Genomic DNA, 218,539 nt, shown 5'->3' with positions numbered 1-218,539 from the left:
ATTTTGTTATGATACACTAGTGCTATTCCCCTCCGAGCCCGTGGTGGCATGTTATCAACATGCTGCGTCTGTAGGTTGACTACTAACCTCTGATCTGGATGATGTCATCTCCGACCGCTGCCCGGCGCGGCTAACTTGCTACCGCTAATGCTATGGTTCGTTTCTGCGTGTTTCTGACTTGTCAGAACAAAATGAGCAGCTGGATGAAGTTCAGCTTCCACAGGCTTCCTCTCCACAACCTGGACTCACTAAAGCTCCGGCTAGTTGGGCTAAAAATGGACCTGAATGCTGAAGCGGAATGATTATTATCATAATGAGCCGGGCACCGGTCGGAGATGACATCATCCAGATCAGAGGTTAGTAGGTCAACCTAGAGAGCTTGGAGGGGAATAGCACTAGTGTATCATAACAAAATATTGGCGAAATGAACCAGTTGTGCGGCGGATAATGTGTTATTTAGAGGCTGCATTGCGTGCCCCGTGCTCTCGCATTATACGGATATACGCGCCGCTCCACTGGGGCTAATTTCGTCAAAACAACTCCAAATGACACACAAGTTGTCTGGGTGAGTAAATGATCGTATTTAATGCTAGAAATAAGGTCCAGGTTGTAAAAAACGGAAATTATCCTTTAAGCAGAGGGACTCCACAACCTCGTAAACCAACGAAGGAGGAGATAGGCCTTGAACGGGAAGCAGACCGTGCTTTCAATCACACACTCCGAACCCACTTGTTGCACTTTAGAAAATATAATTCAGGGGGGAAAAAAGGCTTACAAACATGGACCAAAACGGCTCCAAAATACGCACAAAAATCCAAAAGAAACGAAAATTAACTAGAAGATTAACTAAACAGGTCGGTGTTTTACGCATGCCTCTGTGCGTCTTGCACACGCGTCTTGGAGCTCTCCCACATTGGTTTGTGAATGAAAACTATATGTTCAGCTCCCCTTACATGTGAAATGTATTATTTATTATTATTATTATTATTAATATTATCATTATCATTATATTATTGCTGTACAAGTCAAATACGAAGCAGAGCCAGTTGCTCGAAACGTTGTCTTTTGAATTTAAAAAATAAATATATTTTTCTACTTCGGGAGAAGACGGTGTTGAGTTCTTTCTGCCCCATAAATATATGTGTGGTGGCCTGGGAAAACCCGTCGGATGTCGCGGACGTTCGATTGTGGCAAATAGCCAAAATAGGTGGAAAAGTACTATTTCCACGATTTAGATATTTTGTGTGATTCTGGTACTTTGAACTCCCTACTACATCGTGGTGAATAAATATTTTAAGAAAACAAAACGTTAAGTACTTATTTTTATGTTTTTGTGGCGAGTAAAGCGTTTCATTTTCACACACCTGCAGCAGACACACCTGCAGCAGCAGCGCTAGAGGAGACAGGTCTGTTGTTGTTGTAGAGGTAACATTCAAGGACCCTCGGAAAGCAGAGAATCCCGCGATTCAGATGCTTTTTTACAGCTCGTCTTTATCATAAACGGTTGTTGGTGTTTTGTAAAAACGTGTGCAAGTGCCGATGATGAGTTCGGTTTAGCGCCGATGCTACGTTCGGTTTAGCGCCGATGCTACGTTCTGTTTAGCATTGATGCTACGTTCGGATTAGCATCGATGCTACGCTAGGTTAGCGTCTGTTCCCGTACCACGTGATTACACGCACCCTATGCGGTCCCTTCTTGTCATACAGGCACCATTCAAGGACCCTCGGAAAGCAGAAAATCACACGATTCAGATACAGTTTACAGCTAATCTCTATCATAAACGGTTCAGAAGCTGTTTAATGTTTTGTAAAACACTCGTCTTTAGAGGGTTAAAACAGCAGGGTCATTCTATGAAAATGGTAGCTTTTTGAACAGCAATTTCATGTTTCATCTGTATTATTTTTTTAACAACTTAAACATGGTCACATAACAGTTAACCACTTGACATTATAAATCAACATAAATTACAGCTTAATGTATTTTAATATTTCTATTATATTATATTTTTAAAAATGCTAATGGTGGTTGGTGTTAATGATCATCACTGGTGTTACCCACTGGTCACTGGTGTTACTAACGAAAACTGGTGTTACTAACTAGAACAGTAACACCAGTGACAGTAACACCAGTGACAAATGGACAGACAAGATGGCCTATTCAAGATGGTGGACATTGCAGGCAAAACCACACTTCTTAACTTGTAAATATATCAGCTTATCATACAATTTTATCAATTATTTTAATAAAATTCCCTTTCCCCTTACTATAAACTCTATAACACCAGTGACGCATCTTAAGTCCTCACATGAAATTACTCGTTAAATCTTAACATTGTCAAAATATGAAGAGAAGGTGCTGACTAACCATGTGCTCTTCAAAATGGACACGCCTCCAATTAACTCTTGACCCCAGAAGATGTTTGCAGAGATTAAGTAGTTTTTCAAAATAAAGGGTTTTACAAATAGTAACACCAGTGACATGAAATCAAGGGACAGCTATTTTTTGTAAATTATTTAAATTATTTATTGATATTTTCATTATTTTAAGTATTATACTAAATAGCTATAACACTTTCCTTTGTATTATAATCTTTAAAACAGGAGAAAAACATTTATTTAAATTCAAAATATGTCACTGAACCATGACTCCTTACCCGAGGGACAAGCCAAATTCATGTCACTAACAAGATTTTCAAGATATATTTTAAAATAAATGTGCATTATAACTGTCTTATGCATGGTTTAATAACAAGAAAACACTTTAATTACAAAAAAACATGTATATTTTGTGTCATTGTTGAACACTTTTGAGCACTTTTCCTGGTGAATAATGTAGGGACAGGAAAGCGACCATTTCTATAGAATGACCCAGCAACGTTCTAGTTAAAGCCATTTTTCTCACTTTTCAGTTTTTTGGTCATAATAGATTAAAATGCCCATAACTTTTGATCTGAAAGGGCTATCTCAGTCATTCAAACAGTTATGAATGGCTGAAAACGTCTAGTTTATGGAAATATCAAAAAATGAAAATGTCAAAATCCCACCATGTGAAGGGTTTTCCCAGGCCACCACACATATGGACAGTGCCATGAATTTATCGGTGAAGAGTGAACTGCTGATATTTTGTATGACCAAGCGCGCTGTCCGCTGTCTCAGTGCTGAAATGAATGACAGCGTGTCACCGCCAGAGAGAGAGAGAGAGAGAGAGATGCGCGATGGCTCTGACTCTTTCTTTTCTTTTTTCCATGGACCAGCTTTCCTGCTTTTGTACATATTTGTCTTGCATCTTATGACACGCACAGTCCCTGCAGATTGGCAGCTGATTTGAGAACCTAATGCATATGATTTACTAGGGGGGCGACCGCCATTCCGAAAATTCCCGAAGGTCCGTCATTTCGAACTTCCCGAGGGGCCGCTGTTCCGAATGTGTTTTATTTTGAAAATTGACCGGATTCTCTCGTGGTTTGACTTCCTGCCCGGCTTGACACGACGCGCCGCGGGGACAGCGCCCGACCGGCCCCTCCGCCTCCAAAGTTTCACCCAGGTGCGAGTCTGATGCATTGATTACATCCATGGTCTGATGCAGCCGCGGCACTCCTGCTGAAAATAAATGTCCTTGCTCTGTGCTTTGGTTAGGTTTAGGCAATGTAGAAAGGAGTTGGTTAAGTTTAGTAAAAAGGTTAGGTAGAGGCCAATAAAATCGCAGTTAATATGTATCTCCCCCGGGAGTCAAACCCTGATCCACCGCGTCAAAAGCAGATGCTCTGACCACTACGCTACCACCGCAATTAGGCTTGTTTACTCCGTGCCGTAAACCATTCAAGATTTTTTCAGGTTCGGAATGGCACCCTTTCTTTCAGGTTCGTAATGGCACCCTTTTCCCATAAATAATTAAGGGTCGGCATTCCGACAAATTAAAGTAAACGTTCGGAGTGGCGGCCCTTCGGAATGGCACCCTGGAACCGATTTATTATTGCGCATTTCCTTTTGCTGCTGTAATAATTATACAAATACGATGGAAACTGGTAATAACAAACATGCATCAAAATTACAGAAAGAAGTGTCAGGCAGGGAAGTGAAGTTTTGATCGGTGCAGAGGGAGAGAGCAGAGCACAGCAGCGGATATTTAGCCTAACTGCTCCACAAAATGACACAAACAGGAGGCAAAAAAGAAAGAAAGAGGCAAACACATAAGCCGTGAGTCTCCTTCGCCTCGAACCTTTCCAAGCTGACCCATAAACTAGGCAATTAGTCATTATTCTAAAGCCTTAAAAACTCAAAAAACAATCTATCATTTTTTACTGCCATCTTCGATTCAAAAATATGTCAATTTGATAGGCTTTCAAATCACCAAATGATTTGCTGTGAAAAGTTTCGTTTGTTGTAATGATTGTGAGCATGGACAATGGACGTCTTGTCTGTTGATTACTGTACGCTGACTGAAATGTCATGCAAGCAGAGCTGAACAGGCAGATGCGTAAAACACATATTTTGACTACTTCATGCTGTTGCTATTTTTTTTAAAAGTTACCTTTCGTTTCCTTTGGATTTTTGTGCGTATTATGAAGCTGTCCTGGTCCATGTTTGTAAGCCTTTTTACCAGGAGTAAATTCCCCAAAGTTGCAACAACTTGTAGTGATCCACTGGGTTTGCCTGGCCAGTTGGGGTAGTTGATTTGCAGGTTTGCTCCCCAGGTTTTTTTCATTGTGTATTAGGCCAGGGAAATGATCAATTATCCTTGTGGTTTGCGCACGGGGACGTGCAGACCTGTAATGAATGAATGAATGTTTCTTTTTTGCTGTAAGTTGTGTGCGTAATGCGTAAAAGTGCATTAGTGGGACCAAGGGTTTAAATGGGGAAGTGACGTTGTGAGAGGGGAGGAGAGTGAGAGACACAGTCGGCGTTTGGACGGCTGGCGTGGCGGCAATTCCAAAGCGGCATAGTGGATTATTTTTCCTGGTGGATTACCCTGTGGATTATAAAGGCCCATTTGGACACTGCACGGCCGGGCCCGTTTTCAGCCAAGCGGGACGAGGGAGAGGACTGGCGTGGTTGCCTCGGCAGAGCCGCGGCGTCTCTCCCGTGTGGACAGTAGGACAAACAAACTCTCTCTCACTCACCCTCACCACGCGCCAACACACACACACACAAACACACACCTGCACACTGACTGTGCGCTCGCGCACCCCGCACACACACATACACGCCGGCACAGACAATGACATTGCACTCGCGCACCCACACACATACACACTCATTCCCACACCTGGGACTCGGACTTAATGGACAGTGGGAGGGGGGCTTTCGGGTTCTGTTGATCTGTGTGTAATTGTTTATTATATGCCGCCTGTGATGGGCGCGTTTTGAGTTCAGTGAAATACAGAGACTAAGACTAAGTAGCGACTTTGATTATTGCTTCCCTGGACGCACCAGTAGCGCGAGCCTAGGTCCGCCTGCAGCAGGACTGCGTTGTGCCAGTTCCCCTTATATACTTATTGTAAGGGAAATTGTAACAAACTGACATCGGAGTGTGTGATTGTAAATGGCGAGACTTTGTGTTTGTTTATTTATTAAGCTTCCACTAACTGTATCACATCTTAAAACGTGGAAAAAAAAAAACGGAAACAAACACACACATACACACACCCTAACCACCGCTCGGAGTAACGCACATTTCCTTATGGAAATTAAAGCCTTGTCGGAATGGCGGGACAAAACTGTCGGAATGGCAGGACGTTTTGCATGTCGGAATGGTGGTATGTCTGAATAGTAGAATGGCGGAATGGCGGTGTGTCGGAGTGGCAGCATGTCGGAATGGCAGCATACCCTGTCCACGCAAGAAAGGGCTAATTGACACTCTCTTCAGTCTGGGTATGTGTGTCATACGATCATCTGCTGCAGGTGTCAGCTGACATTACCAATGGAGTCTGCCAACAATTCAAGCTGGACGATGTTGTGTGCCCTCCAAAAATAGGCAATGGTCTATTCACAACAGCTGCGGTGGACAATATTGACCACAATCCAAGCTCTGGAGCAGCAAAGGACTCCTTTCATGGCACTGGGATCTCCTTGATACAGCACCGTACATATGAATGTGCAGGCTCTGACCGTGGTGTGCTTGTAATTAATCAGGTCAATCATGCCTCTGCCACAAGTATACGCCAATGTGCCACCAGTTTCTCGAATGACAAAGCAATCCATTGCCCCTCCAGTAAAAGGCCCTGTGAGACCCTTTGATTTCCAGATGACAGCAAAAGCAAAAAGACAGAGGTTGAGACCAGTGAAGGCAGGCCTTGGATGACCTGGACACAAACCAGGCGACCTGGGTGTCATGGTCTGCCTATACCATGCAGATATCCAGCAGACACTAAAGGCCCCCACATACTCTGGCGCACTTGACTCCGCGGACGTCCGCGCACACTCGAGGCAGACTCAATGTGGACCCAAAACGGTCATCCCCCGGACCCATCCACGCAAAGCTCAATTTTTACGACCGCGCGGACTCCGCGGACGCGTACTCTGTGTCACACAACAGATTGCTCGGCGGGAAATCTTCTCATCGACCTGTTTTTAATTTGACACCGTACGCTCGACCATGAAACCTCAAACGTCTGCGGGCAGTGCGCGTGGCTCACACGCACAGTCCGCCCGACTCTGTGGGAGCCTCAATCCCCCCTGCAGTCATCAATGCACTGTTGCCTTTATTTCTGGACAACACACACTCTGCTGTCATGATAAAACATTCAATGGGCCTTGTCAGAGCAGCAGTTCATCACCTGAACCCTGGTCAGGTGCCTGTGCTTCCTGCAGATCAGCCTCTCTATGCCTTAGCCAAGGAGATCCAGTGGACCTGACCAGACAGCCATGGAGAGGACCACTTTGTGATCATGTTTGGTGGGCTTCACATCGAAATGGCTGTCTTGAAGGTAGGACCCATTATTTCAGTTAACTGTTAAAGTAATCTGTCATTGTTGAATTTTAATATTTTGATAGATGATATTACACTCCTTCTTAAACACAATGGTGAAGAAATGTCTTGGTAAGGATTTACTTACATTACTAATACAGCTCTGGAAAAAAAATAAGAGACCACTGTTGAGCTTCGCAGCTTTTACTCGGGCTGAACTCTAAGAATAAGTACAGTAGTAGCCCTATAATAAGTAGCCCTAACCCTTAACCTTACCCTAAACCTAACCTTAACTGTGCGTTCACACCAAAAGCTTCCAAAGCGTCAAAAACGCCGGAAGTCAGTTCATTTTCAATGAGAGCCCGGCGACGGGGTCCGCTCGCTATTCAGACATGTCTCTATTTAGACATCCCGCTATTACGACATCCCTCTATCTAGACATGCCGGTAGTCCGACACTTTTTGATACCGCTATTCCGACACGTCGTCTTTTTTTTTCTTCTTTTTTTTTTACAGCTGCGATACCCAGGCGCGTCTCTCTCTCTTTTCTTTTCAGCATGCCTATCACCGGTTTGATGAGGGAGTGATGTTCTTAATCTCAACAACTAAACTATCAAGTCACAAACAAAACTGACACACATGATTAACAAACAGAACTATGCTGCAGTTTGTTTGTCAAGTTAACCTCTCACCTTCAGCACCATGGACAGCGCCGCGGAGAGCTGCAGCTGGGAGCGTCTCTGGGCTTAGGCTCATTTATCAAAACTGTAAGCAGTGTAAAACTGCTAAATTTTTTGCTAAGACACCCAAAATAATTACACCTTTTTCAGATCTATCAAACTGTGCGTGCACAACTCTCCACAATTTCTCTTTGATAAATCAAACTGGATCCAAGAATGGTGCGCAGTTGCGCACGTGAACGGAATTCCTAGACACAACCATATATGGTCAGCACGTGCATATTAATTAGCCATGTGCGCTCTGTGGAGCGGCAACAAAGTGACAACGAAGACAACGGCGGAGGGTGGGAGAAGGAAAGCGAGATACACGGCATCGGGCAATAAATCAGTCAGAAAAATGATCTTGCATTTTAATAAGCTACAAAAAAAAAAAAAAACCTCCCAAATCTCAGCTTGCCTGTGTTTTTAAACTTGGAGGGTTTGTTTTTCTATTATAGGCCTATGTATTTGTGTATGAGAAACAGTGTCTCAGATGAAAAAATAAAATAAAACCAGAAGGACACGTCTGACTAGAAGGTAATCAATCAATGTCGGAAAAGCGGAATGTTTGAAAAATAGTAAAGTGCCGCTACTCCGACAATGAAAAAAAAAATGTCGGAATAGTGGGACGCTTGAAAAATAATGTTAATGCCGCTATTCCGACAATTAGAAGTCAATGTCGAAATAGCGGCATGTCGGAATAGCAGCATGTAACCCCCGGCGACACTGAGCGTCCAAAGCGTCAACAGGCGTCGCCGCGCTTCCAAAGCGTCACCAGATGAGAAGTTGAGCCAGGTTTAACTTTAGGGTAATTAGCTATGACGCGGTTCAGCGGCAACTGGCGGCAGCCTGTCAGAATTGAGATGTCCGTCGGCTGCCTTTTTTTTGTAATTCGGCCCCCCAATGACCAGCGCGATCGAACTTTGACGCCAGTCACGTGACGAGCGGCCAAAGCAGCTGAAAATATTTGCCGTTTTGGGAGCTGTCTTGTCTGACGCCCACCCTCGAGCGTTTTTGACGCTTTGGAAGCTTTTGGTGTGAACGCACAGTAACACTGTAGAATCGGTAGTCGAAGAAATGAGCCGTCTGACATTTGGGCAGTCGGACTGATGTATGCTCCCCCACAAGAACAGAATACCGTACACACGCACGCTCAGCGTGGTTTAGACAGAACGCGATGACATAACATGAGCTTCTGGCCGTTACACATACACTGAGTACACAAATAAAAGAATGTCTCTTAACAACCACTTTAACAAATGTTTCTTAAAAGCATCTCTACATGTATGACAGTCATTCTTTTCTTTTCTTTTTTTAAATACCAACACAAACACAACTCATTCTGCTTAATGAGACACTGATGAGGTCATCACCTGAACCACATCTGATTTTATAGGAAGATTATAAAAAACACTGCTGGGATTAAACATTGACATTATCCCACAAAAACTGATTTATAAACTCTTCCTGAGTTAAAACATACTGCTGTGTTTTTTAGGAATAAATATGAACATGTTTTCTTTGCATTATTATTATTATTCCAGGTCTGAAAAGACTTCATATTTTTTGTTATTTTGACTAGTTGTCATTTTCAGCCAATAAAACCTCTAAATGACAATATTTTTACTTAAATTTTGTGAGAAATGTTGTCGGTAGTTGATAGAATAAAACAACATTTTTAAATTTAATTTTACTCAAACACATACCTATCATTTTGGGAGAGGTCTCTTAATTTTTTCCAGAGCTGTTATATTATTGCAATGGAGAATAAGGGGACGGAAATGGAAAAAGCTCACCAAAGGTCAGCCACCAAAGTGGTTCCACGTCGGCTTAATGTCAGTAAATTTGAGTAAAAATACAGACATCACTTATCCCGTGCGAATGCACCGCAAGAAACACAGACATGGGGGGTAATTTACAAATTACCAGACGTCCCCAGGTAATACTAATCCTGTGCGAATAGGGCATTAGTCAAAACGGTTTTGGCAGCCCGGAGCCCCCACATTTGGTGCCTACACCAGGGATGTATTATATTAACGGCCTACACCGGTGGCTGACGCTACCAGTTAGCCCCGCCATAGAATTTCTGGCCCCGCTCGCTAGAATGCTACTAAAACCGAAAGTACGTCACATGAAACGCTACCAGCCAGGAACGGCGTTCCCGTGTCATGACGAAAACGCCCCTGGCCGCAGCCAGACCCTTCTCCCCTCCTGAGCAGCTCTGCCTCTCTGCATGAGCTTCTCAACACTGCTCATCATTTCTTTGGCCTTTGGGGTAGCTGGTTAATGTCTTCTGCTATGCCCCAGCTGAGCTCTTGGGCTGTTTACCTACTGGGGGTCATCCCTATGTTCCCACAGCCCTATGTTCCCTCAGCCCTATGTTCCCTCATTTCTAACTTTTGTCGTCACTGAAAATTAGGCCCTATGTTCCCTCAGCCCCATGTTCCCTCATTTCTAACTTTTGTTGTCACTGAAAATTAGGCCCTATTCCCACAGCCCTTTGGTCCCACCATTGGTTGGGTTTAGGCAATGAAGAAAGGAGTTGGTTAAGTTTAGTAAAAAGACCAGGTAGAGGCTAGACAGGCCAGATAGACAGAGTCCAGATAGGTAGAGAGAGTCCAGAGGGAACATAGGGCTGAGGGAACATAGGCACGCTCCCACCTACTGTATGACTCTAACTGCATCCGTAGGTTCCATCTCTACTTATCTTAGCCTGTTTTTTTCTGGATTTTGGTCTTGTTGCCTTTAAATTGGACTTCTTGGACTCCTGCCCTTGAATTTCTGTGGTTAATTTCCCCATTTGGAACATGTTCTCTGGTTTTGATCCCTGCATGTCTCAACATCCAGCAACCTTTGTCCCTCTTTATGTTAATAATTTTTTGGATTGCATGCAATAAGCCATGCATCTACATACATTGTGTCTGCATCTGTATTTACTAAAAGGTATACAATTAAAACACACTTACCTAACTCTCACATATTTCGAAAGTTTGAACTTGAATGATGGTAAATACATTCAAAGTAAGGAATTATGAGACCTATGAAAGTAAATTTACTTGATAAATCAATACTGTATTCAAAGATGCTGTTTAACCAAATGCTAATTTAACTACTTACAAACCTAATGTACTTGGAAATGTGTTGTGTAGAATGATCTGATGTAAGACAATTCCTCAAAAATATAATATTTTTCAGTTTGTAAGTAATGTTTACTATTATCTGATTTGTTGGTGGCCCCACTGAACTTTGTTACTCAGATGCAAATCTGCTGTGTCTTGGTTCCCAGCACTTGGTTACTGTTTCTTTGTTTAACTTTGCTCATTAGGTAAATGAACTCTTTGTTTATGAACTGTTGATGGGAAAGATGTGTCACACTCAGCCCCCCCGAGTAATGTATCCTCAGCACTTAGCTCTGGTTAATGAACCTCAGAGGGTTTGGTGACCGAGTAAACAGCTCCTGTTTTGCTTTTCAACATTTGCAACTCTAACAGACAAGTAAGCTTGTTGTGAAAGTGTGGTTTGCCTCTACATTGTCTTGTTTAGAAATTTTAAATGAGCAGCACTTTGTAAAATGGAACAATAAAGTTCTGACTGAAGAGGAGTTCTTCCAGTAACATTTGGTCACAAGCTCCAAATCAATCAATATTTCTCTCATTGAGTCATGATAAATTAGTGAGCATATTTTCTGTCAGGAAAACCTTCTGACAAAAAAAACAAAAACATAATTTGTTCCACAGTCCTACGATGTGAAACATACAGAGCTTTAAAGATCTGCCGACAAATAAAATGACAATTAACTTTTAGGCTTATAACTATTATTTTGTGAATATTCAAAATAGTGATTAAAGTGATGATTGTTGTTTCTTAGAAATGTAAATTGAGTGCATAAGAAAATGAAAAAAAAAATAACTAGCAGGTGTAAGCTGATTCATGTAAACAGAGTTGCAGACTTTTTCCATTTTGTGTACAATGCAATATATGTGCAAAGGACATAATCTATCAGTGCGACATAACACAGCTCAGCCGGTGATCAGGACAGGACAGCGGAGCTCACCTGGTGCGTCAATGCAGCCGTCATGTTTCTCTTCTCCTGTTTATTTGCAACCATTGTCTGAAGTCACTCCGATGTTGATAAATACAATCACTCGAGACCGGCACTTGACAAACAATGGTAGTTGCCGAGCAACCAAAATTGCAACATTAAAGGCCCTTTCACACCACGGACATAACAAATAAACGACACAAAACCCGCCCACTGGCCTCGAAGCAGCTGTCCACGGAGCTGCTCGGACCTGTCACTCAACGTTTCCGCGCCCTAATTGGCCAGAGTTTTAACCTAATAACAGTAAAACGGTAGAATTTAAAAAAAAATCACCCCCCTCAGAGTGTGTGTGGAGGTAGAAACTATCGATTGAGACAAAAAACGTTCTGACACCAGGCTTTTAACATGTTTATTGAGGATGTAATGCAGGGTTGCCAACTTTTGGTCCTGGGCTGGAGTGAGATTGTAGTTTTTCTCTCTGTCTCTCTCTCTCACACACACACACACTATACCTGCAAACTGAGTAGGCTAGAGGTGTAATAGGTGACAAAATATATCCCTCTAGGGGGGTCTGGGGGCACCCCCCCCAGGAAAAAAATGTGATTTTAACATGTATTTGAAGCATTCTGGTGTACTCTGAGAAGAAAATAAAGGGAAAACGCAACATTTGCTTCAGATAAGAGGGAAAAAAGCAGATCTGTGGTTCCTATCATTGTATGGCTGGAGTGTATGAAACTGGTCTAGTGGGGAGCTGTGGCTTTTGGCCTGGACCAGCCTATTAATATATGAAAGGACAGAACAGACATGTCCTGTGATTTTCAGTCTTCTATTACAGCCTGATGATACAAGTCAGGTCCTGAAATGTCTGTTTCTCTTCTGTAATAAACATTCTACATTCGGAGTTTGCAGGTATGGCACACGTGCATGCATGCGCAGTTGCGCACACACGTACACACACGCGGATCGACAACTCCCCGTCCTACTGTGCTGTGATCACAGGCTTGAGCAGCCGTCCAATCGACACGCGGATAAGCATCGCGCACACCAATCAGAGAGGCTATTGATGAGTGCCAAAGCTTGCCTTAAATTCTTTTTCTTTTTTTTTTGCCAAATCGCTTGATTTTGGCGTGAGAATTGTTTGAGTGGCGTGAGAGCGTGAGACAGGACCTGCGTGAGAGTTGGCAACCCTGTGTAAAATCGGCGATTTTAACATGGGGGTCTATGGGGAATGCTCCCTTCTGACACCAGCCCCCAGAGGGATTGCAGTTTTTTGAATGCAGAAGTGAGCTTCACTTCTCAGACCGACAACTGCCCCCTTGGAAAGGACCCGTAATGAAAACTGGGGTTCAGAAAAAAATGTTGACACGCAAATTTTTCGCACGAAAAAATACGTCCGGTGTGAAAGGGCCTTAATCGTGGGAAAATCCGTGCGGTCAGAATGACAGCGTATGGCCGAAATAGGTAAAAGTGACCATATGTTCTACCCTGACACAAAGAGAAGAAAACAACAAAGGACACACAACAATGTTGTAGTTCCTCACATTGCTGGAAGATGATTTACAATACAATACATTTCCCTGTGCATATCAAGGTCAGTAACTCTCTAACACAAAAGGTTTTCAACCCTGAGGAGTGAGGACCAAACTCCCAGACAAACTCTTTTGCAGTTCAGACCTTCAAAATAGGTAAACACAACTGCTTCACAACAAGTGCATGGCACAACACAGCAGAGGACCCTCCTCAGACCAGGACTCAGCAGTCTGCAAATCATATTTACACACAGAAAGTAAATTCAGTCAAATGAACAGAAAACAAATCCAGACAAGAATAATTTAAGATGCAACTATTTTGAATATCCTTAATATCTTATATTTAATTTCTTTTGTCCTGAAGCAGTACACAAAAGGATTAACAAGAGATGGGCCGAGAATGGCCCCAATCATCAAGCCATGGCGTTGGTCAAGAGTTAATACAACACCCAACCTGGTCAGGACAACGCGGATAAATAATGGGCAGTAATAACATGCTACCACAATCAAATGACTCAAACAAGTGCTGCCTATTTTTTTTTTATCACTGTTGGAAGATAATTTCACAAAAAATATAATCCCCAAGTATGACAGGCAAATAAAGGTGAAAGTGAAAAATAAAAGAAAAAATGTTATGATTGAAACCATACCAAAATAGTAACGAGGATTGACACAAGTCGTTCTCATTATAGCAGCATAGTCACAGAAAGTGTACTTCAGCGTTGAGGAGCAGTGGGGGAGAGGGACCAGACTTGCAGGCAAAATAGCCACAAAGCAACAGGCAAGAATCCACAGTAAACATGCAAGAACAAGAGTACGCACATTTGTTAAATAACTGTGGTACTGAAAAGGACAACTGACAGCAATCAATCGATCAAATGCCATAACTGATAATGCAAACATCTCCATCACCCCTCCTAAGTGGAAAGCAAACATTTGGACATAGCAAGGCACATAGGATATAGTATTAACACCAGCAACAAGAATCCCAATCATTGTTGGACTGGCACTGGAGGTGTACAGTATATCAACAATAGCAAGGTTGCAAATCAGAACATACATTGGTTTGTGTAATCTCTTGTCACAAATGATGAAGATGATGTTTACCATGTTTGCTAGAAGAGCTAGACAATAGATCATCAATATAACCAGACCATACAACATTGGCGTTTCGGTTTTGTCAAAACCACCTATTACAAATTCTGTTACTATAATTGAAGCATTATATAAAGGCATATTTAACAAAATTAATTCAACTGTTGACAGAGATAAAAATCAGTCTGTCAAAGTCACCCATAAACTTACAAAGATTATCTATCTGTAAGTGATTCACTCAATCAGCTGTACACTTTTAAAGCTCTCCACAAAAGTAACTTGTTATTGGATGGGACCTTTGCCCAGTTCTATTGGATGCTATTTTAGATTTGAATGAGGTCCCAGATGAATATGGACACACTGTTTCCCTAGGGTCTGGAACACAATACAGGGCTCTACACTAACATTTGTTAGTGTACTTTAGGAGCACAGTGAAAGATGTCTAAGTAATGAAAATACATCTGATACAGGATATAGATCCTCTACATCAGACTCAAAAAATGACAACATACAGAAAATAAACACAAATATACCATTAGAAACTTCAATAACCCATACATAATATCACTTAAGTGCATACTGTATATCAGAATACTCCGAAAAATAATCTCCCACATTACCTCAAAGAACAACAACATCAACAAAACAAACAAACAAAACAAGGTCTACAATTTCATAACTTCGCTTTATAATTATATTAAAAAATCCTTGTTTGACCAGAAATGATCAAGTCTATTTTTAAAAGAGTTCACTGACGGAGCCTGCACTACATCCTCAGGAAGCTCATTCCATACTTTTACAGCCCTAAGTGCAAAAAAATGTTTTCTTTTGTCACAATGACACCTTTTTGGTAGGAGTTTTAAGGAGTTCCCTCTTAGTTCATACCTATTACTAATATATTATATTACTAATAAACAAGCTGAAGTACATCAGCTACTTAAGGGAGAGAGAGAAAGAGAAACGTTGTATGCTGTAAGTATGACTTCTGCAAGCTGCGCAGGTGTCACTTCCCCCTCGGTTGTGTGTGTGTGTATATACTGTATATAACCTGTCACACACAACAATAAAAACAGATTAATAAAAAAACAATGTGTTTTTATTGTGTTGTGTGTGTGACTGGTTCTGTGAGAGCAGTTGACCACATATCTGTCTGTCTGTTGATCTAATATCTTACTTTATGGCTGTCTTTACACTACATGGTTCAAGTGGCCCAATTCTGATTTTTTCCTCTCAAGTGGCTCAGATCGGATCTGTAACATGAACGTGTAAACAGGGCAAATCCGCATGGAATTGGATATTGTCTGATCAGATTCAGCCCCCCGTTATATGTGGAAATTAATCAGATACAAATAGGATATCTGCCAATGCGTCTGCAGTCTAAACAGACAGATCGGATATTTCCTGGCAATGCGTGTCATACGTCATCAATGATAATATTAATTCATGTGCCCACACGTTGCGCTGAATCTCTGTAGCCCGTGATTGACACGTGGGGCTGACCTGGACTACCGTGGCCAGCTGTAGTCACTGTCACAGGAGTTACAATGTTTCATTTTCGTGGTGTCCGCACGTCTGTTTTTTTCCCCCTCACTAGTTCTTGTTTTCACATTAGGCCTAATGTTAATTTCTATGCAGATCGAGGGCAGGAGTGTGAAAAGGGAGCATGCGAAATTTCACAAAGGCACGAGCCTGATGCAGCCGCGGCGCTCCTGCTGAAAAAGAAATGTCCTTGCTCTGTGCTTTGGTTGGGTTTAGGCAATGTGGAAAGGAGTTGGTTAAGTTTAGTGAAAAGATCAGGTAGAGGCCAAGAAAGTCTCTGCTAAAATGCAGCTTCTCCGGGAGTCAAACGCTGATGTCCCGCACCGGAGACAGATACTCTAACCACTGTACTACCATAGCTTTTGCTGCATTAGGTGCCAGGTGCCTTAAAGGGATAGTTCACCCTAGAATGATATTTCGCTCATTATCTACTCACCCTCATGTTGACTAAGGGCTGGAAGAATTATCCTCTTCCTGGTCCGTCCAAATCTCACGTGATTTGCGCCGGCGTCAGTGCGGTTACTGCGAATCACGCGATATTTGGACGGACCAGGAAGAGGAGAAGAAGAAGAAGACGAGAAGCTTCCGCTACAAACAAGCTTAAAATATAGACTTATTTAATTTTTTTCGGGACAATTACGCAATTTGGGGCTTCAGCACAAGACGGACATTACATACGAGCATCATGGAGGTATTTGGATGTTTTTTTGTGTGTGTTTTTTTACGAAGAGCTCCGGTGTCCCTTTGCAACCGTTGCATTGAAATTCACTGCTACGCCAAGACCCCCTGTAACTAAGAGAAGGGACGGTGGACTCTGATAATTCTTCCAGCCCTTAGTCAACATGAGGGTGAGTAGATAATGAGCGAAATATCATTCTAGGGTGAACTATCCCTTTAATCCTGTCGATGGCGGACAATGTTTCAGGTTCGGAATGGCACTCCTTTCCAAAAAATAGTCAAGGGCCAGCATTCCGAAACATGAAAGTAAACGTTTGGAATGGCGGCCCTTCGGAATGGCAGCCTGGACCAGATATGGGTTGCTTCTGATAGAACATGTAAAAAGACAGTTAAAAAAATCAGAATTGGGCATCAAGGCCTGCGGTTACACCCCGCCTTTCCGACAATAGACTTCCATTCATCGTAATAGCGGGGTTTTCTATTTTTTCTAAAGACCCCGCTATTTCGAAAAGGCCACTGGGGAAACCCCCCCACTCAGACCGGACAGATGGACGTAATCAGAAAGGAACCGGAGGCTGTGCAGTGCGCCTTGATCCTTTTTTCCTTTTTGGAGTCAAACAGATCATGTGCAGAATAGCGGTGTTTCGAAGTGGGGGTATTTCGGAACAGCGGGGTGTCGGAGTGGAGGTGTGTCGGAATGGAGAGCCGTCCCCAAGGCCTGCAGTGTAAAGACAGCCATAGTTGGCTCACAGGTATGCTTTGCTGCTGTCAAAACCATCTATCAGGAAGTCGATCTTAAAGACAGGTATAGAATGGGAAAAATACTCATGCATATGGATGAGCACACATTTCTCTGGCATCTTCGGGTGACCTGGGTGCAATTTGATTTTCTGCTGCAGAAGCTCAACCAACACATCCAGACGGTTCATGTTGGAGGCCGACGTTGGAGGTTCCCCTTCACCAGAAGCTTGCCATGTTTCTTTGGTATATAGGCAACCGAAACTCTTTTCGAGAGCTATCAGATAAATTCAATGTGTCACAATCAACAGCTCACCATGCCATTCTGGAGCTTCTCCGCATACTCTGTTCCCAAACTTCCTCCTTCATTGGTGGCCGAAAGAGTTTGAGAAAACAACATCTGCGGCAGCATTTGCCAGGGTCTCTGGCATCAATGACATCATAGGTGCCATTGAGCATCTCTTCGTGTCTGCGCTGGGACGCAGCCTCGGATTCACAAAAAAATTCCAAGAGGGTATTATCCTCTTGGCGATGGGGGCAGCATGGAGATGGGCCCGAGGAAAGACTGGCTGACCCAGATGAAGGACTGGCAGAAGGTTGCTGGCGGTCAGTCAAAAGTGCATCGGGTCTCCTAATTTCCAAGCTATCCAAAGTTCCCACCACCGGGAACTCTATATCATGGTGCCCTCCAAGGAGTTGCTCCATCTCTTCATAAAACTGAAAGCGCAGTGCCCCCTTTCCTGTAGTACGGTTGTTATCTTTAACTTTCTTGTACGCTTCTTCAAGTGTTCCCCATTTACGGGCCACTCTGTCCGGGTCGAAAACCACTGTGGTCTGACAGTTTTGCAGCCATCTCCTTCCACATGGCTTTTTTTGAGCCCTTCCCCGCCTTCACCCTGGCATTTAATTCTCTAAGGGTTTTGGGCAGCTCACCGTCATCCTCTTCCAGCTTGTTCCTCATCAAATCGATAAGGAACAAACTTGCAAGATTAAAAGTTTAGTTCACCCAAAATTCAAATTGCACTCAATATCTACTCACCCTCATGTCGACTAAGGGCTGGGAGAAGTTTCAGAGTTATCCGTGGCTTCTCTGAGTTACAGGGGGTGCAAATGGATACCACTTTTCTTCGTAACAAAAAGACACACCAAAAATCATCCAAATACCTCCATGCTGCTCGTATGTAATGTCCGTCTTGTATTGAAGCCCCGAAATGCGAAATTGTTCCGAAAAAAAATTCAGTCACAGTTGAGTTCGTCATAGTTCCTCCTCAGTAAAAACGAAACTTATCAACCAGCGCATCCAGCGTTTACCATTAAACGACTCTGTGGTGGCCGCGACTCTCTTGCGCACACGCTGGCGCACACACACGCACATGGACAGGTGTTGTGACGGTAATAAACATATGCGCTAAATAGCGCTAATGTGTTAAAATTACTATCCTCTGCCCCCTATTAGACCGTCCGACGGGGGAGGGGGTGGGGGGGATCCGAGTAGTGAAATGGCACGGGGGGGGTCGTGCCTCAAGCCAATTGATGTGGAGTAAAACATAATTTGAGAAGTTGTTTGCATTTGTTTTATGAAGAAAAGTGACTTTGAAGGCAAAGTACTTTAAGCTTTTGCGTTCAACTGAAGCATTTACTCTACAAATAAGATGGCTAATGTAAAGGAGCCAGGAGATCTTGAGGATACAATGGAGCAGAAAAGGTCACGTAAGCTGACAGAGAAAGCACAAGAGGAAAAACTGCAAAGGTGCATATCATTGAGGAGATACAAAATGGGAGCTCTGACAAGTAAAATGAAAGATGTGGAGACCGATGACAAGAAGGGGCATTTTATCCATTGTCAACTCAATCTACGACCCCCTTGGGTTCCTAGCCCCAGTTGTCTTGCCTGCTAAACTCCTGCTGAAAGAGCTCTGTAAAGAACAACATGGCTGGGATGACAGCATGAAAAACATGTTGAGGATTGGAGAAGATGGAAAGAAGATGTTACTCACCTTTCCAGCTTTCATGTAAATAGATGTTTGAAACCTTTGGACTTCGGAAACACTGCCACAGCCTGTTTGCATCATTTCTCAGATGCCTCAGAGCACGCATATGGCACTGTGTCCTGTCTACTGCTGGAAAATAAGCAAGGCAAGAAACATTGTTCTTTCCTGATGGGGAAAGCAAGGGTGACTCCGCTCAAGCAGGTCACAATCCCCCGACTTGAGCTGACGGCAGCAGTCACTGCAGTAAAGATAGACAAGATGTTGCGTCAAGAACTTCAAGTTCCACTGCAACCATCTGTCTTCTGGACTGACAGCACAACCGTGCTCAGGTACATTGATAATGACACTGCTCGGTTTAAAACCTTTGTTGCGAATAGAGTCACATTGATCCGAGAAGCCACCAAGCCTTCTCAATGGAGCTACGTTGGAACAGGAGAAAATCCTGCAGATCAAGCTAGCAGGGGCCTGAAGGCCAAGAATTTCATAGGAGGAACATGGATTAACAGACCAGACTTCTTAACAAACAATGAACGTGATTGGCGGAAACAACCTATGGAAAGGAAAGAAGGCCTTCAAGATGATCCGGAGGTCAAAAACACAGTAACAGTCAACGCTATCAAGGTTGTGGAACACACTGAACCAATGAACAAGTTGCTCAACTACTACTCGGACTGGCATAAACTAAAAAGGTCCATTGCTTGGATTTTAAAGGCAAAGAAAACTTTGTGTCGGCTGAAGGATGAAAGAAAAGAGTTCTCAAGAACAATCAGTCAAACTGAAAAAGACCCAGAAAGACAAAGGCTAAAACTAGAACAGCACATGAAAAAATACAAAATGACAACAGAACGGAAATCACTTACCTTGGACGATCTAGACATTGCAGAGTCAGAGATAGTTCAGTTCAGCCAAGAGTTCAGAGAAGAAATCAAAGCTCTGCAAAAGGGCAGACCGATTAGTTGCAACAGTTGGCTATTCAAACTAGATCCGATTCTCCAAGATGGCACCTTAAAGCAGAAGTAAGTGGTCCGGTCGTTTTCGCTAATGCTGCGTTCCAGGCAGGCTTTTGAAATCGTAAATTACAGCTTCAAGTCACAACTTACGACTTTGTAGCGTTCCAGGCAACCCACTCGTGTTTTTCCGACCTGTTTTACCGGTGAAAGTCACTATAACGGCCACTCGTAACTTCCGACCGGTGAACTCGTACCAGATCGAACTGGTACCACTTCACGGTCGGAAAAATACGAGTTTCCATGAACGCACCATAACAGTCCTCGTCGCTACGTCACCACATTCACGGCGTTCCTTGGCTGCATACACAGCCCTGCATGCCGTTCTCTCTCCTCATTGGATAAAAACTGTAGGATACGATAAATGTTTTCTCTTCGGCTCAGAGCAGAGCAGAGGGACTGAGAGACCCGTGTTTCAGTCCAAACACTCTATGTAAGTGATTGCTGTCGGAAGATATAACTATTTAAGACTTATATTAACACAAATATATCACTTACTTCTGCTTTAAGAGTTGGCGGAAGACTCACCATGTCGGCCATGCCAGAAAGCAGCAAACATCCAGTGATACTATCTAAGGATAGTAGAGTTGCCACACTAATCTTGAGAGACATACATCAAAGAACAGGACACTCCGGACGGAGTTATGGCTTGGCAAACTTAACCCTCTAGGCGCCCGAGTTTATTTAGGAAAATATTAAGTTTGGATTTCAGGATTTCACAAGGCTGTAGCTTTTAAGTGGTCAGAGATAAATCTATGGTGTAAATGAGAAAAATATTCACAATGACCTAAGGTTTGTGATAGGAGTAAATGTACGGTTACATGCTGCTATTCCGACATTGACTTCTAATTGTCGGAATAGCGGCATTAACATTATTTTTCAAGATTGATTACCTTATAGTCAGACGTGTCCTTCTGATTTTTTTTTTTTTTCATCCGAGACACTGTTTCTCATACACAAATACATAGGCCTATTAGAGAAGAAAAAACAAACCCTCCAAGTTTAAAAACACACTGGCAGCTGAGATTTGGGAGGTTTTTGTTTTTATTGTAGCTTATTAAAATGCAAGATAATTTTTCTGACTGATTTATTGCCCGATGCCATGTATCTCGCTTTCTTTCCCCCGCCCTCCGCCCGTTGTCTTCGTTGTCACTTTGTTGTCACTTTGTTGCTGCTCCACAGAGCGCACATGGCTAATTAATATGCACGTGCTGACCATATATGGTTGTGTCTAGGCATTCCGGGGCGGAGGTGTGTTCACGTGCGCAACTGCGCACCATTCTTGGATCCAGTTTGATTTATCAAAGAGAAATTGCGGAGAGTTGTGCACTCACAGTTTGATAGATCTGAAAAAGGTGTAAATATTTTGGGTGTCTTTTCGCCGTAGGCCTAAGCAAAACATTTAGTAGCAGCAGTTTTACACTGCTTACTTACAGTTTTGATAAATGAGGCCCCAGGCCCTGAGCCCAGACGCTCACAGCTGCAGCTCCGCGGCTCATCCGCGGCGCTGTCCGTGGTGCTGAAGGTGACAGGTTAACTTGACAAACAAACTGCAGCATAGTTCTGTTTGTTTATCATGTGTGTCAGTTTTGTTTGTGACTTGATAGTTGAGTTGTTGAGATTAAGAACATCACTCCCTCATCAAACCAGTGATAGGCATGCTGAAAAGAAAAGAGAGAGAGAGACGCGCCTGGGTATCGCAGCTGTAAAAAAAAAGAAAGAAAAAAAAAAAAGACGACGTGTCGGAATAGCGATACCAAAAAGTGTCGGACTACCGGCATGTCTAGATAGAGGGATGTCGTAATAGCGGGATGTCTAAATAGAGACATGTCAGAATAGCGGGATGTCTGAATAGCGGGCGGACCCCAAATGTACTCATCTAATTTGCCCCATTGGATTACGTGACTTCCAGTAAAACTGAATTTGGAACATATTTACACAGGAAAAAAAATTATATTGACATCTCATCTTCAAAGTAAAGGAACAGGGGTCTGATTGGAGCACATTTACGGGGTCCGCCCGCTATTCAGACATCCCGCTATTCCGACATGTCTCTATTTAGACATCCCGCTATTACGACATCCCTCTATCTAGACATGCCGGTAGTCCGACACTTTTTGATACCGCTATTCCGACACGTCGTCTTTTTTTTTCTTTTTCTTTTTTACAGCTGCGATACCCAGGCGCGTCTCTCTCTCTCTTTTCTTTTCAGCATGCCTATCACTGGTTTGATGAGGGAGTGATGTTCTTAATCTCAACAACTAAACTATCAAGTCACAAACAAAACTGACACACATGATAAACAAACAGAACTATGCTGCAGTTTGTTTGTCAAGTTAACCTGTCACCTTCAGCACCACGGACAGCACGTCTGACTATAAGGTAATCAATCAATGTCGGAAAAGCGGAATGTTTGAAAAATAGTAAAGTGCCGCTACTCCGACAATGAAAAAAAAAATTCGGAATAGTGGGACGCTTGAAAAATAATGTTAATGCCGCTATTCCGACAATTAGAAGTCAATGTCGAAATAGCGGCATGTCGGAATAGCAGCATGTAACCACATTTACAGTCCCCCTCCTTCCCAGCCCCGTCGATCCGTGTCGCGGTAGTACCGCGGACGAGCAGCGGTGCCGGCGGGACTCCTCGGCCGCCGTATGACTTTCCGTCCGGCCGGGGGAGGGGGGGGGGGGGGTTTCCCGATCGGCGGCGGCGCCGGGGCTCCCTCCCCCTGGCCGGGAGTCTGTCATACAGCGGCTGAAACGAGCGAGGAGTCCCGCCGGCACTGCTGCTCGTCCGCGGTACTACCGCGACACGGATCGATGGGGCTGGGAGGGAGGGGGGGTTAATGAGTGTGTGTGTGGTGTGTGTGGTGTGTGGGGGGGCGCACGGTGTTTCTCATCACTTCCTGGTCGCTCCAAGCTGCGTGAGCTCCGCGAGAAAAAGCGGAGCGCCTGTGCGCCAATCAAACTCAGATATTTTGTAGAAAAACACACCCACAAATGACGTCAGGTTTGAAGCTGAACGTGTTCGCCATCTAGTGGTACCAAGCAGTAACAATATAGGGCAGTAGATTTAAAGATATGGGCTGTTTTGTCCAAGCATGCTGCCTGTCGCAATAATGCGACTTTGGCGCCTAGAGGGTTAAGAAGCAGGTATTAGATCCCCCCAAGCCAATTCTGCCATCCAAAAGTTTATCAACAAATGCACAGTTTGCCGCAGGGCAAGTGGAAGGGTCGGTGAGCAAAAGATGGCAATCCTGCCTGAAGATCGCCTCGTGCCCAACAAACCTCCCTTTACGAACACTGGCGTTGATTACTTTGGGCCATTTGATGTTAAGCGAGGCCGGAGTACAATCAAGAGATATGGCGTCTTGTTCACTTGCCTCACCCTCCAAGCCGTTCACATCGAAGTCGCAGACAGCCTCGACACAGACTCCTGCATCAATGCAATTCGACGTTTTGTATGCAGAAGAGGTCAAGTCACCATCTTGCGCTCCGACGACGGTACAAACTTTGTGGGTGCTGAAAGGGAGATGAGGGAGGCCATAAAATGCCTGGATAATGACAAAATAGAAAGAGCTTTTCAACCAAAGGGGATAAAATGGATATTTAACAGTCCAGCTGCTTCCCATCAAGGTGGGATTTGGGAAAGGCAGATACGTACAGTTCGAAGAATCCTCAATTCCCTGTTAAAAGGGCAAGCTGTGAACGACGACTGTCTTCAAACAATAATGTGTGAGGTGGAGAGCATCATTAATGGCAGGCCACTCACAAGTGTCTCAGATGACATAAATGATATCGAGCCTCTAACCCCCAATCATTTATTGCTGTTGAAGTCTCAACCCAGTATGCCTCCAGGCATCTTCAACAAAGACGACACATACACAAGAAAACGATGGAAGCAAGTCCAATATTTTGCGGACTTATTCTGGACTAGATGGACGCGTGAGTATCTCCCGTCTCTTCAAGAACGCCAGAAATGGTTAAAGTGGAGGTGAAGCAGCCAGCCAGATACACATAGTTAATTAAACTGTTTCCCACTGTACTTAAAAATTGTCAAACTAACACATGAAACGTAACCATTAAGGACAATTAGGGAGGACGGGCTGAGGCAGCAAAACTGAAAACTGTCGGAGTAAAGTCAGGTTGTTGTCGGTTGATCCGGTGAATGATCAACTTTCAGGGTTGATCAGAATTTTCCTCTGGATGTAAACATGGTGTAAGAAATGATCACACCGAGATCAGCAGAGGAGTCTTGATAACAGCTCGCTGCTGCGGTGGCTCCTTATTAGCGGCAGTTAATGAAAAAATCGTTTTTTTTTCTCGACAAGATGGCTACGCCCTAGCTAAAAAATGCAATTTTCATCTCCCATTTTCTCCTAAATGCTTGTGTTTCATGTGTTAGTTTGCCTAATTTTAAGCACACTGGAAATCCATTTAATGAATTATGTTAAATTGGCTGGCTGCTTCACCTCCACTTTAAGGCCAAGAAGGAACTTTGTGGCTGGAGATGTTGTTTTACTGGTGGACAGTTCTTCCCCCCGTAATTCCTGGCTCATGGGAAGAGTGGTTGAAACGTTGCCGGACTCCAGCGGGATGGTGCGTAGAGTGAGGATAAAAACCAAGACCAGCATATTAGAGAGGCCTGTTAACAAACTATGCTTGTTGGAAGAAGCGGTGTCAGGAGAGAAGATTTAAGAAACGAAAGAATCAAAGAACACCAGTTTAAGTTTGGACAGTTCATGGACATAGTCTATTATTTTGAGTCTTAATGTTTAAGGTGTAATTGCTTAGTCTTCCTGCCTAACCAATTAGGGGCTGGGTAATGTAAGGGCCAATAAGTTAATAATTTACTGGCAATAATTTAGTTTAAAACAGTTAAAATTGATCATGATAATTTCGTCATAATTCATAAAGATTTAACATGTCTTACTTTAAAATGTACAAGTTGGTAATGTGTACATGATAAAAAATGTTCTGTGTCTTTAAATTTTTTGCTCTGATGTCATCTTGCAGCTGTAACTGCACCGTAAAAAATAAAGGGCTATGAAAACTCTAGGTAACTGGCTGCAATAGATTTTTGCGTTTTGAGTCCAACTAAAACTCTCAAGTTTTGAAGAAAACTACATAAATTTAAGACAACAAATTATATTTTGTTGAGATAACAAATTATCTTTTGTTGAGATAACTTATAAATTAACTTTGAGATAACTTCAAATTTTGATTTTTTAAACACTTAAAATTCAGCAGTCTCAACAGTCTCAACTCACAGTAAAAGCCAAATCTCAAATACTCAATCTGGTCAAGACGGCTAGCAAAATCCTGGGTTCCCCTGTCCCACGCTCACCTCAAGATCTGTTTGAACAGGCCACCATTAGGCTGACAAACTCTATTCTAGCAGATCCTACGCACGCTCTTCTCTCTGAATATGAGCTCTTAAATTCAGGTAGAAGATACCGAGTCCCTCTGAGCAGGCACAATCGCCTCAAAAACTCGTTCATCCCTCTGTCCATTAAATTTATGAATGAGCAGTTAGTGTGATGTTATGTATGAATTTTTGCGTGTTGTTTGCAGGCACAATCGCCTCAAAAACTCGTTCATTCATCCCTCTGTCCATTAAATTTATGAATGAGCAGCTTGTGTGATGATATGTATGAATGTTTGCGTGTTGTTTGCAGGCATAATCGCCTCAAAATTCGTTCATCCCTCTGTCCATTAACTTTATGAATGAGCAGTTTGTGTGATGATATGTATGAATGTTTGCGTGTCCACACATCTGCCACTAGTACTTTTCTGAGGCATATTGCACTTTAATGATTTTATTGTATGTTTTTAGTACTTCTCTGCTGCTTTTCCCCTGTACTGTTTTTGTCTTTGTTGTGACGCAGCACTGCTCTCTGTCCGAGAGAAATTTCTCCTTCGGGAGACCAATAAATGATTTTGACTTTGACTTTGAATTATTTTTGTTTCAGATAAGTTACCTTTCAAATGCATCAAAACTCAACATTTTGAGTTATACTTACTCTCAAACATGAGCAACTAAAACTTTTCTATTATGCCTATATATGATACAGATACAAATAATACTAGTTCAATAAAACATGTTTATTTAAACATTAAATACAATATTCCAGCAGATATGCAGAAGGATGGAATCTCTATAGTGCAAATACTGTTGACTGCACACAAACAAAAAGATGCAGACTGGTGTGGACATGTTAAAAGAGTCCAAACTACACCACCGTTCAAAAGCACTCTAACAACAATCCTGAGCTTCGTAACACCATTATAAATAGTGCAAATATGCACGAGAATGAAATATCTATCTACCAATACAGGTGCAAGTACACTGCACACAAACAAAAAGATGCAGACTGATAGACTGATCCTAAAAACATCCTGGTTTGAAGAAACATGTTAAAACAGTCCAAACTACCACAGTTCAAAAGCACTCTAACAACAATCCTGAGCTTCGTAACACCATTATAAATAGTGCAAATATGCAGGAGAATGAACTCTCTATTTACCAATACAGGTGCAAGTACACTGCACACAAACAATAGATGCAGACTGATCCTACAGTAAAAACATCCTGGTTTGAAGAAACATGTTAAAACAGTCCAAAGCACTGTAATAACAATCCTGAGCTTAGCAACACTAGACTTTAGACATTACTTATACATGGCAGTTTTAACTTCAGATGATTGCTTCCCCCCCCCCCTAATGTTAACATTTTTAATCGAGTGAAAAAAAAAGTTATTTTCTTAAAGGAGTCATCACCCGGAAATCGCATTTTTCCTTGTTAAACATGTATACTGGTGTTGGACCTCAGTGGAAACTTTCCTGAAAAGGTTTGAAAGTGGCGTTTTTTCGTTTGGGCTCTTTGTTTAAGCCAGAGTAGTTCATGAGGCTGCACACCACACAATTACGAGAACACACCTCTCTTCCACCACCCCGACTTCTGCCGCACCGCCATTACGTATTGTTTTATTTCCCACTGTAGCGCTGTTATTTCGTCACTTTATTAAGTTTTAATAATTTTTCATGCGAGAAAGTAGGGGTTTAGATCCCCAATATGCGGTTAGTTTATCCAAATGACGGCTGTCAGTTCCGTTGGGAGAAGTGAAGCTCCAGCCAGCTGCAGCGAGCACCAGAGGAGCGGAGGAGTGACTGTCAGCAACCCGCCTGCAGCGCTCGTTTAGCCGGCCCAACGACATCGTCATGCCGCCGGAGGAAATGGTCGTTAATTTATTACGTTTTAATATTTTTTCATGCGAGAAAGTAAGGGTTTAGATCCCCAATGTGCGGTTAGTTTATCCAAATGACGGCTGTTTAGAAGTTTGCTCCGCGTTGGGAGAAGTGAGGTGCAGCCAGCTGCAGCAAGCACCAGAGGAGCGGAGTGACTCCTTAACCCGCCTGCAGTGCTCGTTTAGCCGGCCGATAACAACGTCGTCATGCGGCCGGAGGAAACGATCGTTAATTTATTAAGTTTTAATATTTTTTCATGCGAGAAAGTAAGGGTTTAGACCCCCAATGTGCGGTTAGTTTATCCAAATGACGGCTTGGAAGTTTGCTTCGCGTTGGGAGAAGTGCAGCTCCAGCGAGCTCCAGCGAGGCAGAGGAGCGGAGAGTGACTCGTCAGCAACCCGCCTGCAGCTGCTCGTTACAGTGGGAGCCACATAGAAATTCCCCTGCCATGCTGCTGTAGGGCTGTCGTTTTTAGAAAAATGAGGTTCGAACGATTATTGAATGACCCGTAATTCGTTCGGATATATTCGAATATTACCCCCCCCCCCCCCCGCGCGCGCGCCGCGCCGCAGCCACAGTAGGCTACACACAGTCGCGGTGTTTTATTTTGAAAATTGACCGGATACTCTCGTTGTTTCATGTTTCACTTCCTGCCCAGCTTGACGCGATTGCTCGCGGCTCTCACACAAAATAGACCAGACGCTGCACGGCGCGAGCCGGCCGCGGAGGTGCACGCCGCGACACCACACCAGCTGTTAATATGGGCACAGAAAGTAAACTGGCTCCGCTTCTCGGCTGTTCGCGGCCCTTCCGCGTCCGGTGGACGTTCCGCGGCGCTATGCAGGCACCGTGCACTGCAGCCAAAGACGGTAAATAGAGTATCTTTGCTGCAGCCTGCATATCGAGCAGGTCATTACAGCTCGAATACGAACTTTTCCCCCCACATTCGAACGAATATTCGAATGTCGAATAAAAAGTGACAGCCCTATGCTGCTGCCATGCTGTTCCCATGCTGTTCCCATGAGAGTTCCAGCAGAGCTCCAGTAAAGTCCCAGCAGCTGGAGTGACCCCCTCCTTTTCCTGGGTGTGACTAGTTTTTACTGGAACTCCACCCATTCAATGAAATACATGACATGACCAGGAGGTGGCGCTTCTCTCACAGAACAGTACATATCGCCAGTGGAAATTCACATAATTCATAGAACCACGAGTACATGTTTGATTTAAGAAATACAAGGACAATATGACAGGGCCGGTATACAATAGAAATTGACGAAATTCAGTAGCCTTCCACCTGTCTATTTCTCTGAGTGATCTTGGTTTTCGAGCAAATTCCATGGGAATGTCAGGCCGCAGTTTTTTCATATGTTCATACATTTGATTAACAACATTAGCAGATAGACGAACAGTAAGAGGACCTCTGAGCCACATAAGCAACAACTTCCGGACAACACCCAAACAAACCAAGTGCATATAATCAAGGGGAAATTGTGTCACCATGCCAATATTTGAACCAAGAAAAGGACTTGGCCCATTTTGATGGTCTTCATAAGCCTGACGTGCAAAGGACTCATCAGTTCTAAGCCTACTATTGGTAGATGGAAATGTCATGCGTCAAACATATAGTCCTCGCTGGACACATTTATCAAATCCATAATAGCCATTGTGTGCCTTTATGCACTTTACGAAAGCTCTGGCAGGCGCATTACATACTACAGAGTCAACCTTCAGAAAAAGCCGCTTACCATTAAAATCAAAGCCTTTCTCCAGTTCCTGGAGTTCAACAACAAAATCTTTCAAAAATTCATTAGCTGAACTTGGTTTGTTCATCCCACAAAATAAAGCGATCACAACAGGCTCTTTCATTGGAACACTGACCAACAGTCCCAATATAGGCCAAATTTGAACACTTGAGCTCTTGAACAAGGGTAACCCATCGATATTTATCTGTAACTTCAATGTAAAACAATCAGCAACAGAGTCAATGATCTGAGACAGTGTCCTCTTGATGGAAGAAAATATACCAAAATAATGATACTGCCCCCCAACCTTCTTCTGAATAGCATAGTGAGTGTCGGTCTTAAGGATAGTTCTAGCATCTTTTGGCAGCTCAGGGTGGTAAAATTGCAATATACTTAGCAGCGCTGAGAGCGCAACAAGTGAAACACCAAAGGTCAGGGCCCACTTGGAGATACTTTCCCTGAGGCTACTTCTTGGCTCAAAAACATCATCTGACAAGTCTGAGTCTGGGTCTGAGTCTGGGTGTGGGTCTAGGTCTGGGTCTGGGTCTGGGTCTGGTCTAGTACACAAGTCCATTTGTTCATCACCAGATGCAGTGTCCCCCGGCACAGTGTTGCAGTCATTGGTCATTTGTCGTAGTGTCCTGTCTAGGTCTTTGCGTGCACGCCTTCCCAGTGTAGACCTGGAGACCACCCTCGTCTCCATCGTTCACTCACGCCTCACAGCTGCTTCTCACAGAACAGACCTACAGTACATAGCAATGTTGTCAGTCAATTTAACTCAGAGAGGTAACTTAAAGTCATGCTCCCTCTGCTAGGGCTGTCATTGTAATCATAATCATGTGACCGACAATCATAAACCCTCCTGACGATCATGCAGATTACAGGCAAATAACCATCAGTTGTGATTAACTCATTGAGTGCCAACCACGTAATTTCTCGTTTTTCGTTCCCATGCGTTGAGTGCCAAAAACGAGATTTTTCGTTTTTTGCTTTTTTTTAAATTATGAAAATAGACACTTTAATACACATTATATGTAAATTTGGGGACTCTACGACGAGGAGAACTGAAATAGATGACGATCAAAGTCACATGACAGCTCATGATCTGGAAGTTTTTATCATAACTCAGCTTCTGCAAACGGAGTTCTGCATGCAGATGCAGCGCAGATGCTCCGCAGCTGCTCCGCTCTCACCCGTGAGGCTGCAGCAGCTCGGAGCAGAAACAGGAAGCTCTCAGCCGACAGTCCCGCCCGGTCTTCATCTGGAGCAACACCGTGTCCTCCCCAAAGTCCTCCCGCAGTAAAATCTGATGGTCTCTGGGCCAAAGCAGACCGCCGTCACCGACCCGTACCACAGAAGGACCGCGACCACCGGCGGGACCGGTGTTCCCGTGCCGCTGTGACCGACTGACCCTCACGTTCCGCGGCGAGAGGCTGTGACACGGCACGGTGCGTCTGTGTTATTGTTGTTTAGTGGCGCCCCCCCCCGCCCCCGCCCCCGCCCCCGATGGTGGTTTTGTGAATAGAACAACAATTGTTGTATATATTTATCTTATACGAGCCCTTTGATCCAGAAATGCGAGTGTCAGAAGAGCGACAGGCACAAACAGAGCACCTGTCATAAAAGACGCTCTATCTCCTTTTCTAGAAAAAAAGGAGGGATTTTGGTGAAACCCAGCCATGTTTAGCTTGACTTTTCTCAGGAACAGAGGCACGTAGAAACAAACTGTTTGTGGCTATTTGAAGCATAAAGTTACACCTTTCAATTGAGCTACAGTATGTGTTGGTGGCAATAATATAGAATACAATATGGTTCTACATAAAAAGTCAAAAATGGTCTAAATTGCCGGTACACTTGACTAAAACTTTGGAAAGGAGCGCGGCACTCAATGAGTTAAAAAAGGTTTCTATATTTTGCGATTTAAAATAAACTATTCATCACAAATGCCTAGTTGTCTGCATGCTCTGATACTATTATTATAAGTGAAGTTTTCTGATTCCACATTGTGCGTGCATCTCAGCACCCATCAATAGGATGCAAAATCATAGTTCATTTTTCTCTTCCACTAAATTAGTGCAAAAGGGTCTATGTAATTTTCTTTTTGTTGATCCCAGCAACAAATGCTTATTACTGTATGTATATATGTGTAACCATAATGCGTTTCATGCATGTGGCACTTTCCCAGTAAAAGTTAACTTCACATATGAACACCTTTTATAGAATGAATCGCCTTGTTGTTTACAACTACTTCCGGGTAGAAAACCAGCACGTCATTTGAATGAGAACAGTAGTAATGAACAAGAGTTCAGCTATTGACCCCTTGCAGCTACGTCACAATTAGAACGTGACGCGAGAGGCGACACCATGACGGACGGCAGAAAGTGCTCAGTGATAATGTACTGTGTATGGGTGCCGTCCAATAGTGTGGCTCGATCACTTCACACTACAACCTCACAGCATTATCACTTATTTAAAATGGAATATCTACTCATCCGTTGCAATATATGTTTGTTTTTTTGTTATTTGCCGTAGAATATCTCAGTTTTCTGTGCTTTTTCCACTGCTAAGGAGCTAACGTCAGTCAGTGCCACACTCCCCATACAGCAGCTGCTCCTGTCTTTGCTGCTGCTAACTACAGTTAACGGACCTGGAAATTAAAACCTGGTCCGACCCGTGGGTGTTGAAGACCTGACCCGACGTCTGTATAATTAGTGATCATTCTCTGATTAAACCCGGCTGAAAAATAAAAGAAAACAGGAAGCCGTCTTCGTTGTGACGGTGCTATGTTTAATACGAGCGTTAGCTGTTGTTAGCCACAGCATGTAGCTCAGCTAGTTAGCTTCAACTGTGTTTACATCGACTATACACTGTAGATAACTTATAATGACATCGATAACGTGTCTGTATATCTTCGCACTGGTCCTGTTGTTCATGTAACCCCGCTGCCGGTGGCCAGCCCCCGGTTCTTAGCTCTAGCCCAGCAAGGAGTTGGTGCTTGGGACCAGTTTTCAAACCAATAACCGGTTTTTAAACGGTGGAAAAGCAAAGAACCGGTGCTAGTCAGGCCAACAACTTAAAGTTTTCATTTTTAGAGTGTGTGATTGGATGTAACAGTTGTTAGTTTGAGTCAGATAATGGTGGAAGTTACACAGTCTTTTGACCGTGTGTCAGACATTGTAATATACTTTCAAGTTTTCAAGTAAACATCATAAAACCAAAGGAAAGTCGTCATGTCTCGTCGCTCGCGTAACAAAATGGTGTTGGTGGAAGTGGTACAACAAAAAGAAATGAGAACGGAGTGCCACTACAACGCTCACACAAACTCTTTAATTAACAGAGTTGGAGTGCAAATACCACTATAAAGTACGTTTAGTAACACAAATGCTAAATTAAACGACACAACAGACTAAAAGTTGGGGATAAAGTGATTATTTACCTCTCACGGTGTGTGGCGTCGTTTTGCTTTGATGTTTTTGCACGTATTTCCGACCTACTCGGGCTGCTTGGATCCTACCCAAATTCCCGAGTCGTAATCCCGAGTTCAAGGGCCATTCTATTGCACTTTTCCGACTTGGAGATGGGATCTTTCTGAGTGCTATGGAACACAGCATAACAACCAGCTCCACTGTGGAATCGTATATTCTATGGACAAGTTTATACACCTCAATCATGTCACCTTATTTAAGCCTTAAATTATGTTGAGGGTACAATGTGAGCCATTTTTATATTTGAGAACAGTAAAAACAGCAAACATTTTTCCTTTTACTTCAAGTTGACTTAACACTAGAACCGCCAGCATTCTAGAACTACCCTAACTCGACAGGAAGTCGTTGAAGCAGAGAGTGAAGGGGCAGTTCAGCATTGATGCACAACAGGGAAATGAGATCTACCTGGGTCCAGGGTTATAGTGTTTGAAAGGCTAGTAACAAGACAACATGAAACATTAAGGTCATGAAAAATGTGATCCAGTGGTGTGCACTTTGTTATTCTCCATGCCTTCAGGTCCTTTGCCAATGGGGTTGGGGCTTTGCCCGGACGGACCTTTTCGATCTCATTCAAGAGTTTGTGATAGCCAACGATCTTCAAATCCCCTTCAAGAACGGAAGACCGGGTCGAAAATGGTTTGACCGCTTCATGCGGAACCACTATCATCATCTCCCACCACTGGGGATCCTCCGTCACCAACTGCAGGGTCTTCAGAGGAGCACAGCTTGGTAACACCAGACCATCGCCTGCTGGTTGCTCAACTCCGGCTCAAACTCCGAGTGGACCTATGCACCAGGTACCAGCCATGCCTAGTCTCCTCCAGGCGCCACTCCATCACCAATGCTTTCACTGCCCTGGCTGATGATGACACCAAGAACCAACCACAGAGGCATCACTCTGCTTTCCATACATGCGAAACTGTTAACCTTTATTCTCCTCAGCCGTGCTCTTCCTGCCATTAGAAGCCACCGTCACCCTCAACAAGCAGGCTTTATGCCCAACCGGTCCACCATAGACCACGGGTCAGAGAGTTTCGGAAGAATCAACACCTTCATCGCTTTTATAGATCTCAAAGCTGCCTTTGATATGGTAGACCACGCCTCCCTCTGGTACATTCAACTTGGAGGAGACCTGGCCCAAGACCGTGGTCAATGGCCGGCCCTGGTGACGCTGATCGGCTCCACGCACCGTGACGATCCTGTTGAGTGAGACCGGGTTCTCGCATCGCAAGAGCAATAATAATAATAATAACGCGGGACCATCCAGAACTGACCATAAGGAAGTTGGAACACTTCCCAGATGCAAACCACTTCTGACCCAGCCATTCTCATTCTTCTTGAAAAAGAGATGGTTAAAGCCGATTGCATAAATAAGCCTGAAAACAACGTAGATGAGACAGGCTTCATCACAGGTCCAGCAGCAGGCAAAGTCTTGTCAAGGACAGGCAGCAAGAACGTGTACCAAAACACAGGCGGGAGTGGGAGGGAACAGATCACTGTCTGCATAACAGAGAATGCAGCTGGACAGACTCTCCCATCCTATGTGGTATACAAGGGGAAACACCTCTATGGATCTTGATGTCCACTATACTGTGTCAGACCATGGATGGATGGAGAGGGTCATATTTGAAGACCACTTCTCGCACATCTTCCTCATGGAGTCTGAGAAGTGGTCCAACTTAGCATTCCCACGGATACTAATATTTGACGAACACTCTTCTCACATCTCCCTCTACCTTGCCTTAAAGGCGAAAGAGAACAACGTGGTATAGAGGGTGTGTGTTTACGTCACATTGCCCTGGGCAACGCTCCTTTCGTTTGGACTGAGTGGCAAAACAAACATCCCTCAACGTGGTGAAGGATAGGTGGACACAGAGAAACCGGGTAAAATATGTAGTATCAAATCAAATTGAGGTCAGAAGGACACGGCAATCCGTACACACGTTGTGTGTTTTAATCAATCCCGTAATAACACCAGTGTTTCCCATTATCTCGTTAGGGCCCGCCACAGTCTCTCACAGAAATTTTTTTTTTTTTTTTTTTTTTTTTTCTCACGTGTGTCTACGCGAGAGAGGCGGCAGTTTGAGAGGCTGACTGGCGGAGATGAGAGCTGGTGAAACACTAGCATGGTTATTTAAAACACCATCTCTGATCTCTGCCTGCACACACAGACAGGGGTGCACGCTAAATGCGCTATATAGCGCTAATTGCTCAGCTGTGGCGCTATATCCCCCCCCCCCCCAGGAGGTAGTTTCAAATCGCATTTGGACAGATGCGTCTCAGTCTGAACAGCTCCAAACACTCAGATCGGTTTTGACTGTCCGTGACGTCACTCTCCGCGGCGCTGTCACTGTGTTACAGGTCCCGTGAGCTCCAGTTAAACCCTGTAAGACCCAGTGTTGCAGAATTACAACAATTTTGGTTATCCCCAAAAAACGTCTAATTATTATTATTTTTTTTTTGGTTCAACCATATTAACATGATCATTGGGTCCTATAGTTTGTTCTCACATTGCGATTGGATCCAACATTTGTATATGATTGCCTGCCCTCAGGTCAAGAAGTCACACAACCTCAAATTTTTTGATTGAGCAACATCCCTTCGATTCACTGGACTGGATTCATCTAATTCAAGTAAGTAAAATGCTTTGAATATTTTTTTTGTGTTTATTACAATGTCTAGAACATGAACATATATAGTTTTTGTGGAAAATATGCCCTACATTTTATTTAGAGCTTGTTTTATAATTGTTGCAATATTACAACACTGGGTCAGAGTGGTAGCCAAAACATCCTGTTTTTGAGAGGAACTTCAATTGAAATTTTCACAATATAACTTTAAACTACACATGATTTACACATTCTGCCTTCAGCCTTATATTGGATTACATGTTTACACATTTTTATTGTATTAGAAACTAAAGAGCAAAGATATATTGCCATATTTAAACATTTTAATTTACTTAATTTCTAACCACCTTCAACACTCAGTATTTTCTCCTTATCACAGAATGCAGGACTTTCTTACAAAGAAATTCAGTTTGTGCATGTCTGCCCTTTGTTTTAGTCTCTATTGATAAGAAAATGTTCCTAGCAATTCATAGTCAAAGCAGGGATGCTCCTGGTGCATCTGTGGCATTGTCCTGGAACAGGTGTTAATGTTCATGGATGTAAGGTGTGGTTGTAAGCTGGAGGCTACATGCATTTCCTATTACGATGATAATCACAGTCTCCAATAGGTCAATAGGTCAGTATTGTGTGACCAGTGAAATGTGTGAATAGGCTACTTCAGTGCAATTTGTAAACACTTCATAATGAAATCAGTCTCCCCACCACCCCATCTTTCCTGTTGGCCATCTAGAATCTAGTAAGCATGTGTGCTATTTGTATATACATTTGTTTCATTTTTTTTTCCATTTCAGAATGCCACCAGCAAGGCGAGATCATCGGTACAGCGTGCAGGATGTAATTGCCATCGTCCAAAACGGAGAGAGGACATGGGACATGTGGACATGGATTTCGACGACACTGATGCAAGTGACGAAGAATCCGATAGCAATGCCTGTGTGGACAAAGAAAACCAAGAACCTACTTATTGCCCAGCCAATGTGGACATTGAGCCCCAATCAAACAAACACATCATGCCCCGTGACAGATGTCGCAGGCAAAAAAAAAAGATTTTATCAGTCCTAATACTGATTTTTCTGGTCCAGCTCTCACTGATGATGTCAACTCCCTCCTCACACCACTGCAACTACTTCCAAAAGTTTGTGTCAGAAGACATGGTTGAAGCTCTGGCAACAAATACGAATGAGTACATCATTCAAAAAGGTATACTAATACCCAAAGCAAGTGTGATGCTGTGAGACTGGGATAGATGTCTGCCTCTGTTTTTCAGAGGACAAGAACTGCTTCTGGGACTATCACTGTAAATAATATAAATAAATGTCAAAGTTCTTCTTGTTGGAATAAATGACTCTTCATAACAACATGACTGAGATTATTATTCATGTTATATACTGGCTTGGGAAAAGCTAAACCCTGCAAATGAATCCTTAGTTCTGTATTGCTGTTCAGACAATGAGTGGAAATACAGGAGATTCTGCTCCCCATTAAGCCCAATGTTGCAATATTACAACATTTCCGTAAAACCTTACTCAAACATAAAAATTTTGAAAACACTCCATTTTCAGCCCCAAATGCCTCCTACAACAACATCTGAATGGTTGAAAAAATTATTTTTTGCGTTTTTCTATATTTGGGTTTTACAGGGTTAAATATCAATTTCCTTCTTGTTACTTTTCTTTTATGCAAATTACCGTGTTGTCGGTGACAGGAGTGACGGCGACAACGCGCTCCCAGCTCTGGGGTGCTGGAGTTTCCCGTCTCTGTGGCCACACACACACCAGTCTCCGGTACATGTACACACGTACACACACACACACACACACACACACACCAGGCGGGCTGAGGTTGAAACTTGCGGGGTAGTGCGGCTGCAGCGCCGGGTAGATCACCGTGCTGCAGCGAGAGTAGCCGCCGCGTGCGCGACTCGAGGCATCGCCTGTCACATACGGCGTAGCCTCCGCTCCGACGTCGTTGCTACAGCAACCTGTCAGATCGGTCAGTAATGTGGCCCAGTCTGAACAGAGCCAAATGCGATTTGGACACTTGCTAAAAACAGTGTGGACAGTCGCCCTAAAAATCGGATATGAGAAGGAATCAGATTTGCCTGCAGTCTGAACGCGGCCTAATTCATCTGTCTAACCATCAGAACTATGACACCTGAAACGGTTAACACTAGGGGTGTAACGATACATGTATTTGTATTGAACCGTTTTGTTACGGGGTATTCGGTTCGGTACAGTGTTGAGCACGGGTGAGTTTCCGGAACAGAAGTTGTGTGTGTTTACAGTCCGCCTGCAGCTTCACGTGCATATGCTACCGCTAATGCTACCGCTAGTGAGAAAACAGAGGCTTAAAGGCCCCTCCTGCTTGTAGGAGGGGTGGAGGTGGGGGCTGTGGCTCCTCTCTCTTTCTGTCTGTACCAAGGGGGGAGTTGTGGGTTCTACAAGTGAAGACCACTTCCGCGTTCAAAAAGCTGCAGTACCCCGGCGGCCTCTGGGGGCTGGCTCCAGAAGGGAGCAACTCCAATTGAGCCCCATGTTAAAATAGCCGACTTTACAGCTTAAAGGGGACCTATTATGCTTTTCCAGCTTTTCAGACTTTTATATATGTTTAAAATGTTGGATAATGGTTCTAGAGGCCGTGGAAGTGTCATATCATGAGGTTAATGCATTTGGAGGTAAACCCTGCTAGATGATTGGGATTTCTCTTGGATTTCTCTGCACACCTGTTACACTCGGTTGCGCTGACTTTTTTTTGACATGAGCTCGCATCGACGTCATGGCGTGCCGGACTCCCCTACATGGTCATGCCGAGGTCTCTGCTCCAGCTGGCCCCGCCTCCCCCCATGCTGCTCTGTTGTGCTTGGGTCACAGCGGAGAGCGAAGCGGTCTACTTCCTGCTTTTTCCCTGCATGTTTTAGCGCTGTAGCGCCACTTTACTAAGTTTTATTTAGAAGTTTACGCCGACGTTTCATGTAAGTGAAGCTGTACCTGTGTGAGAAGCAACGTACCGCCGGGGCGACGTTGTTCGCCGGACCGACGTAACGCTGGACTGACGGAGCACCGGAGCTGCAGCGGCTCCTCACACAGGCAGAGCCCGTCTGCAGGCCTCCTTGGCCGGGCAGACGTCCGTGCTCATCGCGGTAGAGAAAACGGTCGCTAATAAACATACCCGCATGTTCTTTAGACGTTTACCGCCGTGTGGTCTGTTGGTCTCATTGATGAAATCTTACAATTGTGGCAGTTGGATTAGTTTGAATGAAAAATTAAGCTGTGAGAAGGAGGAGGATAGAGAGGAGCAGTGCTGCGAAGCTCTGTAGTCTATGTGCACAAATCACCACATTTACATCAATAAATAACTGTTTTACAATGAACTGAACAGTCTGCATATATTTTAAATTTATTTTATGAAGTTATATTACTTGTTACATGGTTACAGTAGCCTACATGGCAAAGACTACTCTATACCATCTTTGGTTAGGGTGAGACTAGGTCATGGGCACATTTCATTACACAATGTAGACTGGTCAGATGCATACTGGAGATACTGGCAATTTGCCTACTGCAGATTTAGCTTTTGTTTGCATACTACATTTTGGCCAAATCACTTTAGGTACTAGTAGTAGACATCGTCATGGTAACGCAATGCTGAGGGTGTGGTTCATTTGCATTTAAAGGGAGGGGCCACTGAAACAGACCGTTTTGCAGAGCCTTGTTTTTGAGAATGCTGTGATGTTTGATCTTTGGGGTATTTTGACCGAAGCACGTCACAGACATGTCTTTAAGACACCCAGGAACTATTTTAGTTGGTGCAAAAAGGAGCATAATAGGTCCCCTTTAAAAAAATGTATTTACAGCCTGGTACATTTTATTTTATTGGTCTCTACCGATAGTTTCCGTCCCACAGTAAACAAGGTTATTTACCACGCCCAGTCACACTGTGTGCGGTGCAGGATTTCTTACAGCTTGTGCATGTCATGTTTCACCAACAGAATATGCCAAGAGCAAATGGGCATTCACACCAAAAGCGACCGCGGCGACCAGCTGCCATGCATTTTCAATGTACACTGGCGGCAAGGAGCGACGAAGAGCGACCGGCGGCAGGAGCGACGCGAGCGACGGGAGCGACGCGAGCGATTAAAGTTGGGAGAGATTGAACTTTATGCAAATGAGCAGCGGCGCGACCGAGGCGACAGCCAATAGTGGGCCGATCTGGATTCCGAAGGCGGAAAGAGGCGGAAAAAGGCAGAAAATCGAAACATGGATGAAAAACTAATAATTGCTGTCTCCGGTTTCCCGGAGCTGTATGATGCCAGTCTGTTTGTCTACAGAGACAACAACAAAAAAAACGAGATATGGAGAAAGGTGTCAGAGGTTGTGGGACTGTCAGGTGAGGGGGGAGCGGACGCAAGCGGGGGGTGTGGAGAGAGTTGCTCCGGGACCTGGCCGCTGTGGAGTGAAGTTTCCAAATATCATAATAACAAAACAATAGAAAAGTCAAAGACTTAATTTTCCACGTTATTCTGTTTTTGTTTTAAAACAGAATAACAGAAAAACAAAGTTGTTGTTTTGTTTTTTTTTGGTTTTGAAACAGAAAAACGAGGAAACCAAAATCAAATTACGGTCAAATTTTGGGTATCCGCGGGTCATTCCGACATACCGCCACTCCGACATTGACGTCTAATTGTCGTAATGGCGGCACTTCCATTAATTGAAAACGTCCCACCACTCCGACAATTTTTGTTTCCATTGTCGGAATGACGGTACTTTCCTTTTTTGGAAACGTCCCGCCATTCCGACATAAGGTCATTAAATGTGTAGGTTAATAATGATCACCGCCTCAGCCCATCTCTCTCCTCTAACAGCACTTTGACTCTGGTCAACGCCCTTGTCACATCCCATCTCGATTATAAAATGCATTATTATTATTATTATTATTATTATTATTATTATTGGCGCTGTGCTACTTCATTTGCAGCTGTGGTCGAGAGAGCTAGAGAGTTAATGGAGAGAGGGACCGCTACCCCGGTGAATCAGATCAGTGATGTTGTTTTTTATTGTAGTGGTTACAGTACGTTCAACAGAATCAGTGGTTCTCATGGGGGTCCCGGACCCCTGCATATTTTTGATCTCTCCTGTAGCCTGGCCGGGTCTGGCTCCAAGTTTAATTATAGACAATTTGATCTGCAGACGCACAGTGGCATGCGTAAAACACATATTTTGACTACTTCGTGCTGTTGCTATTTTTTTTTAAAGTTACCTTTCGTTTCCTTTTGATTTTTGTGCTCATTATGGAGCCGTCCTGGTCCATATTTGTAAGCCTTTTTACCATGAGTAAATTCCCAAAAGTTGCAACAACTTGTAGTGATCCACTGGGTTTTGCCTGGCCAGCTGGGGTAGTTGATTTACAGGTTTGCTCCCCAGGTTTTTTTCATTGTGTATTAGGCCAGGGAAATTATCAATTATCCTTGTGGTTTGCGCACTGGGACGTGCGGACCTTTAATGAATGAATGAATGTTTCTTTTTTGCTGTAAGTTGTGTGCGTAATGCGTAAAAGTGCATTAATGGGACCGAGGGTTTAAATGGAGAAGTGACGTGGTGAGAGGGGAGGAGAGGCGGCATAGTGGATTATTTTTCCCGGTGGATTACCCTGTGGATCATAACGGCCCGTTTGGACACCGCACGGCCCGTTCTCAGCCAAGCTGGACGAGGGAGAGGACTGGTGGTCACCTCGGCGGAGCCGCGGCGTCTCGCCCGTGTGGACAGTAGGACAAACAAACTCTCTCTCACTCACCCTCACCACGCGTCAACTCACACACGCACACGCGCGCGCGCGCGCACACACACACACACACACACACACACACACACACACACACACACACACACACACACACATGTCCGGCACGGACAGTGGCAGTGCGCTCGCGCACCCACACACACTCATTCCCACTCGGACTTAATGGACAGCGGGAGGGGGGAGGTCTTTCGGGTTCTGTTGATCTGTGTGTAATTGTTTATTATATGCCGCCTGTGATGGGCACGTTTTGAGTTCAGTGAAATACAGAGACTCAGACTAAGTAGCGACTTTGATTATTGCTTCCCTGGACGCACCAGTAGCGCGAGCCTAGATCTGCCTGCGTTGTGCCAGTTCCCCTTATATCCTTATTGTAAGGGAAATTGTTACAAACTGACATCGGAGTGTGTGATTGTAAATGTCGAGACTTTGTGTTTGTGTTTATTTATTAAGCTTCCACTGACTGTATCGCATCCGTACACATGTCTTAAAACATGAAAAAAAAAAAAAAGCCTTGTCGGAATGGCGGGACGAAACTGTCGGAATGGCAGGACGTTTTCATGTTGGAATGGTGGTATGTCTGAATGGTGACATGTCTGAATAGTAGAATGTCGGAGTGGCAGCATGTCGGAATGGCAGCATGTAACCCAAATTTTGATTGTCTTTTTGTTTTTGATCTTAAACAACACATTAACGCCGATGACAGACCGGAAATGTCTGAACTCCAAATAAAAGCCCAGTGACTCGTGTTATAGCCACAGACTGTAGATGAATGGCCTATAAAATCTTTTTTTTCTTTGTAACTGTTGTGTTTTGAGCACATGGATACATTTTCACAGCTGTGTTTATTTTTTCACACAAGCTGATCGTTAACTCATCTTCCTCATGTACTGTCATGTCTGTCTCCGCTGCGCTGTAGCGCTTTGCTTTGCTTCCATTCAGTCAGATCATTTTCACAGCGGACTTCTTTGCAGCCTGATCCACCTGTTTGTGTACCTCTGTGTAGGCTCCTCCGTGCCAAGAGACAAACATGCAAGAAGTAGCGCAGTTTATTGTGTTTCATCGGCGAGGAGCTGTCATTACGCGCGACCATTACGCACGGCGATTCCCCTCATCTAAGCTGCCAATTAGAGTGCCCTGTGCCGGGAAGGGAGCCTGATGAAATCCCGGACTGTAGCCGAGGTCTGGGACTGGATCTCATGTGACCGAAAAGAGTAGAAAATAACCATAAAGGGGCCGCTGCCACCTGCCAAATATGCCCGGGGTTGGAGACCTCAGGGTCGGGTTGAGTCTCTGAGAAGAGCTGGTCTATCACCCAGCCCCATGCAGCATTATTCCACAAGGTGGCGAACGTTACTGCAGCAGATCATAATATAGCTATATTCCTCAAATAACAAAACAATCAGTCAGTATTCAATTAATAGCCTGGTCTCATATAATGGCGTTCAAGCCATATATATATAAAAAATTAAATTAAAAACTATCTGCCGCCGCCTGGGACAAACTGAGGAGGAAATGTTCAGAAGCTCTTTGTGGACTGTCTGTGAAGACTGACTGGAGTGAAGCTGACCTCATCACGCTGTGAAAATGCTCTGATTGACCTGGGAGCGAAGCGCTGCAGCGTGCGCAAAGGACAGACCGAGGCACGTGAGGAAGATGAACTAATGATCTTGGCCGCTAATGTGTAAAAATAAACACTATTGTGAAAATGTATCCGTATGCTCAAAACACAACATTTACAAAGAAAAAAAAGATTTCATAGGCTATTTATATAGGCTACAGTACAGTGGCTATAACTCAATTCACTGGGCTTTTATTTTGAAGTTCAGACACTTCCAGGCTGTCATCGGCGTTAATGCAGGAGTGAAGCTGACCTCACCCTCTGCTTCAGAGAGGGACAGCCTGTCCCGAGCCGGGTTGGGACCGGAGACGGGCCGCAGAACACGTTGTGAAAATGATCTGACTGAATGGAAGCAAAGCGAAGCGCTACAGCAGCGGAGACAGAGCAGCGAGGAGAGCAGTACATGAGGAAGATGAACTAATTAACAGCTTGTCACTCATGTGTAAAAATAAACACAGCTGTGAAAATGTATCCATGTGCTCAAAACACAACAAATGCAAAGAAAAAAAAAAGATTTTATAGGCCATTCATCAACAGTCTGTGGCTATAACGCAATTCACTGGGATTTTATTTTGAAGTTCCGACACTTCCGGTCTGTCATCGGCGTTAATGTGTTGTTTAAGATCAAAATCGAAAAGGCAATCAAAATTTGACCGTAATTTGATTTTGGTTTCCTCGTTTTTTCGTTGTAAAAACAAAAAACAAAAAAACCAGCCTGAAACGTACACGGACCCAGCTGGAGATGTGCGTTAGGTTTGTGCACCTGAATAGCTGCACAGAGGCTGCAACACTGTCCCGGCCGAGTTTTTATTTATTATTATTATTTTTTTTACACTTTATTAATAATTATATAGATACTGTAACAAAACTGTCGAGCCATCAGGAAGGTTGAAATTGAAATATCAATGCAGAATCAGTGTCAACCATGGAGCATAAAAAGACATGACATCACTGAGCCTCCTCCTGTCTATAATATAATTATCTCATGGGTCTTTTCCTTTTTCCTTCTCCTTTTTCTCCTCCTTCTGCTTCTTCTTCTCCTTCTTCATTTCGTCCGGCAGGCAAAGTCTGGCTCACTGCTGCCTCCCCTGGTTGACTAAAATGAAAAGGCCAACTACATTACACGTCAAGTTACGCGGAGTGGTGCGCACGGTGCAGATCAACTTCCTGCTGCGCAGCACCAACATCTGCGACCGCACGTACGTGTGAACGCGTAACATAATTTGTCAAACAGTGACTGACAGACGTGCACACGCTGCTTCATACGTACGCAGCTTTTGTCACGCGTGAAATACAACCTGCGCGTAACAACGCACACACACGTCGCTGCGCGTCTTTCCGGTTGTTTTGGCTTTGATTTCACCTCATAGTGTGTGTGTGTGTGTGTGTGTGTGTGTGTTTGTTGTTTACAGTTGATGATTGCAGGAGGAAGTGGAAGAATTTGAGGGACACCTTCAGAAGGGAGAGGAAAAAGGAGAAGGACAGGTGCAGGAGTGGGGCTGAGGCGTCCACCAGTCGGCCATGGCGTTACAGCCAAATCATGGCATTTTTAAATCCATTTATGGAGGACAGGGTGACCAGCAGCAACTTTTCTGCAAGTGGCAGCCAGGGGCAGACAGAGGCAGATGACGCAGCCACCACCAGCCAGTCAGAGGCAGAGGTAGAGGCAGAGAGCGACATTTTTACGCTCTTCTTGGAGCCTGTGCCCCCAGAGGTCCCGTACACATTCACATCCACACCAACATTTACAGCCATGTCCAGACCATCTACATCCACACCCACACAATCCACCTCCTACCAGAGATGCAGGCCTAGGGGGCAGAAGAGGCCACATGATGAGTCCCTCTCTCCCTTTGAGAGGGAGCTGATGGGGGCTGTTGAGAAGGCCGTGACTGTACCCTCTGACCCAGACAGGCAGTTTTTTGATGGCCTACTCCCTGAATTCAAGGCCCTGTCTGCCCGGAGAAAGGCAGACCTGAAATTCACATTTCACAGACTAATTTATGAGGCCACCTGCGAGGAGGAGCTGAATGAGCCAGAGAAGTCTTAAGTTTTTTGAGATTTTTGTTCCAAGTTTGTTCTTTGTTCTATTTCTGATTTCATGTTGTAAATGTTCTTTTTAGTTTTATAAAGCCTGTTCCTTTTGGTATGTTCAATAAATACTTATTAATACTAATACTAAATGTCCTTTTTTACTACACGAAGGAGAGAAGTTTAAATATATGTTTGCATTATAATTTTTAGTTACTAGAATCAACACAAGGTCAGTGCCTGCAATCACAATGATTTCACAATTCTGAATGAGACTATGGGGGAAAAAAAACAATCACAAAGAGGAGGAGAACATGCTCTTTAGTGTAATGTGGTTGGTTCTTAAAAGAACCTTTTTTTGTTGATGGCTCTACAACCTAGGTTGCCAAGGCACTGCACCCTCAGCAGAGAAGTATGAGGCGTAGATCTCCCTCACACGGATAGCCTCCCGTGCAGCATTGTTGGTCCCCACTCTCCTCAGATCCTGCAGCACTGAGACTGGCACTGGTTCCCTTCTGGTCCTGGTGTTCCTCCTGATGTAGTTATGTAGAATGCATGTGGCCTTTACACATGCATCTACATTATCAGGGCTCACACCAATGACCCGACGGTACATGCGCCACTGACTGTATCACATCTGTACACGTGTCTTAAAACATGAAAAAAAAAACCGGAAACAAACACACACACACAAACACACACCCTAACCACCGCTCGGAGTAACGCACATTTCCTTATGGAAATTAAAGCCTTGTCGGAATGGCGGGACGAAACTGTCGGAATGGCAGGACGTTTGCATGTCGGAATGGTGACATGTCTGAATAGTAGAATGGCGGTATGTCGGAGTGGCAGCATGTAACCCCATCAAGATACCGACCGTCAGCAGGATCCTCAACCAGAAGTTTCCTCGACAGGTGGCCCCATGCTCCTTACCACCACCAGTGTCTCGGGCCCAGGGGGGATATCTTCTTAAGATGCAAGCTCCGTAGATCAGTCCACTAAACTGATCTACTCCCCAGCATCTAAGCACCAATGTTTTTTTTCGTGCACAATAAATGTTATTTAAAGGGATAGTTCACCCAAAATTCCTCCGTGCCTTCTCGGAGTTACGTTGGGGTCCGCGCAGCAGAATTTGTCCATATAATGGTTGTGAATGGTGCTCAGTTGTTCCGCCGGTCAGACACAGGAAGAGCAGTGAACTGAGACACTGGGAGCTTCCACTACAAACAAACTTAAAATATTGACTTTTTTTTCGGAACAATTTCTCATGTCGGGGCTTCAGTACAAGAGGGACATTACAGACGAGCAGTACGGAGGTATTTGGATGTTTTTTGATGCCTTTTTGGGCGAAGAAAAGTGAGCACCATTCACAACCATTATATGGACAAAGCCCTTAGTCAACATTAGGGGCAGAGTAGATAATGAGTGAGATTTGAATTTTGAGTGAACTATCCCTTTAATTTTTTAATTTCCTTGTTTGTCTGTCCTGATTGAACTGTTGTTTGTTGACAAAATATGCACCATCAGATCACTTCACTCAGATTAAACATATGTTAAGTGCTGAGAGACTGCAATTAATCACTGGGGACAGTAACACTGTTCCCTCGTTATCAATTTATGTGCACATGTTTTAACCCCCCAAGTTATTTATCCATGTGGGACTTAAAATTCATTAGCATTATTAAATTAGACTTTGTTAATGAGTGTTTTCCTTTATTCTTTCATTCAGCTTAGTTTTCTGAGGCCTGGGCTATGGATATGTCCCTTTAATGGGCTGGCATCCACACCCACTCTGGGTTGTGGCAACCAGGTGGACACTTGTCATTGGATAAACACTTGTATAAAAGAACCATTGTTATTGTCCTACTCCATTTGACTCCCTGATGAAGGCTAGATGCCGAAACGCGTCGCCGTTTTAATTGTCATTTCGACCATGCCATAATTCAATAAAGGCATTTTAGAGTTAAGAGAGTGCCTTGGAATATTTATTTTGTCTTCCTACACCCTTAATCCCTTTCCAAAGAGGGTTAGGGTTAGGGTTCAGCCGCTCAAACCGGGTTCAGCCGCGCTCGAGCGGGGGAGAAAAAAAGTGTATAAATATTACTGTGTGGAGATCTCCAACAACGCAGTAGTGGAGAAAGCAAGTGGGACAGATCTGCCCAGTCCCTGAGCAGCGCACGTTTCACAGACAAGCCGCAACACAGAGGGCCCTATTTTCGTGGCGCAACTCAGGGGGGCGCAGCGAGGCGAGCCCTGACGCAGCTGGCGCAGTGGCATTTTCCTCCAGTGCAACAAGGTGCGCAGCGGATTCGGTAAATTGGCAGACTGCTGTGCGCCGAGATGGGAGTGGTCGCGCAGCAGGGGGAGGTGTCGACAGATTCACCGTGGCGCAGTGACAATTTGTTGCAGATAGACCGCGCGGAGAGTGCGCCGAAAGCTCGCCAGCTCCAACCTGGTCTAATCTCAGCGCAAGGCGAAGCGCAGCCAGCGCAGTGTCAATTTGACTGCCCAGCACGCAGTGCGCCCACGTCACCAAGACCTCACAGGCAGATTTCCACAGTTCCAGGCACATTTAAATGCAATTAATAATAATAATCATCATCACAATAACCCCTATTTATTGTATCTGAATCAGCACATACACCTATAACAATATAGATTGTCCCGTCACACTGATGGCAGATCAAAGGCTTGCGTAATGGAAACTCAGCCTGACTTAATTAACACAGCTGAAACTGTGGCGCAAACTACCTCTCAGCCAACCACAAACAGACACGCCTTCAGATAGTGAGTATATATTCTACATATCTCATCTTCAAAGAAAATTCAAAAGAAAAAAAAAGAGAGAGAGGTCTGCGCACGACTCATTCATCTTGGCGAATTCTGTCATCCCTACAGTCTTTCAGGGGGACACCCCTCTGGATGGGTGGCTGCTAGGTGACAATGGATATCCACTTAAAACGTGGTTGATAACGCCATACATTACACCCACAACAAGAAGGCAGCGTGGTTTTAACCGTGTTTTCAGTAGTGCCAGGTCAGTCATTGAGCGTACTTTTGGAATACTCAAAATGCGTTTCAGATGTCTGGACCGTACGGGTGGTTCATTATCATACAGCCCCCAGAGTGTCAGTGCATTCTTTGTGACATGTTGCGTGCTACACAACATAGCTCTTCGCCATGGATGCCACTTTGACCTCACGGAGGAGACATTACAGGACTTAAGACAGAGAGAGGCCGAACTGCATGTGCCGTATCAGCAGGGAGAGCAGCAGAGCGCACGGGAGAAGAGAGACCACCTGGCTGCACAGCTCTGTCCTTAAATATGAGTATTTCCGTTCATACATTCTTGGCCACAATTTACTCAATCACATTAAAGAAACAAAATCACTCATGAAACAAATGCTGTTGTTCATATTTTTTTATTAATTAATCGCCCCTGCTTCCTCCTCTCCCTCGCGCGTGGGGATGCTGTGCGCTGGTCGTTGGCGGAGGGGAACCCGAGGAAAGCCGTCCTCCCCTAACGCGTGGCCTCAACGGCCACCTTGGGGGAGGCGGGGGGCGCGGGTGTCCCCTCTCTTGAGGCCAGGCGCTTGGCGGCATCCGCCAGCCTTCTCAGACTGGCGTCGATGGAGGGAAGTACGGCGAGGTGGTGCTCCAGCCACTGGAGCCGGGTTTCCAGCCCCTGGAGCCGGGAATTCATGGTCCCCAGCGCCCTCTCCAGCATCCCGAATCCCCCCTGCTGAACGTCCAGGAAGGGCTGATCCTGGTCCTGAACGCAGGCCCGTCCCTGCCCGCGTCTTCCCGTGGGGCGCCGTGAGGCCCGCACCTCCTGTGTCCCCGGCTCGCTCACTTCCTCCCCCCCCCCAGCTCGCCCACCACCTCCTCCTCCACGTCCTCCTCCCCCTGGGTTGCCACTGGCTCTACATGAATAAATATAATAAAGATGACTGTAAATGCACAGTTAATCAAACGTGTCCACATTTGTGTAATCCAGAGTAATGATCATAATTATATTGGGTAAAACAAGTTTATTTCACATGACAAAGGCCAGACCACCCACGTGCGTCTTTTACGCACAGGTGCTTCTGATTATGTCGTTACGCATGGTATATTTGTTGTGCACATTAGTCAAATTTATTGAACGGACTGTTTTTATTAGTGGAATAATATGTTTGCCTTACCAGTAGCGCCAACTTCAATCCCACCAAAGCCCTCGATGCTTATAGCCGAGAGGGTGGAAGACGCAATATCCTCAGCGGAGCTCAATGTCACGCTGGTGGAGGGGCCGCCCCCAGTGGCCACCGTCTGCCTCCGGTGCTCAGAGAGCTTTTGTTTGGCCCTTCTTCTTACATCATTGAACCGTTTTTTACACTGGGCAACGGTTCTCAGTGTATCAGGGCAAACATTGTTCACAATCCTCCCAGGCTACTTTTGCATCATCGGCCCGTGGAGGTCTGTTCGCGCGACCATATATTCGGACGTTGCGAGCCTGGACCTCCCGGACCAGAACATCAGTTTCCTCCTGGGAGAAGTTTGGCCTCCTTACGCTGCTGTCTTCATCCATGGTGAAATGAAATTTGCAATACGCCTCGCGCGCGCGGATTTAAAGGCGAGGAGAGGGGCTCATTTGATTGGTGAAGATCTGCCTCGGCTGTGTCAAACCCACTCCACGCCTTCTCTCCTCCCTCTATGCCATTTGCGCCGGTGGGAGGGAAGTAGGCGGGATGCGCCCCGCTGCGTTTCGAAGGAAAATTGCAAACTGCTCCTGGACACTCCCCGTTGGCGAAGCGAACGCGGAGCGCAGGCCTGATCCGCTGCACCTGCGCCAGTCTACCAAAGTAGAGCCCAGAGTGTAAACAACGTCACGCGGTTCAGCACCTTGGACAGCTGTGGGCGGGGAGGGTATTTCGGAACAGCGGTGTTTCGAAGTGGGGGTATTTCGGAACAGCGGGGTGTCGAAGTGGAGGTGTGTCGGAATGGAGAGCTGTCCCCCACTTACATTATTACACAGTCCCATGTGTGTGTATCACCACCACTGAGTACATCCAATAAAAGAATGTTTCTTAACACAGCAGATAGCAGTTCAGAGTAGTGCCCACAGAACAGAGATTGCAGTCCCTTCTTATACCCCGCTTTATGACTCCGGTTACTTCATTACTACAAGGACTTTTAGCCCAGGCAAAAAACACAAGTCAGGATGTAGTACTTAATAGATGCCTACCCCCAGATAGTGTTGTAGCCACCCCTAGTTATTGTTTTACCTATAGGAATTTACAACCTAGATGTGCTACAAGGTTACACGTAGTTCATCCCGGTGTCCTTCCTCTCGCCCCAGGTTTATTGTAGTCAGGACAGTTGTCTCCTCTGATGGATTTAACAGGTTAAAGGGATAGTTCAACATTTTTGAAAATTGGCCCATCGCCATGATCCCCCTAGTAATAGCAGTAGGTTCGTTACCTTTAATTGTTGGTCCAAGCTGCTTTTAGATCGGGGGAGAAGAATACCGAGCGGCGCAGCTACACTACGGAGGCTAATGGAATTTCTTGGTTTTGCTCATCAAACTCAGCAAATACACAACCAAAAAACTCAAAAACGCTGTGGTGGACAAGTTGTGACCTGCACATTCACCACGCTATGAGATAATAGCGGAAAGTTGCGAGATGGAGTTGTTTTAGAGGCAAAGTCGGACTTTACACTCTAGACGGCTGCTCGGCGGAGTGATTTCAAAAGCGCCTGTTTACTGCAGATACGTCCGTATACTACGGCACTGGCTGAGGTGCGCACACTGTGTCCCTCCGACCAGTGGTTCACTGAAGAAAGTAGTTCCGAGTATTTGCTTCATTTCTCTTAACTTTCCGCTATTATCTCATAGCGTGGTAAATGTGCAGGTCACAACTTGTCCACCACAGCGTTTTTGAGTTTTTTGGTTGTGTATTTGCTGAGTTTGATGAGCAAAACCAAGAAATTCCATTAGCCTCCGTAGTGTAGCTGCGCCGCTCGGTATTCTTCTCCCCCGATCTAAAAGCAGCTTGGACCAACAATTAAAGGTAACGAACCTACTGCTATTACTAGGGGGATCATGGCGATGGGCCAATTTTCAAAAATGTTGAACTATCCCTTTAAACTACTACTACTTCAAAAGACTATGTTCCTACTTATTACAAGGAGAATACTAATGCCAGCAAATTTCCACCACAGTACATTTACATTTTTTCAGACAAGACGGCAGTCTCATAAACTATTTGTTTTTTTTGTTTTTTTTTGATTGAATGAATATTCGATTATTCGAAAATCATTTCCCTAAAATATAAAATACTCTTAAAGGCTGAGGAGTAGTGATATTGTTGCGAAATAAATATTTAAAAAAAACACAAAAACTTGTAATTACCACACATAGGCACAAAAAGGTAAAACAGGACAGAGACAGAGAAAACAGGTACCATTGTATATCGGTACTGGTTCCCAGGTACCGAGTATCAGTATATCGATTCAAATGTGAAAGATACCCATCCCTACTCCCAAAAGGGGAAAGTAGTCCCCTAAAGAGGATTTTGTTTTTCGTACACTGTAAGAATTATCATAGTCAACTAGCTACAACACAAACATGTTTCAACAGGATGCTAGTTAGTGTCTCAAGTGTATGATTAAAATGTGTATGTGTGGGAATAGACCTTTGTGTGCCAGTCTTTATACCTTAGTGAATTATCATCTCAACAGACTCTGGCTGTGTCAGCTCTAGCTATTTCATCTTGTTTACACATCAACCGAGATGATAGTTAAGGTTCATAGCGTTAAAAACATTAACGTATGAATACTGTGAAGTTCCAGGAAGGCATGTGCATTAGTCTGCGAGGGAGTAGAGTACAGTATAACTGTCATTGGGGCAAACACATGCTCACAAAAAGGTTCTTAGAATAAACACAAAGAAGCACAAACTCATGGATGCATAGTTTAGACTTAAGACAACACAACTTAAGTAGTGTTGTCTTAAGTCTCCAAATGAAAGAAGTCTAATAAAGAACTACCCTTTCGCCCCCAAATTAATATTTGCCAATTTAGGTTGAGGTTTAGGGTTGAGCTGGTTGGGTTTGTTCCTACCAGATATACTGTAGACAACATGCAGTAGAAGCAACTCTACTGGATAACAGATAGAAACAAAGGGTCCTAGTTTGGTGGCGCAAGGTAGCGCAGTCGGTGTAATGCAAGTTTCGACCAGCGCAGCCTAGCGCAAGGTCAGATTGGCAGATTGGTAGATCGCGCTGCGCTGAGATAGGTGTGGTCGCGCAGCAGGGGGAGGCGTCACAGATTCAGCTTGGCGCAGTGGAAGTTTCGTGCGAAAATGTCCTACCGAGGGTGCGCTGAAAGCTCGCCACCTCAAACCAGGTCTACTCTCAGCGCAGTGCAAAGCGCAGCAGGTGCAGTGGAAGTTTGACTGCCAGGTGCTCAGTGCACACACTTCAAAATGGACCTGGACACGCCTCGTTGGCGTGGCGAAGCTGCGCTGCGCTTAGACTGCGCTCGGTCTAGGAATCTAGGGCCCAAAATGTTTCCAACTAGGAATAAATTGCTATGGATGAAACTATATCTATTCATAACTATGACTTTCAACTTAAAGCAGAAGTAATTGATCCGGTCGTTTTCGCTAATGCTGCGTTCGAGGCAGGCTTTTGAAATCATAAATTACAGCTTCAAGTCACAACTTACGACTTTGTAGCGTTCCAGGCAACCCACTCGTGTTTTTCCGACCTGTTTTACCTGTGAAAGTCACTATAACGGCCACTTGTAACTTCCGACCCGTGAACTCGTACCAGATCAAACTGATACAACTTCACAGGACGGAAAAACACGAGTCTACGAGTTTCCTTGAACGCACCATAACAGTCCTCGTCCCTACGTCGCCACATTCACGGCGTCCCTTGGCTGCACACACAGCCCTGCATGCCGTTCTCTCTCCTCATTGGATAAAAACTTTAGGATACGATAAATGTTTTCTCCTCGGCTCAGAGCAGAGCAGAGTGACTGACAGACCCGTGTTTCGGTCCAAACACTCTATGTAAGTGATTGCTGTCGGAAGATATAACTATTTAAGACTTATATTAACACAAATATATCACTTACTTCTGCTTTAAGTCTGTTATTTTTTTGCCTATATTTGTTTACGTTAGGCCTGGGACGATAATAAATTTTGCTGGACGATATATTGTCCAACAAATTATTGACGATAAACGATATTATTGACACATTTTTTTGAGAACAAATTAACCACTAATATAATAATAATATTTCATAATAATGCAAGTAGACCCTTTTAAATGCGATAAACTTTTATTTCTCATGAGTATTTTTTTTTAACCATTGTAATTGGAATGACAAGAACTTATATAGCTACTATCCTAAATAAATAAAATAAACAAAAAATAATAAACAGTGCAGTGCAGCTCTTCTGTCCAATAACGTTACACACCTGAAGCTCCACTTTTCATTCAAACAAACTAATGTGACTTCCACAGATGTAAGATTTCATCAATGAGACTAGCATTTATCTCCTAAAAAGTATTAAACCAGCCGGCGGTAAACCTCTAAAAACCTGCTGATAAGTTTTCTTAGTCGTTTTCTCCCCCAATGACGGAGGTTGACCGGCCAGTGAGCTGCTGCAGACAGACGGCTGCAGACTGTGGGAAGCCCCGCTCCTCCTGCTCGCTGCTACCACATCAGCTCCAAAAACGTCGGAGGAAAACTCCCAACAGGCGATATGTGGATAAACTGACCACAGACTGGGATCTAAACTGTGACTTTCTGGCATGAAAAAATATTAAAACTTTAAAAAGTGACGTGTTAACAGCGCGGCAGCAAGAATTACGGTAAAATAGCTGTTAGCTGCTTAGCTTTACAGCTAGCGCTGCCGGTTGCTGCCAAATGCATTCTGGGAAACAAAGATCCTGAAAAGAGGGTTCACTCCGTTCATTCTGCAAAACAAACGGCCCAGGTGCTGAGACCGATGCACAGAGTGAAGCCTCTTGTCATCCAGCCTGGTTGGAGGCCAGAGACCAGGAAAACAAATACGTGCGCACATGGCGATTTATCGAGGCCGGAAAAACTATCGAGTTCATTTTCATTTATCGTGCGATTAATTGATTTATTGATTATCGTCCCAGGCCTAGTTTACGTTTTGGACATTGAAGTGTAGTGTATTATCTGTTTATTGTTTTGTTTATTATGCACTGACAACTATCTGTTGTCTACTGACTCCTTTTATTTATACTGTTACGCCTGGCTCTGAGGCTGCAACAAAAACATGGCGGAGGCAGTACAATGTGGAAAAATACAGGCTTCTTTATCGTCGAGATGACACATCAAAAATCCAATGAAGTGTGTGAGTGAATGTCAGGAGTGCATGAGGGTGTTTGAATGTAATGTCTTGTATGAGGTGCATGTTGTCAGGTGTAAAACAGGTGGGGAGGACGTGCAGCAGGAGGAGTGAGAGGGCGAGGCAGCCCCACAGCAGGGTTAAATCAGCAGGACAAGCAAACCGGACACAGGTGCTCCCAGTCAGCCATCAGCATTCACCATCCAGCCACCTGCAAGACACACCCACACAGCAGACACACCACACAGACAGGACACAGCCAAGGGCTGGGGCTGTAACAATATAAAAAATTTGATAGAAAAACACAGTTTCCCTTCCTCTTTCATTATAGCCTATAAAGGTCATTACTTCCTTACAACCAATCAAAAACGCAGACCCAGGCACGCTCCGTCACCAAGCTCCCGCCCGTTGAGTTTTATTTAAAGCGGGCTTACACTGCACGACTATTCGTCTGTTCACATCTCAAACTGCACAAGCTTCCCTCTTCAGTCCTATGTCTCAGATCAGTCTCAGACCTCCACTAATTGCACGTTGTTCTACGATTGCTCTCCACCACGATTACCCTTGCGATGCCGCTGAGATTTGTGCTGCTCTATAATTGCTCGATTGTAAACCTCAAATTAACATTGGTTCCTGATGTTGGTTCCTATAGCGGAGAATGACTGACGAACGGCAAGTCGTGCTTTTTGTTTGTGCTCTTCTGTGCGCTGAAAAGAAAAAAGCCGCCAAGCGCAGATGGAGACGTAGGACCCCATACATTGTCCGTCACAACGAGAAATTTTCTGGCATGTCAGAAATTTGTCGGGAGGTCGGCAACTCATCTTTAGGACATTGGGACGTGATGCAGAGCCTCACTAACTATGCGTCATGACCCTGTGATCCCTCTACGATTATGCAAATTATGCTGCGACTCGTCTGGGACAACAAAATCGTGGCAAAATCGTACAATGTAAGCCCGCCTTCAGCTACATCAGGCTGATAATCATGATAATTAAAGCCTTTGGAAACCTGACTTTAAATAGTAAAAATGCTTATATTATATCAAAGTCAAGTGCCTCATTAAGCATCCACAAAAGTCTGAATGACAATAACTATTCATAACTATTAGAAAACCTGGTTTAAAAACAGCTCATTTTGCTATTGAGGCACTATTGAGGCCACTGGTCAGGGCAGTGTGGGCGTGGCAGATAACGCTATGATTGACAGCTCCCTCGTCTTGATTGACATCTCTCTGGCCCCGCCCACTTCAAACAATGTCATAGCAACACGTCAATGGCGACCGTTAAAAAAAAAAAAAAAAAAAGTCCTCACCGGAGGACGTGCATCGATTGATTGATGCTATTTAGCCAGCTAACTGGACTACCAGCTTTCGTTTTGGAGCATCATAACCGTCTTTGGTCGTAGTCTCACAGAAAAAAAAAAGCTTTTAACCGTCACTCATGTCTGTGTGAGCGCCAGGAGGGGCTGACAGACACACACAGAGACAAGGCAGGTTGCGCTGGAAAGCTAATAAATGCTAAAAGCTAATCCCCAATTTACAAACACAACCCCCCCTCCACACTAAAAAACCGCTGTATAGAGAGGAGTTGTGAGGAGCTGTGGGCACAGACAGACAGACAGACACGGCAGGTCGCGCTGGAAAGCTAATAAATGCTAAAAGCTCATCGCCACACACACACAACTCCTGACATGGCTCTGGTTGTGAGGACTTGAGAGGAGTAGTGAAGCGACCGTTAGCAGAATCAAATACACAATCCAACAACTCCAAAACGCTCTTGTGGACAAGTTGTGACCTGCACATTCACCACACTATGAGATAATAACAGAACGCTATGAGACAGAGTTGTTTTAGAGGTGAAATCATGCAAAACCGCCTATGCATGTTGCCTTCAGGGGCAGTTTTTCAGCAAGCAGTCTCTACATTTGCCTCGAAAACAACTATGTCTCGTAACTTTCCATTATTATCTGATAGCATGGTGAATGCTGGTCACAACTTGTCCACGAGAGCGTTTTGGAGTTGTTGGATTGTGTATTTGATGAGAGAAACCTGTAGCTCTGAGTAGCTCGCGGCTTGGCTCGGCCACTCTAAAATAGCTTGCACCGACAAATAAAGATAAACTATAGGGACTATAGACTATAGGGATTATGGCCAATTTGCCAAAATGTTGAACTAGTACATAATTAATATACTTAGCTTGTAAGTTCAACAAATCAGTATGCTACTGTGATTTAGCCTAGTTAAATAAAAATATGTAATTAACATTTGTTCAAGCATTATTTAATATAATATATAGGGGTGACCAAAGGCCAATTCATGTGTCAAATATTGTGTTAGCCATAATACAGAACAGGTTATTGCTTGTCTCTGTTGATTAAAAAAGTTGAAATATTTTCATGTTTGTATATTCTGGGTCATATTAAAAGTCATCAAATTTCAGAGTTGGATTTGAATTCAGTGTTTGTGTGTTCTTTATAAAAGTAGGTCATTAAAGCAGATATCAGTGGAATGTTTTTGTTAATATAAGTCCTAAATAGTCCTATTTTCCGTCAGCAATCACTTACATGAAGTATTTCAGCCTAAACACGAGTCTCTCCGTCACTCTGCTCTGCTGTAACCCGAGGAGAAAATTTTCCTTGTGGGATACAAGTGTTATCCAATGAGGAGAGAGAACGGCATGAAGGGCTGTGTGTGCAGCCAAGGGATGCGCGTGAATGTGGTGACGTAGCACGAGGACCAATTGATGCCTGACAAGGGCGGGGGCTGCTAACTCATGGTGCGTTCAAAGAAACTCGTACTTTGTGTTTTTCCTTCCTGTGAAGTCATACCAGTACGATCTGGTACGAGTTCACGGGTCGGAAGTTACGAGTGGCCGTTATAGGGAACTTTCACAGACAACAGGATGGTAAAAACACGAGCTACGGGTTACCTGGAACGCTACCAAGTCGTAGTTGTGACTTGAAGCTGTAACTTACGGTTTCAAAAGCCTGCCTTGAACGCAGCATTAGCCGAAACGGCCGTGAAGCTGATATCTGCTTTAAGCAATAGCATAAAACGGCCTAACGACACACTTTTTTTTCTTTTTTTACAATTATCAATATCGATCGATATGAAAACATTTTTATTGATACTGATTTTCTATATCGTTCAGCTCTATAGGATCACTTTTTTTTTGTTTCTGCTCTTCCTGAACAGCCAAGAACTCTATTTACGCGCATACACAACATGAATTACATTGTTTATTGACATAGAAAGAAGATTAAAAGCAATTTGTGATGCTGGCAAGTAGTGCAATTTTGAAAAAATTGCAATATACAATGTGTCATATGTTTTGCCAGGTGGTATTGCACCTGTTGTTAATTCTGCATTGATGATACATGTGGTATGTAAGGTTGTTGTATTTTATAGATTGCTTCTGCCCCTCACAATCCCGAACAAGACGATTAAGATTAAAAAATGCACATATAAATTTATTGTTTACACATCAAACATACATTCACAGTCCACAAGAGTCTACTAAGATTTGTCAAGGTTTTGGAAAAACCTAAATACCTTACATTTCATTTCTTGTGTCCTAAAACAGTACACAAAAGGATTAACAAAAGACGGGCAAAGGATTGTCCCAATCATTAAGGCATGACGTGCCTCAAGACTTAATACCACACCTATTCTGGTCAAGACAGAGGTGATAAATATTGGACAGTAATAACATGCTACTGCTATTAAGTGACTTACACATGTGCTGCCTATTTTCAATCTCTCACTGCTTGAAGATACTTTCACAAAATAAATAATACCTAAATATGACAGGCAAATAAAGGAGAAAGTGAAAAATAAAAGAAAAAATAATATCATGGTAACCATACCAAAATAGTAAGTGGGGTCAACACATGTTGTTCGCATTATGGCAGGATAGTCACAGAAAGTGTACTTCAGCGTTGAGGAGCAGTGGGGGAGAGGGACCAGACTTGCAGGCAAAACAGCCACAAAGCAACAGGCAAGAATCCACAGTAAATATGCAATAACAAGAGTACGCACATTTGTTAAATAACTGTGGTACTGAAAAGGATAACTAATAGCAACCAATCGATCAAATGCCATAATTGACAAAGCAAACATCTCCATCACTCCTCCAAGGTGGAAAGCGAACATTTGAATAAAGCAAGGCACATAGGATATAGTATTAACACCAGCAACAAGAGTCCCAATCATTGTTGGAGTGGCACTGGAGGCGTACAGTAAATCAACAATAGCAAGGTTGCAAATCAGAACATACATTGGTTTGTGTAATTTCTTGTCATAAATGATGATGAGGATATTTACCATGTTGGCTAGAACAGCGAGTGAATAGATCATCAATATAATCAGTCCAACTAACAGAGGCCTTTTGGTTTTGTCAAAACCACCTATAACAAATTCAGTTACTATGATTGAAGCATTATAAAAAGGCATATTTAACAAACATCAGCATTACGAATTTATATATATATTTTTTAAAATGGTCAAACTATTCTCAGAACAAAATATCCTTCAGTATGCTGCAAATCATAAATCAGGCAGTCAGGCGACTTGCAGTGACTGCGGTCCCTCAAACAGCTCTTGCAACCAGATGGCTTGTAGACTTTTAAGGCTCTCCACAACAGTAACCTCTCATTGGACAGCATTGCATGTTGTTTTGAGTGATGTGATCTCAGGTGAATATAGACACGTTGGCATGTGAGTGCAGGGTGGGGCGGGTCATAAAAAACAATATAAATAAAAATTTGACAGACTTAAAATAAATTATTAATGTGTATTAAAGGTTGAATATGTAGAATATTTATTAAAAGCTATATTTTTTCAAAAATAATACATCCACCAGGCATGAAAATCACTCACCTTTCGGCGATATTCGCCGTTTTGAAGCCAAAATAGATGACCTATGAATCGTGCAGATCTGATGAGAAAATATTTTTGAGTGGGGGGGGGGGGGGCAAGTGGCAAGTGATCGGGATTTGGAGGTATAGATTACGAGAGCCTTAAATTGAGAAGAGAAAAAAAGTAGAAGAAGATGAACCACAAGCGTGAGAGCACCTGATTGGGTTGTGAATTGTACTGTGCAGTCCAGAGCGGCGGCAGCGGTGATGAACACGAAGATGACCCGAGCCGAGCGCATCCTCTGCTTCAGAGAGGGACAGCTGTCTGACAGCAGGTCTCGGTCCCGTGTCGGATGGACTGGAGACGGCCCGGAGACTGACTGGCAGCGGTTACATGCTGCTATTCCGACATGCCGCTATTTCGACATTGACTTCTAATTGTCGGAATAGCGGCATTAACATTATTTTTCAAGCGTCCCACTATTCCGACATTTTTTTTTTCATTGTCGGAGTAGCGGCACTTTACTATTTTTTCAAACATTCCGCTTTTCCGACATTGATTGATTACGTTATAGTCAGACGTGTCCTTCTGATTTTATTTTATTTTTTCATCTGAGACACTGTTTCTCATACACAAACACATAGGCCTATTAGAGAAGAAAAAACAAACCCTCCAAGTTACAGGTTGGCAGCTGAGATTTGGGAGGTTTTTGTTTTTATTGTAGCTTATTAAAATGCAAGATCATTTTTCTGACTGATTTATTGCCCGATGCCATGTATCTCGCTTTCTTTCCCCCACCCTCCGCCCGTTGTCTTCGTTGTCTCTTTGTTGTCACTTTGTTGCCGCTCCACAGAGCGCACATGGCTAATTAATATGCACGTGCTGACCATATATGGTTGCATAGGCATTCCGGGGGCGGAGGTGTGTTCACGTGCCCAACTGCGCACCATTCTTGGATCCAGTTTGATTTATCAAAGATAAATTGAGGAGAGTTGTGCACACACAGTTTGATAGATCTGAAAAAGGTGTAAATATTTTGGGTGTCTTTTGTAGGCCTAAGCAAAAAATGTAGTAGCAGCAGTTTTACACTGCTTACTTACAGTTTTGATAAATGAGGCCCCAGGCCCTAAGCCCAGAGACGCTGACAGCTGCAGCTCCGCGGCTCATCCGCCGCGCTGTCCGTGGTGCTGAAGGTGACAGGTTAACTTGACAAACAAACTGCAGCATAGTTCTGTTTGTTTATCATGTGTGTCAGTTTTGTTTGTGACTTGATAGTTTAGTTGTTGAGATTAACTCATTGGCTGCCATTGACGTCTATAGACGTCAATCTAATTACAACCGTCGACCCGACGACCGACACCGACGCTGGACACCGGCGATCAAGCCGGGCCGAGCGGCCGGTGAGAGAGTCAGCAGCTGACGGCTCGGTGACCCGGATTCGTCAGATGAGCGGTTCCGTCCGGATCAACCAGGAGCAGCAGAGACTCGTCCCCACGCTCCAGAAAGACATGAAGGTAATAATATAATACATCAATGGTAAAAAAAAATTAAATAAACTAACTTGCTAGCGAGCTAACTTGCTAGCGTCCACGCAGTGACAGCACGCCACGCTCCGCTGTCCTTTTTTTTTCTTTCTTTTTGAGGGAATGAAGTAACCAATAATTTAATTTTAACGCAACTAAATAGGCTACTTGCAATGGAATCAGAACAGTAACTTGATTAGGATAGCTACTTTTCAAAGAAATAATCCGTAATCAAATACTTTCCCAGAGTAATTTGCCCCAAATGGCTTTTTGTTCCTTGTTTTTCACCAATCAAAATATGTTAGAAAATAAATCTTTGTTCATCTTTAGGCCTAATTTTAAGACTAGCTACATTTAGTGATTTACATAACCCCCTGCTGTAAACCTCAGTGGAAACTCAGACAGTAGGCCTCAGGAAACTTTTAGTTCCTAAAAAAAACCTCCAATTCAAAGCATTAACAGCTACACCTTTACTAGCCTACTACTATCACTAGGTACTACTTTTATTGACTTATTCTCTTTTTTCTGGCTGTGTAGATTTGTTTTTAATAGCTGGGAATGCTGGGTTTTAAAAATGCCCCTCATTTGTCATAACCTTCTTGACCGCTGAAAATGTCCGGCCCAGCTTAAGGTCTCGGTTTTAAAATCTGGCCCCACTGAATTTGTAATTGAATAGCCCTGCCCTAGAGGCTTACAGTCAGAATCACCCCAAACAGAGGGCCATCACCAACGCCATAATTGAAGATCTGATAGTGGGATGTAACCTTTCCCTAACTATCACAGAAAACAAAAATTTCTGCCACTTTCTTAATATTGTCGACCCCAAATATGTGGCCGCTGGTTATCGGTCTGTGGCTAAACAAGTCGAATCCTCTGCAGAAGCAACCCGCACCAAGATCAAAGGGATCCTCGCTGAAGTCAAGCACCTTTCAGTTACAGTGGACATTTGGTCTGATCGTAGAATGCGGGGCTTCTTGGGTGTGACTGCCCATGTCTTGTCAACAACCAGTGGGCTGCATCTGAACTCGTACTTGCTGGCCTGCAGTAGATTCAAAGGATCGCACACTGGCGAGAGGATAGCTGAAGCCTTTGAGGCTATATGTGATGAATATCATATTAGACATAAGTTGGACTTTGTCATCTGTGACAATGCAGCAAACATGAAGAGGGCCTTCTCTATCTGCTTCCCGCAAGAGGAACAAGAACAAGTGAACGATGAGGAAAACTTGGACAACCCAGATGTGTGGGAAGATCTGTCTGAGACGGAACAGGAAACTGTTGAACAGGTGAATGAGTGATAGTGAAACATCTTTGCTTATTATGGTGAATCCCCTGCACGCACGCACACACACGCACACACACACACACACACCATACAATAATAATCATTATTGTAGTAGTTATTACATTTTCTGTTCTGTAATTTACAGTTTAGCCTTGTTTTGTCCACTCATTGTTTTTCTGTGTTTTCTGTGTTCACCTCTTCAACGGTTTCCTGTTCCGTCTCAGACAGATCTTCCCACACATCTGGGTTGTCCAAGTTTTCCTCATCGTTCACTTGTTCTTGTTCCTGTTTGCTGCATTGTCACAGATGTCAAAGTCCAACTTATGTCTAATATGATATTCATCACATATAGCCTCAAAGGCTTCAGCTATCCTCTCGCCAGTGTGCGATCCTTTGAACCTACTGCAGGCCAGCAAGTACAAGTTCAGATGCAGCCCACTGGTTGTTGACAAGACATGGGCAGTCACACCCAAGAAGCCCCGCATTCTACGATCAGACCAAATGTCCACTGTAACTGAAAGGTGCTTGACTTCAGCGAGGATCCCTTTGATCTTGGTGCGGGTTGCTTCTGCAGAGGATTCGACTTCATTAAACAAAGACCGATTACCAGCGGCCACACACCTGGGTTTGACAACAGAAGAAGGAAAGGTTATTGGTGTGTGACATTTCTGTGTAGTGTAGCAGACTCAGTTATACAGTAGTAATAACATGTGTAACAGAGTCAAATGTACAGTAATATGTAATTACACAAAACCTCTGTAAATAACCACAAATCAATGAATTAATGAGTGTGTGTGTGTGTGTGTGTGTGTGTGTGTGTGTGTGTGTGTGTGTGTGTGTGTGTGTGTGTGTGTGTGTGTGTGGTTCAGGTTCGCTTCCTGGGAAGTATGGTGAAGTGCCTTCAGACCTCCCTGAAAACAAGATTCCGTGGCATATTCGCCAATGTCCAAATGGAAACGGCAGCACCAGATGAACGGCAGCCACTGCCTTGTGCAGACCCCCTATACATCAGAGCAGCTGTTCTTGACCCAGCATTCGCAATGATGTGGCTGGAACATGATGTTCTTGTCACCAATGATGTCAAGAAGGAGGTGTCTGACATGGTGAAAGGTCAGTGAATGTACATTCTTACAGTATATTAATGTGCTCAAATGCACACAGGAAGACACACCACAAGTATGGCGCTGTATACTGACACTGTCTCTCACACACCACACTCATTCACTTCTCAAGCATACTTAGTTCATTTTTATTAAAGTTGTCTGTTTCATAGTGATCAAATTATGATAATCACAAAACTACCAATATCAATTCACTGTTCCGAGTATTTCATGCTATATTAAGTGTTAATTAATAATTTGTTGTTCATTAGAACTGATTCTACGGGAAGTGCCGGCTGACCAGACACCCCAGAGTCCAGAGGGAGAGGAGCAGCTGTTGGAGGAGGACGGTGCTGGCCTCTTCGCAGGATACCAGAAGCGCCGCAAGGTGGACACGACAAGGCCAGCAGATACTCAGCTGAACACTTACCTTAGCCTTGATACTGAGCAGACTTGTCTCACATTTTGGGAGACAAATAGAAACTCCCTCACTGCACTTTATCCGATTGCCACTAGAGCACTTGCAGTGCCTGCAACTAGTGCGCCAGTCAAGAGAGTCTTTAGCCATGGTGGTATTATTTTGAGACCACATCGTTCTCGTATGAAGGGCAACACTCTCTCAAATCTTGTACTTCTCAAGTGCAACAAGCTGTGAATGCACTGTATGTGTTCCTAGGCATACAGGCACTACTTGACTCTGTAATATAGGTTAGTATTGTAATGTTCTTTCATCTGCTGATCCCTGGCTGGCTCACTCATCTCTCTCTCTCTCTCTCTCTCTCTCTCTGTCTCTCTTTCTTTCCTTCTTTCGCTCTCTCTCTCTCTCTCTCTCTCTCTCTCTAGACAGCAAGTGCTTTACATAAGCACTTTGCTACTGGTGAATGAAATGAATTTATATATTTTTTCAAATTGTTCATAATTAACATGTTTTTGTATCAAACATGCCATTTCATTTTTAGCCATGGTGGTATTATTTTGAGACCACATCGTTCTCGTATGAAGGGCAACACTCTCTCAAATCTTGTACTTCTCAAGTGCAACAAGCTGTTAATGTACTGTATGTGTGTTCCTAGGCATACAGGCACTACTTGACTCTGTAATATAGTATTGTAATGTTCTTTCTTCTGCTGATCCCTGGCTGGCTCACTCATCTCTCTCTCTCTCTCTCTCTCTCTCTCTCTCTCTCTCTCTCTCTAGACAGCAAGTGCTTTACATAAGCACTTTGCTACTGGTGAATGAAATTAATTTAGATATGTTTTTGCAAAATGTTCATAATAAACATTTTTTTGTATCAAACAAACAGTCTGCACGCTCTTTTTTGACATTGACATTAGGAAGATAAGATGTTTCTCTTCAAGATATAAACCTGGGTGCTTTGTTGGTGGGCTGGGGGATAATGGTGAGGGACTTGACTTGACATAACCTTGTGACTCGACTCGACATAACCTTGTGACTCGACTCGACTTGCCCACAAAAGAAAAGACTTGGGACTTGCTTGAGACTTGAACCAAATGACTTTAGACTCGCTTGGGACTCGGATCAGAGGGACTTGGACAATTGTCTGCTATATACCTATAACCGCCATGAGTCATTCTAAAGCATTAATTAGTGCTGTACAGGTATTACATTTGTCATAGTCTTTTAACAGCTACTCTGGGCCGTGATGTAGGCTACACCCCGCAGCCTCCGCGAGGCGGGGGAGGGGGGGGGGGGGGGGTGTAGGAACCCCGCCCCCGCCTGTAAAGCCGGGTTTCCACCGTATAAATGATTTATTTTTTCTTTTACGGCAACATCTATAGTCTTAGTTTTCTTTGTTTGATATGTCAGGTGCCCCCCGCGTGCACTCACGTCGGCGCTTTAGATGAAAAGCACAGCGACTCTGTTTTTTCCCCTATGCACTGCTCCTAAATACTGGCTTTATAAAACGAATTTTGTTTTCTTTTGATATCATATTGATATTTACCAGTCTGTCCAGTCTGGAAAATAATTTCTGCACCATGCGTGTGTGAAGTATAGCCAGTCTGGACGTGAGCGTGCATCTGCGCAGCCTGCGCACGTGTACACACACACACACACACACACACACACACAGAGAGAGAGAGGGAGAGAGAGAGCGCAGAATGTCAGCACAAATCGGTGAATTCTCTGGTCGTCCAATGAACGAACGTGGCGGTTACAGGTAAAAATGAGAAAACATGATCAATATTTTTTTGTGTGAATAATATTTATTGTATTTAAAAAAACGGGGTGCTGCCCAACATCATTTTAGGAAAAGTCACAGACTGGTGGACTTCAATGTTTTTTTTAGTTATGCACAAATGAAAATCAAAGTCGTCCAATGAAAGGCAGTTGGCGGTTCTAGTGTTAAAGAAGCGGCTGTGGCTCAGGAGGTAGAGCCACTAACCGGAAGGTCGGTGGTTCGATTCCAGGCTCCTCCAGTCAACATGTCGAAGTGTCCTTGGGCAAGACACTGAACCCACACTTTCCCCCCAATGTGTCCATCGGGGTATGAATGTGTGTGAATGCTTAGTTTCCTGCACTATGCCCAGTGCTGTATGAATGTGTGTGAAAGGGTGAATGTGACCATTACATTGTAAAGCGCTTTGAGTGGTCCAAGAGACTAGAAAAGCGCTATATAAGTGCAAGTCCATTTACCATTTACCATTCATTGTTTGCTGCGGTAGTACAGTGGGTAGAGCAATTGCCTGCCACGCAGGTGACCTGGGATTGAATCCAGGACGGGCGCACATTGGTATTTCTTTGTCCTGTATATTAGCCCACTGTATATTAGCCGGCCGGGGAGTCGTTCACACCATAGACTATAAAGGTTCACACACGCAAGACGTGCCGCCGGATCGCGCCCTGCAGCGGTCGTTTCATTTGGTGTATTTTCCGCGAGCGATCGTGTCAAGCCAGGCAGGAAGTCAAACAAAGAAACATGAGAAAATCCGGTCCTAACCCTTCAAAATAAAACACTGCGATTGACACCTTCGGAATGGCGGCCCCTCGGAAATTCAGAATGACGGACCTTCGGAAATTTTCGGAATAGTGGACCGTCGGAATGGCGGTCACCCCCCATGGCTACTCCTTAAATAGATGATGATTTTATTCGTCACATACAACAACACAAGATCATTGCAGTGAAATGACACTCCGTCGACAAATACACGCACTTAACAACAAACAACAACAACATTCAACAATTCAGTTAAAAAGGCAGTGCCCATACTGTGCAAAGCTGGTTAAAAATGTATGTAAACATAATAATAAATTAGTAATAAATAATGTATATAATGTGTGCTATGTGTGGAGAATGGGGAGGATGTGTGTGTATGTGCGTGTGTGTGAGGGGGGGGGTTAGGAGCAGAGCGAACAAACTGCCTCAGGAAAGAAGCTCCTCCTGAGCCATTCAGTCCTGGCCTTGATGGCACTCAAACGGTTCGTGGTTGGGGTGGTGGGGGTCTTTCATGATCCGCTGTGCTCTGGACCTGCATCGCCCAGTATAGATGTCCTGAAGGCTGGGCAGAGCAGATCCTATGATCTTTTCAGCACAGTGGATCACCCTCTGCAGATCCTTCCTCTCTTGGGCACTACAGCTGCCGTACCAGGCAGTAATGCTCCCAGACAGCAGAGAAAAAGAATTTCTGCAGGGCCGTGCAGATCTTAAATTTCCTCAGTCGTCTGAGGAAATACATACTGCGCCACACTTTCTTCACCACAGTGGAGGTGTGTACAGTGGTTGTCAAGTCCTCTGAGATGTACACCCCCAGGTACTTGAAGCTGTTGACCCTCTCCACCGGCATTCCATCAATCAACAATGGTGCATAGCTCAGCCCCCCCTTCACCCTCCTGAAGTCTACTACCATTTCCTTGGTCTTATTAGCATTTAGCTTCAGGTTGTTGTTCTCACCAGACGATCGACCGCTGTACCTCGTCCAGGTAGGCTGTCTCGTTGTTTCCTGAGATACAGCCCACCACCACTGCGTCGTCAGCAAATTTTACGATGGTATTTGTGGTGTGCACAGCGGTAAAGTCGTGGGTGTATATGGAGTAGAGCAGGGGGCTCAAGACACATCCTTGGGGGGCACCGATGCTGAGGGTCCATGCACTGGAGGTGCACCGTCCGGCTCTGACCACCTGGGGTCTCTTTGTCAGGAAGCTCAGGACCCAGGAGCACAGCTGGGGGCTAAGCCCCAGGTCCCTGAGCTTGGTGATTAGCCTGAGGGGAAATATAGTATTAAATGCTGAACTAAAGTCCATGAAAAGGATCCTTACCAGAGTCCAGATGGGTAAGGGCCGTGTGGAGGACGTGAGTTATGGCGTCATCAGTGCTCCTGTTTGAGCGATAGGCAAACTGAAGCGGGTGTAGCTGATGTCGATCTGGCCCTCTGCGTTGTGTTTCTCATGGCCTGCCCTAGGTGGGGTTCGATCCCACGACCTCCCGCACCGGAGGCGACGATACTAACCTCTTTGCCAAGAGGTTGACAACCACTTGGCGGGTTGGTTAGCACGTCTTTAATGGGTGGAGCGAGTGCACATGCGCTACACTCACCCCCGCTGAACTCACTCCACCCAGGGCATCCGGGTCACGGCACCACTGTAGCTGATGTCGATCTGGCCCTCTGCGTTGTGTTTCTCATGGCCTGCCCTAGGTGGGGTTCGATCCCACGACCTCCCGCACCGGAGGCGACGATACTAACCTCTTCGCCAAGAGGTTGACAACCACTTGGCGGGTTGGTTAGCACGTCTTTAATGGGTGGAGCGAGTGCACATGCGCTACACGGGTCCAGGGAGGCTGGCAGTGCTGAGGAAATGAAGTCTTTGATAAGTTTCTCAAAGCATTTCATCACCACTGACGTCAGAGCCACAGGGCGATGGTCATTCAGTCCAGCAGGGTCGGCCTTTTTAGGGACTGGAATGATGATAGACACTTTAAAGCAGTGCGGAACTCTCACCGTTGTTGTTGGGATGACAGCGTCGCTCAGGAAGCGGATGAAGGATGTAACACTACAGGCGTACTCACTCACATCAGCTGACGTCTCCCGGAACGTATCCCAGTCAACGTTGCTCAGGGCGTCTTGTAGCGTGGCTTCTGATTGGACAGACCAGCGCCGCACCTCCCGCGTCATCGGAGCTTCCACCTGGCTTCGTTGTTTATATTCCGGGGTTAGAAAAATGGCATCATTGTGATAATACAAAAAAAAAAAGAAAAATGGCATCATGATCGGCCCTACCAAAAGCCGGCCGTGGGATGGCTTTATACGCATTTTTGTATAGCGTATAACAGTGGTCCAATGTGTTGTGTTGGCTCCCCGGGTTGGGCAGGTGACGTGTTGGTGAAAATTCGGCATCACTCGTGTGAGTTTCGCCTTGTTGGAGTCACCTGCCACGATGAGGGCTGCCTCTGGATGTTTGTTTTGGACCCTGGAGATCCGGTCATGGAGTCCCGTCAGTGCCACATCTGTGTTTGCTGATGGCGGGATGTAGACCACAATCACAACAATCGCGGAGAATTCCCTCGGGAGGAAGAACGGCCGACAGAGGATGATCAGGCACTCCAGGTCTGCAGTGCACGAGCTGGACATGACAGTGACGTTCCGTGGGTTGCACTAGTGATAGCTGGTCAGGAAACACACTCCACCGCCTCTGCTCTTCCCCGACTCCGCTGTACGATCAGCCCGGAAAAGCGATCTGCTGTCAGGTGTGATAACATGATCAGGGATCGTGGCATTCAGCCACATCTCTGTGAAGCAGAAGATGTTGCACCGTTGTATGTCCCTCTCATAGCGTATCCTCGCTCTTAAGTCATCCAACTTGTTGTCCAGAGAACGGACATTGGCAAGTAAAATGCTTGGCAGAGGCGGGTGATGCGGAGCACGCTGCAGAACTCCGGCTCGTTTTCCGCGCTTCCTCCGTCAAGCTCTCCGTGCTGGCGTGAAGGCCCCGTTGTTGCTCCAAATGTGAGGTAAGTTGTGCTGGTTTGAATGTTCAGCAGTGTGTTACGACCATATGCAATAAGTGCACACATCGTGGGTATGAGCAAACCACACATATAAACATAGATGACAAGAAACAAGCACAAAGGTCGCAGAGTGAACACGACAGCAGCCGGCCGGGGCAGCACCCTCTTGGTTACTGTTGATAGTTTACGTGTCTATTTTTATACTGGCTCAGGATTTAAATTTGTTGGTTCCAGTTTCAAGTGTCACTCAGAGCTGTTTTTCATATTCAATAAAAGATTAACGTGTGACCCATTTACACCTGCCTGTCCGTTCGGAGTGGGGGGTTTCGGAATGGAAGTCTATTTTCGGAAGGGGGGGGTCAGAAAGGTGGGTCCATGCCTATGTTCTCACAGCCCTATGTTCCCACAGTTCTAAGATTTTTCTCAAAATTAGGCCCTATGTTCCCACTGGACTCTCTCTACCTGTCTGGACTCTATCTATCTGGCCTGTCTAGCCTCTACCGGGTCTTTTTACTAAACTTAACCAACTCTTTTCTTCATTGCCTAAACCCAACCAATGGTGGGACCAAAGGGCTGTGGGAACATAGGGCCTAATTTTCAGTGACAACAAAAGTTAGAAATGTGGGAACATAAGGCTGTGGAAACATAGGAATGACCCCAGAAAGGCGGGCTGTAACCATTGATGATATGTGATAATTGAATGAATGAATGAATTTTTATTTTTTTTCGAACATGAAAAAAAAAAAATATATATATAAACAGTATAGCAGTGTCCGAAAAGGAGCAGGTAGAAGTAAAACTTATATGACCCTTCCCCTTTCTTACTTATCTATTCTATAATTTTAATTTAATTTAAAATTTATATTATCACCAATATCCCCAGTGGATATTATTCATAATTAACAATACTTGTATAATTATTAGTTATACAATAATTATTATAATAATCATCAATCTAACAAAAACAAATCATCAACACAACTCCTCCTCAAGATTTCTTTTTTGTATTGTTTTTGCTTTGCTTCAACCCATTCCATAGATCCACACCAACAACTGAAATACACATACATTTCCTTTTTGAACAAACACAATGTTTTTTAAAATTGAATTTTCCTCTTAAGTTGTAACCCCCCTCCCTGTCACAAAACATTTTCTGGTTATTGCCCGGAAGTGAATTGCTTCTTGCTTTAAATATGATTTGTGCAGTTTTGAATTTGACCAGATCCCAGAATTTCAATGCATGTGACTTAAAAAACAGTGTGTTTGTGTGCTCCATATATCCCACATTGTGTACTATCCTGATTACTCTGCAAGGTTGTTGTTGTTTATAGATTGCTTCTGCCCCTTCCAATCCTGAACAAGACTAAACGATTAAAAAATGTTTATTATTTACACATCAAACATACATTCACAGACCACAAGAGTCGACTAAGATTTGTAAAGTTTTTTGAATAATCGAAATACCTTACATTTCATTTCTTGTGTCCTAAAACAGTACACAAAAGGATTAACAAAAGACGGGCAAAGGATTGTCCCAATCATTAAGGCATGGCGTTGCTCAAGACTTAATACCACACCTATTCTGGTCAAGACAGAGGTGATAAATATTGGACAGTAATAACATGCTACTGCTATTAAGTGACTTACACATGTGCTGCCTATTTTTAATCTCTCACTGCTTGAAGATACTTTCACAAAATAAATAATACCTAAATATGACAGGCAAATAAAGGAGAAAGTGAAAAATAAAAGAAAAAATAATATCATGGTAACCATAAAAAAATAGTAAGTGGGGTCGACACATGTTGTTCGCATTATGGCAGGATAGTCACAGAAAGTGTACTTCAGCGTTGAGGAGCAGTGGGGGAGAGGGACCAGACTTGCAGGCAAAACAGCCACAAAGCAACAGGCAAGAATCCACAGTAAATATGCAATAACAAGAGTACGCACATTTGTTAAATAAATGTGGTACTGAAAAGGATAACTAATAGCAACCAATCGATCAAATGCCATAATTGACAAAGCAAACATCTCCATCACTGCACCAACGTGGAAAGCAAACATTTGAATAAAGCAAGGCACATAGGATATAGTATTAACACCAGCAACGAGAATTCCAATCATTGTTGGAGTGGTACTGGAGGTGTACAATAAATCAACAATAGCAAGGTTGCAAATCAGAACATACATTGGTTTGTGTAATTTCTTGTCATAAATGATGAAGAGGATATTTACCATGTTGGCTAGAACAGCGATCGAATAGATCATCAATATAATCAGTCCAATTAACAGAGGCCTTTTGGTTTTGTCAAAACCACCTATAACAAATTCAGTTACTATGATTGAAGCATTATAAAAAGGCATATTTAACAAACATCAGCATTACGAATTTAAATAAAAAGATTTAAAATGGTCAAACTATTCTTAGAACAAAACATCTTTCAGTATGCAACAAATGATAAGTCAGGCAGTCAGATGACTTGCAGTGACTGTGGTCCCTCAAACAGCTCTTGCTACCACATAGCTTGTAGGCTTTTAAGGCTCTCTGCAACAGTAACCTCTCATTGGACGGCATCTTCGTTCAGCCGCACAGCATGTTGCTCTGAGTGATGCTATCTCAGGTGAATATGGACACGTGTTGGCATTTGAGTGCAGGGTAAACAAGAGCTTTGTTTCTCTGGGTAGAAAATTAAAACTTTCAATGGAAGGTTGTTGTTTGAGCCATTTTTTGGTTTGTGTATTTGTGTTTTTTTGTGTATTACCTGTAGGTGGGGTGCAGAGAATTGTTAAATAGTACAGCAGGTGTGCTGCTGACTGTGGAAGAGTAGTTTTTGACTGTCCTCGTCTTTGGTTATTGCGTTGTGACAAACATGTGAGCCTTTTGTTTTGTTTTTCATACAAGTTATTAAGTGTTTGCACAGTTTGGCAGAGGTTACGTGGGAGTCAAGAGCTCACGACCATGAATAAATGAATTTTGTTGGGTCTTTTTTGTCAATTTACTATATTCAATTTATAAAACTAATAATTTGTTCTAAGATAGGCTACCATTGTTATTATTTAAAGCCTTTTTATGATAAACTGTTGTTCTGTCTCTCGCTACGTGTTATGATTTAGCCTTTTGGTCGCTATTCAATACAGGATCTGTTGCTAATGTTAAAGGTACATTGTGTAAGAATTACTCCTAGTGGTACGGTTGTAGATCGCAAGCAACTCAGTCGTATTTTTCATGCTGCGTTAAGTATTTTTTTAGTATTTATTTATTTGCACCATAATAAAAGACAATTACAAAAAACAGAAATGAAACAAGAATAGTAAGTGCGGGAGAGGTTAAAACACCCTATGGGCTTATAAAAAGCACCATATACATACATTCAGAAGATAAATCAACAACAACAATAGGAGAAAGCAACAACAAATAACAACAAAAAATAAAGCAATACAAGTGCCATTTTATAGCACACACTCAAAGAAGTCAGAAATAAAAACATGGGTATGTATAAATATAAAATAATTGTATTTAACTGAGTGAATGTATGAGCATGTAAAGAGATAATGATCCAATGACATATACTGGAAAAGAAACTATTAGGAACCTTGATTTAACAGGTAAGCTTTCAGTCTTAACTTATAGTCCAGGCAATTTAGCTCATTTTGGACCCCAAAATAGAACTAATTGTCACAGAAGGTTTTTCACCATACATCATTTCTATGAGGTGTCTAGAACAACATACTAAAAGTCCTAAGAAATCCTAGTTGGGGAAATATGTTTAATTTGCATCATTATTTACTGTATAAAGTCTATGGTGCCGACAACAATACACTTCAATTAGGCTATTTTTTTCCTTTACTCCTATCACAATGAAACTTTACATGATGAAAGTATCCATGAAATGTAACATTTTTTGTATTACAAGTTTCTTTGAAAATTTATTTTGAATATGCAAATGAGCCTTACACTAATCAAATATGCCCAAAATACACCTGAATAGGCTTCTTTTTTTCCTTTACTCCTACCACAATGAAACTTTACACAATAAAAGTAGACATTAAAAGTAACATTTTTTGTATTACAAGTTTCTTGGAAAATGAATTTGAATATGCAAATGAGCAATACACTAATGGCATATGCCCAAAATACAACGAATAGGCTTATTTTCTTCCTTTACTCCTACCACAATCACACTTCACACAATAAAAGTATACATGAAAAGTAACATTTCTGTATTTCAAGTTTCTTGGAAAATTAATTTTAAATATGTAAATGAGCTCAACACTAATTGACTTATGGTCAAGAAGCCATAAATCCGCAAGCAGCAAAAACAGGGACCAAATAACTTAGTTCTTAGTCCCGCTCATATGTTGTTGAACATAACAGCATATTTAATATAACATGACACACAGTCGTTGAAACGACTTTGATGAATTCTGACTTTCTTCTGATGTTCTCTGCAAACTGTGAGGAAAGTCGTTAGGTAAGGCTTGTTCGCTAATAAAAAAAAAAAAGAATTTAGAAAGCAACTGGAGACAAGACTGTGCAATTAATTCTTAAGGTCAATATAGGTCTTTTAAGTGTGGCAAGTGACGTGTGTATGCATAAGTCAAGTGTGGCAAGTGACAGCACTCAGTGCATATAGGTTAACTTATTGAATGGACATGAATGTGTTAGTTATTTGGCCCCTGTTGCTGCTTGTGGCTTTATGGCTTCTTGACCATAAGTCAATTAGTGTTGAGCTCATTTACATATTTAAAACTAATTTTCCAAGAAACTTGAAATACAGAAATGTTACTTTTCATGTATACTTTTATTGTGTGAAGTGTGATTGTGGTAGGAGTAAAGGAAGAAAATAAGCCTATTCGGGTGTATTTTGGGCATATTCCATTAGTGTATTGCTCATTTGCATATTCAAATTCATTTTCCAAGAAACTTGTAATACAAAAAATGTTACTTTTAATGTCTATTTTCGTTGTGTAAAGTTTCATTGTGGTAGGAGTAAAGGAAAAAAAGAAGCCTATTAGGGTGTATTTTGGGCATATTTGATTAGTGTAAGGCTCATTTGCATATTCAAATTAATTTTCAAAGAAACTTGTAATACAAATAATGTTACATTTCATGGATACTTTCATTGTGTAAAGTTTCATTGTGGTAGGAGTAAAGGGAAAAAATAGCCCCATTGGGGTGTATTGTTGTCAGCACCATAGACTTTATACAGTAAATAATGATGCGAATTAAACATATTTCCCCAACTAGGATTTCTTAGGACTTTTAGTATGTTGTTCTAGACACCTCATAGAAATGATGTATGGTGAAAAACCTTCTGTGACAATTAGTCTGTCATAAAACGCTATTTTGCCTGGACTATTAAAAGTATTGAGGGATGAAGATAATTTAACTACATGAAGATGGGAATTCCAAAGTATGGAGCCTCTGTAAGCAAAATAAAACTGAGTATGTGTAGTGCGGCAAAAAGGGGGACGAAGTTTTTCAGTGTGTCTTGTGTTATAAGAATGGACCTGAGAGTTAAGTGTAAAGAATTCATGAAAGGATTTGGGCAGCAAGTGGGAAAGATGGATATTTGTAAATAAATATGCATGATTGAAGTATATTAATATTGATTCACGTTCACGTGAAATCGGTTAGATGGCAGACAGACAACAGCTGCTGCAGGTAACGGCTTAAACAAACCTCTATGTAAACAAGTGGCCCGTCAGCACGAGGCAAAACAATACATGTGAGAATATGTTGTCATGGCGATGTCGTATTGTTGACCTGACCCACGTTTTATCGGCTTTCTCTGGACTTCTGTGACTAAAATGACATCTGGTTTGTTACCGACGGCCGTTTTTCCGACTGCACCTGAATGCAGCATTCACTTAAGAACGTAAATTGGTTATTTTGCACATAGCAATAGTTTTGAAAGTGAAATGTATGTTTTTACACTGGAACTGAATGCTGTTTCTGTTGTCACAGTTTTACAAGTGTGAAATGGTGCATCAGTAAAGCTCAGAAGAATGCTACAAGTGACTCACGAGTGGTTACTGAAGCCATTTATGTTTATCTTGCTGCATACGCTATAGCACTCAGTTTAGCCGAGGGCAGAAGAACTGTTAAGGACAGACAGGTAATGACATGGGGGCGACATGCAGTAAAGGGCTGCAAGTTGGATTCAAACCCAGGCTGCTGTAGTTGGGACTGAGTCTATGTGGTAATGGTATGCGCTCTACTGGGTGAGTCACCAGAGCATCCCAATATAAGAACATACTCGTTGAAAGCCAAATGCAGCAATGTTAAACCAGCACCAAGTAACGTTTCAACCTTCATATAATATTTTCAGAACTTTTGTGATGGTACATCGACTTACAACGGGTTGAATGACACCTCTTTCATGGCCTGAGGGGGTCTGTATCGCCTTCACTGGCACTAAGCAGCTTCAAGCTGGATGGTAGGAACCCCACACAAAAAACTACAATTGTGCTGACTTCTTGACGGCATACGTCACTTCCCCCTTTCCCCATTCGTTAAAAATACCAAAGTCGATGCAAATGCCTACATGGGATTACCACTATCATGGCAGGAGCAGCAAGAAAACCAAAGAAAGAAGTTTTGTCTGAGGAGACTAAAAAATGAAAGAGGGAGAGTAAACAGGCAAATTCCACTGGATGCATATTAATGTTTCTACATGTGCTAGCTTCCACCGGCTCCGGCATCTGGCAGCCCAACACATATACAGAGCTTCTGGTCCTGTCCCATTTCTCCACACTTGGCTGAGTGCGCTTGGTTACGCACACACTTTGGTGACATTTTGCTGGTGGAACATACATTTGCATATAAGTGTGCAAGCATGTATTAAGTGGCCAAGAGCGCGGGGATATTTAAAAGCAATCGGGACATACTTGACAATTGCTGGCGTTCTCCACATGGCTTTAACGGGGCCGCGGGGTGGCAGTGGCTCAGGTGGTAGAGCGGGTCGTGCAGTGATCAGAGGGTTGGCGGTTCGAATCCCGCTCTGTCCCGGTTTCTGTCCTTGGGCAAGACAGCTTACCCACCTTGCTCCTGATGGGTCGTGGTTAGCGCCTTGCATGGCAGCTTCCACCATCAGTATGTGAATGGGTGAATGTGATCTATGATGTACTGTAAAGCGCTTTGGGTATTGTTGCAGGTATAGTAAAGAGCTATATAGATACAGACCATTCACATTTACCATTTAAAGACGCAGCCCCGCCCTCTCAGAGACAAGCACCGGAGGCCCATGATTGAATCAAGCTCTGTAGGAAAGAGAAGGGAGAGAGAAGCACCACACGCACACACAAACAACCACACCAACTTGGGCTTGTCACAATGTGATAACAGGTCAAAAATGATCAGATGTAAAGGTAAACATAGCCTAAATAGAACAAAACTGAAAGTGAAAAATATGAGATAAAAGAATATAAAAAATGAGATTTAAAAAAGTCATTATTATGAGATAGAAAGTCAAATTCATTTTATTGAAATTTATTCAATGGCATTTCCCAAATGTGACTTGTGGCTCCTGGTGATGGCAGACTTCACGAGCTAGTGCATTGTAGGATTTATGCTTGGCCAAATACTGCTCTGATGCGGTCTTAACCTGTTCTTAACGTAAGTGTGGGTAAAGTGCAAATCAAGCATGCTGCACTTTTGGTCGTTGGAGAAATAGGACACACTTGTGCACTTAGACTAAGCCCATGGACGCGCACGCCAAGTGCCCAAGCGTTTAAGTGTGATCGAGCATGCATATTGGGACAGGCCCTCTATTTTCACCGGAGTCAACGCCGGAGCACGGCCAATGCATCTAAACAGAAAGATCAGATCTTTCCTGGCGTACGTCATCAATAATAATATCAATTCACGTGCCCACAAATGTCTCTGAACCTCTGTAGACCCCGCTGTGGCCAGCTGTGGTTGCTGTAACAGGAATTATTACAGTGTCTCATTTCCGTGGTGTCCGTGTATCTGTTTTTATTTTCCTCACTAGTTCTTGTTTTCATATAACATTGCTCAAACTGTGTATAGGCAGCATTCAATACAATGTTCCAAATATCTCCTTATCTTGTAATGGTGAAATTATTTTTGCATGCGTTTCATCTATAGCTACAATCACACTGGGTTCCTCTTTCTTGAGTCTGTTTGCTCATGCAAAATGAAACGCGATTGATATAGATTAAAAATGAAGATATTTGATCGTGATTAATCTAAATGAATCCACAGCAACCCTGTGATTAATCTGATTAAAAATTTTAGTCGTTTGACAGCACTAGAATATTCTAAAAACATGCCTAAGAATCAGAAGTTTTTACTGGGTGGTAGATTGACGGTTTTAGACTGACGAGTCACTAAGCAACAACACAAATGAGTTCCAAGAGGATGCTAGTTAGTGGCTCGTGTCAATAATGGTCTCAAGTGTGTGATTAAAGTGTGTACATGAGTGTACTGTATGAGCTTGTGTGTCTGTGTACTGTACCTCAGTGAATACTCATCTCAACAGGCTCTTTCCGTAAATACCAACTCTGTTGTTTACATGCAAACTGATATCAAAGTTAACTTCTATGGAGGTGGAAAACTTAAAGTATGTGTTGGGTAGTGCCAGGAAGACAAGCACAGTAGCCATAGTGCATAATGTGTTCATAGACCAAAGCACAAAGTGTTACAAAGCGTTACAATAATTAATAATATTATTACATCATGTTAAAAATGTTATTTAAAATGACCATCACTAAGTCTAAAGGCCAAATTTGTTTTCCCACACCTTATATAGGAGGAAAGCCTCACAGATAGCCCAGGATCCTTTACATCCCCTAAATCATGCATTTGAAAGACTCCCATCAGGAAGGAGATTCAGGGTCCCTGTATCAACAAGAAACATTTTCAAGAAATCCTTTGTACCTACATCAATTGTCTTGCTAAACCAAATTAATGAATCAATCAGGATCAGGTGACTTTGATATTGAGAGCTGTTTATTTATTTATTTATTTATTTTTTCATTATTCACTACTTATTTTACTCTTATTTATTTACTCACCTGGATCTTTTTATGCTCCTTAATAGACGGGAAAGGTGCGGGAAGCTCTTGTGTGTCCTGTGTCTTGTGTGTTTTTGTGTATCCTATTGTGAATGACTACTATGTCTGTTTTTATCTTGTATGAGGCCAAAGATGAATTTCCACGGCAGTGGACAATAAAGATTTCAATTCAATTCAATTCAATTTTGTAAAATAAGGTGTTTGAAGTAGAAAAGCACCAAATCCTCACGCCTAAGAAGCTGCAACCAACAAATCTTTAACAGTTCTCTTTAACAACTGTCGTTTTTTGACAAAATGTGAACCATCATAACCTGTGGGTTATGCTTCAAATACATTTACTCAGATTAAACATATGTTGAGTGCTGAGAGACAATTAAACACTGGGGACATTAACACTGTTCCCTCATTTTCAATTTATGTGCACATGTTTAACCCCCAAGTTATTTACCCATGTGGGACTTAATTCATTACTCATTAGCATTATTAAATTAGCCATCATGAGTGTTAGTGCTATGCATAGTGTATATTGTATTTCAAACACTCACACCATTTCTAAAAATCAAAATGTCATAGAAGTTTAACAGAACAACAAAAGATGTTTACTGCAGCAGCAGTATTAAATAACCACATGATTAAAGTGACATATTGGTAGAACTGATTATTACTTAGATTTTATCTGTAGCACAATCATATTGGGTCTAGAACTGTGTAAAAAAGACTCAAAAGACTTATCAGAATGCGCTACACACTGACAGACCTTTCAAAAAGACAAAAGACATTTTTTGCAAAGTACAGTTATTGACCCCAATCAAACTATGAAAACGTGGACATAAGAAGTTTTATCCTCATCACAGGTAAATAACTTTGCAACATCGTGACGAAGACACAATGCATAACTTGACTGCTCACTATGTGAAATATCCACAACATTGCAGATCTCTGCATTTCAGTTGCCACAATATTACCTAATAAAGACATCTGTTGAACAGTTGCTAGTGAGTTTCAAGTTTAAGTGCTAAAAGCCGATATTTGCACCCTGGTTGTTTGACCCCTAACCATCCCCACGGTCCCTAAATGTTTACGATAACCCTAACTTTGACATTGTCTGCAGCACTAACCACATCTTACATGAATCATCCTCCGTTCGCTTCTCATTTAAACTAAACTTTCTGTGTCTAAAGCTTAATTTATGACGTTAAGCACTAGAACCTAAATGTGACAGCAAAGTTGAGTACAGCGTAGATTGACAGTATCATCCTACGGTTAATTTATGTGCATCATAACTAAGTGACAGCAGTGTAGAACAAATAACCGCAACTTCTACATGATTAATCTGATATAATTCAATTTGTGTTTTTTTAAACAAATCATCCACAAATTTTATATCTATAAGACATTTTAAGACCTTATTTTACATTATTTGTAATATAAATTGGGACTTTTTATACCCCACAGGAACCTTGCCTATTATCTAATTTGATATAAAATACTGCATCAATTATAGCCCAGAGAGTGCGATATTAGATGAGACTTTTTGGTTGATATCACTGCCATAAGTGTCATTAAAGAAGTTAGTTGACAGGTTGCCAGTGGTCCACAGAGAATTTGAAAAGAAAACCAAAAGAACAAAACGATGGACACCATTTCTTAATCACAAAGCATGCTGTGAAAAGTCTTTTTAAGAGGTGAAGCAACAGCAGATAATACAGAGTATGCTGCTGTACTGTTTGAGAGAGGTATACGTACTGTTGTGCATATCATTAAGGATTTAAGAATTAAAAGTTTCATGTACACAAAAAATAGATGTAATGAAATATAGAATGTGCTTTGTGAAAAGTAAAGTAAAGTAAAAGTAAAAGACAAGTGCAAAAAAATATAGAAAAAAAGGGTTTCACAGTAAACATCATGAAAGGTTAAATATTTAATCTGCATTAATTTTTGCTAAATGTTTTATAATTCATTAATGATCAATATGAAATCAGTGTGTGATGTGAAGTGTTTAATCTCATGTGTTGTAAATGTGATCCCATATTTTTTTCAGAGTTTTTGGGAAAGTTCAGGGACACCATGCCAGAAGGGAATCACAGCGTTGTGACTGAATTTATTCTTAAAGGATTCCCTGGACTTCATCCAGAGTACCATGGTCTTGCCTCGGCTGTGCTTTTCTTGGTTTATCTCTTAACTTTGATGGGAAATGCCACAGTTATTTTTCTCTTTGCAACTGACCGTAGCCTTCATAAGCCAGTGTATTACATTATTCTGAATCTTTGTGCTTGTGACATTCTCTTCAGCACAACCACTTTACCTAAGATAATTAGTAAGTATTGGTTTCAATCAGGGTCCATTTCATTCACTGCTTGTTTCATCCAAATGTACTTTGTTCACTTTCTTGGCTCAGTGAATTCCTATATTCTCTTACTAATGTCTTTAGATAGATATGTGGCCATCTGCCATCCTCTCAGATACACACTAATTCTTCAAAACTCCACCATCTGTATTCTTTGTATTATAGCATGGGTGGTTGCCAATGCAGGCCCTTTAATGTTAGTTATTAGGGCTTACCCTCTGCCTTACTGTGCCTCAAACGTAATCAATCACTGTTATTGTGATCACATTGGTATAACAGTGCTGGCTTGCACTGACAGAGCCCCTTATGGATTTCCTGCTTTTGTTTTTGCTATGGTTGTTCTACTAGGGCCTCTGGCATTCATAATTTGCTCCTATTGTTGCATAATTCGGGCAGTGCTTAAGATAGCAAATTTACAAGGTCGTCTAAAATCTTTGTCCACTTGTAGTACTCAGCTGATGGTAATTTCTCTTTATTATTTGCCCAGATGTTTTGTATATTTAGCCAGCAATGTTGGTATTAAATTTAGTGCTGACATGCGATTAGTAATTATCATGTTGTATAGCCTTAGTCCCCCCATGATAAATCCACTTATATATTGTTTTAGAAGTAAAGACGTGCAAGAAAGCTTGAAGAGACAATTCAACAAATTGACTGCTCTACAAAAAAACAAAATTTCAGCTGTTAGTGGCTAACTACGGAGCCCCTCTGGTGACATTGGATAAAGAAAAAATAATGTGACCACGCATTGTGGCCACAAGATAATTATTGTAGTAATTTCGGTAACACTTCATAATACGGCCCACGTCTTAGAGTGTACCTCCGGTTCACTTTCCACCTACTTCCACAGACGTACAGTGTAACTCCCGGTCACTACCCACACGTATTTTCCCATGTCTTACAGTAACTAGCCTACGTCTTAGTGTCCTACCTCCCATTCACTTAATTCCTACTTTGCCCGGACTTCCAGTGTAACTCCTGGTCATTTCCCACCTACTTTCTCCAGTCTTACAGCATAACATGCAGCCACTTAACCTACCATGTAGATCAATTAGCAAAACTTAAGGTGTAACTTCAAATCAGTTGAAGTAGGCTATATTGAATGAAATACTGTACAATATAAACAAAGGCTTTTGTTCTCTGCTCATGGCAGTTGTTTTTTATACATAATCAGCAGACAAGCTTCACCCATATTCCTGGGATTTATTATTTTTTGTCTTACAGCCTTATTAATTGTATGATTTGGAATATGAACATGTTCTGAAATGGATCTATATCAAGGTGTTTATTGTCAATTCAACCACATGTACCAGACATACAGATTAATCGAAAAGCCGTTTTCCACTGTCCCACAGTGACAGAATAAAATTGGGGGTTACAGTCTAATTACTGTAAATGTATAAATACAGCGGTGAGCTCCGTGCGTAATGCTACACCATGGCACTGCTGGAGGAGAATAAGGAGGGAGAGGGTCTTCAAGGGAAAAAAAAGGAAGTGGAGTCCGCACTCTGTATAACGCTCCTCTATTGTAGTGGAAAGATCAATGTTTCGATCCCTGTGGATCTTCGTCAGGATGAGGGTCTTCAAGGACCATGGTGACTGGTTAATAACTTGTTTCAGATTCCATAGAACTGTTGTCATTGTTGTAACTATGTGCCGAACCGGGTCCAGCATTTGAGAGGGCAGCGCAATGAAACCACACCTCTGTGCCGCTGACACCGCTGACAGTTGCAGCAACATGTCGTGTTGCCACTTTCACACCTGCAGCCAATTCACAACAATGACAGAACAAGAGCACGTCAGGCTCATGACGCCTGTCAATCATCCACAGTCGGAAAATGAATGAGAGCAGACTGGGTGAGCTCAGGCTGCATAAAATAAGCCCATTTAGAGATATCCTGTGTTTTTCTTGAAACGATTTAGTATTGTTGCCACTTCCGATTTCACTAAGACTTATAACAATCTTTTGTATGTTATTTAGAAAATATTTTTTCTCATCTTTTGTTGTGCAATGCAGGGAGGGCTTAGCCCCGCTAGCCCATTGATACGAGCCGTCACTGATCCTACGCACAGTTTTATAAATGAGACCCCCGGACTCTCTACTTCTGGGCTCTCTCTATCTATCTGGCCTGTCTAGCCTCTACCCGGTCTTACTAAACTTAACCAACTCCTTTCATCATTGCCTAAGCCCAACCAGTGCAAAATATTGTGGGGAAAAAATATGCTATTATAGGAATTGTCAGAAAGGCAGGATGTTTAAAAAAAGAAAAAAATACCATCATTCTGACTATAAGAGGCAAGAATTGTCGGAAGGATGGGACATATGATAGAAAATGAAGTGTTGCCATTTAGACAATTAGAGGCCTATGTCGGACTGATGGGATGTCAGAATGGCGGTTGCCCCCCACAGTACAGTACAAGTACAAACGGTTGCAACCTAGAAGCAAAACAACCACAGTACTTAACAGTTAATAATAGGTTGTGAACAGTGGTTGCAATGTCACGTTGGCATGGTACAGAAGAAAGCACAAACTAATGTGGCAAAACGCTCAAAATGGCCGACTTCCTGTTGGGATTTCACCATGATGTTAAGAGGATTTTTTTGTGCGTCTTGCCATGTTCTATAAGCATACCAAGTTTCATGCCTCTATGTGAAACCACTAAGGGCAGCGATGTAAGATCATGGGGCTCTAGTAGGCATCAAATCAATAAATGCATACGTTTTCACAAAGTTGTATCAGTTAGTACATGGTTTTCAGACGTGGTACATAAAGACGCAAAAACAGCCACCGCAATCTCTTCCTGGTTTGGTAAATCACATTGCGTGCGCTAAATAAATCAATTTGCATCTACTCCTCCCAGTATTTTGCACGTTCTGGCAGAAACGCCCATATTTACATATTCATCAAGGCAAACACGCTAAATTAAATGGATTGCACATGCTATTTTGTCCGTTTGAGAGACGCAATCCTCGGTGCGCCCGGTTAGTAGATCAGGTTCCACGTGTGTTTGCGCGTGCAATCACGTTTGCACACGTTTTAATACACGCAAACCTTTAGTAAATCCGGCCCTAAGAGGGGCTAAACTCTAGAAGTTTTGTAGGGGGCGCCATTGAGCGAATTAGCCCCGCCCATGTGAAACGACTTTAAGGGCCCTAGTTTCGTCGACCAGGTGAAGTCTGTGATCAGCGCAGCTTCGCCACGTCAACGGGGTGTGGCCCAGGTCCATTTCGCAAGATTCGTGGGCCACGCAGTCAGACTTAGACCGGCGCAACCCCTCCCCTCGTCCCTCCCACCGGCGCAAACGGCGAAGAGGGAGGAGAGAGGGCGGGAGGGAGACAGAAGGAGGAGAGAAAGGCGTGGAGTGGGTTTGACACAGCCGAGTCAGATCTTCACCAATCAAAGGAGCTCCTCTCCTCACCTTTAACTGCGCGGCGGGTGATGCGCGCTGCAAGTTTGTCATTTTATACTTTGACATGGACGGAGGAGACAGCGACGCCAGAGGCCGAACCTCTCCCCGGAGGAAACAGCTGTTTCCCCGGAGGTCCGAGCTCAGAGTGACCAATAATGAGTTTACTAATATACTTAACCAGGATTGATCTGATACACTGAGAACCCCTACGCAATCTAAGAAACAACAACTAATAAACTAATAAAGAAACTCACATTTATTCAAACCCTGTGTATAAGATCAGAGGTGTAGGCTACACTAATCACAACATAAACACACACCATGTGGATGAAATCAGCAAGGACGCGCTCTCTCTCTCTCCCTCTCTCTCTCTCTCTCTCTCTCTCTGTCCGTCTCTTTTTTTCTCTTTTTTTTTCTGTGATAGAGATGCTGAGTACTGTAGTAGGCTATATACTGACTATCTGATACCGAGGCTGTTGTGCTGGACTAAGAGAGATGATGATTTGTGTTTTGTTTTTCATTACGGCCGCGTGATGCGGTCGCACGTGCTTATGAATTAATAAGTAAATAAATAAATACAGCGATCATCACAAGGGCAGAGTGGTATCTCAACACGGCAGCGACATGCAGTCATCCACCCTCAGTCCTGCTTGGGACATCCACAGCTGCTTTTCAGTGCCAGTTCGTCCCTGCTGTGTTAATTCAGGTGGAGTTTCCATTACGCGCCGACAGCCTTTGATCTCTGCTTTGATCTGACGTAAGATGTGACGGGACAATCTATATAGATATAAATTCACGTGTTGATTCCGTTAGTTGCATTAAATAGTGGTTATTGTGGATATTTATTGCATTGAAATGTGTCTGGAACTGTGGAGATCTGCCTGTGAGGTCTTGGTGACGTGTGTGCACTGCAGGTCAGTCAGCCAAACTTCCACTGCACCTGCTGCGCTCCGCGCTGCGCTGAGACTAGACCTGGTTGGAGGTGGCGAGCTTTCAGCGCAACCTCGGCGGGACATTTTCGGACGAAACTTCCACTGCACCAAGCTGAATCTGTGACGCCTCCCCCTGCTGCGCCGCCACGCCTATCTCAGCGCAGCACGATCTGCCAATCTTCCAATCTGACTTTGCGCTCGGCTGCGCTGGTCGAAACTTGCATTAGACCGGCTGCGCTACCTTGCGCCACCTGCGCTGCGCCAGCAAACTAGGGCCCTAAAGGTTCATGAGGCAAGAAATGCACATGCGTTTTAAGTTTTTTACTGCTAATGGGCGATGAAGCGTTCAAAACCAAAAAGAATGAGCCCACTCGCGTATCTCTCCGTTGCCTTGAACAGGCTGTGTGCTGCATAATGCGCTGCAATTCTGGGTCCGAATTTCCCGCGCTGTCCGCGGATGTGACGTCAAATGACGCTGCATGCGCGTCCTCGACAGCTTCGGCTTTCCACCGCTTGCGCCCAGCGGTCGGCGGATGTCTTGCAGCCTGAACAGTTACGTGAGCAGCGAGTAGAGAAATAACGTCACTTTCTTAAATTTTAATATTTTTTCATGCGAGAAAGTGACAGTTTAGATTCCCAATCTGTTGTCAGTTTATCCAAATAACGTCTGTAAATAGATTTGCTCCGACATTTTTCGGAGGAGTGCAGAGCCACACGCAGCAGCAGCAGCAGCAGCGGCTCGTCACAGAGGCTGCAGCCGGGGAGCTGAGCTCATCGGCCGGGCAACCGCTCTGTCCTCGAGCCGAGTAACTTCCCCACAGGTTTTTAGAGGTTTTCTGCCAGCTGGTTGAATTGTTTTTAGGAGATAAATGCTGGTCTCATTGATGAAATCTAACAGTGGCACTGTGGCAGTCGGATTAGTTCATTTGAATGAAAAGTGAAGCTTCAGGTGTGTGTGAGCAGCGCAGCCTGGGGAGCATACATCAGTCCGACTGTCCATAAGTCCGACGGCTCATTTCCCCGACTACCCATTCTACCGTGTTAAGGTTAAGGGTTAGGGCTATTTAAGTCGGAGAAATGGGAGGCCGGACTAATGGACGCAAAAATAAAGAACTGTATGGTCGGAGAAATGGGTAGTCGGACGGATGTCATGCGCCCGTGCAGCCTTGGGGCTCTGTACGTACAAAAATCACCATATTTAGGCTACTTCAATAAATAAATAAATAGTTTTACAATGAGCCGATTGATTCATCCGTGGTCAGTTTATCCAAACAACGCCTGTAAGGACATTCTCCGACGTGTTCGGAGGAGTGCAGAGCAGCTGAGCGGCACCAGCAGCTCACAGAGGCGGCGGCGGCCGGTGCTGACCTGATGCCTGGGCGGTCAACCTCCGGGTGTCGCGGTAAATTGAGCACTGTATGCGCGGCATGGCGCATTTACTGTTTATTAACAGCCAGGCGCGACGTGTGTGTGTGTGTGTGTGTGTGTGTGTCGTGAGAGAGACAGCAGGTAGAGGGGCTGACTGGCAGAGATGAGAGATAGTGAAAGCTGTTCTTTTTTTCTGTGAGAGACTGCTGCGGCGGACCCAAACGAAACTGTGGCGGCTGATTAATGGAAAACACTGGTATAGTAACGTTATGCCGTTTCCAATTCAGCCACAGTGTCACTGTCACAGCATCAGCTGCACTGCTGTGGAGAGTTGATGCGCGCTCCCGCACCAGCTTGGCTGATGGCTGCAGTAACCGTGACGGCCGCTACGGCCGTTGTATCGCTAATGAGTTTTATTCCTTGATCTTGCCTCAAGCTCCTTTAAAATACGTAAATTTTCGCCAGTCCCTACGTGTGTGCCAAGAATCATGCGTTTTCGAGCATGTTCAGGCCCCCCAAAATGCGACCCTTTCAGACAAAAAAGAATAGGGCCTTCACCGACGCTTGTCCTCGCTCGCTTAAATAATTAAATAATTTGTATTCAAACCCAACAAACCATGTCCAGATCAGCATACTATACCATACATACACACCAGTGACATACACAGTATCCAGTGTATCTAATCAAGTCTAGTCTGATGAAAGTTACTGTTTGGGGAAATTAGATTTTAATGTATGTATGATGTTAGATATCCATGATGAACTTGGCAAAAATATAATATATACCTATAATTTGATCAACTTTCATTCTACCACTGAAACTGAAACATGAGTTGACACCTCCTCTATGCAGGGGCAGGTACAGGTTTAAAATGAGCATATAAAAGCTGGGATGAGATGTCAGCTTGATTCGTCTGAAAAATGTTTATTTTCCAAGGCAAGAGAAAAAACAAATGACCAACTGGAGGTTGACTTAGATGAATGAATTAGAATGATTTACACAAACATAACAACAATCAAAGACTTTGTGATACTTGGATTCCCAGGGCTTCACCCAAGATATTATGGACCTGTATCAGCTCTTTTTTTCTTTGCCTACTTGGTTATCCTTGCCGAGAATATTTTCATTTTAGTTTTTGTTGGGTTTGAGAGGCGTCTTTACAAGCCATCATATCTGATCTTTTGTCATCTGGCGATGAATGATTTGTTATTTGGGACAGTGACTTTGCCAAGAATTATTTCCAGATATTGGTGGGATAACAAGATATCGTCTTTTGGTGCTTGTTTCACTCAGATGTATTTTGTTCATTCTTTGGGAGCTATTAATTCTCTTCTTCTGTTAATTATGGCTCTGGATCGTTTCATTGCAGTTTGTCTACCTTTAAAATATCCTGTCCTAATTACAAACAATATCATTTCTATTGCTTGTGGGTTTTCGTGGATTGGGACATTTATTAGAATGATGGCAGTAGTATTACATGCAGTTACCTTGCCTTATTGCAGTTCTAACATTATTGTGCAATGTTATTGTGATCACGGTTCAATTACAAACCTAGCATGTGGTGAAAATGTTAAACATGTTAAGAATGTTGCTCTTGTTCTTGCAATGTTTTCTCTCTTGCTTCCACTTTCATTTATCATTTTTTCCTACATTTCTGTCTTTACAGTTGTTTTCAGAATACCAAACATAGATGGTCGGCACAAAACCTTATCAACTTGTACACCACAGTTATTCATTTCATGCCTGTATTACCTACCAAGATGTTTCGTTTATTTGGCAGGTGCTGTAGGATATTCCTTCAGTTTAGACTTCCGCATTTCATTGATTTTGCTGTACAGTCTTCTTCCTTGTGCTGTTAATCCAATCATATATTGCCTCAAAACCAAGGATATCAAAGATATTTTGATGAAGAAGTTGAAAAATGCTAAAGTTGGAATGAAGCAAGTTTCACAGTAATGAACAGAATGTGAGTCTGTGCATCTAAGCCTAATCACATCTTCATAAATCAAACAAAAAATGTTTTACTATCTAAACCACTTTTATTGTATCATGTACCTGAGACTACAAGATATATGTACAAGAGACTTTATGGTGTTATGGGTTAGTTGTTTTATGAATTAAAACATTATACAGTTCTACCAAATAATTTAAAATGCTGTTTGAAAGACAACGACCTAGACAGATCTATGTATGTATGTATGGTTAATGTGACACACCTATCCCATTCATGTGGTATTCACATGAATGGGAACAAATATGTAAATAAATAATATAAATAAACAAATATGTAACATACAAAACACGGGAGTGTGCCTATGTTCCCACAGCCCTATGTTCCCTCAGCCCTATATTCCCACTGGACTCTCTCTACTTATCTGGACTCTAATCTATCTGGCCTGTCTAGCCTCTACCTGGTCTTTTTACTAAACTTAACCAACTCCTTTCTTCATTGCCTAAACCCAACCAATGGTGGGACCAAAGGGCTGTGGGAACATAGGGCCTAATTTTCAGTGACAACAAAGGTTAGAAATGTGGGAACATGTGGGGGGCGCCTGCAGTCTGAACTCGGCCTAAAGGATTCTACTGTCTAAAATTCTAATGGAACAACATAACATAAAAACTGTGAAGAAAGCAAAATACTATGAAACTATGAAAATAATGTAGGCTACGGATTGGCTTTCTTGTCAAAATTGACTAAAACTTTGTTATGTTTGGGTAGACTGTGTGAGTGGTCTTTGATCCACAGGGGGGTGTTAGGTTGAGTTACAGTTTATCCCTCAGTAAAGAAGAAAGAAAATGCTGTGGTAGGGCTGTCCCGATTAATCTACCTAATCGATTACGTCGATGACGTAAATACGTCGACACGTACAACACATATGGATCTATTATCTATTATAAGATAATATAATACATCCATGACAACACACCGTCGAGGTGTGAACACGTGCAGCAGAAAAACAGAAATGGCGTACCACAGCAGCACCACGGCGAAGAACAAGCACCTGAAGCAGCAATATCGTTCCATTCATTCATCTCCGCATAGCACTCATTTGCTGTTATTGGCGTACACACACACACAGAGAGAAGGGCGCATGCATGACAGCAGTGCGCGGTAAAAGATGCAACCACCCGCCACAGTCTCCTTGTAAACCTGTGGGAAACACTGTACTGGTTCCACTGCATAGATGTAAACATTTCCTCGTGTTATCTTTTTTTTTTTTTTTTATCTACTCCGCTGCTGCTCTCTGTGCACCCCCGCACAGCATGCAGATCGTAAGTGAGGGTGATGTTCTCCACCCCCGGCTTAAAAAAATCCTAGAGGAAACACTGGTTTGACTGCTCCATGACTAAATAAATATGCCTATTCAAAATCATTGTGCTAATATTTCAGTGTGCACTCTGCTTTATCTGTCTATTTTACAGGTTAAAGCAAACTGATTTGGCACAGTTTTCCCCCTCTAAAAAAAAAAGATTATGAAGAGGAATGCACACCAGAAAGAGCATCTGAAGAATCTAAATAAGAGAAGTGTTCAGAAATGTTTTTTTGTAAATGACTAATCGTCAACCAAAAAAAATAATCGTTAGATTAGTCAAAAAAGTAATCGTTAGACTAATCTTCTAATCAGAAAAAATAGTCGATAGATTAATCGGGAGAAAAATAATCGTTTGGGACAGCCCCAGCTGTGAGTGATGAAGATATAACAGACTCCATGACCTCCATGATCGGTGCATGCACACTCAAAGATGATATGGAACCAAACAAGTGTCAGGTATTCAAAGAAATGGAATTTGGAAACACTTCTTTAACACTCTTGAAAAAAAAGAGTGTTTGGACTCGGCCAAGATTTGTGAACAGGGTGCAGTACTCAGAGTCAGATACTGACAGCTGTTAGTGTGATGTTGCATATTAATTCCTAGCCCCGATGAGGCTTTGTGTGAATTATGGGCACCGGAATCGCGTTTGTTTACATGGTAACGGTACATGCTAATTCATTTTCTTCCAGCGTTAGAGATATAAAACATGTGATAACACCACCTGTTGCAGCTCAAACGAGACAATATCATAATACCGCTGCCTAACTATCTTCTAGCTCTGGAAATTTTTTAAAAAGCACATCAGTGTCTATACAGTTAGAAGGACCGTCGCGGAAAGCCCTGGGTCTTAGTTTCAACATCAGGTCAAATACAAACAGCAGGGTGTTAATGTATTGCAGGCCAAGACAGATCTTGCAGCCATGCTGCTGCCATACTTTGGAAGGTAAATGTGGATTGTTCTGGTTGTTTTAATGATCATTCTCAGTGTTTCCCCTACAGAGTACCACCCCCAACCCCCCACAAAGTTGTAGTAAAAAAAAGCCATTGTTTAGCCTAATGTTTATTCTAATCAGAAAGACATAACATACATGTGTTGCTATTGTTTCATTACATTCATTACAATGCATTTCTCCTCTCTGTGACAGGCGGCGCTCCCCCTCACTCCTGTCTCACAACACACACACTCAGTGAGGCCTCTCTCCCCGTTCAGCCCCATCCACTTCCCGATCTCCTGCCCCCAATGACGTGGCTACTCGGACCTGTTGGTCTGACTCGTCCCAAACAGTTCAAGTCCTCTGGGCAAAGCATTCAGAAGCTGCAGACGGGTCAACCAAACAGCGCTGCTCTCTCTCTCTGCAGTTGCGCTGATTTTTAAATACGAGCGCTCACCACCATGATCACCACATGAACTGCCCCAATCGTCTACATAATGAACTGAGAAAACAGAAAACAGTCTGAAAACTTTGGAACAAACCGCTACCTGAAATGAAAACCACTAGCAACCACGGTTAGCCAATGGCTTACTGATACCTCCGGTGTCTCACAGGAAGTTGCACCCATTATCGTTTCTACAGCAACAACCCCAGGAATAAGGTAGATGCACAAATGTCAGATTCTGCAAAGTCCTGCCCTGGAAATTACAGTCTGTTTTTGATCATCTGCCAACATGTTTATTCCAACATTAATTATGTATGGTGAGGAGGGACACTTGTGAAGAGGGGTGTGTGTTGGTGGACGAGACGACACAGACCCTAGTCTTCATAGTCAGCTAAGGCAAAGGTCATGGTCATGTGCACACACACATCTATGCTGATGACTTTTCACCAAGTGACAAACTACCAAACCCTTACAGGAGCCAGGGTTTAAAGTCCTTATAATCATTGCTTTAGTCTTATCAAAACAGCTTTTTAGAATGCCGAATCCCTGGCTTGAAATCAACTCAATCTATCTAAAATAACCCATACTTAATACTTATATAAACTGTGGTCAGGTGGATTGTGAGGTGTGGAAAGACCAGAAAGACATACATTTTGTGCTTTCTTTCCCTAACTTCTATGGATCTATGGTGGCCCTGAGGGCTCAAGACAATGTAACTTAAGAGAACAAATGCAAAAACATAGGGTTAGGGTTAGTTCAGAAATCATGTCATCAATTTGACAACATGTGCTGCAAAATTGTGACTTCCGAAGTTAAAAGCAATAAATAACAAAGTAGGTTCATCACTTTTGATTGCTATTTTTCACCATAACAGGAAAAGTGAGCATTTTCTGACCAGAGCAAGAGGAACAAGCTGGCCTAAAAGATGAAGTGTTTCAAGTGACAAACAAGGGTGTTACTCACAAACACTGAGATTTCCTGTGCTTTGATATCGTAAAAAGTAAGTGTCTGCATTCATTAATATGTTCCTGAAGTTAAACACATCATTGCAATATGTAATATGTTGCAGTCAAAGTCTTCATGACTTTCTCATTTCTCTTCTCGGCCACCTCTCCTTCACATTCACCATTTTGAGAAGCCTCTACATGTATAATGTATATTTTACTATGACTGTTTTTCATAACTTTTCTTATTTTTATTAGTATTATATAGCAGAAGGGGGTGGGACCAGAAAAGTTTTTAACTTCTTCTTACCCCTTTTGAACATGACAGGCACCTTCTTTAGAGATGATGATTATTAATATACATTTATTCATTGTTTTTATTTTTGTTATTTTGTTTGTTTTGTTTTTACTCTTGACATGTTCAATAATGAAATTAAATGAATGAGCATAGGCGTGTCCAAAGCCGCAGACGGGAGGTGATTTGCATATTTCTAAATATTTAGGCAAACATTTAGGGTTAGGGAGTCAAAAATGAAACCCTTCATTATATTTTATTTTATCCTCTGAGGACATGTACTGTGTACTGTACAAACTTAACAAAAGGCAGGCATCACCTGGCATCCAGACATTGTATTGATTTTCTCTGAACTGCACTTCCCTCTGGAAAGTATCGTAAGAGCCCTTTTCAGGCCGAGTATGGGACAGCATTAGAGACATGTTTGCGCGAGTGAATTTCAAAAGTATCATTTTGAATAGTTACGTTTTTATTATCTCATTTAAACTAGATGGTGTGTTTGCAGCCTATTCTCAAGTTCACTTCTGAAAGGTCTTGTCTGTGATTTTTTTTTTTTTTTTACTGAAAATTGAAATTATGATTGCCAATTTTACAAGGATGAGAAGCTTCTTAATCCTTGGTTTCCCTGGACTTTCAACACAGTATTATGGACCTGTGTCAGCTCTGCTTTTTGTCGTCTACCTTACCATTGCAATAGGGAACATTTTCATTTTAGCATTTGTTTTCTATGAGAAGTCACTGCAAAAACCAACATATCTGGTCTTTTGTCACCTGGCACTGAATGACTTAACATTTGGCACTGTGACTCTGCCGAAGATCTTATCAAAGTACTGGTTTGGTGATACCACCATTTCATTGTATGGCTGTTTTACACAGATGTTCTTTGTCCACTATCTAGGATCAGTGACTTCTTTTATTTTGTTGGTAATGGCTCTCGATCGTTTTATTGCAATCTGTATACCACTGCGTTACCCTGCCCTAATCACAAACAACATCATATCTGTGCTCTGTGGGTTTGCATGGTTCATACCACTGCCCTTAATGGTAGCTGTTGTACTCCATGTCCTTACTTTACCATTTTGTAAATCAAATGTCATTGCTCAATGCTATTGTGATCACATTTCTATAACAAGTCAGGCATGTGGTGAAGATGTTAAAATAGTTGCAGTCACTTCTCTTTGTATAGCTTTGTTTTGTCTCTTGGTTCCACTTGCATTCATCTTATTTTCCTATTTTTCCATCATAGTGGTTATTTTGAAAATGTCCAATGCTGCCGGCCGCAAAAAGACCTTATCAACTTGTACCCCACAAATATTTATCACTTGTCTTTTTTACCTGCCTAGGTGTTTTGTTTATGTCGCTAACACTGTTGGATTTTCTTTCAGTTTAGATGTTCGCATTTTATTGATACTGTTGTACAGTCTTTTTCCTGCTGCTGTTAATCCAGTCATATATTGTTTTAAGACGCGCGAAATCAAGCAGATGTTAATGAAGAAGCTGAGGAAAAGTAAGATTGGGATAGAGATAAAACTTTTGAATTAATGTAAAGCTGACTGGTGAGGCAGAATGCACATAACACAATATATTTGATCCAGACATGTCTGTGACATAAAAGACAAACTGCACTCTTACAATGTGGTTTTTAAAGTTGACTACCAAATTTAATTGTATATTTCCACCCACCGCCAACAGAGTCATTTGTTTTTTTCGCAATTTCACAGCATGGGAATGCTATTAAATGTCAAGCAAAATGTGGTAAACTGAGAAGCATCACCTCTCAGAAAGAGACCACAAACAAAATATGTGATTTAAAAATATTGTCTTTGCTCCTATTGTTTTAACCCATTTGTTCCCAGTTTTTTGTTTGTTTTTTTGGAGTTGTAAGGCATACCATTTTATCAGTTGAGTCCCTCTGAATCATGTTATGTATTTATTTTTTCAATTTTGTACTTGTTTTGAAGAAAATTATATTTTTATGATTGGCAACAATTGTTGCCAGTGGTCACACAGCTTGGTCAAATGTCACCTAATAATAATATAGAATAGAAGTAATAATAATAATAATAATAATAATAATAACAATAATAATAATAATAATAATAATAATAATAATAATAATAATAATAATAATAATAATAATAAAGTAATAACAGAATAATAATATAGACCCTTTCAGAGAGTATAAACAAAGACAGGTGTGGCTCATTAGAAAACGCTCTGGTACACTAAATGGAATGGAGCCTTAATTAGTATCCTTGGTAACACCTGTATTTGTTTATACTCTCTGAAACGGTCTATAGCCATAATAAATAACAAAAAGGTGGAGGGGGGTGGGGGGTGTAAAACAAAACAAAAAAAGTAAAACTGTACATGGATACCAATGGATATTATCATCCCAGGAAGGTAGTTAATGATCATGGCTCAAACCTTGGTTCCCCCATGTATAAAATTCAAAACAACAAACAATTTAAACTGGTTTCTTCATAAATAACCTTTGTACCTATGTTATTTTATGAAAATTGCTTACATACATTTTCACTGAAAATGACCCTGTCCTAATCAGCCTTGTGTTCCCCTATGTTCCCACATGAATTTTAGACTGATTTCATCCTCTCTTCATATACCCTTTTGTGTTTTAATTTAGGCTAAAATGTCCAGGTGTGCCTGACCTCAGTAGTCACAACAACAATGATCAGACACGATTGAATATGTCCAATAATGAAAGACAGGAATTGAAGGAGCTGACTGAAGTTCAGGGAGTAGTGGAGCTGTGCATACAGCCAATTGTAGTTTGTAAGTGGTTGACAAGTAGGCCTAGTGATTTTAGCTTTCTTGTACAGCTGTCTTGAAATGTAAGGGATACTGGAGCTTGGTTGGGGTGGTGGGATGGCTCCTGGCGGGCGCCGGAAAATTTCCCTTATTTTCAAATCCAAAACTTGACAGGTATGCTTCACTGCACTGCCTTATCCACTGTCTTGTCTTGTTTTGCACCTGTTGTCTAAACCACACTACTGTCCCACCAACTCAAATTCCTAATATGTTTACATGTTATAACAATAAAAGACTTCTGACTTCATATTTCATTTATTTTGCACACCACACATATTACTCGGTAACAATAACAATATCTAGATCGTACGGATACTTATTTAAGTAACACCGTGGATATATTATTAGTAGATTAGATTTTAGATTTTATCGTCCTTTAGAAGGATAACTATTTCCACCTCCGTACATACTGTACACCATTTTGTACACATAACATCACACCCGTAGACATCTTTCCACATGTATTCACACGGAGGTGTCGTAGCAGGAGAACATGCACCGTGTGATAAATCTCAAATGTGGGAACATAGGGCTGTGGGAACATACCCTGTAAGGCTGTGGGAACATAGGCATGGACCCATCATCAGCATGAGGGTGAATCAATAATGACTGAATTTCATTTTTTGGTTGTTGGTTGTGATTTGATAACTTGTTGGTTGATATGATTAAGACAGCTTGTAAACAGTAGTCTTCTATTGAAATGAACAGTAAGAACCAGAAAATGACACAGCGTAGTAAAGAAACCATCAGAAACAGTTGCCAAATGGCAAAACATTATACTGCAATGTGTGCCAAAGATGCTATAATAATTGCATTACACTTTTTGCCTTTATTTGATGGTATAAAACTGCATCACACCTTTTTTAGTCAATTTTATTCCAATTTATTGCCACTTTTACACTTTAACATTTCTATCTGTAATCTACCAGGACAAAATACAATTTCCACCCTCATGGGTGTATTCCTCCCCGAACCAGTTGCAAGAAAAAAGTATCACCCTAAGTATCACTAGGGAACTCGACGGTGCATGCTCCTTTGAGGATAGGCATGGTCAGATGTTGAGAAGAGCAGATATTAGCCATGACGCAGGTAGGGCACTCATCTTTTAGTTGCTAACCTGAAATCTGAAAGGTAAGACTCTTACTTAGGTTGTACATGGAACACACTAAAACCATATTTTATTGTAATTATATTGTATATGTCTTTTTTATTTGTTGTAGCTACACTTTAAGATAATCCATGAGTTGAAAGAAGATTTATACTTGTGTCAACAAGTATGAGTAAAGTAGTTCACAGTAGTTGATATGACAAATACTTTTATGCAGTTTTGGTTATAATAGATTCTAGTCAGGGAGAGAGAAGTGAGGAATGTGATGTAGTCACCATTTGGTCTGCAATAAGGGTCTACATTGTTTTATTGTGAACTAAAAATATTATCAAGTGGGGTGGTGCGTGGCGCAGTGGGTAAAGCCATGTAGAGGCTACAGTCCTCACCGCAGGCGGCCCTGGTTCAAATCCCGTGTCGGGCAGCCCTTTCCTGCATGTCATTCCCCCTCTCTCTGCCTCCCCCTTTCCTGTCTATCAAATAAAGGCAAAAAGCCAAAAAATATACTTAAAAAAAATTAATAAATATATATTATCAAGTAATTAATTAATAATTGACTGTACTCTAAAACTATAATCCTATGAAACAGAAAGGAGATCAAATCTTCCCCTTAAAGAAGGTTGTAAGCTTGTAGAAATAGCTTGTATTTTTTGATATTAATCGTTTTATGGATGTCCTGTATTAGGTCATGTAAAATATTTATTTTGTTATGTTGCAGTAATGATTTTTGACCTATGACTTACACTGATTTCTTTTTCTCTGTGCTGATTGTGAAATATAGGTGATAATGATAAACACCAATGTGACAAGGATGAGAAGCTTCTTAATCCTTGGTTTCCCTGGACTTTCAACACAGTATTATGGACCTGTGTCAGCTCTGCTTTTTGTCGTCTACCTTACCATTGCAATAGGGAACATTTTCATTTTAGCATTTGTTTTCTATGAGAAGTCACTGCAAAAACCAACATATCTGGTCTTTTGTCACCTGGCACTGAATGACTTAACATTTGGCACTGTGACTCTGCCGAAGATCTTATCAAAGTACTGGTTTGGTGACACCACCATTTCATTTTATGGCTGTTTTACACAGATGTTCTTTGTCCACTATCTAGGATCAGTGACTTCTTTTATTTTGTTGGTAATGGCTCTCGATCGTTTTATTGCAATCTGTATACCACTGCGTTACCCTGTCCTAATCACAAACAACATCATATCTGTGCTCTGTGGGTTTGCATGGTTCATACCTGTGTCTTTAATGATGACTATTGTACTGCAAGCACTCACTTTACCATTCTGTAAATCAAATGTCATTGCTCAATGCTACTGTGACCACATTTCTATAACAAGCCAGGCATGTGGTGAAGATGTTAAAATTGTACAGGTCACTACTCTCTGTATGGCAATGTTTTGTCTCTTGGTTCCACTTGCATTCATTTTATTTTCCTATTTTTCCATCATAGTGGTTATTTTGAAAATGTCCAATGCTGCCGGCCGCAAAAAGACCTTATCAACTTGTACTCCACAAATATTTATCACTTGTCTTTTTTACCTGCCCAGATGTTTTGTCTATGTTGCTAACACTATTGGATTTTCTTTCAGTTTAGATGTTCGCATTTTATTGATACTGTTGTACAGTCTTTTTCCTGCTGCTGTTAACCCAATCATATATTGTTTTAAGACTAAGGATATCAAACAGACTTTGATGAAGAAGGTGAAAACAACAAAGATTGGAATAGAGATAAAGTTTTCTGTCTAATAATATCAGTCATCAACTCTATGATGTTACAAAAAAAAATCTGACTGTATGAAACAAATACATTTTTAAATAAAGTAACATGTGTTAATTCCATTTTTTGTGTATTTGTCTCTGTCATTACTGAAAAGCAGACATTTGGATGATAATGACAGACATTTCTTACTAAATACAGCACTTTATGTCATACAATGGAAGCTGTGAGCAAAAGTAAAAAACAGTATACCTTGCTTCTGCATTATTACAGAGCTCAGCTATTACAACTAAGGCCTTGATTTTACTTTTATGCAAGGGTGTGATTTTAATTCATTTTTCAAGGTTACAATTATAAAGGAAGTACCGATTCAACAATAGAAAAAAGATACACTGCCACAGCTAAAATACCAAGACCAAAACTCGTCTTTTTGTGAAACGATGTCACAGCCCCACTACTCTAACAACAACAACAGTGTCAACAACCTCTGACACTGAGCCTGAAACACGTTAATTTAATCAGCATCGATCGACATATTTGGACTGGCACAACTATCAGTGAACACTGGCGTGTTAAGCCGGCTTACAATGTTAGGAGTTTGTTTACAGCACGTAAGCATTCCATGTCGTCTTCTCTGTTTTTGGTGTATTTGTGGCAGCGTTACAGCGCTCATTTTCAGTGGATCAGTGTAAGTGCAGATATCTTGAAACAGTGCTGAAAAAAAAGTTTGTTTTGGGAAAGGTCCACACCTGGTGCCAATTAGCTAAGTATTATATTTCACATTATCAAATGAAAATCACTTTTCATTATCATACTGTTCAGAAAGATGTCAGTGGGTACATTTACATGGACAGTTTCAAACGGTTTCAAAAGGTTTGGTTTAAATCAATCTGTTTGAAGATTTCAGCTTGAGCGTATACATGCCATGGGTTACAAAGTAAACTGGTTGGGTGTTTACATGCGCCGACGAAACAAACGCTTCGAATGTGCCCGCAGCCGTGAATGATTGCGTTACTATGGTTACAACAGTATTGATTACGGAAGTGCTACAGCTGTGCCAAAATACATTGTTGGTTGGGCGCAGTTTTTGCTGTTATAATATTTCTCTGTATTAAACAGCAGCGTGACATATTCCTAATTTTAGCAGGAAAAGAAGAGAGAGCGTTTGGAGTCGGGAGTGCATATGCAATATGTTGCCGGTGTTGTGCCAAAAAGAGACTACCTGCCGAAAAACGACTTCCCAGGCAGGCAGTCTCTTTTTGGCACAACACCGGCGGCGTACCGCCTCCTCCTCCTCCTCCTCCTCCTCCTCCTCCTCCTCCTTTCCTAAAACCAGGGAACATTGGGTCAAAGTCCCAAACCTTTTTGAAACCGTTTGAAACTGTCCATGTGTTGCCATTTTGTTAATGACAACTGGTTCAAGACATATGAACAAGCGCTGTACATTTTTAAAGATTGATTGATTGATTGATTGATTGATTGATTGATTGATTGATTGATTGATTGATTGATTGATTGATTGATTGATTGATTGATTGATTGATTGATTGATACTACCCCTTCAGACAACAAATGCACTATTACTTCGATCCTGTATTTAAATAGTATTACATTTCAGTTCTTATCTGTGATGAAGTGATGACATGCTGTTGGTGCCTGGCCCGATGCATAAATGAAAAGAGCTAAGAAATCTTTCCTGAGGAACCTCTCACTGCAGAAAACTACAGTCTGTTAGCCAGTGTGACAGTGCTAATATTCACTGAAGTGGGACGAATGACAGCCACAGGTCATCAGGTGCTAGTCAGCCGCAGGAGCACAGAAAATAGGTGAAGAAGAATGACCACCGCACACTGATGAGACCCTACTATAATTCACTCGGTGAACAACACATTGTTTCACATATTAGCGTCGTTGTTCGCCAAATAAATTATAGTAGAGTCTTATCAGTGTGTGGTGGTCATTATTCTTCACCTATTGCTAATATTCAGTTGACATTAGCATTAACAAAGTTTTGTAGCCTAATAAGAAAACAGGAAAGGAAAGGCAGGAAATCCTCAGCAATAGCTCTACTTGCAATGTACTGTAGATGACTCTTCGTTCAAACCGACAGACAGACAGACAGACAGATCAAGCAGTGAATCTGCTGAGAGGGATGTACGGTACTTGAAATTTGGTTAGTTCTGTATTTACTTAAAGGGATAGTTCAACATTTTTGGCAAATTTGCCATAATCCCTATAGTTTGAGTTGTTTTCGAGGTAAATTCATGCAAAACTGCTGATGCACGTTACCGACGGGGGCAATTTTCAGACAGCAGTTTCTGCATTTGCCTCGAAAACAACTCTGTCTCATAATATAATGTTCCGTTATTATCTCATAGCGTGGTGAATGTGCAGGTCACAACTTGTCGTTTTGGAGTTGTTGGATTGTGTATGTGATGAGTTTGATGAGGGAAACCAAGAAATCCCATTCCCATTCCCTCAGTAGTGTAGCTCTGAGCAGCGTGCTGCTCCGCTCTGGCGTTCAGCAGGTAATGAACCTACTGCTATGACTATAGGGATTATGGCAATGGGCCAATTTGCCAAAATGTTGAACTATCCCTTTAATTCCTGACCTGGTTAGGTGACAGTGATGCTAAAATGTGAAAGGTGCTTTTGGTTGCTTAGTAACGGCAGATGTGACCTTCCAACGCTTTGAAAAACGCGCACAAAACGCCATGTGAATGCATGGAGCGTCTAAAAACGTGTGCAAAACGCCGATGGCGTTCCATATTCCGTCAACGTCGCCACCATATTGGACCGGACACATCAGCCTGTCAAAAATGCATTGTATTGTCGTTGTGTTTTCGTATCGTCAATTTTCCTGACCTCCGTGTTTTACAACTGGAAAGGGCTGAACTCTGGGGTGACGTCACTCCCTTGCAATGTAAAAAATGGATTCTGGACTTGTGAACACACTCGGAAACTATGGCAAAGCATCTGCAGTTTTATATTGGACTATATTTATGATGTTTTTGTTTTTGTTTTGTTTTATATCCATAAATGTAAAGTGTTAAAATTAGAACCTTTTTTTGTACCTTTAAAAAGGAGATAGTGTCATACATTTAAACACAATTTAAAGGCTCTTTTTTTATAATAATAATAATAATAATAATAATAATAATAATAATAATAATAATAATAATAATAATAATATTCTATATATTTTGCACTATTCTCATTTCATTTCTACACTAACCCCTGGTGTTGTATTTGCAAAAAAATATTATCATTATTTATGTATTTGTTTATTTGTGTTATTTTCCTTTCTAAGCACATTATGTCATCTCAGCACTTGTGATATTGTGCAAATGATGTACAACAAATTAAGTTTTTTAAACAAACAAACAAAAAACAATGTAAATGGAACGCATCATAAATGGGGAGCTTTAATTACAGATTATGTGCCGGTTACAGTATATTTAATTTCAGAACATGCGCTTCAACTGATAGTCTGTGGTTTTGTCATAATTTGTCAACTACTGATGGATGTTTCTACAGGGAAAGGAGGCAAGCTTCTATTCCAGCTGAGATGAAGAGGTGTTTCCGTGGTTGCCATGCGGTGAAGGCTTGCAGGTGGATAGGCTACTTTGCCGTCAGTCATCATGAGAAACATCAACTCTCTGCCCATGAAGAGTGATGAGCTGGAAAACCTGGTTAAAGCAAAAGTAAGCGATCCGGTCGTTTTGGCTAATACTGCGTTCCAGGCAGGCTTTTGAAAGTAAATTACAGCTTCATGTCACAACTTACGATTTTGTAGCGTTCCAGGCAACCCACTCGTGGTTTTCCGACCTGTTTTACCGGTGAAAGTCACTATAACGGCCACTCGTAACTTCCGACCCGTGAACTCGTACCAGATCGAACTGGTATGACTTCACAGGTCGGAAAAACACGAGTTACGAGTTGCCTTGAACGCACCATAACAGTCCTCGTCCCTACGTCACCACATTCACGGCGTCCCTTGGCTGCACACACAGCCCTGCATGCCGTTCTCTCTCCTCATTGGATAAAAACTGTAGGATACGAGAAAAGTTTTCTCCTCGGCTCAGAGCAGAGCAGAGTGACTGAGAGACCCGTGTTTCGGTCCAAACACTCTATGTAAGTGATTGCTGTCTGAAGATATAACTATTTAAGACTTATATTAAAGCAGATATCAGCTTCACGGCCGTTTCGGCTAATGCTGCGTTCAAGGCAGGCTTTTGAAACCGTAAGTTACAGCTTCAAGTCACAACTACGACTTGGTAGCGTTCCAGGTAACCCGTAGCTCGTGTTTTTACCATCCTGTTGTCTGTGAAAGTTCCCTATAACGGCCACTCGTAACTTCCGACCCGTGAACTCGTACCAGATCGAACTGGTATGACTTCACAGGAAGGAAAAACACAAAGTACGAGTTTCTTTGAACGCACCATGAGTTAGCAGCCCCCGCCCTTGTCAGGCATCAATTGGTCCTCGTGCTACGTCACCACATTCACGCGCATCCCTTGGCTGCACACACAGCCCTTCATGCCGTTCTCTCTCCTCATTGGATAACACTTGTATCCCACAAGGAAAATTTTCTCCTCGGGTTACAGCAGAGCAGAGTGACGGAGAGACTCGTGTTTAGGCTGAAATACTTCATGTAAGTGATTGCTGACGGAAAATAGGACTATTTAGGACTTATATTAACAAAAACATTCCACTGATATCTGCTTTAACACAAATATATCACTTACTTCTGCTTTAAGACTCAGAAAATATAGTCTACTACCGTTGATACAAACGGAACATTCCGAGGCACAGTTTTCTATTACACGTACCACTGCATTTCTTTTTATTTTATATGGAAATTTAATTGTATATGTCAGTTAATTGTGTCAGTTAAAAATAGACATATTGACACTTACCTAATCAAATAAATAAAAGGACTCAAATAATATGATTGTAGCTAAGTTATTAAGAAGTTAAACCTATTTCCGATATTTCTAAAGTCTAAAGTCTTTTTTCTCTAAAAGATGACACTACTTCTAAAACACAATTAATTGTAGAAATACAATTATAACTTCCCAATAAGTCAATAATCCTTATCCCAAATTTAAATTAAGTTAAACACAATATAACATCATGGGAGATTTTGTGTTGCATCCCAAAAACTTACATAGGGCTTTTAAAAGAGTTTGTCTTAAACGTGTCTTATGTAACAATTCTGTATGTTCATCTGCTCCGCATTAAAACTCTAGCTGCATATTTGCCATGGCTGTAAGCCACTAACAGGACACCAAAAAGCCTACTCCTTTATTGAATACATCATGTCATGTCAAGGTTGTGCAGCTTCGGAGGGCAGCCCTTTGGGATCAACCTGTTTACATATTGCTAGTGTGAGGAAGAAATGCTCAGCAATAGATGTCATGAGATGTTGCAGGAAGTCAATGGAAGCATATCTATTGTAAGTAGGCTACACTTTAAGCATATGTGGTATCAATTATATTTGTAAACTTACCTAATACCTTCCTCTCTGTGTTTTCTGCTTGATATGTATGCATTGCGAATTCAAGAGAATATGTTCTTCACTAATGTAACAATTAACAGTATAACAAAGATTTCTTCATCGTTGGATTTCCAGGACTGTTACCGGAGCTTTATGGCCCTGTTTCAGCTCTGCTTTTTTTACTCTTCTTTACTATCACTGTGGGAAATACTTTTATTTTAGTGTTTGTTAAATGTGAACGATCTCTTCACAAACCCACATACCTAATCTTTTGCCACCTTGCATTATGCGACCTTGTGTTTGGGGGTGTTACTCTCCCAAAGATTATATTAAAATATTGGTTAGATGACAGCATTATTTCATTTTATGGTTGCTTTGCTCAAATGTATTTTGTTCATTTTTTAGGGGCAACTCATTCTTTCATCCTGATGGTGATGGCTCTCGATCGTTTTATTGCAGTTTGTGCTCCACTGCGTTACACAGCTCTTTTCACAAACAACACAGTATCTGTTCTTTGTGGAATATCATGGTTTATGCCAATGTCATGGATGTGGGGTATAGTTTTTGATGCTCTTGCATTGCCTTTTTGTAACTCAAATATAATTGTGCACTGCTATTGTGACCATTTATCAATAACAGGACTTGGATGTGAGAATGTACGGAAAGTTCAGCTAGTTGGACTTGGACTTGCCATGTTCAGTTTGTTGGTACCTCTGGGTTTTATTATATTCTCTTATTTTTTTGTCATTGTTGCAGTAATACGCATGTCCAGTTCTGAGGGTCGGGTCAGGACTATGTCTACCTGCATGCCACAGCTCCTTATCACTTTTCTGTATTATATGCCACGGTGCTTTGTGTACCTGGCAAATAATGTGGGATACACTTTCAGTGCTCCAGTTCGCATTGTTGTAGTGATGCTGTACAGCCTTTTGCCAGCTGCTGTCAACCCTATAATATACTGTTTCAAAACCAAGGACATCAAAGACTGCTTGAAAAAGAAACTCCTTACTATGAACATTGGCATTTGCAAAATGTCTTGATGAAACAGAATAAAACAGTGTACAATTAAATATTATACACATGAACACCGATCGAGTAAATGTTAAGTTGTTTAAAGCTGTTTCAAATGTACCAATCCCTGAGTATAGAATACATTTAGAGTTTGCTGCTAAGTTTAAAGTGTTGCATGCCCAATTCTGAATAACAGTTTATAAAACCTTCTATTTGCCACGAGGCACCCTGCCCTAATGCAGGGGTACTCCAACTAGTGAATTAACCTGCTCCTTTCTCTCACTCTTGATGGCCTGGGTAAAGAACCAAATCATTGTACCACATCTGTAAATGCACTTTTACTTTCACTACTTTATTTATCCAGCATATTGTGATCTGTTTTAGTTCTACAATTATTTCATCTTGTCTTATAATGTGAAATGTATATTGTTTATTGTTGTTTTACTCAGACATTTTATTTTAAAATACTTAATTCATTCATTCATTTTCTATACCGCTTATCCTGCACTAGGGTCACGGGTAAGCTGGAGTCTATCTCAGCTGACTTTGGGCGAGAGGCAGGGTACACCCTGGACAGGTCACCAGTCTGTCGCAGAGCTAACATATATAGCATATATATAACTGTATACAGCTCACCTCTGGTGCAGCTATAGGAAAAGCAGTACGCGGCGGCTCATAGTGGCCTACAATGATGGACTGAGGTTGCTGCTTCAGGTGCTCAGGTGGCACAGTGTTTTATGTGCCGCCTGGATGACTTGAGGAACAGCATTATTGGGTTTTTGACTAGCTCTAATAGGAGCTGCTATTCATCCAGGCTTAGAAAACACTGGTGGGATAGCCTGCTTATGAATTATGTCGAGAGTTGATAATTGATTCTCTCTGTGTGTGTCTGTCTCTTTCTCTCGCTCTCTCTTTCTTAAATCTGTTTTATCATGTTTGTTGTTGTTGATATGGACCACTTATTGTGTCTGCAATAAAGATTAATAATAATAAAATAATAATAATAGACAGACAACCATTCACACCTATGGACAATTTAGAGTCTTGTCTTTGGTCTGTGGGAGGAAGCTGGAGTACCCGGAGAGAACCCGGGGAGAACATGTACGGGGAGAACATGCAAACTCCAAACAGAAGGGCCCCAGCCGGCCAGCGAGTTCGAACCCAGAACCCTCTTGCTGTGAGGCGACACCACTGCTAACCACTTCACCACCATGCCACCTAAAAAATGCTAAATGTTGTGTAAAAATGCATGAATAAAATGAATAATGTTAAACTGTTTTTCTGTTATAAATCCATCTTGCGTCTTTAGTTCCTGAAATTATGACACACACACAGGCACATTTTATTGCACTGCGTTGATCAGAGCATCACTGAGTGTAACCTTGAATTTGTCCACTAGATAGAGCCAAACCATCAGCATATGTTAAAATAATGTGAAGCCCACATGTTTTAAGACACTGTGGTTGTGATGTGATGAAAGTACTGAACTTAATATTATATTTTATTGATTGATTTTCATTACCAACACAGTACAGGATGTCAAACGACCCTGACCAAGAGTTAGTGACAAATGAACAATTGGTGAGGCATTTCCTATAAGCATATTTATTATACAATTTATACTCATAAGTACTCATAAACCTAAATCTGACACATATTTAGAGAAAACCAGCAGAAAGTGACAAGGGGTTCTATAGTTTAAGAGAAAAAATATTTCACCTTCTGTTCAGAACTTTGTCAGGGTCCTAAATAAAACTTCAGACTTCCATCTCATTGATTTACATTTTTATATATTACTGCAACAACCACATAATGATCATATAATCAAATAATTTCCTCTATGTCACTTTGCATGTCATAGCTATGACTGGGTGCCATGGGCAGACATGCAATATCTTCAAAAACAGGAACATAGCTGCTAAAAGGTAGATGCATACTCAAAATATTCTCCCATCGCTCAAACAAACAGGAGGGAGTACTGTCATCCTTATGATGGCCTACAGCAGAGTGACAGTTGTGTTTGAATAATGTGCTCATGGGTAAAATGTCTTGTGTGAAGCTGTGTGCAGAGCGGCTTGAATGGTCTTGTCCATATTTCCTGGTGCTGATGACAGAAACCTGTCCACACTCAGACCAGGTGAATGTGCTGTCTGTTTCACTGTCAGATGAAACATCCATCATCATGGCGGACTTGACAGGACCAGACTTCAGGGATGCTACATGGGACATTGTTTGCTCCAGAGGATCATTTAGTCTACTGATTTCTTCAAATGTGAGGCATTGCACAGGTTCCATAAGCTCCGGTTGTGCGATCTTCTTAGTGTAACAAGGCAATGAATTCTGTGGCTGCTTTGCATCAATCATAGTCAACAGCTGCTTTTTTAGGGAGGCCATATTTTGACATTTTATTGGACCCTCTGCCTCCTCTCCACTGGAGCGTTCCTTCTTAAATCCTGTGAACAGCATCTTCAAATCTCCCCACCGCATGGGATCAGTTTTCACACACTTTGTGCTGTACAAATGCTTGTGCCAGCTGAGCTCGAGGGAGGCAGTGTCTGAGTGAAATGCACTGGAGACGCTGTTGATTTCATAATACTCCAGCTCGCTGTTGGGTTCCGGCTGAACACTTGACAGACTGGCGTCACAGTAAAACTCCACACTTGACCTCTGCTGATCAGCAGTCATTGGCTCATGTTTCTCTCTTTCCACAGATGCAGCATCTGTGAGCGCTCTGTTGTCATCAAAACAAAAAGTTACATTGTCTGTCCCTTGCTCTGTCTTCCCTGGCAAACTGTCAGTCTGGCACTTTGCATTCTGTTGCCTCACTTTGTAAAGAGCAACAAACATCACTATAAAAACCAGTATGGAAATTAGAGGAAGAATCACAGCTATCAGCCACAGAGGCGCGCTGGCCTGCGCCTCAGAGCACGGATCCTGGCTCTCGGTTGTAGAGATGCAAATATCACAGGAATAGTCAGAAATGTTGTGTAAACAGATGCAGGAGCTGTTCTGCACAGCTGGATCACACCTCCACCGGCTCTGACACTGTCCAGAGAGACAGTCCCCCTTGACAGTCTCCTCATCAGAGCAGGGTGAGGGCAGGCAGACACCTGAAGAGATGCAGCTGGGCTTGACAAGAGTCCCACTCGGCCAGATGTCCATCGTCACACTATGTCCACCGACGGGCAGAGTGTACCCAGTCACATTTAAATACTGGATACATCCAGCGAAGCCTGTCGAAAACAACATGCACACATTCATCAGTATTCATAAAGTAGTAAAAATGCAAGGTGGTTAATAAATGGCTATATTTAGAGTCATGTGCTAAAACAATGAGGAGCTTCTTATAGATGTTGATTGAATATAGCACAAATTCAATGATCTAGTCCTTCTCCAAACAAAGAGGGAACCTAATGAAATCTTCTGCATGAAGTGAAATATGCTGTCATGTGAGACACTCAGCTAGTTATTAAAGGTGCGACAAGAAACCTTTTATCATTTTGCCTCTCTGAAACCTCTTGCCATGAATATTTACATCTAAAAAGCAACAACATAACAAAGGGCCCTGTGAGATGATGATTAACAGTGTTTTGCAGAAGTTATGTGTCAAAGATTTAATCAGTAGAACAATAATGTGTTGTTTTGGTCATTACAACATGGTTCTCTTCAACAGGAAATACTATATCCAATACAAATATGATGATATAGCAATAATTCCTGCAAATCTCACCTGACTCTTGGATTTTAGAGTCTCCTGTCAGAGCTGCACCAAGAATAATCTTTTCCACACTAACGGGAGTGAGATCCATTATTGGGTCAGTTATGTTCAAGACTGGTTTTCCATCCAGAGTGAGAAAAGCGATCTGTCCATTGCTGAACAAGGACAGGAGATGCCAGACTCCATCAGCCACTGGAGAGTCCACAGTGAACTCTGACAGGTGTCCTGATTGTGTGTCTTTGGACAGGTACACAGGTTTTCTGTCTTTAATCTTAATGACAAAAAAAACAAACAAACAACTGCTTTACATCACAATATAAATACAAGATGAGTAGATATCTAAATAAGAGGCATACCTTCAGCATGATATATCCTGTCTGTCCAGTAACAAACAATAATGCCCCATTGCCTTTGGTCTTGAACTTGATATTCATCACTGTTTGTTTATTTTCATCTCCATTTTCATCCAGCAAACCTTTGAGCAGGTAGTCTCTTTTGAATCTCTCCTTGATTACATATTCAATGTAGTCATTCCCATTAAATCTCAACACAGCTTCCTCTGAGGTTTCTGTTCATAGAAGAGAAAGTCATAAGTTCTATGAGACACATGTACACAGTAGTGAAGGCTGTTCGGATTCTCATCCATAGTGCAATACCATCAGGTAAACCTCCGATCAGTGCCTAATCACTACAGCGACCCCCAGCATATACAGTATAGCACATTCACAAATAGCTATTTTTTTTTAGCACCAAGAAGAACACTGAGGCCTATAGATCCTTCAAAGAGCCCTGATCTGAGGATCAGTCTGAGATCACAGAAGGCACAGAGACAGCCAAAATCCACAGCGGGACTGTTCTCCATGACAGTTGCAACAGTCTACCTCATTAAGCGGCGACTTTTTAAAACTGTACTGCAACTGCAACTGTTAATGAGGACTGATGCCAATTTAAAACCAAATCGTGGTCACATATTCCAATTGCTGTAAATACAACTGACAAATAAAAAACAATCATACCATTATATTTGAAAGGATCCTCACTCTAAAGCATTTTTCACAAGTGGGTAAAGCTTATGATTTATTGAGGTGAAAGAGATTAAAGCTCTTTTCTTACCTTTGGCACAGGTGCGTCCAATAAAAGGGCTCCTGCACTCACAAAGATAGTCAAACCAGAGGTCATGGCACACACCACCGTTCTTACATGGGTGGCTGTGACATGGTGACACTGTGGCTCGGGGACACCTGTATGAAAAATACACATGATACATATTTTGTTAAAATCTATGCATATAAAACAGCAGGAATATAATTTCTATGTTCAGGGCACGGCATTCTCAATAATATGCACTGAGCTGTTTGTATATCTAGAAAATGTTTATGGTTAAAGTTTAAGAAGCTTACCTATGAAGAATGTTATATGCTGCGAGAGCTATTGCTGGTCTCAGCTGGATGCCATTGACATGAATGTTTCGAATACATCCAACAAAGTTGTGGGTTTTTATGTGATCAGGATGCAGTAGAATAAAGTCAATGGTCCTCAGTCCTCCAAATGTCATATTATTGTTGCCAACATCTAGTGTTCTGAGTGTGTGAGAGAGATCATTGATAAATATTCAACACAGCCTATACAGTAAGCAGAAATTGGGAATTCTGGAGAAGTATAGTAACAATGTTTCACTGTTACCTCTCTGGGCCACTGCCATCACTCTGTGAAAAACAAAAGTCATTGTTCTCGACATCTGTGCAGTTATCCACATGTAGAGAACCAATCTGTTAAATATGAATAGTGTTACATCAGTCTTTAGATTCAATCTCTAGTGTCCAACTTTAAAACACAATTTTGTTGTGTGTGCGCTGAACTCACATTGCCAATCCTCCGGGCGGTGACACTGTGAAAATATCCATCTGCCACCTGCTTGTTTGTCTGCATCCTAACAGGTCCCGAGCCCAGGTCGTAAGAGAAATGTATGGCCCCATCCAGTATCTCAAGTGCCAGGAACTCCCTACTGAACGATCCTCCGGGGTTGTAAAGAAGCAAGGAATTTCTCTGCACTGTTGCAAACTCTAGAGAGATTAAATTAGTCCTGCGGTCTAATGGGGGAAACTCCATGAAGGACAACTCCTCAAAGCCATAACTGTGCTCCTCACAGTGGACTCCACTAACCCCTGAAATAATGACAAAACCGTTAGTATGGATTGGGTTCATATAAAAGTTGTTTTCAGTTATAGCTTGTGAGAGTGTATTTCATAGTACAACATAATACACACTCTCTATAGGAAAGTTACAATCAAGCTGTGAAATGGCAAATTGTCACTTTGGCTTTTGTATGGGCTCATGCGTTATTAATCAATGAACCTCACAGGGTGATTAGGATTTTTTTAAAGCAGTGACAGGATAATTGTTTCTCTGTTAGCTAATTAAGCTGTGTAAAGATAACTGTCGGCTTGCTGATTGGTGTATCTTCTCAGCTAAACTGACCACGGAAGCAAATCACTTAATACCACAAAAATGTAAAACTTTTTTAAGGATTATTCTTACCAAAGGGACAAAGACAGTAGAATCCAGTCTGTGATTTAATGCAGCTCCCCTGGACACAAGGTGTTGATCTACAGTGGTCTATGAACTGCTCACAGATTTCTCCTGGAAAAAACAAAATTCAAGCTTAGGGAGGTTCTTGTCTCTATTTGTGCAAAATATTTAAACTTTTTTTTTTTTAATAGCAAAGTTTACCTTCAAATCCAGGCACACAGTGACAGTAATATCCACCCTGTGTAGGAAGACATGTTCCTCCGTTTTGGCACTTTACCTTCAGGCATTCATCTACATCAGTTGAGCAGATAGAGCCAGAAAAGCTGCTTTGACAATAACAGTAGAAGCTTCCTGCAGTATTCATACACGTGCCGTTATTCAAACAGGGATTGACCTCACATTCATCAATGTCCTCTTCACATAGATTCCCGGTGAAGCCAGCTGGACAGCTACAATTGAAAACTTCTGTCTGCGGTGACACAAAGACGACAAGCAGGCTTTCCAGGACAGAAACATCCTGGCTAATGTAAATGTTTTTGTTGCACACTGCCCCGTTCTGACAAGGATTGGTGAGACATGGATCACTGGTGATGTGAGATATTGTCACGTTGCTCTGAGACTCCAGTAATTTCTTATGCCCAGCAGAAATACCACTGGCAACCTCTCTGCTCACATATTCACCGTTGTAATTTTTGACTGCAGCCAACAGAAGGATTTCACTGCCAATATGTTTGATTCCAAATACATGAGTCTTAGAGGCCTGTAGGTTAAACAAACTATCGAGGGCTTTAACAAACCTCATATACTTATTTGACAAGAATTCGTCCATTGAGGATGATGATACATAGAATAGTATACAACTATCTATAGAAGCATTTGTAAATCCTTTGTAGTTCACATAGATGCTGTTGTTGACTGGAAAGTGAAGCTGGTCCATAGCTTCAATAGTGACATTAAATGTAGCTTCACCTTGAAAAGAGGACGACCACAGCTCACATGTGCCATTAGGTATCGTGAACATGTTCAGTGGCCCGCTTTTGATACCACAAATGAATGAATCAGATTCATCCTGATCCTCAGGATGGACATTGCCGATCATGCCTCCTTGGAAAAAGCTGCCAAAATATTTGACTTCAATAAAGATATTCCTTGGCAGTGAAGGGTTATCATTTTCATCCACAACACGGATGTGAAACGTAGTCGTTGATGACAGTGCAGGAGTCCCTGCATCGCTAACAGCTAACAGAACTTGATATGAAGAGATTTGCTCCCGATCAGTCGGTCTTGTTGTAAATAAAATTCCATCAGGAGTCAGGTAAAAAGCATTGTCTGCAGAAGGACTGACGAGCCAGTAGGTAAAAGGTCCCTGGTTGGATGGTAAGTCAGAGTCAGATGCATTTAATCTGGCTACTATGGTGCCCTGAGGTTGGTTTTCCTTAACCTGGGCCTCAGTTAAAGTGAGTTTGGGAGCGTTGTCATTAATGTCACCAATTGTCACAATGACATTAGTAGTCCCAGTGGCTGGTGGAGAGCCATTATCAGTGGCTGTAACAGTCAGATTATAAACTGCCCACAGTTCTCTGTCCAGTGGAGAATTAACTGATATAATACCACTGGATGGATCAATGATAAAAGAGAAGTTTGTGTTGCCATCTTCAATTCTTAAAAATAATAGATTCCAGTCCAAAATAGAGTCGTGATCCAGAGCGCTCACAGTTATCGCAGTTGTTCCAATTGGACTGTCCTCTGTTACATTGGCCAAATAAAATGCTGAGGTAAACATGGGTGCATCATTTGTGTCAATCACACTGATGTGGACTAAAGTTTCATCTACATCCACGCCAGTAATGACACCAGAGTTCTTTGCCAGAACTTTTAAAGCTATGTGACTATTTCCTTGTTTCCTCAAACTGCCAGTTGTGTAGATTTCACCAGAACTCTTGTTGACTTTGAATCCCATATATTTATTTTGGCCAAACATCAGGTAAAACACCTGACCTTCAGAACCTTGGTCATGATCTGTAGCTGTAACTTCTCCAATGACAGTTCCAACAGGCACATTCTTATAGACAGAAAAGTTGAACTCTCTTTTCTTGAATGTAGGTGTGAACTCATTGATGTCTGAGATTTGGATGACAACATGAGCCAAAGTAAATAAATTATAACTGCCAGTGTTTGAAGCTTTGATGGTTACATCAAAGATTTGTTCTCGCTCATAATCAAACACATCCAAAGTGGTGATTGAGCCATTTTTTGAGTCAATAGCAACTTTATCCATATGACCAGCAATAATAGAGTAGGATATTTGTGCATTTGCACCTGAATCAGCATCAGTGGCGCTCATGTAAATTACATTTGTTCCAACTTCAGAGTTTTCAGGGACTGAAATGAAATATTCTGATGATGAAAAGACTGGAGGATTGTCATTCACATCCACAACCACCACTGTAACATTTAAAATGCCTGTTCTAGAGACCCAGCCACCATCAGTTGCTTCGATTTGAAGCTGATGAATAACTTTGTCTTCAAAGTCAAGCTCTCTGATTAGTGTTAGCAGCCCTGAGAATTCTCCTACAGAGAATGGTAAATATTGATTTTCTGGGGTAATGCAGTACATGATGGCACCATTGGGACCATAATCCCTATCTTCTGCTTGAACTCTCCCAATTACTGATCCTACCGGCAGGTCCTCAGGGACAGAGAAAGTGAAATGTGGCTCTCTAAAGCTTGGCGAAAATTGATTCCTCCCAGTAATTTCAAGAGTGATTTCACTCTGTGATGATAAAGACGGGTTACCCTGATCTTTTGCTACAACTATTAAAGTGAGAAAGAAATTCACCTTCTCTGGTAAAGTTTGCTCTAACTTTACTTTGCCAGTGTTAGCTTGGATCCAAAAGAAATCAGATGCATTGCCTCCACTTAAAACATATTCAATATCATCACTGCTATTACTCACATCCAGGTCTATAGCTGTAAACTGGACCACCTCAGTTCCCACAGGCATGTGATATGGGATTGCAATCAGAGGTTGTGGTAAAGGTAGAAATATTGGTGCATAGTGATTATATGGCTCTAACCTCACAGTGACAGTGGTGTTACTGTACAGGGGAACGCTTCCACAGTCAAAAGCAATGACTGTAAATTGGTAGATTTCAAAATCAGAATCATTCAGCGTCAGTGGCTGCTTTGTATAGATTTTACCAAAGGTAGCGTTCACCCAAAACTCCTCATTTGGAGGTTCAATATCGTATAAAATCTCACTGTTTTCCCCAACATCTGCATCTGTAGCAAGAACCTGCATAACAAACACTTCTTTCTCTTTAGTTTCAGGAAGGACAGCACTGTAAAAATGATCAGTAAATACTGGTCTGTTATCATTAACATCTGTAATGACTATAGTGACATCTGTGTTTATGCTCCATGCTGAATCATTTGCATTTACTTTCAGGATATAATGCTCCTGCATCTCCCTGTCCAGAGGTCTTTCAACTGTGATGTGGCCAGTGGTAAAATCAATGTTGAATGGCAGATCATCACTTTGGTCAAGAAAGGAGTAACTTATAACTGCATTGGGGCCAGTATCATCATCAGTTGTGGTGACTTGTATTACTGTGTATCCAGTAGGGGCATCCTCAGGTACCTCTGTGAGAAAAATCTGAGTAAAACGAGGTACATTGTCATTTCTGTCTAAAACAATGACAATAACAATTGCTCTGTCTTTATGAAGGCGATTGTCTCGCTCCACAGCTTCAACGATCAATGTGAATTTAGGGATATTTTCTCTGTCTAAACTTGCAGTAGTGCTCAATAAACCATTTTCAGGGTCAATTGTAAAGAGATGGTCAGTGTTTCCTTCTGTTATATTATACTGCACAGTGCTGTAATGGCCAGAGTCGCCATCAATGGCAAGAACATCACAAACCCAGGTTGGTTGGGAATTCTCAAAAACCTCACACCTGTACTCAGCTTGAGTGAACTGTGGGAAGTTATCGTTAACATCACTGATGTTTATGTGAATTTCTACAAATGATGAGAAAGGAGGCGAGCCGGAGTCTCTGCCTTCTACTAACAAAGTAAACTCCTTTTTGTTTTCATAATCCAGAGGGTTCTCCACAGTCAGTGCTCCACTTAATTGCTCCACATGAAACATGTCATCAAAGTTTCCAGAAGCAAGATAAAAAGAGACGGGTTCAGCTCTGACACTCGCAGCAGAGATGACAGTCACTATTGTTCCCACTGGCTTGTCCTCAGAGAGGGAATAGCTTAGAACATCCACATCCATCTCTGGAAAGTCAGAGATGTTCAGAAACCTAATGCTCATGGTGGTGGTGTCAAAGTTAGGATTTTCTCCAGCATCCTCCACACGTATGTTGACAATGATATCATGTGTTTTCTGGAAAGCACTTGAGGTGAACACAGTGCCACTCTGTGGATTGATGAAAAATATATCTGAATTGGGTCCATACAATGAATAATGAAGTTCTGCATTCATCTCACTGTCTTCATCTGTTGCTCTAACTGCACAAACAACTGAACCTGCAGGGGAAACCACATAAAACATGTCATCTCAGTCTTGTGAAGACAATGTTACGCAGCATGAAATGTTGTAGTAACTGCCAAGTGAATAATACGAATAAGAAAAATAATTACTTTATTAATCCCCAAAGGGAAATTCATTAAGGTGAAGGGAAAATCTCTCACCTGGAGCCATTTCAGTGGGCACATTAGCCACATAGGGGCTGTTTGTAAACTGAGGCCTGTTATCATTAATATCTCCAATGAGCACAGTGACAAGCACCGAGCTTGACAGAGGTTGAGTAGGATGCTTATCTCTGCCAATCACCGTCAACGTGTAGATGGCTACAGTCTCCCTGTCCAGGACATCAGTTGTAAACAGCTCTCCAGATGTTTCCTCAATGGCAAAAGGTATATTTAAGTTCTCCATGAAATACCTGAAGCAAAAACGCCATACAATCACAGATGAACACATGTACAATATAAGGCTTCTGTCCAAGAAATACCTGGCATGAAATTAAATTAAATCAAAGACCAGATCCAAAAAGGTTGAACTTCAACAGTGAGATCATAATTCCCCAAAGCACGTGTCAAATATAGATCAATATGAAGTATTAGTATTGGTATTTTTCTTTTACCTTACTTCCCCACTGACACCTTCATCAATGTCAGATGCTGTTATCATGGCAAACACAGTGCCAGTGGGACTATCCTCAGATAATATGGTGTTGTAGTGTTCCTCAGTAAACTGTGGATGATTGTCATTGATGTCATCCACGATGACATGTAGACTTAGAGTACCTGTTAAAGGTGGCAATCCTTCAAATGACAAAGTGACATTCATTGTGAAACAATTTTAGGTGAGTGATGTAATATGATCCAATAATATTTGTGGGATATGAACATACTTAATTAAGTGTCCTTCACCTGAATCAACAGCAATAATGGTGACAATATATAGTGATCCCTTCTCTCTGTCCAGGCTGTGTGAAATCTGAAAAGTGCCATTGGGAGTGATGGAGAATAAACCATCACTATCTCCATACTGAATGAAATAAGTGAGTTGGCTGTTGAGCCCTAAATCGTAATCCAAAGCTGAGAGCTGTCAAAAACAAACAAACAAACAAAAAAACCCATAAATGACCTAGTTATTAATATCAAAACATTCCCTAATCATCAATCACTGAACTATTCAGTAAGTGAGACTCAATAGCACCTGATGTGTTAGCAGAGAAGAATCCTCCTCATCCTCCATGACATGTATGATCAGTGTTTCCGGAGAAAACTGGGGCGCAGCGTCATTGATATCCAACACTGTGATGCTGATCGCAGCTGTAGCAGATCTTGCTATGTTCCCTTGATCTACTGCTGTTATGATTAAGGTGTAGTTTGAGTCCCTCTCTCTGTCCAGTTTATCCATTACTGTGAAGACACCTCGGACAATGTCCACCACAAACGGGCTCGCCTGGGTCAGTAAGTACCGCACTTGTCCATTTGGTCCGATGTCTTGATCGTGAGCCTGGAGCAGGAACAAGCTGCTTCCTCTGGGGATGTCTTCTCTTACTGTCAGATAGTAAGTGCTTTGTGAGAACTCAGGGTCGTGGTCATTTACATCTTCAACATGCACTGTGAGATTCATAGTGGTCGCCATCCTGGGTGAGCCTCTGTCAGTGGCTGTGATAGTAATAATCAGAGCATCTACCTGCTCTCTATCTAATGGCTGCTCTAGATATAATATTCCACTTCTGTTATCGATTCTGAATGTTCCATCAGAAGTGCTGTTTAAATAATAAAACACTTCTCCATTGGATCCAATGTCTTTATCCTCAGCATGTACAGTCCCCACAGCTGAATAAAGTACGGTGTCCTCTGGTATACTGACACTTTTGGCTGACACAAACAATGGAGCATTGTCATTGACATCAGTTAGCACCACGATAACATGTGCTGTGCTGGTGAGCTGCAAAGATACAGGCTGGACACAGTCATTAGCTGTGACAGTAAGGAGGTAGGAGGAATGTCTTTCTCTGTCTAACTCTTTGTTCAGGCATAAACTGCCAACTGAGTTTATGAAGAACACTGTCTTTTCATCTCCATCCAACACGTTCAGTTTCAGCTCTCCATTATCATCTGGCAGAGAGGAAAGACATGATTACAAAAGATGGAATGGCCTTCTCATAATGTTTTTTATTATTTTGTGCATTATACATACTATATAGTGCACTTTACACTAGCTCATATTGAGTGTTGCTGTGATTTAGCATTCATTAGCAAAATAGGTCAATTATATGTTGATGGCATCCAAATAGGCATATGCTTAAGCTTTACACTACTAATGACATTTTCACAAATTAATCAAATACATAAATAGACACAGCAATAAACAAGACTTGTGCCTCAGTTTGACTTGCCAAATGTTATGCGAAGTGAATGAATATTATCTCCGGCTTCTTATATTTGTAATTTAAAGGGACAAGCTGTACATGCAGAAGGAAATTGCCATGAACTGGTCAATTCAATTACTGTAATGGGGTCTAACATTTTTCATCCATCTAAATTTTATTGCTACAATAAACTGAAAGATGATCGTGAGAATTATAGTATGTATAAGGTTTGAAGAAAAATTCTATGACATGTGCCTATAGCTTCCTATTAACTTTATGTGAACTGTGAAATGTGGATTTGACCCCCATTAATTACATAGAGCCATAAATCCCTCTCTGGAGGAGCAGGTTGGAATTTAAAAAAAAAAAAAAATATATATATATATATATATATATATATATATATATATATATATATATATATATATATATATATATATATATATATATATATAGGACAGGCCATATATTTGTAGTACAAGAGCATGTTAGTAAAAAAAAAAAAGTATGAAGAGATATCACTATGTTGAAAATGATCGATTTATCCAGAAACGTCTGGTTTGGTCAACAGTGCCTCCAAAGCAGTACCTTAGGTCAAGGCTTGTTCTTTGGTCATGACCATGAGAGGGAGTGCATCCCAAACTTGCATGTGTTTAGTAGGGGAGAAAATGCAAATGACCAATGAAAAACCTGCAAACTAAATAGCCTTGTGTCCCACAACCTTTCCCATTGCACTTACCATCATCCTTATCTGACACATTCAAGGACAGGAAGCAAGTGCCAACCTGCGTGTCTTCCAGCAATGACGCAGAAAAGGTATCCTGACTGAAAACAGGGGGGTTGTCATTCACATTCAGCACATTGAAATACACCCTGATACTGGATACCAGCAAATCCCCCTGTTGCACCGCCACTGTGAGAATGTAGAATCTTTGTTCTTCGAAATCCAGGCTGCGGGATAATAGGAACTCCCCTGAGAGGGGGTTGAGGAGGAACAGGTTCTCTCCATCATCCTCTGTCACTGAGTATGTGATAGGCGTGTGACTCTTAAACGCTGTTTCCACTTTTCCCACAACTGTTCCTGACAACACATTGGATAATGAATAATTACAGAGTGACAAGAAAACATTTTGTAACACTGATCGACACTGAAAGACCTTTGGCATCCTACAATTAGGAATGACTGGCACCGATCTTGAATCACAAGTCAAATAAATAATATTTAAAAAACTATCATGTATTACGCAAATTAACTCTTGTCAGAAAACACCATGCATTTGTGCCTAATTTACATGAAGAAGGCCTCACTGCACAGATGACTAACCTGGTGCTGTGTCTTCTTTCACTTCAAATGAATAAACAATTTTGGAGGAAGCCATCTGTCTTCGCCATCTGTTTTGAGAGTGTAAGCTGACTGTGCCATGCTTGGGCACAGCATCAACAGATGCATGATACCAGGAGGGAAGTGTATTCTGCCTTAAGACAGTATCTGCAAACTGTCTCACACTGCTCACATTCACTGTGTTTCCAGATGAGGGTTCATGAGAGGATGCAGTGTTAAACACCTGCAATGAAACACAGAAAACACAAAGAAACGACTCTCAGTTTCATATAAGAATGAAATATACACAAACAGGCCTCTACATCTAAATGCACTGTAACCTGTGTGTCATAAAATCAGACATAGATTGATTGATCCTATCATGAATTATAATTCACTCTCTGCTGCAACACATGAACCAACGCCCGACTTACCAAAAAATGAAACATAAAAATTGTATATTTCCTCCTATGTCCAATGAAGTCCATTATAAAGTTTCCAAATTCCAAATTCCAAAGTATTTTGGTGATTACTTCACAACCATAAGAGAATCAGATCCCCAGCAAAGCAAAACAGAGACAGCATAAAAAAGTGAAGTCCTGGAAACTGCACAGCATTACCTCCACACAACAGCAACAAATGGAAAACTATAAAAGCTGTATCCATAGTGATTACTGGACCTCCTCAGCTTGTAATCCTGACTGGCACGCCTCTTTGACATCACTCCATGCAAATCCTGCAGCAGAAAAAAGAAAGTTCTTCTCTCCAAAATGCAGCACATGAAAGTCTGTTGTTGTTGTTGCTATATGGATTCAAAAAGAAAACACAACCCCCAAGTTCTATAAATTAATTATTCCACATGTCCATGCTCTCTTAAGAAAAAGAGCCCAATTTATAGGATAAAAAAAAAGAAGCAATGATAATACATCCTGCTATGCTTTGTTGAATCAGTCTGCTTTATATTCTCTCCGTGGATTTTGCTATTGAGGTTCCCCAATGTAGAGATGAAATGGACTCTCTGAACAGTTGCCTGCAGTAAGGTAGCCTAGGGGGAGCCTTTCTTGCTGGATGTCAGACGGGGGATTCATTCAGAGACTGTGAAGCATTCATTCAATGAGTGAAAGGAGAAAAAAAGGAAAAAAACTGCAGCTTTGAATCACAGTCCTCAGAAGAGGGCTGACATGTCACTGTAGCACATAATGTTAAAATCAAATTTACATGAACAGATTAGTGTAATAGTAGTGGGCTACATACCTAGCATTGTAAAAAATAATCTAATTTAAGTATTGAAAATGAAATGATTACTTGTGGTTAGATGCATGGTTTAGTGAAAAAAAGTTTTTACTTGTAAAGGGCTTGTGTTTGTGTGAGAACTACTGAAAGGAGACCATTGTGACTTCATTCATATTTGCAAACTCTTTTGAGAAGCAGGACAGTCCTTTGTGTGGCAAATGGCTACACTGCTGAGAACAGTCTGATAAATAGACATGTGAACCCCCTTTTAAGTGATTGCGAGGCCACCGTGACTGCAAGGCTGTCTCCAATTACAGGCTAAGGGAAATCTATTGCAGCGAAAGATCACAAAGGCTTTCAGCCTCGACTCACTGGGGAAGTGGACACACAAAACACAAAAGGACTTTTCTCAGGACTCTTTGGTAAAACTAAAATAAATGCCCAACACTTCATTTTGGATGTGGTCACTATAACTCTACCAGCAGTTGGGATTGATCTTTTTGTCAACAAGCAGTATGTCTGACATGGGCTGTTGCTTTTTGCTTTGTTAGTAAGTGTCACTGGAATGGACACAACATGGATCCTTTCAGTAATGTAAAACTGTGATTTTGTGTGTTTCCATCAGTTATAGAAACAGGCAGGTTTCCTGACCCGTGTGGAGAGTCACCTCCATGTTTTATTTTGCATAACATTTTAACTGAAGAGCTATTCTTTCAAAATAAAATTACTTTCTTTTAATATATGATGAACTCTTTTAGATTATGCTTTAAATGGAAACCTGAGTGTGGCTGACAGAGCTCAGGGCAAAGTTCTTCTTTCACAATCAAATGTTTGAAAAGTTATGTACATCCCCACTGCAACAGTATATTATTTTTTTATTTGGTGCCTTGTATGTGGACTTGTGTAATAAATGATTCAGTTTAAACTTTAAACTGCTTTCACTTTTAGAGCTGTCTTCATAATGGCGCCACCTTCTGGATTACACAAACTACAGTAGGCTACAGTGATTAACCACAATACCATAATAGACTCTCTTTACAAAAAAGCCCTAAAGACTCTGGACAAAAAACCTTTTTCGTGTCACATCTGCAATGTCCTTAAAAAGTACAATTTTCTAAGTTTTCACAGTTTTAAAACGTATAGAATGGCCTGCTCTGTGTATAAATGCTTTCATGGTTTGGCTCCACCACCACTGAAAGAGTTCATCAAAAAAAGAACAGTGAGAGGCATGAGCACTAGGGCTTGCGAGAGAGGTGACTGCGAGATTCCCCACAGGTGCACCTCATTTGGGAGGAACGTGCTGTCTGTGGTGGGGGGAGACATTTGGAAGAGTCTTCCCTCCACTATAAGGGAATGTCCCACTTACTCCTCTTTTAAAGGGAATCTTAAGCAGTGGCTTAAGGACACACAAGAGTGCGACCATTAACTGGACCTGGGGCGATATGACATAATTGTTTACTTACTGTGCTGTCTGTATGTTGTTATGTCTTGCACATTAATGTTTGTCCTGTCCAAGTACCGTGTCTAACATTGTTTTTATTGTTTTGTCTTTCTTGTCTGTGTAGTACACTTTTATGTATTTTGCTATATGTATTGTATTTATTGTTTTGTTTTTATTCTTTGTGGTGTACTGCTGTATTTTATTTATTTATTAGGGACGTCGGACGCAAATTAGCCGCCTGGCTATAATCCGGCATATTTACAGCAGTATTTCTTTTAGTTATACTAATGTTCATTAATATGCACTGTCCCTATTCAAATAAATGCTATTATTATTACTGTTAATGTTTCTAGGGAATTTGGGGGAAAAACAAGAACCGTGGAAGCTTTGAAAAAGATGGGATACTAATTATTGCATACACACAGACACATTAACTTCCAAGTAAATGTGATAATCCTGCAGGGCAAATAATCATTAACTTTCCACATCATAGCCATTAATTTTTGGAATAAACTAAAACATATTCAACTTCAAATACATTATGTAATGTTGCCAATTTCTTGGTTTGCTGGTGAAATGTTGCCCTAAATCCAGACGAAAATATGGTTTATTGAGAATAACACACCACATACACTTACAATGCATCACTAAAAAAAAAAAAAGAACTAACACCAACTAGCCATTTCCAATTTAAAATAGCAACTCACTGGTTAATTTATAAGCAGAAGTGATTAAAAAGATGTCATGTTAACTCGCTCAGACACAGGTTTTTAAATGAAAAAGCCTCAAAGCCCAAGGTGTCTGCATTATTCATGTGTGTTCTTGATAAATACATGTGCTCCATGTTGAGATGTTTAGACAACTACTATTAAAAAGGAAAAAACAAAACAAAAACTAATCAAATTTCTTAAAAAAAATGACCTTTATTGAAGACATTCTTGAATGTCGACAGCTGCATTTGATATTAGAGTGGTATTCAAAGAACAATAAAAAGACATTGGGACAGCACATAAAAAAATATTTTTCAAAATAAAGAAAAATACACTACCAACTCAGAAATCTCATTTTTGAGTTGTAACACCTATAGACTAGTTACTTTCATACTGATTTGTAGTCCTCCTAAATTGTTACAGAATATGGCAGGGATAAAGAGCTACCACTAGAAAATCTCAACTTAAGATATGTAGTGTTAAACTTTACAAAAAAAGGAGCATAACACTGTACATCTTAAAAACATTAAATATACACATGTTCTTGTTCAATTTGACTTCTGTTTCAAGATGGTGAATTGAGTATATTAGGGTTATATGGCATAAACAAAACTTCAGGTCCCATTTCGATGCACTCTACTCGTCATCATCGTCCTCATCTTCGTCATCGTCATCTTCTCCTTCCTCTTCCTCGTCTTCATCATCGTCATCATCTGCTGCTGCAGCTGTATCCACTTTGCCCTTTGTGCGGTAAGCAACAATATCCTTTGGAAAGCAAGTCAAATGTGTTTTTACTACTCAGAGAGAGTTGTGCTTTTTGCATGCTTCAAAACAAAGAAGACCGACTCACTCAACAATAAGGACGAGTTCGTCAAATTAGCAAAAATAAGCCTAGCTGCAATTGCACGATTTCTACTGACCTTATCGTATTTCTCCTTCAACTTTGCAGCCTTCCTCTCATATGGATGCTTGTCCTCTGCAGTTAAGCCGTTCCACATCTCTCCCAACTTCTTTGCTGTGTCACCGATGGTGAGTCCGGGATGCTCACCTTTTACCTTGGGGCGAAAGTCTGCACAGAACAGGAAGAATGCAGACCTGTGGGGAGAAAGATATATCCATGTTTAAGCCATCATAATCGACTTAGTGAGAAAAAAAAGACATACTAGTGTGGAGCAAGTTGATTATGGTACATACGGTGGTCTCTTGGGGGCATTGGGGTCCTTGAATCGCTTCTTCTTCTGGCCCTTGGGGGGAATGTAATTCTTCATTTCCCTCTCATAGCGCACCTTGTCTAGTTTGGCCATATCTTCAAACTTGCCTTTCTCTTTAGGTGACATTGTCTTTGGGAAAACACAAAGCAGCTTTAAAAATCTAAATTGCATACACAACGAGAATGTAAATAATTGGACTCACAGACAGGAAGGGAAAAAAAATTAAATGCATGCTTTTTTTTTTTTTTTTTTTACCTTCCATCTCTCAGAGCATTTCTTGGAGAATTCTGCAAAGTTGACACTGGCATCAGGATGCTTCTTCTTGTGCTCCTCTCGGCATGTTTGCACAAAATAGGCATATGAGGACATTTTTCCCCTCGGCTTCTTTGGATCCTTCACCACCCTCGCCCTCTAAATAGAGAGAAAAAATAAATATGTTCCATGTGAATGTGTCCAAGTTCACTCATGCATAGAGGAGGAAATATCTACATATTCTGCTAATCAACTGTCGATATATCTTGCTTTGTCAGTCCCATCTATTGTTTAAATCTGGGGGGAGGGGGTGACAGATGATCCATTGTATGCAGAGGCACACATGATGCTTCTTTTAATACTAAAATCTACTACAAATTATTTTACTCGTGTTTTCCTTCCAGGATACATCTACACACACATAAATATGGGGCAAACCTGGTGAAAAAAGCCACTCGGCGTTATATGATTTAACAGGATCGCATTGATCTAACATTCAGCTAACCGGTTTGAGGTTTCAGATGCATATATTAGCATTAGCTCCCACCGCCTTTGATTGTTCACTAGCTGCTAGCCATTGTGGCTGCCTCTTGCTTTGTGTACCATTTGCTTTGAGCTAACTAGCCTAGCCAGCTGTAGCGGGCTGGTTTGCCACAGAGCTCATTTTCAGGAGACGATTATTAAAATGGCTGATTGCAGTGCTAACAAAGGCTCCTGGGCTGTTTCCAAACATCCTCCTCTCCCTCTAGCCTACTGGGCGGCCTCTACGTGGCCTATGATGCAGATTACTGGATTGAAAGTTTGACTGAAAGTAGCGAGGATCTCGGAGAAAGATGCTCTGCCTGCATCCCTGGACCCGGACTGCCACAGTACCAGTCAATGTGGAGTTGTTCACCTTCTAGCTAGCATTAGCTTTTATCATGAGCGGCACGGCCAGAGCCGCCTCCATTGCCGTGCTAACTAACAGGCTAATACGAGTTCGCCTGGGTTAGCTGCTCACACACCAGGCTTACCCAGGCGTAATGACCAGCCGGGTCGTTGGGAGAGTTATTTCGTGTTTTGGTTATTATCTGTGGCCACAGTTAATGTCAGTGTTGGGTAACTACGTAGTGAAGTTAGCAAGACTGTTACACACCAGTAGGGGCTTGTTCCTGTGTTAGCATCTCATCCAGCTCAGTCATGCAACTAAACACGTACAACACCGATGTATAATGCGCGAAACTCATCGCTGCACACAGTTTCATTCACAAACAGGTATACATTAGCTGCTTTGTTGATAAGTGAGTACTTGTGAAGCTTACCCCTACTGCGCTGTGTGAAGCCATGTGTCGCTGTGTCTCAAACAATGGGACGAAAAGCTCTGTTGATGCACGGTCTTCAGGCTCACGGGAGCTGTGTGTTTATCCCGAGCGTCGGGCTCCGGCTGTCGGACATTGGCTGCCGCCAACTCCTTGGAGCATCTTATTGGACAGAGCGTGTATCAGCCCCGCTGGTTGTACGGTTGGTTGTGCAAAACACGACTGGGGCGATGGCGCTAAAATTGAATAACAAACAGTCAGTGCTAGTGACAGTGAAAATGCACAGAATATGGAGTGAATATGGGACTTAAAACATGTGCAGACTTGTGTGGTGGAATAACTGCTCCTGTCCTTAGTCAAAGTAACAGCTGTGATGTGACCAGGTGCCTATTAAAATGTGAATTAGCCTATGTAACACTTAAGTTATGCTATGCTTCTTATTGTTATTTAACCTGTAGGCAGTGTGTGTTGTTCATGACAAAGGTGGAATTATTATTATTATTTATTTTTTTTCACTTTTTATTTGCACGGTTAAAATTCAGTTGAACCTAATTAGAATGACACCTTTATTTTGTGCCTTGTTTGTAATAGCCTATTGTTAGTAATATGACGGCAATAACATAATGGAAATTATAACTGTGGAAATAGTTAATGAGAAATCAAAAAATGTAGCCTACTTGAGCTGTGTCTATAGCACCAGGAACCAGTGTAGAGTCATTTACTGACAGTACAGTACTGACAGTACAACTAAACATGTAGGCTACATATGTGTCTGTGCGTGTAGGCCTACATGTGTGAAAATGTGTCTGTTTGTATGGGTTTATATACAGACAGATGGTGTTTATGTATTTATATGTATGTGTGCATGTGATGGCAAATTTATGTGTGTGTATACTGCATGTAGCCTAGCATGTCAATGTTTCATACCTAGAAATTTACTAGGATGATGAGTAGATCGCTGGGCTGCAGCCATTAGGCTACTTCAACTTATTTTATGCTACTTTTGTTGTAGATGTTGTTTGTTGATGTTTTTCTTCTTCTACTTTCATTTCTTCTTTGCTTGGATACATATTATCTAATTTGTGAATGAATTTCTTGTAACAAGGGGTAGACAATATAAGTTCACTTCTTTCTGCCCCCTTTCATTCAAGAGTTACAGTATTGTCATTTTTTTTAATGAGTTTTATGTTTGTTTTTATGCTCAATAAATGAATGAAATAAATAAACTAAACTAAACTAATAAAGGAGGGGAGAGTGGATGTGCTTACTTACACGTAATGTTTGGTAATTAAATAGCCTATAAAACAATAAGTTATCATGTAAGGTAATTAGCTTTAGTCTGCACAGTAACTTCAACGTCAAATAAGGTGTAAAAAGTGGAGAATTGTACTTAAGTAGCCAAAGGTCAATGAATAAATGACCTTGGTTACTTTCCCTACAAACAAACCCCTGCTGAGCATTTCACAGAGGCTTTTCAATTGTTGTGGGTTTGCATTACAACATCCTGCTGGGATCATTTTTATCTGGAGCCTGTATTAACGGCAAGTTATTTGATTTGCACATTATTTTTTTCACATTTCCTTTACATTTTGGTTTACTGTAATATGCTAGATTTATCCCATTATGTTGTGCAAAATTATTTTAAAGTATGTATTTACTTGGAATAATTCCAATGTCTATTTATTTGACTGCTGCAAAGTCACTTTTTCACTTATAGCTTTGTAAATAGCTATTAATGCAGAAAATGTCACATTAAGTTCCCCATTTTATGCTCCATTCACATCACAGTATTTTTGTTTCGTATCTAGAGTTTTGTGGTTTTGATTTTGTCCTTTCACTTTCAAAAACTCTGCCCTCCTGATTTTTTGTTTGTTTCTCTGAATACTTTCATCTTAATAGCAATAAGTCAGTAATTCAAATTAAAATGAATGTTATTGTTAACAAAAAAAAAAAGACTGTATGGCACCATTTCTGTAAGGATGCCAACACAACAATTATCCATCAGAAATTGTCAAATATCTTTGTAGGAAACTTCAGTTTACAAATAACTTTTAGTTGTTATTGCACAGTCACTTCATGGAAAATATAACCAATTCTAGCATTACTATTATTATGCTGCATATGATAGATAGAATAGATTGTAGGGAGCAACCAGTGTTGGGATCCATATGAACATGATTCTGCTCTAAGTGTGATGGGCTTCTGGTTGACTTTTGAATAGGCATGTTGAGTTTTGTGCATAATTGTATGCCTATGCTGATGCACGTGTAAGCACTGAACATCAGCATCATTTACTCTTGTGTCTGAAAGCCAGCTTGTGAACCTGAATGCATTTACCTAAGAAAGGCCTTAACATGGAGGGAGAACCAACTTCCTCTCAGGTTGATATTTAGGCTGTGCTGTCTTCAATTTTACATTTCTGGTTGAATGCCGCTTGACCTCTCACAGCACATCATGACCTATAAATCAAACTGTTTTCCCCAAGTATTTCATGATGTGGAGGGTACCCAAGGGACACCACACGAAGCCCTGAGTATGTCAAGTTCCCTCAGAAATGTCCCCCATCTGAGCGAGAGATCTGTAAGGCCTTGACAGCACAGTACTGCTGCACCTACAGATGTGACTTCATGGGCATGCCTCAAGGTGTGACAAGTCTACTCACATGAAAGCATCCAAGACATCCAAGCACTCAGGTATGTCCAAACCAAACTGTCACTGCAAATGACATTGTTTCTTATTTCTTTCAGTGTTTATTTTCCATTTGTTGTGGAATTTCTTGGACAGGACATGACCACATTAATAATGCAGGAAGATGATTTGTGCCTTTGCTTGGACTGACACAGAGGATAAGGGAGACAGTTATGCAAAAGCAAAAACCTGAGCTGATGGTCAACCAGACTCACAACTGCAGATTCTGACATGGTCGCTTGCTGTGGCAGATTTGGCAACTTATGACAGGTTTTGTTGAATCTGTATTAAAGGGTCTTCCACCACATGAGATGCAGCAGTTTCAGAGCCTTACCTGCGGGGAAGGTTGGCATCATTTTTTGCCTTTATATTATAGCATTTTAACTGAGTGTTTTCGGATTCCCACACACAGGCAACTCAAGATTTGCACGTCTTTGCAGAAAAGGAAGCTGTGAAAACTGTTTGACTGAAGGTGCTCATCTCTTCCAGCTGATGTATTTAATTTCTGCTGATCAGAGTGGATATGAAGTAGGCCATGACCTCTCTGAACCTTATTGCTGAGGTAGGTGGTTTGTATATCTGTGTTTGTTTGAAAGTTGTTGTTGTTGCTATTGTTGTTGTTTTGTTTGTTTGTGTGTGTGTGTGTGTGTGTGTGTAAACATTTTTGAAATAAGTAAGAAATTAAATGGAAAATATAATATAATGCATAATAGATTAAAAGTGTCTCACATAACTAATTGCTCATTTTGCATATCACTTGTGTGTTGTGATAATTAAAGATCTCCCTGAGATGAAAAGATATTTGTTTGCCTTCATGTCTCGTCGCCCCCATATTCTGCTATCTGACATAATGCTTTGACTGTTTGCAGCTCGATAACAAGGCCGAATAAAACTTGTTGCATCATTTAATGGATTCTATCTGCAGACTGTTACCAGCAGTACCACTTTTTGATTCATCATGCTCCCTGTTTTGCTCTGTGAAATTCTGTTTTCCAAGTCTCTCTGAAAGGGACAAACATTTTGTTTTATTGTTGAAAAAATAAAAAAATATGAAAAATAATACTGAATAAACATTGATGATTTAAACTATGATTAGGCTACCTAATATTTCCTGCAGTATTTTAATGATTCAAGTATATTGCAACAGAGCAATATGTCAATATTGAACATGATTTGACACACAAAGCTGCTTCCCCCTCTGTAAGCACAGACTCTTGTTTGTAATTTCGTAGTCTCAGTTGTCACTCCTGGTTTCTTAGTTACCATGGGGCCACCTGCTCTGCTCAGGTGTAATGCTAGAGTGAGTGTCAGGTAGACAATGCTAGGTCTCTGTCTGGATCTCTGGTTCAGAAACGGTGGTGCTCTGAAGTCTGTTTTTCATTTTGATATCAAATCAACTTTTGAGACTCACCATCTGACAAGGATGCCACTGGGGAAAAAAGTACGCTCTTCCTCCGCCTCTGGAAGATTAGAAACCCAACATGTGACCAGGTAAAATTCTACTATTTTGAATCTTGACTTAGTGCCACTCCAATTCATCTAAATGTATGTTTTGTTTTGTTTTAGATGTATGTGTTAATATCTTTATGAGAGATGTCTGTTGAGGCCTTCCCTTGTTACTCTTGTTGTCATGCATTGATCCTCTTCAGAGAATGTTTACTGTTGCCATGGTGCATAAGTTGCCATCTGTTGCAGGAGTGAATGGTTATCCTGTAGTACGGGAAGCCTGTTCACATGGGACTCCTAATCACAGTCCTAATGTTACATTGATTTGCATGTAGTTTTGATGTAGGCCACCCCTGCAATCCAAACATGTAGATCACCCTGCTGAGTCAAGTAAAGATGCAATAAGCTTTTTTATGTGCAGTCAAAACATTAAGGCCTATATAAGTGTACTAAAAAAAACAGTGTGCATTTAATTAAAATAACATTTCAAATCCTCCAGCATCCTCTCTGAACTGAAGGATTCTGGGAAGAGGATGAGAAACACCTCTGGACCTGGATGTCGGGGTGAGATAGTTGCAGATGACTTCTTGGCACAGAGACGAGTAAGCGAGGACAGTAAAGAGCAGCCTGAGTGGTTGATGCGAGAGCTGCTGAAACAGAACAGGAGACGACACTCTGTCACACTTGGAGATAAGGCTCCAATCATGAGACGGCAACAGCTCTGTATTGATTCGATTCACAGACTCAGCAGCCTCGAGGTACGGTTCTGAAAACATCCATCTGAAAGTGAAATTAGATAGCTAAATGTCACCCGTTTAAACCTGTCTCTGCATCTCAAAAGTCTTCACAAGCGTAAATTGTTGAGGTTTCATGGCTTTCTTAAAGTTGCTGCTTTTTGCCTCAAGGTGTCACTAGAGCTTTACATTGCTACACTTGTAGTTCACAGACTCTTCCCAAAGTGCTTAAACTCAACTTCATCTCATATCTCACCAGCAGAAGAATGAATGTGAGGTAATGCCAAAAATGTCATTTTAAATCAAGTTGATGATCAATTTACTTGCAGCCTGACAGTGCTTCGGCCAGGACAATCTATACCAGAGTCTGAGGATGGCCATGTTTCAGGCCAAAGTAAAACAAACATAGTTGCTGAGCCAACTACTTAAAAGGAGCCCAGTTGATTCAGATTCAAGCTGTCAAGCTGACAGGAATGACAGAGTGGTGTAGGAGTCTGGTGCAAATGCATCAGCTGAAGTTTGCGGGCTCCAGCTGTAGATGTCAGTCACACTCTCCTGCTTAATGTAATGAATAATGTGCCATAGCAGATTAAGCGGAGCAGGCTCAGGAGTTCAAAGTTGTGTAGCTCTAATAAAGGGATTTGGAGAGCAGTCGAGGTTGTGTGAACACTTTCAGTGCTTGCATCACTCTGACTGATTAAATAATTATCTCAGCAATTCAGGAGATACCGCAGGGAAACCTCGACTCTGGTTACATCCTTGAGGAATTAGGCTGTTTATCCCTGTTATTTATTAATGATAGATCAAAGCATGTCATGGATCAAGGGACCGTTGCCAGGAAACTGAGGCAAATTGAAGAAAGGCCATTAACGCAGAGAGCATGGTCTGTCATCTGGCCTTGTGTGAGCATCCCAGGGACATGTCATAGTCGGTGGTGGCTTGTTGTGGCCATGACAGATAGTCACTAATTCTCAGAGGTGGAGCCCTAGTTATGTGTGCAGATAATTACACAGTTTCCAGTGTAAAAATGCACTGTCAATGTCTCCTCTCTAACCTTGATTTGTGTTTTTAGCACTCAGACTTTATGAACTGCCTGGTGAGTAGATTTAAGTCAGCTGAAAAAAGAAATGCCAGTTAATTACTGATTTTATTGTGCATTGTGCTCTTCTCTTGTAATATTCACAATAATAATAATAATGACTGGCTAATGCCATAATATAGTCCAACCATTTTTTCCCTTCTCAAATGAGATTGATGAGACGATATCACTCGACAACCTCCGGAAAATGAAAACAGCTTTTGAGGTAGTGTGTGAATGTTTTTTTCAGCACATTCATAGTCTGGTTATTCATTCCTGTGAGACTTGACTGTATTTTTCTTCATAAAGGACTTTGAAACGGGCTGCTTGAGATGCATCGATGCAAAGAATTTTGTACGAATAGTGAAGAAGTGTTTGGATTTGCCTAACACAGTAAGACAGTGTGACATATTTCTTTATATCTCTACTCTCGCTCAGACTCTTGTCACTTTGCTCTCTTGTGTCTCACTCCTTTGTAATTAAAGACAAGCATTCACAATTAATTGATTAATTTAGAATGAGTGTTGATGTTCTTAATTCTTTTGTTCTTTGAATCCCACAGAGCAATACACAGATTCAAGGGTTATTTAAGAAGATTGATTATTCAGGCCAAGGAAGGATTTCATGGGTGAGATAGCATTCATATTTGTTTCTTGTGGAGCATGCAACCATTTCAGTGTGAGGGGAATTGCCTCATTTCTAACACTTTTCATGATTGCTATAACACCAGGATTCCGGGGGAAAAAACTCACATCAAAAAAATTACAGGGTTACTTTATAAAGGATATGTGTAGAAAATATGACTGGAATTAATCCGAACACAGTGATTTGGTTTAAATAAGCTTTTCTAAGACCATGTTGACCGTTAACTTGAGTTCACTCAAAAGCAATAGAAGCGGTTACATCGGTAAGAGAACAAAGTAATGCTCGACTCCGTTATTTTTTGAGTTTTCTTTGTTGTATGAATTACAGAGCTGAAAATTGTCCTGTTTTGTACATTTTTCAAGAAGAGATGAGTACTGTAGATGTTTTCATTCCACAATTTTACTCACTTGAATGACTATGGGCATGCAGAATACTTGAACCTGAACATTTACAGCTCTGACACACAGTCATGTAATGCAGGGTCAGTTCTGCACATACATGCTGCAGCAGCACAAAGAGAAGGAGGACAGTGCAAGACGCAGTAAGGAGGTGGCTTTCACTCTGCCGGCCACTACGAGGGCGCTGGGTCATGGCATGCCCGTCGTCTGTATCCACTCCACCCATGATGGCACCACTGTAACAGTGCAGGAAGATGGTGCTGTTTGCTTCTGGAGCCCTGAACTTAAATCCCAGAGGACCAAACACATATTTGTATGTAAATTCACCTTAATACTCTGGTGTCATTGTGTATTTTTCTTGCTGTCAGCACAACCTGTTGGAACACCCAAACAAAGGTGTTAGTCAGTCTCTCAATACTTTCTGTTTTCCTGCAAAGATACAAAGAGATGAGGAATATCTGGTTTGTAATAACAATGAAAGAAACTTTGCTGTAAAGTATTTTAAAAAACAAAACAACAACAAACAAAAAACAACATGATTTTCTCACTTTCTCTGTGGCGTGAAGACCCAAATCTTTATGAACATCTCTACTCCTTAAACAGCAAAACACTGCAGTGTTTGTTACTCAAAGAGGAGTAAATGGTCGATTTGCTAGGGACTATTTTTAGCCGCTGACATTTGCTGCACTGATGCATACTGTATTTACAGCAGCAGGACATTGTGTGTCACGTTGGTTCAGAATGAACTACGGGTGAACAAAATAAGACATCAGAATCAGAATCAGAATTGTCATACAAGTACAGCAAAATTACAGCATCAACCCGTCCGTACAATAAGACAGACATAACAATGACTGGGCGATAAGAGGGGGGAGGAAAAGGGGAGAAACAAGAGGAGAGGGGAGGAGAAAAAAAGCAGCTGCTCCTGTGGGGGAGTACAGGGAAAACATCTCTACTCCTTAATACACCAGGCAATGTTAATCAAATCAGTTTAAAAAAAAAATCTTTTCATGGGAACTCATGATCTTAAAGGGATACGCCAACATTTTTTTTCGTGTCTTGCCTCACTCCCGAGTCCATGACAAGCAGATAGACACCATCCTCTCGACTGTGCATGCAGTAACAAGGGAGATAGAGCCCGTATCGCCCGTAATTAGCTTAGCTCAAACGCTGGAAGTGCATAGGTAGTGTTAGCCTGCCTCATACCTGAGCCAAAATCAGCAGTCAGAAGCTGATTTCATTTTAGCTCTAAACTCTGTAAATATATCACTTTATCGACATTTCAAACATTTTTAGGCGAGAAAGTAGCCGTTTGGATCAGCAGTGTGTCGTTAATTTGTCTAAATACCAGCTGTTTACAGTTTTGTTCGGACAAATTCGGCGCTACTCAAGCTAGTCGTTGTGACCAACGCACTTCCGGTTACTTTCACAAAATAAAACACCTGTTTCCCAGAAAACCATGACGATAGAATTTGTGCTTTTACTTTGAAATAGGAAGCTAACCTACCCTCGATGTAGCTAGCTTGAACCAAAATAAACCGTCTTTGCTTGAACCCTCCGTTTTGACCGATTTCGTCCCGTTACCGGCATTTGACCACTCAAGATGCCTTACAGGAGAGTTTTGTCAGCTCTGAGACGAAGATCGGCCGCCGGTTTCCGTTTAGAGTTGCTGAAGAGTTTCTCTGATGACTTTAGGTGGAGGCAGGCTCACACTAGGCTACCTATACACTTCCGGCGTTTGAGCTAAGCTAATTACGGGCGATACGGGCTCTCCCTTGTTACTGCACACACAGTCGAAACGATGGTGTCTATCTGTTTGTCATGGACTCGGGAGTGAGGCAAGACACGAAAAAAAGTGTTGGCGTATCCCTTTAAAGTAAATAATGTTAATGTGCTTTAGCCTTTAATATTGTCCACATATGGTGGTGTTAAGTTTGCACTTACACATAAAGTATCTAAGCTTCTCTTTTGAATAACAATAGCCTACAGTAGTTCAGATATATGTGTCAATTTTCTGTTTTTTATGTAGCCTCAAGTTTTAGAAGGGTTTGAGTTTTCAACACAAGCCTTTGCTTTCTCTAACAGAATGAAGGAGCCTCCAACAGGAAGTCAAAGTGGGCCAGTGACTTCGCTCTGATGACAGAGTACAACAAGCTGATGATTGGAACAGGGTAATAAAAAATTACATAAAGAGTGGATTGTTTATTGAGAGAATTTACTGGACTTGTCGCCTGCAGGTTCCAGATTATGCTAAATTTATTTATTGTGCATGTGTTCATTATCTTGCAGGGACAGGGGGATCCAGCTTCATGAGCTTTCCACTCTGGAGCCCTACTGCCAGATAAGTGCACTAGACACAGTACCTCTGACATTAGACTATGGGTGAGCAACAAAGCAACATGTGAATATACTTTCAAAAATGTACAAATACATAAAGGTTGTTTTTTTCCCCCTTATAGATACACTGGTCCTGATAAGTGTTGTATTCTGTATGGAGACACCGAGGTCGGTCATTTCTTTTTATTTATTTAGCAGAGCCATTTATCAGACTAAACTCATTTGTTATATCCTGCATAATTAATCCTTGGAGAGGGTCATTTTTGTCTTCATGTCTCAGGGGTGTGTGACGATCATTCTAATATCATCTGCCGGAGATACCCTAAGGTGACTGTGCTGTTATATAGATTTATACAGTATAGATATAATTTCCCAATGATAGTCTTTTTTCTTGCATGTTTAAGACTTATTTTTGATTAAAGCAGAAGTAAGCGATCTGGTCGTTTTGGCTAATACTGCGTTCCAGGCCGGCTTTTGAAACCGTAAATTACAGCTTCAAGTCATGACTTACGACTTTGTAGCGTTCCAGGCAACCCACTCGTGTTTTTCCGACCTGTTTTACCTGTGAAAGTGCACTATAACGGCCACTCGTAACTTCCGACCCGTGAACTCGTACCAGATCGAACTGGTACGACTTCACAGGTCGGAAAAACACGAGTTACAGGTTGCCTTGAACGCACCATAACTCTTGTCAGCCGATGGAGTTAGCAGCCCCCGCCCTCGTCATGGATCTATTGGTCCTCGTCCCTACGTCACCACATTCACACGCATCCCTTGGCTGCACACACAGCCCTTCATGCCGTTCTCTCTCCTCATTGGATAAAACTTGTAGGATACAAGAAAAGTTTTCTCCTCGGCTCAGAGCAGAGCAGAGTGACTGAGAGACCCGTGTTTCGGTCCAAACACTCTATGTAAGTGATTGCTGTCGGAAGATATAACTATTTAAGACTTATATTAACACAAAAATATCGCTTACTTCTGCTTTAAATGTAGGTTCTTGTCCTCCTATGTAATTTTATTCTTTTTGTAAAGTGTAATACTGAACTCTGACAGACAAATATTTAAAATGATTTAATGAAATATTGAGGTATGTTATATTTTCCTGTATATTCACAATAAGGAATAACATTTCCAGTCTCTAATTCACTTCTTTGCAAATGTCTTATACTTTTTACTGTAAGCAGCCACCACTCAGATAAGAACATTTAGGTTATATGGCATGTCCTTCAGATTATGTAGCTATTTTTCTCAGGTTATACCGGAGCGCACAGACTCAAATAAAAAGAAATAAAGAGCCACACTTAGTTTGTTCCAGTGGTCTTACTTAAAGGCTGTGGAGAAAAATGATAGTTTATAGGCTCCCTGCCAGTCAGGGAAATTATATATAGTGTAGGTACATGTCAGGCTCAGAAAATGTGACCAGTTTCCGGACTGACTGCAAATCTCAATGTTTTATTTTATAGATTATGGAATAAATTACCAAAGGTTGAAAACATACCCAGTATAACTATCGACAACGCAGTGGTCTCTCCGAATGTGATATTTGTCAGATGGAAGGTTCATCATGACTGGGTGACTCAGGTGACATATATCTCCATGCATTTATATATATATAGTGTATACATACACACATACATTATAATATCTGCAGAAACTGTGAGGCAATCTATGTTGTTTAATGATGTGGCATTACCCATCATTATTATGAATGGATAATCTTTGAAATCACCAAGAGACTAACTCTTCTCTCTGCATTTAGGCTAGATATTTTCAAGGTTTCCAAGCTGTTGTCTCCTCATCAAATGATGAATCTTCCTCTCTTGTTATAGGTAATTCATGCTTAGCTTGTTTCTTCTGCATTTACCCTTTTTGGCATTCGTTCTGTGAAAGTAGAAAAATAGCAACAGCAACAAAAAAAAGATTGATGTGTTCCGGATGTAAAACATATCCTTGGACACATGAAAGAGTCAAATAAACAAATACAAATGATATGATGCATGATGAAAATGATCATACAAAATGAACAAAATCTTTTATTGTACAATGTGATGATGATGAGTAATTATACTTGTGTCGAGCATGTGGCAGCCTGGTGTGAGAGCTGTGAGGGATGACTCATAATGACTCATCTATCACTAATTCACCAATCAATGCCAGCATGTGTGTGTGTGTGTGTGTGTGTGTGATGGCCCATGTACGTGGGCATGTCCACTTGCCAGCTTCAGCTTGCTCATTTATTCTCATAATGGCTTACCCTTTGAATGTTTAGATTGATGCTTCGTTTTTGCTTTCCCTCCCTGAGGTTGTGTGCTGCCTCTAACAGACACTGAGCAGCAGCTGAGTGAGATCAGAGAGGTTTGTTATGAAGGTAAGACCAAGAAGGTCCAACTGAGCTGGACTCCACAGGTCCGGGCCTCATGTGACCAGACAGTTTTCAGCATTTACAAAGGTGTCAAGACCTTTGACCTGTGTCAGAAGCACAGCTTGTTGGTCACTGGAGGCATGGACAGACTCATACGAATGTGGAACCCACATTTTCCTGGGTGAGGGATCAGGACTCACAGGATGTTTTTTTTTCAAAGGCAATTCTATATTATCATTAATTTACAAACCACTTGCTCTTTGTTCTGTTTGTGTTTTTAGGAAACCAACTGGTGTTTTGAAGGGTCACTCTGCCCCCATCACCTACTTGTGCATCCATTCAGAGGACAGTCAGATCTTCTCTGTCTCCATTGACAGCACTGTGAAAGTGATACATGACTCTTTTTTTTCACTTTTTGTCAAAATAAATTGAAATGATTGAAGCATTAGTGTCATTGTTAATGTATAAGACACAGTGGTCAGTTTGCCAGCAGTAGTGGAAAATAACTAATTACAGTACTTGACGTTCATATCATTGCTAGGTGAAATTTTGAATGCCACTTCTACTTGTAATGGTGTGTTTTTATTTCAGTAAATTATGCCAATATGCTATTTACCTGTTCCTATTTCAGATCTGGGATCTTCAAGACCAGTGTTGCCTGTTTACAGCAGACTCCAAAGCCAGCAGGATTCATGGTGACATATCTGCATGCTCATACTCATCTGCCATGAAATCCCTTTTCATTGCAGCAGACTCTATGGCTGTGCTCTCCCTAAAGATCAGGTTAGTTGCCATGCACATGTGTTTTATTCATATATGCTCTGCAGATATTCCTCAAAGGTGCTCATTAATGGATAATGGTGTGTGAAATTGTAATAGAATAACATCTGATCATTTTCAACATTTCCTTTTGGAGGATTAAACATCCCACCTTTACCCAAAACATACAGATTTTTCTACACAGACGATTGCAGCTGCTTAATTTGGCTGTCATTCAGTTCATTGTCTTTTTCCTCTGAAGGCCACAGTTCTGCAGCCGCCTCACTGTTTCCCATAACGAGCCTGTAATGTGCTGCGGATACAGTGAGGAGTTTCGTCAAGTTGTCAGCTGCTCTGAAGGATCTGTGAGTGAATTAACACTTGACAGCATCACTGACTCAGATGACCAACTTCTTGTTTTCACTGGAGAATAAATCCAGTTTGTATTGAAACAGGTACATGACTGGAATGTTTAACTGCATGAAAATGTTGCTGGTTCCAGGTGGTGAAAGTCTGGGATTTTGACTCTGGTCATCTGTTGTTCGAGTTTGGCGGCACACCCGACCAGGCTGCTATCACGTGCATGGCATTTGACCTCAAAGCGAGGAGGTACATTATACAAATCGCTTTGTGAAATGTTTCACTGCTCAGAAAACATCTAGCCACTGCTTTATAATGTTACAGTGGTTATTGTATTCTCAGACTTATCACAGGAGGAAGAGATGGATGTTTAAAGATCTGGAACTTCAACAATGGCCAGTGCCTAAAGATACTAAAGAAGGGTATGTATTGAACATTTCTAAAGTAAAACACCATTATCTAGAAATGATGAAAAATCACTTTCAATCTTTCCTGTAGACGGAGAATGTCGTGAGGTGTGCGACTGCATCTTTTTGAAAGTTCACAGGAATTGGTGAGTAATGATGTGGCAGTTGGAAAACGTTCTTGCCTCAGTATAAATTTGAATCCATGTTGAGCTTGTGCAATTTATTTTTGAAGCTTTGTGATGTCTGTCGGCCGTGACAGGAAGATTGACATTTACCCAGTGAGTATAAAAGAAAAGAGAATTTGAGGTTTCATTTGTCAGTTGTATTTCAGACATCCCATTCCCATTATTTCTCCAATTTCTCTTTCCCTCTATCATAGTGCATCCCATTTGCATTTGTTTACATTGTCATCTGAGCTCCATTCTGATACAGCAACAATAGTTCTTGATAGTTCTTTCCTGACTTAGTTCTTACTTTCATTATAAACTCAGACAATTTTAAGAAAAACGTTTTTGTTGCATGGTCAGGTCAATAATTTTCTTTTCATATTGTACAAGCCACCATCTCCTGTGATGCAACCCGAATTAAAATGTTTTATTGAGGTGTAAAATGTCCCTTGTTATTTTGTCAGGAAATACCAGAGGACCTCCATCATGTCCAGAGGCCGCAGCCTTCGTGGCAGGATGATCTGGTGATTAATGAACAGAAAACTGTCTTGACAATAACTCTGTGACAATATGTTACGGCGGGACAAAATAATAAGCAGTTCAACAGGCTCTAAATCAGAGTTTGTTTTTCCCGTGTGACATTTATTTCTGGCAGACTGTATGACAGTGGTAGAAAGATTCAGTTGTTATCTTTCCATTTCTGAAAAGCACGGCTTTCTGTGTAGAAGACGACAAGAGGACAAATTGTGTCTTTTTGTTTTTGAACCATATGCATGTTCAAAAACACATCAGGAAAACACTCAGTACCAGCCAGCGCTATAGTTACCACCTACAGTAATCTACCTTTTTATAATACTCATGGCAAAACTTGGGGATGTGGTTTTACTTTTTAACCCTTTACTTTGGTAAAAATTTTGAGGTATATTTGTTGTAACCATTCTATGCCACGGCCGCGGCATAAATCGAATGAATCTGTCAGAGGCAAATATTGTAGTTTTTACTCCTAACGTGGCAGCTGGACAAGCTATGTTTTATACCATTATAATGACTATGTACATATTTCAACTTATACATTATGAACTATGGTTGCACTAAGTATACCTTTAAAATGGTGTTTTCAAATAAGTGTATCAGTAATCAAATAATATGATGATGTCAATATGATATTCCATCTACTATTTTTTTTTAGATAAATAAAGGATCTGAATATTCTCACCTCTGGTGAGATACTGTAAGTAATGTCTTAGGTGTTAAGGTATCTTGTGCCTGTATACAGATATATGAATATAAATAACAGGCATCATACGTAGGATTAGTTGGCTGTACTGGCTGTACCTCAGTCACTTTCACACCTACAGAGCAGTGAGGAGGAAGCTTTCCTGATGGGTTTTTTGTTCATTTGACACAGTCACACAGGCATCTTTGGTTCTAAGAAGAATTTTTGCTAACTGGATGGAAAGTTCAGGGACAGATGGGTAACAAAGCCTCCCTGATCTCTGCCCTACTGTGCAGCATCGCCTAAAGATTTTTTTTTCTTAACCCAAGCAGTGAGTTAGCACATCCCCCGCATCTCCCTTTATCCCTCCTCTTTCCTTGTTCCACTTCTTTCAGTTTTGAGATTTTCTACACACTCTCTATCCTGAGCTGTATTAATTTATTTTCATAAATGTATCATCTACCTTCATCTTTATTGTATACATACTATCTACAAGTTTACTCCTACATCATTGTTGATGCCTTCACATCACATAGCTTTCCCAGTTCAGCCAAGCTTTGACCTGTCAGTGCACCTGTAGTTTGACAGGCTCTGCTCCACTGAGTCTAAGCTCTCAGTGAAATGTGAGGATGTTTTTATTTTCAAGTTTTTTTTTCTTCTTATTATCACTGGTGTAGTTCAGAACACAAGGTAATGCCCTTTGTGCTCCCAGCACAATCTCTTTCTTGCATGCTTTTTATTGTTGTTAGATTACAGTAAATGTCTGAAGTAATGTCACCATTACAAATGTAAATCAGCCCAATGTCTGAAATGTTGTAGTTTAATCCAAGGCAGTGAAATAGCTATGAAACCCTACTGGATTTTATTTCTCATTATTTGATTCTCAACTTATTCTCATCATCATGCATCATTTTATCAGTTTCAGTTAAAGCACAATGTCATCATGCTACTATGTTCACAGTGTCAATGCAACGTGAACATGATGTTCTGAGATATGATTTTCACATTCACCCCCATAGATAGATAGATAGATAGATAGATAGATAGATAGATAGATATGTACTTTATTAATCCTGAAGGAAATTCACATGTGGTGGGGTGGGGGGTTTAGTTTTCTGTGTTAAAATGCTAATATTTACTAATTAGTACTAAACACAGTGTAGTAAAGAGGGTGAATGGAATTAACTTCAGCAGATTTTATGAGACACATTTTGACCTGATGGTATCACTGGAAGAAAAGTCAGATGATGTCACCAGATATTGTCTTTACATGGAATATTGAATGAAAACTAAACTACTCTTCCGTAGACCTTTTTGCTGCATACTAGTATGTGAAAGACTAAAGCAAAACAGCACACATTGCACTGCTATACAGTTTGAAACTAAGCAAAACCTCACTTCATTTTCATGTAAAATCTGTCACCTCCCTGATTGTAGGTGCTTTGGGCATAGCACTTATTGCTTGCATTGGTGTATACAGCGTTCTTCTCTGAGGGTGAATCATGCTCTCAAAGCTGCAGTATAATCAGTCCTCAATGATATCATACAATAGATTACAGTTCCATCCTCTGATATTATCATTATGATGTGGCCAGGTTAGCTCTAAATGTTCAAGAAGAGGGAAAATTGATTCTTACTAATGCTGAGTGATCAAGGATGATGCTTAGACTCCTGCCATCTCTTTCATAATGTCTTGCGGTAACATTCCCTCCACAAAAGGCCCATTAACAGAGCAGAATGATTGCACTACAGTGGCTACCAAGAAAAGAGACCCCTTTGATTATCTGCAGAGCCCTCTTTTGAAATTGTTTTTCATTAATGACCTACAGCAGGAAGATGAGTGAGTTGTTGCATGTATACTGGTCTCCTTCTCTTATTCACTGAGCCTCGGGTTCTTTGCAAATTTTTTTCTTCCACCAGATGGTCAGTCTTGTGTTGCCTCTCATTAAAATTTTAAAACATGGCCCAGTTCAGATAAATATTTCGCTTGGCATAGAGTATAACATAGGTACAAAAATGCCATCTGCTTTTCCTGATTTGGTTCATGGTGTGTAGTTTCTTGTTGGCAGCATCGCTCTAAGCAAATATTCCTGTTAGGTTCAGTGAGAAATGAGCACATAAAGAACAAGATGAATCACTTTGTATCAGTGTGAGGTGCAGTGACAGGAGCAGTGTTTGGCTTGTCAGCTCACTCAGGGGCTTGACATCAAGTCAGTTGCTGATCCAGAATGCGTGGCACACTTGGCCACAGTACTGTAAGCTGAAACCGAGGCGTCAGTTAGACCTCTTTGATATTCATATGTTCCTTGAAATAAGTCATCTTAGGGCCTCGATATACTTGCTGTAAAGTACGCGTAGCCTACGCGAGCTGCCGCGCGTATCCTGCGTCCGTTTGATGCGTCGCCTGCGACCGAACGCACATATCGACGCGAGGTGACGCGACGCAGGATACGCGCGGCAGCTCGCGTACGCGTACTTTACAGCAAGTATATCTCGGCCCTTATAACACTTTCCCTCACAGCTGTTTAATGAGACTCTGTCCTCTTCAGAGATGCATTTCCTTGAAGTTTTTGGTTCACAGACTTGTGACCATTGAGATATCCATTTATTATGTGAGGTGTGAAAATTCATTGATCTGTTTTAAGAAATAGCCTTGTAGTATTTGGGATGTGCAATTATTCCCTTTGTTGCTAAAAGATACATAACATGCGGAAAAAACTACTTTCATGTCTGTAAAATATCAGATATAATCTTCCAAACTGCAAGCTACTGCTAGCTGGTTGGCTTTGTTTAAATATACAAAAATATTGCAGATAAAAAAAAAAAACATAACATGGTAACTGTTGAGCTTTCAAGTAATTGGCAGGTCTCATTTTAGACCTGGGCTCACTAAGCTAGTGGGCTGTTGTAGCTGTTACATACAAGATATTGGTATTAATCCTTGATAAATGAGTTGTTTTTTATTAATTTTTTAAATGTCCTGTACCATTAGTGTCACATCAGGTTTTGCTTTTAGCAAAGGAGACAGCGGTGATTAATTTCTTTGCCTGCTTTAACACACTTCAAACAGACAGTTAATAACACACAAGAGATGAAAAAAAAAAAACTAACACCCTGTAGTTTTATGTAGGAGCGAAATAATAAGGCAGTCATGACTGAAGTGAAAATAACATCACCTAGTGTGTTGAACAGCATATTATTTTATGTCTAGGCAGTAATACATGTTTCATATTCCACTTGTTAGGGAGACTCACTGTTAGTTTCTCCTCAGAAAAATGGCCATAATGAGGACATCCTTTGTGTGGCACAGTGTCCCCCAACTCTCTTGGCCACTGGCTGTTATGATGGAGAGATTCTTCTGTGGAACTTGGTTTCTGGACGTATACAGTGTCGCTTTGCCACCCCTCGTTCGGCCGAACATCAAAATGTTGGAGGTGATTTTGGACTGTCAAAGTGAGTGATGATTGTATTCAATAAAATCCCCTGTGAGTGGATGATTGCATTTATCTCTGTTATGTAGGGCTGGACACAAGTGTTCACAGCATCATTTTCCTCAAGGACTTCAAGTTGCAGCAGTTTTCCTCAGCTACAGCTCTCCTGTCCTCTGGGGCCATGGGTCAGTGATAATAATCATTGTTAATTACAACGCCTGATTGCACCATACATTCCTCCCACAATATCTTTGAATAAGTGTTAATTATGTTTTTCTTTTTAAGGCTGTATAAATATCTGGAGTGTGGTCAGTGGAGGAAGATTTCTGAGCAGCTTCAAGGCTGTAAGATACTTCTCTAACACTTCTTAGTTTGACCTTTAGATATCAAGGAGTGAAGCTCCAGTTTTACTTTTCTTCATCTTGTTTTCAAAAGCGCTGATTAAGAATAAGTTGATTCATTGTATGCAGTTTCTTTGCTTAGCTCTGATTTACCTTCCCCTAAGCAATGCAAAGTGGACCGTTTTGGATGATGGGCTTAAATTCTCCTTAAGAAAGCAGAAATTGTCTTTGTAGGCAATATAACATAAATATGTTAATATTTTCCACAAAAGACACAAACCCCCCTAAAAACCAATTTTGCTACCATACCCTGTGTCTGTTTTGTTACTTGGTTACAATGGCTCGAAACAGTTGGTTCTCTTACTTTCATGTGATTAGTTTCTACAAATTGTTTCCTGCCCAGCACATTTTATAATTATATAATATAATTATATATCTGATTATTTTTAGGGAACATCAAGAGGAGTGTGTTAAATCTGCAGCAGGGGAAGCGTTGATATCAGTCTATAATTTTCGTCCTCTTATTCTTTTACTTTGACTGAGAAAAAGGCATAGCCATGAAAATGAGTCATTTGTGATACCATTTGTCCGTGATGTGACAGAAAAGTACTCACATTGAAAGGTTTTTTTTTTCTTTACTTTCCATTTTGCAGTCCAGATTTCAAGAAAAAATTACAAAACTGGCCAAAATGGATAAAGACACACTGCTGTATGCTGCAGACCGAATAGGTTACATCTATGTTTACAACATGGCCAAGTTTGCTCCAGATCAAAAATCACCAAGAGGTTGGGCTGAATCTTTTCTTGCCTTTGCCTTTCATTAGACATAAATTGTGTTCTGTCTGTTAGAACATGCTGTTTGTTTCATTTTTCAATTTTTCCATTTATTCAGCTGAAAACTTCTGGCGCGCCCACACCAGCAGAGTTTCTGGGTATGTGAAATAAAGACAGTTCATGCACAACACATCTGTTCAAGGTGAGAAATTTCTCTCATCATTTGAGTTATTGCCTGGCTGTAGCTCAAAAACCTATGTAGGTTGTATACTCAACTTTTGGTTGGTTGTATGCTGTACATCCTGGGATGGGTATCCTTGGTGGCACCATGCAGTCATCATCCTCAGTCTGGGGGGTCAGTAGCAGCAGAAACAGCAGAACTTTCTCTTGCTGCTTCAGACTAACAAACAGTAGAGGAGACTGTGTGTGGGAAGGTCTTAAATGTAGGATCAGAATAGGTGAGATGCTGCCTGGGGTAACACAGTGGATGATATAGAGTTAAATTCTCCCGGAAAAGCCTTTTCCCATTTCATCTCATGCTTCTTTATTCTGGTCCAGTCTGCAGATTGTTGACAATGATCAAGTGGTGCTTACCTCATCCACAGACTACACGGTGCGCCTCTGGAGTACACGTGGAGAATTCATAGGTGGGTGTCATTTTTCATCCGTCAATCCCCTCGTTGTAGACATTATAAATGTTCATGCAAACGACATTAATCTTGAGCAGTGCAGTGCTTAAGGTAGAGCTGTTATTTATGGGCATGTTCATTTCACTGTGACTGTACACATGGTAACCCACAAGAGAGCCCGTGGGGTAAAAATGAGCTTTAGGCCCCTGTGGTCCTCCCGTCCTCCCACACTCTGTAAAGTGTGTATGTGCCCTGCTACCTTTAAGTGCTCATCAAGTAGAGCGCACGCTGAAAACTACACAGCAGTTTAATTATACTTTGTCTGAAAGCAGGTAAACAACCATCACTCCTACGCAATCAGTATTGCCTAGCACCAGGTTTACAGCATGTCAATTCATTTTCTTTAATAATATAAATTAATTTGGGAACATGCACCACCTAAGACAACATTGCAAGTGTAGCTTCATAGACACAGGGAATTCAGACATTGTGACATTTGAAGAAGCCACTGTTTTAACTTTGGTCTGTGTCCACAGGGACCTTTGGGCAGTCTGACAGCTGGAGCATCCATATCTCATCTTCCTGGATGCATCCTGCTGTCCCCTATGAGGTTCTGATTCATCCTCTGAGCATTCCAGATCATGGAGTGTTGAACGTGAAAACACACCTCTCTGATGCAGTCGGTCCTGACGAGAATGAGACTGACAGCGGGGAGCGAAAGGTGAGCTGTATTGTTTCACAAATGATTAACTGAGCTATGTGAGGCGTGCTCCTCTCTCTGTCTTCACCCTTAATGCTGAATTGAACTGAACTTCGCCTGCTCCCTTTTTTTTTTTTTTGGCTTAATTGCAGTCAGAGACTCACAGTATGCTGAGACTTGCTCCAACATCCATCAGTGACAGAGACATTGAGGAAGATTAAAAGCATGTTTTACCCAGAGGAGCACAAGACTGTGTGAGTTCTAACCATCGTAACAGCAAAGACTGTACATAATACAATGCAACTCTTACACCAGACTCGACTGAACAGATTTATACTTGGAGTAAGTGTACCTTCTTCATTTTAGACCCTGTCACGAATTGTCAGGCATGCTAACAAGCTATCAAACCACCATGGTCTGGAAGGCTTGGATATCACCAAACACCAATGTAAGACTTGACCTCTCCCTCGCTCCCTCGTATTGATCCTTTCATAAGCAGCACAGAGGAACTGGAGTCAACTGAATAAGATGAAACAGCACCGATCACACTTGGGAAACTAGGTCAGTGCAGCATCTAAAAGTATAAAACATAAATAAAGTTCAAATAAAATACAGTGAAATACTGGTGAGAATTATATCTGTATATAACTACCAGTCTGGCTTTTCAATGAAAGGATGAAAAAATGAAAGTGAAAAACTGGTCTAGATGATTTGAATGATGAAATCGTTCACATTTAGATAACTTAGATATGTGTAGAAAAAATGGCTTAGAGCAGCAGTGATGACTTTGACATGCATGACTTCAGGCTGTAAAGCACATTTACCTCTGCATTCTCAAGACCTAAGTGACCAATTTAATGATTTTCAACAAAAATGTTCTTACCTGTAAAGTCAGAAGGGAATCCCAGATATTCTTACCTCTCATTACCACATCTTTTAACCTTGTCAAGTATTTTATTTAAAGGGATAGTTCAACATTTTGGCAAATTGGCCCATTGCCATAATCGCTATAGTCATAGCAGTAGGTTCGTTACCTTTAATTGTCGGTGTAAGCTATTTTTAGAACGGAGGAGCGAAGCGGCAGGCTGCTCAGAGCTACGCTATGGAGGCTAATGGAATTTCTTGGTTTTCCTCATCAAACTCATCAAATACACAACCCAACAACTCCAAAACGCTGTCGTGGACACGTTGTGAGCTGTACAATCACCACGCTATGAGATAATAACGGAACATTACGAGACGGAGCCGTTTTAGAGGTAAATTCATGCAAAACCGCTGATGCGCGTTGTGTTCAGGGACAGTTTTTCAGCAAGCAGACTCTGTATTTACCCTGTATTTACCTCGAAAACGGCTCCGTTTCGTAACGTTCCATTATTATCTCATAGCGTCTCAGGTCACAACTTGTCCACCAGAGCGTTTTGGAGTTTGGGGATTTTGTATTTGATGAGTTTGATGAGGGAAACCAAGAAATTCCATTAGCCTCCGTAGCGTAGCTCTGAACAGCCTGCCGCTCCGCTCCTCCGTTCTAAAAATAGCTTACACCGACAAATAAAGGTAACGAACCTACTGCTATGACTATAGCGATTATGGCAATGGGCCAATTTGCCAAAATGTTGAACTATCCCTTTAAAGGGATAGTTCACCCAAAATTCAAATTTCACTCATTATCTACTCACCCTCATGTCGACTAAGGGCTGGGAGAAGTTTCAGAGTCCTCCGTGCCTTCTCGGAGTTACAGGGGGGCTCGGTGCAGCACTGCATGTCCATATGACGGTTGCGAACGGGGCTCAATTTTCTTCGTCCAAAAAGACACACCAAAAACCATCCAAATATCTCCATACTGCTCGTCTGTACTGTTGTCCCTCTTGTATTGAAGCCCCGACATGAGAAATTGTTCCGAAAAAAAATGTAAGCTGGTTTGTAGCGGAAGCTCCCAGCACTGCTCTTCCTGGTCCATCCAAGCGAGATTTGCATCGGTGTCAATGCAAATCGCGCAAGATTTGTACAGACCAGGAAGTGCAGAGCTGGGAGCTTCCGCTACAAACAAGCTTAAAATATAGACTTATTTAATTTTTTTTGGAACAATTTCTCATGTTGGGGCTTCAATACAAGAGGAACATTACAGACAAGCAGTAGGCTATGGAGGTATTTGGATGTTTTTTGGTGTGTCTTTTTGGACGAAGAAAATTTAGCCCTGTTTGCAACCATATGGACATGCAGTGCTGTACGGAGCCACGCTGTAACTCAGAGAAGGCTCGGAGGACTCTGAAACTTCTCCCAGCCCTTAGTCGACATGAGGGTGAGTAGATAATGAGAATGAAATTTGAATTTTGGGTGAACTATCCCTTTAAGCCTGTAATTATTATATTTATAGGCTATTGTTATTATTTTTTCAGATACTTCATCCTTAAAGCAGCTAGTTGTATGCGACAAGGAGGTTCCTCATAGTACAGATGGTGCTGACAATTATGACCCAACTGTCAGTTCCTCTCACCTCAAAGGGTTTACAGAATCTTTTAGCTTATTATTTGATTTGGTTTAGCCATGAACAATTTTCAGTCTTCATTCACTCTTGTTACTCTCATTGGGGTTTTTGGCCATTGTATAAAAATTATTTGAGCAAAAATGTTCTTTATATTTATCAGCTGGGGCCAGCAGAGTTGTTACTGTATATCAGTTTGAAGAATTACTGGCTAGGATACAGGGAACTGGACATTTCTGAGCCAGATATCAAGACCCGATTCAGAAAATATGATTTCATTAGAGAAAAAATAAAATACATCACACAGTGATATAGTGGTAATGCCTTTGGTTTGCATAATACATTTCTTTATTTTCAAAGCATGATGTATCATCCATGTAATGAATGCTTCATCTATGATCTTGCGAAGGTGCTCTGGCATACATTGTATTATTAATAAAAGTCTGTGCACCTTCAAATTTGTTCAACTAATTATTTCATCAATAAATCATGTTGCACATTACACTTTAATTCAGCGTCCTTGGTTTCACTGTTCTCTGTAACTTTCAAGGATTTATCAAAGTGAGAGAGCTATCTGATGCTGGTGTTTACCAATTTAAACAAAGCTATTACGTCTACAACAGAGAGGAGAGACTCCAGTGATAACTCATTAGAGTGGATACCAAATTGTAGGGGCATTAATATTTTAGGCAGTGAAGAACAGAGATATTAGACATGGCCAAAGGGAGAATGAGACACTGTAAGAGTGCAAACAGTCATGTTTGTGGAGGTTTGTGACAACAAAAACTAAATGAGGTGTATTGTATAGTATAGTGAAAGCATACTATTGGATCATGGAAATGGCCACAATGGTATTTATATATATTAGCTATGGTGTTGGGCCACGGCTCATAGAAATCATACCCACGGAGGTATCGATAACCTGCAATTTATCATCCTCTGTACGTACAAGCACACACACACGCACAAAACCACAAGCAAGGAGACAAGCAACTAAATGGTAACTGAAGTAACCCAAAGGAGGTTTTACTCGCCACATAATTTTTTTGGATTACAGCAAATATCAGCACCTGGCCCTAAACCATAACCTAACGCTAAACACAGATTGGGTGCTCTGAAATATTTAGGAATGCTTTGTGAGTGCAGGCATCTAAATAAGGAAGGAGAGAAGTGTAATTCTGAAAGCGGAAGTCTGAAATATTCTTAATTATAGTTCACAGCTATCCACAAATCCACATGCTTTAGTTACACCGAGTCTGGAGAAAAAACAGTGTGATGCTAAACTGAAAACCGTCTTATTATCACCTCAAATGTGTTGCAAATTACAATCATATTTATATAATTCTATGGAGATGATTAATATTTAAAGATGTGTTAAATTCTCAAGAGACTACAGAGCCGGGGCTTTCATCAGACGAGACAGGCAGCTGCCTCTGTGACAGTGAACTGCAGACACTTTGCTTCTTTTGCCAGCAGTCATGAAGCAGAGAATTTGACTGTTAAAATCAAGTAACTGTCACTGTCCACAAATTTGCTCTTTCATTTACTGTCACTGGAGGAAAAAAAAATCAGGGTGACGCTGTCTTGGCTTTCTTGTTTCTAGCTCTGGGAGAGACTTGCCCACAGTCACAAATCTGCACTGATCGGCTTCTTCTGAGTGGATGCTGCCTTCACAGGGCATTGGAAAATGTTGGTTTCCACCACTACACATGAAAGAAAAATGATAATACAGCTATGAAAGACAAACACCCAGAACACAGAGGTAATATCAACAACTTCAGTTAATTACATTCTGTTGCATATATGGAAAAGCTGATTTTCATAAATGTTTCATTTAGCAGTGTAAGGAAAGACAGGGGACAGAGACAGGAGCTGGGCTGAATTTACACCTGCTGAGGCAATGACTCAGACTTCATACATAATGTGTGCCTCATCAGGTGAGCTATAAGAGCATCCCCTTCTCTGTCAGACACTCATCCTTTAGTGGCACTTGTCCTGAGAGCTGACGCCAATCCTGGCAAACATTGACTGAAGTAACACCCTGAACAGATTACCTGTCCATCATCACAGGACTTATTATTAACCTTGATTACTTGTGTTTTACTTGTGAATTCAAATGACATCACATTTCAGCACATAGAAACTGAGGGGATTGTTTTGGAAAGAGAATATAACAGGTGGCTCAGGTGGCTCAATATTGGAGTAATGCAATGATACAACTATATTTAAAGACTGGCACTGTCACTGTTTTCATCTGCAGTGGTTAGCTTAATTTAGCTCCCACACAAGTTCATGTTACACTTAAAATAAATGATGTTCCATATCTGTATGTGCTAATAAGAATGATACAGGTGTACATTTCTTGCTGACAAGTTTAACTTAATTGACAGGGAAGATAAACAGATGTCACTGAACAACAGTCTGTTAACTCCCACACAGCTCTGACAAGACTAAATAAACCTATGTGGATGTAGCATGGAGTTAAAAGTAGATCTAAATAACAAAAAGAGGAAAAAGGGCAACATCTTGATAAATTGTCTCCTGATGCTTCTCCAGGCATAAGCATAGCAACCAATTGAGTATACTGTATGCGAATCTGGCAGAGACTAAGGTTTATAGTCATTAAAACTATACAGTACAGTGATTCCACACATTGTCATGGCTGACCTTTTTCACAGCAGGTTAACCTGACATGGCACAAATTCAAATGGTTTTATTTATAACATTAATGATGGCTGCATCCCATCTGTTTGCTCCAAATCCAGAGACCGCTGTGAGACCTGGGAGAAAAGCAGAGGGCACGGATGGAGCTATGATCAGTAACACCTGTGCTTTCTCCGCTCTAACAAAACAAAATGTCTGCTGTGAAACACACATCTAAAGGAGCAGGGCTTTACAAAGGTCAGAACCATGTTCTTTGTGTTGTTCCTGAGATTTTGGGGGATTTTACAAAGCCAGAGGGCGACTTAAGATCCAACAACAGCAGAGAAGGAAGACTGTGGTGCCGGAGTCTGATTCTGGTTTAAGTGTATTTAGCAGTGTGGTCCCTGAGGCAGACGAGGGATTGCACAGCCCTGACTAGAGGTGCAATGATTCATGACCTGCTAGTTACTAGCAATCATATGAGATAATCAATTATTCAATCAAGTCATTTCCCAAATAAGAAGGCCAAACATCTGCTGATTGCATCTCCTCAGGTAGGACGTGCTGCTTTGCTGTGGTGAATTGATATTTGAGACATCATGACAACGTCTAGCAGCACTCTCTCTCTCTCTCTCTCTTTTATTTTTTATTTTTTAACAAGAGTAGCCCAATATAATAATCATTTTAATCTTCACCCCTTCTCTTGACCTCAGTATTTGTAAAACCTTGGCTACCCAACCTTGGAAACCCTTTTAAGCTTCTGTTCGTGTTTACTGTATGTTGGGTCGATATTTCGGGGGAAGGTCCAGATGAGATATCAACCACAAATACTGAGTTTCATAATGTCAGAGGTCAAAGGCCACTGTGACCTCACAGCATGTTATTGACTTTGTGAAGAGCGTATAGGAAAAAATGCCTTCAGTTATGACACATGTTAACTTGGACTCAAGAATGAACTGATTAGACTTGTATGGCAGAAGATCAAGTTAAAGCAGAAGTAAGCGATCCGGCCGTTTTGGCTAACTTCTTGTCAGCCGATGGAGTTAGCAGTCCCCGCCCTCGTCATGGATCTATTGGTCCTCGTCCCTACGTCACCACATTCACGCGCATTCCTTGGCTGCACACACAGCCCTTCATGCCGTTCTCTCTCCTCACTGGATAAAGGTTGTAGGATACAAGGAAAGTTTTCTCCTCGGCTTACAGCAGAGCAGAGTGACTGATAGACCCGTGTTTCAGACCAAACACTCTATATAAGTGATTGCCGTCGGAAGATATAGGCTAACTATTTAAGACTTACATTAACACAAATATTCCGCGTCTGCTTTAACTTTGTTTAAAACCTAACTCATAGTCTAACTGTAACTGGACTGGGTGGTGGTCATCTAGTCGAAATAAAGAAGAAGACTTGTACTCTTGTTAAAAACCTAGTCCTATTGGTCTGTACTTCCTTCCCAAATGACAGCCCAATGAGATCCGTGTTTCCAGAAGCGGAAGTTCCACAGGAACACTTGAAGGCAGCTGGAGTAAGCCTGTTAGAGTGATTTCCTTCTTCACCGTCTGCTAATGCCTCTCCGCTGAGCTCAGTGAACTCATCCCGCCAGCAGAGCGCGTCCCTGCGCCTTGTACAGAAAGTGGGGGATGCCTCCTACCAGAGTACAAACCCACTCCCCGTTTTCCATGAAACTGTGAAAAGGAAAAGCCCTGTTGTGTTTTTTTCCCCCCCAACACTGTCAGAAAGCTCATGCACCGCGAGCCTTCACCAGCAGCTCCGCGGCTCACAGGACTCTCCCAGGATGCTGCCGAACAAGCCTCACACCGGGTACAAAGTGGCAGGCTGCGTGCTTTTCCTCTCCTTCTGTAAGTCCTCACTTTACTTTCTAATCCTCATGTCAGAGCGGCACACAGCTGAGAGGGACGCGAAGGCGCCACAGCGGTTAACACTTAGTGCTGATCAGAGGTGAAACTTGCGTCAGGGGGAGAAGAAGAGCAGTGTGTCAGGAGAATCGAGCCGAGCCGAGCCGAGCCGAGCTCAGTGTGTTTACAGAAGTGTTGGAGAAGTGCGGAGCCATGATTCGCCTCAACTTCCTGAGGAGTTGAAAGGCGATTTGTACATACGGGTTTGCCATGTGGGTGTATATAGACCAATGACTGTAAGTTTGCATTAGACGTAGTCACGGGGAAAGAAAGGTTAGATGGCGCAAGTGTTTGGAATCACGGTATTTCTCCCACTCGCGATAAGCGGCTTCCTGACACATCGACGTTGCACGAGTGGGAATGGGAGTGAAAGCCCGGGGATGAGTGAAGGCTCCTCGGGCTACAGATGGCTCCCTGTGCGCTTTACCAAGCTTCACCAAGTCACAGCGCTCTCCCACTGTCTTGGATGTGCACCGGGAATTTAGCTGCTGAAGTCGCAGTTATTTGATTGATTAGTGATTTATATGTCTTTTTGATGCCATAAGAGTGAATAGAAAATCATAAACACTAACCTACCACCCAAAGGAGTGTAGCCTAGTGTACTTTTTATTGGGCATTGTAGATTGCAGAAATATGCAAATATGTGGGTAAATTACATTTTATCTGCTTAATGTCATGGCGTTGGTTAATTGGATACATAATTAGTGTTCTAAAATGTCAAATATTTGAGCTAATTTAATTTCTCACGAGATAAAGCATTTTCTAACCACTAATGGATCTTGCCCACAGTGCTACAGCCTGTCACCATTAAACAGACATGCTATACATTCATGCACATGTTCTGCAAACAGAATGTATACAGTGATGTGTCCATAGGGTGGAATGCAGCACACTGTGTGTCTGCAGCTGTGGAGGGAATTGCAGTGAGAGACCAATATTGCACTAGCCCAGTGTACCATGTGGATGTCCACCTGAACAGAATGAGATAAATGCTGAGCACAGGAGAGTAGGCTTGCCTGGCTAGGACTGAAAATTGTCACAGTGTAATAAACAGAGGCCAGAATACATAAGGATCTGCAAAAAAAAAAATCTTAATAATGCATGAAATGGTAACATCTGCTCGGGCAAATAAAATCGGAATCAAGTGAATCTTAATTATGCAAGAAATGGTAACCTTTCACAATGATTTATTTACAGCTGAGTTTGACCAATAGGATAATTGATTTTTTTAACCTGCTAATGTCATAAAAAATAATGGCTTCTTTCTGTCACAAACTTTTCATATTTTTCACTTTTTCATTGAGCATCATTTTCACCTCTTGATTCCAGGCCAAAAAATAGTGACATGCCTTAGTCTAATCCATTTTCAATAGGTAGATAAGGGAGGAGAAAAAAGTATAACAATTCAACCTTGTGGATACACTCTGGGTATAATAGGGAGCCAGGGTCACTGCTGCAGCTCCCTCTTTACACGAGCTTAAGCTGTGCTGGTGTGTTTGGCACAGAGTCAACCACGTTTAGTTGGGCATCAGACTCTGACAAGGCTTCTTGTCTGCTTCTTGTATGTAATATTCATGCACCTAACATCAAGGCACAGCAGAGATTTGGAGAGTGTCCAGTTTGGTGACATTAGGGTGCCACCTCTGCTGTTTTTCAATGATGTCGTCCATGAGGCTTCAACGGACTGTCATTTCTAATGTGCACTGGAGCGGTTTAGAGCTGAGTGAGATGTAGTCGGGATGAGGAGCGCCGCGCCACCCCCAAGTTTGAGACAACAGTGCTCCGGTCCACATGGGCTGCATTTCAATTGTGCATTCACATGTGATAGCAACACAATGTCCACATTTAGATGTGGATAGGTGGAGACTGCACTGTTCCCGGTGGAAAGGGTGATTATCACAAGTTGGTGTGGTTTTGTACAGCTGAAATTAGTAAGCATTTATGTCAATTTGCTTTGTTTTATTATATGCAAATGCATGAAAATGCTCAAATTTATGCATTTATTGTGGTTGGGGATGTTGGTTTGACACTACCAGTTCTGTCTAAATGTATAATTTATGCAAAAATATTAAGATTAATGTAACTTGCTTGGTCAGTGAAAGCACATTGAATGTCAGGGAAAGACCTGGTATGCCCATTTTTTTTATTTGCAACATTTTAAAAAGGGAAATTCTTGCTATTTCTTACTAAAAGAGAGAAAAACGTGTCTCTCCCCATCCAGATTCCTCAGTTCAGGTGTCTTTAGGTTTTATTCAGAAGTGAAAGTAAAAAGGATTTTAGGGTGATGCAGGTGGTGAAGTGAGAGCTGAGCCAGAGAAAGAAACTCTCAAACAACTGTCTTTCTTCTGACCGTCGGCTGCGGTCACAAGTTATGGGTAGTGACTGAAGGAATGAGTTCGTAAACATGAGCAGCTATAAGTCGAGTTTTCCCTGCAGGCTGGACGACCTCAGTGTGGCTGGCAGGGTGGAGAGATGTGGGATTTGAGCGGACATGGGGGGTGCAGCTGCAGCTGTGGTTCTCCCACAATGAGAGAAGCTGACTGTGAGTGGTTCAGGTACCTTGGTTAAGACACCTACCAAAATAGGCTTTCAAATCCAGGATATGCAGAGAGATTACTGTGTATCTGTAAGTGGTCTGTGAGTGCAGAGAGCCGAGAGATGCTGCTGTATGGAAGGCTTCTCTGTGCACTTGCTTTTGTAACATTGTCCTGAATAAGCAGCTTTTGACTCAAGGATGAATTGGTGGTTTGGGGTCTTAGTTGTTTAAATTATTGATTGAAAACATTAATTAAGCTCCAGTCACTAAAAAATTTAGTTGTAGTATCTCATGAGATTATATAATTTTGTCTACTGTCAGATTTTCTTTTCATATTCCTTCCTTAAAATTCTGCAAGTCCATATAAATATTCACAAATGCCGGTGTGATAGTGTTGCAAATCAATGAGCTATGACTGCAATTTCACAATTATTTTCAACAATGTCACTCAATGGAGGAAACCTCTGCCAAGGCCAGTCATTATCTTCCACCAGATCGTGATTGTAAGGTTCTGGGCAGAGTTATACAAATAGATCTCAACACCAGGAACATTTCTGAACATTATTTCCTGACAAATGTTTAAAACTGCTTTCTCCTGCCGTGTTTATGAAAATGATAAGTGAGTAGGCTACTTGTTGCACAATCCTGCTAACAAACACAGGATAAAACACAACTTCCTTGACTGAGGTAATTAATCAAGCAATTGTTTGCTCAATTCACTGATTTATTTTTTGGAATATCAAGAGTCAGAAATTAGATGAAAAACCCAAGTGGAAACCTTAATATTTATCGTTTTAATCCATGGTCTAAAATTCAAAACTATTGCTAGAATAAAAAAAAGATTATTTAAAAAGACAGCAAAATTTTTATATAAAAAGAATGCACATGCATTGGAGGCTTTTATGCGTTTATCATTGAGACAATAAAAGTGTGTGTCAACATATAGTATTTGATCCATACAGTTGATATAAACCATAAACTAATCTCTAAACATATCATTGAGAATGTGGTTAAATTTGAGAGGAAGCCACTTTGTATGCATACTTGAGAGCTGAATTGTAGATTAATTGATCAATGACATATTTGTATAGGACAGCAAATTCACACAATTCGGATCATATAAACTTACTAATGGTGTAAATTTATATTTTTATGACAAAGCAGCTTTAAAACATTTGAGTAGGCTGCACACTAAAACATCCTATTAAAGTGGATATCAACTGTATTTAAATAAAAGGTTGGTAACAAGAGAGGGCTTCAGCCAGAAGCTCTTAGGAGTTGCCAGTGTGGGTTCTTGACGGCTGCTGGCAGCACTTGGGTGGGAATAAAAAGTTTAAATTTAATGTGACACAATGCCAGATGAAGCCTGTGCTTCCTGCATGCCTAACAGTTTGCAGAGCAGTTTTCAAAAGACAAATCAGGTGCATTATTACAACTGCATGTGCAGCACAAACTGTGTGCCATCTGTGCCAGTCCTTGGAGGAGCCATTTTTATTATCATAGCATTTGCCGCCTGTGTTCTCACAAAGCGTTAGATTTTCCTCCATGAAAGAAGCACTGGCATCGTGTAATTAACAGTACAGCATTTCCACCAACAATAACAAATGTCTTAATGTTGTATTAAGTCATTTTTTATCACAAGGGACTACAGAGTGGAATCCAGAGCGCAGTGAACCTTGATCAGCTTATCCACTTCTTAAAATGTGATCTGAACACAAAACAAAATTTAAAAGGACAATGATTACACAAACAGAAAGGTAGTATAAATACTGTTCCAATTCGAGGTACAGTACCAGACATTGAGGTCAAGTCTTTGGCCTCAATATCTGCATCAAACTGTTGCTCACCATTTCACTGCAATTTTTTGAATACCCAGAGAAGAGAATAAACCGGAGCAGGGTCATAACACAAAGAATAACAGTCATCTGTAAGTTTTTTGAGCCCAGTCTTAGCCTCAGTCGTCACATTTTTCAGTCATCACAAGCATGAACCCTCTTACCAGACAAAACCAACCACAGAACAAATTTAAAAAGGCCAGAACAAGCGCAGTGACAGGGTGTCGTTTCATGTAATGCAGGTGCTTTGAAAGCTCTTGATAACTAGAGGGGGTTATGGTCAGGGGTGGACCACAGATATGCTGAAAATAAAGATGCGAAATTCACTTGAACACGTGTGCCTGGTAGCAAAGACTCATTTTCTGCGTTAAGGTCCTACTTGCCACACACTCGTTCCACTTCCACACCTCACTGTCTGCTAAAGAAGAATTGTTGCATCGCTCCAACTGATCCAACAGGTGCTTTGCAGAGTGACATGTAGGACAACATCCCATTGCCATTGGGATTACATCCTGATGTTAGAGAGAGTTAGATAATATAGATGTAATACCTGGGAATGCTGGGCTCTGCAAGCACACATGGTCAGCACATTCTTGGTGAGATCTGTGCAGCCAGTACTTGCTGCATGCTGTGGTGGGCAACTGGGCATGAATTTGAAAACACTCAGCTTTGCATGAGTAGGCCTAAAGCAGGACAAAAATTAACTTTGCACATACCTGCATAATCCCACCTGTGAGTTTCATCTGAACATATACTCACATTTTGAATCTGGTTTGATTAACCTGTCTCTTTGGCATGGTGAATGCCACTTCCACATCGTTTGGTACCGTGCTGTTCTCATGTGAGCTCGAGAGCTGTGAGCTGCTGTCAGTGGTTTTAGAAGGGGGCTGGTATGTTTGTGCACTGTTTAGAAGTGGCTTCTGCGTGGCAGCCCTGCTGCAACTATCGGGCTACGACATTTCAGATTTTATTGCAACATTAAATAACTTTGTCTTTCCAGAGCAGTGCCGGTGTAGTTTGGTTTCCTCACCATTTGGCCTCTATGGATTCTGCATAGCTGTGTTGATTAAAGTTCACACGGACTGCTAATTAGCATCCAAGTTAATATAATACACCTGCTGCATAGCTGCCTTTGTTAATGTGATTAAGTTACTTCAGAGTACTTTGATGTCGTGTCTCCATTTTTCTTCTACACCCTCCATACCCATTAAACCCTGTATGAAGTGGAAAGTGAAGTCAGTCCCCAACCAGAAGTCAAACAAGCAAATCATTGCTTAATTATAATGAATCCATCAAGTTTTTATTCTCGAGACATGTAGTTCTTTGATCAATTGTATTTTTTTTCAAAAGTATATCCCCACTGTGTTCATCTTTTCTTTGTTGTGAAGTTCTTTAAATTCAGATAACCTCCCACTGAATGCAGTGTTTCTCGGCTAATTGCGTCGGACATCAGGTTTTATTACAGTGACAATGTAAATTGAGGAGATTGTTGAGAAGCATTCAGCTAAACCACTCGGAGCTTTCATCATGTCGAGTGATTTCCAGACTTCCTAAAATCAAAGCAAGCAAGTTCCCCTCAGTGCGGCTCAATTGAAAACATGGTTGGAAACAACAGACTTGATTATGCAGGTTGAGGAGGCGATGCGATGGAGGTGCTCCCATCAGCACTCCTGACATTATGTAGAGTCCTCTCTCTCTCTCTCTCTCTCTCTCTCTCTCTCTCTCTCTCTCTCTCTGTGTCTCTCTCTCTCTCTGTGTCTCTCTCTCTCTGTGTCTCTGCCTCCCCCTCTCCAGGGTGAGCCATGAAAAGAGGGGAGGTTTTTAGCAGATGTAGCAGAATGTATTGTGAACTTGAATGTATTCCTGGAGGAAGCTTCGTTTCATGCCAAATGTTGCATTTTTAATTCTGACAGAAAAACTGGGATGCCAGATGACATGATTTACTGGATCAGAATTTATAAATGTGACCTTTACATGGTCATCAGGATCCATGGACATTAGATAGTAGACCATATGATCCTTTATATCAACAATCTTTTTTTCACTGATGTAAAGAATGTAATTACAAGTCACCATTAGATTTCACTCATTGTAAAATGTATTGTCTGCAGTTGCTCCTTTCTGCAGAGGGAGACAGTTCATTCTTAACCTTGGAGATGCAGTTATTCAACTGTATCCACTTGCTTGTGCATTCTGAACCCTTCAGCCATGTCATGTGGCCTAAAATCTAGAGATAAGACCTTCTCAGTTATTCTGAGCTCTTTTATGGACATTTAAAAAAAATATATTACTAATATTATTTTGTTCTGAAAATTGATTGAAATAATGTAAAAATCTCTGTGGAAAAACCTTCTGAATAAGCCTCTGCTTGTTGCAGACACGCACATGCTGTTTATTCTTTATTATTTCAGACTACTCACTTTGAGTCTGAAGGATCAGCAAAAGCTCTTTTGTGGTTCTTCCCCATTTCTTTCATTACTTTCTCTTATTGGAGGCATATTCAGAGCTGTCCTCATCACAAAAACACTCTATTAACTATAAACTGCAGTGAACTGTGTCCTCTCACAGCAACAAACAAAAGAGGTTTCTGATGCAGGGCAACATAAAAAAAATTGTTTATGAAAATCAGACCTTCTCCCTTTGAAATTTTCTGTGTCGCTCAGTGAAAATAGGTAAAGACCTGAGGTGTAATCTCTATATTTAATGTGGGTATTTCTGCTCATCTTTGAGACGCCCTCTTTTTGTGAGAAACAGGGAAAGGTAATATTTCTTCTCCTTGGCTGGCAAATTTGGACTGTTTGAAAACTGCCTCGCATCCATTGTTGTTTTCTGCTGCTTTCATGACTAAAATAATTAGGTTCATTACATTGTTCATTGGAACTGCACTGGTGGCTTTACTCCAGGCTTTACACACGCACACGCATTTTGAAGTTAACTTGGCTCTTTGAATAATTTAAGAAGAGGTTTTTCCCTCGCAATAAATGGAATTAATATCTGACCAAATGACTGCAGATTGGGTCATAAGAGCAAAGTCACAGAGATCGTCTGTGCCTAATGAAATATGAACATACATATTTGGGTTTTTGTGTGCACGTTTGCATATTGGATAATTCAGCATGGTAGGAATTTCAGCTGGCTTATTCCTAGAAAACATATCTGCTGCTTTTAGCTTTTAATCAACATTCTCAGTTGCCCTCTAATGGCTGCTGCAGCGAGTCAGGGGAAGAAATTTAACTCTCTCCCGCTTCTATCACCTAATTAAAGCCAGATTTAAGGCTGACTGATGTTGGAGGGCAGGCAGCCTGATTTAATATAAACCCGTGTATAAATTCATTCTCAGTGACACTGCTGTTTTGGGTGTATTGATTTGAAATCCGGGGAATCTTTCTGCAAAGATTTTCTTGTCTCACAATCAATGGCAATGTAATTGGACAAAAGCTCTCTGTGCTCTAATTACAAACCCAGCTAGATGAATGGTGCACTGTACTCTCACAGATGCAACATAGACTCGGCACAAAAGAATTACCTTTAAATATTTCTAATAATTTTTCATGAAAATGAATTGTGTTGTTCTTCTTTTAGTTGCGCTTTTGTGTGGTAGCTCTTCCATCAGAGAGCAGTGACGCATCCTGAAGAGAAAAAACAGAGTTTATTGAAAATATTCTTTTCTGTTTGCGTCATCCACTAAAATCATTTTTTTTCTCTTTCCATTCTTATAGTTCACGTCACTTTTGCTGCTGGCAGCTCAGGAAAAGGCTCACAGGTAAGAAAAACAGCTGAAACTGGTGTTTGATTCTTTATTTCCTTTTTGCAAATTAGGCTATGCCTTTGTCTCTTGATAATTAGTGTTAATTATTCATTTCCTGTTTCTCCTATTAAAGCCTTAATTACCTGACCAACTGAAGTAAACAACTTTGTGCTTTTCTATTAGATAGATTATGAACTGCCAGATCAGAACTTTAATTTGCTCAGGCAAACAAATCCATTTTCTCTTTTCCAAAGTGCAACATAATTTTCTCGCTGTTACATTTTCTTAGTCTGCAGTTGCCGCTCGATAAATAATTAACATGTTCAGTTGCTCTACTTCTCATTGGTGTGAGAAGATGTTGACAGTAAGCCTCCTGGCAGAGGTGCTTAGCATCACAGAAATGGGGAAATTACTGTCTTGCTTTTTACATGGTGTCAGCTGCTTCGTCTCCTTCCAAGGAAGTTTTGCCCTTTTGCTTTTGTTTTGTATTTAATTTACCTGGCATTGCTATGTGAGATAGTCAGAAATTGTCACAAACTAGACCTGTGTGATCTGAGGGGTAAAAAAAACTTCCTGATTGCATTTATGAGGAGTACACAAAGATAATAGCTTCTGATTTGAACAAAGAAGCAGTTAAAGTTTGCATAAAGCTGTTTTCTTCAGATTATTGTGCCGAATTATCAGTGTAACGTCAAGACAGAATACTCAGTCAACCCAGTCGAAGTCTGAAGTTTTTTTTTGCTTCAATAAAACAGCGATTAGGGACAGCTGCCTGTCAGAATGATAGCACAAAGATTTAAATGGCATTCATTCAGCAGAAGAAAACCATTAAGGGAATGAAAGGAGCAGTGTTTTCTTAACAATGGAAACATAATCATGAATAAAAGTTAAGTTTAATGTGCCGGAAAAGAAAAGACATGACAAACTGATTCACAGAGTTCCACATTGTCCAAACTCTTCCCACACAGCAGTTATTAGATGTACAAGTCTTCAGTGAAAGATCCTAAAGTTTATTTCTCTCTTCCCTTCTGTTCTTGACCCGGACATGTGGCTGCTCGTGCCTGTGAGAGTTCAGTGAAGGGTTGGGTGGGGGGGTTGCCATGGAACCGTTGTTGGAGCTCATCTCCTTTGCTCTCTCGTTTTCTCCAGTAACGTGCACTTTTTGACAGGTGTTTCCCAGACCTAGCGTGGGCAGTTTAACACTCAGTATCAGACATCTGTTGTGTTGAGTTATATTAGTTGTGTTGTGTGTTTTCATCAACTGACACCAAAATTGAAGCCAGGTTGTTTGCCCCTTTTTACTTTTAGATCTCCTTAGCTGAACAACATGAACAAATTAGAAAGGAATACAAATTTCTAGGTCATGGGAGCGCTCCAGTTTTGTTCTGGAAAGTCAAGGAATTTACATCGGGCCATGGCAGCAGTCCTGGCAGTCATTTGCATACACACCATTTTGCAACACATGCTAATAAATTAGTGGACTCTAATTAAAAGTAGACACACTTAAAAATAAACCAGTTGCTGAATAAAGCAACGAATTACTGCTCTGTAGGGGATTATTGACTTACTAACAGAGCTGCAGTGTTGTGTATGTGGGAACTTTTTTTTTTTTGTCAGTGTAGCTTTAAAAAAAAAATGCATGTTTGCAATGAATCAGGAATCATACGCTCACATACAATGCAGTAGATATGGATCTAAATGATTGTGATTCACGCCTCAGTGCACAAGAGCCGTAACACACCAAACATGACTGATATTTCTCTCCACCACACACAGTTTTGAAAAAGCGAACTGTGTGACAAGTTGTGTCTAAAAGTTTATTGAAAGTTGAAAGAAATCACTAGGTGGCCCACTGTCTGGATCTGGACATGACAGCTGTTGAAAATTATTAGGCTTTTGATTAAATGTTTCTATTTTAGGTGACACAGTTGGCCACATGATGCTACTCAATCATTTTGACTCCAGTCTATGAGTGGTACTCACTCAGTCTATATCCAATGTCGGAAATAAGTGGGATAGCAGGATATTAGAGTGAAAGAGAGAAGGAGGTGTGAAAGCTGTCCCATTGTAAAGATGTGGTCTGATTATTTATTGTAAAATTGGTTGAGATGGTTAAGGTTGGAAATGGAGTTAACAAAAAAGTAAAACTGAAGCTACACTTTTAAGACTATGTCATTTTTACAAAATCTGTTGTCATAGAAATGTAGTGTAGCTGCTTGTGGTTACCCAGTGAAGTAGGAGCGTCATTTCAATGAATCTTGAAGAGTTCTTTGGATGCTGTGGATTTGTTGCTGGTGTGAACTGCACTGTATAGGCATATGCTTTGCATGTATGTCAAACCACCAGTGTTGGCTTTTTAACCACTGTTTGATCAGTAATGGTCAGCAGAGAAAATCTGGCACTGCATGATAGAGGATTCCCCATCTGACTTCAAACAGCTGGGCTCATCCCATCACGATTTAAAATCTGGTTTAATCTGCAGGGGTTCCTGCATGGGATGTGGCTAACACTGATATCAGAATGCAAAGCAGCAACAGTCATTAGAGTTAAAACGACACATTTATCTGTGATACTGCTTATTGTTTGCCCCCTCCAGTAAAGAAAAGATAATGTCTGAAAATGTAACATATCCCGCTCTGATCAATATTGTTGCATATAACCTTGCTACAAGAGGCCTATGATATGTAAAGTAGAACATGGCAGCAGCTGCAAACATCAGTCTAATTCGCAGTAGTTGTCTTTGAACGCAGTATGTGGCTTGCATATGGATCACAGCTTTACCTCCCTCCTTTGAAGACAGCCTGAAGCCTGCAATGACTGGCATCAGTTTGAACTTAGGCTGACTCGGAGAAGTTGCCGAAGGCAAGAGCAGGTACTGTGAGTATCTGCCACTACCGGGCTTTATAAACAGCCTAAACAACAAGTGTAGTACAAGTTTGCTAATGTAAGCAGAAGTTGTCTTGATCTCCAGCACCCAGAGGACTCTGAACAGTGAGGGGATGGATGCATAAGGACTACACTGAGTGAGAAATTATTCACAAAGTTCCCACTGAGAGTCCTGCAAAGTCAACAAATATGTTAAACTTTTAAAAAATATTTTTAATGACACATGAGGAAACTTTTTAAAGAAATCCCACAGACAAAACAGGAAGGTTTCCTTGGCAAGGGTCAGCTCAGACTTCAGGTCATGTGGGGAAAAAGCAGCCCACCATTGTAGACAAAAGCACGACCACCACAGCTGATGGGATTGAATTTGCAGATCTTTGCGAATGATGTGTGTTTTTGAAGCTTCAAGAAGTTGCATTGTCCAAACTGTTTCATGGTCCATGTTCTGCCTGTGCAGGAAACATGGTGGTGCGCTTCACAGCCCAAAGAAACAGCATTACTTCAATTTTTAATGTATTCCACAATTACATTAAGTAGGAGATGTAGAAAACACCCCCTATCCACCATCACCACCTAGATAAGTATTGTCTTTTGAGGGGTATAGATCTTCTTCTCTGTGTTGACTGCACTCTGTCTTAAGTGCAGTGCAGTTGTTGACATAATGACCACTCTTCAAAGAAAAGAGCTGTTGCCTTCCCTAACAACCCAATCAATTCAGCTCATCATGTCTGATTGGACAACAACATCTTCTGTTCTTTGTAGGTTGCCGTGCTCTGTGGCAAACATCATTTTGCAATGATTTGTTTCAGTTCCTAAGAGGTTGTCACTACATGCAAAAAAGAGCTTTTCTTATTCTCCAACACCCCCCTCACCTTGAGCAAATTGTTGTAAGAAAATCAAACTAAAGAGATGACGCGTGAGTGTGAATCATTGCTTCAGCTCCTCTGCAATGACCTTATTGCAGCAGAAGAGATTATTTTTTTGGGTATTACAAACCTGGATGAATGCTGCCAATGACCATCTAATGAGCTCTCTGCAACTGGACAAAAACTGTGAATAACAACAGTTTGTCAGGCACAATCATTGGCATTGATTACCTGGAGGTAGAGCTCTGTGATAAAAACCAAAATGTCAAATCCCGGTATTAACCATATCATATTACACTTCTCAGGCTCTGACTGTTAGCAACAACTCGGGAAACACCCATTTCTCCCTTCTCTTATCTGCGTAATTTGGAGCCATGTCTTGGCAGATTCAAGTTGCACCAGCAGTCGTTAGCTCCCTCCATCTTCACGATTCTTGGCCACGCACTGAGCCAAAGGTAAAAATTATTGAATAGAAGAAAATGCATCATAAATGTTCTTACTTCATCTCAGACAGAATGAAGTGGGGGTCAGTGTTTGATTGACATCAGTTGGCAGGTGAAGCACTGGCTGGCAGGAGCGTAAAAATGTGCTTTGGCTTAGAAGCCATGCTCAGACAGTGTGCTGTCAGCAGATGAAAGGACACACAACTGAATCCAGATGAATTAGTGACCTTTAAGTTCATGTACTGCACTTCAGTAGTTAATCAAACAATCTGATGTTAGCAATGCCCTTTTCCCTGGTGAATGTTTGTTTGTTTCGTTGGCGTTCAACAAGCAAAGACAAGACTAGCGCCGTTTGTGCATCTCATTTGTAACCATACTGTCGAGTCACAGAAAAAATAACTAACTGATGTCATGGCCTGGCTCAGATTGCCATGGCTAAAATGAGACTGGATGCAAAATGCTGGCATTAAAGGCAGCTTTAATTTTAACATATTTTTAATAAACCAACAAGTAAGTGTGAGATGTGTTAATCAGTTCCATCAGTGGTACTGGTGTGGAGTTGTGAGGAAGAGTCGTGCGGCTGTCTGTATGTGTGCTGAAGTGCATGCTGGCGCTGGAGGTTGGGAGAAGAGATGTTGCGAGGGCTGAGAGTGGAACATCAGCTGGTGCAGATCGCCGGACTCAGGTGATCCACATCAGGAACAGCACCCAGCTGATGTCTCCCCTGCCATGTCCAAAGAAAAAGAAAACCACCTAGGCAAAGAAAAACAGTAAACAGCAGGGGCTGTCAAACTGACTATTTTTGAAAAAAAACATAAGGACGAACAAGACAAGGTCAAATCCTATTATGTTGTATTTGCATTACGCCTGGTGTCAGCCAGCTTTTGCTTCTCAGTATATTTTTCTATGTGCCAATAAAGCTGATGTTCTTCATTTTTTCTCTTCCTATTAGAGAAATAAACTGGTTGAAATAGTGATTCAAGTGTGACTGATTGTTAATGAGCAGTCACTTCCAAGCCATTTCCGAGATGCTGCTTTGCACGGCTAGAATCCTGATATTTCTAACCCCAGCAGCTTCATCTGACCAAATCACAAAACACAGAAGTTGACTAAAAAAAAATTAAATTAAAACACCATTTATTTGTGCAAAATTTTGGCAGATGGAAGTATTCTCTAGGTTTGTGTGGCTGCCGATGGTAAAGGAAACATTGCAGAGATGGAGCAGAGAATAGATTCCACTGAGTGTCATATTTCAGGATGCTAATCCACCATGAACTTGTTCAAGAAACACAAGAGGAAGCTTTTGGAGTGGCCTGTGCCATCCTCTCCAACTGGAACATCATTAAAATTCTGTTGGTAGATCTTAAACATGCTGAGTGTGCAGCCTAAAATATCTCAGAAGTTGAGGTGTAGAACACAAAGAGGTGGCTACAAAAGGCCTGTGTAAGCTGTGATATCAGCCAAAATCATTGTTTGAAGATGATCATTTTTATTGACAGCTTGCTGGAGGGTTGGTATTAACTTCAGAAATCTACTAAAGTTCGACAGGAACCATCAATCCTGAGATATTATCCAGTGACCCATGGCGCAGCCTTCAATACTGTTATCTTGTGTGACCAATCTCCTTTTTTAAAAAGTCTTTTGTGGCTAAAATCTGGACAAAAACATCTCAGCCATCTTTTTCAGAGGACAGGGAGCATACTGTGACCCTAAATAACTTCCACAGCAGGGCTTGACAGCAACGTTTGCCCCGTTGCTCCAGGCAACCAGATTTGGACCACTGTCAACAATTTTTTGCGGTCTGGTCGCCTCTGTTGGCAACAGTTTTTCCTGTGCTTAGAAAAACAAAGCCGAATCCCCCTGTGAACAGTCTAAGTGGGAATGACCCTGTTGAACTGTTTTACTGTGTGAGAAAGTGTAAAAAGATCAGCTTTATCGAATAACACACCACAGTGGTTAATACTGGCTGAGGAAGAGGGGAGGTGGAAATTTCCATCAAATCTTAAGAGGCAATAAATTATGTTTTAGGCTATTTGTTTTAAGAAATGAAAAATATAGACCACAAACTCTGCAACATACTTCCATCTGTGAAAGTTTGCTCGTCCAGCTAAACAAACATTTAGAGTCACAGGGATCACAAACAAGAAAGGGCAGCAAACTTATATTAGAGGAGGAGGAAAGCAATAAAGCAGGTGCACCTAACTGAAGCTGCACTCACCAATATGAGCTCAGAAAATCACGATCTTGGCAAATGCTTAACATTGCTGCTACATTGTGGACAACAAAGAACCTTTTTCAGACTTGCTGTCGCTGGATAAAAATGAATTTATCCGGCTAATTACATTAGATTGCAAATGTGAAATGTAAATGCAGTGACATTAGTCTTTTATTCTCACCTTTATTCTTTATTATTAATGAAGCTGAGTCTCTTGCTCTTAATCAAATCCATTTTCTGTGTGTGTGCCGTGCGTGCATGCTTGTGTGAGAGAGACACAAAGGGAGATGGAAAGAGCAAACTGAAATGAAAAGTTTGTCATTTGAAATAAGACAGGTTATTGTGTTTTTCCTCATTGTTTTACTGGGGACGGGAGGATGCTTGTTACTATGGATACCAACCAGCGCTATTGCCACTGTGTTTTATGCTAGTTAATTATATGTTAAAGTCACCTTGACTGGATGCATATAATTACCCTTTGTCATTTGTCTTGGTTAGCTGCATAGTACAAAGGACAGCACGTCGATTAGCATTAGCTAACATTAGTCAGATTTATGGGACACATTTTCTGCTTCACACTGTCAGGAAGTGAGGCCCATAGAGACACATCACCTCCTCTGTGTTTACATTCAGTTCTTTGGTCAAGCATTTTTTGGGAACAAGAAGTTTGATTAGAAAGATCTTTTAATTCAGATTTAATAAGAAAGTAAGTCGATATTGTATATTTTTCTTCGTCTGCACAAATCCTGTGAAAAGACCAAAACCAACAATGTGTTACACCATTGCAATACTTTCTGAGCTCTCAGCCCTAAGACCACTGGCTCCCACTGAACACATCAGTATTGTTTGTTGAATGGATAAAGTCAGTGTTGGTTTTGGCCTTTTCTTGAGCTGAAACGATTATTTGATTGATTATTTGACTGTTGGAGAAAAACGTATCCAGACTCAGTAATTTCTCAAGCAATATAGTCAATAAACCCCCCCTCCCATTATTTGGTTCCAGCTTCTTGCATGTGAGAGTTTTTAGACTTGTGCCTGATCAGTACCAGACATTTGATGACGCCTTAGTCTTTTCTTTACTTGACATCAACAAAATGGGGGAAAAAAACCCTGATAAGAAAAACCGATGTTCACAGGGAGCAGACATTTCAAGTCATTAAGTTGTTATGTCATTAAGCATTCAACCCTTCAGGTTACAAAAGGTGCTCAGTCATTCTTGACAGCCAGCTTCTGTAAACATCACACATTTTCCTCCAACATGTCAAAATTTTGAGAATCCTGCAACCTTGAATCATTCTTGCCGTCAGTGAACTTAAAGCTAATGTGACCTGACGGGTCACTCACATCAGCGGAGCGTCTCTACCTCCGGGACTGGTAGATGTAGCAGGGGGCCGTGTCTGTGTGTGGAGAGCTTCCAAATCAAAGGCAGGGATCAAAGAGTTGTCTTTGCAGGTGTCCTTGACTACACAACAGTCACATTAAGTAGGTGGAGGATCATTCCCGAGGAGTTTACACATGTACATATCAGCCAAGAAAGCCTTTACCGCAGTGCTGCTGCTGTTCTTAGGTTAAGCTACATGAGGCACAATTTTTCTGTCTGTCTGCATCACTGCTGTGCTGCCGCAGATCAAAAGTGCTCAAGGGATGGTGAATCTAACCCTTTCAGATGGACAGTGTAGACTCATAGCAATTCCTTTTTAACACCTATGGGTGTCTGATTCCTGCTGCAAATGGCTGACAGCCTGCTGTCAGGTGGGATAAAGGAGAGCGTTACCTGTGCACGGAGCCATAGAGGGCCAGAAAGAGCCGAGCTCTGTGAGCTGAGAATAATTCGTCTCACAGTAATGGTAAAAATGATGTTAGACCTGATCTGAGCTCAGTCTGCCGCAGAATATTAGATCATTTACCAGAGAAAGATTTGTAGCTTACCTGTCACTCAACTGCTGGGATTTTATGAAGTGCAACTGAGGAGCAGGAATTACAATGAGGCATTTTGTTAAAAGCCCTCTGAGTAAGTTTCTGGTCTTATGGTTTCACCATGTTATTACCATGTTCACATTTGGACCAAAAATTGGAACATTCATTTTAAAAAGAAAAAAAGCATAATATATAATGAAGTGACTTTGGGTCATAAAGCTGTCCTTATCATTTATTGGTCTGTAAACACAAAGAACAATGATAGAAATAAGTCCAGAACTTAATTGTTTTTACTCTGATATGTTTCTATTTTATAAATGCATAATAATATCGACCAATTTATTCTGCATTTCTGGATCCATTAATTCTTTATGGCTGTTAATTTGGGTGTAATAACATTGAATACGATATGAAATCATTTCAAGATGTTTAATTCTGCTGCACATGGGAAGATAATATGAAATCTTTCAAATACATTGAAAAACATAGGGAAGCACTGAAAGGACAACAAAAAATCCCTGCAGAGCTGTTACTGTAAGAGTTGTTAAAACCAAAACCAGCAATAAGGGGTGGGAATCACCAGAGACCTCACAATATAATATTTTCACAATACTGAAGTCACAAAGTGATTTTAAACATTTTGCGAGTCTTCATACGTCATACTTGCAATCCATTACCTTTTTGCACCTCCTACTACCATTGCCTTAGTGAGCAAAGGCTACATTTAGCGTTGTGCTTCTACAGGTACATGTGAGAGAAGTCCAGGTTGAGTGTCAAAACATATGACAAACATATGACAAAACACGGCAGAGAAGTTTGTAATACTGTACAACAGGATTTTACAGCTCACCAGATGCACAGTAATCATGTGCAGTACAAAGTGGTGTGCGCTTGCACGTAATTGATTGGTCAAATCAATGTCTTGCTGTGTGATGTTGTGCAGAAGCTTAAACCAGGTGCACATTTTTCTTTTTGCCAGATGACCGTGTGGTTTCTGCCTGAGTCAGTTCTGCAGGAAGCTGTCCTTTGTCAAAATAATGGTCTGATTGAATTAGATCAGAGCAATATTTTTCCTTCATTAAAACAGCTCATTTAAAAAATAAATTGTCAGATACACTGAACATTACAGTTTGACATACAACATTGTCAAGAGTCTCTACAGTTCAGCTAGATTTAGAGATTTCTCATTAGGTCTCAATGAAATCTGTCATAACAGATTACATTCTTTCCTGTGCCATATAAAATCATGTTGTAGACATACATGACGTATACAGACACAGTTGCGCACACACCATCAATATAATTGGTAACGTCTCACCAATCGGTTTATTCATCACGCTGGAGGTCTTGATTTATTTTCTCTGGCAGTGACAGTGCAGTGATTTACCGTTTCTGTCTGTCTCTGCCAGAGAGTTGTGTTGTGCTGGAGGAGACAGAGTGAGAAACTTTGCACCTGCCACTCTTCATAGCAGCTATCATATTCACCCAGACAAACTCCTACGCTCCTTTAATGTGTATCTAGAATGACTAGCCTCATGCTTTGGAGAAGTTTTCTCTCTACGCTAACCTGTTTTTACGCAATATACATTTTCAAGTTTGAAAGATTTTATATTAGTAATTATGTGATAATGAGTCAGATTGTCATGGCTTATGAGATGCATTTTTTTTTTCCTTGAGGTGCCTTCTCTCTTCAGCTAAGGAAATTATTTCAGAGGAGTAGTGTGTGATAAGATGAGACAGAAACCTTGTGGGCATGACTAATGCTACCGAGTCCAATTAAGCTGATGTCTTGTACTCACTGAATTAAATCACCCTGATATGATCTTGTCTGCCTGTGCATACATTTGCCTCTAACTCTGATCACCTGGAAAAATAAGAGAAGACGTAGCATGACATGCGCCTGAACCATCTCGGTGTGTATCTTTTATAGTTGGTGACCTTTCTACTGTCATTTCTATATTTGGAAAATTTGCTTGCTTGATGCTTGTCAAAAACCTCAGTTCTTGATTTGATGAATATAATAAGATGGAGAGGCAGTGCCCCACAAAAAATGACGTGTGGTCACGATAGTTGCAGGAAGGAGTTCACAGCCAGGGAATTGGCTAAATTAATAGGTTGCTGTCTATTATGAAAATTGGTAGTCTTCCGAATGCTGATATTGTGGGTTACATATAGGCTGGTTCACACAACTGCCACCAAACTACTGTGATTCCCTGTAACTACTGCACCACACCCGCTGAGAGTGAATTTATGACTTAGTTAAGCCCTCTGAAGGCTGCAACAGCTTGCCAGTGAAATGATTGTTAGTCTAGAGGAAGTCATAAATCAAAACAGGCCTCGGTTTGTCATTATCTATTAATACTCTGCCGCTCTCGCTCTAGAGCTGGAAACAGCCAGAACTTGCACGCTCTTGCCTTCTCCCAAGACTGAAAGATTTCCTCTGAAAGATTGAGGTAAAAGACAGCTCTTCAAAGTTTGCTCTGCTTGTGATTGATTTACTCATCCCTCCATGGTCTGCCGAGTGTGCTTGACAGCTCTGGAGGTGTAACAGTGTTCAAAGCCTTAATTGAGCTGAATGCTTACAGCTTAAATGCTGCGGGCACAAAATCCACACAATTAGGAAGGACTAATGACGTGGAGTATCGCCCATTATTTCTCCAAATAACCCTTAGGGGTTTCCATATTTAGTATCATTAAGTCTTAATTAGTGATTAGGAAGAGGAAATAGAGTATTTAGCTGAAACGGAGCATCTTCACATGAGCCGTCTTCTACGTCTTTTGTAATAACAAAAAAAAACCGGATGTATGTAGGTCATTCTTTGAAGACGTCTGAATAACTTTTTTGATGCTCTAATTATTAAACAGTATCTCTGTCTTTTCAGAGCCAAGATGATATGCATGTCATCCACAACAATCAACTGGGTAAGTCTTCTTCTTTTTTTTCCTTTAAAAAAAAATCAAACCTGAATGACACTAAAGAAGCAAGAGTTACGATAGGTTAGAACCGGATTCCATTACAAAATGCAAATTACTGTGTCAGTAGTTTGTATATGTGGGCCAGAGAGCTGGAATGATTCGTCAATTAATCCATTAATTCATCAACTGAAAGAGAATTGTCTCACTCAATTATCGTTTTAGAGAACTTACAAGCAAGAATGCAAAATATTTCCAGTTTTTACCTTCTTTGCTTCTCTTCTCTTTTTTTGGTCTAATGTGATAATAAACTAAATATATTATATTAGTATGAGATAGTACATGACATTTGATGACATCAAATTTTGTTTTGTTTTTTGAATAAGTTTTCTGCTTGAGTTATTAGTGTATATGAAAGAAACACACAGTGAATAGTGGAGTAACAGATTACCATTTAAAGCAGAAGTAAGTGGTCCGGTCGTTTTCGCTAATGCTGCGTTCCAGACAGGCTTTTGAAATCGTAAATTACAGCTTCAAGTCACAACTTACGACTTTGTAGCGTTCCAGGCAACCCACTCGTTTTTTTCCGACCTGTTTTACCGGTGAAAGTCACTATAACGGCCACTCGTAACTTCCGACCGGTGAACTCGTACCAGATCGAACTGGTACGACTTCACGGTCGGAAAAATACGAGTTTCCTTGAACGCACCATAACAGTCCTTGTCGCTACGTCGCCACATTCACGGCGTCCCTTGGCTGCACACACAGCCCTGCATGCCGTTCTCTCTCCTCATTGGATAAAAACTGTAGGATACGATAAATGTTTTCTCCTCGGCTCAGAGCAGAGCAGAGTGACTGACAGACCCGTGTTTCAGACCAAACACTCTATGTAAGTGATTGCTGTCGGAAGATATAACTATTTAAGACTTATATTAACACAAATATATCACTTACTTCTGCTTTAAGGGAAACCTTAGAGTAAATTACACTTTCCTAATTACCCCTCACGTATGAATTAATTACTTACACTTCATGTCCTCTGTCAAAATCTATTCCATACAAGGAGCTAAATGGCAGCATAGTTCATTGATACCCTGTATATTAACTCTTTTTTGGCCACCCTGGTTTCTTTTTGTTGATCATGTCGTCTGTGTTAAAGCAAATGGAACGAAACTCCACAAGGGTCTGGACATTTGTCTGAATTTCAATTTTCCATCATCAGTACTTCAAATATATCAATAATATTATGTTAAAACAAAATCATCCCCTTTGTCTCTATCATGGCCATTTTTGGCCATTTGAAACCCATTAAAACCACATGTTTTCATTCATTGTTATTTCCAGTATAGAAGTATACAAAGCAGGTAAAATGGGTGTCATTCTAAACTAGAGACTTGAAATTTATGATTTTTGATGTTTTTTTGTCAGAATATGCCAGTAACCCTTTTTTGGCCAGGGGAACAATTTAATGTAATATTTTTTTTATTTTCCCACTAGGGGTTACTAGTGGCATATGCCCTACAAAGGAGAACTGAATGTGTGTGATCCTGAGGATGTCTTAATGATGATATTTTTTGTTGCCTAAAACAAAACAAATGTGTGTGTGTGTGTGTTTTTTTTTAGATATCAAAGCACACATAAGAATTGTTGCAGTTCAGTTGCAGTGAATTGCGTCTCTCAATAATTCCTTGTTATTTCCAGTATAGAATCATACAAAAAAATGGGTGTCATTCTAAACTAGAGACTTGAAATTTAACAATTTCATGTTATATTCTATTTTGCCACTAGGGGTAAAAAAAAAAAAAAAAAGGCTTATGTGCTACAAAAGAGCCAATAAATGACACAATTCTGACATATGAGTGATTTTGAAGATGTCTGATGATGAGAGTCATTGCTGCCTTTAAAAAAATATGTGTGTGTGCTGTGTGTATGTATGCGTGTGTGTTTTTTTTAGAAATCAAAGCACAAATAGGTGATGTTACAGTTCAGTTGCAGTGAATTGAGTCTCCCCAATAATCCCTTGTTATTTCAAGTATAAAATTATACAAAATAGGTAAAATGGGTGTCATTCTAAACTAGAGACTTTAAATTTATGGTTTTTAATGTTATTTGTCAGATTATGCCAGTAGCCCACTTCTGGCCATGGGAGAAATTTCATGTAATATTCTAGTTTTCCCACTAGGGATCATAGGTGGCATATGCGCTACAAAGGAGCAAATGAATGACACAATTTTGACATATGAGTGATCTTAAGGATGTCTCAGGAGGATGATATGTGATATTGCCTTAAAAAAAAAAAAGTGTATGTATGTGTGTGTTTCTTTAGAGCATTTTTCTATGTAATTTATAGGGGCTAAATGTGATTTTTGATGTAATTTGCTTACCTACAAGAAAACTAAAAATGCATAACAATCTATGTTATTGTGATTCTGTTATATATCCAAGACTCTACTACCACAAATACAAGAAAGCCCATTGGCACTAAGAATACAGACTACAGTGTGTTTATTGTTTTACCAAAAGTGCATCATGTAAGAAGACTGGCATTTGAAGGGTTAAAAAAAATTAAAAAGGTTATTTCATATGTATGACAAGAACTTAAGTTAATTAAAAACTTTAAGCAGTGAAAGTAAAAAAAAATTAAATTAAAATTCTAAAAAATTACAGCCTTTTCCGTAGGTGGCCATTTTTGGCCACGAACAGACTAAACAGGATTTTTTATATAATTTGCCTCCCTGCCCAAAAATAAAATTGTGTCGAAAACAATGTTGTGGTAAATCATTTAAATACCCCAGACTGTACGACTCCAAATATAAGAAAACCCAGTGGCACTGAGAATATATAAAATTCTCATTTTCTGGTTGTTTACAAACAAGGGCATCGTGCAAACAAACGGGCAATTAAGGGGTTAAGAAAATAAAAAAAGTAATGATTGTTTTATATGAAGAAGTTAAAGCAGAAGTAAGCGATATTTTTGTGTTAATATAAGTCTTAAATAGTTATATCTTCCAACAGCAATCACTTACATAGAGTGTTTGGACCGAAACACAGGTCTCTCAGTCACTCTGCTCTAATCTGAGCCAAGGAGAAAACTATTCTCGTATCCTACAAGCATAGTGCGAAATACGGAGGGGTTTGGGGGGGTCGGACCCCCCCGATTAACCCCTTGAGACCCCCTGAAAGACTCAAAAGCAAAATCTGAGGGGGGTCTCAATCTTGTCAAAAAATAAATAATATAATAATTTTATTGTGGTCAATTAAATGTGTTTAAGATCACCATGTCCAGTATTCATAATTCAAAACATTTATTCGTTTAACATTAAGCTGAACCATGTCACCTGCGCATTATGCAAATTAGCCATGTGCGCCAGCCCAGCGCAAGAGTCGAGCCCACTCGCTATCAGAACAGAGGATCCCGTTCCTCTCCACCCTCTGCCGAAGAAAGTGAAGTTGAGGCCGAGTGCTCTGAAGACGTAGCCGATGCCACTGCCCCTGCTGCTAGCACTGGTGATTGGCCGCTTTTTTTATTTTTTTTATTTTTTATGCCTAAGCAGGTGGGGTAATGGAAATACCGCAACCCTTGGCTTGACATTAAGGCAGGAAAATAACTTGAGGTAAGAGAGGCTAGCCTGCTTCAGCATATGGCCTGAACCCCCAGTGGTGTTGTTTGGCCAGGCGCCTGTTGTGAGCTATTTGTCTGTGCTTTTTCAATTTTCATGATGGCCCGTTATACGAATGTGATTTGTGGATGTGTTCAATGCTGCGTTTAAACGTATTTGCTAGATGGATGGTTAGATAAGGTTACATGATCGGTCATAGTTGCAGGCTGAGGATCTCGTGCACATAATTGCACGTCAGTCTCCGATCTCCAGATTTATACAGTTGGTTGTTATTTGAGTGCACGCGTTTGGTGTCTTTCATTCATTTTAATTATTGTATTTTATTTATTGTCTATTCGTTTCTGCATTGCCCTGATCGCACGCCAGTCTCCTATACCTGGCATTTATTCATTGTTCAAGTGCGCCAGTGTGGTGCCAATTATTGTCTTTTATTTATTGAATTATCGTGTATTTATTGTCAATTACTTTCTGCATTATAATGCACAACTTTGCCTCTCCTTTTTAGGCTACAGGCTAATTTTCTTGGCTTATTGTAATGTTATAGTCCTACTTTATGAAAAGAAAAAAAAAATGACGGTATTGCGCAACAATCGCGAGTTAGGGACCCCCCTGAATATTGATGGGTATTTCGCACACTGCCTACAAGTTTTATCCAATGAGGGGAGAGAACGGCCTGCAGGGCTGTGTGTGCAGCCAAGGGATGCGCCTGAATGTGGTGACGTAGGGACGAGGACCAATAGATCCATGACGAGGGCTGACAAGACGTTATGGTGCGTTCAAGGCAACCCGTAACTCGTGTTTTTCCGACCTGTGAAGTCGTACCAGTTTGATCTGGTACGAGTTCACGGATTGGAAGTTACGAGTGGCCGTTATAGTGCACTTTCACAGGTAAAACAGGTCGGAAAAACACGAGTGGGATGCCTGGAACGCTACAAAGTCGTAAGTCGTGACTTGAAGCTGTAATTTACGGTTTCAAAAGCCTGCCTGGAACGCAGCATTAGCCAAAACGACCGGATTGCTTACTTCTGCTTTAAGTTAATCAAAAACATTTTGCAGTGAAAGTTTGAAAAAAAATTAAAATTCCCAAAAATTATAGCCTTTTCCGTAGGTGGCCATTTTTGCCTACGAACAGACTTAAAGGTTTAATATGTAGGAACTACCCCCATCTAGCGGTGCGGTTGCATATTTGAACGTATTCTTGATGTTGCATTCATGTGAAAACGGGCAGACGTCAGACAGACAACAGACGCTGCATGTAACAGGATAAACAAGCGTCTATGTAAACAAGTGGTCCGCCAGCACGAGGCAAAACAATACAGGCGTGACAATATGTTGTCATGGTGATGTCGTTTACCTTTATGTTGTTTACCTGACCCACGTTTTACCGTCTTTCTCTCATTGAGTAAAATTACATCTGGTTGGTTTGACGATGGCGTCCATCAGTGCCTCCGTCCTTCCTCACACTACACAGTGGTGACAGTTTTAACAGGCGCTACCTGGAAAACTTTCTCCCCGAGCCGACAGCTCCGGTGAGTTTCTGTGGTTACCTACGGTCACGCTGCCACTGAACGTAAAAAATGGCGATGAAACATGGCGGCCTCGGTTCGGTGCGTTGCCCACTTATGTATTTGTAACAACTTGTAACAACTCATTCTAAGGTACGAGAAAGCTTTCATTTGCATGCGGGTGTGATTCGACTTCAGTGAAATACGTATTTATGAAAGCAATATTGATTTTTGCTAATAAAAAGCCAAATAAGTTACATACTGGGGCTTTAACTGATATAAAAAAGTGTTAAAAATGGTATTTTATGTCATTTTCTGGCTGTAATTCAAGATGTTCCCAAATACTCTCATGTTATATTGTATATGTATTCATGTTTATATTCATTTTTTATCATCATCACTTATATTGTAGCTGTCTTTGATTGAACCTGTGCTGCTGTAGCACCGGTCATTTTTGGGCTTTGTTCTTGTGTTTGAAATGTGGCTCTGTCTACATCAGTGGAACTAATTCGTAATGTTGGATGGCATTCGAAGGGAGGAACTCTTACCGAGTATATTTTCAGTTTTGAAAGAGCTGTATGCTCAAAGGATTGAAATACATTATCACTTGATGAGATCATGAATATTAAGTATCGAAATGAAATGTTGGGCAGTGTGAAACCTGAATAGTAAATGCTATGAAATGGAAATGGTGAAAGAGCTTTTGTCTGAGGGCTACTTTGAAAAAATAATCTTCAGAGTTCCTCAGACTTTTTTTTTTTTTTTTTTTTTTACAAATATAGTCCCATCTCTTTATCGATTTGACAGCAACCAGGAATTTCATAAGTAGAGCAAATAAAAGGATCTCATGCATGCCTTTCATGCTTCAGGGGGCTCATACAATCACCATCTGAGTGTGATTTTCGGGAGCCTGCAGAGGAGTTTGGAGCCAGTTTTCTGGACCTCTGCCTGTTGTTCATTCAACTGGGTCACTACAGACGCAAAAGCACACAAAAGCAACTTCATAATGCTCTCATTTGGCACGTCAGCACAGAGAGGAAATACAAACAGACAGCTATCTGAAAAATGGAGCTGCACTATCTGGCACCGCCATAGTAATTCCCTTTGTCACACCAGAAAAGCTACGCTCGCCTGCAGAGAATATTGTTTATGGGCAGGAATTCAAAACATGAATAAAGGAAAGTCGGGATTTCAGTTGTTTTAACAATACAACAAACATCAAAAGGTATCACTGCTTTCTTATTCTGAAGGAGCTGGTGGCCTTTGAGGAGGTATTAAAAATTATGTGGGGTAATAAAACAGTGTTTCTTTGGAGAGGGCCAACTCTGATTAAAATGATGTCTTGATAGTCTGTACAATATGAGGAATTGTGTATAAATATTATGTCAAGACTGTGTTGTGTCTATATTATTAAATAGCAAACAAAGAGCATGTGTGATTCCTCTGGCCATATTGTGCTGCATCAACATGGCTACAGCTCAACAACACAGATTGCTGAAACCCTGGAGAACATCACCTACTGTATAGTGCCTGAGGATGCTGAGCGTTGTTGTGCCACTGTTACAATGAGAGGAAGATTTAGACTGAAAATGTTCATGCATTGTGTACATTCTGCATCAGGTCCCTGTTGAATGTAGCATAACTTCCTACAACACAATTATTAAATGGAATCAGAAAAACAACTTTCATTTATCAAAAAGTGTGCTTTGGCTTTTATTGTAGCTTCATAATGCCAGCATAAATGTCAGCAGACAGGAGTTCATTTCTTCTGTTGGCTAACAACCCTGGTTTATAAATGTAGAAATATTACATTAACATGGCATCTCTCTTTTTCTTCTCTAAATCATAACACCCTAAGATCCAATAAACATGACAATTTCATAAATGTTGAAGGCCTTTTTCAAGACCAATAAATGTATCACTTTCTTTCATTTTCAGGCCCGGGTCTGAAAATGAAATGGATAAAATAATGTTTTATGTGCACAGTATCACAGTAGATGAGTCACAGTTATGAGTAATGATGCATTTAATGAACTTTTTCAGTTAAAGCAACTTTTAAATTGAAGGTATAGATCATGTCCAGTTTTGCTCCGGGTATAGGGAACACATACGAACATATGTGGTATAGATGCTGCATTTAGAAAAGGAGAACTGTTAATGAATGAAGTAAAGTCTATAAGTCTGAGTCAGACATGTCTAATGTGCCAAGCACAGCTTTTTAAGTAAGTAGATCCAGGCCATTAATGTTCTTATCTTTTATGTAATGAATAAATGAGGTGGTTTTGACTAAAATCCAGTTGGCTTTTAACCCAGATCACTGTAATGTATTACTTACCTCACGATTAGGCCAATTTTTTATTCAGTATGCCTTTACATTTACACAGTTAATGCATTTCATACTTGGCCAATGGAGATATGCATGTTACATTTTTCAGTTTTTTTTCTGTCAATGTTTCTAATTGAAATCCTGCCTGAACGATTTCATACTGAGGAAATCATATCATTCACTTCATTTAAAGTCATACAATTCTATTTTCAAACTGTGGTCAGTGTTTAAAATCACATTCAATTGGTTGACCAGTGAATAAACAGAGTGTCAAGACTGTGAGCAGAGGAAAATATTAGACAGACTTGTGCTCAGGTCAACAAGTGATTTTTGCTTAGGAAGGTGTGTGCAGTGACCTGCAGCACCTGAGGAGCAGCCGTGATGAGCTGGCTGAATTCTAGAAATCAGACCTGGGCATTTTATGGCCTGCCTGCAGACACGACCTGTGGGATTGACCTGCCAGGCCCCCGAGAGCCAAGACAAACCAGAATAAAACAACAAATGGCTTTTTTAATTGAATGAAATTATCTAAATCTGCTTTTACTATGAAAACGCCTGAGTAGCACATGGGCTTCCTCCTTTCACGTGGTTTACATGAGTAATGTTTGAGGTCAGAGTCGCTGCCTGAGCCTCAGATGACTGAGCATATTGTGCGAGTGGGTGTTTTCATTGTCACCTGTTACAAATGAGCAATCAGTGCTTGTGAATTGCAACATGTAACTGTTGTAGAAATACTTCTTGTATGACGTTCACAGAGGCTAACGTTAGTTAGGCTAACATAGTCAAGCTGTTTTTTGTTGTTGTTGTGTCTGTGTTTTTTGAGTATTTTTTCAGGCTGTTGTGACCAAAATCAGCGACTAGCATTTGATTATCATGTTGTTTGTCATCTTTGTTAGCGTGCATCTTCAGTGGCAAGTATTAGTGGTTGTGCCAATAAAACTCTGGCTGTCTTTCATTTGAATTTGTGAGACTGTCACAGATTCACTGCTGCTCCGAGGTGGAAATGTGCAGGCATGGCGTTGACTGTGTATTTCATTGTGTTATAACAAAACACAATATTAATGTGCTGGCAAATTTAAAAATGTAGTTTTCCTCAGAGTAACTCCTGTAATCAAACGCTTAGCTGCATTGCGTTATATAAGCGATGGAAAGATATTTATTTGTGCTTAAGCCATAATCATGGTCAATAGCTGTGTTTTCTTTTCTGTGATTGTTCAAATTTGTTGCAAAAATGCAAATGGAAAGCCTTGCTCTGTGACTTTAAGGGAATGACTTAAATCCACATGTGTATTGTTGATGTTGGGTTCTTTATCCGTGGGAGGAAGAAAAATGTTCCAGCAAATAGCCCATGTAAGGTACCTTGCCACAAGCATTTTATTAAAGGTGGATTTTTCTTTTTGATGTATGTGTTTGATAGTTGAGGGTATAGGGCAGCTCTGTAGCACAAACAGAGAATGGTAGGCTACTGCTTGATAGTAGAGATATTGTGCCAGGATTTAAATCAGATTATCACTTTAACAAAAATTAAATCAAGGAAAGCAGTGCCACTGTCCCCTCCGCAGGTGTATTATATTCGTGCACTGGCTTGGTGTCTGTTTCCTCAGGTCATGGTGATGTGCATTGTATCTTCAGGAAGCCACAGTGTTCACAAGCTGTTGACTGAAGCCCTCTTACATACTGCCTTATATTCCCTATGTATTTTACTTGTCCTTATTTCCCTTCTTTTGTCCCCTGATGTGTCCTTACAGTGCCTGGCTTCCTGCCTGTCACAAAACTGAATTGACTACTCTTTTCTTTGTTCAATATTCTTAACACGACTGATGACTTTATTTTGCAAATTGAAAAATAACACCACACATCCATCCACCAAAATGTCACAAACAGTGCTTGGATGTGTGTGTTGTTATATGGTAAGAATTCATGCATATAAAAAAAAAATCTACTTTTCAGAATCAGGGAAAAACAAGCAGATTTTCAAGCGGTGTCTCATCCGAATTCTTAATACTATAATAGGTAATGAATGTGTCTCATAAGCAAAACCTGGAATCTGTTAAGCATTAATTGCCTCAGCTTCCTGAATCATTGATGCAAAGTGAGGTTTAAGGGTTGAGTTCAGCGCTCATTAGTCTTCAGCAGAGTTGTCCATGGAGTCACAAACTCCTGAGAACCTGTAATGAGTGCGATTATCACAGGTTGGAGACCTTTTTTTCCTACCTGTTCATGTTGCATCTGCTGTGCGATTGTTTTGTATGTGTGTCTTGTTTTACTACTTGGAGAGATTTGTAATGAGCTGATTTTTACAGGAGAATGACTTTTCCCTCTGGTGGCTTTTGTCTCGTGTACTTATCTGTCTTTCACACACACACACACACACACACACACACAGTCACAGACACACTCAAAGTTCCTATTTTGTTTTTGCAATCTTAGTGCATCTCCCAATCTCTCTATTGGTTTGCTTCCTCGTGTCGCTCCCTTACTGTCTGCTGTTTCCTTCTCTCTGTTTTACTGAGATATTTATGACACTGACCTTTCCACTAGTAAGCTGAAAGTTAAATACACCATGCTCCCTATTGATCTTGTGCAAGGCAATTATAAGTCTGTATTAATATGAGAAGAAGGCTGATAGAAAATCGTTGCACTTGCTGCATGACACATAGGCCTATGCCACGCTAGATGATTGCCCATAGGGAAAGTAAATTATTTTTATGTGGCTAAATCAAACTCTCAACAGTCTCAAAAGTTGGCTATATTGAATTTGAGCCTCCAGATTGAATATCACCGTATGCCTGTGGATTGGCTATTAAATCCTGGTGCTATCTGGTGTGACGGTCATGGTTAGTTTGGTCAGGAAACTGCAACCTCATTCTCCTCTGTGCACTTTGTCTCTCACATGCACCATTCTGGACGTGAGGAAAGGAGAGATGGAAGTGGGGGGGGGGGGGGGGGGGGGGGGGTTAGGAGAAGGCAGATCAGATTCTAAGCCATCTTGTCTTGGGGAGTCCAATGATGTGAGTCACTGGAGTGTAGCAGGTTTTACACCAGCGCAATCAGCCACTGGATGGGGAGTCAGACCTGCCGACTATGGAAATTAGCTACTGACATCCTCTGTCATCTCCGAATATGGTCTGGCAATGAAGAGCTCTGGATTTGTCCTGACAGTTTCATTGTTCTCACAACAGCCTAATGGCCCCACTCGCAGAATCCTATCCCTCTAGGTTTTTGCAGACGTTTGTCATTGAAATTGCACTATTGATCTGCTCTCCATCCTTTTGCTCCTCTTTTTTTTTTTTTTTTTTCTGAGGTCTGAACCGGATTTCAATGCATGCACTCCAAATTTAGCCAGTTGTTCATTGTTAATATGGATGTGTTTACTTAACTCCGCGGATGGAGATACTCCAGGCTGGAGTGAAGCGTCCCTGTGACAGTTCTAGTGACTATACACACCTGCTCTGTGACACTGATGGAGATGACAGAGCTGCAGGAGTGCCTAGAGGTCAGTGTGCTCTCAGCCTCTCTGCCACTTGGCAAAGTCTGCCATCCCGCTCTAAGGAAGTGTCACTATTGATTTGCGTCAGTGAGGTGACACTGCAGGGCCGCGCCACTACGACAGCACACTCCAGTGTGAATATTTACTACGCCATCCTGTGCGCGTGCATGCACCAAGGAATACAAACGCATTTAAGTTCACCAGTCTTGATTCTTTAATCAGTCTGATCCTCCCCCCTCTTATATGCAGAGACGACAAGGAAGTGAGTACACACAACACTCCAAGCCTTTGCACAGTTTGCCATAGACCAGATGGCGATGGCCTTTAAAAAGCGGCTCCATGCTCTGAGAAAAGCATCAGATCAGAGAGAGAAGGAGGCAGAATTCTCCTGTGTCTCATTTCAACCAATATATTTCAAGTCTTATACAGTCTTTTTTTTTCTTTTCAGTCGAGTGGCCTCTATGGAATACAGAAGAAGTGAGGCGAGATAAGCGAACACTACACTCATGCTTTCTAGTTCCATTGGTCTGGCAAAAATAAAATCATCTGCACCAAGGTGACCGGGGCTTTGGCTTCATCTCCTCTCTAACCTTCAATCTCTTTCATTGGATGTTTAGCCATAAACCAAACTCCTAGACATGTTAAAATTTGTCAAGGAATCAAAGTTATTCCAATTGATGCAGCAGGGGACCATTACAGTTCATATCAAAGTTAATAGCAATGCATTTGTTGTTGACATTGACATTTCACTAAATAACAGCAAATGCGAAACTCATGATGGTGGTCGAGGAATCATTAGCATCACTAAGAATAGCCACTTGTGCAGTGGTCAAAAAACCATACAAACAAACCAGACAAAAAGCATACCACATGGGTGAACCCACTAATTTGTACCCCCTTTCCTCTCGATTTATAAAAGACTGAACTGCAACCTGGAAAAAAAGTTTTAAAAAAGCACAAAAGCTAATCAAGGAGTCTCACACGCTCTGACACTGACACATGACACATCCTTTTTTATTGAGCAACTTGATTCACTCTTTCTCTACTGCTTTTGTATGTGTACTCTGTAAGTGGATATAATGATATTGTTCCTTAGCAGTGTATGTCCCCAGTCCTAGCAGAAAGGTGGATTCAGTTGGCAGCAGCTTTTACCCTAGTTTACAAAACCAGCTTATACTCGCTAAATTTGGCAGAAAAAGGGGTATATGATTCATGATTGTTGGACCATGAGGACCTTGCAGCCTTGCTGCTAGTATAAGAATATCTGGAAACCATACATTTATTTTACTTTTTGGAAACTTTTTTTTATTCAATTGTAAGAAGTAGAAGTAAAAAAGAAAAACCCACAGGGTTTTTAAAAGCTTTTCAAATGTGTGCACTAAATTGGCACCTATTGAGCTTGCAGGACTCTTTCCCATATTGACAAGCAGCAAACATAGCAAAAGCTCTGAGGCTCTTTTCTGAAGAACTGAAATGACTCTCGTTGCTCAGATGGCACAACAACCTAAAGACCATCATGATGCACTCAAGTACCACTAAGAATTTCTCAGCAACTGTGGATCTGTCCCCTGTCCAAACAACCATTCAAGCAATGTAGATTTTATTAGCTGTGCTTGCTTTGCGACATTGCTGGAACCAAAAACTCACACACAAAAACAAACTTTGTTGGGTAATTAAATACAGGTAGACATATTGATTGCTCACCTCTGTCTGCCTGAGTGCCAAGGGAGTTCACAAAGACAATCTGGACCTAAGAGGGGAAGGACACAGGAATGATGGAGGTGAAGGAAGAACAGCGCTGTAACAGGATTTTTCCTTTTCCCCTATTCTACCCGTTGTTTGATGATTAATCGAAACCCATTAGTGTGGAGCCAAGGCCAGTGAATTCAGTCTTAATTAGTTTCTTTTTTTACCCCTCATTCTCCTTTGCTTTGACATGGGGTACGCATTATCTACACAATGAGGGATTGGCAAACTGCTTATCTGATTTTGCTGTTGGTCTCATGCAGCTGGTATTATTGCTGTACTGTGCAGTATCAGGAGCATCACCTGGGGCTTTAAAATGCACTGCCTTATGGGGAACCAAATGCACACACACGTACACACACATAGTCATTCATTTAGCAAACTCAGCAGAAGGACATTTAGAGGTGGTGGAGTGTTCGCTCTCTTAGCTCGGCTGAAGGCAGAGGTTAGATCTGTTGGGAGATGGACATGCTGAGATTTAGCAAGTAAATCCACCCCCTCACCAGGGCTCCAAGATCAATGGGATCTTTGTTATGAGCGGAGCAAGGAGCGACACACCCACCAACACTTAATTAAAAAGATCTGACACAGATACTGTAGTCTGACATAGTGTCTACCCCTGACCCTGGTGCTAATATCTGAACCCAGGGAGGAAATTGGTTCAAGTAGTGTAATTGAAGAGGAGGCAATTTATCTAATCCTGCCGTTGTCAGCACTCACCCTTCCCTCTTTGTTGTGTCTCCATGCAGGCAAAGGCCAGAGCTATAGGCATAGTGTTTTCAGCACCCAACTATGTGGAATCACCAGAGGCCCCACAATACAATATTGTCACAATACCTAAATCATGATACCATACTGTTGCAATTTTAAACATTTTGTGATGCTGAGTGTTGTAGTAATGTATTAGGATCCATTAACTACCTTTTTGTGAGTGCAAATTACGTCCCGAAAGGAACATTTTGTCAACATTTGTTTTATTGAATAAGATAGAGTTCTCATTCAGTTCATCTCACTTAAATCATTTTATTTGTGTTAAATGGCATTGTCAAGCAAACAGACTGACCAACGCACCAAAAACGTATATATATAAAATATTGATAACTGCTGTCAGTTAATCAATACTTTGGTTTAGGGGTTATATTATCACACAAGAAATGGTGATTCAATGCTGTATTGATATTTTTTCCGCACATCTAATATCCATCCATCTGTCTTAATGTCCATTCATCTGTCTCAATGTCCATCCATGTAATCTCAATATCTTGGTAATGCCTTGAAGCAATTTTCTTAGATTATTTTAGATTTCAGTTGCCAAAGGTCTATGTCATGGTGACCTCACAAACCATGTTTTGGGCCTCTTGAGTATGATTTATCAAGACCACCTTGAGGCAATCCCTTGATGGCAAAAATGTCCATTTGTGTTCAAAGATGAACTGATTAGATTCTGGTGTTCAAAGGTCAAGTTCACTATTTACATGTACTTGTGACCATCACTAACAAATTCATACACTAATTATGACGTCCAATAAAATGACATATTTAATATTGAAATGGTCAAACTTTGCTGACATCATAATGTTCTGCCGAAACACTTTACATATTCAGTGCTGTAAGTCAGGAATAGAAGCTTGTGACCACATTTCCTGCAACTTGGCTGGTTGACGCGAACACCAGCAAGGCTGCAGTTTTAATATTGCCTCTACACAGCTATTTCAAAGAGAAGATTACAGACCTGTCAGTAGTGGCTGTTACTTATTTGTGTCTTAAAACACTAACATACTCTTAGTCAGCTAATTTCGCTAAAATACTGGTAATCCTAATTTATGTCATGGTATGCCCTCTGTGACAGTATTTTGTAGAAATACTTTGGTGGCTAATTAAAATGTCTTAAGCAAGTGAGAATTGTTTGGCACAGAGCCTTTTATCTTTGTTTGAGTGCAAATTAAGAGGAAAGTGTACACGAAGAGGCCTGCACATCTCATTACTGGGAAGTTTCTGAGCTGCCTGTCATAGCAGAACAACTCAAACTTCTCTTCTGCTTTTCTTTTTACTTCACACCTGGATATTGGTTCCCACCTCTCAGCTCTAAATCCTTGAAATCCTTTGTTGTCACAGTGATTCCAGCCAGGTACTGCAGACTTTAATTTGATGTGAGGGACAGCTTACAGGATTTAGGAGTTGTGAAATGTAATTGTACAGAGCCAAAGACAAAATGACAGATTTTTTTTTATATAGTCCTCGCCCCAGGTCCATTGGTCTAGTTGTGATTGTACTGGTCGTGAGAGCCGCAGGGTTTATGTGGACTTGTTTGTGCGGCCAATGTCATTATTCACTGAGCTGTGTCACTGTTATTGCCCTGTAAATGGATTTCACATGAAGAAGAACTGCATCGAACTAACTCAGGTCAATGACAAAGATGGTATCTAAACATGTCATCAGCAGTGAAGCAGCCTGTTGGCCGTTCTTTTGCAGACACTATTGAGCTACTGCCTGCTTGTTAACCTTGGCCTTCACATGCAGTAGCAATATGAGTTCTACTGTTAATGTAGTTGAGTCACTCAGTCAGAAGTAGACAGCTGGGCTATGTCAACCTTTTGGGTGTTACGGTGCCTCACAGAAAGACTCCTCTGACTGCTAATCTTTTATTAAGTCACACAGTCTGGGCTGTGACATTTACATACTCTCTCCCCAAGCCAATTAAGCTCTTGATGTGCTGGTTATTACAACCAGACCAATAACGGAGATTAGCGAAAGTCACCTCACTTATTCAGACCGCGACTCTTATTTCATCTTGCTCTCAGAAGGTCATCGATTGGCATGATCCTTTTTCACAGCATGTGAGCAGTCTCTCATCTCTGTCCTTTTGTGTTCACCCAGACCTGCGCGAGATAGTGTTCGTCATCCAGAGTCAAAGCAACTCCTTCCATGTGAGGCAGGCAGAAAGACGGAGAGAAGATTTACTCAAGCAAGCGCACAGTTTCACAGAGGTAAGGTTCAAGGCACCTCTGTCACACCAACGTCGACACACACTCTTATTTTGGCATTTGAAGATCGTATTTACATTTCAGTAGAAATACTTGTTGCTAATGATCATTACCAGCAGCAAACGCCACAGCTGTATACTGTATGTTGCCACATGGTGTCAGCACAGATTTTTTTTTAAATGATTCAAATATGTACATTTTTTAATTGAAACTCCTATTTGAAAAAAGTACACATGACATGATTTCACTACATGGACATGGGGCTTTACCAAGTGTTTGTCATTTGTTACACCATTAGGCTACTCAGTACTCGGTACTAATTTTAAATATTGAATGGTGGTGTGAAGAATTATTCATAGTACCCTCCAGATTAAACTTCTAAAGTGCATTCAAGTCCAAAATATGAAAGTGTAGTCTAAAATATGCAACATTCTAAGCTCCTTGCGACATCAAATCATGTGCTTACTTATAATTTTATGGATTTAGGAAATCCAGACATTTGTGCAGCTTTGATGTTCAGATGTATTGCTCTGCTCAACAAGTCAACCTTCCGTAATTTGCTGGCTACTTTTAGTTCAATTTTTAATGAGACGTGATGATCATCCGAAGGCATATGTTTATACTAATGAATATAATAATTTGTTCAGATTTTCCAGAAAGAAAAGGCTAGAGGAAAAGAAAATACATATTTTCTCCAGGAGAATAAATTCATTATGTCATGTGCTCACTAAAGTTTTACAAATTGCATGGGCACCGTGACATAGGAAGACAGAGAGCACATCTGCAGGTCAAAATGCCCTTCTTTTCATTAAATCTCGTCAGAGCCATGTGAAACATTGGTGTAATTATATGATATATTTGATTTGTTTCTTCTACCAAGCTTCGATTTGGATTTATATATTATTTCTGTTGGTTGCCGTGCGCCTTTTGTCTACATTATTAACTGACTGTACCAAACTGACAGTGAAAAATATATAAATGACCAAAGTGAGTCATTACTTCTCTGTTTAGCACTGTTATTGTTGTTTGAAGGTAACCTCAGCATAATTGGTATGGCACACCATTTAAATAATATGCTCCTGGAAAATGACAGGACACTGCTAGTTTGTTTTTTTCCCCTCGTTTTGCCCTGAAATCACACACTCCACCTGAAGCAAACGGCACAAAAATAATATTGAATGCAACAGCTGATTGCTTGGGCCAAAGACTTTTTTACTTTAAGGTTGTCCACAATTTGGGAAGGCTATGTCATGTTTCCTGTAATGAATAGTGTCATCTATTTGTGCCAGTAGATAAGATTTGTCATGAAAAAATTAGCTACGCTAATGGACATCAAAGTTAATAAGATAAGACAGACTTAATGAATACCACATCATGCTGCATTTGCATGATCTGAGAGATGTGTGGTGTTGTAGTATCTGTTGCATGCGATTATGTAAAGTAAGACAATTTGGGAAATGGATTTACACTCTTAGGATTTTTAACTGACCACTCAAAGCATATCACAAGAAGTGGCACATTCATCCATTCACTCACATATTCGTACATCACACTCATGCACTGATGCATGGGGTTCACGATCCTGCCCAAGGACAAGTTGACACATAGCCTGGAGTTCAAACCACTGACCTTTTAATTAGTGGACGACCCACTCTATCTCCTGTGCCAGAGCTGCCCTAGTTTAAATGGCAACTTCTCGAAGAGGTAGCTGTGAAGGCTTGACAACTTTTCAAGGTGATAAGACATGGCTGATGATCAGGATAAGTTATCTTCACAATAGAAATGTTGAGAATAAAAAGATGAATGAAAATACTTTTAGCCTCATGTGAAAAAGCATTCATTCATTCTGAATTCAGATTCATATGGAGGATGATTTGTATGGAAGATGGCCAAAAATTTTGTTTCAGACCGCATGAAAAGCCAAATATTAAAGGCCAAACTGAAAAGGACAATAAAGGGAGACAGGAAAATGGAAAACAATAATTTCAATAACTCCCTTCCAATTTTCTTATGCATGATGTTACCTTTTGCCTTTGCAAATTTCAATTCAAGTTGTAGTTTCCATTTTAATACAGTTAGATACATCAGTTGTTTTTATTTCTTTGTTTGTTTAAACTTTAAACGATTATACTCTTTAATTTTTAAAGGAAGATATTGAGATATGTGATCAAGAAACATACTGAATGTTGGTGAAGATTCATTTAAGGATACATTTCTTGTTATGATGTAGAACAATCTACATTTCTTCAGATCAAACTGATAATTGGTTATATCATTTAATAAATAAACTCAAATTCTAGTTTTAAGACTGACTTTGTGAATAAATTAATCACGTTACAGAAACTATTTAATTTATCACATTGCCGGAACATGTGCATGAAAAGCTGTTTTTTTTTCTTCAGATCTTTTTTTTTTTTAATTTAGAATTTTTTAAAAAAAATCATCAAACTGCGCCAACTTCTAAAGCAAACTATGAGTTGCCATGAGCAATTTACCCCTTTAGTCTGCCCTCTGAGGCACAACATGCAGAAGCTTATGGTTCTGCCATTTTCTTAGAGGGAGTTCCTGTGATGCTGAAGGAAATAAATCAAAGAAGAAGAAATTTGCTCAGTTTATAGAAACATATTTGTTATACAGCGAATTGCAGCATTGCACAACTTCTTGCAATATCTTGAAAATATCATGAAATATCAATATCATTTTCCACAACAGTCCATCAATTCTAGCTATCGGAAATTATTAGTAATTAGATTAACTAACAAGATTAAGTAATGGGAGTTAATTTACACTAAATCCACCTCAGGGCAGCACCCTTGAAAGTAGAAGGGACAGCCAGTTCACTGATTGTATACAGCCAAACATCAATAGCTTGTAAAGGTTGAAGGATTTGCAGTTCTGAGGCAAAGAAGTTGGAGGCCCAAAACTGATTTTCTCTCTCAAAACTTAAGATGTGTTATTTCCCATGGTTCTCCCCTGCCAGCAGGGATAGAATTTATTTGATCTCCTCCTTCTGGCAGCTCCATTTTTTACATATGGGCGCCAACACTAAAGTTTAGGCCTAAATGTCAGGCAAGAAAGCTGTAAATACTGCTTAGTTCAGGAGTTTGTTATTGTAAAAGAAGCAATGTCCTTGTTGGTCGTATTTTCAACCTACATGGTTTTGTTTGTTTTTTCGATGGTGTACTAAAAAGTGCTATTCAGAAGGAAATAAAAATGTGTATCTCTCTCTCTCTAAAAAAAGTTGCACTCACCGGGTTTTCCATGTCTGACGTCAACCACATACACCTTGATGTATGTAACATTCAGGTTTTCATAACATTATTTAGCTAATTCATTTGATTTGTCAAAATGTAAACTTGTTTCTGGCCTGAGAGCAGCAACAACGGAGTAATCGGTGTTAAGGTTTCAGAAAACCAAGGTAACATTGAGGGTAACACTGATGTTTTATTTTCAGAAAACGCATAACAGCTAAACATACCATGAGATGTCTGACTTGACAACTTTGAAGAATCAAATGCCTGGAAAAAAAAAGATGGCCACTGGGACCACGTGGATTAAGCAAAGGAAACTATAAACATGATGGTGGAATCCAAGATGGCCTCTAGGACCCTATGCCATGTGCAACAGAGTGTGATTCTTTGTTTAAGGCCGTTTTATGTAGGATAAGGGTAACTTCACTGCAAACAGACATCATTACAACGCAAGGGAATTCATTCAACCAAATAAATACGATACACTGACAAAGGTAAACGGTCTATAGTTTAGCTGGGCTATGCCGTGCTAATAGGCCTAGTTAACATTCCCAGTCCATGTAGAGGAGTCTTTTCCAGAGTGCTGCTGCTTTCTTTTTTTTTTAAGTCAGTGAGCTGCAGGGTGTGGTGTATGTGGTGGCTTCCCGCTGGGGTGTAGACCACTCTGGCTGTGGCTTCTCTGTTTCTGGGATCACTCGCCTCCCGTGTGCTCTCCCTTCACAGTTAGCCACTCGATGCTACCTTGCCAGCATAGCTCCTGTTGCTTGTAAAAATCAGTCGGCAGATTCTGTGTTGTAGCCGCGGGCACTAATTTAAAGTTGTTCACTCTTGATTAATCTCATGCAGGCTCTCGCGACGTGCCATTGAGACAGAGCGCAGTGCAGCAGGCTGCTGTGAGCAGGCCTGCTGAGAGGAGAGCTGTGAAGAGAGGAGTTGTTGTTGTTGCTGCCCCTGCGGGAGCAGTGAAGAGAAGGGGAGCTGTTGCTGCCTCTGCAGCTGGGGTGAACAGGAGAGAAGGGGAGACAGTTTTCTTGACCTGGTGACATTATGCGTCTAGGGCCACACACTGATCAGTAGCAGCTGGACCAGTGTGATGAAATGATGGATCCTGGGAGTTCAATGGCCCTTCTTAATCTTTGGAGCAATGAAACTTGTGATCTCACCCATTATTTTTAGTGGTTTGAGGTTTGAAATACAGAAAGACAGTGGAAACATCAGAGAACAAACAACTTTTCAAGAAATAGGGTTTTGGTGCAGTTGTCTCTGGATTTCCTTGTCAGGACAAGGAAGAGGACAGGACAAGGAAGAAAGACAGATTCTTAAATGGTATACAGTAGGGCTGATTTTGTGTTACAAACAATGTGACAGACCAACATCACTGATAACTTTAAGCTTTATAACCTGGTCATTGCACCAAGACAGGGAACACATTGTGCAGTCAGTATTGCTGTTGTCAAGCCTTTTTCACCCACTAGACCAATATATCCGTTTTGTCCTCGTCTGCCTAGAAGGTTTTGCGATATCCACAGATGTACAGTACTTGTATATTCTATAAGGTGTCTCACGGCCTGTGTTCCTGCTGTCTGACACTGGGCCTTCTGAGAGGAATTCAAGTTACATTTATATAGTATCTCTGTCATTTAGCCAATGCCCCTATCCACAGAGAGGCACAAGTCCAGTAGAATGAGGCTAAATTCAGTTGTGAAGTGGAACGTGCTTTTAAGTGCTTTCTCATGCATTAGGACCCACTCTGATGAAAATCTTTTAATGTGTTCTTATAGATAGGCCTTTCATTGGCTTGGCTCAACTGGCCGTCGTAAATGTCTTTTTGACTGCAGCTCATCGCTGAAGTAGATTTGACAGGTGGCAGCTCAATCCATCCTCACTCTCGCCGCCAAACCCTCCTGTGGTTAAAAGCATAGCTTCCTGTCCCTCCATCACAACCAGGTCTCAGTGACCCCCATCATCTCCCAAGTCACCAAGCAATCAATGTCTTATTCGTTGCCGTCATGTCCACACAATGACCAGCTCTTATCTGTTGATTGGGAATCTGCGGCTTGCACAGAATTGCCATGAAAGGTTCAGCCTCTTCTTCTTCTTCTTTATCACAAGAATGTCAATAGCTACTAGAAGCAAAAGTGCCGTTTTTCGAGGCTGTGTCATTATCTGAATACCACTGTGCTTTTCTATTAAACTTTTCTCCCATGTTAGTCTTATGTAACAGCAATTGTGTGAATGTCAAGCAGGGCACAGTTTAATAAAACATGGTACTGTACGTTCCATAATGCTATTAGTGCGAAGATTAAACTCATATTAGATGAGAGCCAACTTTAATAAGTGTAAACAGTGTCAGATCCATCAACTAAATCAAACAGCCTGCTGTTAGACCGAGCGGCTCAGAGGAGACGGTTCCCTCTGACTTCCTGCATGATGAGTTGACCATGCAGTAATGAAGCTAAGGGTCTTCCGCTCTGTTGCTTTGGCTCCATCACACAATCCTCACACACCATCCACTCTCCATACTCACCATGAGATATTTTGCTGAAACAGATTCTTCAGATTTGAACATGATTGTGTGAACTGTGCATGTCCTGAAATCCTGCTGTTGTTTCTGATCATATTTCTGCCTCACACCAAGTTTTATGTGGTGTTATGAGGGTCAGGAAGAGGCAGCAACTCTGAGGGCATTATCAGATTTAATTGATCATGCTAGTGTATTTACAAATTCTAGTTAACAGATAATGCTGGCATTATTACAAATTCTTATTATTGTCAACCAGTCACAGAAATATTAAAAAACAAAAAATGATAACACTCAGTATTGATGCTCCATAACAGAGGACCCGTCACGACATCCCAACAAAAAGACAAGCCTTCTTAGCCAGTCCTCTCACCTGCTGACTGACTTTCTCTTGACCTACCAGTGGCAAATTAATGAGTCCAGTTCATTTTCATCCGTAAAAGTATTTTATGCTTGTTCGTGCTTTGAAGTGAAATGGGGAGGTTGGTCCCAGTGCCTTTTACCTTTAGACCCACAAGCCATAATTGGTCAGAGTCCAGTGTTCTGCCAGTTTTATCTCAGCCAAGAAATGGCAAGAATTTATGAAGGAAGCGAATGATCAGTGGCAGTGACCATCTCAAAAGACAAAACTATTCAGCAGGCTAAAGCAGGAAGTAGTCTCGGTTCTTACATTTTGTTAACTGTTCACTGTCCATTAAAGGGCGGGACACTGTATTTTTCAACAAATGTTAATGGTGTTTATTTATCAGTGAGTTTATTTTAATGCTGGTTAATGAACATTTAGTGCTATAGCGACTATTGAAGGCAACAAGACAGAGCAAGGAGGGTCAAAATGAATTGCAGTGACCATAGTGATGGGGCACGTTGGTGCAGCATGATCTGGATGGAAGTTTACAGCACATACTGTAAGACTAGCAGCACATGGCCAAACTTGTAAGGCACAGCTACTGTTGGTTCTGGTGTTTCCGTGGGATTTGTTGACATTTTAAAGAATATAGGAGAACACTGATGTTATGAGACCTTTCTGACTTTCTAGTCTGTGCCTCTGTTTGTCAAAGTTACACAATCTTTCAAAGTGAAGTGGATTCATTCAGTGATAATGTACAGTAGCAGTCACAAAAACACATGCAGACAGTTGACTGTGATAAATCACACCACTCAAGCAAGTTTAGACAGTATGCTAATAGATTTTCATCACTTAAAGAGATGAGTATACAGTTTGGCTGAAAAATGGTTAGCTTTAATTCACAGTTTATTTAATTTGTAATAAATGGACTAAAGCCGCCGACACCACGGTGAGATAGTGATCTTACCAGAGAGACTGGGACAGTCTGGCAGGCTCAGCTCATTAGTATTGCTCAAACCATTAACCATCAAAGCAGAAAAGCTGCTTTAATTGTCTTAAACTTCGTGCAGCTTTTGCAGAGTAAAAAGATCATCTCTGGTGTATGTGGTGTTTCTTTCAGAATCCACCGGTGGTTTTGCTTCTTCACAATCTATCAGATAATGAGGGAGACTGGAGCATCCTTCCTCTGCTGCCTTAGTAAGTATCCCTGAACTGAACTTTCAGAATTAAAAGAGCATGTGTTTTTAAAAATAAGAGCAAGGGTTCAAAATGTGGATAACATTTCAGGAACATTGCTCCTTCCCTCCATGATGAAATTCTGGACATTTAGCATGTGCTTTGTTTACCATGTTTTGAAGATACACATCGCTTAGAAGCTATTACTAACACAATAACTGAGATTGATTGCTGCGCATAATGATAAATGCCTTCCTAACGTGCCCATGACTGTGACAACAAACCTATTACTGCAGTTACCCAGTGGTCTGAACAGCATGATAATGACAGTTGCTACAGTCGTCTTCATGCTTGGGCCTTTTCAAAAATCCAATATGTTCTCAATAATTGTTTTGGGGAAATGAGAAATAACATCGGAATCTGTTTTCCACCATCATAAAGATTTAGGACCCAGATCACCAAAAGCTCCCCAAACCATTTGAGAGCCCCCTCAGCCCCCACCCTCCTAAAAGAAGTCTGTGTGCTCTGATGTTTTCTTGCCTCTCTGCCCTCTGAGGAAAACTCTGGCTGCCTTTATCAGAGTGGGTCAGGAGCCTCAGTTAGATAGTTCCTCAGACTGGACTGAAATGAGATGACAGACTTTGTAGAGTTTGTGTCTTTATGGCGAAGCTCCATTTACTTTTTTTTTTATTATTCATAGTTTTGATGATCGTTCTTTTTCTTTTTACTTGTGCGTTCTCAGCTTATCACACTCTTTTGGGAAGAACTCATCATGGATTGTATTTCTTGAAGAGGAGACAAATCTGAAGATGACAAAGCTCATTCAAGTCCTTGCGAAATTCGATAAGAATAAAGTAAGTATACAATATTGTCTTTAAACCTCAACCCTTTCCCCTCTCTCTCTCTCTCTCTCTCTCTCTCTCTCTCTCTCTCTCTCTCTCTCTCTCTCTCCATTCCTCTCTCTCTCTGTCTCCATTCCTCTCTCTCTCTGTCTATTTGCTATGTCTCTCTTTGCCGAATTCATCACTGAGACCAAAGCCTCCAGTTTTAAGCTCCAGCTTAGCCGATCATCAGTTCAATTAAGAGATACAGTATCAGGTTGGCTCCAGCTCCTCTGCAGCTGCCGAGCTGCACTGAGCTCTGCCAGCTCACAGTGTAACCTGTCAGACATGTCACTCCATGCTCTGCTATAGACCTAATTTAAACCATGTCTCTCCACTCATGAAATTATTTTTCTGGTATGGTGGTTGGTGAGGTAAGTCAAATAAATACTGAATAAATGCTGCAGTCAGTACATTGGGATTGTAATGAAAAGATTCCTTCAATCAGTCAATACAGATTATAAATCCCCAAGGGCAATCAGAGAACATACATATGCACAGACAGGCAATAATCAGCACAAGCCAATGAGGCACGAATAATATTAATAATAAAACTTGTTATAAGGATAAAAATAAATAATGAATAGTCCATATGGCAGATAAGCACTTAAATATTTCATGTGGCAATCTTCAGATTCTTAATCAAGCTTTGCAAAATGGATTTTTTGTTGCTAATTGTAGATGTTATCAAGCCGTCACAACACAAGTTTGAGCTGCCTTTTAAGTGAAACAGCGCAAAGAATTATGTTAATTACACTTTCACTGCCATGAGTGAGGGAGGAGCAAGGAGGAGATGAGAGAATCAATGCACTGCACACAGCTACAATGAAATAAGATTCAACCTGTTTGAAATAGTAAAAAAAACAACATGTAGCGGTCTGTGTCGATATTGTGCTGGGATGCCACAAATAAATCAATGTATGGGAAAACCTGCAGGGAACAAAACACTTATTTTTATCAGTAAATGCTTAAGTTTGCTTTGGTCTGTCTCCGGAAATGTCTGCAGAACAATTAATGGAAACCACTGTCATTGTCATCTTAGACCACTTAGACCCACGGTGGTATTTCAATTCTAAGTCAGAGATGGAATTCATTTCTGCCCGAGTATTTACAAGTTTATCTCGAGGAGGATGCAACAATGGATGCAACACCTTCTGATTTGATTCATTACAACACGCCCTAAAGCAAAAGCCTTTCTCTCAGGTATCACAGCTCAGTGTGGTCAGATGAGCAAATAGATACTGAGACACTAAAGAGTGACAGTAATTAGACACAGAACAACTTGTGATACAATTGTGATATGTTGATTAATTGGCAGATATAGATATAACTCTTACAGGGGAAAAAGCAGTAAACAAATTGTATACTTACTCTTGATAGAAACATTTACAGTCAGTTTTTTGGTGCATCCAGTTAAATTTTCTCTCACTTGATATAAATAATGGATATAAACGTCATGGAGAAAACATTAGGGACATCTCTTAGTATACAAACGATATGACAGCATTATATACGGTCTGCAGAATGAACTCACCTAAACTCATTATACATAGTCGACATGTGTGAAGAGTTGTTTTAATACTCAAGGTTTTGTATGGGCTAAACAAACAGCTGAACGAAGCTAACTAGCTGCCTGCAAGCTCTACCCTTGAACTGAGCAAACCCATGGTGTTGATCTCCTTATCTTAACTCCTCTTCAGAAAGCAGACTTGGCATGCTTCCCGAAAAAAAGAACTGTTCCTTTAAACTTCTGCCTCATTTTCACTGTTGGATGATTTTCTCTAAATGTCTGATCATCCCTACTCCACATGTGTCAGGAATGATGAGGAGAGCCTTTGAGGCTACAATATCTGGCATCTTTTGAACTTTGTTCCAACAAGATATCTCATTATTTTCTCAGCCAGTAACAAACCTAATCACTGGAAAGTAAACAACTTTATCCTTATTGAACAAATCATTTCTCACTTACTTGTTAGGAGTGGTTCCTTGGTAAGCCTCTCCATGATGAGGAGTCAACCATCATCCATCACTACGCCTTTGCAGAAAATCCCTCTGTCTTCAAATATCCAGACTTTGCTGCTGCTTGGGCGCTAAGCATCCCCCTCGTTGTTCGGTGAGTGTCGTCACTACATCTGTTTGTTTTTGCAAAATTCATTCATTGCTAATTGCTAATAGAGTTGCTAATTCTATTTTTTTTCAGGCTTGCAAACAAAGTGAGGGATGAACCTCTTAAATCAGATTTCACCATCGACCTGAAGCATGAGGTAAGATAACAAGCGGGTCACAGGAGTACCTTCAGATCTGTTTGGTTAATGATAGCGAGGCTTCTGGGTTGTTTTTGTTTTATTTATTCTTTTGTGATTTTCAAACATTTTTTTGTTTCTCACATTCAAGCCAACGTCAACGTACTGTAATTAATTTGCACAAAAAGAGCGAGCCATGAAATCCATCTAACCTTGAAGTCAAATCTCATTACCATGGAGAATTGTCATGGTGCAGGTTCTTCTTTTTATCACTGAAATCCAGTCAGGGAGGCATCAAGGGATTTTATTGAGTAAACACAGAATCCAACATATCAGGTTCAGTCTGAAAAAGGTTTGGTAAGGGATTAGATAAGTTCAGTCCGAGAGATTCAAGTAAAATGCGTCACATTACATATTAAAAAAGGGGGGGATGCTACAGTATGTCATTTTTTAATTTCTGATGAGATTTCAGAAGAAATGTGAAGTTATTTTTGATCACTACTTTGCCTTTGAACAGGAAAATTCATGTTAACACATACACAACAACCTCATACATGCGGACATGAAGATAATTTATATGCAGAAGAGACAAACCTGAATCCTCAGTGTCAGTCCAGTTGACTGTCAGTAGATTAGCTCCAGACTGTTAGTTTACAGTTTCTGTGGTGTCTGTCAGAAAGAGCTGATTGTACTGTCCTCATTACATATTCTCTTACTGTAATGTCTCTACCCCCTGTAGAATATTTAAACTAGATCCTAGATTTTATTTTGCTCTTCTTCAGGAAGACATATAATAATACAGCTCTCCATCTCCCCATCTCTCCCGATCTGTCATCCCCTTTATCTCTTTTTCCAGTCAAGTTAAAAGCTAAAATTGTCATATTTATCATCAAAGAAAACAGAAAGCATCCCACAACACTTCTGATGAGTTTTTGATGAAGTATTAATATCTTCAAGATTGCATCTTTTCTTTAGTTCATGAACTTAACAAGTTAGCTCCCTGTTATTACAGGTAGCCTTGTATATCTGGGACAATGGGAAGGGTCCACATCTCACTGCTGTTCCTGAGCTGTGCACTGAGCCAGAGGACTCTCCTCAGGCCCAGCTCTGTGCCACCACCATGAGCCGTGAGCCTCCACTGTGTGTGAGTGTCTTTTCTGTTACTTTGATTGTCCGTGATTTCCAGGAAATAGAAAGGACACAAAAAAACACAATAAAACAGAGGACGTTTTGTGTCAGAAAGAGGCTATTTTAAGAAGATGTACAACGTTAGTCCTTGTGCCCACATCCGCATCAAGGCAGCACCAATATTTCACAGAGTGCAGCCCTGAACGTTACTTTATATACCATTCATTTGAACACTGTGTATTAAACTAAAAAGACAGAAGTCTTGGGTTTGTTTTGCTAAATTTAATTTAAGTCGTGCGCCAAGAAAGAAATACTCTTCCGTTGCTAAGCAACACCCTTTTGCGTCCAGTTTCACATCTGTTTGTTCTGATTTTTTCACATTTATCTAAATATGTTATCTAAATATATTATCTAAATATGTTATATAAGTATATCCCTCTCGAGCACTGACCGGTTGTCTCCTAACTCTAACATTAAAACCGGTTGTACAGGTTTGTCCATCCCTCTGACTTTGGTTCATCCTCCTCTGTTAGAATCATCCTTTCATCACATCAAGACCAAGGAAATTTAAAATTCACATGCAAAGTCATGTCGTCCACAGCTGGTGACTAACCAGCTTTCCATTTCCCTTTTATCTTAATCTCTTTTGTTAGCCATTTACACAGATGCCCAGCAGACTATCTTTACATAAGAACCATTGTTGTATTTGTCATAACATAAATCATTGAAAATATTTTAGGATGAATTTGAAATGTTTAAAGAATATGTTTGCCATGTAAATAAGCTGGCTCGTTAGTTTCACCGTTGCTCTGGTTAATGTGCTGGGAGACCAGGTGTTAGAAATGTGCTTAATTAAATGAAACTTGAGAGGAGTCACACTGTTCAACACTGTGCTACACCCTGTGCATCCTGACTCTCTTTGTTTATCGAAGGCTTTATCACAAAAAATATCGTTCATCAGCTGTTAAATAATTGATTTCATGTGTAACCTACCAAATAATAGAATGAAAATATTACACTCTGTGTGACGAGGAGGGGAGGGAAGTCTGAAAGGCAGGGCATTTCTTGGAATAATTGGCATACTTTATGTTGTGTTGTATCTGAGAGGGAGCTGGTGAGTGGGTGTGGTTGACGAAAAGAGGGGTGATAAAGTAAGTAAGGTCAGTACTTTCAGTGTGTCATAAAGAGCAGTTTTAGTAAGGTTTACTCACGTTTGCTTGCTCTTCACGTATATTATTCAAGATATCGACCACAGGGTCAACCATCTTTTAGTCTGTAGCCAGCCACTGAGCTCATGTGCTGTAAATAAGTAGTAATGTTGTGAAGTGGGAATAGTTTTGCATGGATGCGTATATGACTGTAGGTTTTTTGGGAGTGGATGAGGTGATTTGAATTTGGGATGCCGCTGAAAGTGTCCCAATTCTTACAGTAGCCTACTTCCCCCCCTCCCCTCCTATTTTTGTCAGAATTTCTCTTCTGATCTTTTCATTTGTGATTCAAATCTCATACTGCATGTGCATATGTGGTCTAGAGTCAGATACATGTTTGCTGCAGCCTGAGCTGTCAGATTTATATTCATGTGGTTTTTTAGTTCCCTCTCTGTGGAAATCACTATCCTCATAGAACTGCATTCATTTGACCAGAAAACAGGGCAATGACTGGAAGCAGCCAGCGGAGAAACATGAAGGTCACAGGTTTAATAAGTATTCAGGGAGAAGTTTCCATTCACACAAAACAAGAGGGGACGTATCGTAAGCTGCCCGTGTTTAAAACAGTTGCAAGACAATTTGCCAAGCGGGCCAGAGCCACACTTGGCTGCAGTGTCAACAAAGAATCAAGTGCCTCTAGAGGCAGACTCAAGGAGGCAAAGGACAGCAATCAACAAAGTGGCTGCAGCAGCAAAACATGTCCTTTTTATTTTAGGCAATAACTATACTTATTGAGCCATTGTTGTGCTGTGCATGCTGGGTATTTCAGGACAGTGGCCTGTAGGCTTTTCATTAGACGTGAGTCATTTTCGAAAATGAGTAAAATGAACAAAAACGAGATGATTAGGTCTGAGGATGAAAGTGGAAGTGAGCAGTAAGGACGAAAATAAGAATGTGTTTAGAGCCTTCTTCAGGAGTTTGGGGTCTGAGGTCAACAAAGCATCTGTGCTTACACACACAGCAGATGCTGCCTGCCTCTGTGACAGCTCTGTAGATGACAGTGCAGACTGTTGTATAGTCAACATATTTTACCGCTGAAATACCAAGTTGATAATTAATTGACAACAGCTTTGGTAATGGATGTGAAATGTCCTAGTTATTTCTAAAACAAAGAGATTCTCATAAAAGTTCCAGCTATTCAAATGTAAAAAAAAAAAAAAAAAAAAAAAAAAAAAGCTTGCTTTTCAATTTTGATGTTTTTTAAATTTTCATTCAAAATAATGAACATGATCTCAAGTTACAGCCTTAATTTGTTACATTTATTACAATTCAAATTTCCAGCTCTTGATTGTGCTGCTCAGGTTTGATCAAGATTATTACTGACATTACATTTTGTTATAAAAATTAGAGGTGATGGTTTGTGCAACAGATGATGACATTTTTAATGTAGCATGCATTTTTCATAAATTCTGTCTGTTGTTAATTTAGTCCGTTTTTTTGTGTGTGAGTGTTTGTACAAAAGAAGAAAAAAAAACCTTTTATAATGTATGTGGTATCAAAGAGCACAGAGATGCAAAGACAGATATACTCCAAGTTTAGATTTGTTCAGTTCACTTCAGTTTATCAACAGCTCACATGTAGCTCATCCTTTTCTTTTTCGGGAGCTTTTAAATGCCAGAAACATTCACTTCAGTCACCCTAAATTCAGAGATTTTTTTTGACTGACTGCATTGTTATCGGACACTATGTGTCTCTACGTTCTAAAGAAAAGCTTAAGACAACCAGAGGACCAAATGACCTCAGACCATTTCCAAAAATATCTACTTCTAATTTCTCTCTGAAGATAACAACTCCCTCTGATCACTGGGAAACTTACTCTAGCCTGAAAAAGCTGAATTTTAACGATCTGGTGGTGTATAATGTAGATTCTGTTGTATTCTTTTCTCATTTCTGTGGTTTGTACCTACAAGTCTTTGATTCATGTCTCTTGTTGTCTTCAAAGGGGGAGCCTGTAAATAATGAAGATATATTTGTTGCTGTGAAAACATGTAGGAAGTTTCACAGTGAAAGAGGTAAGTCACACTAATCCCTGTAAATGTCATGTCATGTTGTGTCGTTGTGACTGTGTTCGAGCTGTTCCTCATAATCAGGACAAATTCATTCACAAAATGATTCTGAAATTATTAAATAGTGCTGAGGCTAAGAGTAATCTCTGGGAGTAATCTCAAGTGTTCGGTTGCGTGTTTCCCTTAATGCCTGAAATCATCTTGCAACAATCCTGCAGATGTTAAAAAATCACTCCTAATGTTCAGCAATTAATTGGCAAGTTGTGGCTGCCATGAAGCTTTCTTCAGTAAAATCTGCCTCTTTTGTTACCTAATGAAAACGAAGCAGGTTCAGTCAATAGATCAAATTGCAGATTTGTGTGAGAGGGGGCACACAAATTGTGCGCTGCATTCAGAGGGTGTCGCTCAAAAGTAATTGCACTAATTACCTTAATTATCATTTCCGCTGCCAAGCTGCCATTATCAGTTTCAAATATAGACAGGATGAAAATGAATATTAAATTTATATATCAAAGGTTAGCTCAGATCAATAAACAAAGGACATGAAAGAGCATCACATTTAATTTGCTGTGTCAGTATTTGTTGAGACTCTTTAATCTTCATTATCTGTAGTGATTACATACAGTGCAAAAACAACAAAATGTGCGTTTGTGTATTTGGATTAAAAGGTGAAACACAAAATGGAATAAAAATCATTGAATGGCTTGTAACACAAGCCCATAATCTGCTACACAGTGAAGGTTGTGGCATGGAGATGGAAGCATACAGTATAATATTGTTTTGTATGACACAACAGAATATTAAAATGCAGTTTAGTGCTTCAGGAGTTGAGGTAAATAAATGCCCCTATATCACTGATGTGGTGTGTGAGATGACACCCTAGATAAGAGTAATATCTTGGCTCAAAACACTATAATGAGCATATTTAGAGAAGGTCTGAACTGTAACTCTGACAGAAGTGACACTCTGCTTCAAGTACACTTACCCATCTCTTCTCTTTCCACACATTTCCAAACTGACTTGTACAAAGTAAAATGTATTCCATATGTCTCCTTTCACTTGGCAATGTGCGTGCATTGTTTGCTTTACCAGGAGCCTAATCTAAAGTTTAATGTATATTTTTTACATGATAATTGTTTTTTGTAACATCTGTAGCTTCAGAGTAGATCAAATTCACAGTGTCTTGTGTGGGTTTGGTTTTGTTCTAATATGTGTGCGTTGCTCTTCAAAGTCAATCAATTGTGTAGCACAGGAAGGCAAGCTGCACTTTGTTTAATTTGGTTTATATAACTGAACGTGGTTAAGTAAAAGATTAGTGTTATATTTGGAGCTCAGTTCAGTTTCCTGCTTCTAACAACCTTAAGAGGCAGTGATGGTCAGCAAAGTCAACTTTTTGTTCTTGGTTTTATTCTTTCGGTGATAAATATTCTTCTCTGATTCACATCTGTTGATTTATGAGAGTTGAATGCAGCCCAGAGCAGCTGTTGCAGAACATCTCACACTATTCTGTGTTTCTCAGCGCTCACATACAGTACTCTCGTCTCTACAACTCTGAGCCTCATCATCACAACATCTACAGATCTCGTCACTCAGATCCAAATCTATAGGAAATTTTGATGCTGACTGAGGTTGATGCCAGGAATTAGGTCACTGGCAGATCAGCACTATTTTGTACTTATATCTTAGCTGAAAGGAAACGGTGTATAAATAGAAGGAAAAAGCACACAGACACAGTAATCCGCTCACCTAGGCTCCACCACTTCTCTGCTCTTTTTCAACAGAGGTCAACAGGTCGCCTCTGTGTTTCAGGGCATCGGGCTGAATCTGACAAGAACATCAAGTTACAAAATGTTTTCTTTAGAGGACACATTTGCCAGGATTCATAGCTGAACTGCTGAAACTAGAGAAAATTATCTTCATTTTAGAGCTTACACTTTAAGGGTTTGATTTGATATAAACAAACAAGACTAATCAAACGTTAAGTGCTGGGGATTCACCTTATCCAGGCTGGAGTAACATCTGCACGTACTATCCAGTTTTGAAGTAATCCTGGCATTCAACAGAGGACAAGGTTTAAAGTGAGCACAGTATTTCATCTCACTATCCTCTTTAAATTGAATCTGTTTCTCCTCTTGTCTCTACTGATGATTTATTTCTTAATACATTCAGTGGTCTTTAATAGAATATTTTACCAAATAGCCAGAAACATGAGAGAAAACATGGATTGAAAAAAATTAATAAATAAAAATAAAAGCGTCAGCTCAGTGAGTTTCTGAATGCTACATTGATTTTTTTTCTCCCTCCTTCTGCTCTAGTTCCAGTGATAAAGAAGACTTGGGAGAAGGATGCCTTATTTCTAGCGTACTACAGTGACCATGCTGATCCTTCCATACCAACCATTAATTTGGGAGTACCCAATACTGAAAGAGGTAAGAACTCCTCCCGGCCTCAGTGGTAGGAAACAGATTCAGCGAGACCTCTGTAATGGTGCAGGGTCAGTCGCATACACGGAGGTACATGAAAAATGAAATGGCAAAATAAAGTTGAAATTTCTATAACCTGACACCCTGTGAATAAGATGGTGCCGGTGATTCAAACTGACATTGCAGGAGAATTGGAGCCGCAGTAGATGGGAGTCAGCAGTGGATTTCAGCTTTTTGTTCCTGAAAGTGTGTTTTCTTCCCACATATTCAATATTTCTGTTATTTTGCTCCCAGTGTTAAAAGCATATCTTAGACAGTTATGTTTGGAGATTTTAGATAGTTATGTTGAGATTTCCTTTGAAAATATTGCATGTTCTCTTTTATATCTCGATAGATAGATAGATAGATAGATAGATAGATAGATAGATAGATAGATAGATAGATAGATAGATAGATTCAGAGCTAAATACTAAATGGGTCTGTCTCCTTTGTTTGTTCTTGAATATAAGGAGCTTTCCTCTGACTGAAAGCTGAAAGCTAAACTGCACATTTACTCCCCACATGCTTTGCCACTGTTCCCTGCTGATTTCCACAGACTGTTGGACTGTCAGCACTTAATAACTGGATTGTTTGTTGTGCGGCAGATATCTGTTTGTCTAAGAGCCTCAGTTCATTTCATCACTTGTAGCAGTTTATTTTTAACCACAGCAAACTTTATCCTTTTGAACTTTCCTTATAGTGGGACCATATGCTGTTTAGAGGAATAGCTTGCCATTTTGTAAACATGCTTGTGGGTTGTCTCTGTCTCATACTGTAACTTGAGTCTTATATGTGTTTGTTAAATCTATGGTTACAGCCAGTAGGACTGAAAACAGGGAAATCAAGCTACATGTAGTCTAGTCTGCCCAAAGGTAACAACAACATCCACCTACTGAGACCTCTGAAGCTCACTGCTTTTACATAGAGCTTACCGGGCAGACAATTTGTTGGCCAGGAGCAGAGGCTTCTGTGAGTCTCATCATCACTGCATGGCTGTCAGACAATCATCAGATACTCCTGCAAGTCGGCAGGTAGATGTTGTTACCTTTAGGCAGCCTAGTCTTGTTCCATCTATTCAACACAGAGATATTTATATCCTTATCTAACTTTTGTCACAATGTGTTGTCACATGTGTGGGAGTAAGCAGAGCAGGTATCACACAGTATGATGGCCTTACATTGCCCCAAATGTCAGGTACAATCCAGGATCAACAGTTCAGAGGTCATCATTCAACCACTGTTACTCTGCATTAAGAGACTGCACATGCACATGGTAACAAAGCTCAAAGGTAGCTCCCTCTGGATGTGTGCAGGGCATGGCTGACTGGGGGGAGCCCCCAATAGCAGACCAGACTTCTAGAAGAAAAACACATCCGTCAGTCGGTCTGGGGATTTAGTGGTCCCTCGGGAGAAGACTTAACTCGACAACATCCCAACAACATCATCCTGCAGCTTCTCCCTAGGTAGAAGCTGGAGGATGATGTTGTTGGGTAAACTGATGCGGGACTTTTTCTAATGACACTCTGAACCAGATAAGACACAGATGGATGGATGGATGTAATTTACTGTGCCCAGAGGTGATTCATATTATTACTGTTATTACAGTATGTATAGTCACCTATTTATCACACAAATCTCTCCATACGTCAAGCTTCTCCTCAGGCAAGAGTTTTGAGTGCAGCCCTGCACCTGGGAATGTGTGTGTCTTGAAGATCCACTTTTACTGGCAAGATTGTTAGAGTTATGAATGAAATGGCCACAATGTTAATCAAACAGATGCCTATAAGATTTAAATTCAAGTGAATAATTAATCAATTTATCAAATATTGATTTTAAAGTTTCCTACTGTAGATTCCTTGTAAGAAATCAGCTTATTGCATCAGTAACCTATGCAATGATTTAATCAGGACAAAACAAGGACAGATATAACATAGGCAGAGAAAACACAACCCTGTGCCATTTCATATAGAATTTATGGGAATGCATAATGCATAAGAATCAGAAACGGGTACAAAAAACATGTACATAAAGCATAGTGAAGCTCAAAGCAAGCAGGGCTGTTTGTAAAGACAGCTCTAGCTCTCTGCATGAGCACCCTCCTGGTCGCCTGAGGCAAGGGCCATTTGGGTGCGAATTATTTTCCAGTCTGATGGTTGTCAGCTCAAAACGGCACCTACGACCTCTCATGTTGCACCTTAATGGGATGATGCATCAGTTGGAGCCACTTTCAGCCCACCACTGTGGGAAGGTTGAGAGCTGTTGTTCAAAAGATTGCGGTGTAGTCTCCAGTGTCCCTTCGGTTACTGTCTCCAGGCAGCTCAACTCTTTAATAAGGACGTATTTTGCAACCTACTGTATTTGCATGGAGGCAGAGAAGGGTGCAAACTGCCAACGGCTACATGTTTGAACACGTGAATAGAGTGTTTGCAGGGCTGAGTCTTGTGAAGACGAAAAGTCAACTTTTTCTTGTAAAGCTACCCTGTTTGGTGTTGAAATGCAGCCTCCGTACTTGAGGGTCGCCTCATCTTCACCTCCTCCTTGTGGATAATGACAGGTCTCAGCGGCTTCTCGCTCTCTAACAAAATCACTACCCGTTCTTTTGCCTTCCTAACACTGCTGCACAGACAGCTGTTCTTGTGCCAACTGTCAGCGTGCTCAGGTTTCTGGCAAACTGTATCTTCCCATCCTCAGTGGAGTCATCGGCATCTGATTTTTAAAAAAAAAACTAATAGGAAATATCCACATGAGAACAGAAGGTTTGATTAGATTTCTTATATTTTATGAGTCTCAACCCCAGCTAAACAAATCCAATTTTGAAATGATTTCTAAACTTTTACATCACTAGAATGGTTAAAGGTAGGGTTGGAGATACTGGAAAAACGGTTCTAGCAGGCTGCATTTTGAAAAAACACAAGTCAAAAGTCCCAGCTCCTTTCCTCAGACTTCTCTCTGAAGCCACGCTTTCACCTTCCGCTGACGTGGGTGAAGACACCCAATGTGCATTGCCACAGCTACACTGCCACCCACCAGACTGGAGTGTGGCTTTTCCGCGGACTTAGGGGAAGACTCTGGTCGCGCAAGCGGAATGAGGGAGAGGGGGAGCGAGAGAGCAGCTTGATTGGGTGAAAACAGAACTAGACATGAAGGCATCTGATTGGTTTTCTGCTCTTGGAGCGAAAAGCTTGGATTGGTCAGAGTTTCGTTCCTTTTTCTGAATACATAGTGTATTGACTACTCTCAGGATAGAAGGACCATTTGACCCAGTATAACAAAAGGTGTTTCTGAACAGGATTACCAACTATAACTTGTAAGATGATTTTATAGCAACAGCAGCAGCAATCAGAGGTGATGGAGGAGTTTAACACTGCAGATAGATTGTTGGTCTGTGAAGAGTGATACAATACATCTCTTCCTTATCGCGCCTGCTGCTTCTTATTTTCCCTCTGTGTTGTTAATAATACCAACAGTCACCATGCAAATATGTGTGCAGCTTTCATCAATACAACTACCTGTATATTCAGCTCTCACTGCATGACTTGAGGTGGTGTAACAAGTGTGAAGTTGGAGGTCTGATGTGTGAAGAGTAAAAAGGAAGGTGACAGTACAGTCCCCTGGGCCACTATGGTGTCACACTGCAGCTTAAAATGCATCACTAAACTTGGTAAAGTTCTTCAAACAACACACACACACTCATTGATTTTAGGAACTTTAAAATCCCCAAGAAAATATTAAACATTCCATGACCTGGTTGTCTCGTTAAATGAATGATGGCTCAGTGTTTACTGACAGGGCAAACAGACTGCACAGGGACACTTTAAAAAGCCTTGTTAAACCCAATACAGGCCTTTTGTGTTAAAAAAAAATCTTCCCTTTATTATATTTGTAAGACCTTTATATTGATAACAGTCTATATGTACCGTGCTTTTCAATAAAAATAACAAAGTGTTTCATAGCAGTCCACATAAAGCAAAATCAGTAAAATGTCACACACAGCTCTGTCATCTTGCTGAGTGATTCTCCACTCGCCAACCTGCCACGCCTCCTCATCAGCAGTGATCACCTGCACCTGCTGCTCTCAGTGCTGTGTCAGCCTGCACTCTCCAGCTCTCCAGTATCTAAACAACGCCAGCCCAGCCTAACGTCGCCAGATTGTCTTCGCATTATGTACGACTCTCCAAAATTCCTTTTTCGGCTTGACTATCTGGTTCCAACTCCACTTGTTCCTGACCACGATCCTTAGTCTCTGTCCTGGGAAATCCAACTGCCTTCTGTCTCTGACTCCGAACCAGTGTGCCTCTGCACAAAACCTAGATAAGGGATTAAGCCGGGATATGTTGGTTATCCTGGCTGAATTTAGCCTCAAGTCGGTTGTTCAAAAGCTGGCTAAATCTATCCTGGTCAAGTTACTATGGCGATTTATTCTCTGCAGCTAGCCTGCTCCAGACCAGGCTAACAGCCAGGCTAAGTTGATTCTGTTGTCTTCATCTGTGAAGTCAGCAGTCACTCTGATCAGAAATCAATGTGTTTCATACAGTTATTCTACATATTGGCCTGATTTATAACCAAACAAAATACATTTACAAATCTGTGTCCATCTATGATATTTTGGCAAAAAAATGGCATATAGATTTTTTTTTATTTTTTTTTATAAAATGTTAATATATTGGGCTAAATATTGGTTGAGGTAAGAAAATGAGAATACAATTGAGTGACTGTGAGCAACCACCTTCCAAATAATTTATACACCTCATGTGAACATTGTTATCAGCAATTTATTGAAGCAGCAGACTGCATAATGTTTTTATATTTACCGGTAATTCATTTTCACCTGTTGAACTTTTGGCCACTTTTGCTGTATGAACTTGTATTACTTGTTATGTACTTAAGGAATTTGTGCAATGAATCAACTTCCACTGCTCATCATTTAGGCAAAGTGCACAACTGTTGGTTTGTGAAAGGAACTTGAGTTGTGATTATAGTTTTGGATTATTCAATCAGTCCGCAGTTGTCCGCTGCGCTCTCTCTGAGCGGTGCTTTTTTTTTTTTTAAAGAGGTGAGTCACCTGACGTCAGCATTAAGTTCCTGTTGATTGGAGGAAAGTAGCCACACCTGTCCTCTCATCGGTGAATCTGTGATCAATCTCTGTGGTCTACTGACGAGAGAATAAGTTACACCTGGCTTGACCAAGCTGCTGCTCCTCAACCTGGCTCGGCGTTCGTGCAACCAAGATGCGCCCATCAGACTAGGTCAAGCTGCGCTTGCTCAGTTATCCTGGATTTCTTTATTCTACTTTTGTGCAATACCTTTGTTCCGCCTCAAGCCTCAGGTTGTTTCTCTCTCCAAGCAGCGCTTTCTGCTCGATCTCTCCTTGATGAACGGAATCCTGTATGTACTGTAGGAGCTTCCTCATAGAACTCCAGAGGAGATGGAGACAATATGAAGACATGCAGAGGGATATTCTCACATTTTCTAAAAATGATCCATATCATTTACATGTTGTTACATAACTTCTTTTACTCAACCACCAGTTGCAAACCCAAATAATTTAAGTTAACCATTATCTGTGGAGAGGACGAGCATCAAATCCTCACACTGAAGCAGGTGTATCCACTGAAGGTTTTTTTATTTTTCCTCAAAGAATCAATGGAGTAATCAGCTAATTGTTGCAGTTTTACCGAGGAGGTGAAAAGATCGGCAGCCAGTGTTGAGTATCTGTTGCTCAGTGCAGAGCACTTTTTCTGCCCTGAGGGTATTATATTATATGTTTAACGGTCATTTGTTCAGTCATGGCCACTAAGCAAAGCAGCAGTAATGATGATGGTCATCTTTCCATACAGCAGATACTGTACTGGGATGAAGAGTAGAGATGACATGTGCTCCCTCTCACAGTTGCATCTGGTTACACCATGACGAAAAAGCAAGTTTTGGGGAGTCTGATTTGCATAACTCAACATGTTACCTAAGGCAGACTACCGAAAGTTGGTTTGACTTACTGCAGTTTGATGTCTAACTTAAGAGAAAGCCACAGCGCCGCTCCTCTGTGACAGTTTGTTTTTTTTAATCCAGTGTTGGTTAAATCTTTCTTATTCCAGGAGAGCGTATTTCCGTCTCTTTCATTCTGCTTTCCACTGCATGCCAGTGTTTTTTTGGAAGACCACAGACGTGTACTGAAGCATTGGCAGCTGTCCAGAGTCCAGAAGTTTTTTGTTTTTTTTTCTCGTTTGGTAAACAGCCAGATCCTGAAGCTACTGTCAGTTTAATAACTATGCACAATGTCAATCAAACAGAACTCATTATATCATTTACATCCCACGGTTGGTAGTGTACAATGGTTTTTGTGGTGCTGTGAGTGAGTCAAGGAAAGGACGATTTTATTAAAAAGTGGGGCCTTGAACAAAAAAAGGAGTATTATACTGTATTTTTAAAGAGAAATGTGCAGTGGAGTGCACCACATTAATCAGATAGTAATGCATGAGGTCTTAGAAAAATAAGCAGTTTACCCATTCTTTTATGTTCAATATCCACATGATTGGCTGTCAGTTACAGTTGTGATGAAGAAAGGGCATGTATTATTTATCTCCATTTCTTTTGTTGAAGTTGCTCTACTCCTTTCCAAGGGCCTCAAGGTTTGTGCTAATGATTGCTAAGAGCAGCCTTGGAGTTCATGAACAGTCAGCAAGCATTGATACTTTATATCAGGAGTCTGCACAACCATTAATCTTCCTCTTTAACCTTCATATGACTCCAGTAATTCCTTTGATTTGTCTATGTTTTCAGAGTTAACCTTAAAAACTACATCATTCATTTATCTTACAATAAAAAATACAGTATTTTTGTATATTGTGAAAAGAAAGTTCACTCATGGTCGCCTTTAGAAACTGGGTTTTACCCTATTTAAAGCTGTAGGGGTTACCACGTCACATTCTGTAGTCACAAAGAGATGTGTCTGATGAAACACACACAACCCTTACAGTATACATATTTTGAAAATGGAAAAATACACTCACCAGTCTGAGGTTAGAAATTTGAGACAGTCTGAGCAAGTGAGGGGAAGGTTGATGCAAGACCTTGAAATGGGAACATGGCATGGAACTTTATCAAGTAAATAAACAATTCATGGTCAAGTGTCTCATGGTGGCAGTATGGCAGCATTATGCTCAAGTGAAGAAGGCAGCCGTGGTTTTCTCTCATATACAGGTATATTTATGATAGATGCAGCACGACACATAACCAGGTGGAGCTATCGCATCTTTCTGGGCCCCTGAACGCCACTCACTAACCTCCCTCAACCAGAAATAAGTCTACCAGGTTTTTCTGGAGACCTACCTCAAAAAGTGCGTTTTTGGATTTTATTCCTGTCAGCAGTTCAAGGTGTCCTTTCTTATTCTATATTCAGATACAAGGAGAAAACACACCTTGGGTTCCTTATAAATAAAACAGTAGGGCCTTGCTATTCTTTGTTATGCTTGCCACCAGGGATTTCCATGTCTCAGCTCTCAGCCATGAGGGTGTGCAGATATTTGGATTCTGATGGGTATGTTTCTTTGGGTTACTTGTATTTGTTGTGTACTTCCACATCACTCTTTTTGTTTTCTGGAGTTGGCAGAACATTTTGTTCCATCTGGCGGTCATGTCAAACATGCCAGAGTAAAAGTTTGATTTTCCCGGCCCATCATGCCAAGCATATCTTATTGTGTCTTTTGAGATGTCAGTAGAAAACAGCTTCCTTTTTCCTGGCAAAGCTCTACAGGCTTGGAAAGCCAAAAATGTTTTTTTATTTTTTTATTTTTATGTTGTACAATTCAAATCTTTAAAAGGAGGCATCACCATTTAAAGCAACAACCTCAGGAACATCAGGTCACTTCTTTGATTGCGGCATTAGCTGGTTCCCCTTCCTACAGCCATGTGTGCATGGACATGGCTGTCAATGTTGAACATTGATGCACTGCAAAGTGCTGAACCTATACGTCTGAGAGAACAAGTCCTACTTTTTATCATTTCCTCAAAGGCTACTATCTAGAGAATAGAAGTCTAATTAATAAGAAATAGTTTTTTCCAATAGTTTACTTATAATTTAAATAAAGGACTATCGGCTACATTTAGCATGATTAACATTGCCCGGGCTGGAATACAACACGAGCCACTCACAATGAAAAATTCTGTCACTCATTGAACTGCACAGAACTGTGGCATCTTAACTTACAGCCTTGAAACTGAGGCCTTCCAGCTACATCCTGTCTTGAGTAAAATTATAACTGGTGGGAAGCTTAGTCTGCCACCTTTCAAATCCAAATCCTAGTTTAATTTATGACTGTAATTTTTTCTTTTTGCAGGAGAGCTGTTGTCCTACAGATGCATTCGTGTGTGTGCATGTAAATACCTGCTTATGCCAAGTTGTGTTTTTCTTTCAATAACAGGGTCATTTATCTTTGTAAAGAAGAAAAACAGCGCATGGTCAATATGTGATTAAGTTGTACCGGCCACTCTATTGACAGCATGTCTCAATTTACAGGCCACTGTGGAAAAACATTTGCCATTCTTCAAAGATTTCTAAGCAGCACTGTCCCAAACACCAGGTGGCTCCTTGTTGTGGACGATGACACACTTATCAGGTATACTCTTGTAATTCAGAAAAGCTTATTAAATGTGGTGTTTTTCACTCTTTATTCATCTGGGATGAAATGCTTTGATCTTTTATGCTTTCATTTTTCCCTTTGTTTGACTGACACTTCATAACAGATTCTGTCTTGCTCACTGCCACAAAAAAACTGAGAGGGAAACACTTAAGATGAAGTTATTTTGGGAAAATACATTCAAGAGATATTACTATGCTCTCAAAGGTTCAGTAAATGAATTCATGTCCAGCTGGACTCACTTTATCTATCAGGTTTCCCCTTCATGTGGAGCCCTGTGGATGTGTAACAGTGCCTGAGAGGGATATTATTTCACCTTTTAAATGGACATTGTCATACATGCGTAGACCCACGCATCTACATGTGATGAGTTTGTGATGAGCTTGATCTGTGCTTCCTGCAGCCTCCGCAGACTGCGAGCCTTGCTGAGCTGTTACGACCCATCTGAACCGGTGTGTCTCGGGGAGAGGTACGGCTACGGCCTGAGCCAAGGTGGCTACAGCTACATCACAGGAGGTGGAGGGTAAGTTCCACTGCTCAGATGCTTGGGGAATAATGCAGAAAGATGCAGACGCAGCAGAGGGAGTGTAACATGTTTAATGAAAAACCTGTAATCTGAATAAACCTTTTCAGTAAAGTTTAAAGTGAGTTGCACCCTTGAGGGAAATCTTGGTTTGTTGACTGCAGTTAGACTACAGTAAATTTACTGATTATAATGTCTGAAGGACACAGTAAACAGTGGATAAAACACAGATGGAAGTTGCTGGTTAAGGTAAGGAAACATATAGCTGGAGAATTATCACACTTCCATAACATATATATATTTTAAGGCCCTCCTACATGTATGTTATGCAAGTGAAAGTGGACGAGAAGTTATGTCAGCTGTCATATGTACTGTAGATAAATCTGGAGCTGTGAGTGAGCTGTGTGAGAAACTCTATTTAGGGACACTTCAGTTGCTATGTCACTTTACAACACTGCAAATGCCAGTTTTCCAAAAAGTGATATCTCCTAAAAACTGTTTTGAGTGGCAATGAGCGATTTTTCTGGCAGCTTAAGATTGGTTTTTCATGTGTAATTGCTTCTCTTTTCAAAGAGTTGTCACATCATTGTTGTGCAGCGCCGATTCACAGAAACACATCTCCCTCCAAGGCAGGAGTTGCAGTTTCCCTCCCTACACTGTCGCCCCCTCAGCAGTTGAATAAAATAAGCATGATAACTGTCAGGATGATACGTGAAAGCCACATGCATATTATTATGGCTGTCTTCAACACATGCCTCTTAGCCCATCATTTACAGCAGCAAACTAAATGGGTCTGTGTTGTGTGTTTTATTATTGCATGTGTGTCGCTGCAGTATGGTGTTCAGCAGGGAGGCTGTGGTCCGACTTCTTGACAGCGGCTGCAAATGCTACAGCAATGATGCACCGGATGACATGGTGCTGGGAATGTGCCTCAATGCTCTCGGACTCCCTGTCACACACAGTCCACTCTTCCATCAGGTTGTTTTCACACTCCTCTTATACATTCGTTGTGTGTTTCTCCCTCTTTCTTTGCAAATGGAATTCTTTGGCTTGGTAAACAATCATCATTTAAAATTTCCCCAGCACCTGCTCAGTCATTGGGGAAATTTTACCGTGAAATACAGGATTCCTTTTAACAATTAGGCTAAACCCTGCAAAGGAAGCCAAGTTTCTTCTGTGGTTCTACAGGCTCATTATCAAGAGACAGATAGACACTTCTGTATTACTCTAAGTTGACAACCTGCACACCCACATAGGTGTTTTTAGTTTTTCTGGCTGATTAAACTGGATGAGTTTTTAGTCATTTCTCAGACTCTGTAATTACAATTAGTTCTCTGTACTTTTAGAGTTAAAGGAATCAGGATTTTTTTTTACAGCAACAACGTCCTGCCTGCAGAGAATGAATTACCTCAACACTGGCATTTAAATCAAACTGAAATCCGATAGTAACACCAACACTGATATAGTTTAATCAAATTCAACCATTTACTGTAACATTGGAACACTTGAATATTATTTATGTGTGGTTCCCTGTTCTGCTGACAAGGCATTAATGCAGCATCATGTTCATGTCATAAGATCATCATTGAAAATATAGTATAGCACAACATTTAATGAAGAAGTTTGGATGTTGTGGAAAAAGTGAATGAAAATAGAATGCAATGATTTGTAAATCTAATAAACCCATATTTTATTAACAATGGAACATAATGAGCATATCCAATGTTTCAACTAAGGAATTGTACCATTTCAAGAAAAAAAAGTAAATTTTGAATTTGATGACCGTAACACATCTCAAAAAGGTTGGGAAAGGGGCAACAAAAGGCTGTGAAAGTAAGTGTGAGTGTGCTAAGAACAAATCCAGGATAAGAAAACATTAATGAATGCCACAATCTTCGTGCAAACTTTGTAAGTAGCACTAATGAACATGAGGCCCAGTGTCTGTAAACTTAGTTCGCTGTGCCATTCACAAATGCAGGTTAACGGTCTATGATGCAAAGAAGAAGCCATATGTGAAGACCATCCAGAAACGTGGCAGTCTTCCCTGGGTCTTCCCAAAGCTCATTTAAAATGGACTGAGGCAAAGTGGAAAACTGTTCTGTGATCAGAAATAATCTTTTTGGAAAACATGGACACCGCTAAACAGCATACCGCATCCATTACAACAGCATGGCTTCATAGTAGAAGAATCCAGGGGGTGAACTTGCCTGCGCACAGTTCAGACCCCTCACCAATTGAAAACTTTTGGCGCATCATAAAACGAGAAACCCAGCAATGTTAAACAGTGAGAATCCTACATCAGACAATTATGGGACAACATTCCCCTCCAAAAACTCCAGCAACTGGTCAACTCAATTCCCAGACATTTACAGACTGTTGTTAAAAGAAGAGGGGATGCTTCACAGTGGTAAACAAAGCCCTGTCCCAACTTTTTTGAGATGTATTGCTGGCATCAAACTGAAAATGAATTTTCTTAAAATGGTACCATTTCTGAGTTTAAACATTTGATATGTTTACTATGTTCCATTGTGAATAAAATATGAGGTTTGAGATTTTGCAAATGGTTGCATTCTGTTTTTATTTACATTTTACACAACGTCCCAACCTCTTTGGAATTGGGCTTATTATATAGTATTTATATCCTTTAAATGTGGGTTTAATTAAATTAAATAAGACATTTGAACTATAGTTGATATGGGGCATCTATGTTATTAATGTTGAACATATTGCAGCTTTAGAACCAACTGTATTTCCTGTTCTTAATTTTAACTTGATGCAAATGTGAACAGTCTTTATTGATCAGAAATGGTACTTCCAGCATGAGATTCAAAAGCAGCATCCTGAAACTGAAGCATCTAAATGGAATTCAGCTGTCTTTAATTTTACTTTTTGCACCTGTGCTTTTATTACTGCACCATATCATAAAGACTCAGTGTAATTACCGTAGTCCCTAATGAAGCCACAGAGGAGTGAGCGACGTGTCAATCAAATGTATCCCATACACCCCTGCACGGTCCTGGGAGAAAAGAACAGATTAGCAGAGATGAAATCAGCGGAGTGCTGGCCTTTAACAAAGCACCATTATTATTCATTCGAACCAAATTATAGGTCACTATGTCAAAGTATCAGCCATGAAAATCAACACATACGTGCAGGGGATGCTCAGGTTTCAGTATGCAGCATGTGTATGAATACAAACTTGCTCTTTATGCCTTCACTCTGCAGCAGTCTCTTGTGACTGCTTCCAAATATAAATTACTGTACTTAATCTTACCTTTCAGGCGCGCCCGGAGGACTATGCCAGAGACTTCTTAGCTCACCAGGTGCCCATCTCTTTCCATAAACATTGGAACATCGACCCCGTTGCGGTTTTCAACAAATGGCTTAAGGACGACTTGAGGGAAAACCCTTCAGGTGGACTTAATAAGAGCACTAAGACAGAGTTATAATGATTTTAAGCACATGACTAGCCTGTATGAGTATGTGTGTATGTACAGTGTGCGTGTGTGTGTGTATGTGAGAGACAAAGAGAGAGAGTGTATTATGGAGTTGAAATATTGTCCTTCACAGTTGTAAATGCTTTTGTATTGTTAATGTTGAGCTGTTCTTAAGAGGGACCAGGCGAGTGTGTCCATGACTTAATATGTGTGAGTTGCATGTTGGGGTTATTATCATTTTGGAAATACAAATATAATGTGTGTATATTTATATCATAGTAATCTAAACTTTACAGGGGAGCATATGTCCTCCTCTGGGAGGTAGCGTATCTTTCGACAAGTATCACCAATGCTGTACAATGTGCTCTATTTTGACATAAAAGTATGAATATTTGAGAATGTGTTGCTTTTCTATTTCACTGGAGGCCTATTATAGGATTTACTCTAAACCAGTAATGTATAAATTATGCAGCTGTTTAAGGTTAATTGAAGCTAAGACTAAAGTGGTGAAAACACAGTACTTACACTGAGTGTTTGGTGCAGCTAAAAGGCAGCAGCATTAAAGCGCTCTATAGCATCAAGGTTTTAATTACTCCTAGCACATACTTGTTAAATGGGTCCAACTGGTGCTCAGGCAGATAAACGTTTTACCTTAACTTTTAACTTCACTGAAGGCCCCCATTACATCTTTGGCGAAAACCATCTGTTTCTCAAAACTCACTCACAAGAAAAAAAAAAATCACTTGACATGATTTCATGGACATGCTTGTCAGACATTAGCTGATTTCCTGAGGTATGAGGTGGATATTGCTTCTATCAACATCTCTAACAATTTTTCATTTCCCCTTTTTTTTCCCCCACAAAATTAACTGTCTCGGATAATTAATTGGCAGACTCAGTGATTTGCTGACCACTATTAAAGGTCTTTCAAGAATCTTGAGCCTCAGAAGTAGAAAGAAACCTTTCTCTTGGCTGTTTGCCCTATCGGAAAGTTAATTTGCAGTTGTAATGCTTCATTCTTAAAAAAAGAAAAAGTGGAATAAATTGCTGCCTTATAATGGCTTCAAAGCTTTATAAAACCTTTGGATTATGAAAGACCTCATATCAATAACACTGAACTAATGAAAACCTGAAACTCATTACTGTTCGTCAGTGAAATGCAAAATGTAATGCAGAAGTTGTTGCTCTATTCCCAGATTTTGTCAGTATTTGTGTTACTAAATTTACACTGTCCTGATAACACAGCAGGCCAGCTCCAGTTCATGAAGAGTCTATTAGCCTCAGGCACGTGAAGCAGTGCAATAAGTCAAGAAGACATCTAGTAACACACCTATGAATCGTAACCTATTTGTTAAATTCCTTCCGGGACCCACCCACACATGTGGAGTGATGAGGTGGTGGTGAGACAGTGCTTTGCACTCAGGGAAATCCTCTGCATAATTCACAGTAGGTCCACACAGCATGCTTGCATCGCCAGTATTT

The 218,539-nt window shown here is 41.1% G+C and overlaps 10 protein-coding genes across 10 annotated transcripts; 7 read left to right on the top strand and 3 right to left on the bottom strand.

Moving 5' to 3' along the window:
* Positions 1-13,499: 13,499 nt before the first annotated feature.
* LOC310996309 (olfactory receptor 4D11-like) lies at positions 13,500-14,360 on the bottom strand (the record flags this gene model as incomplete). The annotated part of the gene is made up of 1 exon (XM_083985685.1): positions 13,500-14,360. The coding sequence occupies one exon, from the start codon at positions 14,358-14,360 to the stop codon at positions 13,500-13,502; it is 861 nt and encodes a 286-aa protein (XP_083841811.1).
* A 39,986-nt stretch (positions 14,361-54,346) lies between these two features.
* LOC310996308 (olfactory receptor 10G4-like) lies at positions 54,347-58,518 on the bottom strand (the record flags this gene model as incomplete). Its single annotated transcript, XM_083985684.1, has 2 exons — positions 54,347-54,375; positions 57,720-58,518. 2 exons carry the CDS (start codon positions 58,516-58,518, stop codon positions 54,347-54,349), a joined length of 828 nt encoding a protein of 275 aa, XP_083841810.1.
* A 21,477-nt stretch (positions 58,519-79,995) lies between these two features.
* Positions 79,996-80,970, top strand: LOC310996307 (olfactory receptor 2AT4-like; the record flags this gene model as incomplete). The annotated part of the gene is made up of 1 exon (XM_083985683.1): positions 79,996-80,970. One exon carries the CDS (start codon positions 79,996-79,998, stop codon positions 80,968-80,970), a length of 975 nt encoding a protein of 324 aa, XP_083841809.1.
* A 6,007-nt stretch (positions 80,971-86,977) lies between these two features.
* Positions 86,978-87,943, top strand: LOC310996306 (olfactory receptor 52E8-like; the record flags this gene model as incomplete). The annotated part of the gene is made up of 1 exon (XM_083985682.1): positions 86,978-87,943. The coding sequence occupies one exon, from the start codon at positions 86,978-86,980 to the stop codon at positions 87,941-87,943; it is 966 nt and encodes a 321-aa protein (XP_083841808.1).
* A 4,551-nt stretch (positions 87,944-92,494) lies between these two features.
* Positions 92,495-93,460, top strand: LOC310996305 (olfactory receptor 51E2-like; the record flags this gene model as incomplete). The annotated part of the gene is made up of 1 exon (XM_083985681.1): positions 92,495-93,460. The coding sequence occupies one exon, from the start codon at positions 92,495-92,497 to the stop codon at positions 93,458-93,460; it is 966 nt and encodes a 321-aa protein (XP_083841807.1).
* A 3,179-nt stretch (positions 93,461-96,639) lies between these two features.
* On the top strand, positions 96,640-97,608 carry LOC310996304 (olfactory receptor 52E8-like; the record flags this gene model as incomplete). Its single annotated transcript, XM_083985680.1, has 1 exon — positions 96,640-97,608. One exon carries the CDS (start codon positions 96,640-96,642, stop codon positions 97,606-97,608), a length of 969 nt encoding a protein of 322 aa, XP_083841806.1.
* Positions 97,609-101,220: 3,612 nt separating this feature from the next.
* On the top strand, positions 101,221-104,119 carry LOC310996303 (olfactory receptor 52E8-like; the record flags this gene model as incomplete). Its single annotated transcript, XM_083985679.1, has 2 exons — positions 101,221-101,283; positions 103,181-104,119. The coding sequence occupies 2 exons, from the start codon at positions 101,221-101,223 to the stop codon at positions 104,117-104,119; spliced, it is 1,002 nt and encodes a 333-aa protein (XP_083841805.1).
* Positions 104,120-121,820: 17,701 nt separating this feature from the next.
* On the bottom strand, positions 121,821-124,894 carry LOC310995558 (high mobility group-T protein-like). Its single transcript, XM_083984648.1, has 5 exons — positions 124,706-124,894; positions 123,408-123,563; positions 123,136-123,281; positions 122,862-123,036; positions 121,821-122,706 (listed from the first exon to the last, which is right to left on the bottom strand). The coding sequence occupies exons 1-5, from the start codon at positions 124,727-124,729 to the stop codon at positions 122,578-122,580; spliced, it is 630 nt and encodes a 209-aa protein (XP_083840774.1). The 5' UTR covers positions 124,730-124,894; the 3' UTR covers positions 121,821-122,577.
* Positions 124,895-128,813: 3,919 nt separating this feature from the next.
* wdr95 (WD40 repeat domain 95) lies at positions 128,814-145,395 on the top strand (the record flags this gene model as incomplete). Its single annotated transcript, XM_083985678.1, has 29 exons — positions 128,814-128,881; positions 129,336-129,594; positions 130,821-130,874; positions 130,958-131,041; positions 131,211-131,276; positions 131,774-132,004; positions 133,777-133,862; positions 133,981-134,073; positions 134,151-134,196; positions 134,309-134,355; positions 135,492-135,609; positions 135,788-135,857; positions 136,331-136,571; positions 136,672-136,777; positions 137,022-137,173; positions 137,412-137,514; positions 137,652-137,758; positions 137,852-137,931; positions 138,008-138,062; positions 138,149-138,194; positions 138,548-138,607; positions 142,571-142,733; positions 142,820-142,915; positions 143,016-143,074; positions 143,725-143,857; positions 143,964-144,003; positions 144,404-144,492; positions 145,011-145,195; positions 145,327-145,395. 29 exons carry the CDS (start codon positions 128,814-128,816, stop codon positions 145,393-145,395), a joined length of 3,006 nt encoding a protein of 1,001 aa, XP_083841804.1.
* Positions 145,396-152,001: 6,606 nt separating this feature from the next.
* LOC310995553 (beta-1,3-glucosyltransferase-like) lies at positions 152,002-217,387 on the top strand. The gene is made up of 15 exons (XM_083984640.1): positions 152,002-152,156; positions 160,304-160,347; positions 171,542-171,581; positions 187,137-187,246; positions 194,482-194,558; positions 195,280-195,391; positions 197,395-197,531; positions 197,619-197,682; positions 198,674-198,805; positions 201,940-202,009; positions 204,319-204,432; positions 212,977-213,076; positions 213,501-213,620; positions 214,454-214,598; positions 216,902-217,387. Exons 1-15 carry the CDS (start codon positions 152,093-152,095, stop codon positions 217,067-217,069), a joined length of 1,497 nt encoding a protein of 498 aa, XP_083840766.1. The 5' UTR covers positions 152,002-152,092; the 3' UTR covers positions 217,070-217,387.
* Positions 217,388-218,539: the final 1,152 nt, after the last annotated feature.

This window comes from Trachurus trachurus (assembly GCF_905171665.1).
Source record: "Trachurus trachurus genome assembly, chromosome: 13".
NCBI lineage: Eukaryota > Metazoa > Chordata > Actinopteri > Carangiformes > Carangidae > Trachurus > Trachurus trachurus.
The sequence above is the reverse complement of the archived record's forward strand: the minus strand, read 5'-3'. Positions and strand labels throughout refer to the sequence as shown.

Bases quoted from the DNA above. Each gene is read 5' to 3' on its own strand.
- LOC310995558 (XM_083984648.1), bottom strand. From the start codon at position 124,729: ATGGCTTCACACAGCGCAGTAGGG. The intron at 123,037-123,135 runs GTATGTACCATA...TTCTCCCCACAG, and splicing joins AATGCCCCCAAGAGACCACC to GTCTGCATTCTTCCTGTTCT. The intron at 122,707-122,861 runs GTCAGTAGAAAT...TGCTTTCCAAAG, and splicing joins TGAAGGAGAAATACGATAAG to GATATTGTTGCTTACCGCAC.
- LOC310995553 (XM_083984640.1), top strand. From the start codon at position 152,093: ATGCTGCCGAACAAGCCTCACACCGGGTACAAAGTGGCAGGCTGCGTG. The intron at 204,433-212,976 runs GTAAGAACTCCT...CTCAATTTACAG, and splicing joins AGTACCCAATACTGAAAGAG to GCCACTGTGGAAAAACATTT. The intron at 214,599-216,901 runs GTTGTTTTCACA...CTTACCTTTCAG, and splicing joins ACAGTCCACTCTTCCATCAG to GCGCGCCCGGAGGACTATGC.